This window comes from Parambassis ranga, unplaced genomic scaffold, assembly GCF_900634625.1.
Source record: "Parambassis ranga unplaced genomic scaffold, fParRan2.1 scaffold_21_arrow_ctg1, whole genome shotgun sequence".
In the NCBI taxonomy this organism is placed as follows: domain Eukaryota; kingdom Metazoa; phylum Chordata; class Actinopteri; family Ambassidae; genus Parambassis; species Parambassis ranga.
The window spans coordinates 3,513,182-3,801,539 of record NW_021144767.1 but is presented as its reverse complement, the minus strand read 5'-3'; the positions used below and the strand labels follow the sequence as shown (position 1 = coordinate 3,801,539).

Below are 288,358 nucleotides of genomic sequence, written 5' to 3'. Positions count from 1 at the left end.
CCCATGGGCGTTCCTGCCTGCCGGCCCACAGGGGCATCTACCGCCCCCCTGCAGACCCTGGTTCATACAGCAACTAGACCATTAGTGTTTACTGCCAAATAAGGTAAAACTTCAATTCCTCAAATCTCATAGGTTGTGAGTCCAATCTGGGGGTGACCATAAAACTGGGTACTCAGGAGAAAAACACATTCCTTTAGAATCTGGCTTTTATCAGGTCAAAGGTGCTGCTGTCCTTAGTCTGAATTTATGACCATCTCGTACCAACCGGAGCTCTCTCCAGAGAACAGAAAAACAACTGATCTCATCTGCCACAGCCTGAACTGCAGAAAACAACATTATATGACATACTAGGAAATTACTTATTAATACATTCAGTATCCTCAAATTACTTTGATTTTCTATAAAATTTCCTAACACATAAACACTTATGAAAATCACATTATTAAGCGATAAACACATATAAACATGAATACTTATATATCTGAACACACTGCATGTTAACACCATGCAGAATAAATTCTTTCACCCAACAATTCCCTCTTTTGAGCTCTTATAAGAGCTCACAACAAATCTTCCTCGTCGTCACCTGGCACGGGCACCTCTGCTGCCAGCAGAGGCATCTGATATGAAGGAGAATGAAAACCTGAATCCTTCTTTTCAATTGCTGACACAATTAACCTGTAACCTAAACAGTGCACACAGGGAATATAACAACAACAACCACATGTAGTCAAAATACCCAAGAATGCTGCAAAAGAAGTGATTAGTGACATACCATACTACCACCTTCCAGGGTCCCAGCACCCTAATCAGCCAGTCGTCCAGGGGGTTATCTATCCCTGAGTGCTCATGCAACATACTGGAAAGAGTTCTCAAACCTTCTAAAGCTTTAGTGACCTTACCGTCGGGAGCAGTGTTATTGGGAATGAAAGTACAACACATTTCATCAAACATAGCACATACACCTCCTTTCTCTGCCAATAACATATCCAAAGTCATCTGAAATCAAATCCCCATGCATCGTCTGGATATAATGGGGCAGGTTCAGTGCACAGGTGGGGCCTCGCTGATGCACAGGCAACACAACCTGACATGTTTTGCTCCCTCACCTGTTTTACCATCCATCTGAACCAAATATTATCATCCTCATAACCAGTAGATAACGCTAATACATCGAACGGGGTGAGCTTATGGACTACAATGTCGGGTTAGGAGTCCCAACATTGGCCAGGCACTCCGGAAGATTTAACATAAGGGTTGTGGTCCAGGCCAGTAATTGATAACATAATGGGATTCTGCGTGCAGCTCCAATCTCTTTGTATATGGAAATACCCACTGAACAAGATCCGCCCGCCTGAGGTGGTTTTAGCTTTTTTAGGTGCCCAATTTGTGTGCTGCCACCCCAATCCACAAACATAGACGCCATACTGTCTCCACGACACATTATGTCCCCCGCAGTTGATTACTGCGCACAAATCAAAGATAAAAGAGAACTCTGAACCCTTATAGTAGTCTAACTCTATACCTCCCCTGTTTCTCACACATACATCTCCTCCTGTCCCTGGTGCTCTCCTCACCCTGCTGGGCCCTGGATTTGACATACCATTGGATCCTGGAAAACTGACAAAATAAGTACACACGAAATTATGTTACACAGAAAAAGTCAAAGATACACTAACTACAGACATGAAAACACAAGCTCCCAACACCCTCCAGTTACCCCACAGTCCCATCTTGTCAGCTGGAGTCTTCTTGGTAACAGGACCTCAAACCTCTGCTCCTGAAACTTTAGACCTTCCTTTCGACAGCTGACCTTATTGATGACTGTGGTTCGTCTCCTGGTGGGGTGATGCGCTTAACTTCGCCTATCACCCTTAGTTGGAGTGATGCGCTTAACTTCGCCTATCACTCTTAGTCCCACGCTGATCCTGATGATTGCTCATGTATGTGTATTCACCGTCTCATCCTCTTCAACCAAGTAGGGTAGACTACCTACTGGTCACACTCTTGGTTTCAGGGGATTATTCTGCCCCTTTTATTTTATCCTCCTCCTGCTCCTTCTAATGTCGGCCAGCGTCCATCCTGGCTCCAGTGATACCAGGTGTCTCCTTTCCCTTTCAGCCGCACAGCATGGGATGTCCTCTCTACCACCTGATATGGTCCCGTCCACCGTGGCTCCGACCACTTTCTCTTTATCACCTTCAGGAGGACCCACTCAGCTGTGTGTGGCTCCTTCTGGACTCTCCATCTCTCCTTTCTCCTGTAATACAAATACTAACACCAAAGCTTTAAATTCATTATATTATGGTTTATATTAATACCATACTGCATACTTCTTCAGTCTCAGCCGGCCAGCTGGTCCAGGAAACTGTCGACCTGTAAGAAGCTCATAGGGTGTACATTATATGGCGTTATTACCAGAACATCAATACAATAGATAATACTTGAACCCATATAAATTTGGTCTGTGCACAGATTTTAGCCAATTTTTGTTTTAGGTTGTAGTTTCATCCTTTCCACTTTTCCCTGTAACTATGATTGATATACTGCACCATACCTATGTTTTAGGCCTAAAGTCTGCTCTACCTTTTCCAGGTCTAAACTCTTAAAATGAGATCCATTCTGGCAATCCATGCTGTGGAATGTAATAGTTAATCAAACAGTTTATTGTCCGGTTTAAAACTCAAATACATTAATCCTGTCTCACCCTCTTTTTTCTGAAACAGAACACCATTCACAGCTCCACCTGTTTCAGAAACATCAAGATAAAATGGGACTAAGTGATCTAGGAGAACCAGATCATTATGGAAGTTGAGACAATGAAAGAGACAAGAGTACAGGAGGCACAAAACCTACATCAGTAAATGATGAAGACCAGATGTTATGTGGTAGTGTGGCTAACATCTCCTGAGCCTTATTATGCCTCTACTGTATGAATGGCAACCTAATAAGCTTTAAAGGATGAAGAATTCTAAACACCTATCCTCTGTGCCTATTTATTAGAAATAGCTTTACATTTCCTAACCATGGAGCTTAATTCTTTAATATTATGTGTGATACAATTACTAAGCAAACAAGTGGCACACTATTATCTGCCATTTTGAGCCATTTAAAACTGTTCTGGTGTTAACTATACGTCAGCAGCTACTCCCTCCTCAGTCACAAACAATTTATCTGCTGTGATGGACCAATGTAGTCCCTCTCATTAGGAGGTAGAACCTCTCCTGATAGAAGAGATCCTCACACCTGTCATAGAAGAGAATAACCTACAGGGATCAGTGGACAGCCTATAGGGTCAGAAAGACATTATCCAGGGTTTCCACAGCTGGAATAGACTGAGGAGACCGCCCCCTTAAGGAGACTCAGGTAAAAACGAGTCCAGCAGATATCTTCACAAGACATCTGTATCATAGTGGTTCTCATCAGCCACTGTCCAGTAAGAAAAGTCACTATTAATCCATCTGGGGAGCACATAAGGGAGGTTCCAGTTTTGATCAACAAGTCTCTGCCCATCAAATTCACTGGTGATGAGCTGGAGCAAATGAAACAATGTCTGTGGTGCTGCTAACACAGTTTCACAAGTTCTGTGAATGGCAAAGGTTTCCCAAAAGAAGCCAACCGACGAAACGATGTGAGATGCCGGTGTGATCTTTGACAGCCATTTCCCTGGGGAGGATACCAGGGAGCCCCTTGTGGTCACTGACGGGGCTGCTTGTAGTGACAGTCTCTTTCCCAGTGGCCAGGTTTTCCACAATAGAAGCAGTCACCTCCACTCAAACCGCTGTATCCACCCTTTCCATGCCCCCCTCCCCTACGGCCACCCTCTTTTCCCCTCCAGTTACCTCCTCTATGATATTGACCCCACCCACCTTGATAGTGGGGGCGGGTGACCCAAGATGGGGTTAAATACATATCAAGATTTCCCACAACTGGGGACTGTGGCTGAGGTGGGGGAGCAGGCTGAGGCTGAACCACCCTCTGTGATGCAGGGGTGTATTTCTTCATTTTCCTCTGATATGCTGCTTTCTTTCTAGCTTGAGCTATTTGCAGCTTTAATAATTGTGTCTGCAGCCCTTTCATCTCCATGGTCTCTGTGTCTGTGTGTAAATTCATATGGTGTACAACATGTCTCTCCCAAGCAATAGAATCACTTCCTGGTAAATCAGGGTCATTTTTCTGGGCCTGCTGAAGCAACAGGGGAAGCCCCTCCTCTGTTGCCTGTCTGTACCAGTGCTGCTGGGCACCAAGTTGACTAGAGTTCACTCCTGTCTGTCTGTCTGTTACTCGCCCCCTCCCATCAGGGACAGTCATGATGGGGTACATCCCAGGAAGTGGGGTCTGAGGCGAAGCAGAAGCTACAGCAGAGGCGGGTGAATAGGGAAAACGGTATCTCCGCCCCCTGAGTTCCCTCGCTCTCTACTTCCTGTTTAATGTCAGTGGTACTACCAGACTCCTCACAATCATCATCTATGCAGCACAGATATGCCTGAATAGAATCTTACGTCTCTCCTCATCAGCCTGCACTGCCTCCTTCAACTCAACTGTCTCTAACACTAATAATCTAATAATCTCCTCCTTTCTCTCTCTCTCTAGTTTAACTCTATTCTCCACTGTTGCAATCACACTTTTTAGTGGCTTTTTATCATCTCCTTTCACTCCCTGTCCTGTCATTGCTGTACACACTGCTGCTTCCATCTTAGCTGCAGCCTTCTGTTGTCCCTCTGGTCCTGCCTGTCCGCAGCAACGGCTCAACATCTTACTCATCTGTTCATCAATTGTCTTCCACGTAGACATGATTACCACTCACCAAATCCTTCTTGCGTACCTGCTGTATGTTAAAAATGTACCTTCTATATGTGCCTTATTCTATCCCTCACTGTGACTCTGGCAACAGAGTCACACACCTTCACTTAAACACACTTTCACACACACAGACACTCATTCAACCTACAAACACACACACATAGGCCTACACACACACACTCACTTCTCCGACGGCACGGAGTAAACACCTTTCCTCGACGGCGCAAGGTCAAAACAATTAAACACAATTTTCAATACATAAAACACAACTTAAACAATAGGCTATATATTTTCTTCTCTTTTCATTTTTCTCGTGATCCTTTTTTTTGTCTTTATTATTTTGTGATCACTGTGACACTTTTCCTCTGTGTGACCCTTTTTTTTTTTATTTTTTAAGCTTTAGGCGGTCATCACTGTCGTTTCAGGGGTCATCAAATCCCACGGGCTTTCAACCGAGCTTTATCTATATTTGCGTCCAAATATAGCGGGGGATGCCACTCCCAATGACATAACGCTCATTCACGTTATTGTATTAACCCTTTTTTTATTCTTTTTATTTTTAATTGGTTAATATCTCTCTCAGTGTCACTTTTCCTTTTTCTCTTTTACTTCATCTCATTTTCTCTTTTACTTCATCTCATTTTCTTTTACTTCATCTCATTTTCTTTTACTTCATCTCATTTTACTTCACTTATTAAGACTTACAATCTGCCTCTTACAATTTGAACTCTAAAACACCGTACCCATCCCAGTGACTACTTAATTTAGATTGTCCAATGTGCAGAATTTTGATTAAACAGGTATCTGCTTACCTTGTTATTATTGGCCAGCCAGTAGTCACTCCGTCAGGCAAGATGTCATTTGACCCACACTCCTTCGAGTCCCTGTTCGGGCGCCAAATTGTCGGGGTGAAAATCCCCTTGTTTCCTTCTGATCACCCCCTGAATTAGTTTGTAAGGAAGGAGCGGATAAATTCTGGTCTCAAAATTATAATTTATTAAACAATGAGGCAAATTCTGAGTCGCAGAGCTCTGGGTTGTTGCACACACAGAACCAAACAAGAACAACACAAGAACAGGACAACCAACAAGAACAAACAACCACACAGCAACAACGAACAATGCAACAACAACTGGACATGGAATTCACACATTGATATACCCCATGGGCGTTCCTGCCTGCCGGCCCACAGGGGCATCTACCGCCCCCCTGCAGACCCTGGTTCATACAGCAACTAGACCATTAGTGTTTACTGCCAAATAAGGTAAAACTTCAATTCCTCAAATCTCATAGGTTGTGAGTCCAATCTGGGGGTGACCATAAAACTGGGTACTCAGGAGAAAAACACATTCCTTTAGAATCTGGCTTTTATCAGGTCAAAGGTGCTGCTGTCCTTAGTCTGAATTTATGACCATCTCGTACCAACCGGAGCTCTCTCCAGAGAACAGAAAAACAACTGATCTCATCTGCCACAGCCTGAACTGCAGAAAACAACATTATATGACATACTAGGAAATTACTTATTAATACATTCAGTATCCTCAAATTACTTTGATTTTCTATAAAATTTCCTAACACATAAACACTTATGAAAATCACATTATTAAGCGATAAACACATATAAACATGAATACTTATATATCTGAACACACTGCATGTTAACACCATGCAGAATAAATTCTTTCACCCAACATTAGTTAATGCTATCTTGTGTTACTATGTTGGTAAGCTAATAGCTAACAAGCTAATATGCGGGATACGTGAGCTTCGTGTGAGAGGATTCGTTTACGGTTCATGATTTGTGTTACATATTTGAGTGCTGAATACAGTTACTTGCAATTTAGTTTATTGAATTCTGTTTTTCCTTTGTTGTTATTACAGACCACAGTAAAACAAATCAGCCTTTAACAGGACATGTGCATCCTAGTTCTTTAACTGGAACTCACCTTGCCGCTCTAAACCACCACACTCCTGGAGACAACCACCACTCTCCTGTTTGGTATTCATAAATGTACATTTAACTACAGACTTTTCACATTTGTAGTGGAGTAGAGACAGGTAAGGACGGTCCTCTGACACCCGAGGCTCCGACACATGCGGAAGCTCATGAAGCAATTGTTTGGAACCACTGTCAAGTGACTAGTGACGTTTGAACCACTTCAGTGACGTTTGAAGCAGTCGAGTCATGTGATTGGATCGGGTTGTGAATCGCTTGGTGGGACCAGGTGTGTTCAGGGAGATGACTATATATCAATATATAGTAATAGATCAATCAGTTACATAGTGAAATATATTAGCTACATTGATACTTTTATCAGTTTGAGATTCTTTAAATATGAGTTCAATATATTACTTAGATGCAAACGATGCACATTTATTTTTTATTATTTATATCTAAGAATTTCATAGCATTAAACGCAGTTAATCACAATTTGTCATGTGTACATTTTATTTTTGCAAAATGTAGTGGAGTAAAAGTATTAAGTGTGCACTATTATTTTTACTTAAGCACAGTAACGAAGTACAAATACTTAGGTAGGTTCCACCACTGACACATACACACTAACAGCCCTCCTCACTGATGGTGCAGATCAATAACTCATAACTAACTGATAAGTGATACAAACTAACAGGGAATGCAACTGAGTAACAACACAACCACACCCTGAACACTGTCACGCTGACATCTTTCAAATATAGTATCACAATAAATAATTTACAGAAATACATTTGGAAACAAATATTTACATATTAATTCTCATACTAATGGCACAATTCAAGTCCTTGTTTTAAGAACTAATTAACATTTATTTCAGTGTAGAAATAAGAACTGTTTAGTTGTGTTAGTGTAATAAATGCCTGTTTAGTTGAACACAGCATGATCAATTAAAGATGAACTGGACCAGCGCTGCAGGGGGCACTAATCTGTCATGAAAGGAGGAGTGAGACTGAGGAACCTGATTCACACTGATGAGATGTTCTGTAGCTTTAACACTAACAGTGTGGCACTTTTGTGTCGGCCATGTTGAATCATCTGCATCAGAGACGTGTTTTGGACAATGATGGATCTGTATTGCTTTGTAGGAACAGACTGGGCTGCCTCTAAAAGTTAATGCTCAATGTCTGTATGTGTACACACACTAACCTACTCCCTGTCTTTGACAGATGGGATGGTTCCAGTACCAGAGCGACGCCACATCACAGATTACCAAAGAATTCTTCAATCAAACTTCAAGGGCAAGATTCTGTATACACGAGAAGGCTGGGCAAAAGATAAAAAGCGTCTGGTTGATATCTACACAGAGCTGTACATCACAGCCGGCCGTGACATACACATCAACACACAGCATGAGGTCCAACAGATCCAGAAAGTCTGGAGGCCCAGAGACACTGAGACATCTGTCAAACCCAGAGACATGTTCCAACATCCTTCTGGAGAATACATACCTGTAAAAACAGTGCTGACCAACGGAATCGCAGGAATTGGAAAGACCTTCCTGGTGCAAAAGTTTATGCTCGACTGGGCTGAAGGAACAGCCAATCAAGATGTGCATCTCATTTTCCCCTTCTACTTCCGCCAGCTGAATCCACTGATGGGAAAACAGTTCAGTTTGGCAAACCTCATTCATAAATGTATCCCAGAGGCTAAGGGCATCAAAGAGGAGGCTCTTAATTGCATCTTTACTGCTTTAGAATCATCAGGAAACAGCAACTACGATGAGAGTGAATTCAAGCTTCTGTTTGTGTTTGATGGACTGGATGAGAGCCGCCTTCATCTGGACCTTCATGTTGACGATAGTCACTCTGTTGATGTAACTAAGTCCACCACCACCGATATCTTGGTGAAAAACCTCATCAATGGAAAACTGCTGCGCTCTGCTCGCATATGGATAACCACACGGCCTGCAGCAGCCAATCAGATCCCCACTGACTGTGTGGATGTGGTGACAGAGGTCAGAGGGTTCACTGACCCACAGAAGGAGGAGTACTTCAGGAAGAGGTTCAGAGAGGAGGAGCAGGCCAGCAGGATCATCTCCCACATCAAGACATCACGAAGCCTCCACATCATGTGCCACATCCCAGTCTTCAGCTGGATCACTGCTACAGTTCTGGAGAACATGTTGGAAACCAGAGAGGGAGGACAGCTGCCCAAGACCCTGACTGAGATGTACATCCGCTTCCTAGTGGTTCAGACCAAAGTTAAGAAGATCAAGTATGATGGAGGAGCTGAAACAGATCCACAGTGGAGTCCAGAGAGCAGGGAGATGATCCAGTCTCTGGGAAAACTGGCTTTTGATCAGCTGCAGAAAGGAAACCTGATCTTCTATGAATCAGACCTGACAGAGTGTGGTATCGATATCACAGCAGCCTCAGTGTACTCAGGAGTGTTCACACAGATCTTTAAAGAGGAGAGAGGCCTGTACCAGGACAAGGTGTTCTGCTTCATCCATCTGAGCGTTCAGGAGTTTCTGGCTGCTTTCCACCTCATACGCTGTTTCATTGATGGGGACGATGAAGAGCTGGTGAACTTCCTGGGAAAGAAAAGTTGGTCATCTCTGGATGACATCCTGGACAGAGTCATGGAGAAATCTCTGAACAGTAAAACTGGCCACCTGGACCTGATGGTTCGCTTCCTTCATGGTCTCTCCCTGCAGTCAAACCAGAGACTTTTAAAAGACCTGCTGGGTCAGACAGAGATCAGTTCAGAGACCATCCAGAGAGCCATCAACAAACTGAAACGGAGACGCACTCATACAGTGTCCCCTGACAGAAGCATCAACATCTTCCACTGTCTGATGGAGATGAACGACCTCTCAGTGCATCAGGAGATCCAAGAGTTCCTGCAGTCAGAGACCAGATCAGAGAAGAAACTCTCTGAGATCCACTGCTCAGCTCTGGCCTACATGCTGCAGATGTCAGAGGAGGTTCTTGATGAGCTAGACCTGATGAAGTACAACACAACAACAGAAGGACGATTGAGACTGCTTCCAGCTGTGAGGAACTGCAGAAAGTTCAGGTGAGTCCAGATGTGACCAATCAGTGTAGATTACTGGTTTAGTTCTTAGACACATTCACACTGTGTGTTTCTCTCTAACAGAGCTCCTTGTGTTCATTGACACATCACATCAGCTGTGTTTTTGTCTCAGATGTTCTTCTACTGTGAAAACATTGTTTTGTATGTTTCTGTTTGAAGCTGTTAAATGAATGGACAATAAATGTGTCTTTATTTGTAGTTAAAACAGCTGCATGTGGCCAAAGAGCTGCACAAACTACATAGATACAAAGACTGCAAAAACTGCAGCGCAACATCATGGTATGCAAACATGCAGACACATACCATTACACAAACAGTTCAATCAGGATGTCACACAACAGAATAACTCTTAAAAGTCTCTGAATGAAAGAGAAGAATTTATCTTTCAGCAATATCAGCTGGAAGAACCTACAACAGAGGAATAAAGTGAAATACACTGTCAAAATGAGACGATGAGAATGATCAGAACTATTGTTACATGTCAAACAGTCAGATCAAATGAGATCACTGCTACTACTTAAAGTGTCCCTTTCATCATGTTCTGATATTTCTGTCATCACAGACTTTCTGACTGTTACCTCTCAGAGACTCACTGGGAAGTTGTGGCCTCAGCTCTGAAGTCCGACCCCTCCCATCTGACAGAGCTCGACATGAACCAGAACAACCTGGAGGATTCAGGACTGAAGCAGCTATGTGCTGGACTGGACAGTCCTCACTGCATACTGCAGGTTCTTAGGTCAGTTAATGTTATTATTAGGCTGAGGGTCCAGTGTTTAAATCATCTGTCAGGACTGACAGACAGAAAAGGACCACAGACATGTGTATCTTCAGTCACTGTTGCTCTGATGACAAATCAGATCTACTCATATGTTCAAATGTTGCTCAGTAATTCAGTGAATAATTATTATTTTCTTCCCTCCCAGTAACAGTCATCTGTATGTTTTAATGTTATCCCATATTATTAGATGATCAGTGGTATCAATGGCTCTATCAATGTCTTGTATTGTTTTATTAGGTTGTGTGGCTGTGGTTTGTCAGAGATCAGCTCTCTGGGATCAGCTCTGAAGGCTAACCCCTCCCAGCTGAGATATCTGGACCTCAGTGGGAACCACCTGCAGGATGTGGAGCAGCTACGTGGTTTTCTGGAGAGTTGTGGACTGCAGACTCTGAGGTCAGTCTCAATAGTTTTATGTGTTGTGATGTAAAGTTTGTGGTGGGGTGAGCTCTGAAGTCCCAAGACTGCAGATCCTCGGGTCAGGGTAAATCTGGGTGTTGATCCAGTCTTCACATTTCATTGGTTGATCGGTTGGATTTTGCTGCTTATGTTTTGAACTTATGATGCATTACTAACCCACCCAACCCCAGATGTTGAATGTCTGTAGGGGTTTAGTTCTTGCTTTTTGAGTTTATGATTTTGTAACTCTACTCTTGTCAAGTTGTCTGATCAATGAGGGAGGTTTGGGTTTACTGAAGCTCTTTGAGATGCAGCATGGTTTTGTTTTCAGTTGTATATCAGCATGAGTTGCAGATATAACTAGTACAAATGAGTTCCAAGAAAAAATTGTTGGAACTTTCTGGTGTAAAATATTTCCGACAAACATGTGTGAACATAGAAAACACTTCAACATGTAGCACTCCCCTCTGTAGGGGTAGGCTTTTAAAACTCAGTTTTAATTATTATCTTGGATGTCCCTTTAATACACACAAGTGCAGTGTTTGACCCATCAATCAAATGGCCATCTTTAAATTATATTTTTAATGAAGATCTTAACTACGTCTGCATATGTCTCTGCAATTGAATCCCTGCCCTTTCTCAGGTGAGTAATAAGTAACACAACACAAGGTTTTAGAAAAATAATTCTCAGTTATTTAAGAAAAGGTTAATGCTGGTGAACTAAGACATGAAAATCAAATTAGAATATTGTTTTGGAGCCTTAAACATCAAATGTCACTTTTTTAAAGAAAAACACTCCAGCTGTTTGGAGGCAAAAACACAATATAACCTTTTTTCTTAACCCTCTAATGAATTCAGAAACTCAGTTTACCAACCTCAAGGTCACTTAAACAAAAGTTGTGGCCCCCACACCTTAATACACTCTATAAAGCAGCAACTTAAATGATTACAGACTGACATATACCGCAGCAGGCCTGATGCGGTGCTTGTGTTCGTGGACGCCCAAAACTTAATGGCCGCTTCACTCTGTGAGCAAAATAAAACAAGCACCTGAGGTGTTCCAGTCCCGTCCTCCAACAGTCACAGGAGCAGGCTCAGCATCAGCATCTCACCACAGACTCCGTCTACTGTCTCTATCCTCTCTTCTTGCCGGAAGAAACTCCCAAGTCCTAGTGGCTCCAACCTCCGTCCGTGTCTCTTCTCTGTCCTCAGGTGGAAAACAGCAGATGAGCTCCTCAAACAGTCGACTGAGTGAGTCCAACTAGAGCTAGAAAAAGTCCCTTCACTTGTCATCAACTGACTTGAATCTATTCTTCCAGGTGGCTAACAGCTAGCTTTAGCATTAGCACCAAACATGAACCGTCTGAACTTCGTGCTGAAAGTCTTCCCGCCTCTCAGTATGCTGCTAGACTTCTTCTCACAGATTGTCCTGTCAACAACCTTAAGACACAAGTTACACAGCGTTTTGTGCACTGCTAACTTAGAAATGAAGACAGAAAATCTCTGTGTTACACATGTTTCTCCGACACACCTCTCCTAGTCTGTGTCACACTGTGCTCACGGTCCTGTCACTTGTTATTAACCCCATCTATGCTGGTGGGACATCTTTCAGCAACATTCTTTAACATAACACAACAAACATGTAACACTTTTTACCCTTTGAAATCACATTTTAAATGCTTACACATTTAAACTTGAACTGAAATGATCAACACTCATTAAAACATGTGGGGATTTTAAACTGGGTTACAAACAAAACACATTTAGGAATGAAACCTTCTAGATGTAGGCTTCACTCAAGAGATTAAATGATGATGGATTGTGCAAGTACATCTATAACATTAAACTGCAACTCATTAAACAAGACGAAAATATGAATTGACACACTATGAACACAAAGTTAACTAGAAAGCATTTCCTGCAGAAAATGTGAGTTTGGTTGCTGCAGCTGAAGCATTGCTCTGAATGATGTGAAGGATTGCTCTGAATTGCTGGAGAATCTGCAGTCTGAATTTAAGTTGCTCAAACACTTTGAATAGATGAAGCTGTTTTATTGTGAAAAGTAGAAAACCTTTGAACATTAGGAAGTTATGAAACAGAAACTGCTGAAGATGAACAATATGAAGTCACTGACCTTAAAGAATAGCCTGGAAATACACCATAAAGGTCTGAGGCTGGAATCATATCTAAAGCTAATAAGGACAGGCTGTATGGTTTTAATGTGGAAAAGTATCAGAGTTACCTCCCCCAGAACATTTTGGATGAAGTAGAAGCCATTTCCTGCATTCTGGTGGATTTCAACAGCTATTATACTGACAGAAGTAAAGGGTTAACTCAACAACTATCACTGAGAGATTCAATAACTCCTTATTTATTTTAAGCCATGATGACAAATATAAAACCAACTGAAAATGAAACAGTTCTGTCAGCCTCATGGTGGCACTACACTAACAGGTTATTAGAACAAAATGTTTACATCTGTTACTGTCTACCTCTGTGCCACCATGACTTTAACCACAAAAACCACATTTCTGTTTCACTGTATTCCCAATGAGGCCATCAGCTGCACTGTCAGGTTTTAGAGACTTCACAGAACAGATCAGATTAAACAGATTAGAAACAGATTACCCAAAGCCTCCAAAAAAAGCTGCACAACAGGTAACTTAGTTCACATGAATCTGTGCTGATGTGTCTGCTTGTGTTGATCAGCACACAATCAGTTCACATGAAGTGACTGAAACACAAAGGGAGGATCAATATAGAAGGAAACCCGCTCCCTGTCTCTCACTCCTGGCCTGCCCTATATGCCATAACGTCTGCTGCACGGTGTGCTTGCAGCTGAATCTCAGACCTCACCTGGCAACAATACATTTTTTTCTGATTGGCTGATTCCTGTTCTCTGCCATAGAAATGACAGATGATTAATAATAAAAAATGTACAAACATAATTCACAAATTATAACCACTGACATTACTAGGCTTAGACAATAGTGTCCTTTCATGTTGTAGAATTGTTTTTTTCATTGCACTGCTCTACTTTTTACAATTATTCAGTATTGTTAAATGTACACATTTCATTTCTTTCAGGCTGAGCAGCTGTAACCTCTCAGAGAGAAGCTGTGAAGCTCTGTCCTCAGTCCTCAGCTCCCAGTCCTCTAGTCTGAGAGAGCTGGACCTGGATAATAATGACCTGCAGGATTCAGGAGTGAAGCTTCTTTGTGCTGGACTGGAGAGTGCTGACTGTGGTCTGGAATCACTGAGGTCAGGATCTGGTTGTTGATCATTTAAATGCATACCTTAACATTATGTTTGAAGCTTTTCTACATGCAGTTCATGTGTTGACATGTGGAGGCTTTCAGACACTAATGTGCACTGAATTCTACACAAGTAAAAAGATCTTTATTGTCATTATTCACAACAAATTTCCATTCATTCATCAATAACAACTAATTTGCATTTCTTTCAGTCTGAGCAGCTGTAACCTCTCAGAGAGAAGCTGTGAAGCTCTGTCCTCAGTCCTCAGCTCCCAGTCCTCTAGTCTGAGAGAGCTGGATCTGGATAATAACGACCTGCAGGATTCAGGAGTGAAGCAGCTGTCTCACGGATTAGGGGGTCCAGACTGCAGACTGGAGACTCTCAGGTCAGGATCCAGCTTTTTGATCATCAGTTAAATTCTGCTTCATGTTCATGTTGAAGATCTGTTGGATTTTCCTTCTTTCTTCTTGAGTTCATGACATGTTTTGTACCTCCAGTCTGTCAGGTTGTCTGATCACACAGGAGGGCTGTGCTTCTCTGGCCTCGGCTCTGACCTCCAACCCCTCCTATCTGAGAGAGCTGGACCTGAGCTACAATCATCCAGGAGACTCAGGAGTGGAGCTGCTGTCTGCTTTACTCAACAGTCCAGATTGTAGTCTGAAGACTCTCAGGTACACAGAGACCACAGAGCATGAGTCCTCCTCAGTCTGTCAGTTTAGCTCATATATCCACAGCTGTTGATGGATGGACTGAAACTGCAGAGAAGAAATAATCACTGATCCCTGATGTTCATCTTCCTCCATCATTAAGTGTCCATCATGTTAACTTCACTTTTCTTTATACACGTTCTTCATGTCAAAATACAAACAGACTGATTTTCAGTCACACTTAGTGCAGATCAAATACACAATGATGCCCTACTTATTAATGTCCTCAGCTGTAAGAACCACTGAATTATTTCCACAAACAAATGTTCCTGAAACAATCCATATGTGAAGCTTCAGAGGAGACAACAACACAATGGTAGAAGGAGGAGTTCCTTCAGTCAGAGACAGAGAGCAGGGAGACACTACAATATTATCACTGTAAAAACTACACACAGACATGAGTGAATGTATTTATTTGAAGTGTGTCAGAAACTCTTCCATCCATGACACATGTGAACCAGGCTTGTGTTTGCATATAGAGTGAAAGGAACAAACAGTCAGAGACAGTGTGGCTTGTTTGCTGCTTTGGATAAATGCACAATGCTGAGATCAAACCTACACTGTTGCTGCATGAAGAGGATTTTACAGTAAAGCACTGACAGAGAGCAATATTTCACAGAATGGAGGACATGAATAAACACAGAGCAGATCAGGAGAGACTCTTCTGGAGTCGACACAGATGAGTTTCAGTCTGTTTGTGTGTCTCTGACAAACTGAGGAACTCTGCTTCATGTTGATCAGCAGTTTGGACTCATGTTGGTTAGAAAATCATTCTGACTGTGTTTCTTCCTGCAGGGTGGAGCATGGTGGAGAGCAGAGGTTAAAACCTGGGCTGAGGAAGTGTAAGTTTGACTCAGTCTTTCCTCATGTTATTGTGCATGAGTCAGTGTTCTATCAGTCCATCAGAGCTGTTGTAGCGCAGCCTCAGCGGTTGGATTTCTTTGGTGTTTACTGGAGTTTATTACTCCCCAGCAGGAGTTTTAGGTTCCAGCTTAAAAATAAGTTTCACACGGGGTCTCTGTTTAAAGTTTTTAATCAATTAGTAACAAAACACGTTATCCGCCATGTTTCCCTGCACCGTTTCTTCCCTTTTTTCCCAATCTGCTACAAACACCCTGATTTTCAGCACAATGCAGCATTTCCATTCAACCAATCACGGGGCAGCTTTCCAACCGTCATGGCGGAGGGTTTATAGGAAAACTAGAAGTTTCATATAAACCCTTTTTGGAAAGAAAACACTTTTTTCTGGATTTATCGCGTTTTGGAAGCAATCTCTTCATTTGTTAGGCGGGACAGCCGAAACCAGTTAAACAAGCTTTTACTGACAGCTCTGAACAGACCACATTAACTTATCATTCATTTTAGTGCAGCCGCCACAACTTCCATTTCACAAACCATTGTTTAATCTTCATTTATTATATTTCCTTTTATTTTGCTTTTTGCTTTGGTTTCATTCTGTAACACTGGACTTATTTTTATGAAGGTTTGACCTCTGACAGTGTTTGAACAGGAGAGAAAGGAGTATAAAGTGTGTAGTGAGGGCTTCACAGCCTTAAAGCATCTAGAATAGCTGTAAAAAATAAAGCCCATCACTTCACGGATTTCACCTTTTGCGGGTTATTTTTGGAACGTAACCCCGCGATTAACGAGGGACCTCTGATGAGAAGGAAGAGACTGGGCTCTCAGCTGCAGTAAAGGGGGCAGGTCTGGCTCCAACACAGGTTTCAATGTGCAAGATGTCTTGCCCTCACATTCTTCTTCCATTTCCACTTGTCCTGAAACTTCGGCCTTCGCTGTCAACCTTCCTTTTCTTACTCACACTTGCCATTTTAGAAATGGGCAATAAAAAAACACAGATCACTGGCAAAACAGGGTGGTGAGAGTTTGACCATGTTTGCTGCCATCTTGTGGTGAAATGTTAAATATATATAAATAATAATCATTTTTAAAGGTGTGATTTCATCCTGTGGACAACAGTACTGGTGGCATATTATGACATTATTGATTTTATGACAGAGGCTTCGGCCCAGTGAACATATGAACTGGACTTTTGGTCTGTTCTACAGGAAAAACCCTCAATGATAATGCACCAACAATCCCAACCAAAGAAAGGAACATAAGGACAGAAGAACCAAACAGGAAAGAAAATAGAAATAACTATTGTATATATAACCTAGAAAATTTCACAAGACATTTTGAGTGGGCCAATGCACGCTCACCCACACTCTGCTGCCGGTCCGCCCCATTATATACCACCAAACCTCATTCCTGATCACCGGCAGATGTGAAAGATGCCACTGATGACATTTCATGCTTTTACAGTGTTTCTGATTGGTTTTATATAAGGTTTAATAGGCCCCAAGCTTCTCCATTCATTCTGAATGGAGGAATCCTAAAGATGTGGATGTGACTTTGGCTGCTATTTTATGAAGTTTGGTAAAAGACATGAACATGAGGACTCAGTATGATAAAGTCCAACTCCTTATGAGCAGTTTGCAGTTGAAATGAATATTCCGTGTAGAGGCATGCCAGACTGATAGGCTTCCAAAGTTAGCTGGGTTTTGTCAGGGATCTCACCAGTTTCCCATTATTTCCTATGAGGGGGTTAGGTCAGCTTAAGTGGCTTGCCTGTCAAAACAAAAAGTGGCACAGACATGGGGACTCAATATGTCAGAGGTCTAATGTTTATCTACATTTTACATTTTGAATGAAGGTTCTGTGTGAAAGCATGCCCAAACGCCATGCCTTCAAAGTTTTGACAGTGATTTGATGCCTGTGGGGAGGGTCCATCGCAGTTTTTCTGGATTTTTTCAAACACCGTTTATCCGATCACTACCAAACCTCAGAGGGTAGTAGTCCTGACCGAGCCGGTCGATTTGATGTATAATTTGTAGGGGTGGCTAGCGCTAGTTAGCTGTGTAATGAATTAGAGGCTTTTATTTTGAAAATCAGTGTGTGTCTGTGTAAGTGTGTGTGTGTGTGTGGGGGGGGGGGTGGGTTGGGGACACTCCCTAATGCATGTTAAAACATGTTTAAGTGTTTTATTTTGAAAATCTACACGTCAGCCATATCCTGTTATTGTGCAGGGTCTTTTATTTTGAAAATCCATGTTTGTGTGTCTGTGTGTTGACAGGTGTGTATAGTGTGTGTCTGCATATTTCTGGGTGGCTTGTGTGTAGTTTACCAGGCCTAGTAAGGTGTGTAATGATTTGGAGGCTTTTATTTTGAAAATCTGTGTGTGTGTGTGTGTGTGTGTGTGCGAGTGTAGTTGTGTATGTTTCTGTATGGTTGTGTATGTGTGTGTGTGTGTGTCTGCCTCTGTATGGATCAATACAGTGAAGTTACATTGGTTTGAATGAACCCAATGCATTTTTAATGGGAGCGGCCATCTTTGCTGATGTCATCAGAGAAGTCAGTCAGAGCACCTGTGGAGGTTACCATGGAAACGGCTCCCTCAGTTTTCGGCTTCCTGGTTTTGTGACTTTTGCCTTTTTCTCTCTCTCTCCCCATTCACCGTCTATGTCGTTCGCCCACTGGTTTTTTGCGATTTACGTGAAAACCGTACGTCGGAACGGAAAGAAAAGTCATAGCACAGGTGTCCCGGTACAGCCGGACGTCCTGTAAAAGTTTCAGGTCGCTCACATTAAAGCTGTGGGACTAGTTCTGCTGAAAATGTGTCCAGAAGAAGGAGAATAATACAGAAGCGGAATAAGTATTTACAATAGTAACAGTGGAACAATATCAGGATAGATCAGGAGGTCTGAGTCTGGTCTTTCAGTCCAGATCCTCCTCCAGACTCTGATGAAGGAGCTTTTGGATGATGCTCTTTATCCAATGATACAGTTGATGCTGCTGTTCTTCTCATGTTCTAAATGTGTCGTCTGTCTTTACTCACATTGCTGCAAATATCCAGTTTGTGTTTGAACACAAAGCTGATAGTTGTGTGTTTGTTCATTCAAACATTAGTGACAAAAAGTCTGATGATAAACTTTGTATGAATGAACAACACATCAGTCAGTAAAGACAGAATGAAGCCATCAGATGTGTCAGATGATAAACTGCAGCTGTGTCTTTTTCTCTCCATCAGATTTCTGTCAACTTGAAGTCGACACAAACTCAGTGAACACAAACCTCAAACTGTCTGACAACAACAGGAAGGTGACATATGTGGAGGAGAAGCAGCCATATCCTGATCATCCAGACAGATTTGACCTGTGGCCTCAGCTGCTGTGTAGAAATGTTCTGACTGGTCACTGTTACTGGGAGGTCGAGTGGAGAGGAGGGGTTCATATATCAGTGAGTTACAGAAGAATCAGAAGGAAAGGACTCAGTGATGACTGCGTGTTTGGAAGAAACGATCAGTCCTGGAGTCTGATCTGCTGTGATCGTCGTTACTCTGTCTGGCACAATAACAGAGTAACATCCATCTCCTCCTCCTCTGTCTCTCACAGAGCAGCAGTGTATGTGGACTGTCCTGCTGGCACTCTGTCCTTCTACAGAGTCTCCTCTGACACACTGATCCACCTCCACACCTTCAGCACCACATTCACTCAGCCTCTACATGCTGGGTTCTGGTTGTTGGGTTCTGGTTCCTCAGTGAGTCTGTGCTGTGTGTAGAAGCAGAGTGTGTGGAAGTGACAGCAGCTTCAACTTTGTGCTTTAAATGTTGATGATGTTTCACTTTCATTTGAATCACTGACTGTGATTTCAGGTCAGAACATGTTTTTGTCTTAGAAGCAGTGAAATGAAGAATGTGAAGCTGAATTTATGATCATGAACTTTGACATGTCCTCACAAATGAAACCCTTACATTAAGAAATGCATGATTCCATGTTGTTATGGCTCTGATATTAAAATGTAGTATTATAATAGGAGTTAATGGACCTAAGTGGAAAACACCATTTAAAACTGCTGCAATACAAACACTAATAACTCCAACTCAATATTTTGGATAAACTTTGACATGACAGATATAAAACAATGCCTGAGCCTCCCAACTTGTACAATAACTTGTTTTGTGCATTTTTACATGAAATATTTGCATCATGCAATCTACCTGGCATTTTATTTATTTTATTTTTTTTTAAGATACTTTAATAATCTCTCCCTCTCTCTCTCTCCCTCCCTCTCTATCTCTCTCCGTCTCTCCCCCCCTCTCTCCCTCCCTTTCTCTCTCTCTCTCTCCCTCCCTCCCTCTCTCTCCCTCTCTCCCCCCCTCTCTCTCCCTCTCCCTCGCACGGTTGGTGCACGGTTTTTATATCAGGTCCAAGGGTCCAATCAGATGTCCCCTTCAGTGACCGTGCACCTGGCTGTCATAGGACGGACTGTCTGTCAGTCAGTCAAATGTCAGCTATGTTGGTCAGTTTGTAACTGGTATCTTTATTGGTTAAGAAAAGGCCGGTCATTATTCAAAATAATAAGTGTACTCAGTAACAAATTGTGATGTTAAAAATAGCGAAGTACATTATTTTGTTACATCTGGTCTCAGTCTAGTTCTGTAGGCTGCACAACCACAGGAAGACTGCTGACTTGACAGTTGCCCAAAAGACGACCATTGACACCTTGCACAAGGAGGGCAAGACACAAAGAGGCTGGCTGTTCACAGAGCTCTGTCCAAGCACATTAACAGAGAGGGAAGGGGAGTACAAGCAAGAGGGAGTACAAAGTGTTCTGCCCAAACAGGGACTTGAACCCTGGACCCTCAGATCAAAAGTCTGATGCTTCCAATACTTCACTAGTACACTTCATGTAGTGTAGTGAGTCCTGATTGACTTGCAATTGACCCTTTGTACAAGGGGGATTAGCTCAAATGGTAGAGCGCTCGCTGCGCAAAAGAAGGGGTCCGATTTTCTCGCTGTCGCACGCAAGGGAAAAAGTTGAGAAAAATGTGGAGCCCCGCTGTGCGCGGACAAACGTCTCGTGTAGCGGTATTGAGGCAATATTCCTGTTCATTATAAAGGAGTTTAAGTGAAATATGAAACAAATCATCTGCTATGGGCTGGACTCGAACCCGTAGTCTGTGCGACAATGTATAGAGTTGTTGGAATGTTTAAAACCCACAACGTGCGTAAAATAATTAATGATTGATTTAGCTTAGTTTAGATATGTTTAAATATATTACAATATCAACAGATGTTTTTTACTTTATTTAGTGTTTACTTTGGCTTTAACATGATATGCCCCATCCAATGACTTGTGATGTTTACCTGTTTATGGTTTAATAATATGAACAATGAGCATTCAAACGTGTTTTTGTGTGGGAGCTTCTTTGATAAAGATCAGAGTGAATCTTAAATGTTTATATGATTTATCAGAACAAATATAAAACAAATACAAGTGAATACACACACACACACACTGCATACAGGACTATAAAATACTATTCAGCCCATTCACCCATGTGAAAATATATACAACATATACAGGTCAAATATTAGGTCAAATATTACACAATGTACAATTATACAATAACATTCAACAGCACTGCATAAAGACAGACAGGCTTGTTGATTTAAACATAAGAAAATTGCTTATATACAATATATACAGGCCAAACATTGTACAGTGTTTACTGTGGATGTTTTTGCTGGCGCAGCCACTCATCCAGAGACATTCCACTGGATGAACGCGAGCAAAATGTGGCATTACCATATCTACTGTGGCCAAACTCTGCTGTTTTAGGATGCCCACATTTGCTGCATGTGTTGAAGGTAACCCTTCTCACATACTTCCTTTTTTGGACTCCACTCTCCTCCTCCAGAGCCCGCCGCTGCCTGTTCCTCTGAGTGAAACGGGACACAGTAGGAAGAGGAGCAGCAGACACAGGAAGAAGCGGAGCTGTGCCTGCACCGGATGCTGCAGTACCAGAAGCTGCCATCACCACTGGCACAGTCATGTTTGGGTTCAGAACTAACGTGCCTAACCCAGCTGCTGAAACAGGCTGTGCAGTTTCTGATGCTGTGGGACCAGGTACTGTGGGCGCAGGTGTGATGGGGCGCTCCCTGATGCGCCGGCGACCAGGCCGCAGAGGAGGAGCCTGTCCTTCCTGATTTGGTGGAAGTACAAATGTGTGTCTTGGGCCTGATATGACTGGTGCTTCATCCAGTGGTTCCCTCGGAGCAGTAAGCCGGGTTTGAGCCACAGGAATTGAGGCCCCTGATTAAGGACACTCAATTCCTGATTCTTCTGCCGCCGTTGAAACCTGAAAATACATCATTTGTATTTTATGTGTTTAGAAGTATTTACTTCATTTGAGGCAAATAGTGTACCCTGCCTACCACTGAATGAGTGTCCGCTGGTTTAGCTCAAAGAGCTGGATCGTGGTTTCCTCCATCAGCCTGGTGCTGTTAAGCACCAAATCTCGGATGTGGTGGTAATCGGTGAGGATTTTAGACCACCTGGGGTTGCTCACTCCAGCCTTTTTGGTTGTTGACCTGTGTAAAGCGCACAGCTTTACACATATGGCCTCAACTAAGCGGCTGGTACTAGGCCACTGAGCTGGCCCCCCAGGATGGCCAATCAAACACCGTTTTACACTCTCCACACCCGGGGTGACTCCAGATCGCTTTGGTGCCTTAAAGCGGCCGTGTGTCAGTCGAGGCTGGTAGTTAACCCGTTGTTTGTCACCATCAGGGAGCGCTGCCCACAGCCGGAAGGCCTCTGTCACCTGCAGCTCAGTGAGGTAAGAAGCCTCACGAAGACCCACAAGGTAACCAGCCAGTTCCTGGACCTTGTCCCACCCAGTGACACCATCAGGGCCAATAACTGCTCCCTAGTAAATGCAGATTAATGTTAATATATGTGCAATAAAAGCTGACCAAAAGTTAAAAGGCCATTAAAATGTCTTACCTGAGGCTCGTTGGATGGACTGCTTCCAGGATCCAGTGCAGCCTGAGAGATGTCAGACGGCTGTGACAGCACTAAGGAGGCAGAGGCAGGATGCTGTCCTTCTCCATCACTGGACGTGGATGGGTGGGGTGGAGCAGAGGCCTGAGGACTGGTTGTCAAAGATGGGGGGCTCTTTTGAAGATCATGGCAGGGGTCATCCTCACAGAGCACTGATACTGTGATGTCCTCCATGATCTCCTCCTGAAATCCCTCATCTTGCAGGTCCTCGTCATTTATTTGCTCCACCAACCTGTCCTCCTCTTCAGGGTTCTGGAGCACTGGAGTCAATGTTTTGCCTGTCTGGCTGTACAGATACTCCACCCCCAGCAATTCACCTACAAGAAAAAAACAAAAAAGAAAGTGTTCTTAATATTTTGTCCAGAACATAAAAGGTTATACAGATAATGTTTCAAAATACAAAAATGTGGATTGATGAATAAATTATTTATATTAGTGTTAAATGAGTATTTCTTGCCTGTGTATACTCCAGGAGGGCGGTAGCGCTCATCCCAGGGCTTCCCAAACACAACTCGGCTGAGCTGGTCCACAGCCTCTCGCAGGGCACTGCCATATGATCGGATGGAAGAGGCTCCTTTTACAGCCTCTTCCATCCGATCTTCATTCCATCAAGCCTTCAAGGAGATAGGCCTGAAAATGTGCATCACTGGCACTGGTTCCTAAAGGTTAAATAAAATAGGAAAAAGGGTCACACACGCGCAAGATATGTGCTACATTTGAGGTACTATGAGGTTACATGCAATAGAGTTATGTAAATACATGAAAAATCATCATTATAACCAGAATGAATGAGGAAAAGTAATTAAATTAGTTTCTTGTGAGATAAGATCTGTTCTGACATCAGAAAAGGACTGTAATATTACTGTAGAATGTGACATTACTTTAAAGTAATGGAAACAGTTACAGTGCTTATAATACTTAAAGAGACACTGTAATCCATATGGGATACCTGGGATGAAGCGGTTCAAGTGGAGGTGGAAAGACTCCAGGGAGGTAGAGCCACGGGCACACCTGTAGCAGCACAGCTCCACACCACCTTTCTTCAGTGTCCCCTTCTTAATGTAGAGTGGGAAGTTCTCTGGGTCTTGGATACACAGTACATGTTTCTGCTGTTCTTTCCATATTTGCTGGATCCGATCATGGTCCAGTAGAGGAACTCCCAGAGTGTCCTTCCCATCCACACTGTCAAAGTGATCAATCAGTGATCCAATCAGGCTGGTGGTCTCCTCCATCCCTCTGGTCCTCCTGCGGCAGTGCAGTGCCAACTCCCTCCGGGTAATGCGAGCACTGAGTGCCTTTTCTGAGAGGTGGCCGGTCTTCTTTGCTGCTAGCTCCCCCTCCTTTGCACGGCGAAGAGCAGCGACATCCTCTGGATCCCATTCAAAGATGCACGTGGACAGACGTGCCATGAAGACTCCATAGAGTGGATGAGCCTCTGTTGTGACACCTGCAGCAAATCGCCGCATAAAATGCCAGATGTCAAGGCGCACTTCGAGGTCATCCCACTCTGAAAACATGGCCTTAACACGAGACTGGCCATGCTGACTGCAGCAGTCTCTGTCCACATACATCACTTTTGGGGGCATCTGTCCTGCCTCCCGATAGCGCTTCATCAGGCCAGCTGCCATGGCATCCAATCCATGTCCCTCGGCAGCTGTGAGCACAGAGACAAGGACTTGGCCGTGTTCATTTCCCACATTTGTGCACCAAGCAGCTGTCCCTGAAGCAGCCCCAGCGAGTTTCTTTGTGACCTATTTGGAAAAGGTCAAACAGAGTGTTCATTATGCACGCAAACATATTTATATCTGGCCAACATTCTGTATAGGTAAAATGCTGTGATACCTTTTTAGTGGAGTCAATCTTGAGCACAGACCCAAAGACAGATGTAATTTTGGCCTTGACCTCATGCAGTCGCCCCAGAACATCCCTGGCGTATACAGCTAACATCCACTTAGGTTTAGGTATGGCAGGTAAGGGAGGAGGCTCAAGGAACACAGGAGGCTGCACAAGGGAGGACTTTGCAAATGGCTCACAGGCAGTGAGGTACTGCAGTACACGCTGCGTCCATGCCTCACCATGTTGCTCCATCAACTTCTTGTGAAGCTGAGTCACACTGTTGCCCAATGTCCTCTCCCTCATCATCCTCACCACCCGGTTGTCACATGAGTATCTAATGAAAGACCAGTGTAATAACACAAATGCAGTTTTTGGTTAAACAATAACACAAATCAAAGCACCTAATAATGTTTGATCTTAATTATGACTTACCTGTATGTCAATAAAGCGGGAAACTGACTACTGGCCCATATCCAGTTGTCCTAAGATGTCTTCGGACCAGGCTGGATACTTTTTTGTGCAGCGTTTGCACTCCAAGTACTCTGTTGCAAGGTCATACCACCCGTCGATGTCTAAGACCCTGCGCACAGTACGATACAGTCCTGCCGCTGTTAGTCTGTGTTTACCACAGTCTGGGCGAACACAGACAAGAGGGAACTGCCACATCTTCAGCGGCATCCATAAAAAAAGGGGCCGACAGAAGAAGAGGTCAGGTGAGGTGGGCAGCTGACTGTGAATGAGAGGGGGCTGAGGAGGATGCCACCAAAGCTTCAGCTGGGGCACTAGCTCTGGCTTGCCAGTGTGTAGGTTGGCCTTGAAGAGGGTCTTACGGATCCACTCCTGCTGGAAAGGTGGAAGCTGATCCTTCCAGTGACGAGGGAGCTCAGTAGGTGGCTGATGATGTGGAGGGTCTGGTATTTTTACCACTAGAGGCGGACCAACACAGGCCTCTGAATGAGCCATGGCTGGAGCTTTTGAAGGAGAAATGCAGAAAAAAATAATATAAGGATGACTGTTGTATTTGATCGCAGTCCACATTCTGCCTGCACAGCATACATTTGGACAAGCATTAATAGATTATGATTATAATTAATAGTTAGACATAAAAAAATAAGAGACCACTGTGGTTTCTTATTTTTTCCAGAGCTGTATTTGAAAAGGATTAGATGGAATAGAGCAAAGAAAATAAGTTGTGATGAATTTAGTATAAAGTAGTGATGCCCACAGACATGAAGCGTGCACACAGTTGCAGTGATGAAAAACAGACTGTGATCATTAAAAAAATTAATCTCCTCCGTCCTGTTCAGGGGATTAGACAGTGAGTGAGAAAAGCAAGTGATGTTAGTGAAAATGTTATCCAATGATTGTTTCTCAACGGGAAACACAAATGAAAACACCAACACCTTTGGATACCCTTGAGGTTTTGAAGAGGTGCACTCAAAGAATGCATCCCGCTTGAAGCTTGATGCGACATAATCCTGTACTGTAAACAAAAATATTTGAAAAAACAGTGATTTTTTATTCCTCAAAAATAATACTTCACAGTGTGTTTTCACTAAACATTTTCATAATATTTGCATTTGTGTCGTATGCCACACCTGTATTCTGCTGTGCTTCATATTGTGACACTGCAGATACCAGCTCCTCATCATCGTCTTCAGCAAAGTCACCCGCTCCAGAAGGGGCAACAGAAGTGCCTGCAGCACAAATATAAAATGTTATTAGCATTTATTAATAGGTTAATAAAATTATTACTGTTGACAAGACACAAGGACAAACAATGTACGATGTTACTTACCAGTAGGGAAGAGCTGCCTTTGTGCCAAATGTTTGGCTGGGGTTCTGTTGGCAGAGTGCACTGCGGTATCGGGGCTGGAAACAGCAAGTGGATAAGTCTGTGTAGTCTGTCATAATGATAACTGAATACATATACAGTACATGTTACGCAGTTACACTCACAGGGTTTAACTGGTGACATCAGTTTTTTAGCCAGCTGTGAAGGAGACAAATGTTTGCCACGCGCCAACAGTGCTTTCACAGTGCCAGTCTTCCACACACCAGTTTGGATGGCAGCAGGTGAAGGAGCAGACATGTGGGAGGCTGCAGGGGTAGGTGCAGAGGCACTGGAGGCTGCAGAGGCACTGGAGGCTGCAGGGGTAGGTGCAGAGGCACTGGAGGCTGCAGGTGTAGGTGCAGAGGCACTGGAGGCTGCAGGGGTAGGTGCAGAGGCACTGGAGGCTGCAGGTGTAGGTGCAGAGGCACTGGAGGCTGCAGGTGTAGGTGCAGAGGCACTGGAGGCTGCAGGTGTAGGTGCAGGCTGACATGCTCCAGCAGAAGCCCTTCTTTTCAAGACGTATGTCTTGAAAATAGCCATGTTGGTTTTGGGCCTGGCATCTGCCTTGATCAGGTACTTGATGAGAGCCTGGGCCTCCTTGCTCTGGTCTTCATAGACGTCCTTCATGGACCGGCCCTTGAAGTCTCCAAACTCTACCATCAAACATCCCTGGTCTCCAGTTTCCCGGGCTTCTGCTTGAGATTGCTGCTTTCTTTTAAACTTCTCCAGTTCCTCTGCCATCTCTCTAATAAGAGATGTGTACTGGATGAACAGCTGCTTATTTTGTGACAGGGGGTTTGCCTGCACCGTCTCTTTAGATATGCTGTCCATCAAATACAATGCATACCCCAGAGAGTTTTCCAGGAGCCATCTAAATCTCTGGCCCTGGTACTTCCCAAACTGGAGCTTGCAGTGAGCAAGCACCAAAAACTGGTCACTGGGGTCTCCACCGTTTACACTCACAAACGTTCTGGCCTCCGCCAGCACTTCCTCTTCAGGTTTGGCCCTTCCAGATTCCACATTTTGCGTTCGCAGCGCCTCCTCTGATGGCGCCATGAGGAGACGCTGTGATGTAGCCGACTGCCGCTTAAAAACCGGATAAGCATACATTTTCTGAAATGAAAATCAGAACAACACTATTACCGCTGAAAGATACCTGTACTTTTAGAGTGTGATCATTTAACAAGCTACTTCATTTCCCCACAGGGATTGATAAAGTAATTCACACTACTATGATAATGTGTACTACTGTGTCTCCTACAAAGCAAAACCATGTTATTTTCATTGAGCTATTGTATTGTACCTTTATTTAAATATTTGTAGAGGTAAGTTGTTAAAGGGGAGGGATTGTAATAAAACACCCACCTGAAAACAAACCATTTTAACATCATAACATAACTTAATTTGTAAGAGTAAAAAGTATTCTATTTTGATTTATTATATTAATGTTAAAACTGGAATTTCTGAACTGATCAATATCCTACGTTTATAGTTTATAGAGATAGTGAATGACCTCCTGGATTAGCCTACATGTAGGCTACTTTACATCTACAAAAAGCGGTTTACACCATTACAAGGTATTACATGCATATTAGTACGTTATGTGTACATTACATAAAACGAACAATAGAGCAATATCTACCAGTTTACAGAGAAACAATTGCACGTATAGCCTGTTAGCGGGTGGCCATGATAGCGATAGCGATCAATGGTAGTGACATTTTTTGGTCGGTATTTAGAAGTTGACGGGTACGTCGAAGAAAACGTGTGCTATATAATGTCCAATCGCTATATCGCTATGTCTGCCTGTTTTGTTTTCTTAAGATACAGACTGTATCTGAACAGACAATGGCCGATTTATAGTAAATTAAATAAGGTGAAGTAAACTTCATCTTACCGTTTTCACGAGGAAGGGTCAAAAGTAAGCCACAGTGAAGGAACGCGATTGGTTGGTCAAAAGTAAGCCCAGGGAAAGGAACGTGATTGGTCAAAAGTAAGCCCAGGGAAAGGAACGTGATTGGCTAATGTGGGCTTACTTTGGGCTTACTTTGGCTCGACTAGCGCGATGCAGTAAGCGCAAGCGAGAGGTAGCGGGATCGATGCCCGCATCCTCCAGCCTGCATTTTAAGAGGGATGGTGTAGCTGGATGGATGAGGATGGATGGATAATGTAGTGGACTCCCACCCAGCAGATCAAGTCCCAGAGGTTACAGCATCATTTATTAACTGAGTTTCCCCTCAGGGAAGCTGCTGTTTACAAGCTGTTTACAGAGAGAAGCAAGAAAACAACAGTCAGCATCATCTTCCATAAAAACACATGACAATAACATGTGAGACAGAGAGTTTATGATCAGTGCTCCCCCTGCTGGTTAGGACATATGATGACATTTTAAATGTACCAGTCAAAAGTCACTCAGTGGTTTGTCTTTGTTTTTATGACTTTCTACATTGTAGATTCATCCTGAAGACATCAGAGCTATGAAGGAACACATGTGGAATGATGCAGTGAACACAAAGTGTTAAACCAAGCAGAATATGTTTGATGTTTGACATTCTTCCAAGCAGCCAGCTTTTGCTTTGATGACAGCTTCACACACTCTTTGCATTCTCTCAATCTGAACTGAACCACAATGCTGTGCAATGCTGACATCTAGTGGTGGAATCCCAGGCTGCAGCTTCCTCATTCCAAAATCAATCCCTCCTCCACATAAAGTCAGAAGTTCTAAATGTGAGTCATTAAATGAGAGGTTCCAGCAGAAACGTCCAAACATCTGAAGAGAAGCTGAGAAGCCTGAGATACAGGGGCTGCAAGCTGTGCTTCAACTGTTCCTGTTTAGACAATAAGAACAGATCATCACTGTCTTTTAATGTGTACAGTGGGTGCAGGAAGTATTCAGACCCCCTTAAATGTTTCACTTTGTTATATTGCAGCCATTTGCTAAAATCATTGAAGTTCATTTTCATCATTAATGTCCACACAACTCCCCATACTGACAGAAACACACAGAGTTGTTGACATGTTTGCAGATGTATTAAAGACAAAGTGAAATATGACATGGTCCTAAGCATCAGAGCCTTTGCTGTGACTCTCATATATTGAACTCAGGTGCGTCCATTTCTTCTGATCGTCCTTCAGATGGTTCTACACCTTCATCTGAGTCCAGCTGTCTTTGATGATACTGATTGGACTTGATGAGGAAAGACACACACCTGTCTGTATAAGACCTTACAGCTCACAGTGCAGGTCACATACTGGGTGATGACGTCCTCCTGCAGGTGTTACTGTGGAACAACTGCTCTGGATTGGAATGAGTCTGAATAGAACTTTGTTAGCTTTGTAAAGCTGTGTGGTAGTTAGAGAGGAACTGAAAAGAGTCAACAACAAGGAGTTGGTCTCCAATGGAATACAGTTTGGGTTAGGGATTGGAACCCGGGACCTCTCGCACACGAAGCGAGAATCATACCCCTAGACCAACGAGCCATATGTGAGCCGACAGTGAAGAGAGGAGAGCTTTAAATGTACTGCTACAACCTGATTGGCTGCATGAGCAGCGAGGCAGCGCCTGATTGGTGGAGGAGCTGACTAGAGAGCGTGTCAGTGCATCTGTCATGTGACTTGTCAGCTCTGCTCTTTCTGCCTTTTCCTCTGAATCTTTTCATCTCATCAGTGTTCCGCCCTCATACGTCCTGCATCAACATGAAGCTGCTGTTTATTCATGCATTTCTAACACACAGCTGACAGGTCCGTCACTACCTGCAGTAAGGTATTGGATCTGGACTGGAAGCTGAGTGAGGAGAGAAGCATTCTGAAGGCTTCCAGTGACTGACGTGTGGATGTTGAATCTGTCTGAGTCCAGTGTTCAGCTCAGTCCAGCTGCTGCACACAGTGAGGAGCTGTGACTGCATCCAGCTCAGTCCTGCTATGAACTGTGAGTCTGAACTTTGGGGTCGACCCTGCAGGATCCTGCAAAGGCCCAACAGCCTGTTGCACTGACGCACAGGAAGCCTTTCCACAGTTGAAGCAGGCAGTGTGTGTGTCTGAAGCAGTGTATTGTGTGTATGTGTGTGTGTCTGTATATGTTTGTGTGCATGTGTCTGTGTGTTAGTGTGTGTCAGTGTCTATATTGTGGCCCTGTGTTGGCCTCTCAGGGAGTGTTGTGTTGTTGCTGCTGTCTCTCCCCTGTGTGTGCAGGAGGTTGCTGGGTGGAGCTGATCCTGAGCTTATGCAGCTCTCCTGTGCTGACGAGCTGGAGACGGTTTAAGAGTTCCCAGTCTGTTTGCTTCACTCTCTCTCTCCCCGTCTGGCCTACTAGGAGGGCTGCTCTCTCTCCAGCCTGCTGCAGGCATGGCGGTGTATTTTGTTTGCACATTTCCTTGTTTGTCAATTGTTGGTATACAACTACTGTTCTTTCTTCAATAAAATGGTCAAACGGTTAAGGTTGTGTTTGTCCTCCCCAATTTGTCACACTTTCTGAGCCGGTGTGACAATAAATGTGTGTGCATGTCTGTAAGAGTGTGTGTATGATTGTGTGTGTTGGTGTGTGTGTTGCGTCTATATGTGTGCACGTGTCTATATGTGTGTGTGTGTGTGTGTGTGGTCAGCCTTCATCCTTCCTGTCAGCAGAGCAAAGCTGTATCAGTGTCTCATCCAGGTCTCAGCTCCTCAGGCTTTCTTCAGAAGAGCTGTCACTGTTGCACAAGTGCTGCACATATCTGATCTAAGTTCTTTCTGAATCCTCACATCTAAAGTTACAGAGAACTTTTACAAACTCCCTTCTTGTTGGCTGCTACAAGCCGACAGCCTCCACACATCAGAGGCCTGCACACCATGAGCTTCCTGCACTTCCTGCTGTTGATGACAGCTCTCTCTCCGATTGGGAGATTAGACTGATGTGACTGTGACATCATGACGTCACTATTCAGAGCCTGCTGTTTAACATGGTGCTCACAGAGAGACAGAAACAGCAGCAGCACTCTGTGAGCCAGGTCCACTCTACTTGGAGGAAGTAAAACGCCTCATTTCATCAAGATGGAGACACTAAAGAACACAACCAGCAGCTGTGACACATCAGCTTTTCCTCCTAATCTACTCAGTTCATGGATGTTCTGACACACGTCCTGCCTCGTGCTTCAACAGGAAGACTCATCAAGTTGATAGCAGCTTCAAAATAAGTGTGTATAAGTATTAAAACACTAAACTGTGACTTCAGTGAGTCTCCTTTATTTGAACTGATTCATAAAATGATCATAAACACATGACAAATGAAATCTATTCAAACTCTGAAGTTCACCTCATCATATCCCAGTGGCAGACAGAGCAGGCCCCCTGAGTGACAGCAAAGCAGTGAGCCCCCTGCTGGTGATCAGCTGCATGTACCAGAAGCAGACAGAGATTTCTGATATGATGTTAAAGGTGTCACAGAGGAGGATCCGACTGTCTGACCTCTGATTCTTCTGTCAGCATCAGACACATCACAGTTTGATCAGTTTTCAGATCACACACAGCAGCATCAGTAACACTGAGCAGACATTACACACTCCATCAAACACACACACACTGCTCACTTATAACAGGGATAATAAGTAAAGTTCTTTACAATAAATTCACATTCACATTTTATTATCACTTCACACATGGCACAGTATATATGGCAGAGAGTTAAAGGTGGAATATGTAGTCAAGAGTTAATATTAGAGTTAATATTGACACTAGGTGGCAGCACTTCAGCCTCCATCCACTGCTGCACTACCAGCACCACTCTCAGTGCTTTTTGTTTCCATTGACTGTACAACATGATTCAATCCATGTTATTTATATGACAAACTATGTGTAGTGTTTCTATGTGTGTAGCTGACATGTTGCTCAGCTTCCATTGGACACATATACTAGATGGAAGCTGCAGCAGGATTGGCTGATGACTGATCACAGGTGTGAACAATCAGCCGGTGACGAGTGGAGCAGGAGCAGCTGCCCATGCTGCAGAGACACAAACAGCAGCAGCACTCTGTGACCCATGTCCACTCTGTGTGTCCTCCAGACAGTCTGGAAACGAGAGGAGACAGAACATTATCATACATGTTGCATAAGTAAAGTCACATGACATGCACCACTGTAAATAAAGGAAACCACATATTTTTAAGACACTTAGAGCACAGAGCCCAAGAAATAATATAATCTAAAGCTATAATCTAAAGAGAGTAGAAAAGTGTGATGGATTGATTTTACCTGATTCTTGGAATCTGTCAAATAGAATTTGTGGGTTTTGTGGGGAAAATTGTGCTTCATGTGAACTGATAAGAGAAGATTTGCCTGAACGGTTGATCTGTGGCCTGCGGCTCGCTTGGCCTGGTCCTGATCGATTGCTCATGCCTGCAGAGACAGGAAAGGGGAGCTCACAGGCGATTCTTCATTCTGCATAAAGCTGCCAGACAGGAAGAATCGCATGTCAGTGTTATTATTGACAGCTCTTCCCTTTTCAGGTAAAGAAACTCTTGTAACTGTGGCCTTATATGATTAAACACTTTTGTTAGTTCTGTTAGTATCTTAAGTGACTGCAGACAGTGTTGTTAGATTTGTTTATGTTTTACAAGTGTTCACAAAGCGAGAGAAACATGTATTAGCATGTTGCTAACAGACGCTAATTCCATGTTGTCTGTGTTACCTTAAAGCTAGACTCATAACCAGAGAGTAAGTACGCTTATATGAAGTTATGAGGTTAAGTTGGTTACATGTGTGACTGTGAAATGAAAATGCATTTGTTTATTTCTGAATGGAATGTTATTCTATTTATATTAGTGCAGCATTTTCAGCTAAACCTTTATTTTACTGATTTGAACACATTATTTTGAAGACTAACCTGTTTAAGACAGATGAAGATAAAACCGAACATGTGTATATGTACATTTCATGTACTTCCAGCACTTGTACCTCTGTACATAATTATTTTTGCTGAATTCTGCATAAAGCTGCCAGACAGGAAGAATCGCGTGTCAGTGTTATTATTGACAGCTCTTCCCTTTTCAGGCATAACATTTTGGAGGCACCGCTGGGATGGATGTGGCAAGGACTGGCTGTTTCAGATAGACGTCCCTGATCATTATCCAACCCCTCACATCTTCAGCCGGAGTGGACAGAGCCTGTGGTGATTGACCGACTGTGCAGAGAGAGACCCGCTTGCAACCTGAGGTCAACTTTGAGTGCCAGGAGAGCAGCATTGTCTATTCTTCCCAGGAAAAGGTTCTGCACCACACTAACACTGCCCACAACCTAGAAAAAAATGGATTCATCAGACCTGGAAGCTTTGAAGTTAGAAGTTGGTTCTTCCTTGTACACACTTACAAGAGACGCTTTAATTGAGCTTTGTGACTTTTTAAGTATTGCTGGACCAAAGCATGGGAAGGTGTCAAGCAAAAGCCGTCCCTCTTATTGACAGCTCTTCTCTTTTCAGGCATAACACAAGACCACTTGCCTTTTGTTTTGTTTAGTCTGCACCTGTAGACATCAAAGGGCCACACAAATTCATAGTGTTGTGTTTAGCTTTATAGAAAAGGTAAATAAAGGTAATAAGTATGTAAGTATGTATTCTTTATGTGTATAGGACCACAAAGTTGAAGCCCATGCGGAAGTGTCAAAACTTGTAATTCACGCCACAACTGCTGGGGGCTGGCTCCAAAAGCGAGTCATTTCCCATAGACTCCCATGTAAAAATGGCCGACTTCACAGCAGAAAAAAAACATGTTTACAGCCTGGTACAAAAAACCACTCTGGTCTCAGATGATAGGTTCTCTTCTAGTGTCAATTGTACAGGGGGGGGGGTGAATTTTTTTACAACTCACTCGTTTCAATGGTATTTTGACTTAAAATTACGCATAATTATGGGCGTTGCCACTTTGAGTGACAGACAGTTGACGTATCACAGCGTGAGTTTCCTGCTTCCACGATCGCCCGCCCCCCTAAACCCTGCTCGTGCTCCCCCTTTTTGTCCATATTTGGAGTTTTGGCGGACATGACGCTGCCAACATGGCGGCGGTCATCAACGTCCTGGAACCTCCCACCGAGCCTCAGAACGGCTCTTCAGAAACAAACGGGTGACGTCACGGAAGCTCTGTCCATAGTTTTTACTGTCAATGGTCTGCACACACAGGAAGTTCATCCTTAATGATTGCTCTCTGTTTCAGTTAACCTGTACGCACAGAATTGGTCCCTGAAATAACATGTAGAGCCTGGATAGCTCAGTCGGTAGAGCATCAGACTTTTAATCTGAGGGTCCAGGGTTCAAGTCCCTGTTCGGGCGGAAAGCTTGGTGTGTAGCAGCAAGTAGGAGGCTTGAGAAGGAGGTGGAAGTGCACACATTCATTCCAAATGGCTACCTTACATAGCTGCTGCCTCTCCATTTTACACTTACCCCACCATACACCTCACACCAAATGCAATACATATGTACATGGAATTCCTTCTTATTAAAAGCTAAAAGCTGGTTTAAAACTCATAACTATAATTGTCCTTCAATCAAACGATACCCTCCCCCCCTGCACCTATTTCCTGACTGGACTGGTCCGGAACTATAAATGCCTGCTTGTTACAAGAGGGACTCTTTTGGCTGTCACCCCTGGCCACAACAAAAGGTAAGAGCTCACACACCATCACACATTAGCCCTTAAACATTCAAGTCACATTAACCAACCCACAATCCGATCATTGTATAGTCAATTCAGCATCTGGTTCTTGTGTCCTACAGATAATACCTACAGCTAGTGATGGGTTTTCAAGGCTTTGTTGAAGCTTCGGCACCTGATTCAAGAAAAAGGTTCATTACTCGAGGCTTCATTGACACAGTGCTGGAGTCGGACATCTAGTGGTGAATAAAATGAATTGCGGTGTGTGTTATTGGTTCATGGATTGTTTGGGATTTGGATCTCCATGCACATGCACACTAGTGTAGTCTCGTTCGACCACACTACATGGTTGAATGGTTTCAGGCTGACACAATAAAATACATTTCACACTTTCAGTTTCACTGCACGAAGTTGTTATACAAAGTGACATTTGAAGTCAGGGTGTCCGCGGGGTCTTAAAAAGTATTAAAAGTTGATAAATCAACTGTGGGAAAATGAAGGCACTTAAAAAGTATTGAAAAGTCTTAATCCCCATTTCATGAGGTATTCAATTTTATTGTGATTCAAGCTTTGACTCCAGAAAGTTCCATGAATATTTATTTTCCTCTTTGCAATGTCACCCGATGGGGAAAAAATATCTGAGTTCGTGCCGGTGCGACCAGCTGTTAGAGGGAAATACATTCTCTGTGACTCTCCCTGTGTCCAACAACAGACACACGTCAGGCTCATATCATGGTCTGAACCAATCAGAGACGGTGAAGGGCTGTTGACCTGTTGTTTCTGTTGACAGCATGACAATGATGCTGAGGCAGAGCGCGCTCTGGGCTGAGGCCTTAGCTCGGCCATGGTGCCTTCAGGGAACATCGGACGTGCGGTCAGTTAAACTCAACATGCGCTATCTATCGTATTGACGTGACTGGCTGCAAAACACTGACACCAGGCAAAGTTGTAGACAGTTACGCATCAAAAGGGAGAATATTAATAATTTGTGGAAGCAATAAGACGCTAAACACATCATGCAGGCCTCCTGGCGGACCCTGTAAGGAACTATCGGCTGGCTGTCACTCTCTTCCTGCTCTGTGCGCCAGAGAAGTAATAAGCGTCAGTGCTGAGTTACAGCAAGAATAAATACATAACATCATCAAACATGGCAATTACTGCAGGTTAGATTTGCTAAAACCAACAAGGGCAGCGATGCTTGGTTGACAGCCCTTTGTTCTTACTGTGAGTATGTGCAAACTTCCTGGGAATGGATGGAATCACTGCATTGTGTGGTAGAAAGATGATGTCTGAGGCCACCACCTCTGTTAAGGGAAGGTTTTTCCAGCTTAACATAGATGCTTCCTTGACTCCTCTTTCACACCACCTTTCCTCTCTGTCTAAAATGTGAACATTGTTGTCCTCAAAGGAGTGTCCTTTCTCTTTGAGGTGGAGGTGAACAGCTGAGTCTTGTCCTGAGGAGGTGGCTCTCCTGTGCTGAGCCATTCTTCTGTGGAGTGGTTGTTTAGTTTCTCCAATGTACAGATCAGAGCATTTCTCACTGCATTGGACTGCATATATCACATCGCTGTGTTTCTCCATGGGAGTTTCATCCTTTGGCTGTACCAGTTTCTGTCTCAGGGTTGTCCTCCAGTGGAGACAACCCGGGTTCAATTCCCGGACGAGCCCTCTTCTTTCAGCTTCAGTAGATTGAAGGTCTGTCTTATGTTTACATTTATAGCAATTATCTTTAACCCAAACAAGTTCATATTCCAACTTAGACCCTGTAAACAGCAGTCTGCTCAAACTCCTAGAAGTAATCTACAACTGATATTGTTTATTCAAGAGAAGAAGTCCTTGCACTGAGGACTAACATCGGAATGCAGCACAAGGTCTAGGGAGAGCTGAGGAAGAAGTACAGGGGCTGTAAGGCAGGAGTGAAAGTAGAGGCTGCACGTAGACATTTTAAGCCAGCGATCCCCTCGGCAATAATAAGGAATGTCAACTCACTACTGAATAAGGAGATCAGGAGATCAGCCTCTGTCTGCCATCTGCCTCTGCTTGAAACTACTGTTGGTAAGTTTTCTGTCTTCTATTCAATAAGTTTATTATCTTTATGTGAAACAATGTGCATGCCTTAAGATAAATGGACCTTGAGCTTAAGAAGAAGTGTCAGTCATTGTTCACGTTGGGGTAGACAGGCTACAAGCAGCTAAGATTAGTTAGCATTCGTTGTAGCTAATGTCTATGGTCGCGTCATATAGCTGTCAGAGGTAAGTGGTGAACACGGTTAGTACTTGGAGGTTTCTACACAGGCACGTTGAATTCATCCTTAACACACTGAGAGCACAGCTTGCCGCCAGCTAACGCAATCCAAAGGTGCTTTGCTTTACTTTTGTAGTGTAGCTGACAGGCTAACGTTAGCCCAGAGCTAACGCTCTGTGTTAGCCTAAGCAGCACTTGTATGCAGGGGTACAGCCAGTGCTTAAGTGTAGTTAATGTGAAACAATACAGTCGTGATTTATTGAAGTGAAGCAGTCGGCATATTTTCGCGATATATTTTATTTTTTATATCGTTTTTGTCTGCTGGTGGGTGCCTGCTCCCCTGCGTGTGTGTCTGTGCTGCTGGGTGTGCATCGGGCTGGAACTGCGCCGTACATGACAGAGAGCAGGGGAGACCTGTAAACGTGCTGAAATGACTTTGTTTAGTAAAAGGAAAAGGTATAAACGTGTTCTATTGTAAGGGGACCACCTGCATGCAGATGTACTTTAATACATGGATTAGGCTACTACTAAATCCATAGGCGTCGCTACCATTATATCAGAGGGGGACGTGTCCCCCCCACATTTTAAAACGGCCCGTTTGGACCCCCCCACATTTAGTGAGTAGGAAACTCCACCTAACGCTGTCTCGATTGCTCGTGAAAAACTCTGTTCCACTAAGTTCGTAAGAGAATAACCTCACCACTGAAATCCATCCTCCATGTTTTCCTGGTTACCACAGCGCTGCAATACCGTTACTATAGTAACGGACCTAACAAAGCCAGTGGCTTTCTTCGAGCGAGCGTAAAACACCGTAAAGAGAACCGTCAGTGCTGGTCGACGCTGGAGGAGGTAACGTCAGTGTCATCCCACAAAGTCCAGCTCATGCTGAAGCCTGACTGTTTGTCACATGGCCCCAGGTGACGTTAGGTTGATGTTAAAGAAACTTAGAAAAGTTGGGAGGAAGCTGCTGTTTACTTTCAGTTACAGTAGACGGTATTATTTGTCTGATGACATGTTGTTGCCTTTTCTGCTCCCTCCGCACACACAATGGACATGAGGAGATTCTAACAAAGACACGGAGAGTTAGAGTTGTTTTCAGCTTTAACCCATATTGTAATGAGGCCAGGTTAGCTCCTGTTAGCCTGCTAGCTTCAGCCTCGCCGAGCCAGTGCACAGCCACCTGCTCCTATTCTTATCAGCAAGAATAAAACACATGTGATGGACCGTCAGGACACAGTGGAGCATTATATGAACAGGGAAACACTGATGCAGCAGATGAGGCAGGGCATCATTATAAACACATCCACAAGGTTTGTTGTGAATTCAGCAGTTTTATAAGCAAATAAAGATAAAGACATGCATCTTTTTGTAAGTTAGTATTTTTAGTGTTTCAGTATTATCTGCATTAAGCAGTTTGGTTCATTTTTCTATGGGATTTGCCAGTTTTTTGTCTCTGTAAATGAGAGAAGGCCTCAGATATGGAGGCTGTTAGTGTAGCAGCACCAGTATGTTTGACAAAACTGTTGTTTCACTTGTAATTAGTTTGTCACCGAGTTTTTGTTGAATCTGTCTCTGAAATAGTCATTAAGTGTTTACTTCTGTAGGTAAAATAGTTTAACAACCTGTTAAAATCCACAGGAAATCTCAACTACTTCATATTATTACTATATATACTGATTAGGGTTGGGCGATATTGGCAAAAAAATTAATCACGATTAATTGTGGCATTTAGCCGATAACGATTAATTTGACGATTAATTGATGACAGTTGCACTTACATGTTTTTGACTCTAAATTGGCACAGTGTTCTAGCATGATACCGACAAATCATCAGTCAAATTAACTACTTCATTCTAACAGGCTAAGCTGGTGATTAGGCACCAACCAGCCATGGAAATAAGTATTGATAATATTGAGGCACAAACTGCTTCAAAATAATAATGAAGCAAACATTTAAAGTAACTTTGTCCTTCAAATGTTTTTATCTTAAGGTCACAAAGCATGTCAACATTAAAATTAAACAGACAAATAGACAAACAAAGTTCAGAAAAGTCACATCAGTGATTATTAAAGTTAAAACATGTGTCTGCGCAAATGAACCTGTGACTGGAATATGTCCCACACTAGTGCATGTTTTCACTCAGACTGTAGAACAGCAGCAGAAAAAACAAACAAATAAACAAACCGGACAATTTCACATTTAAATGTGTGTCTGTGCAAATCAACCTACGTTACGTTCTTCCAGCGCTTCGTTTGGTCGTAAGCAGCACAATGACTAAACGTACCGCGGATTCTCGGCTGAGTGGAAGTCTTTCCAATATCTGCTGGAGGAGACTTCGCTGTTGTAATGTTTCCTATCTTGCTGTGGAGTCCGTAAATAAAGATCGGAGTTCATTCATTTGATACGAGCAAAAATTCAGTTACTATAGCAACAACCAACGCTCCACGCTTCACCTAATGCATGTCGCGGCACTATATATAGCTGTAGTGTAGTGTTGTGTCCTCGTTGCGCTTTCTTCGTGCTCGGGCTTATGGTGACAGACGTTGAACTTATGTTAGAAACGTGCTGCTCCGCATTATTTAACTGAACACCACTGCCTTCCACCATTATTGTTATTGTGGGCTCACATGTGCGCGGGTGATGGTGAGACTACGCCGCACACAAAAATGCGTCATCATGACGAGGCACTAATCGCCGTAATCGATAAGTGGCAAATATTAATCGATTACAGTTTTTCTGACGATTAATTGCACACGATACGATTTTGCACAAGCCTAATACTGATGTACTTTTTTTCACCACCCACCCACAGAAGGTCCCCCCCCCCCACATTTTTAATGCTTCCTACGCCACTGACTAAATCATATTTTTACTTGTCAACAGTAATTAATTAATTGGTAATTAATTAATGTAAAATGAAAACTCACATTTCTTTATAGCCATTCAATTCTGTGTGAGAGTAACTACAACTAACAATACTGTTTTGTACTACTACTGTTTTCAAGGTGAATGATGACTTCTTGCAGATCACCACAAAGTCGCTGCATTGAAGTTCATGGCCCAGCTGAGTTGACATTCCTTATTATTGCCGAGGGGATCACTGGCTTAAAATGTCTACATGCAGCCTCTACTTTCACTCCTGCCTTACAGCCCCTGTACTTCTTCCTCAGCTCTCCCTGGACATTGGTCCTCAGTGCAGTGCAGTTCTAGAATGATTGCTTCTAAGAGTTTGAGCAGACAGCTGTTTACAGGGACTAAGTTGGAATATGAACTTATGTGCTGTAAATGTAAACATGAAGCAGCCATCCTATCTACTGAAGTTCAAAGATGAGGGCTCGTCCGGGATTTGAACCCGGGACCTCTCGCACCCAAAGCAAGAATCATACCCCTAGACCAACGAGCCATGTGTGACAGCTCTTTTTTCATGTTTCAGTCAGTGGAAGAACAACACAAAGCACATGTTCTTCTTAGTTTGACATTGGTAAAGATATGAACAAAGATTTCTGGAATATAAAGCCGCTGCATTGAAGTTCATGGCCCAGCTGAACCACTTCTCAAAGAAGCTTCTGTAAGTTTCCCAGAACAAAGGAGGAACTTCAATATTAATGAAAGATTCACATGTTTATGTGATGCTCAGGATCAACATGAGTGTTGTGTGTTTGTGTTTTTTAACCCTATAGGAGGACAGCTTACACGTTCTGAAGACAGGAGCCCAGCGATGTGGGGGTTTCATCCAACTTAATTTGGTATATTGAAATGCAAAGGTTTATGTCCTGGAGGAATGTTATGCACCTTACTGTTTCTATTTCTGCTGCATTTATTGGATGGAAAATTCAATTTAATTGAGTTCAGCTGATACAAGACCTCATCAGGTGACTGCTGCTATGACCTAAGATAAGATAAGAGATAAGATAAGATAAAACTTTATTAATCCCGAAGGAAATTCTTGTGCCAGAGGTATCAAGTTACATTAAATGCAGTTAAGTACAGAGTATAAGAGTATAAGTGTCACTATAATCCAAAATAAGAGTACAGTACGCAGTATGAGCACAATATATGATACATGGATACAAATATGGAGATGTAAGGTGCTAAGTAAACATAAATATAGACCAGTGGAGGGAATGACAGTGATGCCTGACATGATTATCTAGCGCTTCTCCCTACAGAAAGGGGAGGAGTTATACAGTCTGATGGCCACTGGCAGGAAGGACCTCCTGTGGCGTTCTGTGCTGCTCCTCGGTAGTCTCAGTCTACCGCTGAATGTGCTCCTGTAGGACAGCAGTGTGTCGTGCAGGGGGTGAGACGTGTTGTTACGAATACTGAGGAGTTTCCTCAGTATCCTCCTCTCTGTCACCTCCACCACAGACTCCAGCTCCACTCCCAGCACCGAGCCAGCCTTCCTAATGAGCTTGTTGAGTCTGTTGGTGTCGGCCGTCTTCATCCTGCTGCCCCAGCACACTACAGCGTAGAAGATGACGCTGGAGACCACCGAGTGGTAAAACATCTGCAGCATGGTCTGGCAGACGTTAAAGGACCTGAGTCTCCTCAGTAGATACAGGCGACTCTGTCCCTTCCTGTATATTGCCTCTGCGTTTGTGGACCAGTCCAGTTTGTGGTCAATGTGGACACCCAGGTATTTGTAGCTGTCCACAATGTCCACGTTGGTACCCTTGATGCTGACCGGGTTTGGGAGTGTCTGGTGCTTCCTGAAGTCCACCACCAGCTCTCTTGTCTTTGTGACATTCAGTTGCAGGTGGTTCTGTCCGCACCACTCCACGAAGCTGTCCACCACACTCATATACTCCGCCTCCCGACCTCTGCTGGTACAGCCCACAATGGCAGAATCATCCGAGAACTTCTGCAGGTGGCAGGACTGTGAGCAGTGTCTGAAGTCCGATGTATAGAGTGTGAACAGGAATGGAGACAGTACCGTGCCCTGGGGTGCCCCCGTGCTGCTCACTATCGTGTCCGAGACGGTGTTCCTCAGCCTCACAAATTGTGGTCGACCTGTAAGATAGTTAGTGATCCAGGTGACCAGTGGGGTCTCTACCTGCATGTCCAGGAGCTTCCTCTTCAAAAGGGCAGGCTGCACGGTGTTAAACGCACTGGAAAAATCAAAGAACATGATTCTAACAGTGTTACCTGCCTCCTCCAAGTAGGTGTGTGCTCTGTGCAGCAGGTAGATGATGGCGTCCTCCACTCCAATACGGGGCTGGTAAGCAAACTGCAGGGGGTCCAGCGATGGTTCCACAACAGCACGCAGGTGTTTCAGGACCAGCCTCTCCAGAGACTTCATCACATGTGAAGTCAGAGCAACTGGTCTGTAGTCGCTGTGTGTGCTTGGATGTTTGGTCTTGGGCACAGGAACAAGGCATGTTGTCTTCCACAGGGCAGGGACAGTCATCAGGCCCAGACTCAGGGAGAAGATGTGCTGGAAGACCCCACACAGCTGTGTGGCGCAGTCCCTGAGTACTCTGGGGCTGAGTCCATCCGGTCCTGCAGCTTTTCCCGGTCGTAGGCGACTGAACTCCCTCCTCACATCTTCTGTGGTGATGGTAACTGTGGACACAGAAGAGCAGAGAGAGAGATCTGATGGGGGAGGGTGGGGGGTTGTTAATGGAAGGTGGGGTAAGGGGGGCAGGGTGATGTTATTGATGGGGAGGTGAAACTGGTTAGTATGGTTAGGGGGAGGGGGAGGAGGAGGAGGTACATTGTTGTTATAGACAGGTGTTAATGGTACATCACAGGGAGGGGGAGGGTGGTCAGGGAGTGGACTATCAAACCTGTTGAAAAACAGGTTCAGCTGGTTGGCCTCCTGCAGATCTCCATCCATCAGCTGGTCAGAGATCCTATTGTGGCCGGTGATGGTTCGCATGCCACTCCATACCTCCCTCAAGTTGTTCCGGGCAAGTTGGCTCTCCAGCTTCCTCCTGTAGCTCTCCTTGCCCTCTCCAATCTTCTCCCTCACCTCTGCCTGGGCCCTCCTCATCTCCTCTCTGTCTCCACTCAAGAAGGCTGTCTTCTTTCTGTTGAGTGATGCCTTGATGTCCTTTGTTGGTTGTCAGCATTCCTTCCATTCCATTACAGCAGCATGAAAACAAGGTCCTGAGCAGCATAACAATAGATAAAGTAGAAATAAAGACTATGTACAGAGCAACCATAAGATATGCAGATATACAGATGAGAAATGTACAGAGATGTAGTATGTCCTGTTATGATATCATGAAAAACTCTGAGTATTACACTGTAGGTGAGGATGTTATTGTCAACTATGCCTGTTGACATGACAAAAACTGAAAGAAAACTAGAAAGTGGTAAGTGCTCTTGTTTCAAATGTGATGTGCACTGTACCACTGAAGCTCGTCTGTGAAGTGTAGTGCCTCTGTGTGTATGTCACAGTGATGTTAACAGAAGTCAGATAGGTCTGTTAACACATAAAAACAACTTACTGAACAACAGCATAGATGTGAAGGTGAATATATGTCCCCTCACATGTTCCTCAGTTAAAAGAGTCATTGCATTGGCCGGTCTAGTGGTGCCATCGCAGGCTGCAGCCTCCTCATTCCAAAATCAATCCCTCCTCCACATAAAGTCAAAAGTTATAAATTCACCTCATTACATGAGCGGTTGTGTGTAATGACGCGGCTCACCAGCAGAGGGCGTGTGACGGAGCAACAAGCAGGAAACTACAGGGGAGAAGAGACACAAGCATCCACAGATCAGAACAGACACTCAGCTCTTCTCTCTGAGACCATGATGATACCGTCACATATCATCACTACACATGTTTTTGGCTGCACGTCTGGAAATGAGAGGAGACAGAACATTATCATACATGTTGCATAAGTAAAGTCACATGACATGCACCACTGTAAATAAAGGAAACCACATATTTTTAAGACACTTAGAGCATAGAGCCCAAGAAATAATATAATCTAAAGCTCACAAGACACAAGTCGAACAGAACAGAACAGAACAAATACTTTATTTATCCCAAACTGGGAAATGTTTTCTATTGCAGCAGCAATGTACAGGGTCAGTATCATCCTATCTGCTGGTAAAAGTCTTTCTCCCCGTCGGGGAATCGAACCCCGGTCTTCCGCGTGACAGGCAGAGATACTATCCACTATACTAACGAGGAACGTTGACAACCATCATCTGTCATAGCAGCCACCTGGTGCGGTCATGTGTCAGCTGGGGTGTGACGGAGTGGCTACGTCAGTAACTGTGGGCAGACTGCAGGTGTGTGTGGACCCAGACACACACAGGTCCCAGCTGAGAGCAGCCGGACCTTCCTGTCCTCCTGTCCATCGCTGTCCAAGGTGAACCGACACCACCAGACCACAGGGCCATTATTTATTTAGCAGGAAAGAAGAAGATGCTCTGCAGCATTCAGGTGTGTTAACACAGTGCAGAGAGAGGAAGACATGAACAATGGTGTCAGAGCAGCAGCTGTTGCTGCATCAACCTGGAAATCAAACTGTTTATATATATGCACAAACTGTACGTTCATAAGTCACATGACATGCACACTGTAAATAAAAAGGAAACCACATATTTTTAAGACTCTTAGAACACAGACAGAAGTATGAATTATATATGGTTACAATCAAAAATAATTGAATGCAAATAAATGATTTTGTGGAATTTAAATCAAAACCTAAAAACACCAGAATCAGCAAATCACATGTTTGCATTACAGTGGTCCCTCCTATAACCAGTTCACCTCTCACCTTGTTTTTCTCTTACAGCTCATTGAGCTGCATTGAGTATCAGAGAAACTCCGCAGGATCTTCAACAACCATGACATCCCGGTCCATTTCAAACCTATGACAACACTGAGACAGAGACTGGTTCACCCGAAGGATAAGATTCCCAGGGAGAAACACAGCAACGTGATATATGCAGTCCAGTGCAGTGAGGAATGCTCTGATCTGTACATTGGAGAAACTAAACAACCACTCCACAGAAGAATGGCTCAGCACAGGAGAGCCACCTCCTCAGGACAAGACTCAGCTGTTCACCTCCACCTCAAAGACAAAGGACACTCCTTTGAGGACAACAACGTTCACATTTTAGACAGGGAGGAAAGGTGGTATGAAAGAGGAGTCAAGGAAGCCATCTATGTTAAGCTGGAAAAACCTTCCCTTAACAGAGGTGGTGGCCTCAGACATCATCTTTCTACCACAAACAATGCAGTGATTCCATCCATTCCCAGGAAGTTTGCACATACTCACAGTAAGAACAAAGGGCTGTCAACCAGTCCCCCTCCGGCAGTTTCATAGTCGTTAGCCAGTCGTTAGACACACCTGGCCCAGTCAGCCAGAACATCACAGGTAAGTATGGAAACATTTAGTGCTATTGTTTGTAAGTTTTTTTTTAAGTTTTACCCAGACCCACCCACATAGGTCTGTAACCACATATAAACCATGTTTCCCCACCAAACAGTTAGAACTGATGAAGCTGCTTGGATGAGCAGCGAAACGTCTTCTAGAAAACTCTACAAGTCCAGACGCCTTGCTTCAATCTTCTCTACGTATGATGACCTGGATGACTGAGAATCTTCATCAACATGCCCCAGGAGAAGGTTTCCGCTCGAAAACCAGCTGACGTGGTGACCATTGTCAAACAAGGGAATAAAGTGCCACTGTCCTTGCTGCAAGTGCCCATAAAAGTGAGGGGAAGGCAGCATTGTGCCATCATTGACACCAAGTACCTATTCTTTAGTGCGTCAAAGTCAGTGGTTGGAAATGACCCGGGAGGGAGAATATATTAAGGCATGCCAGAACCAGAACTTCGCATTGGCTGATGGGAAAACACATGGTGCTGTAGGACAGGTCCAACTAATATATGACTGGCATGGAATAATGTATCCTATGGAGACATATGTTATGGCTGACGACCACCTAGCCTTTTCTTTCATTCTGGGTTTAGATTTCATGAGTAAGACATCCACTATTCTCAATCTCGGGGACCATACATATGGGGTAAAGGGACCAGGGGGTTATACATTCCATCCTTTCCTGTCTCAACCTGGGGAATGTAATTTAAAATCCAGTGAACAATATTTTCAGGCCGGACTCTATGTGGCTGTACCCTCCCCTAGATCTGAGACCCAAACTCTCTCCTGTGAGGCAATAATGCCCTCCTCAACGCTCCCACCGGAGGTGGTGGAGCTGCTCCGAGCATGGCCTAGTGTGTGTACTGGGAAACTGGGTCGGACCACAGTGGAGAAACATAAAATCTTCACCTCAGATGAGGTCCCGGTGAGGTGTAAGGCATATAGAGTGTCACCGCATAAAAGGAAAATTATTGCTGAACACGTGGAAAAAATGTTGGCGGAAGGGGTACTTGAACCCTCTCAGTCTGCCTGGGGAGCACCAGTAGTCCTGGTCCCCAAACCTGACGGATCTCTAAGGTTTTGTGTGGACTAGCGTCGGCTCAACGCTAAGACACCCCTTGATGCTTACCCCATGCCTCTCATCCATGACCTTTTGGAATCTATGCACGGGGCTACTGTCTTTAGCACCCTGGACTTGAAGTCTGGATACTGGCAGGTGGCCATGGAGGAAGATAGTAAGGTCAAAACAGCCGTCATCACTCCTGATGGCCTATTTCAGTTCACCGCCATGCCGTTTGGACTAAAGAACGCAGGAGCCACGTTTCAGAGGCTTATGGAAAAAGTTCTGGGAGAGCTGAGAGGGAAAATATGCTGCGTTTACATCGATGACGTCATCGTGTTCTCCCCGACTCCGGAGCAGCACCAAAAGGATTTAAATGATGTATTCAAAAAGATCCACCTGGCCAACCTGTCCCTCAACCTAAAGAAATGTCACTTTTTCCAAAAAGAACTGAAATTCGTCGGACATGTTGTGTCAGGAAAAGGAGTACAGGTTGATCCTGAAAAGACACTGGCAGTTACTGCCTATCCACCACCCACCAATGTCAAGTCCCTGCAATGCTTTCTGGGGATGGTTGGGTGGTACCACAAGTTTATTGACCATTTTGCAGACCTGGCAGCTCCACTGAACCGTCTGACTCGAAAAGGAGTAGAGTGGGTGTGGTCAAAAGAATGCCAAGAGAGTTTCGAGCATCTGAAGGAAGCCCTGATGAAGGCTCCTATCCTAACACAACCTGATTATACCGAGGTACACACTGATGCTAGTGTGCATTTTACGGTTACAACAATTCCACTTCAAAGTACAGTACCGGAAAGGACTACACAACATTGTGCCTGACGCTCTGTCCAGATCAGCTGCACCTCCCTCCTGTCTGGCCTGTGTGGCAGTGAAAACCAGCTGCAGCTCCACAGACCTACCTACCTCCCTCTCTGAAATAAGAGAGGCACAGGTTAGAGGAGATACATCCCTCAGTACACCGGATAGAGTGAGTTTCATTAATATACAAGGACTGGTACATCGGAGGTCCCCTACGAAGGATGGAGGAGATAAGTACCAGTTGGTGGTACCAAAGACGCTGATTAAGTCATTTCTGGGATATTTCCATGATCATCCACTCAGTGGGCACCTAGGGAGGCTGAAAACCATAGTAAGAGTGATCGAGGTCTCCTGGTGGCCCACAATGAGGAAGGACATCTGGGATTACGTCAGACATTGCTGTACCTGTCAGGCCTATAAAGCCGAAAATAAAAAACCTGCTGGGTTCATGCAGCCTACTCCGGTGGAAGAGCCATGGGAAAAGTTGGGTTTGGATCTCATGGGCCCATTTCCTCGAAGTAAAAAAGGAAACGTTTTTCTGTTGGTCATTGTAGACTATTTCACCAAGTGGGTGGAATTATTTCCTTTGAAGGATGGCAAGGCGCATCGTCTTAAAGGAGGAAATCTTCACTCGTTTTGGAGTTCCCCGGGAGCTGGTTTCGGACAGAGGGCCACAGTTCACTGGTCATGAAATGGCTAACCTCTGTAAGAGCTGGGGAGTGACCCATAAACTCACCACCAGCAAGCCAACCTCACTGAGAGGGCCAATAGAAATATCAAAACGATGATCGCCTCCTACGTGGGAAACCAACACAAAAACTGAGATCAGTGGATCAAAGAATTCCGGTTTGCCAGTAACGCAGCTTACCATGAAACAACTAGTAGGTCACCTGCTGAGTTGACTCTGGGGAGAAAATTAAGAGAAGGGACCCCTGGAGCGGCTCATCAACCCACCACCTTCACCTCAGCAGCCAACCTACTACATTTTGGAAAGACAACAGAAAATGAATGAAGAAGTAAAACAGAGAGTTGGACGGTGTCAGACCAGACAAGCTAAGTTTTATAATGCCCGCAGAAGAGGTGCACATTTCCTGACGGGAGACTTGGTCTGGGTGCGCACCCATCCTCTCTCCAGTGCATCAGAACATTTCTCATCTAAGCTAGCGCCCAAATGGTCAGGACCAGCAACTGTGATGAAGAAATTAGGGCCTGTGAATTATCAAGTACAATGGAATGACCAAGTTAAAAAGATTGACTCAGTGAATGTAGTTAATCTGAAGCCCTATTATGGGGTTCAGCCTCCTGTATCTCAGGCTGGGGGGGGGGGGGGGGGGGATCTGTGACACTGTAAATGTGTCAAGCATACCAGCAAATGCATAGTCGAGGTGACATTAGCGTTTGTAAGTTATGCTATGTAGATTGTCCATTGTATGTGTAAAAGATACCTGGGTCTGTTTAATTGAGTTTTTTTAAGGATAAGGTGCCGCCTAGACACGACCTCCATGGGTTTAAAAGACTCATGGGAAAGCGGGCGCGAGAGGCCAGAAAGAGAGGAGAGAGGAGAGGCGGAAGCGACAGGAGGAGAAAATGGCGATCGACGATGGAAGCAGTGATTATTGGAGGCGCCAGCAAGAGAACGGCTGTGGCCTACCTGAGGGGAAGCTCCACGTATCTACGGACTGGACCGATTATCCATCGGATTAATCCTGCCGTAACCTAGGAGTTTATCCATTCATTCGGTTAGGATATTGGTACGCTCTGCAGAAGTTTGGCGAGCGACTCTGGACCTCAAAACAGGTCGGCTGGATAGCTCAGTTGATAACTTCCTGGACTGCCACGTGGTGAGATTGAACTTGTTTTTCTTTTCTCATTTTTTACTCTCCCAGAGACGCTGGAGATCGCTATTGTTTGGAATTCTCGTTTGGAGTTGGTGGAATACCCATTTTTGATTTCTTTATATAAACAGAGCAGAAACGGACTGCATCTGTGCAAAAGACAATGAACACTGACTGAGTGTGGGGATTTGGTGGGGTTGCATTGGTGTGGTGTATGACCATATGTTAATACATATTTGAAAAGTGTTCTTGTGTTTGGTGGTTTTGTGTTTTTCCTTAAAACATTGCAATAGCACGACCCCTTGGTAGTAGCTAATGATAATAACCTTATCAAATTGTTACAGGATGAATGCTGAAATCGTTGCTGTACTAAACGGACATACCTTTCATGTGTGAGACATTCTGAGAGGGAGAGCTTCTGTTCTACAGCCTACTCCACAACTGAGGCTAGCTAGGTACGATACTGACGAGTGTTGACCTCATTTAGTTGGTCAGAAAAATAACAGAATGTAACTTACAGCGACAGATTCACAGTAGATGTCCTCAATAATCTTAATCCACTGTAATAGAATACAAGGACCTTATTCATCACACAGTACATAACTTTCTCACAGTATTTCATTGTTTACTGTAATTTTCCACAACAAATGTGGAACAGCTCCAGAATGAACACTTTATAAACAATCTTCACTGACACTGATGTGGACAGACTGAGAGTGTCTCTGTCAGTGCTAGAGCACTGACAAAATGCCAAAGTGATCAAACATCAGGCAGAAAGGATGAGAGCAGAGAACTGGTCTGTGGTCAGCACCTGCAGAACCTCTCCTTTATAGGGGCTGTCTTGATAACTGCCTCTCATTTCCACCTGTTGTCTGTTCCATTTGCACAACAGCAGCTGAAACTGATTCACTATCAGTGTTGATCCTAACTGGACAGGCTGATTTCACACAAGTGCTGCTTCGGACAGTTTGTCAGTGAGGGTGTCAGTGTCAGACACACTCTGTGTCTTCTAACAACCACACCTGCACATAAAAGCCTGGACTGAGCTATAACTGACTGAGACATGAAGAAGACTTTAACAGGAGCACTGAAATATTTCAGACGTGAAATCACTGACACCAAGGTCACCCTGCTATTGTTTTTTCTTTCTGTAGGGATATAGTAAGACTGATGAAGAAAGAAGTGCATTCAGACAGAAAGGACGCTGCAGGAGGAGAGCTGGCCCACCAGTGCAGGCAGCAGTGCAGCTGTGTTCATTGATCAGCTGCTGCTCATTGACTCATCACTCTGCTGTACAGGTGTCCTTCATCATCCCAGCATGGAGACAGCAGTGATCAGGATCTCTGTTCAGACAGGTGAGCTGTCACAGAGCTCAGAAGCTGCAGTCTAATCATTTGTTCCAGCCAGCACGCTGCTTATGCACATTGTACACAGCAACATCACCAGGATCCTCCTGCAGCTTCTCACAAAGAGTTATCCAGCTTCTTAGAAGAGGACTGCATAGACCCTGACAGGAACATAAAGGAGTGTTCTCTAGCAGAGGGTGGTTTCCATCCATCGACATTTCAATTTAAATGAAGCCAAAACACTAAAAGTGTCTCTGTCTCTTCCACAGCACCTGACTTGCGATTGGACGTGTTCAGAGTGATGTAGCCGTGAGCTGCCTAAATGTCAGCTATGATGTATTTCATGCATGTCATACTTTTTGTACTTATGTCCATCAAAGACCAAAATTGAAGATGTGAACCTTCTGACACTTTTCATCGATTGTGTGACTGTTGATCTTCTGCTCTGTGATCAGATAAAAAATACACAACACAAAGCTGGATCTGTGACACACACACAATTAACGAAAGAAATGATCTTCCAGTTCTTCTGTCAATCAGTGGTGGGGACATGTAATTGGCTGTTTTTTGCCACAGGCTTGTGTTCGGACAGTATTTGTTGAGTGTGTATTCTTTTTTAAATATAAGATTTACCAGTTGAAATTGTTGACTTGTACCCTCACAGTCCATAGTTATCTCCAGAGCCTCCTGTGTGCTGTAGTGTCTTTCCATGTCCAATGACCCCTGCAAAATGACTCCTGCTGCTCTACTGCTGCTTAGATGCAGTGCACCTGCATGAACAACCTGAGCAACAACCAAAACAAAGTCCAGTTTTTTTGATACCTGTTGAAAGAGGAAAGACCTTTGAAGCTGGACACACACGTGCACACACACACACACACACACACACAGAGGTGCTTACAACCAGCACACAAAAGCGCTTTCACATTCACACACGCACATCATTATCAAGTGAGTTTACAAATTCAGGAGCAAGACACCTGGCAGAAAATAATAAAAATTGTGAATTTTTGCCACATGGTTTGAATGGGAAAAAATAGCGCCAACTAGTGGACAAATATAAAAATTAAAATTTGGAAGCCTGTAGTTTAAAATGATATCTCGACATAAAGAACTGCATATTTTATGTTGTTTTATGTTGTAAGATAAATGGAGGGTCAAAAATGGCAGTTTCACTGGTTTTCAATGGGGCACGTTTTGTCCCGAGGGACAAATGTGTGAGTTTTTGCATAGCACAGCCATTATAGGCTAATTTAAGGAACCGAGGCTAAAATTCAAAAATTTGTTAAAAATTAATATCCTTTGGCAATTTTGAGCTATGTACCTTCAACACACCTAAAATGTCTTGAAAATGAAAAATGAAATGGCACAAAATGTCCCGAGGGTCTCCTGAGGATTAATGTTATACAATCGTGTAGACAGACTTTTTGTTTTATATCACTTGAATAGTTATAGGTCTGTTGAAAAGTATGTAACTTGAAAGGGTTTATATCACTTGAAGAAAAAAAGAAGAACAGATTGAAAAGGACGGTGTGGCCTAATACACAAGCTGGATCTGGATTTGTTTTGTTTCAGATAGCGTGGAAAAAAAGAAGAGAAAGTTTAGCAGAGAAGAACAGAATTAGCAGGACAAGAAAGAAGAGAGAGGGAGTTGGGATGGGAGAAACAAGACTGCCAGTCTTTTATTCATATAGTTGTGAGATAAACATTTTGACATGTGGCTGAAATCAGTGAATGTATGCTGAAGATACGCTGCGCCAAAAAACGTATGGAAGAATAAGAAAGAAGAAAGAGGGTGAAGAACAATAGTTTGATTGTTGCCTAGCAACGGCAATCAAACTAATCAGCTAAAAACACATGTGCAATGCATGATGGGTAGTTTTTAAATGTCAACATGTTTACATGTCTCCATGGTGATGTGAAATGCTTTGATGACAAGAGTTCCATTCACAGTGTGTCTTTGAACTTCTGTTACGTACTGAGAGGAGCCAGGCAACAAACACAGAGAAAATATAAAGTCTGCAAAGTCAACATGACTCAAAAAGACGGGGAATTAGTTTACAAGGATCTCCTTGACCAGGAGCTTTTCTGTGATGCTGTCATCAGAGTGGAGGAGGTTGACTTTAATATCCACAAAGTCATCTTGGCGAACTGCAGCCCTTACTTCAGGTGAAGTGATTATCTCAATTTTAAATGAATGTGTTTGTAACCTTTACATAGGGAGACAAAATGATGTGAGTGTTGGAGATTATTCAATCTTGTTTTTATAGCTCACAGTGTTTCAGTGTGTTTGCTGATATTGTTGTGATGACTAGTCAACTGCTGGGGAAAATGTTGTCAGCCTGACCTCATAAAGAAAGCAGCAGCAGTCCTTAATGTTTGAACATGACAAAAACAACCGGTGAACAAGTGTGTGTTAATCTGCTGGCCCCAGGTGGGACTTGGATGATAGGACATGTTTGACATGTTGACATTAAAGCATCTACTGTAATAGTGATTTCTCCCTCTATAGGCTCAAACTTATTTTATCTTAAACTTAAACTTGATGTATAGTTTAGAAGTCATAAGTGAATTAGATAATGTTACAGCAAGCAGATTTAGACCTTTAACTAGACTGTTGAATAAAGTTACCCGTAAATCCACCAGTTACTTGTGACTAATTTTAGTATCTATTTTAAAAACTGAAATGCATCAAAGTGGTGTATAATGTTGTGGAACTTTTTCTGTGTCTTTCAGAGCTCTCTTCACACGCTGGTCTGAACCTGACAAGAAAGTCTACATTATCCCTGACCTATCCTCAGACATGATGGAGCTCATCATTGAGTTTGCATACACCGGCTCTGTTAACATGACAGAGTCCAATGCACGGAGGCTTTTCATGGCAGCTGATTATCTCAATATAGTGAAGCTGGTGCAAATATGCTGCAACTTTTTTGAAAAGACGCTCTGCCCAGACAACTGCATCGGCATCTGGCAGTTCACAAAAACCTACCACGCCCCTGAACTGCACCTCAAGGCTTTCCACTATGTCCTCAGTCACTTTGAGGAAGTGGCTTTCGGTGAAGAGTTCCTGCAGCTCTCGGCCCAGGATGTCAGTGACATCATCAGCCGTGACAACCTCAATGTGAGACAGGAGGCAGCTGTGTTTGAGGCCATCATTCGGTGGATCACACATGAACCTCAGGAACGAGAAGGAAACACAGATCTTCTCTTGCCAAAGGTACTTTATAGGTTAATCTATTTCAAGACAGTGACTGAAGCCAACCTCAGCCCAATAGAGGGTTATCAGCCATCCTTTACCCTTTTATAGGCCAGAAGGTGCAATATCATCTATTCTGATGAGTGATAATAGAAAGCAACACAGATTACCTGAGTGACGCATTGTGCTCATGTGCATGCTGGTCTTCTGGGTGACTCTGAAAATGGAGGAGAATTTATGCAAATCATCATCTTTTCCAAAACCTTACCAAGCATTTGTGGTGTGACAACCTACCTATAAAAGAGCAAAACATAAAATATAAGACAACCAACCAAAAGTTACTAAACCTCCTGTTAAAGCTGGGCGCTGGCACAAGCATTTATAATCATTTATTATTATTAGTACAAGTACATAAACTAATAAGGAACATATACATGTAATGCTGGCTATTTGCATAAGCTTTGTGTGCAGGTTAATGCAACTCAGACAATCAATAAGCTGATAATGATACTATGACAGATGAAAGGAGGAGAGTAATGAGAGGAATGAAAAAATATATTAAAGATAAGACTTCAAAGAGGGCTCAGTCCATCCTGACTGACTGCCACGATGTAGAACAAAGAGAATGAAGACCTCCTTTGTTCCGGTTGCTAATAGCATTTCAAATAACTGACCATTATTTTATTGTTTTACTTGTTGTATTAATTGTGATGTTCTTTATTAGGAACCATGATTTTTTTATGTGTTTTTATTTATTCTGACACAGACTTTTAAGTTATATCCTCTTTCTTCTCTGTATTGTTGTAGGTCAGGCTGAGCATGATGCCTACAGAGTACATACAGAGTCATGTGCTGTCCAATAAGCTGGTGATGGACAACTTGAGGTGCCAGGCCATGGTCTCTGAGGTCATCGAATGCAAAGACAGAATCCTCGGTCAGCCTCGTCTGCCTTCTGCCATCCTATTGGCCATTGGAGGCTGGAGCAGCAGCAGCAGACGTATAACTAATGTAATCGAGGCATTTGACGTACGTGCAAATCACTGGATGAACATTACAAACCTTTCTGAGCCTCTTCGTGCCTGTCATGGTGCAGCCTACCTCGGTGGGTATGTCTACTGTGTTGGTGGCTTTGACCAGGTGTCCAAAGCCATGAATAGTGTGTGCAGGTTTGACCTGAGCACACGAACATGGCAAGAGGTGGCACCGATGCACTATCGCCGCAGTTATGTGAGTGTGACTGTGTTGAACGGGTGCATCTACGCCATGGGAGGCTATGGTGAGCACACACATCTCAGCAGTGCTGAGTTCTACCAGCCAGAAACCAACCAGTGGCTTCAAACTGCACCCATGCATGAGCAGAGGAGCGACGCCAGCTGCACAGCACTCAACAGCAAGGTGGGTGGAACACAGTGGAACATACCAGAGAACAGAAAGATCTGTTTACAAAACACTGCTGCCAGTTTGATCCAACAAAAATGACAATTTCTTATTGTCCACCCCCACCCCCCCTTTTTGTATTCAGATCTACATATGTGGTGGATTTGACGGGAATGAGTACCTGCAAACAGCAGAGTGCTACAACCCAGAGACCAACCAGTGGACCCTGATCTCTCCCATGACCAGCCGGTGTAGAGGACTAGGAGTCATTGCATACGACAACCATGTTTATGCAGTAAGTGCATGAAAGAAATGTGTGACCAGCTTTCATCAGCGCTTTAAAGCAGCTAGTTTTTTATGTGACTATTGAATTGATAAGTGATGCATCTTCTTCTCATCTTTGACTCCAAAGGTTGGTGGCTTCGATGGAACAGGCTGTCTGCAGACCGCTGAGGTCTACAACCCTCAAACCAACACCTGGCACAACGTGTCCTCCATGATGACCCCCCGCTGCAACTTTGGCATTGAAGTAGTTGAGGACCGGCTCTTTGTTGTCGGGGGCAGAACCTCTAATGTTGAGTACTATGACAGTGAGACGAATGAGTGGTCTCAGGCCTGTGACATGAACGTCGGCCGCAGCGAGCTGAGCTGCTGTGTGCTTTCTGGTCTTCCCAACATGGCCGACTACACCATCCCTCGTGATTCGTGATTTCTGTAATGATTTCTCCATGGATGGAGAGAAGGCATTCGATAGGGTCGAGTGGGACTACCTTTTTGAGACTAGATGCTTAAAGAGCCAATTCATTACACTGGTCCAATAAAAACTGAAATGAATGTGTTTTTATTTTTGTACACATGTTTACAATCCAACACGACAGATGTCAGTGACAGGGAATATGTTGTTATGCTTCAAGTAAACCTGGTTCAAAATCTGTGCATACAGCCATCAACTGTACGAGCAGACCCCGTTTATGTCCAGGCTGCAGGAGGACTTCTCTGGCCTACAGAGCTCAGGGCTCAGGGCTGATGAATGAAAACACAACTCTCACTGTCACTGGAGCCGTGCTGATCTAAGAAATACACATCATATTCTGAGTGGAGATATCTTAAGACAAGTTGCTGTTGGTGCATCAAACATGGGGGATGTAGCTCAGTGGCAGAGCGCATGCTTTGCATGTATGAGGTCCTGGGTTCAATCCCCAGCATCTCCATAGGAACATTATAGTTCTCTATCAGCTGGAAGATTTGTTTGTTTACGCTTCAGCACTTTTTTAAACCTCACTCTGAGTAGACTGCATCCTTTCTTCCCTCCCTCCCTCCCTATCCCTAGCCCAGTAAAACCAGCGCCTAACTGCTGCTGTGATGTCTGCATCCGTGGCAGCAGCGCAGGTGGGGTTTCTTCTCACAACATCTGAAAGTGACAACACACAGACAAAGACAAAACAAACTGAATGACTCAATTTGTTATATAAGTAGCTACAACACCATCCTGAATTAGCGGCACACTTTTTTAAAAAAGATGAAAAGTGGAAGTAAACATAAGGGTGTAAGTGTGTACTAAACGCCTGAAACACTGGTGATCTTGAGGTGCACTACTGATAAAGTGTCCTAGAAATGTTCACAGACCAACTAGGACAATGGACCTAGGGTTCAGTAATAATACAGTAATGAACCTACAGTGTTAAATATTCTCCCAGATACTAGCAAAATATCTTCTGAGTTTATCTTAGTCCCACAATTTAAATATAATTATATCATTCAAGGTAAGCAAATTAATTTGGGGAGAAAAATGCACTGTAAGGGAAAAAATATTTTAACAAAACATGCCACAACTATTGGGACCCCTAAAAATATTAGGAATAAAAGGTAATCAAATCTTTTTTAAATTCATATTCTTTATGCAACAGTGACTATAATCTTTGAAGATGTATTTTACAACTCCATGCTTCTTTGAGCTATAAATGTCACGACCTGGTGTTTATTTATGGTTTTGGTTTTCCTTGTTTTGGGTTTTTAGCTTGATCTGCGTTTAGTTATTGTTATTTTCCTGTAGTCCTGGTGTTTTGTTTCCCTGGGTTTGTGTCAGTGTCTAGTCTTGTCTTGTGTTTCCTGTTTTACTTTGGTAGTCCTGTCCTCCCTGTGTATTGTCTTGAGTTTTGCTTCCTGTGTTTTCCCTCCTCGTTGATTACCTGCCCTGCCCTCATGTGTGTCACCTGTGTCTCGTTGTCTTCCCTGGTCCCTGTGTATTTAGTCTTTGTCTTCCCTGCACTCTCTGCCAGTTTGTCTTGTCGTCACCCAAGGGGATTGTGTTTTAGCCTTGTCTTCGTCTCTGCCTTGCCATGCTACAGCCATGTGACCAGGTTATGCCATGCCATGCCATGCCTTTTGTTTGCCATGTTTTGATTTAGGTTTGTTTTTGCCCTGTAGTGGCTTTTCCACGTCAAGTGTGAGTTTTAGTTTGCCCTCCTGGCGTTAAATAAAAGACTGCTTTTAATTTTGAAACTGCTCTGCTCTCTGCAACTGTGTCCTCTCCTCACAAAACCCTGACAATAAACAGTATGTGACAGTAACAGTATGTCATTTTTCAGCGTTTGAAAGACGAGACAAGTGTATTCTGGAAAATGACTTGACCACAACAACTAGGACTAGGAATACCTAGAATCAGATTTCAGTCAGAAAGAGAATTTGGTATAGGGGGGCTTCAAAAAAGAAAGAGCATCAGGAAGAGCAGAGTGCCGGGCAGCAGTGAAACTATTACAGTGATGAAACTCACCAATGATAACAGCTTTCAGCTGAAGTTTTTCAAATGCAGTCTTGCCATTAACCCCCCTCCAGCTGACCATTTTGGCAAGGTCATTTTTCATGGCCCTCTTTAAAATTTGAAAAACTGTGTCTTTGAGGCTGGCACCCCCAACCAATCCAAGGGTATAGCCTAAGGAGAGCAATGGAAAATTACTAGAATTATTTTGAAATCACACATTATTGCATTACTTCACCTTAAAGAGCTCAAACGTAACTCACCAATTCGGTCTGTATTTGTGGACAGGTGTCCATTTCCCTCTCCAGGGCCATTAAGGCCTCCACATTCTGCAGAGGGAAATGGGCACTATGTTTTTCTGCTGCTCCATTATGATCTCCTGCTTCACTAGTATGTCATGCAGAACAGCTGAAACATATCAGACAGAAACAAACAAAACACATAAGCCACGAGTCATAGGTTTGTTCATGTATGTATGTGTATTTATTTATATATTTATTGACTGATCCATTGAGTGAAACCTCCTATGTATTTCAATAATTCTTACATCCACACATTCCACTACACACGGTGGAAGTTTTGAGGTGCTCCGCACATGAGATGGATGGTGCATCTACCTCTGTGACAGACTGGCCCTGCTGCTGTAGTGGCCCTGACAGCTCTCTCACATTTCCCTGGCCTATCTGCCTCAATCGCCCTGCCATCAGCTCCCTGTCAATGTGTGCTTCTGGGAAATGTGGCGTATTGAAGATCCCAGAGAACTGCCATGCTAAGAGTCAAATATACAAGTCATGATATAAATCCTTTTATCTGATTGGTTTTAAACTCTGACAACTGATATTCCTTTTCATATAAAATCATGTTTTGGCTGCTTACAAGTGACCATAAACACTAAGTTGCTTTATTATGTTATTATTACAACTAAAACTGGAATAATAAAAACATTTAGCGTAAGTATCAATTATTTGTTACAAAGTAATAAATATGGATAAAAGTTTAAGAATGACATGAGTCTAAGAATTGTGGAATTTAAACTTTACCTGGTATTCAGGGATGTCAGTGGAGGATCCACCATTTGGTAGGATCGTACACCCTCCACTCACCCGGTACCGCTGAAGGGGCTTCTGAATAGTGGGAGGTTTGGGAAGAGGTCTCCTTTTAGGAGTAACCATTTCCTCTTCACTATCTTCTTCAATTATTTGTCTGCTTGGTCTTTGGATACAAAAAATGAAACAAAGACAAAGTTTACATAATCATGTTTAATGAAAAGCAGCTGTGACATTGATTTAGCAGAGTAATTGATTGTATGTGTCCCTCAGGTTTGGAAGGCTTCAATTCATACATTTTGAGGAATCCAAAAAATGTAGATGTATTTAAAGAAATGAATAAGTTATTAATTTAACCAAAGGAAACTGTTGCTCATAAAATATGCACAACAAATTTAAACAAAACAATCTTTCTTTTCACTGGCCTGCCAGAGACGTCTTCTGCCTCTGACTGCAGATCAGATTCATGGTAATCATCTGTTTAAAATGGAGTTCAACTTCAGTATTATGTTGCTGATTTATAACCGTTGGTTTATTATTATGAGTTATACATACTTGCTGTGTAAAACACTCCGGCATTATATGTATCCCAGGTGTTATGGGGCTCCTCCATGTTTTTGACAGCTTTGTTGATACCGTCTGCCCTGTATGGAGGCCTGCCAACAGACCCCATCCTTAATCCACGAACTGGGCACCACCTCTACCTCTGCCGTGTTGTCAAAACGACAATGTGGTACATCTTCTGCAATGACAAAACAATGCCCCATTTACTTTGTTTAATCTTAATAGCAAAAAATGGTCTTTACACTGAAAGAAATGACTTGTAAGATTTACTAAAAAAAATCTGCAAGTACATTTTAATGCTGCAATAATAAGTACTGGTAAGTTTAGAACCTACTTTTGTGAAGATATTAAGTAAATGTTACGTAATTGCATTTAAGTTGATATGTTATTTTTATTCAAAAAATTGCGTATTATTTATTTGATTAATCTAATCAAAACCGTAAGTAAATTTTACCTTCTAGTTATGAAAGAACTAAGTAGAATTTATTTCTTTCTCTCTTATTTTATTAATTACAAATTCTACTCACTGTAATTAAAAAATGATGCAGGAATTTGATAAATGTAAATGACAAATCACAACACACAAACACGGCCAAACTTTTGTGTTGAACAATTAGATCTAAGCATCCATAATTGTAACAGTGGCCACAGTGGCATGACTTATATCAATTTATAAAACATTTACCCACTGATTTAGACCGGTCATAGAAAAAGGACAATGGTACTGAAGGCTGCTGATGTTTCAGTTTCCTTGTAATAACATAAAGTTACCAAAAATAAGAAATTGTCACTGGTTTTGACCTCAGCATAAAAGTATGAAATGGTGTGTATGACATGAGACATATCTGATTGAAAACAGTAACAATACATAAGTCTATTAGTACCTTGCTTAAAGACAGTTCTGCAAGACTTCAAATGTGTAGGGGAGTGGTTGAGCGTAGGCAACCTTAAGTGCTTAAATAAGTCCCAATGAGGAGCACACATGCACGCCACTACACCCCTACCTTCAAGAAGGATGGAGGCCTCCACTGGATCCTCTCCTTCCGCTTCATGGTACATGAAGATCTTCAGGATGTGTTCCATGTCTTCCACCCAGCAGCCCACCTGCATACAATGTACAACACAAATTAAAATGCATACATTTAAAAATAGAACTTCAGACAGGAACCATCCATGCATCATTGAATAACGATTAGATCACACTAAACAAAGTCAAAATTATTTTCCAATGAGCTGGCCCTATAAAAACAGAACATCTTGATACACAACACCATTGGAGGGTGTGTGGATCAAGGATGCAGATCTCTTGCACATTACAAAAGATACGTGTGGAAAAATGTTAATACAGCTATTACAAAGAGTTGGGGAAAAATTGCAAACAGCTGGACAGTGATGAGATTAGAAGATTTCTATGTAACTAAGATTGTACTTGCACCCAAAATAAAACAGCTTTTGAAAATCATGTCTGACAGTTTGGGAACATTAAACACTTTACTTACCAGGCAATCTTTAAAAAGTTCCTCTTCTTTTACACCAGGGTACAGTCTGAGGTCCCAGAGAGCAGAGTCATGTCTCATCTCGATCCTCTGGGGCTGTGAACAGACGTTTGTGTCAATACTAAACCATTATTTATATGCCATGAACTGTCAAATGTGAAGAGAAGAGCATACATTTGCAAAGATCAGTAAGACCACTGCAGACACCAGAAACCAGTCAGCCTGTCCTCCCAAGACCTCAGCTGTCCACTGCCTGGGCTTGTGTTAGAAAAGACATCATCCTGTAAATGAACAAACACCACATGTGTGTTTTAACAATATTACAAACACAAGCCGATTTCCACCTACCTGAATGACAATGTTTTACAAAAGGGTGCTATTCAGTTCTCTGTTGACACAAACACAGATTACAGATTAAATTAGTGCTGTCAATAGATTTGAAAAAAAATCAAATTAATTACAAGTTTAAAAATTAATTAATATTTTTTTTAATACTATTCATAAGACCAAATTCTTTTGGCTAGCAGCTAGCTTGTGCTAACATTCAAGTGATACTTAATCACGTCAACAGAGCTGGTGCGCATGGGGTGGGGTGGCACGTTATTGTCAGAGGCAATAACGTAACGTAGTAGTTTTTTAACACGTTGGCTCCTTCGTTTTAATCTGCAGTACTAATCTTTATGCTTCTCACTGACATGTTTTACTGTGCAGTCTCAGTGTGGACGGGGCTAGTCATACCTTGGGCGCCTTCCAGTGACCGCACATAACGTCCACAACACGGGCTGTACCACACTCGCTGTCGCAGCGGTGCGATGTGGCTCGGTTGCCACACTACGTAATGATACTTGATTATGTGCAAACTAGCTTTAACATATTGCTCGCTGCGCAATATTAAAAAGAAATATTAAGGACTCAGTGTGTTTCAAGCTCACCGTGTGCACCTAGCTAGTTGTCAACCTAGGCTGCATATGTTTTAAACTCATGAGAACTGTCGCTGCCAAAATGCCTCTGGTTGATCTGACCAGAAGATTATTTTCCACAATAAGCACAGTACATACTAACGTATTCTACAGTCACAACTGTAAAACAGAAATACTTACATTACACGTGAGTATATCCAGCCGCGCAGCTCCTCCACCACAACCAAACAAGTGTGCGTGTCCGTTACAATGTCGTTCAACTGAGCATGCTCGGATTCAAACTACACTTCTGGATTAAAGATTACTCAATATTTATGGTATATGTGCAGTCATTCTATACACAAATACACAATAAAACGTACTCTTTTCATACAGTTCGATTGTTACATGATAAAAATGAGTCAATATTTATGTTTTTACTTAGGAAATTCTAGTATTCTCTTGATTTTAATATTATTAAGTAGAAAATGTTACAGGTAATTTAGTAAATTTTAGAGTTCGTTTTTTCAGTGTATAAAGGGTCAATCGCAAGTCAATCAGGACTCACTGCACTACATGAAGTGTACTAGTGAAGTATTAGAAGCATCAGACTTTTAATCTGAGGGTCCAGGTTTAAGTCCCTGTTGTCCACTTTGTACGCCCTATTGCTTGTACACCCACTCCACCACCTCCATGCCTCATCAACGGGCATCCAGCCCAACACTGTTCGCCGACTTCTGGGTGGCAGGGGGCTCCAGGGCACGTGATCGTGCTCTGTGTTTAAAAACTGATTCAAGCCCCTCTTAGAGGTGAAACATTATTATTTTGTTTGTCTTATGAAAATGTTATTCATTCCAACAATACCCAAATATGTTTAGCAGATGTAACATAAATATACACTCAACAAAAATATAAACGCAACACTTTTGTTTTTGCTCCCATGTTTCATGAGATGGACTTGAAGATCTAAACTTCATTCCAGATACACAATATTACCATTCCTCTCAAACATTGTTCACAAATCTGTCTAAATGTGTGATAGTGAGCACTTCTGCTTTGCTGAGATAATCCATCCCACCTCACAGGTGTGCCACATCAAGATGCTGATCTGACATCATGATTAGTGCACAGGTGTACCTTAAACTGCCCACAATAAAAGGCCACCCTGAAATGTGCATTTTGTTTCTGCTTTATTGGCGGTCTGGGGACTCAGAACCAGTCAGTATCTGGTGTGACCACCATTTGCCTCATGCAGTGCAACACATCTTCTTCGCATAGAGTTTATCAGATTGTCTATTGTGGCCTGTGGAATGTTGGTCCACTCCTCTTCAATGGCTGTGCGAAGTTGCTGGATATTAGTGGGAACTGGTGCACGCTGTCGTATACGCCGGTCAAGCACATCCCAAACATGTTCAATGGGTGACATGTCCGGTGAGTATGCTGGCCATGCAAGAACTGGGACATTTTCAGCTTCCAAGAATTGTGTACAGATCCTTGCAACATGGGGCCGTGCATTATCTTGCTGAAACATGAGGTGATGTTCATGGATGTATGGCACAACAATGGGCCTCAGGATCTCATCACGGTATCTCTGTGCATTCAAAATGCCATCAATAAAATGCACCTGTGTTCTTCGTCCATAACAGATGCCTGCCCATACCATGACCCCACCACCACCATGGGCTACTCGATCCACAACATTGACATCAGCAAAGCGCTCACCCACACGACACCACACACGCTGTCTGCCATCTGCCCTGAACAATGTAAACCGAGATTCATCCGTGAAGAGAACACCTCTCCAACGTGCTAGACGCCATCGAATGTGAGCATTTGCCCACTCAAGTCTGTTACGGCGACGATCTGGAGTCAGGTTAAGACCCCGATGAGGACGACGAGCATGCAGTTGAGCTTCCCTGAGACGGTTTCTGACAGTTTGAGCAGAAATTGTTTGGTTATGCAAACCAATTGTTTCAGCAGCTGTCTGAGTGGCTGGTCTCAGACGATCTCGGAGGTGAACCTGCTGGATGTGGAGGTCCTGGGCTGGTGTGGTTACTCGTGGTCTGCGGTTGTGAGGGCCGGTTGGATGTACTGCCATATTCTCTGAAACGCCTTTGGAGACGGCTTATGGTGGAGAAATGAACATTCAATGCACGAGCAACAGATCTGGTTGACATTCCTGCTGTCAGCATGCCAATTGCACGCTCCCTCAATGCTTGTGGCATCTGTGGCATTTTGCTGTGAGACAAAACTGCACATTTCAGGGTGGCCTTTTATTGTGGGCAGTTTGAGGTACACCTGTGCACTAATCATGATGTCAGATCAGCATCTTGATGTGGCACACCTGTGAGGTGGGATGGATTATCTCAGCAAAGCAGAAGTGCTCACTATCACACATTTAGACAGATTTGTGAACAATGTTTGAGAGGAATGGTAATATTGTGTATCTGGAATGAAGTTTAGATCTTCAAGTCCATCTCATGAAACATGGGAGCAAAAACAAAAGTGTTGCGTTTATATTTTTGTTGAGTGTATATTTGCTTTGACTCCCGTGGCCCTCTCAAACCGAATGAGTTCAACTAGCAGAGCAAGAGCATGCGCAGGAGATCAGCCTCTGTCCTACCTGCCATCCGCCTCTGCTTGAAACTACTGTTGGTAAGTTTTCTGTCTTCTATTTAAAGTTTATTATCTTTATGTGAAACAATGTGCATGCCTTAAGATAAATGGACCTTGAGTTTAAGAAGAAGTGTCAGTCATTGTTCACATTGGGGTAGACAGGCTACAAGCACCACATGAATCATTCTATTGTGATGCCTTGAGATGAGGTCCAGTATTCTGGAATGGAAGTTACCATTCCAGAATGGAAGGCAACATTCCGGGACAAACATCGGCATAACAGAATGAAGAGCACATTTGCAGAATGAAAGACAGCATTCCGGAATGAAAGTCAAAATTCCGCAATGAAAGGCAGAAATCTAGAATAAGTGGCAGCATACCAGAATAGACATCAGTATTTCGGAAGGATAGGCAGAATTCCCGAATAACAGTCAGTATTCTGGAACAGAGGTCAGTATTCCGTAACAGAAGTCAGCAAGACAGCATTCTGGAATGAAAAGCATTCCAGAATAAAAGAAAGTATTCCCAAATGAAAGGCAGAAATCTAGAATGAGTGGCAGCATACCATAATAGACATCCACCCACTCCAGAATAATAGGCAGGATTCCGGAATGGTAGACAAAATTCCGGAATTAAACCCCTAACCCGACAGCGGCCTGTGACTTCATGGAAGTCAGCATTCCAACATGGAAGGCAACATTCCGGGACAAAAGTCAGCAAGACAGCATTCTGGAATGAAAAGCATTCCAGATTGAAAGGCAGAAATCTGGAACGAGCGGCAGCATACCAGAATAGACATCCATCCATGCCAGAATGGTAGACAGGATTCCAGAATGGTAGACAAAATTCCGGACTTAAATCCCTAACCTGACAGCAGCCTGTGACGTCATCCAATCAGAGCCAGAGACTGAACCTCCTTAAGGGCAACAGTGGCAAGAAAAAACAGGAAGAACCCCTGTAGGTTTGGTGTAATGTTTCATCATATCAGATGAAATCATCCAATTGGCTTCTGTGGTCTGGGTTAGAATCTAAGTCAGTCAATGTCTTAAATGATTACTTATTTCCCCTCCAGAGGATAAATTATTTAAATGATTATTTATTTTCCCTCCAGAGGAAATAAACAGAACTGTCAGGAGTGGGATTTGAACCCACACCTCCAGTGGAGACTGCGACCTGAAGGCAGCGCCTTGGACCGCTCGGCCATCCTGACATGAAAAGTGTGCTGTCCACAACAAGTTTGGAAAAGCTCAAGGATGAACACTTAATAAACAATCTGAAATCTTCACTGACACTGATGTGGACAGCCAGAGATGAGATTTTTCATCTGGTCACCACATGATGAATCATTCTGACTATTGTAGTACCTTGAGATCTGCCTTTCCCAGGTGTTTTGTCCTTAAGGTGAAGCAGTCTCTGCCTCAGGGTGAAACTGGGTTTGAAATGTGCTGGGACGTTTTATCCTTTGCCTCCTCATTGCACACCAGTTGCTCTCGGTCCAGCGTTTTTCAAATGATAGTTTTTGGAAGTGTCAGATGGACTGTGCCAGGGTTTGGTTTGGAATTTCTGATTCTGTAACCTGCGATTCCACCACTAGATGTCAGCATTGCACAGCATTGGTGGTTCAGCTCAGATTGAGAGAATGCAAAGAGTGTGTGAAGATGTCATCAAAGCAAAAGCTGGCTGCTTGGAAGAATGTCAAACATCAAACATATTCTGCTTGGTTTAACACTTTGTGTTCACTACATCATTCCACATGTGTTCCTTCATAGCTCTGATGTCTTCAGGATGAACCTACAATGTAGAAAGTCATAAAAACAAAGACAAACCACTGAGTGACTTTTGACTGGTACATTTAAAAATGTCATCATATGTCCTAACCAGCAGGGGGAGCACTGATCATAAACTCTCTGTCTCACATGTTATTGTCATGTGTTTTTATGGACAATGATGCTGACTGTTGTTTTCTTGCTTCTCTCTGTAAACAGCTTGTAAACAGCAGCTTCCCTGAGGGGAAACTCAGCTAATAAATGATGCTGTAACCTCTGGGACTTGATCTGCTGGGTGGGAGTCCACTACATTATCCATCCATCCTAATCCATCCAGCTGAGATACTGAATGTGGGTTTTCATTGGTTGTCCGTTATAACCATCAAAATTAAAAGAAATAAACACTTGAAATATTTCAGTCTGTGTGGAATGAATGTTTGCATTATACAGCTTTCACTTTTTGAATGGAATTACTGAAATAAATCAACCTTCTGATGATATTCTAATTATATGACCAGCACCTGTAGTGGTGTTTTGTTGCAGCCTGTGGGGTCACCATAGAAACAAAGCTATTTTATTTTGCTTAGAGAGCACTTGAGAGCACTCCCTAATACTTGTTCTTGTTTCCTGAATAATGAGTACTAGCAGGACATAGCAGTATGGGCAGCAGAGGATTCCATGTTATAACTGGATCATCCAGCACAAGCAGCAGGATTCAGCACCACAGCCTCCTTCATGGCCTTCAGTCCATTAATGACTACAGCTGGACCAATGAACCGACTGTGGACTTCTCCATAGACTTAACTGTGTAGAAAGGACACCAGGATAACTGTTCAAACAAAAGGTTCCACTGAGATTTGAACTCAGATCGCTGGATTCAGAGTCCAGAGTGCTAACCATTACACCATGGAACCTCCTCTGTGAGTAAACCTGACTGGAAGAGAACCAGAGACCTGTCTTGTCCAGATGGTCTGTCTTTCTAGAAATGGAGTCTGTCAGTTGTTAAAATGAGTGAGCTGATGTCCAGGTGTAGAACAAAGGAGCTCCTGCTAGCAGTGGTGCAGTTTGTACCTACCAGCTTCAAATGAAGACAGAAGTGTCCTCTGATGACTCACACAGCACTACAGTAGATCATTAATCAATCAGCGCTCATGCTAACGGCTAACAGCTCAATGTCCTTACTGCAGATCTGTTCTTTGACAGTGATGTGTCCAGGATTACACCATCTATCATTAACAAACAATACCAGCCCCCCTTGTTTCCCCTGACCGCACTCCACTGTCCTGTCTGTCCTCGCCAACTGAAATCCATTTAGAGCAACGTTAGAGTCCAGTGTTAGCACCGTTAGCCAAGTTTCAGTAAACAACAGCATGCACTACTACATTTTTTAAACAAAGATCTACAGCAGGGGTCTCAAACTCAACTTACCTGGGGGGGGGGCGATGGGGGTCGAGGCTGGGTGAGGCTGGGCCGCATCAAGTATTCCACAAAAAAGCATTCAAATATTCCAAAATACAACTGGTCCGATCTTCTCAATCTTCCAGGTCAGAATAGGGATGCAAATTATCGAGGAATTCATTAATCGTAAATTGATATGCAGCGATTTTCCCTCAGTTTCACTAAGATTAAAAGCTAAACATTGTTTACTAAATAAAAACTGCATGTCATATTCCTTAATGACTGATTTGCTGTACCATTGGGGTCCTAAAGGACCGGTGACACCTATGTCACCGTGGGTCCTTAAGGAAACAGGCTGGTTTGTTTGTAGGTGATTTTGTGTTTACAGACGCAGAGCTAGCAAATTTTAAAAAGGCTCTATCGACTTGCTAAAGGTAAGATTTGACCAGTCAAGGCTTGGAATGACTACATAACACATCCTTTATTACATAAACATGTTGTAAACACATGTATTGAACAAATGCACTTCAGATAAAAAATCAAATCAGATAAAAATCATTGTGATATATATGTCACACCGGCCCTTTAGCCAAAAAAAATCGGTGAAAAAATGATGTGACATTATGATGAAACTCTCGAGGGTTAAAAGTCTCTCCTTCGAGCCGGATTTGAACCAGCGACCTAAGGATTTCAGTTTTATTGTCTCACTACAGTCCTCCATTCTACCAACTGAGCTATCGAAGGGTGGGATGAGAAAGAAATGCCTGAGCACAGCCGAGTGTTCATAGTTGACTCAAACACAGGTCATCTGTGCTTGATTTGAAAGTCAGGATTGTGGATTGGATTTGTGTGTTCATAAAGACGTGAAAAAAATCAGACCAGATTTTCCTCATCCTGGAATGCAGCTCAAGACTTTGTGGTAGTATGACCACTTTACATCTTGACCATACTAGAATAGAATAGAATAGAATAGAATAGAATAGAATAGAATAGAATAGAATATATACTTTGAGGCAAGGCGTCTGGACTTGTAGAGTTTTCTTGAAGACGTTTCGCTGCTCATCCAAGCAGCTTCATCAGTTCTAACTGTTTGGTGGGAAACATGGTTAATATGTGGCTACAGACCTCAGTGGGTGGGTCTGGGTCAAACTTAAAAACAATTGCACTAAATGTTTCCATAACTACCTGTGATGATCTGGCAGGTGTGTCTAACGACTGGCTAACGACTATGAAACTGTCGGAGGGGGACTGGTTGACAGCCCTTTGTTCTTGCTGTGAGTATGTGCAAACTTCCTGGGAATGGATGGAATCACTGCATTGTATGCTTCCTGGGGAAGCCAATCCATGCCTGTATGGACTCCCCAAGACTCACAAGGAGTCCCCCTCAGACCCATCGTCAGCAGCACAAACTCAGTCACATACAACATGGCTAAGCACTTGGCTGAACTCCTGACACCACTGGTAGGACTTTGTGAACAAGGTAGAGAAGATCCGAATGGACCCAGACGACACTATGGCCTCATTTGATGTCACCTCCCTGTTCACCTGCATCCCTACATCAGAAGCCACAGAGACGGTAAGGACGTGCCTCACACAAGACAGCACACTCAAGGAAAGAACCAACCTCATGCCAGACCACATCTGTGACCTGCTGGACCTCTGCCTGACCACCACTTATTTCCAGTACAATGGGAACTTTTACAGACAGAAGCACGGCTGTGCGATGGGATCACCTGTGTCTCCTATTGTGGCCAACCTCTACATGGAAGAAGTGGAGAGAAGAGCCTTGAGTTCCTTTTCTGAAACCACCCCCACCCACTGGTTTAGATATGTGGATGACATCTGGGTGACCAATGAAGTGGAACGGTTCACAGAACACATCAACGCAGTGGACAACAACATCAAGTTCACTCGGGAGGACATCAGGGAGAACAATCTGGCCTTCTTGGACTGCACAGTACATATTGAGGAGGACAGGAGCCTCAATGTGGAAGTATACAAGAAACCCACACACGGACCAGTACCTGTTGTTTGATTCACACCACCCATTGGAACACAAACTGGGAGTCATCAGGACCCTGCAGCACAGAGCACAAACTGTACCAACCAGCTCAGAGGGGAAGAAGAAGGAGCAACACCACATCAGGAAGGCCCTGCAAACCTGTGGCTACCCCAAGTGGGCACTCATCAAAGCCACAAAAACAAGACCCCCCCAACAACAAGAAGACGGAGGACAACAACCGGCGGAAAAAGAACATCTCCATTCCATAGGTGTCAGGAGTATCAGAGAAACTCTGCAGGATCTTCAACAACCATGACATTTCGGTCCATTTCAGACCGATGACAACACTGAGACAGAGACTGGTTCACCCGATGGATAAGATTCCCAGGGAGAAACACAGCAATGTGATATATGCAGTCCAGTGCAGTGAGGAATGCTCTGATCTATACATTGGAGAAACTAAACAACCACTCCACAGAAGAATGGCTCAGCACAGGAGAGCCACCTCCTCAGGACAAGACTCAGCTGTTCACCTCCACCTCAAAGAGAAAGGACACTCCTTTGAGGACAACAATGTTCACATTTTAGACAGAGAGGAAAGGTGGTTTGAAAGAGGAGTCAAGGAAGCATCTATGTTAAGCTGGAAAAACCTTCCCTTAACAGAGGTGGTAGCCTCAGACATCATCTTTCTACCACATACAATGCAGGGATGCCATCCATTCCCAGGAAGTTTGCACATACTCACAGCAAGAACAAAGGGCTGTCAACCAGCCCCCCTCCGGCAGTCTCACAGTCATTAGCCAGTCGTTAGACACACCTGGCCCAGTCAGCCATGGAAACCTTTAGTGCTATTGTTTGTGAGTTTTACCCAGACCCACCCACTGAGGTCTGCAACCACATATAAACCATGTTTCCCCACCAAACAGTTAGAACTGATGAAGCTGCTTGGATGAGCAGCGAAACGTCTTCAAGAAAACTCTACAAGTCCAGACGCCTTGCTTCAATCTTCTCTACGTATTAACATATCATATTTTCACAGCAGTTTTAAGGTGTGTACATACTCCTAAAGGTTAAATTAAGAATTTTTGTTGGTGCAGTAGTCAGTGCGCATATGAGAGATATTCTCACTAACATACTGCAATGTAGATGTCTTTGTTAAAAAAAAGGACCATATTTCACTTGTTTGTGAGCAACCACAGCCGCAGTAGGCAGCGCGTCAGTCTCATAGTCTGAAAAGAGTAGTAGCCAGCACGTATACGAGACATATTGGCACTAACATGGGCACTGTATATGAAAAAAAGGCCTTAAACTTCCTGGTATTGTGTTCACAATGGTGGCATTGATCCCCAGCCTCTGTCACACAGTCTGTTCAGTGTGGGGCCCCTTAAGGTCTGTGTTCTACACATGCACAATGGGTAGGCAACCACCAGATTGTATAGTAAGCACTGACAGACACCTGCTTTTTTGGTCATTTCCTCTGTACATTAACTTGTCGATGCTACTATTTAATATTATGTACCTGTAAATGGTGAGTGTGTGTACTCTTTATTCAATGCTGTCTCTAAAAGTTGTGCCCCGTGTGAGGGTTGAACTCACGACCTTCAGATTATGAGACTGACGTGCTGCCTACTGCGCCAAGGAGGCCAAAAAACTGGGACATATGGTCTTCTTTTTTTTTTTTTTTAAACAAAGCTCTACAGCAGGGGTCTCAAGGCGATGGGGGTCGAGGCTGGGTGAGGCTGGGCCACATCAAGTATTCCACAAAAAAAAAGCATTCAAATATTCCAAAAAACAAAATACAACTGGTCCGATCTTCTCAATCTTCCAGGTCAGAATAGGGATGCAAATTATCGAGGAATTCATTCATTGTAAATTGATATGCAGCGATTTTCCCTCAGTTTCACTAAGATTAAAAGCTCCTTAAGGAAACAGGCTGGTTTGTTTGTAGGTGATTTTGTGTTTACAGACGCAGAGCTAGCAAATTTTAAAAAGGCTCTATCGACTTGCTAAAGGTAAGATTTGACCAGTCAAGGCTTGGAATGACTACATAACACATCCTTTATTACATAAACATGTTGTAAACACATGTATTGAACAAATGCACTTCAGATAAAAAATCAAATCAGATAAAAATCATTGTGACATATATGTCACACCGGCCCTTTAGCCAAAAAAATCGGTGAAAAAATGATGTGACATTATGATGAAACTCTCGAGGGTTAAAAGTCTCTCCTTCGAGCCGGATTTGAACCAGCGACCTAAGGATTTCAGTTTTATTGTCTCACTACAGTCCTCCGCTCTACCATCTGAGCTATCGAAGGGTAGGCTGAGAAAGAAATGCCCGAGCACAGCCGAGTGTTCATAGTTGACTCAAACACAGGTCATCTGTGCTTGATTTGAAAGTCAGGATTGTGGATTGGATTTGTGTGTTCATAAAGACGTGAAAAAAATCAGACCAGATTTTCCTCATCCTGGAATGCAGCTCAAGACTTTGTGGTAGTATGACCACTTTACATCTTGACCATACTAGAATAGAATAGAATAGAATAGAATAGAATAGAATACAATACAATACAATACAATAGAATAGAATATATACTTTGAGGCAAGGCGTCTGGACTTGTAGAGTTTTCTTGAAGACGTTTCGCTGCTCATCCAAGCAGCTTCATCAGTTCTAACTGTTTGGTGGGAAACATGGTTTATATGTGGCTACAGACCTCAGTGGGTGGGTCTGGGTCAAACTTAAAAACAATAGCACTAAATGTTTCCATAACTACCTGTGATGATCTGGCAGGTGTGTCTAACGACTGGCTAACGACTATGAAACTGTCGGAGGGGGACTGGTTGACAGCCCTTTGTTCTTGCTGTGAGTATGTGCAAACTTCCTGGGAATGGATGGAATCACTGCATTGTATGCTTCCTGGGGAAGCCAATCCATGCCTGTATGGACTCCCCAAGACTCACAAGGAGTCCCCCTCAGACCCATCGTCAGCAGCACAAACTCAGTCACATACAACATGGCTAAGCACTTGGCTGAACTCCTGACACCACTGGTAGGACTTTGTGAACAAGGTAGAGAAGATCCGAATGGACCCAGACGACACTATGGCCTCATTTGATGTCACCTCCCTGTTCACCTGCATCCCTACATCAGAAGCCACAGAGACGGTAAGGACGTGCCTCACACAAGACAGCACACTCAAGGAAAGAACCAACCTCATGCCAGACCACATCTGTGACCTGCTGGACCTCTGCCTGACCACCACTTATTTCCAGTACAATGGGAACTTTTACAGACAGAAGCACGGCTGTGCGATGGGATCACCTGTGTCTCCTATTGTGGCCAACCTCTACATGGAAGAAGTGGAGAGAAGAGCCTTGAGTTCCTTTTCTGAAACCACCCCCACCCACTGGTTTAGATATGTGGATGACATCTGGGTGACCAATGAAGTGGAACGGTTCACAGAACACATCAACGCAGTGGACAACAACATCAAGTTCACTCGGGAGGACATCAGGGAGAACAATCTGGCCTTCTTGGACTGCACAGTACATATTGAGGAGGACAGGAGCCTCAATGTGGAAGTATACAAGAAACCCACACACACGGACCAGTACCTGTTGTTTGATTCACACCACCCATTGCAACACAAACTGGGAGTCATCAGGACCCTGCAGCACAGAGCACAAACTGTACCAACCAGCTCAGAGGGGAAGAAGAAGGAGCAACACCACATCAGGAAGGCCTTGCAAACCTGTGGCTACCCCAAGTGGGCACTCATCAAAGCCACAAAAACAAGACCCCCCCAACAACAAGAAGACGGAGGACAACAACCGGCGGAGAAAGAACATCTCCATTCCATAGGTGTCAGGAGTATCAGAGAAACTCTGCAGGATCTTCAACAACCATGACATTCCGGTCCATTTCAGACCGATGACAACACTGAGATAGAGACTGGTTCACTCGAAGGATAAGATTCCCAGGAGAAACACAGCAATGTGATATATGCAGTCCAGTGCAGTGAGGATTGCTCTGATCTATACATTGGAGAAACTAAACAACCACTCCACAGAAGAATGGCTCAGCACAGGAGAGCCACCTCCTCAGGACAAGACTCAGCTGTTCACCTCCACCTCAAAGAGAAAGGACACTCCTTTGAGGACAACAATGTTCACATTTTAGACAGAGAGGAAAGGTGGTATGAAAGAGGAGTCAAGGAAACATCTATGTTAAGCTGGAAAAACCTTCCCTTAACAGAGGTGGTGGCCTCAGACATCATCTTACTACCACATACAATGCAGGGATGCCATCCATTCCCAGGAAGTTTGCACATACTCACAGCAAGAACAAAGGGCTGTCAACCAGTCCCCCTCCGGCAGTCTCACAGTCATTAGCCAGTCGTTAGACACACCTGGCCCAGGCAACCATGGAAACATTTAGTGCTATTGTTTGTTAGTTTTACCCAGACCCACCCACTGAGGTCTGCAACCACATATAAACCATGTTTCCCCACCAAACAGTTAGAACTGATGAAGCTGCTTGGATGAGCAGCGAAACGTCTTCAAGAAAACTCTACAAGTCCTGATGCCTTGCCTCAATCTTCTCTACGTATTAACATATCATATTTTCACAGCAGTTTTAAGGTGTGTACATACTCCTAAAGGTTAAATTAAGAATTTTTGTTGGTGCAGTAGTCAGAGCGCATATGAGAGATATTCTCACTAACATACTGCAATGTAGATGTCTTTGTTAAAAAAAGGACCATATTTCACTTGTTTGTGAGCAACCACAGCCGCAGTAGGCAGCGCGTCAGTCTCATAGTCTGAAAAGAGTAGTAGCCAGCACGTATACGAGACATATTGGCACTAACATGGGCACTGTATATGAAAAAAAGGCCTTAAACTTCCTGGTATCGTGTTCACAATGGTGGCATTGATCCCCAGCCTCTGTCACACAGTCTGTTCAGTGTGGGGCCCCTTAAGGTCTGTGTTCTACACATGCACAATGGGTAGGCAACCACCGGATTGTATAGTAAGCGCTGACAGACACCTGCTTTTATGGTCATTTCCTCTGTACATTAACTTGTCGATGCTACTATTTAATATTATGTACCTGTAAATGGTGAGTGTGTGTACTCTTTATTCAATGCTGTCTCTAAAATTTGTGCCCCGTGTGAGGGTTGAACTCACGACCTTCAGATTATGAGACTGACGCGCTGCCTACTGCGGACAAGCTGGGGAACAATAGTCTGTCATGGGGGGAAGAAAGGAAAGAAGGGGGGAAGAAGGGGGAAGAGGGAAAAGAAGGAAAAAAATGAGGAAAAAATGAGGAAAGAGAAGGAAGAAGAGGAGAAAAATGAGAAAAAACGTGAGAGAAGGGAAGAGATGATTTTTATTTGGACATAAATTATTTTAAACCTGTTTTTCATTTTTATGTTAATTTATGCTTCGACCCCAAGGTTCCCGGTTCGAGTCCCACAAACGCCAAATATTAATGCATTAGATTTGGACTGATTTAAAAAAATGTGTAACTGGACATCACTTTAACACCGATTTTGCCGATTATTAACCTTACGTTACTGATATATTGATATTTTTATGTCTGCATTTGTGGTGTGTGGTGAGATCCATCATCGCCCTCTACACGCCCTCATGTACACAGCACTTAACAGACTCTAATCTCAACACAAAACACACAGAAAACAATACATTACTCACTTTACCAAACTTTATTTATAGTTGTCACAAGCATTTTACAGAGTAATAAATTATAACAAAAACAATTATTTATAAAAATAGGTCTGGCACAGTGCTGAGGGTATTTGTCCGAGGGGTTATCTATGCCTCTCTCATATTACTTTTTTTGTTTTATGTTGTCCAGCCACTGCTCTTTTGGGACAGTCTCTACTTTCAGTAGACTGTCCCCTTGTACTGGCTGTGCCCCGTTTCTGCTGTTCTGTACTGTCCACACTTCTTACACGTGTTGTGCAGTACTTCACGCTGCAGTGTACGTGCAGGAGCAGCAGTAGTCACAGGGGCAGGAGAAGGACAGGCTGGGGCAGATGCTGGGGGCACATTTGCATGGGGCAGAGGGTCAGCTGCCACGACTGGGGAGGTCCAGCACCTGCATCAGTACCATACTGTCCTGCCTCTTCACCCTCTTGTTGTGCCACTGCACCAGAGTAGTGTGGTTAATGTCCACCAGCTGCATACTAGTCTGCTGCATGACAGCCCCATTACACAGAATAAGCTGCCTTATTTTACGGTAATCCTCCAAGATGTGGTCCCATCTGGAAAATGTGCTTGTCCCCCTTTTCTTGGGACTACGGTGGATAGCACAGAGCCTAATGAAGATCATTTCCACTAGACGACAGCAATCTGGCCACTGAGCCAGTGGTGCAGTAGTGGTGAGCGCTTGTCGCTCTCCACCCCGGGTGTAAAGTCCTGCCTCTTCTCTGGCGACCTAAACCTGCCTGTATTCAGCCTGCTCTGGTGCCTGGCAGCAAACACCACCCTTTGCTTGTCGTAGTCCAGAAGGTTCTGCCACAACGCAACAATGGTGCTGACCTGAGAGAGAGCAGAATGACAACACAGGCACATGAGAAAAGAAAATATAAGCGTGGACATGTATGACAGGCGCAGAAGCACACACAAACATCTGACCTGCTGACTGGTGAGGGCTAGAGAGGACTGCTTCCTCAGCTCCACCAGATACTCTGCCAAGCTGTCAACTCTGTCTATGCCTGCCACACCAGCATCAACCACAGCCTGGGGGAAAACAGAGATGAGAAATATAAGAACCCAGAAAGCACAAATCACACAATAATATTTCTTAATAGCAACTAATGTTACTACAAATAAATGTGCTTTAACATACCCAGATGCTGAGGATACACCAGGCTGTGGCATGGAGGTGGTGGTAGCCTCCTCCTCACAGAGGATGAGGACTGGTGGTCCTCCTAGCCACCAAGCTAGGCTTTAATGCAGCAGAGTGCACCCCACCAAAGGGAGATTTAGTGAACTGGAGAGAGAGGAGCAGGACACTGAGTGGCAGGCTGGTAAAGCAACATTACATGATGTAACAGACACAGCATTTGATGTTATCTGTGTGTATTGAAGCAACTGTCACTCATTAAACTGCATGATGCTATATAATAATGTCCATAGTAAGTAACAGGCTAACACTTTACCTTCTCATAGAGGTCATGCCACCTCTGCTGCCTAGGAGCTGGCCTGCAGCCTCCAGCAGGGCAAACACCTGAGCTGGCAGCCTGCTCATCCACTCATCTTCTCCCATAGCCGTGTGGCTCTTAGGCTTATTGCTCATCTAAAGATACTGACAACAATAAAAAACGCTGAGCATGCAATAATGAACAACGCGCTGTGACGCCGCTGCACTAAATAAACAGTTAATATGCGAATACATACGCGTCCACAGCGATCGTGTAATATAAAGAACCCGTTCTCCTGGTTTTCAAATAATGTACGGAAGCGCTGAACTGAATTATGTTTTCTTTATGTCACTATAACGTGATCTTATCACGTTATAACAAGCTAGCGGCTCATCGCGTCCTGTCATGCTATAACGGGATGAGCCGCTGTTTTACAACGTGACAGCGTCTTATCACGTTATAACGATACAAGACGCTATTGTAAACCGCATGTTTACAGTATTTACTTACTTTTTAGACGTGTTGAATCCTTCGTCGTAGATGACTGACTGACTGGAAACGGTTGCTATGGACTCGCTACGTCATCCAATGTAGAATGGAAATGCGCGCTGCCATTGGCGCTGTCGAGCGTCGTCGCGCGATTGGATGAAATCCAATCTTACATTGGACGGCGGCGTACGCGATAGGCCGAGGAGATTGGAATTGGACAGACTGTCGTGAGCCAGGTAGGCCACTGATGCCACAAATCGCGCCAAGAGCGCCGGTTCGAATCCCACTAGCGCCCATGTGTTGACGTTGATGCCACAAATCGTGCCGAGAGCCCCGGTTCGAATCCCACTAGGCGCGTTAATATTTTGCACTGAAATTACGCGAAACATATCGGTCGTTGTATGACATTTTACCGAGGTTATAATTAAAAACAAAGCGAAAGGAGTGATGCCGTTTGTATGTGACAAATTTCACGTGTCATTTGCTGTAATAGTCCAATTGCACATGCATGCATTGAGTGGAATAAATGCAATCTGCTCGCTATTTAGCTAATATGGATTGTATAAAATTTTATCCTTAATAACAATGTTAATGTTAATCTGCATTTTTCTTAACATCCTTTTTTGTATACCTACCTTGTCTGCAATAAAAGGCTCATCAATGGCTAGACTCTTGATTAACCCCCAAAACGCAAATTAGGTTTGTGTTGTTTTTATCATTTCATTTGAACCTTTCTACAAAAAGTATTTCATGGAATTAAATGGTAAATTAAATCTTGAATTCTGAATGAAAGCTTGCCTCATTCAATTGTGATACTCTTAAAGGCAGTCACACCTTTTCAAGAATCCACACATTCTAGAGGTCTAACAATACTGTCTGGGAGACCTATTGTTCAATCCATTGTCATGCTATGAGCCCTTACATGGCTACCTCCCAACATTATCGGCTCGTTATCATCTCCCATTCGACAGACATTTAGGCAAGCAAGCAAAACCCTGAAAACAGCAGCAGCAATTTAAGATTTTTCAAACTGTGCTACAGAAATCTAAAAAAAACCACATTATTTATCCTCAAAAAGATAGAAATTAATTACACAGAGGGAGAAATTTATACCAAAAATGTTTATTTACAAAATAACAATATACACATACATGAAAGTGCACTTTCTCTCTCTTTATTTCTCACTTTCTCTCTGCTCCTCATCCCTGACGCCTCCCTCGCTCTCCACTGAGGAACAAGGAGCAGACCCTGCTCTTTGTTTCTCTTTCCATAGCCTTTGGCTGCTAGGTGCTCCCTCCATTCAGCCAATGGCTCTCTTGCTGTCTCTGCACAGTACCAGTTTCCAAAGTATTGGTGGTGCCCTGGAAGCCGGCGGTCTTTCTGGCAACTTTTGCATACCACCACATCAACTTTTTTTGTATTTCCTGTGTTGTACACCTGCCTGTTCCCTCTCCTGCCTCCTTTTCCTGTTCCTCTGTGTTGTATATGGCACATCTTCCACCAGTGGTTGAGATGTGCCAGCTGGCAGGATCAGCTGTTGATGGGACCTGGGACCTGGCAGATGTGGGGGCTGAAACACCACAGGCATATACAGCAGAGATGTGTTGGTGGCAGGATGCTGCAGCGAAGTGGATGCCACACTGGCCTCTGGACGCTGCAGCGAAGTGGATGCCACACTGGCCTCTGGACGCTGCAGCGAAGTGGATGCCACACTGGCCTCTGGACGCTGCAGCGAAGTGGATGCCACACTGGCCTCTGGACGCTGCAGTGAAGTGGATGCCTGGTTGGCCACAGGATGCAGATAGGAGGATGGGGGGCCTGACTCACCAAAACACAGCCGCCTTTTAAGTTTGGCCATGCCTGCTGTATTGGCTGGCAAGGTAAAGATATGTGGGTTATCCCCCACAGCCATGGTTAGGAGAGCTTCTTTTTGAGGTGTGGATGGCTGCTGCACCGCTCCTGCAATTGGAGCTTTTGGAGACTGAATGCCTTGCTGAAGCACCTCGGTCTCCTGAGATCGGCTCCGCTTGTTGTACCTGGAACAACAAAACAACAACAAAAGGGCAGAGTTTTAAAGAAGGGTGTAGGCCAAACAAAACATAGTACACATATTTTCACATATTTACTCACCACTGTGCCAGTGTTGCTGTGTTCACCTCAGGCAGCTGGATGGTGGTCTCAGACATCACACAGGCGTTGTTGATAACACACTGGCGTATGTTGCTGTATGCATGAATAATCTGAGTCCATCGGCTCTGGCTGCCTGTGGGACTCTTTTTTCGGCCAGTGATAGTCATGAAGAGGTGGATAAAGATGGCTTCCACCAGCCGGTTGCAGTTTGGCCACTGGGCCGGAGCATGTGACCCGACAAAAGACCTGGAAATTTAAGGCAGTGTAAAACTTAGCAATAATGGGTCACACCTGCTTTAAACAAAACAAGTCAATAAAGAAACAAACACAAAAATTAATTGAACATACCATTTGGTGGACTCCACCCCTGGTGCCACCAAATTTTTTGTGGCCCTAAACCGACCCTTGGTAAGGCTATCCTGATGCCGAGGAGGGTATTTAGTTCTAGCCTTGTCAAAGTCTGACAGCACATGCCAGAGGTCTATGATGTGTCGTGCCTCCTCCTGTGTTAGGGCAAGGCTGTGGTCCTTCAGAGACACAAGGCAGCGTGCCAACTCCTGGACTGCTGCATAGCCGGGGATGTTGTCTGGCCCAACAGAGTCCTAAATGAATGAAATGCATTGACAAACTTCAACAAAATATCTGATTGATTCTTGTAACAGCTTTCCAATATTTCATGTATTTTTTCCACTGATTGTGAATGTATATTGTTAAAATTAATCATTTTTACATGTTATTTTGAAAAAGTAATGACCAAATGTTGCAGTACACAGACGTCTAATGTGCAATTATAAAGCCTGCAGTGGTGTGAGGTCTTACGTTAGTTGTAGGAGGTTCTGCTCTAGCCAAAATCATTTGCAAAAAGGTGAAAACTTACTGTAGATGCAGACACAGCAGCAGATGCGTCTGTGGCAAGTGGAGAGGCCCCAGTAAGCAAATCTCCTGAGCTAGCAGGAGCAGGAGGAGCAGGAACAGGAGCTGGAGACACGTCTGTGGTGAGTGGAGAAGCTGTGGCAGTGGGACCTGTGAGTAGAGGATCTTCCGGCAAGGGTACAGTGAAGTCCTCAAACTCCTCTGGCGCCTGCTCAACATAGCCCTCATCATCAGCCACAGTCACAGTGTCTGTCTCCATGGCAGCCAATGTGTGCTTGTAGTCCTCTAGTGCAGTGCCTGTCTGGTCATACAAATATTCCACCCCAATAAGCTCTCCTGAAAATCACACAAACATACACAAACACATCAAATTATATGTCATGTACAAACAGATGCAATAAACTTAATAATACAGATGAGCTTTATCAGACATTAAGAAACTGTACCAGTATATTTTCTTGGTGGTGTGTAGTTCACCAGCTTCAGTCCCATGACGTTCTCTGCAAGCTGGTTGACTGCATGCCGGAGAAGGCCACTGTAAGAATGGGGCTCCACTCTTCCTTCAGCTGCCCTGCCTCTGTCCTCATTCCACCTGGCAAGTCCATCCACCAGATAGGCCTGGAATAAGTTGGCACCGGCCAGAGTTCCTAAAGAGAAAATATATCTCTGTTATTAAATTGTGCTTAATTCTCTACATCAAACTACATTTTAGCTGTGCAAAAGTTGGGAAGAAGTTTCACTTGGGATGAATCTATTCATGTGGAGATGAAAGCTCTCCAGAGATGTTGATCCCCTGGCGCATCTGTATGTTGGCAGTGTGTGCCCCCCCTTCTGCAGGGTCCCCGTCTGCATGTACAGCTGCACGCCAGGGGGGTCCTGGAGGCAACGGAGGTGTTTTTTCTGCACCTTTCAGATCTCCACCATCCGCTCGCTGTAGAGGAGGGGCACACCAAGGGTGTTGCACCCCCTGTCCGCATCATAGGCCACCAAGAGCTGGGTGATGAGTGCCTCTATCTCAGTGCTACTCCTGGTGGTCCGTCTGCAGTGCAGCGCCATCTCTGCTCTGGAGATGTGCCGCATGACAGCAGCAGTGGTGGAGGGGTGTAGGTGTCTTGCTGCCAGCTCAGCGCACTTGGCCTCCCTCAGGGCACGCACATCATCCTCATCCCAGATGAAAATACACTGGCTCAGCTGGTTCATGAAGCCAGCATAAAGGGAGTGTGAGTCTGTGGTGCATCCCACGGCAATCCTCCGCATGAAGTGCCACACATCGAGTCGTATCTGCATGCAGCCCCATGGTCTAAACATGCTGTGAAGATGTGTGGACCCACAGCAGTCCCGGTCCACATACAGCACCTCAGGAGGTGGTACTCCTGCATCTTTCACCTGCCAGCTTCTTGACAATTTTCTTAGTGGAGTCCATCTTTAAGACTCTGCCAAAAAGCGAGGTGATGGATGCCTTGATCTCCTCTAACCTGCCAAGCACATCCTGACACTATACCTGCATTAGCCATCGATGTTTTGGCACAGGTATCATTGCTGGCATGTTCCCAATGGCCACTGGAGCAACAAGCCCTGCAGATACGGCTCTAGCAACTCCACTGCAGTCTGTCAGGAACTGGAGCTGCTTCTGCAGCCAGACCTCAACATGCTGCTCTTCCAGCTGTCTCTGGACCTGGCTGCTGCTGTTCCCCAGGCCTCTCTGCCGCATAACGTGCATATCACATCCCAGCTTGGCTGTGAGCAAACAGGGGAACTGCATGCGATGGCCGATGTCTAACTGGTGGATGATGTTGCTCGCCCAGCTTATGACTTTCCGCTTGCACCCCTTACATGAAAGATACTCCGCCACCATGAAATATGTGCCACTGACACCAACAACCTGGCGTACCCTTTGATGCAGTCCAGCTGATGTTAGTTCCTCCTTCCCACAGTCTTTATGAGGGCAGAGTATCTTCATGCGCCACAGCTTCCTTGGCATCCACAAGAACAGTGGGTGGCCAAAGTACTGCTCCATTGGTGGAATGCCAGTGGGAGCAAGTGATGGCTGTGGTGGGTACCACCACATTCTGTCCACCCTGGTGAAGTCCAGCTCGGGTTGTCCAGTTCTGGACCACTTAAACAAAGTTTTTGAAATCCACTGCTGGTCTAGCACTGGCAAGGCTGGTATCCAGCCAGCAGGGAGACAAAGTCTGCTCTCTGTTAAACAGAATACAAGATGTGCAGTGTAAGAATTTTGCTTTCTTTATTTATTTGCTGAATGCTTTCTATTTATTGTTGAATTGGAACTCACGTGTTGCTACTGACTCCTCCACTTGCTCTGCTGCCATGACCAGGTCCCTGTCGTCCATGTCACATGGTGGCTCCGTGGCACATGGCACTGCTGGTGCAGGGACTGGGAGGATGAGCTCTGATGAGCCTCGCGTTGGAATGGCTGGAGAAAACATTAATGAATAAGTAAAAAAAATATATATATACTATGTACTCAGATATTATTGAGATCACACAACTATAATTACATCATACTTACTAGGCTGAAACCTGGAGGTGGAAGAAGAGACTAGTCTTTTGACAGACATGTCAAGGCTCCTTTGGGTGAGGTTCTTTCCCGCCAGCAAAGCATGCAGTGATGTGACTGGCACACGCACTGTTGAAGGGGCTCGGCTGGTGGGTGGTGTAGCAGAGGCACTGCTGGTGGAGAGTGGGGACTGGCTTACAGTTGTTGCAGTAGAAGCAGGGGGCTGGCTGGTGGACGGCGTGGCAGAAGCACCACCAGGGGTTGGCACTGCAGAGGCTGAGGCAACACTGATGGTAGGTGTAGCCTTGGCAATGGTGGAGGAAGATGTGTGGGTGCTCGCCCGTTGGAGCTTAATGGAGATAGCCTCCCGGCCCTCAGGAAACAGCTCCATGTAGCGGCGGAAGGCTTCCTTATTGGCCCTGTTGTTAATGGAGTCCTTCACCTCACCCTTCTCACTCTCCCTGATCATTGAGGCCACCAGGTAACCACCATACCCCAGAGCATTTTCCAGCACCCACTTGAATGTCTGCCCCCTAAACATTCCGACCTGCAGCTTATGTAGACCCAGCACACACACCTTGTTGTCTGGGTCGAGGCCTTGTGCAACTGCAGCCTGTCTGGCTGACTCCAGCACCTCCTCTGGTGAAAGAGGATGAGACCATGGCTGGGCCCTGCTCTTCACCCGGCCAGCATCATGGGAGTCATTTAGGATTATGGTCCCATCGGGTCTCTTCCTGAAGACAGGGTCCATGTCTGCCAGTAAAAAGTCATAAAAGAACAACAATTAGAGAAGAACAAGAACACGGAGGCCAAGCATAATGTTTAACTAAGCACCTATCAGACCATTAGCCTAATGTAACATAATAGCTTATTGTTTGTTGTTTAAACAACTGTAAATTATAAGTGTTTATAACAAATATATTATCATAGGCTATTGAAAACAGCGTGATGCTATGACATAGTAATACTATGCCATAGTAATAAAAGCCCATTAAATGTAACGGTACTCGCCGGCAGAAATTAAAATTGCAGACAGTTAGCGGAGTAAATTATCCTGCGGATAGCCGTCCAACAGCGATGTAGCTCGGAAAATGGAATGACGTTGACCATAGCAACAGCGCAGTGACCGGGTCATTCTCCGCCTCCAGCAGCGGTCCGAGCTGAGATTGGCCAGCTCGTTGCCACGGATGTAGGCGGGAGCTGGCAAATTGTGGTAGAGGACAGCTCTGTCATTGGTCGATTCATGGTCAATTCGTGGTAGCACTCGGCCTCGTGATTGGCTGTCGGCGGAGGTGGGGCTAGCAAATCGTGGTAGAGGGCGACTCTGTCATTGGTCAATTCGTGGTAAATTCGTGGTAGCACTCGGCCTCGCGATTGGCTGTAGGAGGAGGCGGCTTGCTCGACACACGGGCGGCCGGAGGCGCCATACGGGCTCTACATGTTGTTTCAGAGACTAATTCAGACAGGTTAACTGAAACAGAGAGCATTGATTAAGGGTGAACTTCCTGTGTGTGCAGACAGTGGAGGGGGGTTCAGGTGTTATAAATTGGCATCCCCATGGTCCAGATGAAGAAGCGGTTCCAGTTCCTCATATGCTCACTTCTGCTAGTCCATAGGGGACAGTGGTCCTATACACATAAAGAATACATACTTAATGAATTTATGTGTTTTTATAGAGGACTTCTTCATATTGTCTGAACCTGAGGAGGAGGAGGAGGAAGTCCTGTTCATATCAGCTGACAGGACTGATTCTGGTGTCAGCACATGTTGCTTTAATCTACAAAGTGAAATTGTTATTTGTTGCCAGTCATACACTCTCAGACTCTGGATTCCATTACAGGACAATGTGGACCTCATGACAGTGTTGTATGGAAAGCCAGTTCAGTTCATTTCTAGTTGGAAAGCTGCCCTGTGATGACACAAACAGAGCGATGACGCCAACGCTAGCTAACGTGGGTGGGCGTCGACTTTTGTGGAGGTAGTAGTTGGTTGATGAAACTTGGTGAGTTTCAGTGATATTTAGCGAGTTCCTGTGAGTGCCTGTGAGTGTCAGTGAGTACCTTTGCGTGACAGTAAGTGGCACTGAGTGTCAGAGCAGAGTTTCCAGCTTGTTAGTTAGTTAGCTCTTCATAATGCTGAGGCCATTTTTGGTCTCTTCATCTTTCTGATGTCACAGAAGATGAAGAGAATGAAAGAGAGGAACACCCCAGTTTGACTGCTGATGATCCTCTCAGCTGCTCTCACTATGCGATGAAGCGTCTTCCTGCAGGTGGCGGTGCAGGCTCCGTACCACACAGTGATGCAGCTGGACAGGATGCTCTCAACAGGCCCTCTGTAGAAGGTGCACAGGATGGAGGGAGGGGCTCTGGCTCTTTTAAGCTTGCGGAGGAAGTAGAGGCGCTGCTGTGCCTTCTTGGTCAGTGATGCAGTGTTGTTAGTCCAGGAGAGGTCCTCAGTGATGTGCACACCCAGGAACTTGGTGCTGCTCACCTGCTCCACAGCAGCACCGTCGATGGTCAGAGGGGTGTGCTGACTGTGTGCTCTCCTGTAGTCCACAACCTTTGTCTTCTCCACATTCAGGGAGAGGTTGTGGTCTCTGCACCACTCGACCAGAAGGTGCATCTCATTCCTGTAGTTTGTTTCATCTCCACTGGAGATGAGACCCACCACAGTTGTGTCGTCCACAAACTTCACAAAGATGTTGGAGTTGTGTGTTGGCGTGCAGTCATGGGTCAGCAGAGTGAAGAGGAGGGGGCTCAGCACACATCCTTGGGGAGCCCCGGTGTTCATTGTGATGGTGCTGGATGTGTTTCTGCCGACCCGCACTGTCTGAGGTCTCCCGGTGAGGAAGTCCAGCAGCCAGTTGCACAGCAAGTAGTTAGCCCCAGCTGGTTCAGTTTGTTGATGAGCTGCTGTGGGATTGTATTCAGACTTAAAATTACGCATAATTATGAGAGTTGGCACTTGAGCGACAGACGGTTGCCATATCACAGCACAAGTTTCTCCCCTAAACTCAGCTAGTGCTACCCCTCTTTGTCCGTATTTTGAGTTTTGGCGGACTCTGTCCATAGTTTTTACTGTTGAACTTAAAACACAACACGACGAGGATGGGATTCGAACCCACGCGTGCAGAGCACAATGGATTAGCAGTCCATCGCCTTAACCACTCAGCCACCTCGTCTGTTAGATCACTATGTCTTCACAGCTTCGAGCGAAAACACGCTGCAAAACTTGAACAAGGTCATAGAAGCGCTGACTGTCATGAACTTTCCTCCTCAGTCTTTGAAGGAGAACTTGTTTCTGTCGCAACTTTTGCCTTAAACATAAGCATCTTGTTTGAAGACAAACTTTGACAAACATTGAATGTCTCTCAGAAAGGGCAGGCTGACATGCTCAAACTGGTTGAACACAGCCGAGCATTTGACAGAGATGGAAGGATCATAAGAAGGGAGAGTAATTAGGGCCCTAGTGTATGGAGCCAAATTGGGGTCATAAGTTTTGTTCACCTGAAAAAATAAATTTCATTCAAACACTAAAACTTGAAACTGAAAATTTATGTTTTGATGTTGATTTTTTTCTGTTCAAAAATTTTTTTTGAATCAACTTTGAAATTCTTTTGAATAAATAGTTTATTTTCAGGTTTCATTTCAATAATTATTTTCATATTTACCATTTTATTTTTTTCAGTTTCAGATTCAAATCTTAATTTTTTACAGTTTCACATCTTGTTTCTTCAGGTTCAGATCTTTTTTCAGCTTCAGATTTACTTTTCAGGTTCAAATCTTTTTTCCACTTTCGCCTCTCCTTTTTTCACCTTTGAGGTTTTGACCCCGATTTGCTTGGGGGGGGGACATGGGTGTGGCCTGCTGAGTGACAGCAGGACAATGAAGGCTAAGGGCTTTGCTCAGCCACGGTGCATTCAGGGAACATTGGACATTTCAAAGGGTTACCTCAACACGCGCTATCTTTCATATTGATGTGACCTGCTGCAAAACATTGACACCAGTCAAAGTATAAGATGCTTCAAAGCAGACCTGGTAACAATCACTATATTGAGTCAACACATTATGGAATAATCTACAGTTTACAGTTGACAGATCTGTCAGTGATCGCGTGCCCGCAGTACTCATGGCGCATCATGGCCTCCGCTCCACCAGGGCAACAGACATCAATGCAGGTAAGAATTGGTAACTATTTCTTTTCTATCTAATGAGTCTTTCTGAGTTCGACCTCAGCAATAAACAGACCTGTCATTTATGTAACATGAACAAAGGAAAGACGCTTTTATTCTGCACAGGATGATAATGACGCATGTTGCTAGCTTAAACTGTCTTGCGCTAACAGCTAATAACCTATTTTTTAAGCTTCCCCTTCGATAACTGGTTTGTCTGTGTGTTGCCCTCAAGCGGCAACCTTCGGGGCTCAAAGTGGAAGCCCATGCGGAAGTGTCAAAACTTGTAATTCACGCTGCAACAGCTGGGGGTTGGCTCCAAAAGCGAGTAATTTCCCATAGACTCCCATGTTAAAATGGCCGACTTCACAGCAGAAAAAAACATGTTTACAGCCTGGTACAAAAAACCACTCTGGTCTCAGATGATAGGTTCTCTTCTAGTGTCAATTGTAGGGAGGGTGAATTTTTTTACAACTCACTCGTTTCAATGGTATTCGGACTTACGCCTAATTATGGGCGTTGCCGCTTGAGTGACAGACAGTTGACGTATCACAGTGTGAGTTTCCTGCTTCCACGATCGCCCACCCCCCTAAACCCCGCTCGTGCTCCCCCTCTTTGTCCATAATCGGAGTTTTAGTTGACGTGACGCTGCCAACATGGCGGCGGTCATCAAGTCCCGGAACCTCCCACCGAGCCTCAAAACGGCTCTTCAGAAACAAACGGGTGACGTCACGGAGGCTCTGTCCATAGTTTTTACTGTCAATGGTTGCCCTGCAATGGACGGGTGACCTCTCCAGGTTGTACCCCGCCTCTCACCCGTATAACTGCAGGACGAAGCAGGTTATTAGATAATGGATGGAGGAATAAAAACAATTGTGTGTAATTCATGTTAGCCTTACCATAAAAGTGATGTGTTTCTTTAGGAGCAACTAAAAATTGAGTTTCTTCAGAGATTACTCACCAGAGTGACCCAGGCCATGCAAAGACTGCCCCTGGATACGTGGATAAGTACTGGAGTGATTCTTCCACCTGTTGAATGTCCACTCAGTGAGCAGGATATGGCAGGCCTTAGGGCAAGTATTGATGTTACAAGACCATCACACTCTAACAGCCGAGACGTTTATTTTGATGTCCTGAACTATGTGCTTAACCATGTGTCTTAGGCAAGTAAATGTGATGTTGTGATATAGATATATGATAGTGTATTTCAAGTGTTCACAATAAAAGAACACTTCCTGAATGCAATAAAACTGACACAATAGGTTAGCAGACATTGTAATGCTAAAAAGCTGCACTGCAGTCATAATTAAACTTCTCAGGAGCAACAGTAACATCTCATCTGTGGTCAGTGAGATGTGTCCCTGAATGCACCATGTCTCAATCAATCTTTTTGTTATCACAACCACTTTATTGTACTTGTTGTGACAATTACAATTACATTACTTGTAATGTTACAGTTGATACTAAAACTACACCATGATGTATCATTTATATGTAAGATACTCTGTTACTGAATAAAACTCAACAAACCAGTAATTTGTGTTAGTGTCCCTATTTGGACATATTGCAACGGGATTAGACATGCATGCCTATTTTAATCAGAACAAAGACTAAAACTGTTGCACAACATTGAAAATGAACATCTGAGGAAAAATTAACATAAGGTTGTAGTTTATCCTTTGAAAGACAAATTCAGTTTACATTATACATTGGCAAATTCCTGGCCCAATCTCAGATCTCCCTTGTGAGCCAGGTTGTGCTCAAGGTTTCTTCCTGTTAAAAGGGAGTTTTTCCTTACCACTGTCCTTACTTCCTGTAAACCATTTTGATTGTAAAAGATGCTATATAAACAAAATTGAACTATAAGAAATACCTTCAGCCTCATACAGGAAGTCTTGCAAAAAGTTAATAATCTCCAGCTCCATCTGATGCTTAGTAGAATCTTTCTCACTCAGTTGTGGCTGAATGGAAGCCAAGACAAACTCAGCACTGACCTAGGACGGGAGAAAATACAGGTATCAGCTTTTAAGTTTTATACATTTCTAGAAAGTTTTTCTTGTTCATAATTATAGTAACTCATGTTTGTCTTTACTTTTCTGTCTTCCATGGGAACAAACAGGGGCTGGCAGATATCTGGGTACTGTCTCATCAGTGAAAGAAGGTTGTACAGCTTCAAGCCTTCTTGTAGTTGTTCCATCATAGGCTGCAACCTCAGCACCGTGTGAAGTACGATGGCACTAAAACAGTAGAGAGTACACAATCTTACTCATGTACCTATTAACTACACCAGTGCCTTCATAAACAAACGCACATTAGAACATACCGAACAATGGAATCCTTATTTTGAATGGAGATCACACCAGTGTATCTACAGTTTAAGATTTCAGCAGTTAAGTCCCTGATTGAATCTTCAGTTGACATCGCAACCTAAAAGTGAAGAAAGGATCAATCCAATACTTCCATCACATAGATCCTATACCTGGTCAATTAAACTTTTCAATTGGACATCTGCAACAGCATCACTGGTGAGAAGAGTTGGGTTTATCCGCCCACTACACAGGTATTGGTAGGTCCACGGGCTGAAAAAGGCAGGGGCTGGTCCACCTTGTGCAAGGCTGACAGCAATAATCTCGCCTACAGTCCTATTAACACAAACCAAACATAAGTGAATGTCATGCTAAAAACATTGATTTGTTTCTCTTTATCCGCTAAGAACATAAGCACACCTGTAGAGGCCACTGTCATAGTCATTGAGAGAGTACCGGGGGCTCTGATGTGGCGGTCCATCAAAGAAACGGCTCTTGATCCCTGCCACCATTTCTATACACAATTACAAACACTTATGGTCATAGTCCTAGCAGTTTCAGTGTCTGTGTCAGCATAAACACATAAGCAGAAGAGAGTACACACCCACAACCCAATCAATGTCTATTTGTTGGTCTGTCAACAAATGTAAGAGCTATTGTTTTTTACCTGTGAGAAACTCTTTTCTGAGAGCACCTGTGTCCACTCCTGCCTCCCCAAAAAAGGTAACTGTCAAAGTTGTTTTTCCCTGGCCCTGTGACAGTGCGAATGTGAGAGCCAGTGTATCCATGAGAATCAGGTGGAATCATGATCAGTCGCCGCCTCCCCTGGCCACCTGTAAACACAAAAATTATTGTATTTGTGTGTCTTTGCACTTGAAAGGCATTATCACACACATTGCTATGTATTATAGTTGTTATATTATTGGTTTGCTCCACCTGAAGCCTTATAGAGCAGCCATCCTCCTCCATTAAGCCCATGCATCTTTGGGTACTCATGTTGGAGTAGTCTGTCAAACTAAGACAATTACAATTACATAAGGTATCATCTGTCAATTATAATTTAAAATTATTATTAATCAATTATATTTGATTACTGCAATACCTCCTCATGGCTTAAATCCTTTGACATGGTGAGATGCCTTTTTCCAAGTCCTGCCAGGGTAAGTTCAAACTCTTCTGATGGGTTTGGGGTAGTCTCTGCATTTAGGTTTAGCAGGTATGTGTAGAAAGTAAATGGCTTCCAAGCTTTGGTAGATGATGTACCACAGCTCTTTGGAATCTTTCCTTTTCCGAATGAAAAATCCAGGGAAAGATCTGAATAATTTTAAAATAAAAATAAAATATGAATATTGCATATACTTACACAGCATCACATGTACCATTCAAAATACTTTTAATTAACATAGAAAATGAGACTGCATTAAAATCTAAAACCTGGCCATCTCTTGTTCTACAGAAGGAGAAGCTTGATCCAGTTGTCTTCCATGCTCTTGCTGCCCCTGAGACACATTCTGTGTCAGTACATTGATAAGGGTCTGTGCAGCTGCAATCACCGATGACTGAAACACAGATGTTAACAAAGACATTTCAGAAAACTAAAATTAGCTGTATCACCAGTTATCGAAGGGGAAGCTTAAATACATGGATAAAACGGGCAAAAAAATAGGTTATTAGCTATTAGCGCAAGACAGTTTAAGCTAGCAACATGCGTCATTATCATCCTGTGCAGAATAAAAGCGTCTTTCCTTTGTTCATGTTTCATAAATGACAGGTCTGTTTATTGCTGAGGTCGAACTCAGAAAGACTCATTAGATAGAAAAGAAATAGTAACAATTCTTACCTGCATTGATGTCTGTGGCCCTGGTGGAGCGGAGGCCATGATGCGCCATGAGTACTGCGGGCACGCGATCACTGACAGATTTGTCAACTGTAAACTGTAGATTATTCCATAATGTGTTGACTCAAAATAGTGATTGTTACCAGGTCTGCTTTGAAGCATCTTATACTTTGACTGGTGTCAATGTTTTGCAGCAGGTCACATCAATATGAAAGATAGCGCGTGTTGAGGTAACCCTTTGAAATGTCCAATGTTCCCTGAAGGCACCGTGGCTAAGCAAAGCCCTTAGTCTTCATTGTCCTGCTGTCACTCAGCAGGCCACACCCATGCCCCCCCCCCCCCCCCCCCCCCCGCAAAATTGGGGTCAAAACCTCAAAGGTGAAAAAAGGAGAGGCGAAAGCGAAAAAAAGATTTGAACCTGAAAAGTAAATCTGAAGCTGAAAAAAGATCTGAACCTGAAGAAACAAGATGTGAAACTGTAAAAAATTAAGATTTGAATCTGAAAAAAATAAAATGGTAAATATGAAAATAATGATTGACATGAAACCTGAAAATAAACAATTTATTCAAAAGAATTTCAAAGTTGATTCCAAAAAAATTTTAAACAGAAAAAAATCAACATCAAAACATACATTTTCAGTTTCAAATTTTAGTGTTTGAATGAATTTTATTTTTTCAGGTTAACAAAACTTATGACCCTGATTTGGCTCCATAAGACCCCACATCCAGCCTGCCTTCTAGAAAGGCTCTAAAGAAGATGGTGGATGACAAATATGAGAAGGAGGCAGAGGCTCAACTGCAGAGGGTGGAGGGAGGGAGTCTGACTTCAGACATGTGGACCTCCATTAATATGGATGCATATCTTCAGTCACTTGCCGTCTTGTCCTCAACAATGCAAAGCTAACAGATAGCAACTGGCTAACGACTATGAGACTGCTGGAGGGGACTGGTTGACAGCCCTGTGTTCTTGCTGTGAGTATGTGCAAACCTCTGTCCTTAACAGAGGAGGTGGCCTCAGACATCATCTTTGTAGTCGTTAGCCAGTCATTAGAAACAGCAGACTCAGTCAGCCAGACCAACACAGGTAACTATGGAAACATTTAGTGCTATTGTTTGTGAGTTTCACACAGACCCACCCACTGAGGTCCTCCTCCACATATAAACCATGTTTCCCACCAACAGGTAGAACTGATGAAGCTGCTTGGAGGAGCAGAGAAACGTCTTCAAGAAAACTCTACAAGTCCAGATGCCTTGCTTCAGTGGTCTCTATGAATATGAGCTGTATGACATGTAAACATACAGTGTGCTCTTTGTAATCTGTATTCTGGCTCTAAGTGCCCCTGAGGGTTGAAGTCACAATCTTCAGATGATGAGACTGACTCGCTGCCTACTGCACTAATGAGGCTCAGAAAGAGGTGAAACATGGTCTTTTTTTAAATCAAATACAACTACAGAACAAACATTCCTAATTTAAATCAAATGAGTGTGTTCTATAAAAAGGCTCTAAAGGTAAAACATCACAGTAATTCTTCCTGTGACACCTTCACTACCAGTGATGGTAAGTGCTCTTGTTTCAAATGTGATGTGCACTGTACCACTGAAGCTCGTCTGTGAAGTGTAGAGCCTCTGTGTGTGTGTCACAGTGATGTTAACAGAAGTCAGATAGGTCTGTTAACACATATAAAAACAACATGCTGAACAACAGCATAGATGTGAAGGTGAATATATGTCCCCTCACATGTTCCTCAGTTAAAAGGGTCATTGCATTGGCCGGGAATCGAACCCGGGCCTCCCGCGTGGCAGGCGAGAATTCTACCACTGAACCACCAATGCTGTGAAAAGCTGACATCTAGTGGTGCCATCGCAGGTTGCAGCCTCCTCATTCCAAAATCAATCCCTCCTCCACATAAAGTCAAAAGTTATAAATTCACCTCATTAAATGAGCGGTTGTGTGTAATGACGCAGCTCACCAGCAGAGGGCGTGTGACGGAGCAACAAGCAGGAAACTACAGGGGAGAAGAGACACCAGCATGTGTGGAGGTGTCCTCTTTTCGAGTAAAAAAACAGAACATCTAGCTATTACCATTCCTGATATATGAGCGACTTTGTAAGACATATGCTCTCATGTCATATACGACATGGTCAACTCCGAAATAATCAAGATAATAATAATAAACAAAATATTGGCCTAAATTATAGGGGGGCTTTGGATTATTTTAGGGAGGCTGAAGCCCCCCTAAAATAGGGCTAGCGACGTCCACGGTATTAAATAATAATGTTTAATAATATTTAGTACCTTATACTTGCACAACATGTACCTAATACATACATACAGTATTGACTATAGTATAATGATAGGAGATGTTAATACGATATTAACCAGTAATGTTACAGCAAATAGAAATATAAGAAACGACACTAGTAGATATGAATTATTTCACATAATGGCAAAATATAATATAGCTGATATGTAGAGAGTCCTCAACCCCGGCGTGTGCGACTACTCCAGGAGACAGCTAGTTAAAGGAACACTGAAACAAACCAGAATTGACCTGGAAATATCAGAGAGTGATTTAGACATAAAATAAATAACTATATAGAAATGATTAGAAACGAAATAGATGAAGGAGATGATCCACTAGTATGGTGGGAGGACGTTAAAAATCAACTGAAATTGCTGAACTTGCTGATATCAGACATCATTCAAATCAGACTATAGAAGACAGAGGGGGACACTTCCAGCGATGCTGCAGGCAGAGTGAGAGTTTGGTGCACATCACATGAGCTCAGAGCAAATGTGTGGATGTGTTCAGTGGCCCTTTGGCATTTGGGCAAACCTTAAACTGAAGATTTCTTCAGCATGGTTACCGAGCAAGACCAACGAGCAAGTCTCCATTTCTAACTGTTCAACACAGTTTCTCAGCTTCACTGGGCTAGGGAGCAAAATACAGACATTTATCAGACACAGCAGCCTCAGAAATCCTCCAACCAAAAGCCTACCAGCATGACAGACTGCAGCACTTGTAAGCATTTCCCTTTCACAAAGTGTTTTGCTCACTTTTTGGCATGATCACTTTTTGGCACAACACTGGCTCAAAGGTTCACAAAACTACATCTGAACAAACCACAAGACTTGTGAAACAATGTCCTATACACAGATCAGACCAAGCTATGTCTGCTAAGAACCAATCAGATATACAAGCATGATTTTATTTTGATCTGCAGAAACACATGACTTTGAATTAGATAAGCATATACAGTTCAACAATCTCTCCTCAGTGGTTTTGGATATGGGGTTTTTTGGGGTCTGGCTGCTCAAATTTAATTAAAAAATAATTCTAGCTGTAAAGTATTTTATATGGAAGTCTATCAGGACAGAAACTATTTTGGACCAGCTACCAAGTGGCCATGTAAGGAACTGCAGATTTGCTCCTTGACACATCTCTCTGTATTATGTTGTTACCTGGTAAAGACTACAGTGTTTATTGATTTTTGTTTGTTTTTAGCTTTACATAGATACTTTCTACCACTGACAGTTTAACATGACCATGGGACTGAATTTTGGTCATTTGAGGGACGGCAGTTCTTGATTAGCCTGAGAACCATTTGCATGAATAATTATCTATAGACATGAATTTTTGTTTATTTCTGCTGTTGACATTTGAACAGAAACACCTGTGGGATTTAATTTTGGTGCCACCCCCAAGTGGCCACAGGATCAACTGCAGTTTTAGGCACTGTCACAGCGTGTGCAGTAAATGGATCCTAGTGTATGTGTTTCCTTATAAGATACTTATAACAGCGTGTTTTGTGATTTAATCAGTATACATGCTTTCCTATACATTATTGATGGCAGATACATATTGATATGCTACAGTTTTGCCTAGCAGACTTCACTCCCATTCAAATTTTAAAACTCTAACTATGGGCCGTCAACTAGTCCTGCACAGGGCCCAGACACACTTTCTGAGAGATCTTAGTCATGGTAGCTCCTGCAAGATCCACCCACAGAGGTCCTGAACACATAAAACTCAGATTAGAGAGTAGAGTTTGTTATTTGAGGTGCTTGCAGTCTTTCCTCAGTTCATTTTGTGCTCTCTGTAATTATTTTGTTCTTTTTAATACAGTGTGATAGTATCACTCAGCTGCCTCTGCACACAATAGGTTCAAATAATACAAGAGGGGGTACATTTAATGGATACCTGACACTAAGATAAACAGTCAATAATGGAGTATATATTTTTCAAGGAATAAATTAAATTCATACAAATTAAAAATCTATTTTGTAATCATATATTCATAGCTCATTTAGATTCAATTCAGAATTCTGACTTTAAATTCTGACAATTTAGACAATTTCTTTCCCCAAAATCCTTAATCTAAACTCAGATTTCTGATTTTTGAGATTTATCCTGCTCCTGCAAAGTCTGAGGGAGAAATCCAATAAATATGCTGTTTAAAGTTCAACAAATGAGGCACATAAATAGGACTCCTGCTCTACTGAATCACCTCCATCTCTACCACTTCTTCAGCCTGTCTCCTCTGACTGGATGCAGAAAAGAGGAGATAACTGATTTGTGGATTCCTGGCATTGAAGAAAGGATTGATACACGAGGGAATTATGATGATAAGAGGCAGCACCATGGAGGTGGTCACGCTGCAGAGGGCTTCTCTCTTCAGCGTCATGGTAAAGATGATATGAAATATGATTGATGACCGCTGGAGCAACAACAGTGAGAGGTAGAGTCCTATGGTGCATCTGGCTCGGTGGTTGCTGGACTTCAACATTGTGTTCACGCTGAGTGCAGCCCGATACACACACACATAGCAGTAGCAGATGGCCAGCATGCAAAGACACATTATTACAGACAGGGGTCCAAACAGCAGCAGGTCCTCCTTTGTGGCGAGTGGGAGGCGGCCTCACACACGAGACCACTGGTTGCTGCTGGGAGTCAAACTTCATCTGGCTGAGCACCAACCCGGCATAAGCGCTCATGGTCCCGCTCAGCAGCCAAGTCACACTGATGCTCATGTAGATGTTGTGAGTGTGGACCAATCTGAGGTAGTGAATGCCATGGCAGATAAAAACGTATGTAATCACAGTCATTTACTTTTTCTAGGACCCAAGCCTGCAGAACTGACCCTGGATACATGCTTGTACATAAAGTCTGCACTATATGCTTGAAAGGGAGTGGAAGGAAGTAGAACTGATCTGACTCCACCCGTCTCCATCATTCATAGAACATAACCTGTAGCTGCTTCCTGTCATACTGTAAGCACATACATAACAACAGCACAGGATGAATCTATGCATAGAAACATAGAATCACACAATATACTATAATCATCCATAATTTAATATAACTGATTATTAGTATTAACCCTTTGACTCCACATACAGACACACAGACTCTTCCTGGTGCTTCTCACCATCAGTACTTTAAAGTTGCCATAACCTCTGTTAGACTGTTAGACTTCTCTCTCAGAGTGAAGAGTTTCTGGATGGTACCAGGTAAGAAGTTATTATATGCTTTAAACAGGATCTGTGCTGTGCAGAATGTAGCAAGAAGGACCTAATACTGACCCCTGGTGGACAGCACAAGCAATGCTAAGACACCTAGAAGCAAACTGCCATCTGCACATATTGTACTCTATCAGTTAAACCACTTTGACCCAGTTCCAGGCAGATTTCTTTATTGTGCAGCTCATTTGAGATTTCTTCTGCTGCATCAGTTGTTGCCATTGAGGTTGATCTTTTCAGTCTAGATCCATGTTGGCTTTCATTTAATAACTGATGTTCTTCAATAAATGTTTCTAAGCGATCATTAAACAGTGTTTCAAGGACTTTAGAGAAGTGAGGCAGCAGTGAGGCTGGTCTGTAGTGTGTGAAGTTGTGTTTGTTTCCATTTTTGAACAGTGCTGTAACTTTAGCAATGTTCATGTTCTTTGGAACACAGCTGCTTTGAAGTGACAGCTTCCAGATGTGTGTTAAGGCTGTTGTCATGTTATTAATCAGCTTTTTACTGATATATACACATCAATAGCAGGACAGTCTGATATGATTGTAATATCTGTTCATGTTGTTCATGTTATCTGAATTCAAACGGCACTTGTCCATGCTAGAATTAGAAAGACGGCCAAGAATAACCCTAAAAACAAAAAAACATTTTTCTCACCGGTGTACACGAGAGTGAAAGACAGCAGGTTCAAATGAGGATCCCGTCAGCTCTCCCTCCTCCAGCGGCTCCCTGCTTCTAGCGGAGGCAAAGACCTGTCAGTGTGCACTATCAAGCAGCCGCCAGAGAAGTGCGTATTGGGATCCGGCTCGAAGGACCAATTTATGTTAGGAATAAAACCCAAAATATCAGCTGTTCATCACTCAAGTGCTTTTATTCCTGCAGGAAGGAGCAGTCACACACACAGACAGTCGCCTCTGTAGGAGTGCTCAAGGTCTTTTCAGAGCAGCTCCCTTCTTGTACCCTCTGTTATCTGACAGACACAGCTTCTCAGAACACACACATCTTAGAATAGGCACAAGCACAATCATATATGACAGTAACATATCATGTATGAGATCATAGGAGTAACACCACATATATTTCCATAGTAAGACATATGGACAGACTGTCTCCACAAAGTCCAGCAGGCCACAGGTTAGGTTGTTTCCAGAATTCTTCCAACAGATCCTTAGATACTGACCTTTAAATCTTCTGCCTGACTTTGAATCAACGTGACATCATCATCTTATTTTCTTTCAGGGCTTCTTGGTACTTTTTAAGTCTTCTTGGTGTATTGAAATATTCTCAATGTGCAGTTACATCACTGAAGTGAATTGTTGATCTTTGTTGTTAACAGGAACATGAGAATCTGAAGCAGTCTGTCCTGTTTTTATCTGATGTCTTGATGTGTGGCTCACCTGAACATCTGATGAGAGACTAAAACTATCAGGACGCTGCCAAACCACCACAGACAGTCAGTCCTGCAACAACAAGTGTTTGTCCTCACAAGTGTGTGAACTGCAGGAGAAGCACGCTCGTGATAAGCACTGCAAAACATGCCCCATGATCTGCATGAGCCTCTGACTTCTGTGACCGGGCCAGTGGTTTGCACTTTTGTCCACTAGGTGGAGCCACATGCTCAGACAGGCTCAGCTCTGCCTCATTTCCCGTCCAGATATCATGGCACTATTGAACTCTTCATAAGAATTCTTTTCTTTTCTATTAGCAGTGATCAGTCTCATCTGAAGCTGTGGTTACAAACCACAGCACTCAGCAGTCTTATCTGAGGGCAGCAGGGGCTGATGGGAGTTTTGAGCAGCTCGTCCTCGTTTGGCCTCAGCTGCATCAGAGCGTCACTTCTCTGTGAGTTCACCAGAGGAAACATGCTTCTCCTGCCGGCTGCTGCTCTCTGCTGGCTGTGTTCAGGTGAGTGTTTCCAGCCAATCAGGCGCCGACGAGCCGCACCTGTAACAAACACTGACCTCCACCTGTCTCTGCAGCGCTGGTTTCCATGGCAGCAGATCTGACCCAGGACGATGCCTCGCTGACCAGGAGAGTCGGTGGACATGTGTCCTTCAGCTGTGGAGGGCTTCAACAGTGTAGTGACAGCTTTGTATTCTGGTACCAGAAGAAAGACCAGGACACATTCAGACATTCAGACACAAGATGATTTCTCAGCTGTACAAACACAGAAGGGCTGGAGCTGGAGCTCAAGACAGTTAAAGAGGATCATTCAGCCACCTACTGCTCCTGTTGGTGGAGTGGAAGGTCCCACAGTGAGAGATTATGGGAGCAGCCTGAACAAAAACCAGCAGAGAACAGAAAACCACATCAGCTTCATGTTTCACCTCCATCTCAGACTCAAACACTCAAAGAGCTCTGAAGCATCGGAAGCTGCACAAATGCATGTTTGATCCCAACAAAGGAAGGAATGAGTCCATGTGACCTGTTTTACATATATATATAATATATATATATATATATATTATATATATTATTATTATATTATATATATATATAATATGAGGGAACTGTTTCAGTTGTTTTTAAAATTGAATGCTATTTGTCACATGAAGGATGCATAGATAAGAAGCCATGTTTGCCAAAGAGGAAAATGTTCTGAAACATCTGTGTGGAAAAGTTCTCAAGTTTTGCTTGAGTCAATGATGTTATATCCAAATGTTTCTGAAACGGGTGAAAGGACAAAGCGACTAAACTGGACAGAGTAGCAAAGTTCAGTCTGCACACAGCTGACAAGAGAAAAACACTCTACAAGCGATCTCAGGAACAGGTGCAGTTTTGTGAGGAGTGTGAAAAGCGATGTCTGCAACCTAAGATGAGGTGGGAGATTGCTATGCATAAACGGGGATCTGCTCGTGCAGTTGATGGCTGTATGCACAGTTTTTGAACAAAATGTACTAATGACGTATTATTTTCAGGGTGTCTTCTATGTAATAAATATAAAAAGTTACAATGCTATGCGTATCCATAACGTTTTAATTAGGGATGTCCCGATCAGGTTTTTTTGCCTCATTTTGAGTATCTGCCCATACCGAGTGTGTGTGTGTGTGTCCAGAGTGCCACGCTAGGAGATTGCACACACGCAGCAGCACATCAAGGTCTCGAACCACGATCTCTCGAGCCAAAAGCAGCTGTCATACCCCTACACTACAGGACACAGAGCCACCCTGCACAGAAGGAATTCACTTTGAGAGTCCTAATAAATATATTCGAGTCCTGATCGGGAGGTAATGTCCGATTCCGATCGAGTCTGAAATCACGTAATCGGTCTCACACTGTGCTGAGGCTTGCTTCGGTCACGTGACTAGTGACGTTTGAACCACTTCAGTGACGTTTGAAGCAGTTGTGTGCTTTAACCACAAAAACCACATTTCTGTTTCACTGTATTCCCAATGAGGCCATCAGCTGCACTGTCAGGTTTTAGAGACTTCACAGAACAGATCAGATTAAACAGATTAGAAACAGATTACCCAAAGCCTCCAAAAAAAGCTGCACAACAGGTAACTTAGTTCACATGAATCTGTGCTGATGTGTCTGCTTGTGTTGATCAGCACACACAATCAGTTCACATGAAGTGACTGAAACACAAAGGGAGGATCAATATAGAAGGAAACCCGCTCCCTGTCTCTCACTCCTGGCCTGCCCTATATGCCATAACGTCTGCTGCACGGTGTGCTTGCAGCTGAATCTCAGACCTCACCTGGCAACAATACATTTTTTTCTGATTGGCTGATTCCTGTTCTCTGCCATAGAAATGACAGATGATTAATAATAAAAAATGTACAAACATAATTCACAAATTATAACCACTGACATTACTAAGCTTAGACAATAGTGTCCTTTCATGTTGTAGAATTGTTTTGTCATTGCACTGCTCTACTTTTTACAATTATTCAGTATTGTTAAATGTACACATTTCATTTCTTTCAGGCTGAGCAGCTGTAACCTCTCAGAGAGAAGCTGTGAAGCTCTGTCCTCAGTCCTCAGCTCCCAGTCCTCTAGTCTGAGAGAGCTGGATCTGGATAATAATGACCTGCAGGATTCAGGAGTGAAGCAGCTGTCTCACGGATTAGGGGGTCCAGACTGCAGACTGGAGACTCTCAGGTCAGGATCCAGCTTGTTGATCATCAGTTAAATTCTGCTTCATGTTCATGTTGAAGATCTGTTGGATTTTCCTTCTTTCTTCTTGAGTTCATGACATGTTTTGTCCCTCCAGTCTGTCAGGGTGTCTGATCACACAGGAGGGCTGTGCTTCTCTGGCCTCGGCTCTGACCTCCAACCCCTCCTATCTGAGAGAGCTGGACCTGAGCTACAATCATCCAGGAGACTCAGGAGTGAAGCTGCTGTCTGCTTTACTCAACAGTCCAGATTGTAGTCTGAAGACTCTCAGGTACACAGAGACCACAGAGCATGAGTCCTCCTCAGTCTGTCAGTTTAGCTCATATATCCACAGCTGTTGATGGATGGACTGAAACTGCAGAGAAGAAATAATCACTGATCCCTGATGTTCATCTTCCTCCATCATTAAGTGTCCATCATGTTAACTTCACTTTTCTTTATACACGTTCTTCATGTCAAAATACATACAGACTGATTTTCAGTCACACTTAGTGCAGATCAAATACACAATGATGCCCTACTTATTAATGTCCTCAGCTGTAAGAAGCACTGAATTATTTCCACAAACAAATGTTCCTGAAACAATCCATATGTGAAGCTTCAGAGGAGACAACAACACAATGGTAGAAGGAGGAGTTCCTTCAGTCAGAGACAGAGAGCAGGGAGACACTACAATATTATCACTGTAAAAACTACACACAGACATGAGTGAATGTATTTATTTGAAGTGTGTCAGAAACTCTTCCATCCATGACACATGTGAACCAGGCTTGTGTTTGCATATAGAGTGAAAGGAACAAACAGTCAGAGACAGTGTGGCTTGTTTGCTGCTTTGGATAAATGCACAATGCTGAGATCAAACCTACACTGTTGCTGCATGAAGAGGATTTTACAGTAAAGCACTGACAGAGAGCAATATTTCACAGAATGGAGGACATGAATAAACACAGAGCAGATCAGGAGAGACTCTTCTGGAGTCGACACAGATGAGTTTCAGTCTGTTTGTGTGTCTCTGACAAACTGAGGAACTCTGCTTCATGTTGATCAGCAGTTTGGACTCATGTTGGTTAGAAAATCATTCTGACTGTGTTTCTTCCTGCAGGGTGGAGCATGGTGGAGAGCAGAGGTTAAAACCTGGGCTGAGGAAGTGTAAGTTTGACTCAGTCTTTCCTCATGTTATTGTGCATGAGTCAGTGTTCTATCAGTCCATCAGAGCTGTTGTAGCGCAGCCTCGGCGGTTGGATTTCTTTGGTGTTTACTGGAGTTTATTACTCCCCAGCAGGAGTTTTAGGTTCCAGCTTTGTCATTGGTTTTCCTTTTTTTGGACAGTATCCATGAGGCAGTCCTCTTTTCTTCCATGGGAAAAAAGCGGAAGCCTTCCATACAGAATCCCGAAACTCAGCTGGAGGGAAAATACCGGCCACTTCCTGTTCACATACTAAAGAGAAAAACTTTTGTCATGTGGATCAACGGACAGCCGGCGAAATAATATTATTAGAAATAAATACATAAAATGAGTTTTGTGATGAAATGGATTTATAGGTTTTTGGGTGTTTAATAAATGTTTAAAATCAAAATATAGATTAGATTTTTTGATGTTATTACAAACTCATGATGATATATTACAGTTTGAAACATAAACTAGAAGTTTCATATAAACCCTTTTTGGAAAGAAAACACTTTTTTCTGGATTTATAGCGTTTTGGAAGCAATCTCTTCATTTGTTAGGCGGGACAGCCGAAACCAGTTAAACAAGCTTTTACTGACAGCTCTGAACAGACCACATTAACTTATCATTCATTTTAGTGCAGCCGCCACAACTTCCATTTCACAAACCATTTTTTAATCTTCAGTTATTATATTTCCTTTTATTTTGCTTTGTGCTTTGGTTTCATTCTGTAACACTGGACTTATTTTTATGAAGGTTTGAACTCTGACAGTGTTTGAACAGGAGAGAAAGGAGTATAAAGTGTGTAGTGAGGGCTTCACAGCCTTAAAGCATCTAGAATAACTGTAAAAAATAAAGCCCATCACTTCACGGATTTCACCTTTTGCGGGTTATTTTTGGAACGTAACCCCGCGATTAACGAGGGACCTCTGATGAGAAGGAAGAGACTGGGCTCTCAGCTGCAGTAAAGGGGGCAGGTCTGGCTCCAACACAGGTTTCAATGTGCAAGATGTCTTGCCCTCACATTCTTCTTCCATTTCCACTTGTCCTGAAACTTCGGCCTTCGCTGTCAACCTTCCTTTTCTTACTCACACTTGCCATTTTAGAAATGGGCAATAAAAAAACACAGATCACTGGCAAACAGGGTGGTGAGAGTTTGACCATGTTTGCTGCCATCTTGTGGTGAAATGTTAAATATATATAAATAATAATCATTTTTAAACGTGTGATTTCATCCTGTGGACAACAGTACTGGTGGCATATTATGACATTATTGATTTTATGCCAGAGGCTTCGGCCCAGTGAACATATGAACTGGACTTTTGGTCTGTTCTACAGGAAAAACCCTCAATGATAATGCACCAACAATCCCAACCAAAGAAAGGAACATAAGGACAGAAGAACCAAACAGGAAAGAAAATAGAAATAACTATTGTATATATAACCTAGAAAATTTCACAAGACATTTTGAGTGGGCCAATGCGCGCTCACCCACACTCTGCTGCCGGTCCGCCCCATTATATACCACCAAACCTCATTCCTGATCACCGGCATATGTGAAAGATGCCACTGATGACATTTCATGCTTTTACAGTGTTTCTGATTGGTTTTATATAAGGTTTAATAGGCCCCAAGCTTCTCCATTCATTCTGAATGGAGGAATCCTAAAGATGTGGATGTGACTTTGGCTGCTATTTTATGAAGTTTGGTAAAAGACATGAACATGAGGACTCAGTATGATAAAGTCCAACTCCTTATGAGCAGTTTGCAGTTGAAATGAATATTCTGTGTAGAGGCATGCCAGACTGATAGGCTTCCAAAGTTAGCTGGGTTTTGTCAGGGATCTCACCAGTTTCCCATTATTTCCTATGAGGGGGGTTAGGTCAGCTTAAGTGGCTTGCCTGTCAAAACAAAAAGTGGCACAGACATGGGGACTCAATATGTCAGAGGTCTAATGTTTATCTACATTTTACACTTTGAATGAAGGTTCTGTGTGAAAGCATGCCCAAACGCCATGCTTTCAGAGTTTGACAGTGATTTGATGCCTGTGGGGAGGGTCGATCGCAGTTTTTCTGGATTTTTTCAAACACCGTTTATCCGATCGCTACCAAACCTCAGAGGGTAGTAGTCCTGACCGAGCCGGTCGATTTGATGTATAATTTGTAGGGGTGGCTAGCGCTAGTTAGCTGTGTAATGAATTACAGGCTTTTATTTTGAAAATCAGTGTGTGTCTGTGTAAGTGTGTGTGTGTGTGTGTGTGGGGGGGGGGGGGTTGGGGACACTCCCTAATGCATGTTAAAACATGTTTAAGTGTTTTATTTTGAAAATCTACACGTCAGCCATATCCTGTTATTGTGCAGGGTCTTTTATTTTGAAAATCCATGTTTGTGTGTCTGTGTGTTGGCAGGTGTGTATAGTGTGTGTCTGCATATTTCTGGGTGGCTTGTGTGTAGTTTACCAGGCCTAGTAAGGTGTGTAATGATTTGGAGGCTTTTATTTTGAAAATCAGCGTGTGTGTGTGTGTGTGTTTGTGTGTCTGTGTGTGTGTGTGTGTGTCTGTGAGTGTAGTTGTGTATGTTCCTGTATGGAGCTTTTGGATGATGCTCTTTATCCAATGATACAGTTGATGCTGTTGTTACGGTTACCATGGAAACGGCTCCCTCAGTTTTCAGCTTCCTGGTTTTGTGACTTTTGCCTTTTTCTCTCTCTCTCCCCATTCACCGTCTATGTCGTTCGCCCACTGGTTTTGTGCGATTTACATGAAAACCGTACGTCAGAACGGAAAGAAAAGTCATAGCACAGGTGTCCCGGTACAGCCGGACGTCCTGTAAAAGTTTCAGGTCGCTCACATTAAAGCTGTGGGACTAGTTCTGCTGAAAATGTGTCCAGAAGAAGGAGAATAATACAGAAGCGGAATAAGTATTTACAATAGTAACAGTGGAACAATATCAGGATAGATCAGGAGGTCTGAGTCTGGTCTTTCAGTCCAGATCCTCCTCCAGACTCTGATGAAGGAGCTTTTGGATGATGCTCTTTATCCAATGATACAGTTGATGCTGCTGTTCTTCTCATGTTCTAAATGTGTCGTCTGTCTTTACTCACATTGCTGCAAATATCCAGTTTGTGTTTGAACACAAAGCTGATAGTTGTGTGTTTGTTCATTCAAACATTAGTGACAAAAAGTCTGATGATAAACTTTGTATGAATGAACAACACATCAGTCAGTAAAGACAGAATGAAGCCATCAGATGTGTCAGATGATAAACTGCAGCTGTGTCTTTTTCTCTCCATCAGATTTCTGTCAACTTGAAGTCGACACAAACTCAGTGAACACAAAGCTCAAACTGTCTGACAACAACAGGAAGGTGACATGTGTGAGAGAGGAGCAGCCATATCCTGATCATCCAGACAGATTTGACTGGTTTCCTCAGCTGCTGTGTAGAAATGTTCTGACTGGTCGCTGTTACTGGGAGGTCGAGTGGAGAGGAGTGGTTGATATATCAGTGAGTTACAGAAGAATCAGCAGGAAAGGACTCAGTGATGACTGCAGGTTTGGAGAAAACAATCAGTCCTGGAGTCTGAGCTGCTCTGATCGTGGTTACTCTGTCCGTCACAATAACAGAGGAACATCCATCTCCTCCTCCTCTGGCTCTGACGGAGCAGCAGTGTATGTGGACTGTCCTGCTGGCACTCTGTCCTTCTACAGAGTCTCCTCTGACACACTGATCCACCTCCACACCTTCAGCACCACATTCACTCAGCCTCTACATGCTGGGTTTGGGTTCAGGTTGGGTCCTGGTTCCTCAGTGAGTCTGTGCTGTGTGTAGAAGCAGAGTGTGTGGAAGTGACAGCAGCTTCAACTTTGTGCTTTAAATGTTGATGATGTTTCACTTTCATTTGAATCACTGACTGTGATTTCAGGTCAGAACATGTTTTTGTCTTAGAAGCAGTGAAATGAAGAATGTGAAGCTGAATTTATGATCATGAACTTTGACATGTCCTCACAAATGAAACCCTTACATTAAGAAATGCATGATTCCATGTTGTTATGGCTCTGATATTAAAATGTAGTATTATAATAGGAGTTAATGGACCTAAGTGGAAAACACCATTTAAAACTGCTGCAATACAAACACTAATAACTCCAACTCAAGATTTTGGATAAACTTTGACATGACAGATATAAAATTGTTGAGCTATGTCATTGTGTTCTCTTAATTGACCCAGTGACCTAGTTTTTGGAAGTGGGCGTGGTCACACACCGGTGTGCAATTCTTAATAAATGGCCACTGCTGCAACGTGTGTGTGCGCAGGTCAAAGTGAACCTGGTGTTGTATGTTTCCTTCATCATGTTATTCCGGCACTTTAAGTTTATTTAAAGAATGGCTGCGCCAACAGGTTATGGGCCCAGGCAAGAACTTGGAAGCCGATGGAACCGTTTATGTTTCGATGGAGATGAAAAGAATTATGAACTGTGGGAAACAAAGTTTTTGGCGCATTTGCGTCTGCTCAATTTGAAAACCACCATACTGGGTGAAGCACCTGATGGGGAAGATGAGGATGCGGAGGAAGACGCCAACAAAAATGAAGAAGCATATGCAACTTTAATTCAACTGCTGGATGACAAAAGTCTGTCTCTGGTGATGAGAGATGCAGCCGATGATGGCAGGAAGGCGCTACGGATACTGAGAGACCATTATGCTGGTAAGGGGACGCCACGAGTGATAAGTTTGTACACGGAGCTGACGTCGCTTCAGAAAGGTGTGAATGAGAGCGTCACAGATTACATTATTCGTGCAGAGACTGCCATCACAGCACTGCGGAATGCGGGAGAGACTATGAGTGATGGCCTGTTGATTGCAATGATTTTAAAGGGCCTGCCTGATGCATTTAAACCATTCTCTGTTTATGTTACGCAAAGTGATGAGAAATTAACATTTGCTGACTTTAAAACTAAACTGAGGAGCTTTGAGAGCACAGAGGCGTTTGCTGCAGCTGGTTCTGGGGAGGACAGCATAATGAAAGTTAAAGAAAGAAACAAGTGGAGTGTGAAACTCACCTGTTACAACTGCGGACAGAAAGGCCACAAAGCCGCCGAATGCACGTCATCCGCTGGGGAACGAAGAGAGCGGAGACAGTGGTGCAGTTTTTGTAAAAGTTCCACACACAGTGACACACACTGCCGGCGAAGAAAGAGAGACAAGGTGAAGCAAGCGGTGGATGAAGAGGAGGACCACACGTTCGCATTCAAGGTGGAAGATGTCCCGGTTAGTGCAATGAAGGTGAAAGGTCTCATGATTGACTCGGGAGCCACTAAACACATTATTACGGACATCGGGAAATTCAAGGAGTTTGACCCATGTTTTAAACCTCAGAGCCACATTCTGGAGTTGGCTGATGGAAAGCGGGCCAGCGGTGTCGCGCTGAAGAAGGGCACAGCTAAAGTGCGCCTGAAAGACAGCAGAGGTCGCATTGTGGACATGATGCTGATGGACGCGCTTTACGTGCCATCCTTTTGCCAAGACATCTTTTCTGTCAAAGCAGCAATTGCGCACGGAGCGACAGTCGTCTTCAAAGATGGACAGAACCGGCTCATTCACAAAAGTGGTACAACATTTAATATTCATACCTGTGATAGACTGTTTTATTTGAGTACTATTCCAGATGAGGTTGATGAGTGTGACGCCTGTTTAGACATTCAGACGTGGCATGAGATATTAGGCCACTGTAATTATGATGATTTGGTAAAGTTGGAGAGTGTTACAGATGGAATGAAAATTCAAGGTAAAACTGATAAGTCCAATCTGAAATGTGAAGGGTGTATACAAGGTAAATTTGCTCAGAGCAGAAACAGAGATCCAGATGAGAAAGCTAAACATATACTTGAACTTGTTCATGCAGATCTTGCTGGACCTATAGAGCCAGCAGCGAAAGATGGTTTCAGATTTGCTTTAGCATTCACAGATGATTATTCAGGAGCTGTGTTCACATATTTCCTGAAAAACAAGAGTGATAGTGCCAAAGCCACAGAGAGGTTCATTGCTGATGTTGCACCCTATGGTAAGATCAAATGTATAAGATCAGATAATGGAACTGAGTTTACATCTTCTGTTTTCCAGTCACTGCTCAGTAGAAATGCCATCAGACATGAAACCTCAGCTCCTTATTCACCCCATCAAAATGGGACAGCTGAAAGAGCTTGGAGAACCCTGTTTGAAATGGCAAGATGCATGCTAATTGATAGCAAATTACCAAAAGAGTTGTGGACATATGCCGTACAAACAGCTTCCATAATCAGGAATAGATGTTACAACAGACCCCATATTACCTGATAACTGGGAAGAAGCCTGACCTATCCAAAATGAGACCATTTGGGTCAGAATGTTATGCATATAAATATAACAAGAAAAAGTTGGACGCACGTTGTGAAAAGGGGATATTTGTGGGTTATGATAAAAACAGTCCTGCATATCTTGTTTTCTATCCAGATACAGGCAAAGTACTCAAAAATAGGTTGGTGAAGTTTGTCACAAAGAATACCAGTGAGTGTGACACTCAGGTAGATGAGGACCTGTATGAACCCCTTAATCACAGGAAGAGAGTTGAGACCCAGTTATCAAAAACTGATGTACCTGAGGTAATCCCTCAAGAAATAAAAGTAGAATGTGATGGTAATACCAATTTAAAAGGTGAAGGTGAGAGTATTCAGAGTACTCGATATCCAACAAGAGAGAGGAGACCCCCTCAGTACTATACAGACTATGACTATAAAATAAAATGTGATGAGGATCAGGACTTAACAATTGACTACTGCTATCGTGTTGCATGTGATGTCCCCCAGACACTGAAGGAAGCTTTGAGCTCTTCAGAATCAGATCACTGGGTAAAAGCTATGAAGGAGGAGATGGACTCTCTAAAAGAGAACGATACCTTCACATTGACATCTCTGCCTGAAGGTAATCATGCAGTGGGGGGCAGATGGGTTTATGCTATAAAAGAGAATCCATCCGAAACAATATATAAGGCCAGATATGTCGCAAAAGGTTATAGTCAAGTAGCTGGTATTGATTATAAAGAAACATTTTCACCTACTGCAGATATGACTTCTGTACGTGTCTTAATGCAGCTTGCAGCACAGTATGACTTAGATTTACATCAGATGGATGTCAAAACTGCATATTTACATGCACCCATAGACTGTGAAATATATATGGAGCAGCCTGAAGGGTTTGAAGTAAAGTCAAAAACAGGAGAGAAGTTAGTGTGCAGACTTAATAAGTCATTGTATGGACTGAAACAATCGGGGAGAAACTGGAACAAAATGCTGCATGATTTTCTAATTGAAAATGGTTTTGTTCAAAACTCAGCTGACCATTGCGTGTACAGCAAACAAACTGACAAAGAAAGATGCATATTGATCATTTGGGTAGACGACATTATTATTGAAGCTAGTGAAGGCCAAGTGATTAAAACCGTGAAGGAAATGTTGGGAACATTTCCTGGGCATTGATTTTGCACAAAAAGAGGGTGAGATAAAAATGAACCAGAAAAGATGCATCACAAACATTCTGGAGAGATTTGATATGACTCACTGCAAACCAAGGTCAACACCATGTGAAGTGAAACTTAAATTTGACAATGATGGTGAACCTATCGATCCAAAAAGGTATCGTGAATTGGTTGGAAGTTTAATCTATGTAATGACAAGTACTCGCCCAGACTTGAGCTTTATTGTCAGTAAGCTGTCACAGTATCTATCTGAACCAAAAGACGAACATTGGGTTGCAGCTAAACATGTGTTGAGGTATTTGAAAGGCACTATAGACCTGGAATTGTGTTACAAGAAATACAATGTAAATCTCAAACTTGTATCTTATAGTGATGCAGACTGGGCAGCAGACCAGAATGATAGGCGTAGCATCACTGGTTACTGTTTCAGTCTATCTCAGAGTGGACCTGTTATTGCCTGGAAATCTAAGAAACAACAAACTGTTTCTCTATCAACATGTGAAGCTGAATACATGGCTTTGTCAGCTACTGCACAAGAAAGCCTGTATCTTGTCAATTTAATCAATGAAATGGACAATGTACTTAACTATGCACCAGTGACAGTTTTTGAGGACAATCAGGGTGCTATTGCGCTTTCAAAGAGCCCCGTATGTCGGCAAAGATGTAAACATATTGATATTAGATATCACTTTGTCTGATCTGTAGTCAATGATGGTAAAATCACTCTTCATTACTGTCCTACAGAGGATATGGTGGCTGATGTACTAACTAAACCTGTCACCAGAATCAGAATGGAGAAATTTGTGTGTTTTCTATTTGGTGTATAAATGAAATATTGTATTGAATGTATGATGCACTGTGTTACTGTACTCTGTTGTCAATGTAAGAGCAAGTGGGGGTGTTGAGCTATGTCATTGTGTTCTCTTAATTGACCCAGTGACCTAGTTTTTGGAAGTGGGCGTGGTCACACACCGGTGTGCAATTCTTAATAAATGGCCACTGCTGCAACGTGTGTGTGCGCAGGTCAAAGTGAACCTGGTGTTGTATGTTTCCTTCATCATGTTATTCCGGCACTTTAAGTTTATTTAAAGAATGGCTGCGCCAACACTCCCAATATTTCAGCAGCAGCAGCAGTTAGCCGCTCGCTGATAAAAGCTCTCAGAGACTCCGCAGCAGCTTCAGATGATGAAACACTCACAGTAGTTACACTTCTGTTCAGCTAGCGAACAACAAACTCCTTTTTCACATGTGCTGTCGCTGTGCTCGTCTTTTCTCTTCCCCCTCCTTCCTTCTTTTCTTCTTCTTCAGTTTATTGGCGGTGGGAGCCACCTTGTAAGGCGCATTACCGCCGCCTACCGGACTGGAGTGTTACAGCAGCAGAACGAATAAGACAATGCAGTGTGCTACTAGAGAAGCATAAAAACTGGAAACAGATAAGTAACAAATAACCTAGATTTAAAAATACAATTAAAAACAATGATAAGAATGATTTTATCTTTAATTAAAATAGAATTAAAAATAAAAGAATAAAAGTGGAAAATTAAGAATAACCATGTTGGGCAATTAGAAGGCATTTGTATGTATTTTGACTATATTTTGTTCTTTACTCAAATAAAGTGAGAACGAATATTATTTTTTCCTATTTGTTTAAGGTTCATGGAGAAACCCTGGATGTCCTCATGAAGGGAATGACTGTTGGACTTCTGAGTGGGTATGAAGGCATCCTGCATGATGCTTTCCCTGTTGAAATCTTCAATGTAGCTGTGGTGCTAGAGGAGACGACCGTGACATCAGAGATGTACCGTCTGGCTTTGCAATGCTGATGGGTCTCATCTACTGCCGCCATCTGGAGTACCGTTGTGCCATGAAGTACACGTTTGAATTCCTGCAGAGGGTCAGCCTGAAGGTCAAAGCTGACCAGTGTTCAGCTAGGATACATGGACTCAGGAACAACTTTCAGATACTGATACTGATACTGATGTATCCTGTATAGACTGCTCTGTACGTTCTCTAACCTGCTAGTTAACTGGTTGGGGTGGTGAAAATGTTATAACAGATGGTAACTGATACTGTTGTTTGAAACATGATCAGGGAATGTGCATAGAAGTTTTGTTGTACTAATCCCACTTTGCATCATTTGTTGTTAAAGAAAGGCTTTGTTTCGTCTAGTCGTTTGTTTTACCCGATGTTGCTGCTCTTCTCACTGCAGGAATGGGCATATATGTAAGAATATATATGCCTGGCAGTTTTTATATTGTACCTCCTTCCTTGTTGGAGTGAATGTTATTAAAAAACAGATTTTTTTGTTTGAATAAATCATTTGAACATTTGAGTTGTAAAATCATTGTTCTAAGTAGAAACTACTGAAAAATATGAGTCCACATAATTTATAGTGACATTTTTTATTATCTATAAGTGAAAATTATGAGTTGAAATAGTGTGGAGATCTTCATTAGTTTGACACATTAAAGTAAGTGCAATTACAGGAGAAATACACCAAGTAAGTTGTTGTAACTCACAGCATCAAGTTTTGAAAATGAACAAATATTAGTTTACCAGAATGTTCAATTTACACTTTTGAGTTGAAACCAAGCTTATCTGAAAGTTGTATTTACTCACATTTTTAACTTTTGAACTTTCATTTCTAAGTTGAACAGACTTGAAATTTATTACAGTGAAGAGCTTCTGTTATTCACACATACACTCTGACTGTGCTTGTGTTGCAGCTACGAACTGAACATGGCAGAAGAAGCTCCAGCTCCAGCCGCCGCTCCGGCCGAAGCGCAGAAGAAGAAGGTCTCCAAGCCGAACAAGTCCGGCCCCAGCATCAGCGAGCTCATCGTGAAAGCTGTGGCCGCTTCCAAGGAGCGGAGCGGCGTGTCTGCAGCCGCCCTCCAGACGGCTCTGGCTGCCGGAGGATATGATGTGGAGGCCATCGAGAGCCTGGTGGCTAAAGGGACCCTGGTCCAGACCATGTTCACTGTTGTTGGCAGAAAAGTCAGATAGCAACAAACTGCTGTCTTACATTCATCCTTCAGCTCTGTGTTCTAAGAGTCTGAAAATATGTGATTTCCTTTGTTTACAGTGGTGCATGTCATGTGACTTTACTTATGCAACATGTATGATAATGTTCTGTCTCCTCTCATTTCCAGACGTGCAGCCAAAAACATGTGCAGTGATGATATGTGACGGTATCATCATGGTCTCAGAGAGAAGAGCTGAGTGTGTCTGTTCTGATCTGTGGATGCTTGTGTCTCTTCTCCCCTGTAGTTTCCTGCTTGTTGCTCCGTCACACGCCCTCTGCTGGTGAGCCGCGTCATTACACTCAACCGCCCATGTAATGAGGTGAATTTATAACTTTTGACTTTATGTGGAGGAGGGATTGATTTTGGAATGAGGAGGCTGCAACCTGCGATGGCACCACTAGATGTCAGCTTTTCTCAGCATTGGTGGTTCAGTGGTAGAATTCTCGCCTGCCACGCGGGAGGCCCGGGTTCGATTCCCGGCCAATGCAAGGACACTTTTAACTGAGGAACATGTGAGGGGACATATATTCACCTTCACATCTATGCTGTTGTTCAGCATGTTGTTTTTATATGTGTTAACAGACCTATCTGACTTCTGTTAACATCACTGTGACATACACACAGAGGCACTACACTTCACAGACGAGCTTCAGTGGTACAGTGCACATCACATTTGAAACAAGAGCACTTACCACTTTCTAGTTTTCTTTCAGTTTTTGTCTGATGTCAACAGGCATAGTTGACAATAACATCCTCACCTACAGTGTAATACTCAGAGTTTTTCATGATATCATAACAGGACATAATACATCTCTGTACATTTCTCATCTGTATATCTGCATGTCTTATGGTTGCTCTGTACATAGTCTTTATTTCTACTTTATCTATTGTTGCTGCTCAGGACCTTGTTTTCATGCTGCTGTAATGGAATGGAAGGAACGCTGACAACCAACATAGGTCATAGCAGCAGTCACCTGGTGCGGTCATGTATCAGCTGGGGTGTGACGCAGTGGCTCCGTCAGTAACTATGGGCAGTGTGTACGCACCCAGACACACATCATTGGAAACCAGCTTTAATGAGAGGTGAGGGTTGCAAAAGTCCGAACAAGAGCCTGTTGACAGAAAACTCTAAAGGAGAAGGTTGCCATGTTAGAAAACGAACGAGACTTTCTGCAGAAAACCATGACCATGACATCCACTGGTAGGTCATCTGTTCTTTGAACTCAAACGTTTGAACTAGTGCCGTCACATGATTAAAATTTTAATTACATTAATCACTGCGTTGCTGTATATTTATTGTGATTAAATATCACTCATTTGTTTAACCTATACTCACTGGATGAACTCAATTAAATTGAATTTTCCATCCAATAAATGCAGCAGAAATAGAAACAGTAAGGTGCATAACATTCCTCCAGGACATAAACCTTTGCATTTCAATATACCAAATTAAGTTGGATGAAACCCCCACATTGCTGGGCTCCTGTCTTCAGAACGTGTAAGCTGCCCTCCTATAGGGTTAAAAAACACAAACACACAACACTCATGTTGATCCTGAGCATCACATAAACATGTGAATCTTTCATTAATATTGAAGTTCCTCCTTTGTTCTGGGAAACTTACAGAAGCTTCTTTGAGAAGTGGTTCAGCTGGGCCATGAACTTCAATGCAGCGGCTTTATATTCCTAACCAGAAATCTTTGTTCATAACTTTACCAATGTCAAACTAAGAAGAACATGTGCTTTGTGTTGTTCTTCCACTGACTGAAACATGAAAAAAGAGATGTCACACATGGTTCGTTGGTCTAGGGGTATGATTCTCGCTTCGGGTGCGAGAGGTCCCGGGTTCAAATCCCGGACGAGCCCTTATCTTTGAACTTCAGTAGATAGGATGGCTGCTTCATGTTTACATTTACAGCAATATAACTTATGTTATATGAACATAAGTTCATATTCCAACTTAGTCCCTGTAAACAGCTGTCTGCTCAAACTCTTAGAAGCAATCATTCTAGAACTGCACTGCACTGAGGACCAATGTCCAGGGAGAGCTGAGGAAGAAGTACAGGGGCTGTAAGGCAGGAGTGAAAGTAGAGGCTGCACGTAGACATTTTAAACCAGTGATCCCCTCGGCAATAATAAGGAATGTCAACTCAGCTGGGCCATGAACTTCAATGCAGCGGCTTTGTGGTGATCTGCAAGAAGTCATCATTCACCTTGAAAACAGTAGTAGTACAAAACAGTATTGTTAGTTGTAGTTACTCTCACACAGAATTGAATGGCTATAAAGAAATGTGAGTTTTCATTTTACATTAATTAATTAATTACCAATTAATTAATTACTGTTGACAAGTAAAAATGTGATTTAGTCAGTGGCGTAGGAAGCATTAAAAATGTGGCGGGGGGGACCTTCTGTGGGTGGGTACATCAGTATTAGGCTTGTGCAAAATCGTATCGTGTGCAATTAATCGTCAGAAAAACTGTAATCGATTAATATTTGCCACTTATCGATTACGGCGATTAGTGCCTCGTCATGATGACGCATTTTTGTGTGCGGCGTAGTCTCACCATCACCCGCGCACATGTGAGCCCACAATAACAATAATGGTGGAAGGCAGTGGTGTTCAGTTAAATAATGCGGAGCAGCAGGTTCCTAACATAAGTTCAACGTCTGTCACCATAAGCCCGAGCACGAAGAAAGCGCAACGAGGACACAACACTACACTACAGCTGTATATAGTGCCGCGACATGCATTAGGTGAAGCGTGGAGCGTTGGTTGTTGCTATAGTAACTGAATTTTTGCTCGTATCAAATGAATAAACTCCGATCTTTATTTACGGACTCCACAGCAAGATAGGAAACATTACAACAGCGAAGTCTCCTCCAGCAGATATTGGAAAGAATTCCACTCAGCCGAGAATCCGCGGTACGTTTAGTCATTGTGCTCCTTACGACCAAACGAAGCGCTGGAAGAACGTAACGTAGGTTGATTTGCACAGACACACATTTAAATGTGAAATTGTCCGGTTTGTTTATTTGTTTGTTTTTTCTGCTGCTGTTCTACAGTCTGAGTGAAAACATGCACTAGTGTGGGACATATTCCAGTCACAGGTTCATTTGCGCAGACACATTTTTAACTTTAATAATCACTGATGTGACTTTTCTGAACTTTGTTTGTCTATTTGTCTGTTTAATTTTAATGTTGACATGCTGCTTTGTGACCTTAAGATAAAAACATTTGAAGGACAAAGTTACTTTAAATGTTTGCTTCATTATTATTTTGAAGCAGTTTGTGCCTCAATATTATCAATACATATTTCCATGGCTGGTTGGTGCCTAATCACCAGCTTAGCCTGTTAGAATGAAGTAGTTAACTTGACTGATGATTTGTCGGTATCATGCTAGAACACTGTGCCAATTTAGAGTCAAAAACATGTAAGTGCAACTGTCATCAATTAATCGTCAAATTAATCGTTATCGGCTAAATGCCACAATTAATCGTGATTAATTTTTTTGCCAATATCGCCCAACCCTAATCAGTATATATAGTAATAATATGAAGTAGTTGAGATTTCCTGTGGATTTTAACAGGTTGTTAAACTATTTTACCTACAGAAGTAAACACTTAATGACTATTTCAGAGACAGATTCAACAAAAACTCGGTGACAAACTAATTACAAGTGAAACAACAGTTTTGTCAAACATACTGGTGCTACTACACTAACAGCCTCCATATCTGAGGCCTTCTCTCATTTAGAGACAAAAAACTGGCAAATCCCATAGAAAAATGAACCAAACTGCTTAATGCAGATAATACTGAAACACTAAAAATACTAACTTACAAAAGAATGCATGTCTTTATTTTTGTTTGCTTATAAAACTGCTGAATTCACAACAAACCTTGTGGATGTGTTTATAATGATGCCCTGCCTCATCTGCTGCATCAGTGTTTCCCTGTTCATATAATGCTCCACTGTGTCCTGACGGTCCATCACATGTGTTTTATTCTTGCTGATAAGAATAGGAGCAGGTGGCTATGTGCACTGGCTCGGCGAGGCTGAAGCTAGCAGGCTAACAGGAGCTAACATGGCCTCATTACAACATGGGTTAATGCTGAAAACAACTCTAACTCTCCGTGTCTTTGTTAGAATCTCCTCATGTCCATTGTGTGTGGGGAGGGAGCAGAAAAGGCAACAACATGTCATCAGACAAATAAAACCGTCTACTGTAACTGAAAGTAAACAGCAGCTTCCTCCCAACTTTTCTAAGTTGATTTAACATCAACCTAACGTCACCTGGGGCCATGTGACAAACAGTCAGGCTTCAGCATGAGCTGGACTTTGTGGGATGACACTGACGTCACCTCCTCCAGCGTCGACCAGCACTGACGGTTCTCTTTACGGTGTTTTACGCTCGCTCGAAGAAAGCCACTGGCTTTGTTAGGTCCGTTACTATAGTAACGGTATTGCAGCGCTGTGGTAACCAGGAAAACATGGAGTGGATTTCAGCGGTGAGGTTATTCTCTTACGAACTTAGTGGAACGGAGTTTTTCACGAGCAATCGAGACAGCATTAGGTGGAGTTTCCTACTCACTAAATGTGGGGGGGTCCAAACGGGCCGTTTTAAAATGTGGGGGGGCACGTCCCCCTCTGATATAATGGTAGCGACGCCTATGGATTTAGTAGTAGCCTAACCCACGTATTAAAGTACATCTGCATGCAGGTGGTCCCCTTACAATAGAACATGTTTATACCTTTTCCTTTTACTAAACAAAGTCATTTCAGCACGTTTACAGGTCTCCCCTGCTCTCTGTGTCGTACGGCACAGTTCCAGCCCGATGCACACCCAGCAGCACAGACACACACGCAGGGGAGCAGGCACCCACCAGCAGACAAAAAATATATAAAAAATAAAATATATTGCGAAAATATGCCGACTGCTTCACTTCAATAAATCACGACTGTATTGTTTCACATTAACTACACTTAAGCACTGGCTGTACCCCTGCATACAAGTGCTGCTTAGGCTAACACAGAGCGTTAGCTCTGGGCTAACGTTAGCCTGTCAGCTACACTACAAAAGTAAAGCCAAGCACTTTTGGAGTGCGTTAGCTGGCGGCGAGCTGCGCTCTCAGTGTATTAAGGATGAATTCAACGTGCCTGTGTAGAAAACTCCAAGTACTAACCGTGTTCACCACTTACCTCTGACAGCTATATGACGCGACCATAGACGTTAGCTACAACGAATGCTAACTAATCTTAGCTGTTTGTAGCCTGTCTACCCCAACATGAACAATGACTGACATTTCTTCCTAACTCAAGGTCCATTTATCTTAAGGCATGCACATTGTTTCACATAAAGATAATAAACTTATTAAATAGAAGACAGAAAACTTACCAACGGTAGTTTCAAGCAGAGGCAGATGGCGGGTAGGACAGAGGCTGATCTCCTGCGCATGCTCTTGCTCTGCTAGTTAAACTCATTCGGTTTGAGAGGGCCACGGGAGTCAAAGCAAATATATATTTATGTTACATCTGCTAAACATATTTGGGTATTGTTGGAATTAATAACATTTTCATAAGACAAACAAAATAATAATGTTTCACCTCTAAGAGGGGCTTGAATCAGTTTTTTGAGTGCAGTGAGTCTGCTCCCCTATGTCCTCAACATGTGTTTTTAGCATTACATCCCAGTCAGTGGTGTCAAAGCAGTCCCTCAGACCATCCTCTGCCTCAGGTGACCACTTCCTGATTGAACGTGTGGTTTTAGACATCCTTTTGACCAGGGGGTGTACTGTGGCTGCAGGTGAACCAGAACCATAAACGCCTCGGGGTGCTTTGTCTGCAGTCTTGCTGTTACTGTGTGTATCTTCTCATAGGCAGCTGATGCGTCCGCGCTCGGTGGGGCGTAAACACAGAGCACGATCACGTGACTTAGCTCCCTCTGCAAGTAATATGGCCGCAGGCTAACAGTCCAAGTCCTGACAACACAGTACCTTTTTCACTGAGACATGTCCTGGGCGTTCATTCGCACCAACGTTCATTCACATATATGATGAACCTCTGCTCTTCCCACAAGCATTCATGTCTCTGTCGGCTCTCACAGCAGTAAAGCCTGGTAGATCCACGTTAGCATCCAGTCTCATATCAGTGAGCCACGTCTCTGTGAAGATGTATAAGCTGCACTCACGGTAACTCTGTTGATTGTTCAGCGCAAACAGCTCATCCATCTTATTCAGTAGTGAGTTGACATTCCTTATTATTGCCGAGGGGATCATTGGCTTAAAATGTCTACGTGTAGCCTTTACTTCTGACGTTAGTCCTCAGTGCAAAGACTTCTTCTCTTGGAATATGAACCTATTTGGGTTGATGTAAATGTAAACATGAGACAGACTATCTAATCTACTGAATTTCAAAGATAAGGGCTCGTCCGGGATTTGAACCCGGGACCTCTCGCACCCAAAGCGAGAATCATACCCCTAGACCAACGAGCCACATGTGACTTCTTGCTTTTCATGTTTCAGTTGGTGGAAGAACACAACACAAAGCACATGTTTTTCTTAGTTTGACATTGGTTAAGATATGTACAAAGATTTCAGGTTAGGAATATATAGTGTTGCTCCTGAAGAGGGACTTGAACCCTGGGCCCTCAGATTAAAAGTCTTATTTCCTGCAAGATCCACCCACAGAGATCCTGAACACATAAAACTCAGATTCCCAACCAGAATAGTAGCAGAACTGAAGACACCACTTGGAGGAGTGTCTTCAAAAACCAATCCTTGAGTCCAATGTACCAACCAGCACACAGTAAGTGAAACAGGCATGTCCACGCTTCAACAATGAAAACACAGATTGGCCGTATGGGGATCGAGCTAATCGGTCGAGCCCTATTGATTAAATGATGTTATGATGTTATTCGGGAATTCTGCCTATCATTCCGGAATACTGATGTCTATACTGGAATGCTACTGTTTATTCTGGATTTCTGCATTTCATTCCAAAATTTTGTCTTTCATTATGGACTGCTTTTCATTCTGGAATGGTGTCTTTCATTCCGCAAATCTGCTTTTCATTCTGTTATGCTGACTTTTGTCCTGGAATGTTGCCTTCCATTTTGGAACGCACGCTTCCATGACATCACAGGCCGCTGTTGGGTTAGGGGTTTAATCCCAGAATTTTGTCTACCATTCCAGGATCCTGCCTATCATTCTGGAGTGGGTGGATGGATGTCTATTCCAGGATGCTCTCATTCTAGATTTCTGCCTTTCATTTGGGAATGCTTTCTTCCATTCTGGGATGCTTTTCATTCCAGAATGATGTCTTGCTGACTTCTGTTCCACTATACAGAGTGTTATTCGGGAATTCTGCCTATCATTCCGGAATACTGATGTCTATTCTGGAATGCTGCCACTTATTCTGGATTACTGCCTTTCATTCCGGAAATTTGAATTTCATTCTGGAATGCTTTTCATTCCGAAATGCTGCCTTTCATTCTGCAAGTCTGCTTTTCGTCCAAGGCGCTGTGTTAAGGTTGCAGTCTCCACTGGAGGACAATCCTGAGACAGAAACTGGTACACCCAAAGGATAAAACTCCCAGGGAGAAACACAGCAATATCATATATGCAGTCCAGTGCAGTGAGGAATGCTCTGATCTGTACATTGGAGAAACTAAACAACCACTCCACAGGAGAATGGCTCAGCACAGGAGAGCCACCTCCTCAGGACAAGACTCAGCTGTTCACCTCCACCTCAAAGACAAAGGACACTCCTTTGAGGACAACAATGTTCACATTTTAGACAGAGAGGAAGTCAAGGAAGCCATCTATGTTAAGCTGGTAAAACCTTCTCGAGGTGGTGGCCTCATCTTTTTACCACATACAAAGCAGTTATTTCATCCATTCCCAGGAAGTTTCACTCCAAGTCACATGCTAACAGCAAGAACAATGGGCTGTCTACCAGCAGTCTCATAGTCATTAGCCAGTCAGTAGACACACCTGGCACAGGCAGCCAGATCATCACAGGTAATTATGGAAACATTTAGTGCTATTGTTTGTGAGTTTTATCCAGACCACCCACTGAGGTCTGCAACCACATATAAACCATGTTTCCCCACCAACAGATCAACAACTGATGAAGCTGCTTGGATGAGCAGCGAAACCTCTTCAGGAAAACTCTACAAGTCCAGACGCCTTGCTTCAATCTTCTCTACAAACATGCCAAAGCAAACAGTTTTTACCAACAATGTTACACACTGAGTTTTGAAGGTCTTAACCACTAGTCTGGAATGTTTACGACATTTGTGAAAAATTGTGAATTGTAATTCACGTGTGTTATTACCCATAGACTCCCATGTTAAAATGTCCAACTTCACAGCAGAAATGAACATGTTTACAGCCTGGTACAAAAAAACATTCTGGTCTCAAATGATAGGTTCTCTTCTAGTGTCAATTGTATGGGGGGTGAATTTTTTTTACAACTCACTTGTTTTAATTCAAAGTCAGCTTTATTGTCAAATCTGCTATATGTGCTGGACATACAGAGAATCGAAATTGCGTTACTCTTCACTCCATATATAACATGTAACTAAAAACTTGTGTAAGTGTAAAAAAACGTACCTACAATGAGGCACACACAAAATACAAGGCACAAAAATGAAGGCACAATGCAGTAAGAGTGCAAAAGATGTATAGTGCAAGACAGTGCAGTTGGCATAATGTAAACAGTCCAGGAATGGTTTAAGTTATAGCAGCTTATATGAGACTGGATGACATGACTAGGGTGCAAGAGAATGCACAGGGTAAAGTGGCTGGTGCACAGAGTTCCTAACTTGGGGGGGTTCTTTTGTAGAGGGAAGGGGGAGAAAGTGGGGCACAGCCGGGAGAGAGTTCAGCTTCCTGACAGCCTGGTGGATGAAGCTGTCCCTCAGTCTGCTGGTCCTGGCCCGGAGGCTGCGCAGTCTCTTTCCTGATGGCAGCAGACTAAAGAAGCGGTGTAAAGGGTGGGTGGGGTCTCCTGTGATACGGAGGGCCTTTCGGATGAGACGGCTGGAGGGAGGGGAGAGGGACGCTGATGATCCTCTCAGCTATGAGCAGCACTATGCAATGAAGCGTCTTCCTGCAGGTGGTGGTGCAGGCTCCGTACCACAGTGATGCAGCTGGACAGGATGCTCTCAACAGCCCCTCTGTAGAAGGTGCACAGGATGGATGGAGGGGCTCTGGCTCTTTTGAGCTTGCGGAGGAAGTAGAGGCGCTGCTGTGCCTTCTTGGTCAGGGATGCAGTGTTGTTAGTCCAGGAGAGGTCCTCAGTGATGTGCACACCCAAGAACCCCGTCGATGGTCAGAGGGGTGTGCTGACTGTGTGCTCTCCTGTAGTCCACAACCATCTCCTTTGTCTTCTCCACATTCAGGGAGAGGTTGTGGTCTCTGCACCACTCGGCCAGAAGGTGCACCTCATTCCTGTAGACGCCTTGCTTCAATCTTCTCTACGTATGATGACCTGGATGACTGAGAATCTTCATCAACATCTTCCTGTAGTTTGTTTCATCTCCACCGGAGATGAGACCCACCACAGTTGTGTCGTCCACAAACTTCACAAAGATGTTGGAGTTGTGTATCTTTGAAGAAGAACTTGTTTCTGTCACAGCTTTTGCCTTAAACATAAGCATCTTGTTTGAAGACAAACTTTGACAAACATTGAAGGCCAGATTTTGGAGTAGTTGTTTGGTTTCTCCATTGTACAGAACAGAGCATGCCGCACTGCACTGGACTGCATATATCCAGGGGTGGCAGTAAAAAGCAGCTTCCCTGAGGGGAAACTCAGTGATGCTGTAACCTCTGTTATGCTGACTTTTTTAAAAAAAATACTTTAATAATCCCAGAAGGGAAATTGCTTAAGGCTGCTGCCAAGCAGTGTCATACAATGACCAGCACTGGAGGCAATGTGGGTCAAGGACACACAACCCTGCTCTACCACTGAGCCACTGCTGATGTTGCCTTCCCTTCTGGACTGCTGACTTGCCAGAATACTGACTGTTACTCCTGAATTCTACGTATAATTCCGGAATTCTGTTGACTATTCTGGAATGCTGCTGCTTATTCCAGATTTCTGCCTTTCATTCTAGGACAAACAAATGAACTGCTTTGTGGCTCTGTGGCGCAATGGATAGTGCATTGGACTTCTAGATTAACACAGGAGAAGTGATTCAAAGGTTGTGGGTTCGAGTCCCACCAGAGTCAAAGTGCCTTTTAACTTCCTGTGGCGCCGTCCTTCAGGGTGGATACAGCTCCTGTCCAGAGCTAGAAAAAAAGGACTGCACCCAGACATCCCGGAAAACAGCGTCTCTGCCCCCGGCTTTGTGACCGTACAGGTGGACAGAGATCTGACTGGTGTGAGCTTTTGCTTGGCACAGAGGCAGCTAATAAACTGAAAGTTGTACCTTTTTCAAATGACATGGTGAGGAGGAGAACAGAAGATCTCTCAGCTGACATTCAGGCACAGCTGCTGGATAGACTGTGATCATGTAAGAAATTTTCCTTTCAGTTGGATGAATTGACAGAGCAGAGCATCTCCAGTGCTGCTCAGTTGATAGTTTTGGTGTGCTATCCCTGGAAAGGAGATATTTTGGAAGACTTTCTGTTCTGCAAGTTACTGCGCAGATAAAGTCTGTCAATCCAGAGATTAAAGCTGCTCACTGTATGCTGCTGAACATGAACATGCTGGATCACTCTGAGGTGCGATGGCTGTCGCAATGGCTGCAGCACAGAGCTCAAACTGTACCGACCAGCTCAGAGGAGAAGAAGAAGGAGCAACATCACATCAGGAAGGCCCTGCAAACCTGTGGCTATCCCAGCTGGGCTGTCATCAAAGCCAGAAAAACAAGACCCACAGACAACAAGACAAAGACAACAACTGGCTGAGGAAGAACATTGTCACTGCAGAACTGAAGAAGCTACTCGGGGGAGTGTTGGTCCCACTTAAGATTAAAATTTAGGGTGTTTTCACACTTGATCCCTTTCGGCCCTCTAAACGAATGCAGATCGATGACTCAGGATTTTTTGCTCTATTTAACTCTAACTCTATTTTCCCTGAATGTGCAGTAATTTAACCAGAAAACACAGGAGAAAGCCGACATTCTGCTTCAAGTGAAAACTACCCAGACTTCAGTGCAGTGGAGGAGTCTGAGAGCTCTAGTGGACCTGGTGTGAACAGAAAGAGGACTAAATTACATAAAACCAGTGACCCTGACATGATTTGAACATGCAACCTTCTGATCTGGACTCAGACGTGCTACCATTGCTCCATGAGGTCTGTTCACAGCTTCTGCTCTTCCAAGGACTCGGTTTAGCATGACATGATTAGCTTGATGTTCATATATGTGTTACACATTATTACTAGATGAGCTGCAGTGAAACAAGCCACCACGTCCCAGCACATATCAGAGATGCAGAACAGATGGAACAGTCTTATGGAGTGATGGAGGCCATGAAGCCTCCTAAAGCTTTGAATGGAGCTGAAGTCATGATGCACTGACCTTTCTTTTTATATAATGTCTCATAAGTATTTGTTATAATATTGCCCCAAAAAGTCAGTCACACTTGTGTGAAACCAGCCTGTCCAGTTAGGATCAACACTGATTGTGGATCAGTTTCAGCTGCTGTTGTGCAAATGGAACAGACAACAGGTGGAAATGAGAGGCAGTTATCAAGACAGCCCTATAAAGGAGGTATGTGTTATAATACTAAATTATGTCTTCAGCTGCTTTTATACTCATTATTAATCCCAGATTAAGGTGTCATTTAGGAGAGAGATTTAAATTCTATCTTTATGTAACTTCTCCTTCTGATACACTCTGTTATTCAGTTACAACATGCTGACTGGAAATCTGCAAAATGAGCCCTGGATTTTTAGAGAAAGTAGAAAGGACACCAGTATTACTGTCCAAACTAAACTAAAGGTTCCACTGAGATTTGAACTCAGATTGCTGGAGTCAAAGTCCAGAGTGCTAACCATTACACCATGGAACCTGCTTCTCATGGATCTTCTTCTCCTCCTCTACCCGGCCGACTGTCAGCAGTTTGACATTGGTAAAGATACGTGCAAAGATTTCTTTGTGTCAACAAAGACTGAACACTTTGCATATCACTGTCCTCCACGAGGAGACTGTCCTCCATGTCTAGATAAGGCTTGCTGTCTAGCAGCTGGGAGAAATGTCTTTTTGTGGCTGTGGCATTAGCCCAACATTGAATCATAAAGTTTATTTGTTGCATAACAGGAAGTGGTCTTGTATTAGGGTGTGACCCTCCTGAGAAGCAGAACCTCTCCTCTGATAATTGTCTCTCATTGGACAGATATGAAAATTAGCCTGAACTATCCGGGCTCTACATGTTGTTACAGAGAATAATTCTGTGCAGACAGGTTAACTGAAACGGAGAGCATTGATTCAGGGTGAACTTCCTGTGTGTGCAGACAGTGGAGGTGGTTTCAGGTGTTATAAATTGGCGTCTCCATGGTTCAGATGAAGAAGTGGTTCCAGTTCCTCACAGGTCCTGTTTTCAAATCCCGGACGAGCCCACATCTTTGAACTTCAGTAGATTGGATGTTTGCATTTACAGGATTAATCTTTATTCCAACTTAGACCCTGTAAACAGCTGTCTGCTCAAACTCCCAGCAGCAATCATTCTAGAACTGAGACCAAATCATCAACCGCAAGCTCTACTTCCAACTGTATCCTGGGGAAGCCACTCCACGCCTGTATGGACTCCCCAAGATACACAAGGAAGGAGTCCCCCTCTGCCTCCTTCAGGTGATGCTTTATGGCCTCTGATGTCACCTGGAGATAGTGGAGAAAAAACAGACAAAAGAAGTGAAAGAGGAGCATGACAACTAGAACAAGAACAACAAAAAGTTTCAATTACAATTAGGAAAGCGATAGAGAAGGTTGAAGCAAGGCGTCTGGACTTGTAGAGTTTTCTAGAAGACGTTTCGCTGAAGACGTTTCGCTGCTCATCCAAGCAACTCTACAAAACTTTACAAGTCCAGACGCCTTGCTTCGGTTATACAGATCCTGGCCAAAAAGCAGGAAGGCTAAAATGCAGACTTTGCCTCCGGGTGGACAAAGAGAGGAGTGACACACCCTGGAAGTGTCAGGCTGTGATGTGCCCCTCTGTGTTGTGGTGGACAGGAACTGCTTTTTCAAGTGGCACAAATAATGTGTGTGCCACCTGAACTGTATATAATACTTGTAAATAGCTGTACAAAAAACGCCATAAGGCATTTCTGCATTCAAGGGTAAATAGTTGTAAATAATTTTGTTTTTTGCTACATCTGTACATATTTTTTGACATTTACAATTTGCATAAGCATTCTAAGTTATAAAAATGGTTTGTTAAACATGTTTGTGGTTTGCACAGTAAAAAATCTAACTTTTTCCCACTCGGATTTTATATTTTTTGTGTGATTTTAGGTCCAGTGTGTTAACACAGTATGTCAAAATGAAAAAATAACACCATAGTCACACTTGTGGGGTTGTACTGAAAAGAATGACACTAAACAAAGCAAGGTGATCCATTTTTAAGCTGAAATATAAAGAAAAAATTAAAAGTAGTCAAAAACGGACCATTATACACATGACTCCAGAGGGTTTTAAAGTCTTCTTCATGCCTCAGTCAGTTATATCTCAGTCCAGGCTTTTATGTGCAGGTGTGGTTGTTGGGAGACAGAGAGTGTGTCTGACACTGACACCCTCACTGACGGTCCGAAGCAGCACTTTGAAACCAGCCTGTCCAGTTAGGATCAACACTGATTGTGAATCAGTTTCAGCTGCTGTTGTGCAAATGGAACAGACAACAGGTGGAAATGAGAGGCAGTGATCAAGACAGCCCTATAAAGGAGAGGTTCTGCAGGTCAGGTTCTTCTGACCACAGACCAGTTCTCTGCTCTCATCCTTTCTGCCTGATGTTTGATCACTTTGGCATTTTGTCAGTGCTCTAGCACAGGTAGAGACACTCTCAGTCTGTCCACATCAGTGTCAGTGAAGATTTCAGATTGTTTATAAAGTGTTCATTCTGGAGCTGTTCCACATTTGTTGTGGAAAATTACAGTAAACAATGAAATACTGTGAGAAAGTTATGTACTGTGTGATGAATAAGGTCCTTGTATTCTATTACAGTGGATTAAGATTATTGAGGACATCTACTGTGAATCTGTCGCTGTAAGTTACATTCTGTTATTTTTCTGACCAGCTAAACGAGGTCAACACTCGTCAGTATCGTACCTAGCTAGCCTCAGTTGTGGAGTAGGCTGTAGAACAGGAGCTCTCCCTCTCAGAATGTCTCACACATGTAAGGTATGTCTGTTTAGTACAGCGACGATTTCAGCATTCATCCTGCATGTTAACATTGTACAGACTGCTAGTCTCATGTGGCTGTTTCCCTTTGCAGCTCTAGCTGCCATCAGGTCAAGAAAGGTCAGAGAGATGGACATGGTGATTAAATATGATGCAGTACAAGTTCTTATGAGTTCTTTACAGTTGTTATGAAGATTATGTATAAAGGCCTGTCAGACTGCCTGGGTCTAACTGCTGCCAATGTTACCACTGTTTCCTATAAGGAAAACATGGTGAAACAAGCCAACATGCAGACTCCATATAAAAACAGCACAAAGCCTGTATTTCATACATAGACCAACTTTACACCTGACTGCATCCAACCTCTGTGCTGCCTGAGCCATCCCTGTGTTCCTGTGCTGCTACCAAATAAACCACATCCTGTAATGAAATCTATACCTGATGTATGCCAGTGATCCAGCAGACATGTTACCTCAGGTCTCGCTGTCATGCTGCCTCTGTTGATTCTGCAGTGGTTCACTGGCTCCTTCAGTGTGGTCTTGCTGTCAGACCGTCTCCTTGTTTTGATGAACAGTGTAAAGGAAACATGCCAACTTCAGGTTTCGTTGTTCTTCAGGTTTTTCTAGAAAGACACACAAAAAAGACAAATCACTAACCACAGTATTATAACAGCACAAAATGTCTCACATTTATCACAACTGCCATGACAGTCTGCAAACTTACTGGCTGTTTATGAGCAACAGCTGCTGATGAGGTCTCCGAGGCCTGGATCAATCTTCAGGGACTCCTCATATCCTATAAATATGTATGTCAACATTAAAAGAAATGAATGTTACTGTGTGTATGGGACATTTTGAGCATGAAACAACCTCCTGTCACATTTACAACACGTACCTGAACCAAAGAGGAAGTCCAGCTGGTATTCCTGCTCCACAGTGTAGCTGCCTGGGTCCCTGGTATCCTTTGCTCAGCTTCCTGTTCGGCAAAGACAAAACAAACAATTGCATCAGTGCACAGTTCTGTGTAAGTGATCTGGTGAATAACTTTTAATATAAAATACTTATCTTTATGTTTTTTCCCCTTTAACAAACTGTGACGATCCATCTGAGAAACCTCCTCTGGGACTGAATAAAACATCAAAACTGGAATCAAGTTGCTGAACAAGTACAAGGAACAGCATTGTCTAATAATACATAAACATAAAATAACTTCACATTTACCTCACTTTCTTCTCTCTTTGTCTCACTCTCCCAGAACACCCAGAAACCTAAAACATCTTCAACATTCTGAAAACTGGGTTAGTGCAGCACATAAAATACATGAGAACACACCTGAACATATGGAACACAGCAATGAACAAAAACAAGCAGCCACCTAACATATAACAATGAACAAAAACAGTGTATGCATATATGAGTGTTATGGCTAGTGTTGTATGAGAGAAGGACAGAGGGAATGGGAGAGAGTGTGGGAGTGAGGAAGAGCACAACTGGTAAACAGAAATGAATGTGTTATGGCTAAAATATGACACTGTGGGCTGTTTTGAGGCCTGAAGGTCCTTTGACTCAAGTTAAACTGCAGGCAAACTGTTAGACAGAACACTTCCTGCTGTTGAAGTTGGGCTTTAATGGCCGTGGCGAAACTCTTTAAAAAAATGTCATGTCCCCTATCGGTTAAATGAACGCCATCTCGCAAAAACAGCCCAGGAGTCATACTTTACGTCAGTGTGATGCACAAAGTGTGCACCAACTGAACAGACATATGCAGCCATAACACTGTTCACGAACCTGCGGGCCTTGTCTATGTTACCAGGACTGGCAACACCCCTCCACCTGCACCTCTGAGTGAGCCCAGAGAAGATGATTTTCATAGCTGGATGCTGCAGGTGGAGGCGGTGCAGGTCCTCCTTCATCGCTGCAACAAGCCTGACAATTGAGACCCACCACAGTGGATGAGGAGGACGTCTGGAACTGCTCTTCCTCGTAGGGACCTGGAGAAGAAGGGGAGGAAATTACTCCACCTGAGACCACCCCAGCCAAACCAGTAGATGGTGGTCCTGTTGACCCCAAGGGCGTTTCCCACTGTGGCTGCAGCTCTCTTGCCACCACGTCGGATGTAGCTGTCCCCCATTATTGTTGGTTGAGATCGACATGTTGACATGAAATTATAATAGTCCTATAATATTTACAAGAGTTTAGAATTGAGGCAACTGGACTTAAGGATGGTGTTTTGAAGACCGCCAAGAATGATAGCATCCACACATACAGTATAACCTATAACACTTACTGGTGTGACTTGGTGTGGCAGCCTCTGAGGCACATGCCATCGTCCTCATAACCTCAGTTGATTTCTGAAAGAAGGGAAAAGATTCATTTAATATATATTTTAAACAGATGGAATAATAATACAGTGAACAAACTATGGGAGATTTAAGCTGAACAGTGTGATGGGGACGGCCAAAACGGTTTGGTGGGTGGAGGTGTTTCAAGCATCTGATAGCAAATAAGTCACATGTAACTTTAACTCCTGTCGTGCATATTGTGTACATGTAAATAACCAAAACCATGACGGAATGTCTGTCAAGATGGAAACAATGCAAGCTAAATAAACTATGCAAAGAAGTGAGGAGTACATTCAATGTACTAAGATCTGTTAAACTGAGGAGAATTTCATGACTAATCGAGTGGAAGATGCAAAATACATACATCTGCAGTTGGAGAACGGGAGCAGGAGGGTGCAGCATCCATTCTCCTCAGGGCCGTCTGAGAGCAGAGCATTTCAACTTTACGACTACTGAAAGACCACCTGAGTGAACATTGGCATATCATAACATATTACAACAGAAGAAGCATTAATCACTTCTTGACTTTAAATAGGGACACTGACATAAGAACATTTACCTGTGCAGCAGGAGAGTCTCTGGCTGCGACCTCTGGTGGTCCAGGATCTGCCAGGTCCAGCCGCCTCCAGCGCACCTTTTGGGCCTGGGACCTCTTCCCCTTCCGCGGCATTGTCCTGTGAAGAAGGTAGACAGAGTTGTGTGTATATGTACTGTGTGTGTATATGTATGTATAGCTATGTGTTATTTATATAGAATATGTGTGTGTGTGTAGGTGTTAATGTGTTTAATGTTATTTATATAGAATATGTGTGTAGGTGTTAATGTGTTTAATGTTATTTATATAGAATATGTGTGTAGGTGTATCCAGCGTCGATCTGAAGAGTTTTCCAAAGAGCTGAAAGGAAGAAAAAAAACATTTCTATTCTAACAATATAAAAAGCACTACTGCTTCTATTACAGCTGAAGGTTTCCAACCATGTACAGAATCATTGTATCACTGAATTACATACAAAATAACAGTTGTGGCTGTGTTAGTAACGTTGTAGATGACTGGCTCAGAAAATGCTGCAGTATAGTAGTACACACAGTATCTGTGAAGAGGACACAGAAAATCAACACATGCATTGTGTTTACTGTCACTTCTTGTATATGCTGCTCACACAACCCAATGACTCCATGGGTATTAATAAAGGTTATGTGAATGCACGACACTGTGATAAATTGTTCAGTTTTAAATGACAGTAGCTCTGGTGCTTTAACACATCTTCATTAATATTCTTCGTTTAAAAGTGAAACTGCCGAACTAATCGGACTGTAAAGAGAAGTTACACTAATTTAACCAAAAGTGCATCAGAATGAAATCTCCTACCGTACCTTTAAGGCTGTGAACCCCTCACTGCACACTTTAAACTCCGTTCTCTCTGTTTAAACACTGTCAGAGTTCAAACCTTCGTAGGAAATAAGTCCAGTATTACAGAATGAAACCAAAGATCAAACCTGTTTTCAGCAGCATTCTGCATTCTGGAGATGGACTGACACTGGTCTACGGACTATCCGGACCAGAACTCAATGAGCTGTAAGAGAAAAACAAGGTGAGAGGTGAACTGGTTATAGGAGGGACCACTGTAATGCAAACATGTGATTTGCTGATTCTGGTGTTTTTAGGTTTGATTTAAATTCCACAAAATCATTTATTTGCATTCAATTGTTTTTTTATTTTAATCATATATAATTCATACTTCTGTCTGTGTTCTAAGAGTGGTCTGTGTTCTAAGAGTCTCTGTGTTCTAAGAGTCTCTGTGTTCTAAGAGTGGTCTGTGTTGGGTCTTGGTCTGGGTGTTGAGTCTGTGTTGTGTTTAGTCGTGATGGGGGCGGATATGGGAGGGACAGAGACAGCGGACTTGGGTTCTTAGATTGCGACTGAGACCTTTCCATGTACTTTAACAGATGCTCCAAACACAGTCCTTTCAGAAGAATCAAACTTCTGTCAGAAACAGAACTCAGCCTCATTACAGTGAGCTCCCAAGGAGCCATGCACAATCACTACCTTCACATAAAATAAACCACATCATAAAGTGCTGCTTACCTTTCAGAGGAATCAAACTTCTGAAAGCAATATGGCGCCCTGCACAAACTTCTCTCCGCAACTATGGTGTCACTGAAGAAAAGTGCAGCATGGGAGCTGTCACTCCAACCAAATCAACCTTGCCTCTGCACCACCTGCTGGCCAACCGGAACAGACTTACATGTATATCTGCATATCTTATGGTTGTTCTGTATCATCTTTATTTTTACTTTATCTATTGTTATGCTGCTGCAATGACTTCATGTTCCTCTGGGGGTCAGTATCATCTTATCTAGTGGTAAAAGTCTTTCTCCCTGTCGGGGAATCGAACCCCGGTCTTCCACATGACAGGCGGAGATACTATCCACTATACTAACGAGGAACGCTGACAACCACCATCTGTCATAGCAGCAGCCACCTGGTGCGGTCATGTGTCAGCTGGGGTGTGACGGAGTGGCTACGTCAGTAACTGTGGGCAGACTGCGGGTGTGTGTGCAGGTTTAGTCCATGTTCAGGCAAACAAACAACAGACAATATTTGTCCCTGCTGTCTCTCCTGCACTGGGAAAAACCCATTAGCCCACCCAGGTGGTTCCGGTCCACAAGTGTCTACCTGCATACCTATATACCTTGGCGCCCCCTAGTGACGCTAAATCACAGTAATAAATTCAATAAAGTAAACTAATCAATAACAAATTCACCTTAAACCAACAATCTAAATAAAACCCCAAACCAACCCAAACATTTATTTTAAATTAATTAATTAATTAATTAATCAAATAAACAATAACCCAACATAAAATAAAAAATGGCAAAATAGCTCCTACATAAAGCATGAAACATTTGTCTCCACCACCAACAATTGAACTACTGTGAAATTCAATTCACAGATGCAAATCTAAACAAGTTACCTGTGTGCAAAAGCTGAAAAGAATGTTTTTACTTAGCTTTGACAGGCCTGCTTTAAACGCATGTAATACTGCTGTGTGTTTGTATTTTAAAGTGACACAGAGTGATCCTGAAGGAGCAGTAGCAGCAGCTGTACTGACAGTCCACAAAAACTGCATGTGGAAAGTGTGGAAGTACGATTTCTTACTAGGTGTTTTGGACTTGTGCTGGTAAATGAACTGAGCCCTGGGAGCAGATTACATGCAGGGAGGAGACACAAGCAGTTAGCTAAGGCACAAACACATTAAACCTTACTGGGAAGATCTCTGATGTGTCCACACTCCACCATACAAGCTGCATGTTACATTAACCAGGTCAGTTTAACTTACAGAGATACAGCAGCACTCATAAATCACCATGATGATTGTTTACTGTCTGAAAAAGGCTACATGCTAACACGTGGCTAAATGGGACTACAAACAATGTCATCAAACATCATCAAGCTGTTTGTACTGTAGAAGAGGTCCGGTAAACAGAGCGGGTGGTGGTGACGTTGCAGTCATGTGACTGCTGTAGTTAGCTTAGCATTAGCTCTCCACTTCTTCTGATTGTATTTAGGCTTCAAATCCTGCTGAACAAATCCTGTAAGGACCATAAACCGTCTCTCAAGAGGCACGCGCCAGGGCTGTCCTCTTTCACCTCCACTGTTTGTGCTGGGAATTGAGCCCTTGGCTATTGCCATTAGGACCAATAAGAATATTACTGGCATTAAAATACATGAAATTTACAACAAAATAGGCTTATTCGCAGATGGTATTGTAATTTTTTTTATCCCACTTGGAACAATCACTACATCATTTGCTCAATGCAATTAGCTCTTTCAATAAGCTTTCTGGTTACAGAATTAATGAATCAAAATCAGCTATTCTTTTCCTTAAGCATTCAAACACCATTCAAAATAGTTAGAAAAAGCTTCACCTATCTGGGTATCAGAATTACGTTGACGATCTAGTAGAGGCTAATTATAATGAATCAAATCTCCTACTCATTTTTCTCAAAGATGATTTTGTAATTTTATTTGGAATAACAATCGAGCAAGACTCCATGCTTTATCTCCCTCTATGATGGAGGAAGCTTGAAAGTCCCAAACCTCCAATGGTACTACTGGGCCGCCCCACTTCATAATGCCTCCCATAATGCAGACAAAGGAATAAGTAAAACTGTAGATTTATTCAATAATAACATTCTCACATCATTTGAAGATTTAAGACAAGGTAGGTCAGAGGTTAACATCAAATTTCTACGCAATACTCGTGAGGACTTAAATTCTGTAATTTTATCTGAGGACTGGCAGAAGATTTGCTTGAAATCTCAAATATTGTTACTTCAGTATGAGTGGATAATGAGAATATATGTAACACCAACTCAAGCTAAATAAATTTAACCCCAATATCCCAGACATGTGTTATTAATGTGGTAAAGGGCACATGATAACAGGCTTTGGATGGTAAAGTGAAAGATATGATTTGAAATATTACAGGTATAAATTAGTTATAGATGCCAAACTGTGTATCAGAATCAGAAATACTTTATTGATCCCAGGGGGAAATTGTTTGTATCCTTGCATGCTACAAGCTAAATACACCATAGCTAAATCTTGGAAATCCAGCACCAAACCAAGTATTAGTGTCTGGCTGGCAGGACTAACCGACTCTCTTGCAGTGGAGAAATGAACTTTAACGTTAAAAGGTAAATATCTCATTTTGTGGAGATCGTTTATGCTGTTCTTGGAGGGGAGGAAAGCATTGGAGGCATCAACTAATGATTATTCGTCTGTTTTTCTTAGTGATTTTCTGTCCAGGATAACTGAGTTAACTTTTGGACCATCAAAAACTCTTAAGGATGAGTTATGTTTAGGACTGTGTTAATGCTGCATGATACTGCCCTGCCATGTAATAGCTTTGTTTTGCACCTGTATTATTTGATGTAGTGTGATTATTTTTCTGAAAATCAATAAACACACTTTTTGAAAAGAAAAAAAGATAATGGCTGATTGTGGGGGGACCACATGAGATGCTAATTTTCTAGTTGGATGACATGCGTTAGTTTTAGCATTCAATACCGCATCATAATTTGGGCAATAAGTCAAAGTGAACCTTTGACTTGTTATGAAGGACAGTAACATAACGTAATGTGGTGGTGAACATTTCTGTTGTGATTAGATTGTAAGAATGTGTTAAAAAATTTTCTTTACCAACACAAACGTGTGAAACAGATTGCTGAGCAGGAAATAGATTTATTGTTTGAAGATGAAGGGAATCAAAATTGTTAATACGTCTTCCAGCAGTGATGTCATCGAGGCCTGACATCCTGGTGGAAGTGACATCAGCAGTGTGGATGTAAGGTCCTCATGCCAGATGCATCCGAACAGGTAGTGAAAGTTATGGATTTATGACACAAACAGAGGGTCTCTTGAGGATGCAACTTGCATCATTGACGTTGTCTGTAAACAATGACAGCAACACAACATGATGCTAACGCTGAGAAAGTGACAAAGTGCCAGCTAAAAAATATCCTTTACACAGACCACACAGATGGTGAAGGTGCAGCCATACTGTCTCTAGATGCTCATAAGACACAATAAAGTGGCCTTCTCTTTTTCCCAGATCTTCCATTCGCACAAATGGGAACAAATCTAGACCGTTCTTGTTGCAAAGAGGTGTGCGGCAGGGAACAAACTGTGCCCCCTGCTGGCACACCCAAACATCAAGGGGATCAAACTCCAAAATCCATCCCTGCTCTCCTGCTCTCTTCATGGCCTTACTATTTTTGCACATTTTTTTTGTGCTATTTAGCCTTTTTAGCACTTTTTTTTAACAGTGCATTGTGTTCTGCATCCTGATTGGCTGTAGACTAGTATAAGTCAATCTCCTCTGTGCAGTGTCTGCTGTACAGTACAGAATGCGTACTGGAAACAGGTTTTGATTTTTGGTTTCATTCTATAATACTGGGCTTACTTTTCTATGGCGTGAACTTTGAGAGCGTTTAAACAAGAGGGAAAAGTGTGAGAATGCCTGTCTGAGAACAGCTAAAATGTTTGCTACTGGCCTGGAAATCCACCAAATTTGATGACTGGCATAAGGAAATGGTGTCTGTAAAACAGATGTAGCGCTTTCATCTGGATAAACTGGACAAATAAATTAGGCTTGAGATTATGGGGAGCCTACTTGGCTAAGTGCCACATCACCATATGATTAGGATGAGTTGGACATGGTATTCATTGATCAATAATGATATATTGTTTTATAAAATAAAAATACACATCGAACTTAGAGAGCCACGATTCATTTGTACCTCCCCGGTTGATCTCCATGCAGTCTTCTCCTCCAAGATCATTAGGCTCTCCTTGGCCCCAGGCAGTGAAAACATGCTTTGAACCATCACTCCACAGCCACACACCCTCCTGGAAGAATACCATTATTTTTGTACCCTTTTTCTATTCGTACAGGCAGTACAGTAGTGATCATATAACACCTATAGTGATCAAATATTCAATACAGCAGAAAGCAATTCTGTTGATAAAACTCTCACCTTCACTGCATCATGGCCTCCAACCCAACTAGTAGTATGTTTGCCTGTGGCTTTCAGGACAAATTGCCGCAGGGTGATGTACTCGTCAGGGCTTCGGAATGAGGCCAGATTTCCACCTCTTGAAAGGCAGGACAGCTGAGGAGCAAGACAAGAAGAACTGAGGGGGATGATCAACATGAGTGGTTGCATCCATCAGGACTCTGCTCTGACTCGGGGTTTCTTATTTTGAAAATTCTATGATTTCCAGTTTTATTTATTTAGTATTAACTCTCCTCCTCCAGTTTTGTCCTTCCTCAATCAGTGTGTCAGAGGTGTCCAAATACCTCTGCATCCGTCCAGTCCCTTTCAGTTTTGTCAAACAAGTAACAGCGACCTAGAAGCAAGCTCCAACCAGAAGGGCAGAATTTGCATCCACCTTAAAGAAGAGATGACAATACAGAGCAACAAATTATTAAATTATTGTTTCTACAACATGACAATAGCACATCAACATCCTGCATGATTTATGTCAGGGCTGCTGTGTTACCCTACAACACCTTTAACTATAGACTCTTCATGCAGCAGTAAATGATCTGACACCTTTCAGAAACTGAGGGAGGCTTTGACTGTTTTTCTGATTTCTGTCTTTCTGACTGTGCTAGCTGCACAGACCTCTCTGCTTGTAGCCATGATTGTTTCCAGTGAGCCCACTCTGACTGAACATGTGACACAGAAGCTGCTGGAGGTAAAGTTAAGATCCACACAAGAAATCTGCCTTCTGTCTAAAGCACAAACAACACAATATATGGACAGAACCTGTCCAACATGTTATCCTTAAATCAGTCACATTTTAGAAAAGTTCACCAACCTGATGCCGAGCTGACCTGTGGGTGTAAAGAACATTAGAAATGAGTTCAGGATTCCCTTCCTCTAATGCTGTCCTACAGCTGGTCATGAAACATGAAAACACAAGTTTAAATGTGGAGTCGTCACTTACATTTGGCATGATCCACAGCACACCCATCGCACAGACGAGCACAACGAAATGAAGACCTGATGCCATCTAAAGGACAATGCAATGTCCAGATTACAAAATGCATCCTAACAAACACTGACATCAACAGAGATTCATTTAAAATGAGTTAAGCTCCACATTAAGTGGACTGAGGGGTAGCTGCAGCTTTCCTTCTACGTGTATGGAGACAAAACACTTGAGAGAGGCAGATCAAATCGTTTCTGTACATCAGAGATGCAGTGATGAAGCTTTACCTTGTTGTGATGTTCAGAAGAGGCTGAAGAGTCACAGCAGCTGGTAGCAGAATGTCTTGGAAGAGGGAACGCCGGGTTTATATGTGTTGTCTGGCGGCTTTGGTTCATTAGTGTACGCGTCATCCCCCGAACATGAGACCTGATGTGATAAATATCAGATGTTGCCACAGCCTTCAGTAAATGTTTCTAAGACAAACACAAAGGCGATACCTGTCAGCAGTTTAAACAGTTCCAGTGTAACTAATTCTGACATCAAGTCAAGTCAAATGTATTTATAAAGCACATTTAAAACGACTTTCATTGACCAAAGTGATGTACACAAAAGTCAATCACATATTAATAAAATCAAAGTAAAATTAAAGCTGCAAGCAGCATTGCGGGCCCTCGCGCACCTTGCGATCCGCGGGGCCATCGCTGTCTTCTCTCCTATGCTCTTGTCTCCTATACTCTCCTGTCCTATGCTCTCTTTTCGTCTCATTTGCAGAGCTGTACAACAAACACATGTTTACAACCAAACTTTCCTGCTACCAGTAGGTGGTGCTATGACCGTATCATCCTATTAGCATATATGTTTGTTCAGACTCAGGTCCATAGCAGTAGTGTAAGATTTTGTCCACATTGCATGAAGTATATGGGTAGTACTGCATAAAATAGAGCGAGTTCCGTTGCAATGGCGAATGGTCAACTTTGAGGCCACACCCCCGCCACACGGTAATACTTTTGAAAGAGTTTTGGCATGCGTCTATTCCCTATGGTGGACACAGTGAGTTTCAGCTCAATTGCATGAAGTATGCGAGGCGTGAAAAGTTTTATAGCAGGGTCAGAAATCGCCAAAAATTACAAAAAAAAAATCAAAATTGTGGACTTCCTGTTGGGTTTGGAGGGGGGGTCCAAGAGACTTTTTTGTGCGTCTTGGGGTGATACACATGTGTGCTAATTTTCATGATCCTGTGTCAAACTGGCCAGCGGGGCTACGCGTTAGGGCAAAAAATACAGGGAGTTCCTTTGTAATGGCGAATGGTCAACTTTGAGGCCACGCCCCCACCCCACCGTCAGACTTTTGTAAGAGTTTTGGAATGCGTCTATTCCCTATGGTGTCCTGAGTTGACACAGTGAGTTTTAGCTCAATTGGATGAAGTATGCGAGGCGTGAAAAGTTTTGTAGCAGGGTCACAAATCGCCAAAAATTAATAGAAATTTCAAAATCGCGGACTTCCTGTTGGGTTTGGAGGGGGGGTCCAAGAGACTTTTTTGTGCATCTTGGGGTGATAAACATGTGTGCCAATTTTCATGAGCCTACTCAAAACAGGCCAGGGGGGCAGGAAGAAAAACCTATGAAAACACAAGATTTGGTGTAGCCAGTAGGTGGCGCTCTGTCAAAGCTTCAATATTGTTGTATAGATGTGTTTAGGGTCAGACTCTGATCATACATGTGACATTTGGTACAGATCGGACAGAAAACGAAGAAGTTATAGCGACTTCCTGTTTCCTCTGAAACGGTCAAACTTTGAGGCCACGCCCCGGCCACACCGTCAGACTTTTGTAAGAGTTTTGGAATGCGTCTATTCCCTATTGTGTCCTGAGTGGACACGGTGACTTTCAGCTCAATCCGATGAAGTATGCGAGGCGTGAAAAGTTTTGCAGCAGGGTCACACATCGCCAAAAATGGCCACAAACTTTCAAATGGCGGACTTCCTGTTGGGTTTGGAGGGGGGGTCCAAGAGACTTTTTTGTGCGTCTTGGGGTGATACATATGTGTGCCAATTTTCATAATCCTGTGTCAAACTGGCCAAAGGGGCTACGCGTTGGGGGCGCTATAGAGTCATTTTCCTATGTGCGTTTCAAACTTTTTCGGGCGAATGAATTTTTCTACCAAGTTTGGTGAGATTTTGGGCATGTTAAGGCCCCCAAAAATGCGATCTAAGGGGGGGAAAGAAAAAAAAATAAATAATAATAATCCTAAGGGTTTCAATAGGGCTCTTGCACCATTCGGTGCTCAGGCCCTAAAAATAATAATCCTAAGGGTTTCAATAGGGCTCTTGCACCATTCGGTGCTCAGGCCCTAAAAATAATAATCCTAAGGGTTTCAATAGGGCTCTTGCACCATTCGGTGCTCAGGCCCTAATAATAATCCTAAGGGTTTCAATAGGGCTCTTGCACCATTCGGTGCTCGGGCCCTAATAACAAAATACATGATAAAACACATAAGAGATAGTGATAAAAGCCAAGGTGAGCTGCCTATTCAGTGTTAAAAGACAAGGAAAACAAATGAGTTTTGAGTCTGCTTTTAAACTCTTCTACAGATCGAGCAGATCTGCCTTGAAGAGGCAGACTGTTCCACAGCCATGGGCCTGCCACTGCTAAGGCTCTGTCACCTCGGGTGATGAGCCTGGTGCCGTTTCTGTGCTGAGCTTTAAAACCAGATTGAAATATTTTTGTGTGACAGGAATGGGAGTTTAGAGATTGGTCTAAACTCGAACTCGGTTCGGGAACACCTCTTTAAAGGTGAGGTAGAATGTGGTTTAGGACTGATACAAGATTGGATAAAAACTGTGATTTAGCAGCTTTAACAGCTTTCTGATATTCAGCGAGACTATTTCTTAGCATTTCGAGGGACACTTGCAGACAGCCTTTTTTTCCATCTCCTCTCTGCTCGTGTGGTTTCATTCAGCCATGAGTCGAATGCTGGTTTGGGACTTTTACTTCTGAATGGAGCTATTTTGTCCAGTAAATCATAGCATATCGACAGCGATCCACTGGTTTACATTTAACTCACCAAGGTGGCTTGTGTGAAGAAGTGAGTCATTAAAAGCATCTGCGAATCGAGAGGCAGTCAGGTTGTTTAGCTGGGGTGCACAGTTTATCAAAAGCTTCGGGCAGTGTGACAGAGAACAGCACCGCAAAGTGATCCAAGATGCCAGTATCAGAGATTTCCTGTATGCTTATATTTAATCTAAATGACAACACAAGATCAAGTGTGTGTCCCTTCTCGTGCGTTGCTCCAACCACCGATTGACCAGATTAATCTTTGGCCAATTAGTTGGAATCGCAGCATATGTGGACACTAAAATCATAAGCTATTAAAAAGCGGTCGTAGTTCAGCGTTAACAGTCTTATTAAATTCTGGAATGCGATAGACTAAAGCGCACAGTGCTGGTGCATCAGCATTTAATACAAATGTCTGTAGTTCAAAGCTGGAGGATGGGTTTGTTACTACTTGGTGGCATAGATTTAAAAACAGAGGCTGGTCGTCCACCCCTGCCGGTGGTTCGTGGTGAGTTTAGGTACACACAATCTGGGGGTAAGAGCTCGGAGAATGGGGTACACTCACGGACATGAAGCCAGGTTTCTGACAGAAACTGTTGTGAAGTAAAGAAATCATTGAGGATGAAGGTGTTGTTAGCTGGCGATCAAACATTGAGGAGGCCAAAGTGGAGAGTCTGCTCCTCGCGGCCCAGTGCAGTACTGCACTCCAGCTTCCGGAGACATCCATGATCCACACCGCGGCTGCTCCTGTGATTCCTGAGCAGCAGCGCTACCTCCGGCAGGTGGCGTGTCGCCGTGTGCGGTCTGCTGGGGTATAGGGGTACAATCCACTGTAGGTCTGGCCATATGTCACATCTGCGAGGAATTATCCTGTTGGCAGACCTCCACTGCACTGATTTTTACCATTTTTACCTCCATGCTTACCGCGTCTTCTCGGCCACATCCTCCGCCAGGTGGCCTGTGAGCGCCACAGGTATAGCGGTACTAACCCCAGGTGAGAGGGAAGGCTGGAGTTTTGATCTTCAAATTCATATTTGAACAGCGATGAGGTTTGCAGGTGAAGTATGGTAAGAGAAATGACCACTGGATGTGACTGTTAGAATGTTGATGTAAAAAATCTAACCTAATTCAGATAATGTCAGAGCCATTTATTTATGTTGCAATCTATATTTACATTGTATATATTGATAGAATGAAGTAGTAATTGGCAAAGTGACGTCACATCCGTTTAATTATGATCAGCTGTTCCTCACCAGGTGAGGGGGGTGGAACCGATGCCTTTTTGCTTGCTCAGGGAAAACGTTTGGAAGATGGGGCACCGATACAGTCTTTGACCTCACGTAAATGAGATTTGTCTTTGTGGGTGTCAATTGAAGTCAAAACAAACAATGGATTGAGCCAAGTCTTCAGTTTGTAATTTTTGGCATGTGTGAGTCATAGAAGCGGAGCCCCGTTTTGATGGCATGGTTTTTAAGCAACATGAAAGCCATAACAGATAATATGATGTCACTGAACGAAATAGGAAGAAAATATAATATAGATAAAAACTTTTTTTAAAACTTTTACAGCTTAGAAGCTTCATCAGAAAATGTCAGAATCATTGGTTGATTAGATCCTCGCTAACCAATTTGGAAAGAATCATGTCTAAAAACAGCTTGAGCAAAGGTGCTATATCGGAGATATATAACCTGCTCCTATAACCTCCAATTCAACTGAAAATTCTAGCCATAAAGGAATTGCATGGAGCCAAGACCTAGAAATGGATATTACACCAGAAGACTGTGAATTTGTGTGTGCCAAAGCTCATACCGAATCAATCAATATAAGTGTGTTGCCCTTAAGGCTTAATACTTAGCATACTTTTATTTTGAAAAGTATTGAATTTTGAAAGGACCATGTTCATTCGGGTAACTTCCGGTTTCCTATATGCTGTTATTAGCTGTGTTCCAATTCAGAGGGTCTGCATCCTTCGGAGGATGCAGCCTACGCGGTCTCAGGAGGATCCTCAACCGTTGGTAAATGGGACGGTCTAGCCTTCAAAGCACTTCCTGATTGTGGCGTGGCGCTGTGACTCAGAATCTGCCTCATTGTTAAATAAATTGTAATCGTGAGACCAGAATTTATCCGCTCCTTCCTCATAAACAGTGTGTAGGCGCATCGGGCCTCTGTGCGCAGACAACAGCAGTGAATTGTAAACGCACAACCATGCATAGACAGAAATGACATGCTGCCGTGAAAATAAGATAGGTATCATGAATGTTGGATGGCTATATATTCTATGCTGATTTATTTTATTTCTACAGTGTTAAACAAGTAGAAACAAAACTCAGCAATGAAAAATGAATGAAACCGAAAACCATGACCTCAGAACCCTGACACAAACTGAACTGTTCCACCCCTGATACATACACTTTTCTGGTTTCCTGGCCTCTTAGTGTTTCAATTAAAAGCGTGCATGCTGTGAAGGGGTTATCAAGCTGCTACTGTTCTCACTGTACAGTGTTCATCTGTACATAGACAAACATTCATGTTATCAAGCATCAGGCAGTGATCCATGCATCAGGTGTTTTTTTAACCTGGTGTCACAATGGGTGTGGGATCAGTAGTGTCAATGATAATATATTTGTTGTTATCTTAACAACGTGCAAGCTGACATTCAGAGTACAAAAACAATCCAAAGGGCCTAGTCCAAACATTTGCATTTGTCATGCAGTACGCCAGCACACATGGGATTCAGACTTTTCCCCATAGCCCAATGGTGTAGGTTTGCATATGGACCATGGGGACATGTCACAACATGGGAAGACAAAACAGTCTAATTCAACAGAGACAGAGCTGGTAACACAGCAAACAATCAGGTGATTTAAGGTGAAATACGAGTTTGAGATAAACTACAGTATACGCCCATAGTCAAAGTCAAGTAAATAAATTCTGTGTTTTTCTGTCAATATGGAGTGCTGTGTGTACATTAATGAACTTAAATGATTATAGCAAATGGCTGCAATATAAAGAAAGAGCAAAAGACTGCTATCAAACACAACACCAGTTGTGTCCAGACTAATCTTGAGACCTTGGAGGAACTAATAAAACAAACAGAATTCTAGACAGGGAAGACATAGGAACCACTGATGAGACACCCCTAGTTCAGGATGAAAATGATGAACACAACCATAACAAGAGGCACTAACTGCCACTTGGAGAGATGGTTTGGATCATAAAACATTCTGTTCTGAAAAAGCAGAGGCATGGAGGCCAGCGGCATTTGTCAGAGAGATTGGTATGGGTCTTTACAGGGAAGACACAGGGAGCACATCATGTGTTATAATACAGATGTAACAGTCTCAGGAGGGCTGGGCAAAGCCAGAAAGAGCAAACCCCTGTACTGGCAGGAAAACTAAGACCACTTTGATCAAAAGGACAAAAGAAATTAGGATACTGACAAGGACAAGAGCAAAGACCACACAAGGGAAGCATCAGTCGGTGTTTGTAAAAATTCCATCCATCCATCCATCTTCAACCACTTATCCGAGGCCGGGTCGAGGGGGCAGCAGTCTAAGCAGGGACACCCAGACTTCCCTCTCACCAGACACTTCCTCCAGCTCCTCTGGGGGAATCCCGAGGCGTTCCCAGGCCAGCCGAGAGACATAGTCTCTCCACTGCATCCTGGCGCTTCCCCGGGGCCTGCTCCCAGTGGGACATGCCCGGAACACCTCCCCAGGGAGGCGTCCAGGTTTGTAAAAATTCATAAACTTAATTTTAATTACAATTCACTTCGGTCGGTATTGACAGAAAGTACAATGCAACTTTCAGAGATATAACACAATCAAAAATGTATTTTCACTCACTAAAATAATTGTTTTTGCTATTTATTGTAGGTCGATGTCGTCCGGGCTGGCATACCAACTGAAGTTGTTGTGGCTGTTATAAGGTATACTGAGCAGAAGCAGAAACCCTTCTGTTGAGTCCTCAGTCTATTTTGACATTATTATTATTATTATAATATGAAGCATATTTTTTTCATGTGTTTTATATATATGTGTAATATATTTTACTCTGTGATATCTTAAACTGGTTGAGCCATGGTGATATTACGAGTAATATGTGCAAGCTCATATAAACAAACCCCCCAATGAAAGAAGGGAATATTCTCCTCCCAATGTTCACGCACGTTATAAATAAATATCACATGTCTTGTGTGTTCTTTTGAGATATAAGAATGGAGGTCACTCAAGCTCAGTGTCAGGATCCGTCTCTGAGCCAGGTCTTATTTTGAAAGTTTTTGTTATTTCCTGTTTTATTTTGTGAGCATTGACTTCCCTCTCGTTTCAGGTGTGTTGTCTTCCTCTCCCTTTGTGTGCCCCCTCCTCCCGACGATCACCCCCTCTGCCCTAATGTGTCTCATTGTCTTCCATTCCCTGGTGTACAGTGCATCCGAAAGTATCACAGCGCTTCACTTTTTCCACATTTTGTCATGTTACAGCCTCATTCCAAATGTATTAAATTAATCTGTTACACTAAAACACTGTTTTACTTCAACAACAGTGATCTGTTCGTACAGCAGCTGTCAGGCAGAGCAGCTGCAGTTCAAGCTGCTGTTTACAGAGAGAAGCAAGAAAACAACAGTCAGCATCATCTTCCATAAAAACACATGACAATAACATGTGAGACAGAGAGTTTATGATCAGTGCTCCCCCTGCTGGTTAGGACATATGATGACATTTTAAATGTACCAGTCAAAAGTCACTCAGTGGTTTGTCTTTGTTTTTATGACTTTCTACATTGTAGATTCATCCTGAAGACATCAGAGCTATGAAGGAACACATGTGGAATGACGTAGTGAACAAACAGTGTTAAACCAAGCAGAATATGTTTGATGTTTGACATTCTTCCAAGCAGCCAGCTTTTGCTTTGATGACAGCTTCACGCACTCTTTGCATTCTCTCAATCTGAACTGAACCACCAATGCTGTGCAATGCTGACATCTAGTGGTGGAATCGCAGGCTGCAGCCTCCTCATTCCAAAATCAATCCCTCCTCCACATAAAGTCAGAAGTTCTAAATGTGAGTCATTAAATGAGAGGTTCCAGCAGAAACGTCCAAACATCTGAAGAGAAGCTGAGAAGCCTGAGATACAGGGGCTGCAAGCTGAGCTTCAACTGTTCCTGTTTAGACAATAAGAACAGATCATCAATGTCTTTTAAAATGTTCTGATCAAATCACATTAGTTTGTATATTTATATTACACACAGAGCTGTTGTTTCAGTCACATTCATTTGTTATGTGTACAGTGGGTGCTGGAAGTATTCAGACCCCCTTAAATGTTTCACTTTGTTATATTGCAGCCATTTGCTAAAATCATTGAAGCAGGTGTTACTGTGGAACAACTTCTCTGGATTGGGATGAGTCTGAATAGAATTTTGTTAGCTTTGTAAAGCTGTGTGGTAGTTAGAGAGGAACTGAAAAGAGTCAACAACAAGGAGTTGGTCTACAATGGAACAAAGTTAAACATCAGGGCTCGTCCGGGATTTGAACCCGGGACCTCTCGCACCCTAAGCGAGAATCATACCCCTAGACCAACGAGCCATGTGTGACCTCCTTTATAGGGCTGTCTTGATAACTGCCTCTCATTTCCACCTGTTGTCTGCTCCATTTGCACAACAGCAGCTGAAACTGATCCACAGTCAGTGTTGATCCTAACTGGACAGGCTGGTTTCACACAAGTGTGGCCACATCAATTTTACCACTGGATGTAGTGAAGTTTGTAGTTATCCAGAGAAGGACTGTGTACTTTATGATTTGTATCTTAAGAGGAGATTTGCATATTAGGGATGAAATAAATACAGCATGAAATATAAATAAATAAATAAATAAATTGCAAATGTCCCTTTCGGGGCTCCATAAATGTTAATCCTAAAAAGGAACATCCAGTGTGGACTTGCATACACAGTGAACATAAACTGCTATAATAACAACTTTAAAAACAATCAGACTAATTCCACTGTGATCCTTAGTAGCATTATCCATAATAAGATTGTCAGTAAAGAAAACAAATATAAACTCACACACTCTTCTCCCAGCTCTTATAAAGACGTCCGTCATAGAAGCAGAGTCCTACCGGAGCTCCAGAGAGACACAAACAGCAGCAGCGCTCTGTGACCCATGTCCACTCTGTGTGTCCTCCAAACAGTCTTCCTCAGGTCTTTATCAGGACAGCAGTCAGGTCCAGCCCTCTGGGGGGTTCTGCTCTCAAAGGTGATCTGGAATGACAGCTGACAGCAGAGAGAGGAGAGCTTTAAATGAACTGCTACAAGCTGATTGGCTGCATGAGCAGCGAGGCAGCGCCTGATTGGTGGAGGAGCTGACTAGAGAGAGTGTCAGTGCATCAGTCATGTGACTTGTCAGCTCTGCCCTTTCTGCCTTTTCCTCTGAATCTTTTAATCTCATCAGTGTTCCGCCCTCATACGTCCTGCATCAACATGAAGCTGCTGTTTATTCATGCATTTCTAACACACAGCTGACAGGTCCGTCACTCACCTGCAGTAAGGTATTGGATCTGGACTGGAAGCTGAGTGAGGAGAGAAGCATTCTGAAGGCTTCCAGTGACTGACGTGTGGATGTTGAATCTGTCTGAGTCCAGTGTTCAGCTCAGTCCAGCTGCTGCACACAGTGAGGAGCTGTGACTGCATCCAGCTCAGTCCTGCTGTGAACTGTGAGTCTGAACTTTGGGGTCGACCCTGCAGGATCCTGCAAAGGCCCAACAGCCTGTTGTACTGATGCACAGGAAGCCTTTCCACAGTTGAAGCAGGCAGTGTGTGTGTCTGAAGCAGTGTATTGTGTGTATGTGTGTGTGTCTGTTAGTGTGTGTCAGTGTCTATATTGTGGCCCTGTGTTGGCCTCTCAGGGAGTGTTGTGTTGTTGCTGCTGTCTCTCCCCTGTGTGTGCAGGAGGTTGCTGGGTGGAGCTGATCCTGAGCTTATGCAGCTCTCCTGTGCTGACGAGCTGGAGACGGTTTAAGAGTTCCCAGTCTGTTTGCTTCACTCTCTCTCTCCCCGTCTGGCCTACTAGGAGGGCTGCTCTCTCTCCAGCCTGCTGCAGGCATGGCGGTGTATTTTGTTTGCACATTTCCTTGTTTGTCAATTGTTGGTGTACAACTACTGTTCTTTCTTCAATAAAATGGTCAAACGGTTAAGGTTGTGTTTGTCCTCCCCAATTTGTCACACTTTCTGAGCCGGTGTGACAATAAATGTGTGTGCATGTCTGTAAGAGTGTGTGTATGATTGTGTGTGTTGGTGTGTGTGTTGCGTCTATATGTGTGCACGTGTCTATATGTGTGTGTGTGTGTGTGTGTGGTCAGCCTTCATCCTTCCTGTCAGCAGAGCAAAGCTGTATCAGTGTCTCATCCAGGTCTCAGCTCCTCAGGCTTTCTTCAGAAGAGCTGTCACTGTTGGAGTATCTGTTGCACAAGTGCTGCACATATCTGATCTAAGTTCTTTCTGAATCCTCACATCTAAAGTTACAGAGAACTTTTACAAACTCCCTTCTTGTTGGCTGCTACAAGCCGACAGCCTCCACACATCAGAGGCCTGCACACCATGAGCTTCCTGCACTTCCTGCTGTTGATGACAGCTCTCTCTCAGATTGGGAGATTAGACTGATGTGACTGTGACATCATGACGTCACTATTCAGAGCCTGCTGTTTAACATGGTGCTCACAGAGAGACAGAGACAGCAGCAGCACTCTGTGAGCCAGGTCCACTCTACTTGGAGGAAGTAAAACGCCTCATTTCATCAAGATGGAGACACTGAAAGAACACAACCAGCAGCTGTGACACATCAGCTTTTCCTCTTAATCTACTCAGTTCATGGATGTTCTGACACACGTCCTGCCTCGTGCTTCAACAGGAAGACTCATCAAGTTGATAGCAGCTTCAAAATAAGTGTGTATAAGTATTAAAACACTAAACTGTGACTTCAGTGAGTCTCCTTTATTTGAACTGATTCATAAAATGATCATAAACACATGACAAATGAAATCCATTCAAACTCTGAAGTTCACCTCATCATATCCCAGTGGCAGACAGAACAGGCCCCCTGAGTGCCAGCAAAGCAGTGAGCCCCCTGCTGGTGATCAGCTGCATGTACCAGAAGCAGACAGAGATTTCTGATATGATGTTAAAGGTGTCACAGAGGAGGATCCGACTGTCTGACCTCTGATTCTTCTGTCAGCATCAGACACATCACAGTTTGATCAGTTTTCAGATCACACACAGCAGCATCAGTAACACTGAGCAGACATTACACACTCCATCAAACACACACACACACTGCTCACTTATAACAGGGATAATAAGTAAAGTTCTTTACAATAAATTCACATTCACATTTTATTATCACTTCACACATGGCACAGTATATATGGCAGAGAGTTAAAGGTGGAATATGTAGTCAAGAGTTAATACCAAATATTGACACTAGGTGGCAGCACTTCAGCCTCCATCCACTGCTGCACTACCAGCACCTCTCTCAGTGCTTTTTGTTTCCATTGACTGTACAACATGATTCAATCCATGTTATTTATATGACAAACTATGTGTAGTGTTTCTATGTGTGTAGCTGACATGTTGCTCAGCTTCCATTGGACATATATACTAGATGGAAGCTGCAGCAGGATTGGCTGATGACTGATCACAGGTGTGAACAATCAGCCGGTGACGAGTGGAGCAGGAGCAGCTGCCCATGCTGCAGAGACACAAACAGCAGCAGCACTCTGTGACCCATGTCCACTCTGTGTGTCCTCTGTTGGGTGAAAGAATTTATTCTGCATGGTGTTAACATGCAGTGTGTTCAGATATATAAGTATTCATGTTTATATGTGTTTATCGCTTAATAATGTGATTTTCATAAGTGTTTATGTGTTAGGAAGTTTTATAGAAAATCAAAGTAATTCGAGGATACTGAATGTATTAATAAGTAATTTCATAGTGTGTCATATAACTTTGTTTTCTGCAGTTCAGGCTGTGGCAGATGAGATCAGTTGTTTTTCTGCTCTCTGGAGAGAGCTCCGGTTGGTACGAGATGGTCATAAATTCAGACTAAGGACAGCAGCACCTTTGACCTGATAAAAGCCAGATTCTAAAGGAATGTGTTTTTCTCCTGAGTACCCAGTTTTATGGTCACCCCCAGATCGGACTCACAACCTATGAGATTTGAGGAATTGGAGTTTTACCTTATTTGGCAGTAAACACTAATGGTCTAGTTGCTGTATGAACCAGGGTCTGCAGGGGGGCGGTAGATGCCCCTGTGGGCCGGCAGGCAGGAACGCCCATGGGGTATATCAATGTGTGAATTCCATGTCCAGTTGTTGTTGCATTGTTCGTTGTTGCTGTGTGGTTGTTTGTTCTTGTTGGTTGTCCTGTTCTTGTGTTGTTCTTGTTTGGTTCTGTGTGTGCAACAACCCAGAGCTCTGCGACTCAGAATTTGCCTCATTGTTTAATAAATTATAATTTTGAGACCAGAATTTATCCGCTCCTTCCTTACAAACTAATTCAGGGGGTGATCAGAAGGAAACAAGGGGATTTTCACCCTGACAATTTGGCGCCCGAACAGGGACTCGAAGGAGTGTGGGTCAAATGACATCTTGCCTGACGGAGTGACTACTGGCTGGCCAATAATAACAAGGTAAGCAGATACCTGTTTAATCAAAATTCTGCACATTGGACAATCTAAATTAAGTAGTCACTGGGATGGGTATGGTGTTTTAGAGTTCAAATTGTAAGAGGCAGATTGTAAGTCTTAATAAGTGAAGTAAAATAAGATGAAGTAAAAGAAAATGAGATGAAGTAAAAGAGAAAATGAGATGAAGTAAAAGAGAAAGAGGAAAAGTGACACTGAGAGAGATATTAACCAATTAAAAATAAAAAGAATAAAAAAAGGGTTAATACAATAACGTGAATGAGCGTTATGTCATTGGGAGTGGCATCCCCCGCTATATTTGGACGCAAATATAGATAAAGCTCGGTTGAAAGCCCGTGGGATTTGATGACCCCTGAAACGACAGTGATGACCGCCTAAAGCTTAAAAAATAAAAAAAAAGGGTCACACAGAGGAAAAGTGTCACAGTGATCACAAAATAATAAAGACAAAAAAAAGGATCACGAGAAAAGAGAAAAGAGAAAAGAGAAGAAAATATATAGCCTATTGTTTAAGTTGTGTTTTATGTATTGAAAATTGTGTTTAATTGTTTTGACCTTGCGCCGTCGAGGAAAGGTGTTTACTCCGTGCCGTTGGAGAAGTGAGTGTGTGTGTGTAGGCCTAAGTGTGTGTGTTGCAGGTTGAATGAGTGTGTGTGTGTGTGTGTGTGTGAAAGTGTGTTTAAGTGAAGGTGTGTGACTCTGTTGCCAGAGTCACAGTGAGGGATAGAATAAGGCACATATAGAAGGTACATTTTTAACATACAGCAGGTACGCAAGAAGGATTTGGTGAGTGGTAATCATGTCTACGTGGAAGACAATTGATGAACAGATGAGTAAGATGTTGAGCCGTTGCTACGGACAGGCAGGACCAGAGGGACAACAGAAGGCTGCAGCTAAGATGGAAGCAGCGGTGTGTACAGCAATGACAGGACAGGGAGTGAAAGGAGATGATAAAAAGCCACTAAAAAGTGTGATTGCAACAGTGGAGAATAGAGTTAAACTAGAGAGAGAGAGAAAGGAGGAGATTATTAGATTATTAGTGTTAGAGACAGTTGAGTTGAAGGAGGCAGTGCAGGCTGATGAGGAGAGACGTAAGATTCTATTCAGGCATATCTGTGCTGCATAGATGATGATTGTGAGGAGTCTGGTAGTACCACTGACATTAAACAGGAAGTAGAGAGCGAGGGAACTCAGGGGGCGGAGATACCGTCCTCCCTATTCACCAGCCTCTGCTGTAGCTTCTGCTTCGCCTCAGACCCCACTTCCTGGGATGTACCCCATCATGATTGTCCCTGATGGGAGGGGGCGAGTAACAGACAGACAGACAGGAGTGAACTCTAGTCAACTTGGTGCCCAGCAGCACTGGTACAGACAGCAACAGAGGAGGGGGGCTTCCCCTGTTGCTTCAGCAGGCCCAGAAAAATGACCCTGATTTACCAGGAAGTGACTCTATTGCTTGGGAGAGACATGTTGTACACCATATGAATCTACACACAGACACAGAGACCATGGAGATGAAAGGGCTGCAGACACAATTATTAAAGCTGCAGTTAGCTCAAGCTAGAAAGGAAGCAGCATATCAGAGGAAAATGAAGAAATACACCCCTGCATCACAGAGGGTGGTTCAGCCTCAGCCTGCTCCCCCACCTCAGCCACAGTCCCCAGTTGTGGGAAATCTTGATATGTATTTAACCCCATCTTGGGTCACCCGCCCCCACTATCAAGGTGGGTGGGGTCAATATCATAGAGGAGGTAACTGGAGGGGAAAAGAGGGTGGCCGTAGGGGAGGGGGGCATGGAAAGGGTGGATACAGCGGTTTGAGTGGAGGTGACTGCTTCTATTGTGGAAAACCTGGCCACTGGGAAAGAGACTGTCACTACAAGCAGCCCCGTCAGTGACCACAAGGGGCTCCCTGGTATCCTCCCCAGGGAAATGGCTGTCAAAGATCACACCGGCATCTCAAATCATTTCGTCGGTTGGCTTCTTTTGGGAAACCTTTGCCATTCACAGAACTTGTGAAACTGTGTTAGCAGCACCACAGACATTGTTTCATTCGCTCCAGCTCATCACCAGTGAATTTGATGGGCAGAGACTTGTTGATCAAAACTGGAACCTCCATTATGTGCTCCCCAGATGGATTAATAGTGACTTTTCTTACTGGACAGTGGCTGATGAGAACCACTATGATACAGATGTCTTGTGAAGATATCTGCTGGACTCGTTTTTACCTGAGTCTCCTTAAGGGGGCGGTCTCCTCAGTCTATTCCAGCTGTGGAAACCCTGGATAATGTCTTTCTGACCCTATAGGCTGTCCACTGATCCCTGTAGGTTATTCTCTTCTATGACAGGTGTGAGGATCTCTTCTATCAGGAGAGGTTCTACCTCCTAATGAGAGGGACTACATTGGTCCATCACAGCAGATAAATTGTTTGTGACTGAGGAGGGAGTAGCTGCTGACGTATAGTTAACACCAGAACAGTTTTAAATGGCTCAAAATGGCAGATAATAGTGTGCCACTTGTTTGCTTAGTCATTGTACCACACATAATATTAAAGAATTAAGCTCCATGGTTAGGAAATGTAAAGCTATTTCTAATAAATAGGCACAGAGGATAGGTGTTTAGAATTCTTCATCCTTTAAAGCTTATTAGGTTGCCATTCATACAGTAGAGGCATAATAAGGCTCAGGAGATGTTAGCCACACTACCACATAACATCTGGTCTTCATCATTTACTGATGTAGGTTTTGTGCCTCCTGTACTCTTGTCTCTTTCATTGTCTCAACTTCCATAATGATCTGGTTCTCCTAGATCACTTAGTTCCTTTATATCTTGATGTTTCTGAAACAGGTGGAGTTGTGAATGGTGTTCTGTTTCAGAAAAAAGAGGGTGAGACAAGTATTAATGTATTTGAGTTTTAAACCGGACAATAAACTGTTTGATTAACTATTACATTCCACAGCATGGATTCCCAGAATGGATCTCATTTTAAGAGTAGACCTGGAAAAGGTGGAGCAGACTTTAGGCCTAAAACATAGGTATGGTGCAGTGTATCACCCACAGTCACAGGGAAAAGTGGAAAGGATGAAACTACAACCTAAAACAAAAATTGGCTAAAATCTGTGCACAGACCAAATTTATATGGGTTCAAGTATTGTCTATTGTATTGATGTTCTGTTAATCACGCCATATAATGTACACCCTATGAGCTTCTTACAGGTCGACAGTTTCCTGGACCAGCTGGCCGGCTGAGACTGAAGAAGTATGCAGTATGGTATTAATATAAACCATAATATAATGAATTTAAAGCTTTGGTGTTAGTATTTGTATTAAAGGAGAAAGGAGAGATGGAGAGTCCAGAAGGAGCCACACACAGCTGAGTGGGTCCTCCTGAAGGTGATAACGAGAAAGTGGTCGGAGCCAAGGTGGACAGGTCCTTACCAGGTGGTGGAGCGCACCTCCCACGCGGTGCGGCTGAAAGGCAAAGGAGACACCTGGTATCACTGGAGCCAGTGCACCCCAGCTACAGAACCAGGGAGAACGCTGAGCGACATCCAGCAGCAGCAGGAGGAGGAGAAAATGAAAGGGGCAGAATAATCCCCTGAAACCAGGAGTGTGACCAGTAGGTAGTCTACCCTACTTGGTTGAAGAGGATGAGACGGTAAATACACATACATGAGCAATCATCAGGATCAGCGTGGGACTAAGAGTGATAGGCGAAGTTAAGCGCATCACTCCAACTAAGGGTGATAGGCGAAGTTAAGCGCATCACCCCACCAGGAGACGAACCACAGTCATCAGTAAGGTCAGCTGTCGAGAGGAAGGTCTAAAGTTTCAGGAGCAGAGGTTCTAGCTCCTGTGTCAAGAAAACTCCGGCTGACAAGATGGGACTGTGGGGTAACTGGAGGGTGTTGGGAGCTTGTGTTTTCATGTCAGTAGTTATTGTATCTTTGACTTTATTTTTGTGTGAACATAATTATTTTGTCAGTTTTCCAGGATCCAATGGTAAGTCAAATCCAGGGCCCAGCACACGCAGGGTGAGGAGAGCACCAGGGACAGGAGGAGATGTATGTGTGAGAAACAGGGGAGGTATAGAGTTAGACTACTATAAGGGTTCAGAGTTCTCTTTTATCTTTGATTTGTGCGCAGTAATCAACTGCGGTGGACATAATGTGTCGTGGAGACAGTATGGCGTCTATGTTTGTGGATTGGGGTGGCAGCACACAAATTGGGCACCTAAAAAAGCTAAAACCACCTCAGGTGGGCGGATCTTGTTCAGTGGGTATTTCCATATACAAAGAGATTGGAGCTGCACGCAGAATCCCATTATGTTATCAATTACTTGCCTGGACCACAACCCTTATGTTAAATCTTCCGGAGTGCCTGGCCAATGTGGGACTCCCAACCCGACATTGTAGTCCATAAGCTCACCCCGTTCGATGTATTAGCGTTATCTACCGGTTATGAGGATGATAATATTTGGTTCAGATGGATGGTAAAACAGGTGAGGGAGCAAAACATGTCAGGTTGTGTTGCCTGTGCATCAGCGAGGCCCCACCTGTACACTGAACCTGCCCCATTATATCCAGACGATGCATGGGGATTTGATTTCAGTACAGGACCGGATGACTTTGGATATGTTATTGGCAGAGAAAGGAGGTGTATGTGCTATGTTTGATGAAATGTGTTGTACGTTCATTCCCAAAAACACTGCTCCCGACGGTAAGGTCACTAAAGCTTTAGAAGGTTTAAGAACTCTTTCCAGTATGTTGCATGAGCACTCAGGGATAGATAACCCCCTGGACGACTGGCTGATTAGGGTGCTGGGACCCTGGAAGGTGGTAGTATGGTATGTCACTAATCACTTCTTTTGCAGCATTCTTGGGTATTTTGACTATATGTGGTTGTTGTTGTTATATTCCCTGTGTGCACTGTTTAGGTTACAGGTTAATTGTGTCAGCAATTGAAAAGCAGGATTCAGGTTTTCATTCTCCTTCATATCAGATGCCTCTGCTGGCAGCAGAGGTGCCCGTGCCAGGTGACGACGAGGAAGATTTGTTGTGAGCTCTTATAAGAGCTCAAAAGAGGGAATTGTTGGGTGAAAGAATTTATTCTGCATGGTGTTAACATGCAGTGTGTTCAGATATATAAGTATTCATGTTTATATGTGTTTATCGCTTAATAATGTGATTTTCATAAGTGTTTATGTGTTAGGAAGTTTTATAGAAAATCAAAGTAATTCGAGGATACTGAATGTATTAATAAGTAATTTCATAGTGTGTCATATAACTTTGTTTTCTGCAGTTCAGGCTGTGGCAGATGAGATCAGTTGTTTTTCTGCTCTCTGGAGAGAGCTCCGGTTGGTACGAGATGGTCATAAATTCAGACTAAGGACAGCAGCACCTTTGACCTGATAAAAGCCAGATTCTAAAGGAATGTGTTTTTCTCCTGAGTACCCAGTTTTATGGTCACCCCCAGATCGGACTCACAACCTATGAGATTTGAGGAATTGGAGTTTTACCTTATTTGGCAGTAAACACTAATGGTCTAGTTGCTGTATGAACCAGGGTCTGCAGGGGGGCGGTAGATGCCCCTGTGGGCCGGCAGGCAGGAACGCCCATGGGGTATATCAATGTGTGAATTCCATGTCCAGTTGTTGTTGCATTGTTCGTTGTTGCTGTGTGGTTGTTTGTTCTTGTTGGTTGTCCTGTTCTTGTGTTGTTCTTGTTTGGTTCTGTGTGTGCAACAACCCAGAGCTCTGCGACTCAGAATTTGCCTCATTGTTTAATAAATTATAATTTTGAGACCAGAATTTATCCGCTCCTTCCTTACAAACTAATTCAGGGGGTGATCAGAAGGAAACAAGGGGATTTTCACCCCGACACCTCCAGACAGTCTGGAAACGAGAGGAGACAGAACATTATCATACATGTTGCATAAGAAAAGTCACATGACATGCACCACTGTAAATAAAGGAAATCACATATTTTTAAGACACTTAGAGCATAGAGCCCAAGAAATAATATAATCTAAAGCTATAATCTAAAGAGAGTAGAAAAGTGTGATGGACTGATTTTACCTGATTCTTGGAATCTGTCAAATTGAATTTGTGGGTTTTGTGGGGAAAATTGTGCTTCATGTGAACTGATAAGAGAAGATTTGCCTGAACGGTTGATCTGTGGCCTGCGGCTCGCTTGGCCTGGTCCTGATCGATTGCTCATGCCTGCAGAGGCAGGAAAGGGGAGCTCACAGGCGATTCTTCATTCTGCATAAAGCTGCCAGACAGGAAGAATCGCATGTCAGTGTTATTATTGACAGCTCTTCCCTTTTCAGGTAAAGAAACTCTTGTAACTGTGGCCTTATATGATTAAACACTTTTGTTAGTTCTGTTAGTATCTTAAGTGACTGCAGACAGTGTTGTTAGATTTGTTTATGTTTTACAAGTGTTCACAAAGCGAGAGAAACATGTATTAGCATGTTGCTAACAGACGCTAATTCCATGTTGTCTGTGTTACCTTAAAGCTAGACTCATAACCAGAGAGTAAGTACGCTTATATGAAGTTATGAGGTTAAGTTGGTTACATGTGTGACTGTGAAATGAAGATGCATTTGTTTATTTCTGAATGGAATGTTATTCTATTTATATTAGTGCAGCATTTTCAGCTAAACCTTTATTTTACTGATTTGAACACATTATTTTGAAGACTAACCTGTTTAAGACAGATGAAGATAAAACCGAACATGTGTATATGTACATTTCATGTACTTCCAGCACTTGTACCTCTGTACATAATTATTTTTGCTGAATTCTGCATAAAGCTGCCAGACAGGAAGAATCGCGTGTCAGTGTTATTATTGACAGCTCTTCCCTTTTCAGGCATAACATTTTGGAGGCACCGCTGGGATGGATGTGGCAAGGACTGGCTGTTTCAGATAGACGTCCCTGATCATTATCCAACCCCTCACATCTTCAGCCGGAGTGGACAGAGCCTGTGGTGATTGACCGACTGTGCAGAGAGAGACCCGCTTGCAACCTGAGGTCAACTTTGAGTGCCAGGAGAGCAGCATTGTCTATTCTTCCCAGGAAAAGGTTCTGCACCACACTAACACTGCCCACAACCTAGAAAAAAATGGATTCATCAGACCTGGAAGCTTTGAAGTTAGAAGTTGGTTCTTCCTTGTACACACTTCCAAGAGACGCTTTAATTGAGCTTTGTGACTTTTTAAGTATTGCTGGACCAAAGCATGGGAAGGTGTCAAGCAAAAGCCGTCCCTCTTATTGACAGCTCTTCTCTTTTCAGGCATAACACAAGACCACTTGCCTTTTGTTTTGTTTAGTCTGCACCTGTAGACATCAAAGGGCCACACAAATTCATAGTGTTGTGTTTAGCTTTATAGAAAAGGTAAATAAAGGTAATAAGTATGTAAGTATGTGTTCTTTATGTGTATAGGACCACAAAGTTGAAGCCCATGCGGAAGTGTCAAACTTGTAATTCACGCCGCAACTGCTGGGGGCTGGCTCCAAAAGCGAGTCATTTCCCATAGACTCCCATGTAAAAATGGCCGACTTCACAGCAGAAAAACATGTTTACAGCCTGGTACAAAAAACCACTCTGGTCTCAGATGATAGGTTCTCTTCTAGTGTCAATTGTACAGGGGGGGGGGTGAATTTTTTTACAACTCACTCGTTTCAATGGTATTTTGACTTAAAATTACGCCTAATTATGGGCGTTGCCACTTTGAGTGACAGACAGTTGACGTATCACAACGTGAGTTTCCTGCTTCCACGATCGCCCGCCCCCCTAAACCCCGCTCGTGCTCCCCCTTTTTGTCCATATTTGGAGTTTTGGCGGACATGACGCTGCCAACATGGCGGCGGTCATCAACGTCCTGGAACCTCCCACCGAGCTCTTCAGAAACAAACGGGTGATGTCAGCTCTGTCCATAGTTTTTACTGTCAATGGTCTGCACACACAGGAAGTTCATCCTTAATGATTGCTCTCTGTTTCAGTTAACCTGTCCGCACAGAATTAGTCTCTGAAACAACATGTAGAGCCCGGATTGGCGCCTCCGGCCGCCCGTGTGTCGAGCAAGCCGCCTCCTCCTACAGCCAATCGCGAGGCCGAGTGCTACCACGAATCTACCACGAATTGACCAATGACGGAGCCGCCCTCTACCACGATTCGCCAGCTCCCGCCTACCTCCGCCGACGGCCAACCACGAGGCCGAGTGCTACCACGAATTGACCACGAATTGACCAATGACAGAGCTGCCCTCTACCACGATTCGCCAGCCCCCGCCCCTGGCAACGAGCCGGCCAATCACAGCTCGGACCACTGCTTGAGGCGGATGTGGCCCGGTCACGACGCTGTTGCTATGGCTTCGTCATTGCCTTTTACCGAGCTACGTCGCCGTGGACGGCTATCAGGATAATTTACCCCAGTAACCGTCTGCAAGATTAATTTCTACCGGAGATTCCGACGTGTCGCGGAGATTCCGACGTGTCGGTGAGTGAGTGTCGTTGTGTACATGCTGGTATGTGATTGTAAAGCGCTACGTTTGTGTAGCAATGTATGTATGAACGTACCTAGCCGGTGCTCTACCGGCTAGGATAAATTCACAGTTACCGACGGCTCAGATGGAATAATTGATCATAGACTGGCCTCTGTGTTGTTTACACCTATAAAGCATTTGACTGGGAGAACGCTACATTTAGTGTGTTTTAGCAAACATTTCCATTTACAGCGTTAGCTTCGGCTAATCAGCTACAGACAAGCCTCTTGTTATTGTTAGCTTTAGTTAGCTCTCTCTTTGTCTTCAGTTAGCGTAACTTTCAATGGACTTTTATTACTGCAGTGTAGTATTACTGTGTCATAGCATCACTGTATTGGTTTTCAATATCCTATGATCATGTAGTTGTTATAATTAAATTATTGTTTTGTGTTAAAGTGAGGAACTCTCTCTTAGTGTTCTGATAAACATTATGCTTCTCCTCCTTGTTCTTCTATTGTTGTTCTTTTAGGACTATTTACTGACAGACATGGATCCTGAAGCTGGTGGACTACACACCACCAAGGAAATACACTGGTACAGTTTCCTAATGTCTGGAAAAACTTATTTGTATTTAGGTTTAGTGCATATATTAGTACATGACATATGATTTGATGTGTTTGTGTGTATGATTTTCAGGAGAGCTTATGGGGTGGAGTATCTATATGACCAGACAGGCTACGCTTTGCTGGAGCCAGAGGAGTTTGAGGACGGCACTGTCCCCTTGCTGGATGCTCCTCCACTCACTGGTACATCTGCCACAGCACCTCCACTCACTGCAGGCTTTATAATTGTGAATTATAAGACAGCTACTGTAATATCTGGTCATTATTTTTCAAACTAGCATGTACACTTATCTTTTACTGCTATATTTCACACTGCCTTAATTTTCCAGGTGTTTCATCGGGTCCCAAGGGCAGCCAGACCTGTTCGACTCCATTCAAGAAAACTCTACAAGTCCTTGCCTTGCTTCAATCATCTCTATGATTATGACCTGGATGACTGAGACTCTTCATCAGCATACACCAGTGTGTTGTCAACAAAGCCTGTGTGATGGCTGAGACCACCATCCAGCTGCCTGAGGTGAACACAGCAATGCTGGCATGACGGTGAGTAAATCATGAAGTATGTGAACCATGTCAGCTGTATTTGTGAAATATATTGCTTCTGTAAAACTACTGTTTTGTTGTTGTGGTTTTTTTCAGGTACAACAAGCAGAGTCGGGCTCGGGAGACCGAGGTGCTTCAGCAAGCCATTGAGTCTCCAAAGCCATCCACACCTCAGAGAGAAGCTCTCTTGACCATGGCTGCAGGGGACAACCTGCACAGCTTTACCGTGCCAGCCAATACAGCAGAATGGCCAGGTTTAAAAGGCAGCTGGTGTTTGGGGGAGACAGACCCCCATCTCTTCTCTGAATCTTGAGGCCAGCCCGGCATCTGCTTCACTGCAGCATCCTGCCACCAGCGCAGCATCTTTGCTGCAGTGTATATCAGTGTGTATATAGTGTAAACAAACACATTCTTTTGGTATCAGTTTCCCCCTCTGTGTAATTCAGTTAATAATAATGTTCAGGTAGTTGGGCATGTACAGCTTCATAGAATGATAGTAGATTGAACAACAGGTCTGCCAGACAGTATTGTTTGACCTCTGGAATGTGTGGATTCTTAAAACTGTGAATCTGCCTTTATCACAATTAAATGAGGCTATAAACATTACAAAAGCTTTTGTTCGGTTTTTACAGGATTTGTAAATACAGTCTGATTTCAGTGTTTGTAAATACCATTTAATTTCACAAAATACTTTGATAAAAAATGATGTTTATCCAAATATGAATTTAGACTAATATTAAGAGGCTTTATGAGCAGTAAAGACTGCAAATAAACTCCTACTGGTCCTTTACATGTGCTCAATGTGAGCAATATTCCCCCCAAAAAGTTGCTGAAATGGTAATAACAATAAGGTTTTTTTCCATTGTTCTTATATATTTGGGTTTGTGGGGGTTAATCAAGAGTCTGGAGCCATTGATGAGCCTTATATTGCAGACAAGGTCGGTATACAAAAAAGGATGTTAAGAAAAATGCAGATTAACACATTACAGCTTGTTACTAAGGATACAATTATTGTATGCAATCCTGTTCCTCTCAAGCTCTTTCCATATTAGCTAAACAGCGAGCAGATTGCATTTATCCCATTCAATGCATGCATGTGCAATTGGACTATTACAGCAAATGACACGTGAAATTTGTCACATACAAACGGTGTGCATCACTCTCCTTTCGCTTTGTTTTTAATTATAACGTCACCTCGGTAAAATGTCATACAACGACCGATATGTTTCGCGTAATTTCAGTGCAAAATATTAACGCACCTAGCGGGATTCGAACCGGCGCTCTCGGCGCGATTTGTGGCGCGATTTGTGGCATCAACGTCGACACATGGGCGCTAGCCTTGGCGCAGTCGGTAGAGCATCAGACTTTTAATCTGAGGGTCCAGGGTTCAAGTCCCTGTTCGGGCAGAAAGCTTGGTGTGTAGCAGCAAGTAGGAGTCTTGAGAAGGAGGTGGAAGTGCACACATTGAAAACATTCAAAATGGCTGCCTTAAATAGCTGCTGCCTCTCCTTCTCCCTCCATTTTACACTTACCCCACCATACACCTCACACCAAATGCAATACATATGTACATGGAATTCCTTCTTATTAAAAGCTAAAAGCTGGTTTAAAACTCATAACTATAATTGTCCTTCAATCAAACGATACCCTCCCCCGCTGCACCTATTTCCTGAGTGGACTGGTCCGGAACTATAAATGCCTGCTTGTTACAAGAGGGACTCTTTTGACTGTCACCCCTGGCAACAACAAAAGGTAAGAGCTCACACACACATTAGCCCTTAAACATTCAAGTCACATTAACCAACCCACAATCCGATCATTGTATAGTTAATTCAGCATCTGGTTCTTGTGTCTTACAGATAATACCTACAGCTAGTGATGGGTTTTCAAGGCTTTGTTGAAGCTTCGGCACCTGATTCAAGAAAAAGGTTCATTACTCGAGGCTTCATTGACACAGTGCTGGAGTCGGACATCTAGTGGTGAATAAAATGAATTGCGGTGTGTGTTATTGGTTCATGGATTGTTTGGGATTTGGATCTCCATGCACATGCACACTAGTGTAGTCTCATTCGACCACACTACATGGTTGAATGGTTTCAGGCTGACACAATAAAACACATTAAACTTTCAGTTTCACTGCACGAAGTTGTTATACAAAGTGACATTTGAAGTCAGGGTGTCCGCGGGGACTTAAAAAGTATTAAAAGTTGATAAATCAACTGTGGGAAAATGAAGGCCCTTAAAAAGTATTGAAAAGTCTTAATCCCCATTTCATGAAGTTTTATTGTGATTCAAGCTTTGACTCCAGAAAGTTCCATGAATATTTATTTTCCTCTTTGCAATGTCACCCGATGGGGAAAAAATATCTGAGTTCGTGCCGGTGCGACCAGCTGTTGGAGGGAAATACATTCTCTGTGACTCTCCCTGTGTCCAACAACAGACACACGTCAGGCTCATATCATGGTCTGAACCAATCAGAGACGGTGAAGGGCTGTTGACCTGTTGTTTCTGTTGACAGCATGACAATGATTGAGGCAGAGCGCGCTCTGGGCTGAGGCCTTAACTCGGCCATGGTGCCTTCAGGGAACATCGGACGTGTGGTCAGTTAAACTCAACATGCGCTATCTATCGTATTGACGTGACTGGCTGCAAAACACTGACACCAGGCAAAGTTGTAGACAGTGTTGCATCAAAAGGGAGAATAATAATTTGTGGAAGCGATAAGACGCTAAACACATCATGCAGGCCTCCTGGCGGACCCTGTAAGGAACTATCGGCTGGCTGTCACTCTCTTCCTGCTCTGTGCACCAGAGAAGTAATAAGCGTCAGTGCTGAGTTACAGCAAGAATAAATACATAACATCATCAAACATGGCAATTACTGCAGGTTAGATTTGCTAAAACCAACAAGGGCAGCGATGCTACACAGCCAGTTAGCACTGAATCTTTATTATGACTCTTCAGTGCATTTCCTCTGGTGTTTACAGAGCGGTCTGTGCTCCCTACAGATATTCAGCTACCTCACATCACCAGACACCTACCTGCTCTACTTTAGTTCTCATGAAGTATGAAAAGTCCTTGTTCTTATTTCTGCCACCTCAGGAACACGAACAGATTTCTCTGTCCTCGTGGAGTCTTTCAGGCTTCTGTCACGTCACTCCGCCTCCTTCATCTAGTCTGCGTTCACTCGAAGCCACGAGTGAAGCTGAGTATAACTTAACTACCCCCCCCCCCCAAATTATTTGTAATTATTTTTTTGGATATTAAATAATAACCCACGGCCCTGCTGTATTAATGTATTACATATTATACTAATGTGGATTTTTTTTTACAGTTCTGATGACTGTGGAACAGGGTAACCACTCTGCAGTAATTCTTCTCACAATCAATGCAGTTAACACGTCATGTGTAACCAGTTCTAACAGTATAAAAGTGAATTACAGTATAATAATGATGAAATCTGGACCAGAACCAGAAGAAACCAAATTGGACAGGAGCCACTGTGCTGAGCAGCAATAATGAGGCAGACACAAGAGGAACAGTTGAGTAGCCACTCTTATATTATTACAAATGACAAGATCATTTGTCTGGTTTGTACAAAAATATCAAATAACTCAAAGAGTTAGGAAAAGAAAAAGAAATAGTGTGCACACTATAAAAATGACAGATTTCCCGTTGGGGCCCTTAAACCAAAATCAAAATGGTCTCAGGTATATGGGTTGTAGAGTTACGGCAGTTCACCTTGTTCCAAGGATGCTTGTTCTGTGATGTAAGTGTGAATGGGTGTGTATACGTGGATATCTACTCGGTGCTGGAATCTCTTCAGGGGACTTGGCTCGCCATCGGTTTCAGCACAGATGTTGGTCCTGGACAACATCCGTCCTCAAAAAAACCCTGACCTACAGACCAGGTCAGAAAATGACATTCAACACCATTAATTCTCAGATGCATCATTCAGGACATCAAATGTCAGAAACATAAGTCTTTCCATGTAACTCTGACATTAATCTTAATCGCTATTCAAATCTCTAATCTAACTTTCAGTTGTACAACATTCAGTACATCTAAGTATATCATTTCTGAGAACTTGGCATTAAAGTGCTCAAACATTCACTACTGTTCATGTGAGCAGTGTTTCAATAATAACCATTAACATTCAAAATATTATTTATCATGACTATGAACTATGAAAACAATGTGCCAATAACAGAACATTACTCATCCTGAGTTCAGGTTTAGAGGTAGTATAAAAGTGTGCTTCACACTCTATACATCGGACTTCAGACACTGCTCACAGTCCTGCCACCTGCAGAAGTTCTCGGATGACTCTGCCATTGTGGGCTGTACCAGCAGAGGTCGGGAGGCGGAGTATATGAGTGTGGTGGACAGCTTTGTGGAGTGGTGCGGACAGAACCACCTGCAGCTGAATGTCACAAAGACAAAAGAGCTGGTGGTGGACTTCAGGAAGCACCAGACACTCCCAAACCCGGTCAGCATCAAGGGTACCAACGTGGACATTGTGGACAGCTACAAATACCTGGGTGTCCACATTGACCACAAACTGGACTGGTCCACAAACGCAGAGGCAATATACAGGAAGGGACAGAGTCGCCTGTATCTACTGAGGAGACTCGGGTCCTTTAACGTCTGCCAGACCATGCTCCAGATGTTTTACCACTCGGTGGTCTCCAGCGTCATCTTCTACGCTGTAGTGTGCTGGGGCAGCAGGATGAAGACGGCCGACACCAACAGACTCAACAAGCTCATTAGGAAGGCTGGCTCGGTGCTGGGAGTGGAGCTGGAGTCTGTGGTGGAGGTGACGGAGAGGAGGATACTGCGGAAACTCCTCAGTATTCGTAACAACACGTCTCACCCCCTGCAGGACACACTGCTGTCCTACAGGAGCACATTCAGTGGTAGACTGAGACTACTGAGGAGCAGCACAGAACGCCACAGGAGGTCCTTCCTGCCAGTGGCCATCAGACTGTATAACTCCTCCCCTTTCTGTAGGGAGAAGCTAGATAATCATGTCAGGCATCACTGTCATTCCCTCCACTGGTCTATATTTATGTTTACTTAGCACCTTACATCTCCATATTTGTATCCATGTATCATATATTGTGCTCATACTGCGTACTGTACTCTTATTTTGGATTATAGTGACACTTATACTCTGTACTTAACTGCATGTAATGCAACTTGATACCTCTGGCACAAGAATTTCCTTCGGGATTAATAAAGTTTTATCTTATCTTATCTTAATTTACTCTGACACTTTAGGCCTGTTCGTGAAAGAGAAATGCACTAAAAATGACCCTCTAGTTACTTTAGAAACTCAGCTGAGCAGCATAACTTGCATGGTGCAAAAACATCATACATTTATTAAAACACATAAAAATACTCTTTGCCCTTTAAGTTGGTATTAGAAAACCAAACACTCCTCTTTATCAATATACATACATACATCAGCATGAACTGATAACCACACTGTAAATATGTTCAAACCATTGCGCTACTACTCACTTCAGTTCACCTATCACACTAATATCAGCCCTGCTTTCTTTAACACAAAACAAAGGAATAAATAGCACCTAACATGCAGCAGCTAAAACGGCTCGTTTCTCACCGTTGTTCTATATCAAACGAAGCACGACGCTGTCGGACTTCTGTTAGGTGAAAGATTTTATTTTGTATAATGTTGTTATGTGGTGTGGGTCCACATATCTAGAAGTGTGTCCCTAATATGAAGTTTTCATTTCTGTATGCATATTACTGTAATGTGTTTTATAAGTACTTATGTGTGAAGTAAGTTTTACAGAAGATCAGTTAGCTGTTGTCTGCTCTTTGGAGACAGCTCTGGTTGATATCAAGCTAAGGTTGTAAATCTAGATCTTGACAGAAAGGATGTGTTCACCTCCATGACCCAATTTTACGACCCACCTTTCCTGTGAGTTTGTCTTCCTGGTCACCTCCAGATCCGACCCACAGCCTATGAGATGTTAGGACTTAAAGTGAACTTACATGGGGGAAGAGGTGTAAGCTTTTATGGGGCGTTGTAAAGTCGCTCGTATGGGACAGTGATCATTGTCGTGGTGAACTTATCTTCAACTTAGGTTTATGACTGACAAAAGGGGACCCCCTGCTATTTCCTTTCTGTTTTCTCCTGACTCTCAGGTTTAACCATTACCAAATAAGGTAAACTAAATATCAGTTGAGCTGACCCCATTGGTGCAGAGTTAGGGAAGGACATGATTTTATGGGATCTCAAGATAGGATAAAAGGTGTTTACAAAAGAATGGGATGTTGTTCTCTGGCTGTGAGGCCAGGCAACCACAGAGATCTCTGTTTGTGTGACCCAGAATTTGCTTCTTTACTGTTAGAATAAATTGTAATTTTGAGACCAGATATTGTCAACTTCTTCTTAATCAAAGAACCGGGGAAGATGAATGAAAGGATCCAGAAGATTTTTATGTCCCTAACAATTTGGTGTTTCCGCCCGGTTTGAAGAAGTGAGGGTCTAACAACATCCTGCCTGACTGAGTGACTACTGGCTAGCCAACAACAAACAAGGTAAGCAGAAACCTGTTTAATCAAATTCTGCATATTGGACACTCTAAATTAAGTAGTCACTGTGACTGGTATGGTGTTTTAAAGTTAAAATTGTATGAGGCAAATTGTGAGTCCACATAATTGAAGAATTATTCAAAAATTAAAATAAAATATTAAAATAAAAAGAGTAACACATAAAAAATTTAAGAAAGTCATTGGGTTTTGCAGCCCCGACTATGTTTGGACGCGAGCATAGATAAGCTCGGTTGAGAGCCCGAGGGAATTTGATGACCCCTGAAAAGAAAGAATGGATTGGCAGTAATAGAATCAAAGTGTGTTAAATGAATGAAAAAGTGAAAAACTTGATGTAAAGATTGGGCGTAACCAGAATAAAAGCGGATTGGCAAAAATAACGATTGATTGGCAATAAGTTTAAAATGTTTTAAAACATTGGCAGTAAGTTTCAAATATAGGCCTAGGTAAATTGAGAAAGCGCTGTATTGTTAAGGAAAAGATAAACCGGTGATTTGTTGTCTTGTCTTGTCGTGGTTGTTTTATGTACTCCGCGCTGTCGGAGAATTGTTGTGTTTGAAACTGATTCTGCGCTGGCAGAGAAGTGAGTTTGTACAGAGTGTTTGTTGTAAGTTGAATGTGTGACATGTATGTGTGAAAGTGTGACTGTGTTGTCAGAGTCACAGTGAGGGATAGAAGAAGGGACATATAGGAAGTTAAATTTTAATATAGCAGGTACATAGGAAGGAATTTTGTGGCAATTATGTCTAAGTGGAAGACAATTGATGAACAGATGAGTAAGATGTTAAGCCGTTGTCATGGACATGCAGGTCCGGACAACAAGCAGAAGGCAGCTGCTGAGCTGCAAGCAGTGGTGTGTGCAGCTGTGACTGAGCAGGAAGTTAAGGGATATGATAGGAAGCCGCTGAAGAGTGTAATCGTAACAGCGGAGAACAAATATAAGATGGAACGAGATGAGTTGGAAGCACAGAGTAAGACAGCAGGAGTATTCCAGAGAAATAAATTCAAGAAAGCAGCACAAGTAGCAGAAGGAAAGAGGCAAGCTTTGTATCAGGCATATTTGTGCTGTCTTGATGAGGACTGCAGGGAGTCCGATAGCAGAACAGACATCAAACAGGAAGTGGAGAGCGAGGGAACTCAGGAGGTGGATCCTGGGATGTACCCTATAATAAATATCACAGATGGGAGGGTACAAGTAACAGGTAAACAGACAGGCCAAACCCTTTTAGGCCCAGCCCAAAGGCCTTGTCGTAACTCCCAGGCCTCACAAATGCAGCATTCATCCACCCCCCTTCCTCAAGATGCATTTGCATGGAGAAGTCTTCAGGAGGCAGGACCCCCAACACCAATTACACCTCAACATTTTGGACACACCACAAGGGCTAGCTCCCCAGCTCTTTCTTGTGGATCATATACCCCTCTGCCCCAGACCTCATCCACTAAAAGGAAAATAGGAAAAGGAAGGCAGGTAGTGGTGACTGTTCAGGTAGCAGGAGAGATGGTAGATACAGATGATGGTGATAATGATGAGATAGAAAATGAAAAGGATTCTAGCTGTACCAACATAACTGATCTGCTGCAACAGATAGGTCAAAGCATAGTAGAATTGCAACGCCAGATGAGTGAGTCTGATCTGCCATGGCGACATACTATGACACTTAGGTCTCACGCACAGCAAGATAAACCAACTAAACCGACTGAATCAGCGTTCCAGTTTCCATTAGTGCAGGCAGGCTCATTTCTGTGCTATAAGTCATATTCAGTAGGAGATGTAAACTCCCTGGTGGAGAAAATGCCACCCCCTAGAGAGGGTGGAGGTTTGTGGATGGACAAGTTGGCTGAAATGACAGCTGGCCAGACATTAGCTTTAGGAGATTTCAGGGCTGTTGCCTCCAGGATGATGTCACGTAGTGAGCTCCATGAGATAGAGACACAGTCAGGTACAATGGGGCGTGGTGATGATGAAAGATTTACTACATATAGTACCTGTATAGGTTTTGCTATGCGTGATCTGTTTCCATTGCCAGTATCCACAGGTCCTCCTAAGTACACATGGGACCCAGCAGTGTCCCCTAGGGATCATTTGGTGAAGTGTAGAGAGGATTGGACAAGGAAAACAGGTATGAATCCCACTCAGCAGAGTGTCCAACAGCAGTGGTTTAGAAAGGCAGTAGAGGAGGGCCTCCCAGTCTCAGTCCAACAAGCTTTAAATAATAACCCAGATCTCCCTGGAAGTGTTTCCAATGTGTGGGAGCGACATGTTACACATCACATGGAACGACACAAAACAAAAACAGACCAAGAAAATGCTGATATAAAAGGGCTTCATGTTCAGTTACTAAAATTACAAGTGGGGCAGGCTCGTAAAGACGCCACTGACCAGAGAAAGAGTAAGAAAGATACCCCAGCAGTTCAGATGGTAGCGCAACCTCAGCCCGCTCCTCAGCCACAGCCCCCATTTGCGGGTAACTCTGACCTTTATCTGACCCCACTTTGGGTCCCCCAACCTCCTTATCGTGGAGGGTGGGGCCAGAATCATAGAGGAGGAAACTGGAGGGGACAGGGTGGCCGAAGGGGAGGGGGGCATGGAAGGGGCGGATACAGCGGTAAGAGTGGGGGTGACTGCTTTTATTGTGGAAAACCTGGTCACTGGGAGAAAGACTGTCCGTACAGAAGGAAACCCCTACACCATCCATATAGGGGCGCCCTGGTATCCACCACAGGGAAATGGAAGCCAAGGTCCTCAGCAGCATGGACCTCCACCACCAGGACACTACCCCTCTCAGCCATGGGGTGGTGAGGGACCTTACTCAGTATGAAGGTCAGCACAGAGAGGCCTAAGTGTGGGCGTGTTGGCAGAACCCACACTGCAGGTGCAGGTCAATAATTCTGATCTGCCTTTCCTGGTTGTTACTGGGGCAACATACTCCACTTGAAGACATCTTCTATCATCAACTACATTGTCACACACCATTCTGTTGGCTGGCTTCTCCAGGGAAATTCAACATCTGGCATTTACAGATCCTGTGAAGACTGAGTTAGCAGGCCAGCAACACAGACATTGTTTTATTTATTCTGTCTCATTACCAGTGAATCTGATGGGGAGGGATCTCCGGATCAAGACTGGTGCATCCATCTTGTGTTCTTCAGATGGACTGACAGTAACTTTTCCAAATGGAATAACAATTGCCTGTTCCAAAACTGTGGGAATGTATGGACAATGGCATATGATGCCACTTACTCATCAGATGACGTGTGCAGACATCTACTGGGCAGAACTATTGCCTAAACCTCTCACAAAGGAGAAACCTCTTGAGTCTGTTTCACCTGTGGAAGTTCTGGATCATGTCTCTCCGACCTTATGGCTTGCCCGCTGACCCTCTCCATGTTACCCTTTTCTATGATAGAGATGAGGATCTTTTTTATCAGGAGAGATTCACGTCTTACTTAGAAGGGCAAAGTTGGCCCATAAAAGTTGATAAGTTGTTTGTGGCTGAGGAATGAGTAGTAGCTGATGTATAGTTTACACCAGAATAGTTTAAGTGGCTCAAAATGTGTGCCACGTGTTTTCATTAGCCATTCATCCAAAACATCAAGCTATAGAATTAGGCTCCATGTTTAAGACATGTAAAGCTACTTCTGATAGGCGGCTATCACAGCGGATAGGTGTTCAGCATTCTTCATCCTTAAAGTGTATTAGATTACCATTCACACAGTAGATGATTCCATGTTTTGTTTTTTTTTTTTTTTTTTAACACAGACAGATAGACAGATGGTATAGCAGGCAAATGACTGCTAATAAGGCTCTGGAGTTTCATTTTTAGATGTAAGTTTTTGTGTCACTGTACTCGTCTCTTTTGGAGTCTCAACTTCCACACTGATCTGGCTCTTCTAGTATCCATATAATATATATGTAATTACAGGTAGCAGAGCAGTCATTTATTGACTTGAAGGAGTCTCTGGCATGTGCTGTTGGCTTAGCCCTCCTAGACTACTTAGTTTATTTTACTTGATGTTTCTGAAACAGATGAAGATGTGCATGGTGTTCTGTTTCAGAAAAAAGGGGGGGTAATAGACAGGTGTCAATCTGAGTTTTAACTTGGTTGGACTAGGATGCACCAGACATGCAGCAGGAATGATTAAAATGGTGCAGATAATAGCTCATAGTGATGGGTTATCTGTTGATACTGCTGATAACACACAGGTTAGTAGCATATGTCACCTCCCAAGCGTTCACTCTGACATCACTTAGATAAAGGAGGTTGAGAGAACTTTTGGAAACGTAATCTTACAAAAATCACATAAAGACAGGTCTTTAGCCTCTCCCAGGAGAAGATGGTCCGGGTGTAGAGGGGGCAGAGTCAAGAGATAGAATCAAGATGTATGTGATGTATTCCCCAGAAGGGAAGCCAGTGCTTCCACCACGGCTCAGGAAGAGCGTCTTAAATGAGGTGCATGGGCCTGGATTGTGGGAAATAAATGTTGAGGAATTTGACACATTGGTGGCATCCATGTATGGCAGGGATTGACCAAGAATTGAGTAAAAGAGTGTAAAATATGTATGAGTATAATTCCAAACACATAGTGAAGTCAGACATGGGAAGTTTTCCACTCCCAGTTGTACATGGACAGGAAATAGTTATTGATTATACAGACATGATAGAGAAACACCAGGAATGTCAGTACCTCCTGATGGCAGTAGATTTGTTTATATGGTGGCCAGAAGTGTGGCCTGAAGAGAAAAAAGGTGTGTGTTGAAGAGAAAAAGTGTTTTATCTGATAATGGGTTTCACTTCAAGAGTGCAGACCTAGAAAAGGTGGAGCAGGCTTTGGGCCTAAGACACAGGTATGGTGTAGTATATCACCCACAGTCACAGGGAAAAGTGGAAAGGATGAACCAAAATTAGAAACAAAAATTGGCTAAAATCTGTGCACAGACCAAATTTATATGGGTTCAAGTGTTTTTATTGTATTAACGTGTATATGATGTTCAGTGAATAACGCCACATAATTCACATAATATGAGTTTTTTACAGGCTGACAGCCTCTTGGAATGAATTTTAAGCTTTGGTGTGAGTATGTATATCACAGGTGAAAGGAGAAACTGAGAGACCAGATGAGGACATGCCACACACTGAGGGGGTCCTCATGAAGGTGATAAAGAAGAAGTGGTCGGAGCCTAGGTGGACAGGCCCTTACCAGGTGGTGGAGCGCACCTCCCATGCGGAGCGGCTGAAAGGGAAAGGAGGCCCCTGGTATCATTGGAGCTAGTGCACCCCGGCCTTGGAGCCAGGGCAGATGCTGGCCGATATTCAGATGGAGCAGGACAAGGAGAAAATACAAGGGGCAGAATAATCCCCTAAACGCAGGAGTGTGACCAGTAGGTAGTCTACCCTACTGGTTGAAGAGGACGAGACGTGAATTACAGCCGACACGAGTGAGCAGTTGTCAAGAGGAAGGTTTGAAACTTCAGGAGCAGAGGTTTTGGTTCCTGTTATCAAGAAGACCTCGACTGTCAAGATGGAACTGTGGGGAAAATGGAGAGTGTTGGGTGGTTTTATTTTGTTATTTGTAACTGTTGTAATTCTGAGTTTATATGTGTGTGAAAAGAGAAGTGATTTGTTTTTTTCCTCAGGGTCCAGCATACGTAGGGTGAGGAGAGCACCAGGGACAGGAGGAGATGCATGTGTGAGAAAAGAAAGGGGTATAGAGTTAGACTATTATAAGGGTGCAGAGTCCTCTTATATTTTTGATCTGTGTGCAGTAATCAACTGCGGAGGACATAATGCATCGTGGAGAGAGTATAATGTCTATGTTTGTGGGTTAGGATGGCCAGGGGCCTGGAGATGGTGTTCCTCATGGGAACATGTATGGCAGGCAACAAATTGGGCACCTAGAACAGCTAAAACAACCTCAGATGGGCGGATCTTGTTAAGTGGGTTTTTCCGTATACAAAGGGATTGGAGCCACACACAGAATCCCATTATGCTATCAATTATTGGCTTGGAGCAAAACCCTTATGTTAAACCTTCTGGAGTGCCTGGCCAATGTTGGGACTCCAAATCTGATGATTTTTATATTGTCGTAGGAGTAGACGTGTCCGGTAGGGATCCTGTAGGATTGATTAAGATTAATTTGCTTGATAAACCGGCACTGATTAATCCATTGCCAACTCCCCCTCCTCAGAAGGACATCGTAGTTCATGATTACACTATGTTTACCCCATTTGATGTATTAGCATTGTCTACTGGTTATGAGGATGATAATATTTGGCTCAGATGGATGGTGAAACAGGTGAGGGAGCAAAATATGTCAGATTGTGTTGCCTGTGCATCAGCGCGACCCCACTTGTACACTGAACCCGCCCCATTGTATCCAGATGATGCATGGGGATTTGGTTGTATTATGGCCATGACTCGTGAAGTCTCTCCATCAAATCGTACCACGTTGTCTTCTTTATTCCCACCAATTAGTGAGCAAACTAAAACTGGACCCTTCAGGCCGTGGAAGGGTACTGGTAATTACACATGTTTCAACATGACAGGCACAGGACCGGTTAATTATGGAAATATTGATGTATCATGGTGTGAGACGGTGTTGCAACGTAATACCTCGGTTTTAGGATCAAAGGCTAGAGCAGATTTATATTATTACTGTGGGGGGCCTCATTTGTTTGTTTCTTTACGAGTAGACGGAAGGGGTTTATGTTCTATGGTCAGATTGATGTCTCCATTGCAGATAGTAGGTGAGAAAGCTACCAGGGCACCATCCCAACAACAAGTAAATGCGGCGCTGACTCGCAGACGGCGGCGACATGTCATCACAAAGCGTTACGCAAGCCACTTTGATTTATCCTTAGGCAGTCCCACCTACATAGATGCAATAGGGGTTCCAAGAGGCGTTCCAGATGAATTTAAATTGGCTGATCAGGTTGCAGCAGGGTTTGAGAACATTCCTATTCTCTCTGCTCTTTTTCCAGTGACTCCTAATAAAAATGTTGACAGAATTAATTATGTGCATTATAATGTTCTTAGGTTAGCTAATTTAACCAGGGATGCTGTAGAAGGTCTTTCTGAACAGCTGGCCCCTACCTCTCTGATGTCAGTACAGAATAGGATGGCTTTGGATATGTTATTAGCAGAAAAAGGAGGGGTATGTGCTATGTTTGGTGAAATGTGCTGTACATTTATTCCTAACAACACTGCCCCGGATGGTAAGGTGACAAGAGCATTAGAAGGCCTCAGAACCCTGTCTCAGGAGATGCATGAGCATTCAGGAGTTGATAACCCTTTAGATGGCTGGCTGAATAAGTGGTTTGGTCCCTGGAAAGCTTTAATTATTTCTGTAATGACTTCTCTTACAGTTTTTATAGCTATTTTGATTACATGTGGATGTTGTTGCATACCTTGCATGCGTAGTTTGTGTAATAGATTAATTGTATCAGCTGTTGAGAAGAAGGATATAGGTGTATATCATCCATATCAAATGCCTTTGTTAGCAGCAGAGGTGCCTGAGGGAGATGAGGATGAGGAGGCTCCGTTGTGAGCTCTTAAATGAGCTCAAAAGGGGGAACTGTTAGGTGAAAGATTTTATTTTGTATAATGTTGTTATGTGGTGTGGGTCCACATATCTAGAAGTGTGTCCCTAATATGAAGTTTTCATTTCTGTATGCATATTACTGTAATGTGTTTTATAAGTACTTATGTGTGAAGTAAGTTTTACAGAAGATCAGTTAGCTGTTGTCTGCTCTTTGGAGACAGCTCTGGTTGATATCAAGCTAAGGTTGTAAATCTAGATCTTGACAGAAAGGATGTGTTCACCTCCATGACCCAATTTTACGACCCACCTTTCCTGTGAGTTTGTCTTCCTGGTCACCTCCAGATCCGACCCACAGCCTATGAGATGTTAGGACTTAAAGTGAACTTACATGGGGGAAGAGGTGTAAGCTTTTATGGGGCGTTGTAAAGTCGCTCGTATGGGACAGTGATCATTGTCGTGGTGAACTTATCTTCAACTTAGGTTTATGACTGACAAAAGGGGACCCCCTGCTATTTCCTTTCTGTTTTCTCCTGACTCTCAGGTTTAACCATTACCAAATAAGGTAAACTAAATATCAGTTGAGCTGACCCCATTGGTGCAGAGTTAGGGAAGGACATGATTTTATGGGATCTCAAGATAGGATAAAAGGTGTTTACAAAAGAATGGGATGTTGTTCTCTGGCTGTGAGGCCAGGCAACCACAGAGATCTCTGTTTGTGTGACCCAGAATTTGCTTCTTTACTGTTAGAATAAATTGTAATTTTGAGACCAGATATTGTCAACTTCTTCTTAATCAAAGAACCGGGGAAGATGAATGAAAGGATCCAGAAGATTTTTATGTCCCTAACACTTCATAGCAGCCTTCCAGATGAAAGGTAAGCGGTTCGCCTGTTAATATGGCCGACGACGGTAAGCACAGACACGTGTGTTTCTTTCCAGTGGAAAATTCACTTGTCTTACCGACGTAACTGCTCTCCTTCGTTCCGTAACACGACTCCGGACCTTCAGTGGAATGTGCTCCACTCTTTCTTTTCCTTTTTGCAGGTAACCTCCAGGGTTTTTGTCCCGGTTTTCTGTCTCTTTGCTAGCACACAGCCGCCCTCGTTTCTCTGGCTGAGATGGGAAAGAACGGAGGAACTAACGCCCGCCCTTCATCTCCGTGGCGACGCGTTGAACGTGACCTGCGTGCCCTCTGATTGACTGCTGAAGCTGCGTATCCTCACGTGAGACTACGTGAACTATGTGGTGCGTTCAATTGCAATGGGAAAACTAAAAATCAGCTGATTGAACAAATAAAATACAGAAAATTAACAGTCTGTCTTTTCTTTTAGTGAACTCAGTTAACTACTATTTTATTAATAACAGGTCTTTTTATACCTGGCTACACACTTCTCTCCAGACTCCATTGTGGTTCAGCTCTAGTCTGGTCTTTCCAAGTGTTTATCACAGCATCAACATCATCGTAGAAATGGCATCCAGACTGGATGATTCCACAGCTACCATTCACATCCTGTGTCAGTGTTCAGTGTTCTCTTTGTGTCAATATGGTGCTTTTAGAAAGCTCAGACTTGCACAGCTTCCAACGTACACATTATGGACTTTCCACCAGACAGTGACTATGAGTGACAGACCAACAAAGGAATCGGCAGCTCAAACTCTTCCTGTCTGTCTCTGTAGTGGCGATTTTACCAGCCTTCAGCCACTCGGTTGGGTGCAGGGGATGTTGTTTTCCTAGGCGCTGTTATTTCCAAAATGAATCGTTTGATGCATCATAATCTTTGGGTGAATGACTACAAAACAAAAAAAAACTTGTCAGTGGTAAAAACCGTACGACCTCCCAGCTCCCATACCTGTCTGATCTGCCCACCTGAATCACCTGTGTTAATTTAAGCCTTACCCACCAACCCTAACCTGCCATCTAGCGACAAACAAAGGCAATTACACCTTGACTTCATGGCTCCTACAGTCTCTGATTGGACAAACACTTTCACTTTGGGCTGTCTGCTCGGGCAGTTTAAAGCAGACCAACACGGCCGTTCCTTTGGAAACTTTCTTTTCTCTCTCGAAAACACTTCAGTGAAATGTGATGTCTGAGCTCACATATAACTCCTTCACTTCCTGAATCTGATATTATTTTGGTCAGTAGAGACATTTTTATTTAATTATATTATACTAATTATATAAAATTATAACCAGGATATTAGAAACTTAATTTACCTGAACAAGTGAGTTCCAAGACTGACGTGGTCATAAATTGTGACGCTGTCACACATCCCTTCATTGTAGATTTAGACTAAACACAGGAAGGTATGAGCTCCCACACAGGTCATTCTGAGGACTGATGTTCGTTTCCTGCTGAAACTGGGCAGCCACAGTCCAGCTGTTGACATATTACAACTGTCGTCTTCAGGGTCCAGTTAGAGTATCCACCCAGTTCTCTCCAGACTCCATTGTGTTTCAGCTCTAGTCTACCAGAACAACGGATGCTTATGTTTAAGGCAAAAGTTGTGACAGAAACAAGTTCTCCTTCAAAGACTGAGGAGTAAAGTTCATGACAGTCAGCACTTCTATGACCTTGTTCGAGTTTTGCAGCGTGTTTTCGCGTGTGCTCTGAACGCGTGGGTTCAAATCCCTTCCTCGTCGTGCTGTGTTTTAAGTTCAACAGTGAAAACTATGGACAGAGACAAAGAGGGGGAGCACTAGTGGAGTTTAGGGGGGCGGGCGATCGTGGAAAGAGGAAACTCGTGCTGTGATATGGCAACCATCTGTCACTCAAAACGAGTGAGTTGTAATAAAAATTCATCCCCCCTACAATTGACACTAGAAGAGAACCTATCATTTAAGACCAGAATGTTTTTTTGTACCAGGCTGTAAACATGTTCATTTCTGCTGTGAAGTTGGACATTTTAACATGGGAGTCTGTGGGTAATAACACACGTGAATTACAAGTTTTGACACGTGTGGTAAACATTCCAACTTAAGACTAGTGGTTAAGACCTTCAAAACTCAGTGTGTAACATTGTTGGAAAAAACAGTTTGCTTTGGCATGTTTGTAGAGAAGATTGAAGCAAGGCGTCTGGACTTGTAGAGTTTTCTCTAAGAGGTTTCTCTGCTCATCCAAGCAGCTTCATCAGTTCTAACTGTTGGTGGGAAACATGGTTTATATGTGGTTTACAGACCTATGTGGGTGGGTCTGGGTAAAACTCACAAACAATAGCACTAAATGTTTCCATAGTTACCTGTGATGTTCTGGCTAACGACTATGAAACTGCCGGAGGGGGACTGGTTGACAGCCCTTTGTTCTTACTGTGAGTATGTGCAAACTTCCTGGGAATGGATGGAATCACTGCATTGTATGTGGTAGAAAGATGGTGTCTGAGGCCACCACCTCTGTTAAGGGAAGGTTTTTCCAGCTTAACATAGATGCTTCCTTAACTCCTCTTTCATACCACCTTTCCTCCCTGTCTAAAATGTGAACATTGTTGTCCTCAAAGGAGTGTCCTTTGTCTTTGAGGTGGAGGTGAACAGCTGAGTCTTGTCCTGAGGAGGTGGCTCTCCTGTGCTGAGCCATTCTTCTGTGGAGTGGTTGTTTAGTTTCTCCAATGTACAGATCAGAGCATTCCTCATTGCACTGGACTGCATATATCACATTGCTGTGTTTCTCCCTGGGAGTTTTATCCTTTGGCTGTACCAGTTTCTTTCTCAGGATTGTCCTCCAGTGGAGACTGCAACCTTAACACAGTGCCTTGGACGAAAAGCACTTGCAGAATGAAAGGCAGCATTCCAGAATGAAATTCAAAATTCCGGAATGAAAGGCAGAAATCCAGAATAAGTGGCAGCATTCCAGGATATAGACATCAGTATTCCGGAATGATAGGCAGAATTCCCGAATAACACTCTGTATAGTGGAACAGAAGTCAGCAAGACATCATTCTGGAATGAAAAGCAATTCAATTCAATTCAATTCAGTTTTATTTATATAGCGCATATTACAATCAGACATTGTCTCAAAGCGCTTCACAGGAACCCCCCTAAGAGCACTGTGGCAAGGAAAAACTCCCTTTAAGAGGAAGAAACCTTGAGCAGGACCCGTCAACTTAAGGGGGAACCAGTCCTGCTGCTAGTCAGAGAGGATGAGGGAGAGAGAGAGAGAGAGAGAGAGAGAGAGGATGAAGGAGAAAGAGAGAGAGAGAGAGAGGAGCAAACATGATACAAACATGATACAGTACAGAGCAAACATGACAGCAAGATGAAACAGTGATATATTGTAATGATATCTATATATATCGTCGGTCCATAAGTAGGAATAGTAATTTGATAGTAAAGATGAGCAGCAGGGGCTAGTGAAGTCGATGAGCACAGGAGAGACTGCAGGTCAGTATGCAGGTCTTGAGACCTGCAAAGAGAGAGAGCGAGAGCGAGGCACAGAACTACAAGGAAGACAGTTAACACAGATTATGAGACGATATTACCCAGTATGATCCAGACTAAGGAGAGTGGAGGAGAGGTCAGAGGGTGTTCAGAGGATCGTGTTTGTGCCCCCCGACAACGTAGAGCAAGAGAGACTTCACGGGCCGGACTGCAGGTCATCATCCAGGTCTTGAGACCAGTGTGAGCCAGACTAAGGAGAGAAAAGGAGAGGTTAGAGGGTGAGAGGGAAACTGCTCAGTGGATCATGTTTGTGCCCCCCGACAACGTAGGCCTAGAGCAGCATAGCTGTGCTACACACTAGGTCTAAGGCTAACTGTACGCCTTACTAAACAGAAACGTTTTAAGTCTAGTCTTAAAGGTGGAGGCAGTGTCTGCCTCTCGGACCCAGATTGGTAACTGGTTCCATAATAGCGGTGCCTGATAGCTGAAAGCTCGTCCTCCCATTCTACTTCTATGAATCCTAGGAACTACTAGTAAACCTGCACTCAGAGATCTGAGTGTCCTATTAGGAACATATGGTACAATCAGGTCCTGCAGATACAATGGAGCAAGTCCATGAAGAGCCTTGTAGGTTAGAAGAAGGATCTTGAAGTGTATTCTTGAGTCCACTGGGAGCCAGTGAAGAGACGCTAGGACAGGAGAGATATGATCCCTTTGGCTGCTTCCTGTCAGAACTCTAGCTGCTGCGTTCTGGATCAGCTGCAGACTGTTGATGGAGTAATGTGGACATCCTGACAATAAAGAGTTGCAGTAGTCCAGTCTTGAAGTGACAAAAGCATGGATGAGCTTTTCAGCATCACTCTGAGAGAGGATGCTCCTGATCTTAGTAATATTACGCAGGTGAAAGAAAGCGGTCCTGGAGACCTGCTTAATATGAGAGACAAACGACATGTCTTGATCAAAGATAACTCCAAGGTTCCTCACAGTCGTACTGGAGGCCAGAGTAATTCCATCCAGGGAGAAAGTATTATCTGATAAACTAGTTCTGAGATGTTTCGGTCCAAAAACAATGACCTCAGTCTTGTCCGAGTTTAATAGTAAAAAGTTGGAGGACATCCAGTCCTTTATGTCCTTTAGACACGCCTGTAGTCTGACTAGCGGCTCCGTTTCTTCAGGCTTCATGGATAAATACAGCTGGGTATCATCAGCATAACAATGAAAGTTTATGCCGTGCTTCTGGATGATGTATCCTAGAGGGAGCATGTAGAGGGTGAACAGGATCGGTCCGAGCACAGAACCCTGTGGAACACCGTGGTTAACCCTTGTACCTGTGGAAGACACATCGTTAGTGTGAACAAAATGAAATCTGTCAGATAAATATGATTTAAACCAGCGCAGTGCTGTTCCTGTAATCCTGATCTCGTGTTCCAATCTGTGTAGCAGGATGCGATGGTCTACGGTGTCGAAGGCAGCACTGAGATCCAGTAGAACGAGTACAGAGACGAGACCCCGGTCCGATGCCATGAGGAGGTCATTGGTGACTTTAAGCAGTGCTGTTTCTGTGCTGTGATGGGCTCTGAAACCAGACTGGAAAGCATCAAACAGACTGTTACTACACAGGTGGTCGTTTAGCTGACTTACAACAGCTCTTTCAAGTAGTTTGGAGATAAAGGTGAGGTTGGAGATCGGTCTGTAGTTTCCTAGGACGTCCGGGTCCAGTGAAGGTTTTTTAAGTATCGGAATGATCACAGCAGTTTTAAAAGCCTGTGGTACATATCCTGTTTCCAGAGACAAGTTGATCTGTCCTAATATAGAGTCTCCGATCAGAGGAATAGCATCCTTGAGGAGCTGTGAAGGGATCGGATCCAGAAGACAGGTAGTAGGTTTAGACTTGCTGATGCTGGTGGTCAGCTCAGGGAGGCCGATGCATCCCAGAATGGAAGAAAGCATTCCCAAATGAAAGGCAGAAATCTAGAATGAGAGCATCCTGGAATAGACATCCATCCACCCACTCCATAATGATAGGAAGGATTCCGGAATGGTAGACAAAATTCTGGGATTAAACCCCTAACCCGACAGTGGCCTGTGATGTCATGGAAGCGTGTGTTCCAAAATGGAAGGCAACATTCCAGGACAAAAGTCAGCATAACAGAATGAAAAGCAGATTTGCGGAATGAAAGACACCATTCCAGAATGAAAAGCATTCCCTAATGAACGTCAAAATTTTGCAATGAAATGCAGAAGTCCAGAATAAGCGGTAGCATTCCAGTATAGACATCAGTATTCCGGAATGATAGGCAGAATTCCAGAATAACAGTCAAGTTAGTCAATAGGGCCGGTTAGCTCAATCCCCATACGGCCAATCTGTGTTTTCATTGTTGAAGCGTGGACATGCCTGTTTCACTTACTGTGTGCTGGTTGGTACATTGGACTCAAGGATTGGTTTTTGAAGACACTCCTCCAAGTGGTGTCTTCAGTTCTGCTACTATTCTGGTTGGGAATCTGAGTTATATGTGTTTAGGATCTCTGTGGGTGGATCTTGAAGGAACTCAGACTTTTAATCTGAGGGCCCAGGGTTCAAGTCCCTGTTCAACACTATATATTCCTAACCAGAAATCTTTGTACATATCTTTACCAATGTCAAACTAAGAAGAACATGTGCTTTGTGTTGTTCTTGCACTGACTGAAACATGAAAAAAAAGAGGTCACATGTGGCTCGTTGGTCTAGGGGTATGATTCTCGCTTTGGGTGTGAGAGGTCCTGGGTTCAATTCCCGGACGAGCCCTCATCTTTCAACTTCAGTAGATTGAAGGTCTGTCTTATGTTTACATGTATAGCAATTGTCTTTAACCCAAACAAGTTCATATTCCAACTTAGACCCTGTAAACAGCAGTCTGCTCAAACTCCTAGAAGCAATCTACAAATGATATTGTTTATTCAAGAGAAGAAGTCTTTGCACTGAGGACTAACGTCAGAATGCAGCACAAGGTCCAGGGAGAGCTGAGGAAGAAGTACAGGGGCTGTAAGGCAGGAGTGAAAGTAGAGGCTGCACGTAGACATTTTAAGCCAGCGATCCCCTCGGCAATAATAAGGAATGTCAACTCACTACCGAATAAGATGGATGAGCTGTTTGCGCTGAACAATCAACAGAGTTACTGTGAGTGCAGCTTATACATCTTCACAGAGACGTGGCTCACTGATATGAGACCGGATGCTAACATGGATCTACCAGGCTTTACTGCTGTGAGAGCCGACAGAGACACGAACGCTTGTGGGAAGAGCAGAGGTGGGGGGCTCATCACTTACGTGAATGAAGGTTGGTGTTGCCCAGGACATGTCTCAGTGAAAAAGGTACTGTGTTGTCAGGACTTGGAACTGTTAGCCTGCGGCCATATTACTTGCCGAGGGAACTAAGTCATGTGATCGTGCTCTGTGTTTACGCCCCACCGAGCGCGGACGCATCAGCTGCCTATGAGAAGATACACACAGTAACAGCAAGACTGCAGACAAAGCACCCCGAGGCGTTTATGGTTCTGGTTCACCTGCAGCCACAGTACACCCCCTGGTCAAAAGGATGTCTAAAACCACACGTTCAATCAGGAAGTGGTCAGCTGAGGCAGAGGATGGTCTGAGGGACTGCTTTGACACCACTGACTGGGATGTAATGCTAAAAACACATGTTGAGGACATAGGGGAGCAGACTCACTGCACTCAAAAAACTGATTCAAGCCCCTCTTAGAGGTGAAACATTATTTTGTTTGTCTTATGAAAATGTTATTAATTCCAACAATACCCAAATATGTTTAGCAGATGTAACATAAATATATATTTGCTTTGACTCCCGTGGCCCTCTCAAACCGAATGAGTTTAACTAGCAGAGCAAGAGCATGCGCACGAGATCAGCCTCTGTCCTACCTGCCATCTGCCTCTGCTTGAAACTACTGTTGGTAAGTTTTCTGTCTTCTATTCAATAAGTTTATTATCTTTATGTGAAACAATGTGCATGCCTTAAGATAAATGGACATTGAGCTTAAGAAGAAGTGTCAGTCATTGTTCACATGGGGGTAGACAGGCTACAAGCAGCTAAGATTAGTTAGCATTCGTTGTAGCTAACGTCTATGGTCGCGTCATATAGCTGTCAGAGGTAAGTGGTGAACACGGTTAGTACTTGGAGTTTTCTACACAGGCACGTTGAATTCATCCTTAATACACTGAGAGCGCAGCTCGCCGCCAGCTAACGCAATCCAAAGGTGCTTGGCTTTACTTTTGTAGTGTAGCTGACAGGCTAACGTTAGCCCAGAGCTAACGCTCTGTGTTAGCCTAAGCAGCACTTGTATGCAGGGGTACAGCCAGTGCTTAAGTGTAGTTAATGTGAAACAATACAGTCGTGATTTATTGAAGTGAAGCAGTCGGCATATTTTCGCGATATATTTTATTTTTATATATTTTTTGTCTGCTGGTGGGTGCCTGCTCCCCTGTGCATCAGGCTGGAACTGCGCCGTACGACACAGAGCAGGGGAGACCTGTAAACGTGCTGAAATGACTTTGTTTAGTAAAAGGAAAAGGTATAAATGTGTTCTATAGTAAGGGACCATTAAATGACTTCTGTTGTGATCTGGCGCTATAGATAAAAATAAAATAAAAAGAACTCATTGGATGAACTCAGTTAAATTGTGGGAGACTTTTCCATCCAATAAATATGGGTAGCCCCAACTCAATGTGATGTATTTGAGTTGGACCAACATGATTTTTTCCATGTTGGTCCAACTCAACCTAAAAAATACCTATTAAATAATATTTGATTAAAATGGGTTGAGATTCCAGATTAAAGTTTTGGGTGGACCTCAGAGGATTTTCAGATTTGAAATTTCATTGTGAAATTTGGGAGTGGCTGCTGCAGCATAACATCTTTAACATATTTATTACATGCATACCTCTAATATATAATCTCATCTTATGCTCTTAATGACTGTAGCTAATTATATACTTGGTAATCAATTACAGCATCTTGTTATTTGGTCAATGAGATCTGACTCTTTTCTGACTCTTTTATTTTACAGGATGCTGTATGTGGATGTGTGCAGAGTGCAGTTTGGAACCAGGTACTTTTATGCATCTGCAGCTTATCATACACATACACCGCCTACATGCAGATGTACTTTAATACATGGATTATGCTACTACTAAATCACATTTTTACTTGTCCATGGTAATTAATGAATGTAAAATGAAAACTCACATTTCTTTATAGCTATTCAAGTCTGTGTGAGAGTAACTACAACTAACAATACTGTTTGTACTACTACTGTTTTCAAGGTGAATGATGACTTGCAGATCACCAGAAAGCCGCTGCATTGAAGTTCATGGCCCAGCTGAACCACTTCTCAAAGAAGCTTCTGTAAGTTTCCCAGAACAAAGGAGGAACTTCAATATTAATGAAAGATTCACATGTTTATGTGATGCTCAGGATCAACATGAGTGTTATGTGTGTTTGTGTTTTTCAACCCTATGGGAGGGCAGCTTACACGTTCTGAAGACAGGAGCCCAGCGATGTGGGGGTTTCATCCAACTTAATTTGGTATATTGAAATGCAAAGGTTTATGTCCTGGAGGAATGTTATGCACCTTACTGTTTCTATTTCTGCTGCATTTAAATAAAAGGACCTCAACCAGGTGTCATGTTTTTCTTAAGGGGTGGTAGGTTAATATAAAGGTAATTTTATAATAATAATTTTATTATATCTTTAGGTTGGACAAACACAAATAACTTTAATTACTAATAAACTAATGTACTTTATTTTAGCTCTATTTGACACAAATAATTTAATTGATATGTTTAGGTTGAATTGGACCAACATGAAAAAAATCATGTTGGTCCAATTCAAATACATTATATTGCATTAACTTACTTGTTTTGAGTTGGAGCTACCAGTATTTATTGGATGGAAAAACTCAATTTAATTGAGTTCATCCAATGAGTATAGGTTAAACAAATGAGTGATATTTAATCACAATAAATATACAGCAACGCAGTGATTAATGTGATTAAATTTGTAATCATGTGACGGCACTAGTTCAAACGTTTGAGTTCAAAGAACAGATGACCTACCAGTGGATGTCATGGTCATGGTTTTCTGCAGAAAGTCTCGTTCGTTTTCTAACATGGCAACCTTCTCCTTTAGAGTTTTGATTTCTGTCAACAGGCTCTTGTTCTGACTTTTGCAACCCTCACCTCTCATTAAAGCTGGTTTCCAATGATGTGTGTCTGGGTGCGTACACACTGCCCATAGTTACTGACGGAGCCACTGCGTCACACCCCAGCTGATACATGACCGCACCAGGACTGCTGCTATGACCTATGTTGGTTGTCAGCATTCCTTCCATTCCATTACAGCAGCATGAAAACAAGGTCCTGAGCAGCATACCAATAGATAAAGTAGAAATAAAGACTATGTACAGAGCAACCATAAGATATGCAGATATACAGATGAGAAATGTACAGAGATGTATTATGTCCTGTTATGATATCATGAAAAACTCTGAGTATTACACTGTAGGTGAGGATGTTATTGCACTAAGAGAAAAAACACTGTACTGTTTCCCCATCAGTGTCACTGGGTGTACACATGGTGATAAAGTACAGAGGTTAGAGTACAGATGGACTGATGTTATACAGTCTGACCCCTGTCTGGACAAAAGTCTGTGGCTGAAGGAGACACCCAAGGTCCCCACTGTCTCATGTTTTTATATTTGACTCATTTTCACAGCATGTTGATGAAGATTCTCAGTCATCCAGGTCATCATACGTAGAGAAGATTGAAGCAAGGCGTCTGGACTTGTAGAGTTTTCTAGAAGACGTTTCGCTGCTCATCCAAGCAGCTTCATCAGTTCTAACTGTTTGGTGGGGAAACATGGTTTATATGTGGTTACAGACCTATGTGGGTGGGTCTTGGTAAAACTTAAAAAAAAACTTACAAACAATAGCACTAAATGTTTCCATACTTACCTGTGATGTTCTGGCTGACTGGGCCAGGTGTGTCTAACGACTGGCTAACGACTATGAAACTGCCGGAGGGGGACTGGTTGACAGCCCTTTGTTCTTACTGTGAGTATGTGCAAACTTCCTGGGAATGGATGGAATCACTGCATTGTATGTGGTAGAAAGATGATGTCTGAGGCCACCACCTCTGTTAAGGGAAGGTTTTTCTAGCTTAACATAGATGGCTTCCTTGACTCCTCTTTCATACCACCTTTCCTCCCTGTCTAAAATGTGAACATTGTTGTCCTCAAAGGAGTGTCCTTTGTCTTTGAGGTGGAGGTGAACCGCTGAGTCTTGTCCTGAGGAGGTGGCTCTCCTGTGCTGAGCCATTCTTCTGTGGAGTGGTTGTTTAGTTTCTCCAATGTACAGATCAGAGCATTCCTCACTGCACTGGAGTGCATATATCACATTGCTGTGTTTCTCCCTGGGAATCTTATCCTTCGGGTGAACCAGTCTCTGTCTCAGTGTTGTCATCGGTTTGAAATGGACCGGGATGTCATGGTTGTTGAAGATCCTGCGGAGTTTCTCTGATACTCCTGACACATATGGAATGGAGATGTTCTTTCTCTGCCTGGTGTTGACCTTCTTCTTGTTGTTGGGGGGTCTTGTTTTTGTGGCTTTGATGAGTGCCCACTTCGGGTAGCCACATGTTTGCAGGGCCTTCCTGATGTGGTGTTGCTCCTTCTTCTTCCCCTCTGAGCTGGTTGGTACAGTTTGTGCTCTGTGCTGCAGGGTCCTGATGACTCCCAGTTTGTGTTCCAGTGGGTGGTGTGAATCAAACAACAGGTACTGGTCCGTGTGTGTGGGTTTCCTGTACACTTCCATATTGAGGCTCCTCCTCAATATGTACTGTGCAGTCCAAGAAGGCCAGATTGTTGTCCTTGGTGTCCTCGCGAGTGAACTTGATGTTGTTATGCACTGCGTTGATGTGTTCTGTGAACCGTTCCACTTCGTTGGTCTTGATTTTGACCCAGGTGTCATCCACATATCTGAACCAGTGGGTGGGGGTGGTTCCAGGATAGGAACTCAGGGCTCTTCTCTCCACTTCTTCCATGTAGAGGTTGGCCACAATAGGAGACACAGGTGATCCCATCGCACAGCCGTGCTTCTGTCTGTAAAAGTTCCCATTGTACTGGAAATAAGTGGTGGTCAGGCAGAGGTCCAGCAGGTCACAGATGTGGTCTGGCGTTAGGTTGGTTCTCTCCTTGAGTGTGCTGTCTTGTGTGAGGCACGTCCTTACCATCTCTGTGGCTTCTGATGTAGGGATGCAGGTGAACAAGGAGGTGACATCAAATGAGACCATGGTGTCATCTGGGTCCATTTGGATCTTCTCCACCTTGTTCACAAAGTCCTGTGAGTTGTGGATGTGATGTGGTGTGTCACCTACCAGTGGTGTCAGGAGTTCAGCCAAGTGCTTAGCCACGTTGTATGTGACTGAGTTTGTGCTGCTGACGATGGGTCTGAGGGGGACTCCTTCTGTCAGGACTCAGCGTGAAAGAGGACACAGGTGCAGTATGCGGTGCAGTACTCTTAAGCAGAGTCTTTATTAAAAGCCAGGAGGGCAACGAGTCCAATGATCAAACACAAAAATCGCACTTACGTGGAATACACAAAAACGGCAAAACAAGATCTCAAGGCGAGGAGTCCAAAAAACACAGGAAGGCAAGGCAACTAGAGGATCACAAGGTCAAGGCTGGTAATGTGCACCCACATTACCCAAGGTGACGAGACAAACTGGCACCGAGTGTGGGGAGGACGCAGACTAAATACAAAGGGAGCAGGGTAGACAACTAGACACAGGTGTGACACATGAGGGAGGATCAGGTAATCACCAGGAGGAGGAGGGAGAACACAAGGAGGGGGAAGTCAAGACACCTGAAACGAGAGGAGAGTCAGTGATACAGAACTTAACAGGAAACACCAAAATAAAACAGGAAGTAACACAAGCACAAAAATAACAAACCAAATTCAACACAAAAGCCCTGGCTCAAACCTGAAACCCTGACACCTTCCTTGTGTATCTTGGGGAGTCCATACAGGCGTGGAGTGGCTTCCCCAGGATACAGTCGAAAGTAGAGCTTGCGGTTGATGATTTGGTCCTTCTCCAGTTTTTGTAGCACTTCATTAGTTTGTCATAATCAGCCACCATGTACAGGTGCATCTCCATAAATGAGAATATTGTGGAAAAGTTCAATATTATAAACTAATGATGTCACACTGTGATCAGATGATGAACTCAAAACACCTGCAAAGCAGACACAATCATGGGGAAGACTGCTGACTGGACAGATGTTGAATAAATAAAAAATAGTCAGCATGGATATCCTCAGGAGCGATAATGGGAATATGACTCCCATTCATCACCCTGCACACTGAGGGAACCCATCAAGACAGACAGTTATCAGGAGAGAAGGAAACTGGCGTAGTAGTGTAGTAGACACACTAAAGCAGTGGTCCCCAACCACCGGGCCGGGGACCGGTACCGGTCCGTGGGTCATTTGGTACCGGGCCGCACAGAAAGACTGAGCAAAACATATATTATTCATTATCTGAGTCTGACAGCTGTTTCATTTATAAATCAATCAGATTTATCCGCCTGTGCCTTTAAGCACCTGCCCAGACGCTTGTCTCGGTCACGGGATACGGCACCCCAAAATTAAGCCCACAAGCAGCAACAATGAATAAAAAACAAATGTCTTTGGAGAGCTTCTTCGGAAAGGGGAAAGGCCTAACGAGGAGACAGAAGAAGAGGAGCCTACCCCTTCAAAGAAAAAGAAACCTGCATTTAAAAGACTATATCAGGAGTCCTATTTAAAATATGGATTTATTGCAACAGGTGATTCTCACACACCAAGTCCACTCTGAGTGATTTGTGGCGACAGACTCACAAATGAGGCAACGAAGCCTTCAAAACTGCGAGACCGAGCACCCTGCATTAAAAGACAAGCCATGGAAGAAAACATGAACAAGAACGACTGAAGCAATTAATGACGGCCAGAACAAAATTACGGAGTGGACTGGACATAAGAAACACACTTCGGGTGTCATGTCTCCCATTATCCCTAGATGGGACCGCCTCATTGCTGAGAAAGCTCAAAGGCTCCCACTAATTAAGCATAAGAGTAAGTTGTCTCTTTATGCACTTTTTTTTCTGTGCCGGTCCGTGAAAGTATTGTTTTACATGATACCGGTCCGTGGTGCAAAAAAGGTTGGGGACCGCTGCACTAAAGGTTCTAGCAGTGGAAGTGAGTTGCGGATAAACCACAGATAGAAGTTGGCTCATTTCATACCTGTATAAAACCTCAACCACGAAGGGACTCGAACCCTCAATCTTCTGATCCGAAGTCCAGCTGGCAAAGGATCGTCCGTACAATGTTGGAAAATGTTGGACACAAGAGCCAATCACAAGCCTTCAATTGCTGGAGGTGCGCCCAATCAGCTAGCGGATTTCTTCCCCACTGTCCAACATTTCCAACATTTGACCAATCACGGTGGACAAATGTTGGAGCAGAGAATCAGTATGGCGCATACCGGTCGTCATTCATTCTGCACTAGCTAGCGAGAAAAACAGTCGGTACGGTAATTAAACACTTGCTACAGTGCCGTGTGACACTATTTTACGTTTGTGTGTCATGTAAACTCTTGTACTGTGTTGACGTTTTTATAGATTGATAGATTTGTTGAGTTACGGTCGTTACACAAAGTGGATTTTGTTTTTGCCACTCGGTGCTTACTAATGTTATTTAAGGTGCAGTGTTTAAACACCAAACCTGAGAATCAAAGTATTTCCACCCACGTTTAAGCACTACCACAGCACCGTTTAAGCACTACCACAGCACTACCACATAAGTTATTTAGATTTTTATGGTGTATGGCCATATAGAAATGTCTTCCTGTAAATAAACATTGTCCCTTAATGCTGCTTAAAGCTACGGCATTCTTTGTAATATTTTATTATATATTTTATATTATATGTTGTGGTACACGGCGTGTCAGAGGACAGCGGGGGGTTGGGTGATCTATTTTGCCAGCTGACATGCTGTGGGTGAAAGGAGAGAGACGTGAAGGACAGCGGTGGCAGACAGGAGAAGGAAAACGGGAAAACGGGGAGAGTAAGAGGGACCCGTGATTCGAAAAAAAAAATACGGACAATAACCATTTGTTTTTATGGACAAGGATCGCCCAGGGAGAGAGAGGATCCTGTGTGGGGTTCACCAGGAGGAGTTTTTTGTTTGTTTGCCTGTTACTTTTTGATCGGGACTGAAGGGACATTTATTTGTAAATATGGGTCGGATTACAGCGCTATTTGGGATGTAAGAAAATATGATTTTGAGTTAATAAACCCGAAACAGTCTCATTTCATGTGTCTGTGGTCTGTATTATGCAACAAGGGTAAATAGAGTACAACACAGGAGAGTCCCTGCTTAATAGCAACACTCCGTTTACTTTAGGCAGACTGTTGAAACGTTTATCCATATGTCCATTTGTAAAAATGATGCCAAAAATGTAGCAGATGCAGATCAACACTAGCATTCCTGTGGTCGCCGGTTCGAATCCAAGCTGTGGTCCAAAGTAAAATCCTAAGTATTTCAAAAGTTTGAAATACGTACATAAATTAGATATGTTTCCACAGCTTTCCTTTCTTTTTTCATTTTTCCCTTTTTCCCCTCTTTTTCCTCTTCTTTTCTTCTCCCCCCTTCTTCCCCATCTTAGACGGACGAATGTTCCCCAGCTTGAACGCAGCGCCTTGGACCGCTCGGCCATCCTGACATGAAAAGCGTGCTGTCCACAACAAGTTTGGAAAATCTCAAGGATGAATACTTAATAAACAATCTGAAATCTTCACTGACACTGATGTGGACAGACTCAGAGTGTGTCTGTCTATGCTATCTCAACAAGTCTTGAGCCAGAGATGAGATTTTTCATCTGGTCACCACATGATGAATCATTCTGACTATTGTAGTACCTTGAGATCTGCCTTCCCCAGGTGTTTTGTCCTTAAGGTGAAGCAGTCTCTGCCTCAGGGTGAAACTGGGTTTGAAATGTGCTGGGACGTTTTATCCTTTGCCTCCTCACTGCACACCAGTTGCTCTCGGTCCAGCGTTTTTAAAATGATAGTTTTTGGAAGTGTCAGATGGACTGTGCCAGGGTTTGGTCCTCAGACAGTCAATATAAATGGCAGCACTCTGACTGGTCAAGATGACCTTTTTCATAGAGCTCGTTGTTAACACATCAGACTTGTTAAGTGTAAACGATGGAGGGGCATAAAGTGATCTTGGAGATGATTGGCAGGATTCGAACCTGCGCGGGGAAACCCCAATGGATTTCTAGTCCATCGCCTTAACCACTCGGCCACAACAACCGGCAAAAGGTAACGATGAAGAGTCTGACGACCCAGGTTGGTTCTGTCCATGAGTGCATGGTCTTGTCCAGTTTGTCCTGTCCAGTTTGGTGTTGGTGCTCCTTTACTTGTTTTCCATTTCATTCGCAGGTTTGATTGTTCACACCTGTGATCAGTCATCAGCCAATCCTGCTGCAGCTTCCATCTAGTATATGTGTCCAATGGAAGCTGAGCAACATGTCAGCTACACACATAGAAACACTACACATAGTTTGTCATATAAATAACATGGATTGAATCATGTTGTACAGTCAATGGAAACAAAAAGCACTGAGAGTGGTGCTGGTAGTGCAGCAGTGGATGGAGGCTGAAGTGCTGCCACCTAGTGTCAATATTTGGTATTAACTCTGACTACATATTCCACCTTTAACTCTCTGCCATATATACTGTGCCATGTGTGAAGTGATAATAAAATGTGAATGTGAATTTATTGTAAAGAACTTTACTTATTATCCCTGTTATAAGTGAGCAGTGTGTGTGTGTGTTTGATGGAGTGTGTAATGTCTGCTCAGTGTTACTGATGCTGCTGTGTGTGATCTGAAAACTGATCAAACTGTGATGTGTCTGATGCTGACAGAAGAATCAGAGGTCAGACAGTCGGATCCTCCTCTGTGACACCTTTAACATCATATCAGAAATCTCTGTCTGCTTCTGGTACATGCAGCTGATCACCAGCAGGGGGCTCACTGCTTTGCTGTCACTCAGGGGGCCTGCTCTGTCTGCCACTGGGATATGATGAGGTGAACTTCAGAGTTTGAATGGATTTCATTTGTCATGTGTTTATGATCATTTTATGAATCAGTTCAAATAAAGGAGACTCATTGAAGTCACAGTTTAGTGTTTTAATACTTATACACACTTATTTTGAAGCTGCTATCAACTTGATGAGTCTTCCTGTTGAAGCACGAGGCAGGACGTGTGTCAGAACATCCATGAACTGAGTAGATTAAGAGGAAAAGCTGATGTCACAGCTGCTGGTTGTGTTCTTTAGTGTCTCCATCTTGATGAAATGAGGCGTTTTACTTCCTCCAAGTAGAGTGGACCTGGCTCACAGAGTGCTGCTGCTGTCTCTGTCTCTCTGTGAGCAGCATGTTAAACAGCAGGCTCTGAATAGTGACGTCATGATGTCACAGTCACATCAGTCTAATCTCCCAATCTGAGAGAGAGCTGTCATCAACAGCAGGAAGTGCAGGAAGCTCATGTGTGCAGGCCTCTGATGTGTGGAGGCTGTCGGCTTGTAGCAGCCAACAAGAAGGGAGTTTGTAAAAGTTCTCTGTAACTTTAAATGTGAGGATTCAGAAAGAACTTAGATCAGATATGTGCAGCACTTGTGCAACAGATACTCCAACAGTGACAGCTCTTCTGAAGAAAGCCTGAGGAGCTGAGACCTGGATGAGACACTGATACAGCTTTGCTCTGCTGACAGGAAGGATGAAGGCTGACCACACACACACACACTGACACACACAGACACACACACACACACACACACACACACACACACACACTGACACACACACCCACATATAGACACGTGCACATATATAGACGCAACACACACACCAACACACAATCACACACACACTCTTACAGACATGCACACACATATATTGTCACACCGGCTCAGAAAGTGTGACACATTGGGGAGGACAAACACAACCTTAACCGTTTGACCATTTTATTGAAGAAAGAACAGTAGTTGTACACCAACAATTGACAAACAAGGAAATGTGCAACAAAATACACCGCCATGCCTGCAGCAGGCTGGAGAGAGAGCAGCCCTCCTAGTAGGCCAGACGGGGAGAGAGAGAGTGAAGCAAACAGACTGGGAACTCTTAAACCGTCTCCAGCTCGTCAGCACAGGAGAGCTGCATAAGCTCAGGATCAGCTCCACCCAGCAACCTCCTGCACACACAGGGCAGAGACAGCAGCAACAACACAACACTCCCTGAGAGGCCAACACAGGGCCACAATATAGACACTGACACACACTAACACACAGACATACACACACAATACACTGCTTCAGACACACACACTGCCTGCTTCAACTGTGGAAAGGCTTCCTGTGCATCAGTGCAACAGGCTGTTGGGCCTTTGCAGGATCCTGCAGGGTCGACCCCAAAGTTCAGACTCACAGTTCATAGCAGGATGAGCTGGATGCAGTCACAGCTCCTCACTGTGTGCAGCAGCTGGACTGAGCTGAACACTGGACTCAGACAGATTCAACATCCACGCGTCAGTCACTGGAAGCCTTCAGAATGCTTCTCTCCTCACTCAGCTTCCAGTCCAGATCCAATACCTTACTGCAGGTAGTGACGGACCTGTCAGCTGTGTGTTAGAAATGCATGAATAAACAGCAGCTTCATGTTGATGCAGGACGTATGAGGTCGGAACACTGATGAGATGAAAAGATTCAGAGGAAAAGGCAGAAAGAGCAGAGCTGATAAGTCACATGACTGATGCACTGACACGCTCTCTAGTCAGCTCCAAAACACCACTCAGATCCATCCACCATTCCAGAGCAGCTCTCAAAGGTGATCTGGAATGACAGCTGACAGCAGAGAGAGGAAAGCTTTAAATGTACTGCTACAACCTGATTGGCTGCATGAGCAGCGAGGCAGCGCCTGATTGGTGGAAGAGCTGACTAGAGAGCGTGTCAGTGCATCAGTCATGTGACTTATCAGCTCTGCTCTTTCTGCCTTTTCCTCTGACTGCTGTCCTGATAAAGACCTGAGGAAGACTGTTTGGAGGACACACAGAGTGGACATGGGTCACAGAGCGCTGCTGCTGTTTGTGTCTCTCTGGAGCTCCGGTAGGACTCTGCTTCTATGACGGACGTCTTTATAAGAGCTGGGAGAAGAGTGTGTGTGTGTTTATATTTGTTTTCTTCACTGACAATCTTATTACGGATAATGCTACTAAGGATCACAGTGGAATTAGTCTGATTGTTTTTAAAGTTGTTATTATAGCAGTTTATGTTCACTGTGTATGTCCACACTGGATGTTCCTTTTTTAGGATTAACATTTATGGAGCCCCGAAAGGGACATTTGCAATTTATTTATTTATTTATTTATATTTCATGCTGTATTTATTTCATCCCTAATATGCAAATCTCCTCTTAAGATACAAATCATAAAGCACACAGTCCTTCTCTGGATAACTACAAACTTCACTACATCCAGTGGTAAAACAGACTGAGCCCTGTTGTTGCTGCTGTCAGCTACAAGGAGACATAAACACAGCGTGAACTGAATCAATATGAATTAAAATGGAGGAAACCTTTATTTGACCCAATGAATGACTAATATGTCACCATATGAACGATCTGGCACCGACTGGCTGCGGCTCCAAGCAGATGAAGGGAGGTTGGTGAGAGGTGATGAGGGTGATGAAGATGATGATCTGTTCTTATTGAGGGTGATGAAGATGATGATCTGTTCTTATTGTCTAAACAGGAACAGTTGAAGCACAGCTTGCAGCCCCTGTATCTCAGGCTTCTCAGCTTCTCTTCAGATGTTTGGACGTTTCTGCTGGAACCTCTCATTTAATGACTCACATTTAGAACTTTTGACTTTATGTGGAGGAGGGATTTATTTTTGGAATGAGGAGGCTTCAACACTTCAGGACTGCTTTGAAGTGACTGACTGGCAGGCACTCTGTGAACCCCACAGCCAGGACATTGATGGAATCACAGAGTGCATCACTGGATACATAAACTTCTGTGTGGACAGTGTTGTTCCAGTTAGGACAGTGAATTGTTACCCCAACAACAAGCCATGGGTGACTAAGGACATTAAAGCCATTTTAAACAGAAAAAAGAAGGCATTCAAAGCGGGCGACAGGGAGGAGGTGAGAGCTACACAGAAGGACCTGAGAACAAAAATCAGGGAGGCCAAGGAGAAGTACAGGAGGAAGCTGGAGTGGAAACTTCAGCAAAACAACACAAGAGAGGTGTGGAGTGGCATGAGGACCATCACTGGTTACAGGTGGAGCAGCAGGGGTGGAGTTAATGGCAGTGTGCAAAGGGCCAATGAGCTGTATCAGTTTTTTTAGTGACCCCAGTTCAGCCTGCTAACGACTCTTCAGCAGCTGAGCGACAACGACCAGCCACGTCACCCACCCTCTCTTCTCCCACAGCTCATCCAGATGGCCCTGCTCGCACCTCATCCTCAGACCCCTCGGCTGACATCACCTGGGAATTACTGGTTCCCCACCTCCACCGATCACCTTCACCACAGAGCAGGTGCTGCTTGGAAGAATGTCAAACATCAAACATATTCTGCTTGGTTTAACACTTTGTGTTCACTACATCATTCCACATGTGTTCCTTCATAGCTCTGATGTCTTCAGGATGAATCTACAATGTAGAAAGTCATAAAAACAAAGACAAACCACTGAGTGACTTTTGACTGGTACATTTAAAAATGTCATCATATGTCCTAACCAGCAGGGGGAGCACTGATCATAAACTCTCTGTCTCACATGTTATTGTCATGTGTTTTTATGGACGATGATGCTGACTGTTGTTTGCTTCTCTCTGTAAACAGCTTGTAAACAGCAGCTTCCCTGAGGGGAAACTCAGCTAATAAATGATGCTGTAACCTCTGGGACTTGATCTGCTGGGTGGGAGTCCACTACATTATCCATCCATCCTCATCCATCCAGCTGAGATACTGAATGTGGGTTTTCATTGGTTGTCCGTTATAACCATCAAAATTAAAAGAAATAAACACTTGAAATATTTCAGTCTGTGTGGAATGAATGTTTGCATTATACAGCTTTCACTTTTTGAATGGAATTACTGAAATAAATCAACCTTCTGATGATATTCTAATTATATGACCAGCACCTGTAGTGGTGTTTTGTTGCAGCCTGTGGGGTCACCATAGAAACAAAGCTATTTTATTTTGCTTAGAGAGCACTTGAGAGCACTCCCTAATACTTGTTCTTGTTTCCTGAATAATGAGTACTAGCAGGACATAGCAGCATGGGCAGCAGAGGATTCCATGTTATAACTGGATCATCCAGCACAAGCAGCAGGATTCAGCACCACAGCCTCCTTCATGGCCTTCAGTCCATTAATGACTACAGCTGGACCAATGAACCGACTGTGGACTTCTCCATAGGCTTAACTGTGTAGAAAGGACACCAGGATAACTGTTCAAACAAAAGGTTCCACTGAGATTTGAACTCAGATCGCTGGATTCAGAGTCCAGAGTGCTAACCATTACACCATGGAACCTCCTCTGTGAGTAAACCTGACTGGAAGAGAACCAGAGACATATCTTGTCCAGATGGTCTGTCTTTCCAGAAATGGAGTCTGTCAGTTGTTAAAATGAGTGAGCTGATGTCCAGGTGTAGAACAAAGGAGCTCCTGCTAGCAGTGGTGCAGTTTGTACCTACCAGCTTCAAATGAAGACAGAAGTGTCCTCTGATGACTCACACAGCACTACAGTAGATCATTAATCAATCAGACCTGCAGATCTGTTCTTTGACAGTGATGTGTCCAGGATTACACCATCTATCATTAACAAACAATACCAGCCCCCCTCCTTTCCTCTGACCGCACTCCACTGTCCTGTCTGTCCTTGCCAACTGAAATCCATTTAGCGCAACGTTAGAGTCCAGTGTTAGCACCGTTAGCCAAGTTTCAGTAAACAACAGCATGCTACACTGACGATATTCCCTCTGGTGCCGAGTCAGCACCGTCAGCTCGTCCATCTTATTAGTGAGAGATCAAACATTCCCAGTGATGACCGAGGGGAGTACAGGTTTATAACATCTGATGGAACAACACGCAGCTCCGGCACGGGTTCCCCGTCATCTTCTCCTCCTTATGTCTCGAAGAATGTCGGGTCTCTCGCTGTGCAGCACCGCTGTGTCCCTGAGGGCTAACAGCTGATCCCCCGTGTAAACAATAGGGCCTCCACTGTGTGTCCACGGTTACTTGTGAAGCAAGGAGTGTAAAAAACTGAAGAAATACCAGCGCAAACTCCATAATCTTTCCTTTGAGGACAACAATGTCCACATTTTAGACAGAGAGGAAAGGTGGTTTGAAAGAGGAGTCAAGGAAGCATCTATGTTAAGCTGGAAAAACCTTCCCTTAACAGAGGTGGTGGCCTCAGACATCATCTTTCTACCACATACAATGCAGTGATTCCATCCATTCCCAGGAAGTTTGCACATACAATAAGAACAAAGGGCTGTCAACCAGTCCCCCTCCGGCAGTCTCACAGTCGTTAGCCAGTCGTTAGACACACCTGGCCCAGGCAGCCATGGAAACATTTAGTGCTATTGTTTGTGAGTTTTACCCAGACCCACCCACTGAGGTCTGCAACCACATATAAACCATGTTTCCCCACCAAACAGTTAGAACTGATGAAGAGATATACACCTTAGTTTTTTGAAGAATTGGTCATGTCATGTTTTGACAAATAAAGAGAAGCTTAACACCACAATTAACCATCTGGTTTCTATAAACTGTTCTCCTCTAAATGTGAAATAAATATAGATTTTATTTATCGTGTTAATTATCGATATCGACTGATATGGAAATAAATTATCATGATACATTTTTTGCCATATCGCTCAGCCCTACTTCACACCGCAACCTCCTCCATACCCGGCGCCAAAACCGTGTGTCTATGTGTCCGACCTGCAAACTGCTCACTCGCGTTTCGAACCCAGGACCTCTTGAACCCAAAACACTGATCATCCCACTGCACCACAAGAGAATCATTCTCAATGATGTCACTAACGAGTCGTCGAATGCTAAATTAGTTATCAATGCATTTTGCATTGGAATATTACTCGAGTAATCGTTGCAGCCCTAAAAAAAGTACATCATAGATATTTTCTATCAACCACAATGGTATTTGAGATGTTAGTATTAGTATTAGTATTAAATAACAATGTTGGTGATATAGCAGTATACAAAAGGGGTACTGGGAAACTCACTCTAAGCTTGAACTTGAAAACTTGAGAGCTCTGCTTTGTGTCCATTTGTTCCTCCAGTTCTCCCTCAACAACATGACTGTAAGGAGAACGAGATCCTGTCTGACCAGCAGCTCTGTAACCAGAAAAAAAAAATCCAGTCTGGACCATTTTGCACCGTTTGTCATCCAATACAAAGAAGAGCTCAACCATCAGGACCCACTGCTGACACCTGAGATAAAGTTACACAGAACAGGTATGTGAAACTGCAAACAAGCAGTGAATCCAGTGACTCATGCAGGATCCTATTCAGTTCTGTGCAACGTTTATATTAAGCTTAATGATCAAAACTGTGAAACATGTTTTCTTGTTCTAACCCTTTAGATCTCACTCAACAACACAATTTTAAGAAGAAAGAGCTGATTCTAGCTGACCAGCAGCTCTGTAACCAGAACAGGAACAGCAGCCTGGATTGGGAGGAACCAGAACTCCCACAGGTTAGAAAGGAACCGCATGTTCTCTCCAGCAGTCATGAGGAAGAGCAGCATGAACCGAGAGAGGAGACTGAGCCCTCTATATTGACTGTTGCTAATGAAAGGAACTATATTGAACTAGAACCAAGCTGTGACAGGATTGTCTCTCACAACTCTCCTCCAGGAAAAAAATCTGTAAAATGTAAACCTGGTAGAAAAGGTGAGAAGCCATTTTCTTGCAGCACATGTGGCAAATGCTTTTGTCAAAATCATGACTTAGCTATTCACATGAGAACCCACACAGGTGAGAAACCACATTGTTGCAAAACATGTGGGAAATGTTTTACTCAAAATGGTAGTTTAACTGCCCACATGAGAACCCACACAGGTGAGAAACCACATTCTTGCAAAACATGTGGGAAATGTTTTACTCAAAATGGTAGTTTAACTGTCCACATGAGAACCCACACAGGTGAGAAACCACATTCTTGCAAAAACATGTGGGAAATGCTTTACTCAAAATGGTAGTTTAACTGCCCACATGAGAACCCACATAGGTGAGAAACCATTTTCTTGCAAAACATGTGACAAATGTTTCAGTCAAAAAAGTAACTTAACTTTCCATATGAGAACTCACAGATGAGAAGCCATTTTCTTGCAAATTATGGTGGAAATGTTTTAGACAAAATAGTGTTTTAACTGTCCACAAGAGAACCCACACAAATAAGTCAAGTGTTTGCCAAACAGGTGTGACCAACTGAACTATTTGTTTAATGTTCTTTGGTAGGTTTTATTTCTGTGTACTATTGAATGTGAACTGACAGCTGAGATCTGTCATGTTGATTTGTGTGTATGTCGAAAAAATATTTTTTTATGCAACCAGTTCAATGAATTGGTTTCCTGAATGAATTGTTAAATAATTTATATAAAACTATGTTTTTTTTTATTTTAGATACTTTAGTAATCCCAGAGGGAAATTCTTTAAGGCTGCTGCCAAGCAGTGTCATACAATGACTAGCAAGGTGCGCCACAGGCTAGGGTGAAGTGTCTTGCCCAAAGACACACAACATTGACTTTAGGGAGGAGTTGGGATTGAACCACCAACCTTCCGGTTATTGGACAACCCTGCTATACCACTGTGGCGCTGCTGCCCCGAAAACACAAAGGCACTGCTGGGACATGTTCAATCAATTGTACTGCATTTCTGCAGTATCATTTCCTTAACATAGCATGTAACACTTGATAGCCCTGATTGTCTGTAGACAGTTGTCAATTAATAAATTCAAATTAATTCTATAAAACCTGACTTATTTTTCTACGAAGGTTTGAATTTTGAGACTGTTTAAACAAGAGAGAAAAGTGTGACAATGTGCTGCTATGTGGTGGCAGGGCAGCAAGTAGGTGGGCCCTGGTAAGAAAAAGAGGGGCTGCCCAGCTGTAGCAGTGGTGTAAAACAGCTGACCCTGGCGAGACAGGGGGCTAACCCAGGCACAAGTAGGCACACACACGGCCAGGTGCCATGGATGGACAGTGGCAGAAGATTAAAAGATGAGTAGCAGTCAAGGAGGGGCTTGATGGCTTTAGAAGGAAGGGATTATGCCTTGTTTTTGCAACCGGTTGCTGACTCAGGTCTTCTCGTATCATTTTTGATCTGCAATAAAGACTCTGACTCTGAGTTTGCCTGTCTACAGTTGTCTTTGTGACTGTTGGTTTTGTAGATGTGAGCTTTATTGACCTCAGTTCTCATATTTCAAAAGAATGTACAGAACAACAACAATTTGTTATATCTTCCATCATTATTTCAGGTGAGGGAAATGAGGAAATAGTTCTTAGAAACGACACAATTTATTAGCCTCTGTCTAGCAACTTGGCAGAGCTCAACTCATCCTCATACAGGGGCATACTCAACATTACATGCTTACGTACAACGTAACTATGGTTACCCGTAGGGACCAAAATACATAACAATTTGGACTACTGGTAAATGATGGCTTTAGAGGACCTGCACAGCTCAGCTGAAATCATTCAGACCTCAGTGCTACATATGATGGTATCATTTGATGGACTGTATAGTCCTGTTTGGATGTCAGATTTTATAAGGTCCATAGCTTCTGTTTTACAATGTGTTATTTTTGGCCCACAAGCTAAACAGAACCAGAAGTGCAAAAATTGACTGATGAAAATGATATTGAGCATTTCCTTACCTCTTTTCACATCTGACAACATCATTTCACAGACACTTTGTGATGAAATGACGTCAGCACAGTGTGTGTAGTGTGTACTTGTAACATCAGCTAGACCCATGTAGAAGGCAGATGTGGACTTTTGTTCAATAAGTGTCTTTGACTGCGGAGATTTTCAAACAGGTCTCTGAATAATAGGAGGAGGATCCTGCTGTGAGCTCCACTGGAGACACTGCTGCTGCTTCTTACTTCTTGGACCACCCGTTATTAATACATTGTGTTGAACAGGTGTACATAATAAAGTGTCTGCTGGGTGTAATATTGTTATTACTCCCATCAGTGTTTTACAAAATCTTCTCATATGTCCTGTTTATTTCTGTTACCAAAAAAGAGTCCAAACAAAACAACAGTGTGTTTGGGATGTCTCACAGCTTGTTCTCCTCCTCTGAGCACAACTTTTTTTCTGGGGTCATATTTAAATACTGTTGTGTAATTGGTCAGAATTTTGAAAAGTGTGTAGTGATTGGAGAAAAGTGGAAAAGCCTCTCCACTAACTGAGAATCCACACAGGTCAAACAGTACTGTCTGCCAGACCTGTGGTTCAGTCTATTATCATGCTAGGCGCACGTACACGCCCACCTCTGAACATTATCAGCTCGTTACACATTAAGGAAACTGGTGTTTGGGCAAAAAAGCAAAACCATGGAATCATGAATAGTATCAACAAATCTTCCTCCTCCTCCTGAAATGACTGCAAACCTGATGCTCCGCTTCTTTGTCTCCAGGAGTCCTAATTCAAAGGGACTGTTTTCATTTGTTGATGTTTACATGTAGAATGTGTGATTTATGATGCTGCTGCTCAGATGTTTTCATGATGTTTTACCACGATTAAAGAACACGGTGATGTAGTGACTTGTTATATTTAATGTAAGTACTAAATGGTATTAAATACTAAAGTGTGGAATGAGAAGAGACTCATGTGTCTGCATGTCAGTAACACAAAAGAACAGCTTAGCAGAACGGTTGTCATGTGATTGAGGTTTGACTGAGAGCTCGTTCGTTCGAATCAATGAATTGCTAAGAATGTGAATCAAATAAATGAATTTTGGAAAACAGTATTTTCTTTAAATACACAGCAAAAATAAACAAATAGCATGCAGACATGAAAGAAATGACACACTGCTGTAACAATGGCAAAGCAGTGAGCCCCCTGCTGGTGATCAGCTGCATGTACCAGAAGCAGAGGAGGATCCGACTGTCTGACCTCTGATTCTTCTGTCAGCATCAGACACATCACAGTTTGATCAGTTTTCAGATCACACACAGCAGCATCAGTAACACTGAGCAGACATTACACACTCCATCAAACACACACACACACTGCTCACTTATAACAGGGATAATAAGTAAAGTTCTTTACAATAAATTCACATTCACATGTTATTATCACTTCACACATGGCACAGTATATATGGCAGAGAGTTAAAGGTGGAATATGTAGTCAGAGTTAATACCAAATATTGACACTAGGTGGCAGCACTTCAGCCTCCATCCACTGCTGCACTACCAGCACCACTCTCAGTGCTTTTTGTTTCCATTGACTGTACAACATGATTCAATCCATGTTATTTATATGACAAACTATGTGTAGTGTTTCTATGTGTGTAGCTGACATGTTGCTCAGCTTCCATTGGACACATATACTAGATGGAAGCTGCAGCAGGATTGGCTGATGACTGATCACAGGTGTGAACAATCAGCCGGTGACGAGTGGAGCAGGAGCAGCTGCCCATGCTGCAGAGACACAAACAGCAGCAGCACTCTGTGACCCATGTCCACTCTGTGTGTCCTCCAGACAGTCTTAAGATTAAGATTAAGAAACCTTTATTAGTCCCACAATGGGGAAATTGCATTTTTGCAACAGCAGGTACAGACAGCAAAGGATAAGTTAAGAAAAGATATATATGATAAAATAAACTACCAATAAAATATAGAATAGAATCATCAACAGTTTACATATGAACAGTTGTTGCACAGGTGAGTGGAGGGAGAAGTGGTCTGTAAGAAAACTGTACATAGTGCATCAGAAACTAAATAAATAATGTGTTGTACACTGTGGTGTGTGAATATTGCACCTATCAGAAGTGGTTATTATACAGTCTGACAGCAGCAGAGGTTGTGTGTAATGACGCGGCTCACCAGCAGAGGGCGTGTGACGGAGCAACAAGCAGAAACTACAGAGGAGAAGAGACACAACAAAGATCAGAACAGACACACTCAGCTCTTCTCTCTGAGACCATGATGATACCGTCACATATCATCACTGCACATGTTTTTGGCTGCACGTCTGGAAATGAGAGGAGACAGAACATTATCATACATGTTGCATAAGTAAAGTCACATGACATGCACCACTGTAAATAAAGGAAACCACATCCAAGACACTTAGACCACAGAGCCCAAGAAATAATATAATCTAAAGCTCACAAGACACAAGACGAACAGAACAGAACAGAACAAATACTTTATTTATGCCAAACTGGGAAATGTTTTCTATTGCAGCAGCAATGTACAGGGTCAGTATCATCCTATCTGCTGGTAAAAGTCTTTCTCCCCGTCGGGGAATCGAACCCCGGTCTTCCGCGTGACAGGCGGAGATACTATCCACTATACTAACGAGGAATGCTGACAACCACCATCTGTCATAGCAGCAGCCACCTGGTGCGGTCATGTGTCAGCTGGGGTGTGACGGAGTGGCTACGTCAGTAACTGTGGGCAGACTGCAGGTGTGTGTGCACCCAGACACACACAGGTCCCAGCTGAGAGCAGCCGGACCTTCCTGTCCTCCTGTCCATCGCTGTCCAAGGTGAACCGACACCACCAGACCACAGGGCCATTATTTATTTAGCAGGAAAGAAGAAGATGCTCTGCAGCATTCAGGTGTGTTAACACAGTGCAGAGAGAGGAAGACATGAACAATGGTGTCAGAGCAGCAGCTGTTGCTGCATCAACCTGGAAATCAAACTGTTTATATATATGCACAAACTGTACGTTCATAAGTCACATGACATGCACACTGTAAATAAAAAGGAAACCACATATTTTTAAGACTCTTAGAACACAGACAGAAGTATGAATTATATATGGTTACAATCAAAAAGAATTGAATGCAAATAAATGATTTTGTGGAATTTAAATCAAAACCTAAAAACACCAGAATCAGCAAATCACATGTTTGCATTACAGTGGTCCCTCCTATAACCAGTTCACCTCTCACCTTGTTTTTCTCTTACAGCTCATTGAGTTCTGGTCCGGATAGTCCGTAGACCAGTGTCAGTCCATCTCCAGAATGCAGAATGCTGCTGAAAACAGGTTTTGTTGGGTTTATTTTATTACTTATTACTTGTTTAAGTATTATACATTTATTCTTATAAAAGTGTTCCTTATTTTCTGTAGACGTGTCATATCATGCATTATCTTCTGTAGCCAGCTTGCATGTAAATAGCTGGTAGACAGGTCACGGCGGGGGCAGTGGAGCAACTTCACCAAGAAGCGAGAAGGAAGCACACCCACAACGGTGTCAAGAAGGGTGTCAGTGAAGATATGAAAAGAGTGATTTAAATACTGAACAAGATGTTTCCCTTTTCCCCTTAGTAACAACGTTATTAAGAATACTTTAGGTGTTGCCATCTGCAAGTATCTACAAATATTTTCATGTATGTATCTGCAAGCAACAGGTTTATATTTACTCACTTGATGTGCTATGCAAAATGTGCTTACCAAGGAGGAAGTGTATGTGTACATGCGCCTATGTGTATCTATGAGGAAACACAACTCAGCAACAGATGTTAACCAATGAATGCTTCGCCTACTTTATTGTGTGACTGAACGTGACCAATGAAAATACTGTTAATATGTTCACTCCTTTGTAACCAACTGAATAAAAAGAGACGCCTTCAGGAAGAAAGTCTGAAGTCAGCTGGAGATCTATACGGAGCCACGCTCTGTCAGACTCTGACTCACTTCCCTCGGCGCCAAGTAAAACTGCAGAAATTGGTTTGTGCATGCTTCCTTAAAAGAGTGATCTCGTGGCAACGGACCTGTTGGAAGAAGCTGCGTAAGCAGACCCAACATTTACTTTGGTGTTTCCGCCCGGTTTCCAAGACGACTGACCAGAGGGACGGTGGACGATTGACAACGGCAAGACTCCGGCCGGAGCCGATCCAATAGGGCATCGGATTGAAAGACCCTCTACGTGAATTCGTCTAGAGGGCCCGTGTCGACGCCCATCGCCCCTCGGGGAAGTCTGACGGAAGCCGAGAGATCATATTACTACCACGAGAATAAGGTAGGTGTTTACAGTAACATACTGTTGGGAATTTTACGTAAAATTCAATGGATAGACATTTACGAACAAATCTTTTGGCATGAAAAACTGTCCAATATATTCGTAATTTTGTCTAACACTTAATGAGGTTCATGACGACTCATTAAGGCTTGGGAGAGATAAGTAAGGCGAAGAAACACTTGATGAGGTTCATGACGACTCATTAAGGCTTGGGAGAGATAAGTAAGGTGAAGAAACACTTGATGAGGTTCATGACGACTCATTAAGGCTTGGGAGAGATAAGTAATGGTGAAGAAACACTTGATGAGGTTCATGACGACTCATTAAGGCTTGGAGAAATAAGTGTTTTTTGATATCCTTTAGGGATCACTATTTCTCATATTTATGTGTATAATTGTTGTTGTAATTGTTTGTTAAGTTGGACAAGAAATTGAGATTCTGGTGAAGGTAAACGGCTGTGTCCGCAGAACAATAGGTTCTGTAGAAGCTTGACACAGTGGACGATTTACCGACACATGGTGGATGATCGTCTTGTCCAACTCAGTGTTACATGAGTAGGTGGGAAACGCCATTTTGGCATTTGAGTAAACCAAGAAATTTTGTAGAGAATGTTTTTCGGTTAATCACCGAGGTAAATATACATTATCCTCAACAAGAAGGACGACCAATAAGTTCCTTTGATTATAGACATTTGGTAATAATTCAACAACTAACAGAACATAGACATCGACTAAACCCAAGAAAACTCTTCATATTTATTGAAGAAAATAGTCAATGTCCAGTCACGGTAACAAGTAGTTGGACTAACATACCGTGGAAAAATCATCTAGAGGACTGCATAATAGTAAATATTCATTGTAAAGTAACAAGTTATCCAATAAATCCACCGTTTCCTAAAGCAGGATAAAATGGGTCAAAAACTAACTAAAGAATTAAGTGGAGACGCAAAATTTATGGAAAAATATTCCCCAGGCTCCACTAGATATTTATTGGAATGGGAAAAACAGTACGGATTTAAAGGAGACTTGAAAGTCGAAAATTGTGACAAACTTGTAAAAGATCTGGAAACTAAATCAGAAACAAAGAAAGGAAAAGATTTGAACTGTGTAAAATTGCAACAAATCGAGGCGTGTAAGTGGCAGGAGCAGGCCCATAAAAGGAAGAACAATGCCAAGAAGAAGCAGAATAGGGAAACTCAGGAAAGTTTCATAGCCAGCCTGGCTAGTTTTAATGCAACAGATTCTAATGACGTAACAGTAAGTACTAGGATGTTATTGCAGGAAAGGGAAAGGAGGAATAGAGAAGAAGAGCAGAGAGTGAAACTTGAGGCATTAAAACAACTACAGATGGAACTTGCTAAACAAGAACCTCGAGTAACTAGAAAGAAAGACAAAAACAAGAAGGCCGAAAGAGGTGATGATGATGTAGGAGGTGCAGAGGAAGGAACAACAGAGAACGTTCATGTAGTACGATCATCGCGCGACAGACTCACAAATCCATATGCAGATGTCCAAGAGGCCTTACGTGTAAGCACAGGAAATACTTACCCAAGTTTCCGCCCTGACCCGGCCCCATGGCCCCCAAGTGAAGGCATATTTCCTGCATTAGAAATGCCCAACCCACATTATGGCATCGATAATGACAATGACCGTACTGTCAGAGTGTACAGACCTTGGACTGAACGCGAATGTGTAGATGCAGTGGCAGGATTGGGAGATCCACTGACCAATATTGACATATGGATTCAAAATTTTAAAAGTTTGTGTGACTCTTACTATTTAAATGGAAAAGAAGTTGAAGAAGTTTGCAAAAGGGCATTAACCCACAGGTGGGGACAGGTTAGGGGAGATTACACTGGTAGAGATGGACAAAATGTAGCTCTGTATGACACACCTGTATATAGAGGACAAGTACGCGACTTATTGGATCGCATACGAAATCAATTCACTCAACCTCCAAACTATGGAAAAATTAACCAGTGCATTCAAAAGGAAGGGGAAGACGTAGATGAGTACAGAATCAGACTTGAGATGATTTTTAAGGCCAATTCTGGCCTCACTGAGGACAATATAGACAATAGTCCATACCAACAACAGTTGAAACAAGTACTACTGGGAGGATTTAGGTCAGATATTACTGAATTTATCCGCCGCCATAACATTAACACCCCCACAGACGGCACAGTACAAATAATGAATTGGGCCAGACATGCTCAAGAAGTACTGAAAAAATCTAGTAAAAAAGACGCCGCGCAGGCAGTCTTTGCCCTCCTAGACGCTGCGGCTGGGCATCGGTCTCGAGCCTCTGCCCCACCACAGCAAAATGATTGGCAAAAAGGAGGAAAACAGGATAGGCAGGATAGGTGTTACAATTGTGGCAAAGATGGCCACTTTGCCCGCAATTGTCGCTCCCCCTGTAAGTACTGTAAAAAACCCGGACACTCCAATGTGAATTGCAGAAACAAGCCGACGAGGAAGAAGCCTGCAGAGTATCACAGCCCTCCCCCCGCTCACAACCCTCAGGCATGACTAGATACAGCCCCCGACGATGAACTCCCCACTCGAGACTGCATCATTGATGTAAATTTGCAAGAAATATTCAGTTGCGGTACAGATCATGGTCCCAAACCCACCAGGTTACTTCTGGTTGCAGACAATCCCATGACATTTTTATGCGACAGTGGAGCTGACAGAACAGTATTGACCACTCAACCTAACGGCATCCAGATGAGTGATGAAGTAATGTACATAAAAGCTGCAAATGGCCTCGTCGAAAAACACAGAGTAACCAAGCCATTTCCTCTTAAGGACCCACAAACAGGAAGAGAAACGACCACATCTGCAGCTATAGTTCCGTCATGCCCAGTCAATCTGTTAGGCAGAGGTGAAATGGGTAGGCTTAAAATATCCCTAGTGCCTACAGATTCAGGCCTCATGCCAGTGGGAGAACCACAGACTGCCGAAAATTTTGTAGTATTAGACCCTAAAGAACCTAACTACTGGTGGTCTCTTGATTTTCCCCATCCAGATCCAAGTGGGACTGGAGAACAATTACTCAGTCTGCTACCACCTATGCCGACACACACAAATTTTCAGACACCCCCAAGCATGCATGTAACTTTGTTCTACAAACACGCACCAGGACCAGATTATGACTATCAAGCAGCAATAAATAAATTGGGTCCTGTTAGAGTTACCTTAAGTACTATATACTATGATTTGGAAGGCTTTGCAGTCTGCTCAGCCCATTTACCTCCAGCTGCTAAAAGATTAATGCATGACTGGGGAGCTAATCCACATGTGTCACTTAGTAAGCCACAAAAGTCCCAGTGGAAGGATTTACTGCCCTGGCTTAACGCCCGGGAAGATTCTGAATATTGGCAACATGACACAGGAGAATGGGACTACAATATACAGTATAAATGCTGGAGAAGAGACCTCAACTGGGTCTTAACCCTCACCCCACGTACACACCTTGATACACGATACACCACATGAGTATTATCTTTGGACGTCTCTTTAGATCAACGTCTAAAGGACGTCCCAGCTGACCTGTGGTCAAAAGGAAAAACAGATGTAGGATTAATGACCACAGCAAAACCAGTTGTCATCAAACCCAAAACTGAATATAGACCTCGTGTTAAACAATATCCGTTAAAGCCTGATGCCGCCGAAGGCATCAGACCCGTTATAAATGAAATGATTGTAGCAGGAATTCTTATAGAAGCTCCCGAGGCAATGTGTAATACACCCATTTTTCCAGTCCAGAAAGCTGATAAGAAGACGTGGCGCATGATCCAAGATTTGAGAGAAGTTAACAAAGCAGTAGAGAGCAGAGCACCAAATGTGCCTGACCCACACACACTCATGAACCAAATTAGGCCAGAAATGAAGTGGTTCACTGTTGTGGATCTAAGCAACGCGTTTTTCTCTATTCCAGTACACCCGCAATCCCAGGGGTGGTTTGGGTTTACATACGAAGGAAAGAAATATACATACACCAGATTGCCCCAGGGCTATGTAGATAGTCCAACCATATTTGCTGCTGAATTAGAAAACTGTTTATGCACATGGTCTACGCCCACGCACAGTCAAATATTAACTTACGTAGATGACATTTTGATCACCTCTGACACAGAAGAGCATAACGTTGAAACCACAGTCTCGTTGTTCAAACACCTGTGTAAAACAGGAAATAAAGCCTCTCAGGCGAAACTTCAGTTCGCCAAACAGGAAGTAGTTTTCCTGGGTCATAAACTCACCCCAGAAGGCCGCACTTTAACTGAAACTAGGTTGCAGGCAATACAAGCCGCACCTAAACCAATCACAAAGCAACAAATGATGCAATTTCTAGGGCTAACAAATTTTTGCAGACTGTGGATTCCACATTATGCTGAAGTTACTCAGCCCCTTTTGAATCTCATTTATTCCACACCTATGGCTTTGAAGGACAAAATACAGTGGCAACCAGAGGGAGAAGTAGCTTTTACCAGCATAAAGCAAGCATTGATGAGCCCTATCACCCTCAGGTTACCTGATTATTCAAAGCCTTTTGTGCAAACTGTACAATGCAAAGGAAATTTTATGACCTCAGTACTAACACAGCCGTGGGGAGGAAAACAATGCCCTGTAGCCTACTACTCTAAAAGACTAGATATGGTAGCTAGTGCATTGCCTGTTTGTGTCCGCGCTGTTTGTGCCGCTGCAATGGCTGTAGAAGCGTCTGCTGATGTTGTGTTATTCCACTCACTCACGTTATCAGTTCCTCACTCGGTGGAACTACTGCTAACCTCAACAAAGATGTCTTTCCTGTCCCCTGCACGACATTTGGCTGTCATGACTATTCTAATGTCACAACCACATTTAACTATAAAAAGATGTTCTACTTTAAATCCTGCAAATTTTGTCCCCACCGAAGATGATGGGGAACCACATGACTGTATTCAGGTTACAGAACAAACATGTAAACCTCGTGCAGATCTGTCAGATGAACCACTGGCAGAAGGAGAAACATGGTTTGTTGATGGCTCTTGCTCAAAAGATCACACTGGCACAAATATGTCTGGTTATGCTGTTGTTTCCATGACCAGAGTAATAGAGGCACAGAAATTACCAAACCACTATTCTGCACAGCAGGCCGAGATCATAGCCCTCACTAGAGCATGCGAGCTAGCTAAAGATAAACATGTCACCATCTACACTGATAGCCAGTATGCATTTTCCACTCTGCATTGCTTTGCAGCACAATGGGCTCGCAGAGGGATGAAAACAGCATCCGGCCAACCAGTGAGACATGCGGAGCTATTAAAAGCACTCCTGATAGCAGTACAAGAACCAGCCGCCGTGGCTATATGTAAATGCGCAGCACATACGAAAGGTACTGACCCTATTTCACAAGGAAATGAAAGGGCAGATCAGGCTGCTAAGGCTGCTGCACGCTCCGACACTGTGGTGTTAACCACTCAGGAAGTGACACCCCTGCTTGCAACAGATGTGCTTCATGATATGCAAAAACATTCACCACCCGGTGAACAAAAGCAATGGCTCACAGCTGGGGCCATACAAACACAAGAATTATACATGGTCGGCTCGAAAATCTGTCTCCCCCGGTCGTTATACAAATCAGTAGCAGTATTGACACATGGGCCTTGCCATGTGTCAACAGGAGGGATGGTTCATATAGTGCAGGAGCATTTCTATGCTCCAGGGTTTACAAATTACTCTAAAAAATTTTGCAAATCTTGCCTAATCTGTAATAAACACAACCCTCAGGGGAACCTCAGACCCAGGCGCGGCAGATTCCCAGAGCCGACACGACCTTTTCAAATACTTCATATGGATTTTATTGAACTAACACAATGCCAAATGCATAAATACTGTCTGGTTTTAATCGATGCTTTCTCAAAATGGGTTGAAATAGTACCATGTAAACATGCTGATGCCATCACAGTAGCAAGAGTTATCTGCAAAGACATTATTCCAGATCATGGAATACCACAGACTATCTATAGTGATAATGGGCCTCATTTTGTTAATGACATAATCAAACAAATGTCCCAAACACTAGGCATAGAGTTGAAAAACCACTGCTCATACCACCCACAGAGTGCGGGATTGGTTGAAAGAACAAATGGTACAATCAAAATGAGATTAAGGAAAACAATGGAACACACAGGCCGCTCCTGGCCTGAATGTATTCCATTAGTAAAAATGTACATGAGAATTACACCCACTAACAAAGGCCTCACACCATTTGAGATCCTTTATGGAAGACCATTCCATATGCCTATCACACAGAATCAGATTGAAAAAGAAAAAAAAGAAGAATTAACTTTAGCTGATTATATGAGGGAAATGCTCCAAAGAAAAGAAGTGTCTGAACCACATAATCTGCCAGATTTTCCTCTGTCTCCACAGGACTCCAAGATCCAGATCGGTGACCAAGTGTTGATCAAGGTCATCAGACGGAAAAACTGGGCTGCACCTAAGTGGGAGGGGCCATATACAGTGACCCTGTCAACGCCAACAGCTGTGAAAATAGCTGAGCGGCCCACGTGGATACATCAAAGCCATTGTAAAAAACTGATCTCCTCACCACCCTAAGTGTCTGGGTAGCGGTGGAAGTCGGGCGGTATCAAAACCCTTGCCCGCGGAAGAAAAGAAGAAAGTGATCCGCGCCCCCAGCTATGGCCTTAGGGTGGGACAAAGGACTTGTTCTGACCTGCCTGATAGCATCAGTATCAGGACATGGTTTTTTCAATGGAATAGGACAGCAGACAAAGGCAAAGATCGGTGCACCACCCTGTGGACTGACTCTTGAGCAGACTGAGCCCAGATACAACCTCAAATACGGGTTTGTAAAACAAGGTGGTATCGAAGGGACTGCCTGGTTCTGTGCTGATAATCATACTGTAGATGCAACCATCATTTTAAGTACAGCTAACACAGTAAATGAAGATGAGGATGAAATGTAAATAGAGGTGTTACGTAGACCTGAGGGTGGTCGCTTGAAAGTCAAGGGCCGGTTGAGAATTTTGCCCTATTGGAGGGTTTTTGCTCAACCCTACGTCACCTCACTGTGCATCACAATGTCCTGTTTGTTGACTGTACTCACAATGAAGTTTTCTTAGAAAATCCGACAGGAAGTTAAGTAAAACTGATTATATGTACAAGAATTGCAGATGACAAACAGGAGGGAGATGTTGGGTTTATTTTATTACTTATTACTTGTTTAAGTATTATACATTTATTCTTATAAAAGTGTTCCTTATTTTCTGTAGACGTGTCATATCATGCATTATCTTCTGTAGCCAGCTTGCATGTAAATAGCTGGTAGACAGGTCACGGCGGGGGCAGTGGAGCAACTTCACCAAGAAGCGAGAAGGAAGCACACCCACAACGGTGTCAAGAAGGGTGTCAGTGAAGATATGAAAAGAGTGATTTAAATACTGAACAAGATGTTTCCCTTTTCCCCTTAGTAACAACGTTATTAAGAATACTTTAGGTGTTGCCATCTGCAAGTATCTACAAATATTTTCATGTATGTATCTGCAAGCAACAGGTTTATATTTACTCACTTGATGTGCTATGCAAAATGTGCTTACCAAGGAGGAAGTGTATGTGTACATGCGCCTATGTGTATCTATGAGGAAACACAACTCAGCAACAGATGTTAACCAATGAATGCTTCGCCTACTTTATTGTGTGACTGAACGTGACCAATGAAAATACTGTTAATATGTTCACTCCTTTGTAACCAACTGAATAAAAAGAGACGCCTTCAGGAAGAAAGTCTGAAGTCAGCTGGAGATCTATACGGAGCCACGCTCTGTCAGACTCTGACTCACTTCCCTCGGCGCCAAGTAAAACTGCAGAAATTGGTTTGTGCATGCTTCCTTAAAAGAGTGATCTCGTGGCAACGGACCTGTTGGAAGAAGCTGCGTAAGCAGACCCAACAGGTTTGATCTTTGGTTTCATTCTGTAATACTGGACTTATTTCCTACGAAGGTTTGAACTCTGACAGTGTTTAAACAGAGAGAACGGAGTTTAAAGTGTGCAGTGAGGGGTTCACAGCCTTAAAGCATCTAGAATAATCAAACATGGAGCTGACTACTTCCAGAGCTCCGCTGTCATGGCTCTGCAGGAGGCCAGCACCTGGTCGGCCTGTTCGAGGACACCAACCTGTGCGCCATCCACGCCAAGAGGCTCACCATCACGCCCAAAGACATCCAGCTGGCCCGCTGCATCCACGGAGAGAGAGCTTGAAGTGTCCGCGGCTCCTCAAACCACAGCGGCTCTTTAAGAGCCACCTCAGTGTCCTCTAAAGAGCGGCTCCTCATCCTCTGCCTCTGCTGCTCATCACTCTGTCTGATGCACAGAATAATCAGTCTCTTCTGAAATAAATATCATCTTTTATCTTTTGTAAGATGCAGTGTAATAATACACATGTTGAACTCTTCAAGATGAATAATGGTCCGTCTCAGGGACATTTATTTATTGGTTGGTTCAAGGATGTAATATCAAACTGACACCGAGGAATATTTAACAGGAAACTATAATAAATGTTTTACAATAAATACATAATATCATTTATAAATAGCTTTAATAAGTATAGGTTTATTATGTGTAAAAGCATGATGACCTATGGAATGATAACACTAAAAAACTCTGCTGCTCCAGGAACGGTACAGGCGGTGACTCCTGCAGTCCGCCATCAGACTCATCATGTAATTTAACCACAGGGATTAATAAAGTCATTCTTGAAAATATTCATGTATTGTTTCTATAGTTTTATATGTTTAGTAAATATAGGTTTATCACTGCTTTAGTATATAAGTAAACACATGAACTAACACTAACAAAACAAACCCCAGTGAACCAGGTGGAGCTGTGCAGTGTGCAGCAGCATGATCACAGAGCTCCTGTTTGAACGGGCAGTGAGGATGAGCTCTCTGAGTGGGGGCTCTGGGCTCTTGACGCGGGTTCTTCTCCACATCGTATCCTCCGGCAGCCAGAATATGGCATCAACAACATGCGTGTCTTTACTATGTCTCATGGAGACACATCACAGCTGACGACATCTGTCGTCCTCCATGTGTATTTTTCTTCTGAAGTCACGTTTGATCTCCACACACACACATAAACACAGACACACACACAGTGTAGAATGTGTGTGTGTTCAGTGGATAAACATGAAAACTCTAAAACAGCTTTTACATGACAGACACAAGCAGAAAACGCTGAAGCTTCACAGACACATCATACGAGCTCTCTGAACTTCCAGAGGTCTGATGATTCATGCAGTGATGGTAATGGTCCAATAACATTTTAGGAAGCCTCTGTTAATCAACACAAGTAAACATGTTCACATTCAGAAGTCACGTTTTAGCTGCTCAGACCTGCACTACACCAATAAATGAAACCTTTCAATGTAACGTCCTAACATCATCAACTCAGCTTCCTGTCCACATCTGTGTCCTCTGCTGTGCCATCATCAGCTCTGAGACAGAGACATGAATGTAATAAAACAGGACCTGAGACTGAACCCTGTGGAACACCGAACGTGACGTGAGATGTGACAAAAACCAACCGGGTTCAGTGTGTGATGAGCACACAGGTCTGAAGAATCAACTCGAAGCTAAGATAAAAAGAATTAAAGGCGAGCTCTGTGGTTACAGAAGGTCTGTGCTGAGACTGAATCAGGTGGATCATCCAGAACAATCTGTGCTTCCACTGTTCAGCTTAGAGTCCTCCTCCACTGACTGCACATGGTTAAAACATTAAGAGCTGAAAGATATTTTTCTCCGCTGTGAGTAAATCTATTGCTACATGCGTGATAACTGTCATCCTTCAGTGTGTGTAAACAGAATCATTAGCGGGCTGCTGCAGACCTCTGCCTTCTGTGCTGAAGGTGGCTGATTACTGGGTTTGGTGTTAACAAAGAAATCAGCCGGGGAAGAGTATTGGCATCAGCACCGGGTAGAAGCAGACTGCATCAATTCTGTTAATGAGTTCTCCACCTCTCTGTCCTCCTCTTCTTTCTTTATTCCCCTGTGCCGTCTGCTGAGCTGGTGCTTCTGCAGGAAAAGATGGCTGGAGGATGGAGAGCAGCCAAACTGGCTCATCCATGAACTTTCAAAGGTCACACGATATCCTGGCAAACAGCCACAGGACACGGAGTGCTACAGTAGCACGGTGCTGTTCAGTCAGTGGTGTCTTGTTGATCTGCTGGAGGATGAGAGCATTATAAGGCTGCAGGTCCTCGTCTGAAGCAGTGTTTGTCTTGAGTAATGCAGCCCCTCACGTTCATGATAGAAAATATGAGCCTTAAATTCCCTTTTTCCTATGAAAATATTATCAGAGGAGCATCGTTCTTCATGCACTGACTGCTCATTTTCTTTGAGAAATGAAAACCTGTGGTCGGCCTCTCTCTCACACACTCAGTGTAATCACTGCACTGCATACCTCCACGCTGTCTGGACTTTGATAAAATCCCGGCTGCACTTTAACTACACAGTTTGACTCTGTTTTTTTCCATTAACTCCACTTTTTTTCTACCTGACTTGCCATATCTTGCAGGTGTACATGACACAGGCGGTGTCCTCGCAGCGTGATGTGTGCGGCGCCGCCGGCTGCTGTAAGCAGATTCTGCTGGTGATACATGAACAGCCTGCCTGGAGCTTCTGTGCTGTTTGTCCACAGGGGGAAACTGATGAGGTTGACTCAGGGGTCATCAGCTCCTCCTGGGCAGGACACAGCTGATCATCCTCCTCCTGCGCCGCTCCACTGCTCAACAATCAGCACAGTACCAAAAAACCATGAGGCAAAGAAACACAGATGCCCTTTACCACCCACAGTCCAGCCTGCAGGACGGCGCTGCAGCGTGGGCCCCAGCGCCGGAAAGTTACATGAATATAAACATGTAATACATTCACTGGGAGCAGGGACTCCCATCTTTTCTGCCACTGTGGTCATTTTCCAAAACACAAGCCTAATGTAAAAATAATCCATGTATGCAGAGTGGAAATGGATGTGCAGTGTTTAGCAGAGTTTGTTTTTATTTTCATTTGGTCAACAGTGATTTCATGCTCCAGTGGGAGAGTAAAGCTCAAATCCCCGCTGACAGAGCTCTGCTAGCTCTGTAACTCCACCTTGGAGCCAGAGAGAACATCACTCTCCTAATGTTTTCAGCATTGAGCTCAACACAAACAGGATGCAGTTTACTTAATGTTTCCCAATAGCATCATGCTAAGTTACAGTTAGCTGCTGAATGCTAGCTGGCCGTTTGTAAGCTGCTTGAATGTGTAATTAAAGCTAATGATTGGTCTGCTAATCATGTAAGCCTGCTGGGTAGGGTTGTTCAAATTAATTAAAATTTAGCATCCAGGTCTGCCTCGAGCCCCTGGCTTGTGGTGCTCTGTTTTCAAGATTCAAGATTCAAAGGGCTTATTGTCATGTGCACAGTATAGAAACTGGTTTCCCTGTACAATGAAATTCTTACTTTGCTGCTCACACTGAATGCCATAAAGGTTTAAGAAGTCAAAATAGAATAATTTGCAAAAGAGCAATTTGAAGAGCAAAAAGATGCAAATAAGTACACAAAAATATAAACTATGGACGTAAATGAAGCTACATACATATACATGTAAATGTGCATGTGTGCTACATCAGCTGTTGTGCAAATTGAGCAGAGAATGAATCATAGTGCAACTGTCAGGAGGTAAACCGCTGTACATGTGCAGTTATTGGATTGGATATTAAGGTGCATAAAGAAAGAAATAGATAAACAGTATTGCAGTTACTGTTACTGCATGCAAACATGTCAGCATGTAAACAGTCAGTGTGTATGTGCAGGGTACAGTCCATTTTTTACTGTTGTGTGTGTGTGTAAAATTAGAAGGCTAGCAATCTAAGCTAGCATAGCCAGCCAGAAGTAACTTAGCTAAACTGCATATCTGCTAGCATCCTAACTAAAAAATGTACACTTGAAAACTCCTGCTGATCAGAACCTGTCACAAACATAAACTTATTTATTTGTCTTTCCCACAACAACTGCACTGACCTCCAGGAGTACTCAGAGACTGTCACTGCTTACATCACCAAATGCATTGATGATGTAACTGAAACCAGGACTGTCAGCATTCGAGCCAGTCAGAAACCATGGCTGACAGGGGAGGTCTACAGGCTGCTGAGGGCCAGGAACGCTGCCTTCAGAAGAGGCGACGACACCAGCCTAAAGTTAGCCAGAGCCGACCTGTCCCGTGGCATCAGGAAGGCGAAGAGACAGTACTCCAGGAGGGTTGCCCACCACTTCAGCGACAGCAGGGACACCCGGAGCCTGTGGCGGGGATACAGACCATCACAGACTACAAGCCCCCACCACAGACCTGTGACAGCGACACCTCTCTGCTGAACCAGCTGAATGACTTCTTCGGACGCTTTGAAGCACTCAACAGCACTCCTGCACAAAAGATCACATCCTCTCCCACTGACCAGGTATTTTCCCTGTCCCGAGCCAGCGTGAAGACATCTCTCAGCCAGATCAACGCACGCAAAGCTCCCGGTCCTGACAACATACCTGGCCGTGTGCTCAGAGACTGTGCTGAGGAGCTCGCTGAGGTGTTTACAGACATCTTCAACATCTCACTGAGCCAGGCTGTTGTCCCCACCTGCTTCAAAGCCACCACGATCATCCCTGTGCCGAAGAAGTCCACCCCCGCCTGCTTCAATGACTACCGTCCAGTAGCACCCATCATCATGAAGTGCTTTGAACGGTTAGTCATGAAACACATCAAGACGGCCCTCCCCCCCTCTCTGGACCCCTTCCAGTTTGCATATCGGCCCAACCGGTCAACCAGTGATGCTGTTTCCACAGCACTCCACATAGCTCTCACCCACCTGGAAAATAAAGACTCATACGTTCGAATGCTGTTCATAGACTTCAGCTCAGCATTCAACACCATCATCCCACAGCAGCTCATCAACAAACTGGACCAGCTGGGGCTGAACTCCTTGCTGTGCAACTGGCTGCTGGACTTCCTCACCGGGAGACCTCAGACAGTGCGGGTCGGCAGAAACACATCCAGCACCATCATAATGAACACCGGGGCTCCCCAAGGATGTGTGCTGAGCCCCCTCCTCTTCACTCTGCTGACCCATGACTGCACGCCAACACACAACACCAACATCTTTGTGAAGTTTGCGGACGACACAACTGTGGTGGGTCTCATCTCCGGTGGAGATGAAACATACTACAGGAATGAGGTGCACCTTCTGGCCGGGTGGTGCAGAGACCACAACCTCTCCCTGAATGTGGAGAAGACAAGGGAGATGGTTGTGGACTACAGGAGAGCACACAGTCAGCACACCCCTCTGACCATCGACGGTGCTGCTGTGGAGCAGGTGAGCAGCACCAAGTTCCTGGGTGTGCACATCACTGAGGACCTCTCCTGGACTAACAACACTGCATCCCTGACCAAGAAGGCACAGCAGCGCCTCTACTTCCTCCGCAAGCTCAAAAGAGCCAGAGCCCCTCCCTCCATCCTGTGCACCTTCTACAGAGGGGCTGTTGAGAGCATCCTGTCCAGCTGCATCACTGTGTGGTACGGAGCCTGCACCGCCACCTGCAGGAAGACGCTTCATCGCATAGTGAGAGCAGCTGAGAGGATCACCGGCGTCCCTCTCCCCTCCCTCCAAGACCTCTACGACAGCCGTCTCACCCGGAAGGCCCTCCGCATCACAGGAGACCCCACCCACCCTTCACACCGCTTCTTCAGTCTGCTGCCATCAGGAAAGAGACTGCGCAGCCTCCGGGCCAGGACCAGCAGACTGAGGGACAGCTTCATCCACCAGGCTGTCAGGAAGCTGAACTCTCTCCCTGCTGCGCCCCACTTTCTCCCCCTTCCCTGACACCACCCCCCACCCCCTACCCCTACCACCATCCCCTCACCCCTACCACCACCCAAGATGGGAACTCTTTGTACCAGCCACTTTACCAAAGGAACTCTGTGCACCAGTCACTTTTTACCCTGTCATGTCACACCAGTCTCATATAAGCTGCTATAACTTAATCTATTCCTGGACTGTACATTATGCCAACTGCACTGACTTGCACCATTGCATCTTTTGCACTCTCATACCAGTCTCAATAAGCTGTTATAAGTTAAACCATTCCTGTTTATATTATGCCAACTGCACTGACTTGCACTATACATCTTTTGCACTCTGACTGCATTGTGCCTTCATTATGTGCCTTGTATTTTGTGTGTGCCTCATTGTAGGTACATTTTTTACACTTTATATTTATCTTTAGTTTTTAGTTACATGTTATATGTTGCGGAGTGAAGAGTAACGCAATTTCGATTCTCTGTATGTTCAGCACATATAGCAGAGTTGACAATAAAGCTGACTTGACTTGACTTGACTTGACTTGACCTATACTCATTGGATGAACTCAATTAAATTGAATTTTCCATCCAATAAATGCAGCAGAAATAGAAACAGTAAGGTGCATAACATTCCTCCAGGACATAAACCTTTGCATTTCAATATACCAAATTAAGTTGGATGAAACCCCCACATCGCTGGGCTCCTGTCTTCAGAACGTGTAAGCTGCCCTCCTATAGGGTTGAAAAACACAAACACACAACATGAGCCATGAACTTCAATGCAGCGGCTTTATATTCCTAACCAGAAATCTTTGTTCATATCTTTACCAATGTCAAACTAAGAAGAACATGTGCTTTGTGTTGTTCTTCCACTGACTGAAACATGAAAAAAGAGATGTCACACATGGCTCGTTGGTCTAGGGGTATGATTCTCGCTTCGGGTGCGAGAGGTCCTGGGTTCAAATCCCGGACGAGCCCTCATCTTTGAACTTCAGTAGATAGGATGGCTGCTTCATGTTTACATTTACAGCACATAAGTTCATATTCCAACTTAGTCCCTGTAAACAGCTGTCTGCTCAAACTCTTAGAAGCAATCATTCTAGAACTGCACTGCACTGAGGACCAATGTCCAGGGAGAGCTGAGGAAGAAGTACAGGGGCTGTAAGGCAGGAGTGAAAGTAGAGGCTGCACGACATTTTAGACATTTTAAGCCAGTGATCTTTGCCTTTGGAGACGGCTTATGGTGGAGAAATGAACATTCAATGCACGAGCAACAGATCTGGTTGACATTCCTGCTGTCAGCATGCCAATTGCACGCTCCCTCAATGCTTGTGGCATCTGTGGCATTTTGCTGTGAGACAAAACTGCACATTTCAGGGTGGCCTTTTATTGTGGGCAGTTTGAGGTACACCTGTGCACTAATCATGATGTCAGATCAGCATCTTGATGTGGCACACCTGTGAGGTGGGATGGATTATCTCAGCAAAGCAGGAGTGCTCACTATCACACATTTAGACAGATTTGTGAACAATGTTTGAGAGGAATGGTAATATTGTGTATCTGGAATGAAGTTTAGATCTTCAAGTCCATCTCATGAAACATGGGAGCAAAAACAAAAGTGTTGCGTTTATATTTTTGTTGAGTGTATATATATATATATATATATATATATATATATTATATATATATATATATATATATTATATTATCTTTTTGTTATTATTATCTGGAACACAGAGCACACAGCAGCATTTAAAATGACCAGAAACCTTTGTTTGTTTGCTTTTCAGTCTCAGTATGTTCCTGCCCCAGTGCATCATGGACTGTCTGAAGCCAAATGAAAAGGCTGATGAGCACATACATGAGAGTGCAGACTGGGTTTAAGTCAATGCTACTGCACTCCAGCAGCATCCTTAATGCAATACATGTACTTCAAACTAATCCTAGCCACATATGCACTTAGTACCAAACTGCACGCTGCAAGCTGTTAAAGTCATGTATGTATTTAAACTGATTGTAAATGTCTAACACAGCAACATTTAAACTTTGCCTTGTTGGTCCTATCATGAGCTACATATTTACAATAAATGTGTTTAGTGTTGGTGGAAGCAACAATACTCCAGATGACCAGAACATGTTTTAAAATGACATTAACTGTGAGAAATGTAGGTAGAAAATAATCATTTGAACACATCAAATATTTTGTAGAAAAATCCCTGAATGTGCTTTTACTCAGTCTGCAAATGCAGCTGTCACCTTAAGAAGAGTTTAACAGCAACTCACTGTACACACCTGAACACAGATCTTGCAGTGTGAGCAGGTTTTGGATGCACTTAACCCTCAGGTCACTGTGGACTTCTTTGTCCAGTGGGTATTTTTGCCTCTTTACCCGGCACCATTGTATCTGTGTTGGTGCATATGGCACAGTTTGTGTAACAGAGACTCTCTCTAGACACATTGTCCAGTGTTATATGGTTTTGCAGTGTTTCCACTTGAAAGGATGACTCTTTGTGACTGAAGGTCAGCTGGACTCCACTCAGTCATCGCTTTATTTCTGCTTTGCTTTATTGAATCTTGTAGTGTCAGAATCAGGTTCAGATCAGATCAGATCAGGTGAAAAACCTCAAAAAAACATACAAACAAATGTTCAGAATTGAAAGATGAAAGTGACAGTGCATATTTTAGCAGCTAGCTTAGCACACTATGCAGGTAAGTGCACTTTAAATGAAGGACTGTATTTGAACAGACAGTTTGTGTAACCAGTTCTAACAGTATAAAAGTGAATTACAGTATAATAATGATGAAATCTGGACCAGAATCAGAAGAAACCAAATTGGACAGGAGCCACTGTGCTGAGCAGCAATAATGAGGCAGACACAAGAGGAACAGTTGAGCAGCCACTCTTATATTATTACAAATGACAAGATCATTTGTCTGGTTTGTACAAAAATATCAAATAACTCAAAGAGTTAGGAAAAGAAAAAGAAATAGTGTGCACACTATAAAAATGACTGATTTCCCGTTGGGGCCCTTAAACCAAAATCAAAATGGTCTCAGGTATATGGGTTGTAGAGTTACGGCAGTTCACCTTGTTCCAAGGATGCTTGTTCTGTGATGTAAGTGTGAATGGGTGTGTATACGTGGATATCTACTCGGTGCTGGAATCTCTTCAGGGGACTTGGCTCGCCATCGGTTTCAGCACAGATGTTGGTCCTGGACAACATCCGTCCTCAAAAAAACCCTGACCTACAGACCAGGTCAGAAAATGACATTCAACACCATGAATTCTCAGATGCATCATTCAGGACATCAAATGTCAGAAACATAAGTCTTTCCATGTAACTCTGACATTAATCTTAATCTCTATTCAAATCTCTAATCTAACTTTCAGTTGTACAACATTCAGTACATCTAAGTATATCATTTCTGAGAACTTGGCATTAAAGTGCTCAAACATTCACTACTGTTCATGTGAGCAGTGTTTCAATAACACTTATGGTCTTATGGTCTTTTTATACCTGGCTACATCTGCCACTAATGTCCCTGAACATGTTTGGATTCCACAGCTTTAGTTTGAAGCAGTGTTTTACTAATAATTTATGCTTTTACCACATGTTTAAAATCGATCTTATCAAAATAACTAAACACAAAATAAACGTGTAAAAGCGCACATTTACGGAGCGTCATTGAACGCACCGCGACAGCGCCACAAAGATTTAGCGCAGTTAAACGCAGCGATCGTAGCGCGCTCTGACCGGCTGTGCTTCAGGGTTGGTTCAGAAAGGTCCACAGCTGCGTGGTAGCGCTGCAGTGTCTCTCTGAGTCTTTCTCTGTGTCTTTGCTTCTTTTTAACGTCCCGGGCAGGAGCAGGTGAGTGATCGCAGTTCCACCGACGTCACAGGTTGAGGAGAAAAAGGGCAATCGGGCAGTTCAACACAAATTTTAGAATTCAAATGTAAATGTTTCTGATCCATCACCAGAACACTGGGAAACACATTTACTACCCTTTGTGTCATCAGGGACAAAAATGTCCGCTTCTAAAAACTGCTCTAAAAACTGAACAGATTCATATTTTTCTGCATCAATATGTGGAACAACTTCAGGACTGCTCAGAACTACCAAACATGACATCATTGGAGGAGTTTAACGCTTTAAATGCCAGGTAGATTGCATGATGCAAATATTTCATGTAAAAATGCACAAAACAAGTTATTTTACAAGTTGGGAGGCTCAGGCATTATTTTATATCTGTCATGTCAAAGTTTATCCAAAATATTGAGTTGGAGTTATTAGTGTTTGTATTGCAGCAGTTTTAAATGGTGTTTTCCACTTAGGTCCATTAACTCCTATTATAATACTACATTTTAATATCAGAGCCATAACAACATGGAATCATGCATTTCTTAATGTAAGGGTTTCATTTGTGAGGACATGTCAAAGTTCATGATCATAAATTCAGCTTCACATTCTTCATTTCACTGCTTCTAAGACAAAAACATGTTCTGACCTGAAATCACAGTCAGTGATTCAAATGAAAGTGAAACATCATCAACATTTAAAGCACAAAGTTGAAGCTGCTGTCACTTCCACACACTCTGCTTCTACACACAGCACAGACTCACTGAGGAACCAGGAAACAACAACCAGAACCCAGCATGTAGAGGCTGAGTGAATGTGGTGCTGAAGGTGTGGAGGTGGATCAGTGTGTCAGAGGAGACTCTGTAGAAGGACAGAGTGCCAGCAGGACAGTCCACATACACTGCTGCTCTGTGAGAGCCAGAGGAGGAGGAGATGAATGTTTCTCTGTTATTGTGCCAGACAGAGTAACCACCATCAGAGCAGAACAGACTCCAGGACTGATTGTTTCCTCCAAACACGCAGTCATCACTGTGTCCTTTCCTTCTGATTCTTCTGTAACTCACTGATATATAAACCCCTCCTCTCCTCTCGACCTCCCAGTAACAGCGACCAGTCAGAACATTTCTACACAGCAGCTGTTTCCACCTGTCAAATCTGTCTGGATGATCAGGATATGGCTCCTCCTCCTCCACACGTGTCACCTTCCTGTTGTTGTCAGACAGTTTGAGCTTTGTGTGCACTGAGTTTGTGTCGACTTCAAGTTGACAGAAATCTGATGGAGAGAAAAAGACACAGCTGCAGTTTATCATCTGACACATCTGATGGCTTCATTCTGTCTTTACTGACTGATGTGTTGTTCATTCATACAAAGTTTATCATCAGACTTTTTGTCACTAATGTTTGAATGAACAAACACACAACTATCAGCTTTGTGTTCAAACACAAACTGGATATTTGCAGCAATGTGAGTAAAGACAGACGACACATTTAGAACATGAGAAGAACAGCAGCATCAACTGTATCGTTGGATAAAGAGCATCATCCAAAAGCCCCATACAGGAACACACACAAACACACACACACACACACACACACACACACACACACACACACACACACACAGATTTTCAAAATAAAAGCCTCCAAATCATTACACACCTTACTAGGCCTGGTAAACTACACACAAGCCACCCAGAAATATGCAGACACACACTATACACACCTGCCAACACACAGACACACAAACATGGATTTTCAAAATAAAAGACCCTGCACAATAACAGGATATGGCTGACGTGTAGATTTTCAAAATAAAACACTTAAACATGTTTTAACATGCATTAGGGAGTGTCCCCAACCCCCCCCCCCCCCCACACACACACACACACTTACACAGACACACACACACATACACACTTACACAGACACACACTGATTTTCAAAATAAAAGCCTCTAATTCATTACACAGCTAACTAGCGCTAGCCACCCCTACAAATTATACATCAAATCGACCAGCTCGGTCAGGACTACTACCCTCTGAGGTTTGGTAGCGATCGGATAATCGGTGTTTGAAAAAATCCAGAAAAACTGCGATCGACCCTCCCCACAGGCATCAAATTACTGTCAAACTTTGAAGGCATGGTGTTTGGGCATGCTTTCACACAGAACCTTCATTCAAAATGTAAAATGTAGATAAACATTAGACCTCTGACATATTGAGTCCCCATGTCTGTGCCACTTTTTGTTTTGACAGGCAAGCCACTTAAGCTGACCTAACCCCCCTCATAGGAAATAATGGGAAACTGGTGAGATCCCTGACAAAACCCAGCTAACTTTGGAAGCCTATCAGTCTGGCATGCCTCTACACGGAATATTCATTTCAACTGCAAACTGCTCATAAGGAGTTGGACTTTATCATACTGAGTCCTCATGTTCATGTCTTTTACCAAACTTCATAAAATAGCAGCCAAAGTCACATCCACATCTTTAGGATTCCTCCATTCAGAATGAATGGAGAAGCTTGGGGCCTATTAAACCTTATATAAAACCAATCAGAAACACTGTAAAAGCATGAAATGTCATCAGTGGCATCTTTCACATCTGCCGGTGATCAGGAATGAGGTTTGGTGGTATATAATGGGGCGGACCGGCAGCAGAGTGTGGGTGAGCGCGCATTGGCCCACTCAAAATGTCTTGTGAAATTTTCTAGGTTATATATACAATAGTTATTTCTATTTTCTTTCCTGTTTGGTTCTTCTGTCCTTATGTTCCTTTCTTTGGTTGGGATTGTTGGTGCATTATCATTGAGGGTTCTTCCTGTAGAACAGACCAAAAGTCCAGTTCATATGTTCACTGGGCCGAAGCCTCTGTCATAAAATCAATAATGTCATAATATGCCACCAGTACTGTTGTCCACAGGATGAAATCACACCTTTAAAAATGATTATTATTTATATATATTTAACATTTCACCACAAGATGGCAGCAAACATGGTCAAACTCTCACCACCCTGTTTGCCAGTGATCTGTGTTTTTTTATTGCCCATTTCTAAAATGGCAAGTGTGAGTAAGAAAAGGAAGGTTGACAGCGAAGGCCGAAGTTTCAGGACAAGTGGAAATGGAAGAAGAATGTGAGGGCAAGACATCTTGCACATTGAAACCTGTGTTGGAGCCAGACCTGCCCCCTTTACTGCAGCTGAGAGCCCAGTCTCTTCCTTCTCATCAGAGGTCCCTCGTTAATCGCGGGGTTACGTTCAAAAAATAACCCGCAAAAGGTGAAATCCGTGAAGTGATGGGCTTTATTTTTTACAGTTATTCTAGATGCTTTAAGGCTGTGAACCCCTCACTACACACTTTATACTCCTTTCTCTCCTGTTCAAACACTGTCAGAGTTCAAACCTTCATAAAAATAAGTCCAGTGTTACAGAATGAAACCAAAGCACAAAGCAAAATAAAAGGAAATATAATAAATGAAGATTAAACAATGGTTTGTGAAATGGAAGTTGTGGCGGCTGCACTAAAATGAATGATAAGTTAATGTGGTCTGTTCAGAGCTGTCAGTAAAAGCTTGTTTAACTGGTTTCGGCTGTCCCGCCTAACAAATGAAGAGATTGCTTCCAAAATGCTATAAATCCAGAAAAAAGTGTTTTCTTTCCAAAAAGGGTTTATATGAAACTTCTAGTTTTCATATAAACCCTCCGCCATGACAGTTGGAAAGCTGCCCGTGATTGGTTGAATGGAAATGCTGCATTGTGCTGAAAATCAGGGCGTTTGTAGCAGATTGGGAAAAAGGGAAGAAGCGGTGCAGGGAAACATGGCGGATAACGTGTTTTGTTACTAATTGATTAAAAGCTTTAAACAGAGACCCCGTGTGAAACTTATTTTGGTGGTAACTCGTTTTCTTAAACAGTGGCGTTTCTCGCCCTAACCCTAACCCTAATAATGCTGCTCACAGCTCAGTGTCTCAGTGTCTTCACTCTTCAGTCCATCAGTCCAGTCTGACCCTTTGGATGAGATTCTTTGTGTCTGAGTCCTGCCTGCTTTTGGACTGTGGAGCTGTTTCTTCCTGTGTTTGGACCTTTTCAACCCTTTGTGGTCTCTTATTGGATTTTGTCTTTTGTCTGCTTTGGTTGTCTCTGTTATGTCCCAGGCTGAGGGGAAACCCACACACAGCATGTCTGCACCTCCCCACTCGTCCCCACTCTCAGATCGGCAGCTACACAGGCTGGTTTCAGTGTTAGGCTGCAGTTCATGAACTCAGAGCTGAGCAGTGCCCAAACAAACACAGAGACACTACAACACACTAAAGCTCCCTAACAAGAGAAAAAAGGAAAACCAATGACAAAGCTGGAACCTAAAACTCCTGCTGGGGAGTAATAAACTCCAGTAAACACCAAAGAAATCCAACCGCCGAGGCTGCGCTACAACAGCTCTGATGGACTGATAGAACACTGACTCATGCACAATAACATGAGGAAAGACTGAGTCAAACTTACACTTCCTCAGCCCAGGTTTTAACCTCTGCTCTCCACCATGCTCCACCCTGCAGGAAGAAACACAGTCAGAATGATTTTCTAACCAACATGAGTCCAAACTGCTGATCAACATGAAGCAGAGTTCCTCAGTTTGTCAGAGACACACAAACAGACTGAAACTCATCTGTGTCGACTCCAGAAGAGTCTCTCCTGGTCTGCTCTGTGTTTATTCATGTCCTCCATTCTGTGAAATATTGCTCTCTGTCAGTGCTTTACTGTAAAATCCTCTTCATGCAGCAACAGTGTAGGTTTGATCTCAGCATTGTGCATTTATCCAAAGCAGCAAACAAGCCACACTGTCTCTGACTGTTTGTTCCTTTCACTCTATATGCAAACACAAGCCTGGTTCACATGTGTCATGGATGGAAGAGTTTCTGACACACTTCAAATAAATACATTCACTCATGTCTGTGTGTAGTTTTTACAGTGATAATATTGTAGTGTCTCCCTGCTCTCTGTCTCTGACTGAAGGAACTCCTCCTTATACCATTGTGTTGTTTCCTCTGAAGCTTCACATATGGATTGTTTCAGGAACATTTGTTTGTGGAAATAATTCAGTGGTTCTTACAGCTGAGGACATTAATAAGTAGGGCATCATTTAGTATTTGATCTGCACTAAGTGTGACTGAAAATCAGTCTGTTTGTATTTTGACATGAAGAACGTGTATAAAGAAAAGTGAAGTTAACATGATGGACACTTAATGATGGAGGAAGATGAACATCAGGGATCAGTGATTATTTCTTCTCTGCAGTTTCAGTCCATCCATCAACAGCTGTGGATATATGAGCTAAACTGACAGACTGAGGAGGACTCATGCTCTGTGGTCTCTGTGTACCTGAGAGTCTTCAGACTACAATCTGGACTGTTGAGTAAAGCAGACAGCAGCTCCACTCCTGAGTCTCCTGGATGATTGTAGCTCAGGTCCAGCTCTCTCAGATAGGAGGGGTTGGAGGTCAGAGCCGAGGCCAGAGAAGCACAGCCCTCCTGTGTGATCAGACACCCTGACAGACTGGAGGTACAAAACATGTCATGAACTCAAGAAGAAAGAAGGAAAATCCAACAGATCTTCAACATGAACATGAAGCAGAATTTAACTGATGATCAACAAGCTGGATCCTGACCTGAGAGTCTCCAGTCTGCAGTCTGGACCCCCTAATCCGTGAGACAGCTGCTTCACTCCTGAATCCTGCAGGTCGTTATTATCCAGATCCAGCTCTCTCAGACTAGAGGACTGGGAGCTGAGGACTGAGGACAGAGCTTCACAGCTTCTCTCTGAGAGGTTACAGCTGCTCAGACTGAAAGAAATGAAATGTGTACATTTAACAATACTGAATAATTGTAAGAAGTAGAGCAGTGCAATGAAAAAAACAATTCTACAACATGAAAGGACACTATTGTCTAAGCTTAGTAATGTCAGTGGTTATAACTTGTGAATTATGTTTGTACATTTTTTATTATTAATCATCTGTCATTTCTATGGCAGAGAACAGGAATCAGCCAATCAGAAAAAAATGTATTGTTGCCAGGTGAGGTCTGAGATTCAGCTGCAAGCACACGGTGCAGCAGACGTTATGGCATATAGGGCAGGCCAGGAGTGAGAGACAGGGAGCGGGTTTCCTTCTATATTGATCCTCCCTTTGTGTTTCAGTCACTTCATGTGAACTGATTGTGTGCTGATCAACACAAGCAGACACATCAGCACAGATTCATGTGAACTAAGTTACCTGTTGTGCAGCTTTTTTTGGAGGCTTTGGGTAATCTGTTTCTAATCTGTTTAATCTGATCTGTTCTGTGAAGTCTCTAAAACCTGACAGTGCAGCTGATGGCCTCATTGGGAATACAGTGAAACAGAAATGTGGTTTTTGTGGTTAAAGTCATGGTGGCACAGAGGTAGACAGTAACAGATGTAAACATTTTGTTCTAATAACCTGTTAGTGTAGTGCCACCATGAGGCTGACAGAACTGTTTCATTTTCAGTTGGTTTTATATTTGTCATCATGGCTTAAAATAAATAAGGAGTTATTGAATCTCTCAGTAATAGTTGTTGAGTTAACCCTTTACTTCTGTCAGTATAATAGCTGTTGAAATCCACCAGAATGCAGGAAATGGCTTCTACTTCATCCAAAATGTTCTGGGGGAGGTAACTCTGATACTTTTCCACATTAAAACCATACAGCCTGTCCTTATTAGCTTTAGATATGATTCCAGCCTCAGACCTTTATGGTGTATTTCCAGGCTATTCTTTAAGGTCAGTGACTTCATATTGTTCATCTCCAGCAGTTTCTGTTTCATAACTTCCTAATGTTCAAAGGTTTTCTACTTTTCACAATAAAACAGCTTCATCTATTCAAAGTGTTTCAGCAACTTAAATTCAGACTGCAGATTCTCCAGCAATTCAGAGCAATCCTTCACATCATTCAGAGCAATGCTTCAGCTGCAGCAACCAAACTCACATTTTCTGCAGGAAATGCTTTCTAGTTAACTTTGTGTTCATAGTGTGTCAATTCATATTTTCGTCTTGTTTAATGAGTTGCAGTTTAATGTTATAGATGTACTTGCACAATCCATCATCATTTAATCTCTTGAGTGAAGCCTACATCTAGAAGGTTTCATTCCTAAATGTGTTTTGTTTGTAACCCAGTTTAAAATCCCCACATGTTTTAATGAGTGTTGATCATTTCAGTTCAAGTTTAAATGTGTAAGCATTTAAAATGTGATTTAAAAGGGTAAAAAAGTGTTACATGTTTGTTGTGTTATGTTAAAGAATGTTGCTGAAAGATGTCCCCACCAGCATAGATGGGGTTAATAACAAGTGACAGGACCGTGAGCACAGTGTGACACAGACTAGGAGAGGTGTGTCGGAGAAACATGTGTAACACAGAGATTTTCTGTCTTCATTTCTAAGTTAGCAGTGCACAAAACGGTGTGTAACTTGTGTCTTAAGGTTGTTGACAGGACAATCTGTGAGAAGAAGTCTAGCAGCATACTGAGAGGCGGGAAGACTTTCAGCACGAAGTTCAGACGGTTCATGTTTGGTGCTAATGCTAAAGCTAGCTGTTAGCCACCTGGAAGAATAGATTCAAGTCAGTTGATGACAAGTGAAGGGACTTTTTCTAGCTCTAGTTGGACTCACTCAGTCGACTGTTTGAGGAGCTCATCTGCTGTTTTCCACCTGAGGACAGAGAAGAGACACGGACGGAGGTTGGAGCCACTAGGACTTGGGAGTTTCTTCCGGCAAGAAGAGAGGATAGAGACAGTAGACGGAGTCTGTGGTGAGATGCTGATGCTGAGCCTGCTCCTGTGACTGTTGGAGGACGGGACTGGAACACCTCAGGTGCTTGTTTTATTTTGCTCACAGAGTGAAGCGGCCATTAAGTTTTGGGCGTCCACGAACACAAGCACCGCATCAGGCCTGCTGCGGTATATGTCAGTCTGTAATCATTTAAGTTGCTGCTTTATAGAGTGTATTAAGGTGTGGGGGCCACAACTTTTGTTTAAGTGACCTTGAGGTTGGTAAACTGAGTTTCTGAATTCATTAGAGGGTTAAGAAAAAAGGTTATATTGTGTTTTTGCCTCCAAACAGCTGGAGTGTTTTTCTTTAAAAAAGTGACATTTGATGTTTAAGGCTCCAAAACAATATTCTAATTTTATTTTCATGTCTTAGTTCACCAGCATTAACCTTTTCTTAAATAACTGAGAATTATTTTTCTAAAACCTTGTGTTGTGTTACTTATTACTCACCTGAGAAAGGGCAGGGATTCAATTGCAGAGACATATGCAGACGTAGTTAAGATCTTCATTAAAAATATAATTTAAAGATGGCCATTTGATTGATGGGTTAAACACTGCACTTGTGTGTATTAAAGGGACATCCAAGATAATAATTAAAACTGAGTTAATCAGGGTTAAGAAACATTGGATAAATACTTTAAAAGAACCTAAAAGCCTGCCCTCATCTGTAATGTGATGAGAGTTGCTCCTCTGGCACTTCCTGTGTTTTTCATTTCTTGCTCGTTTCCTTGTTTTTGTTCTTTCCAGGCGCGATGGTCCAGCTGGGTGGAGTCGTGGCTTCTTCTCACCTGGGTTCCGTTTCCCGTCATTCCGCCGGCTACTTAAGCGCCTCCCTTCTCCTCGGCGCCAATTCTTCACTACTATTTTCGTACTAAGCAACCAGCCACCTTTCTGTCCGTTCTAAGTGACCAGTGACTTACCTTGTTTTTTGCCTAGGCCTCCAGCCACGCCACCCGGTTGTTTCTCGCCCTGGACCTGAGTTGTGCTTCGCCCTCGTGGTTGTTTTTCGTTCCTCCTTCAAGTTACCTCGTAGTTCGCCCTTGTGGTTGTTTTTGGTTATATTTTGGACTCAGCTCAGTTTTCGCCTCAGTGGTAGTTTTTTTGTTTTCTCTATTAAAGTGAGTAAATGTACCTGCTTCTGGATCTCCGTCTGTGATCGCACATAACATCATCAATATGACTACAGAGGGGAGCGCTACATGTTGTTGAAGTGTTTTCTATATTCACACATGTTTGTCGGAAATATTTTACACCAGAAAGTTCCAACAATTTTATCTTGGAACTCATTTGTACTAGTTATATCTGCAACTCATGCTGATATACAACTGAAAACAAAACCATGCTGCATCTCAAAGAGCTTCAGTAAACCCAAACCTCCCTCATTGATCAGACAACTTGACAAGAGTAGAGTTACAAAATCATAAACTCAAAAAGCAAGAACTAAACCCCTACAGACATTCAACATCTGGGGTTGGGTGGGGTTAGTAATGCATCATAAGTTCAAAACATAAGCAGCAAAATCCAACCGATCAACCAATGAAATGTGAAGACTGGATCAACACCCAGATTTACCCTGACCCGAGGATCTGCAGTCTTGGGACTTCAGAGCTCACCCCACCACAAACTTTACATCACAACACATAAAACTATTAAGACTGACCTCAGAGTCTGCAGTCCACAACTCTCCAGAAAACCACGTAGCTGCTCCACATCCTGCAGGTGGTTCCCACTGAGGTCCAGATATCTCAGCTGGGAGGGGTTAGCCTTCAGAGCTGATCCCAGAGAGCTGATCTCTGACAAACCACAGCCACACAACCTAATAAAACAATACAAGACATTGATAGAGCCATTGATACCACTGATCATCTAATAATATGGGATAACATTAAAACATACAGATGACTGTTACTGGGAGGGAAGAAAATAATAATTATTCACTGAATTACTGAGCAACATTTGAACATATGAGTAGATCTGATTTGTCATCAGAGCAACAGTGACTGAAGATACACATGTCTGTGGTCCTTTTCTGTCTGTCAGTCCTGACAGATGATTTAAACACTGGACCTCAGCCTAATAATAACATTAACTGACCTGAGAACCTGCAGTATGCAGTGAGGACTGTCCAGTCCAGCACATAGCTGCTTCAGTCCTGAATCCTCCAGGTTGTTCCGGTTCATGTCGAGCTCTGTCAGATGGGAGGGGTCGGACTTCAGAGCTGAGGCCACAACTTCACAGTGAGTCTCTGAGAGGTCACAGTCAGAAAGTCTGTGATGACAGAAATATCAGAACATTATGAAAGGGACACTTTAAGTAGTAGCAGTGATCTCATTTGATCTGACTGTTTGACATGTAACAATAGTTCTGATCATTCTCATCGTCTCATTTTGACAGTGTATTTCACTTTATTCCTCTGTTGTAGGTTCTTCCAGCTGATATTGCTGAAAGATAAATTCTTCTCTTTCATGCAGAGACTTTAAAGAGTTATTCTGTTGTGTGACATCCTGATTGAACTGTTTGTGTAATGGTATGTGTCTGCATGTTTGCATACCATGATGTTGCGCTGCAGTTTTTGCAGTCTTTGTATCTATGTAGTTTGTGCAGCTCTTTGGCCACATGCAGCTGTTTTAACTACAAATAAAGACACATTTATTGTCCATTCATTTAACAGCTTCAAACAGAAACATACAAAACAATGTTTTCACAGTAGAAGAACATCTGAGACAAAAACACAGCTGATGTGATGTGTCAATGAACACAAGGAGCTCTGTTAGAGAGAAACACACAGTGTGAATGTGTCTAAGAACTAAACCAGTAATCTACACTGATTGGTCACATCTGGACTCACCTGAACTTTCTGCAGTTCCTCACAGCTGGAAGCAGTCTCAATCGTCCTTCTGTTGTTGTGTTGTACTTCATCAGGTCTAGCTCATCAAGAACCTCCTCTGACATCTGCAGCATGTAGGCCAGAGCTGAGCAGTGGATCTCAGAGAGTTTCTTCTCTGATCTGGTCTCTGACTGCAGGAACTCTTGGATCTCCTGATGCACTGAGAGGTCGTTCATCTCCATCAGACAGTGGAAGATGTTGATGCTTCTGTCAGGAGACACTGTATCAGTGCGTCTCTGTTTCAGGTTGTTGATGGCTCTCTGGATGGCCTCTGAACTGATCTCTGTCTGACCCAGCAGGTCTTTTAAAAGTCTCTGGTTTGACTGCAGGGAGAGACCATGAAGGAAGCGAACCATCAGGTCCAGGTGGCCAGTTTTACTGTTCAGAGATTTCTCCATGACTCTGTCCAGGATGTCATCCAGAGATGACCAACTTTTCTTTCCCAGGAAGTTCACCAGCTCTTCATCGTCCCCATCAATGAAACAGCGTATGAGGTGGAAAGCAGCCAGAAACTCCTGAACGCTCAGATGGATGAAGCAGAACACCTTGTCCTGGTACAGGCCTCTCTCCTCTTTAAAGATCTGTGTGAACACTCCTGAGTACACTGAGGCTGCTCTGATATCGATGCCACACTCTGTCAGGTCTGATTCATAGAAGATCAGGTTTCCTTTCTGCAGCTGATCAAAAGCCAGTTTTCCCAGAGACTGGATCATCTCCCTGCTCTCTGGACTCCACTGTGGATCTGTTTCAGCTCCTCCATCATACTTGATCTTCTTAACTTTGGTCTGAACCACTAGGAAGTGGATGTACATCTCAGTCAGGGTCTTGGGCAGCTCTGCTCCCTCTCTGGTTTCCAACATGTCCTCCAGAACTGTAGCAGTGATCCAGCTGAAGACTGGGATGTGGCACATGATGTGGAGGCTTCGTGATGTCTTGATGTGGGAGATGATCCTGCTGGCCTGCTCCTCCTCTCTGAACCTCTTCCTGAAGTACTCCTCCTTCTGTGGGTCAGTGAACCCTCTGACCTCTGTCACCACATCCACACAGTCAGTAGGGATCTGATTGGCTGCTGCAGGTCTTGTGGTTATCCATATGCGAGCAGAGCGCAGCAGTTTTCCATTGATGAGGTTTTTCACCAAGATATCGGTGGTGGTGGACTCAGTTACATCAACAGAGTGACTATCGTCAACATGAAGGTCCAGATGAAGGCGGCTCTCATCCAGTCCATCAAACACAAACAGAAGCTTGAATTCACTCTCATCGTAGTTGCTGTTTCCTGATGATTCTAAAGCAGTAAAGATGCAATTAAGAGCCTCCTCTTTGATGCCCTTAGCCTCTGGGATACATTTATGAATGAGGTTTGCCAAACTGAACTGTTTTCCCATCAGTGGATTCAGCTGGCGGAAGTAGAAGGGGAAAATGAGATGCACATCTTGATTGGCTGTTCCTTCAGCCCAGTCCAGCATAAACTTTTGCACCAGGAAGGTCTTTCCAATTCCTGCGATTCCGTTGGTCAGCACTGTTTTTACAGGTATGTATTCTCCAGAAGGATGTTGGAACATGTCTCTGGGTTTGACAGATGTCTCAGTGTCTCTGGGCCTCCAGACTTTCTGGATCTGTTGGACCTCATGCTGTGTGTTGATGTGTATGTCACGGCCGGCTGTGATGTACAGCTCTGTGTAGATATCAACCAGACACTCTTTATCTTTTGCCCAGCCTTCTCGTGTATACAGAATCTTGCCCTTGAAGTTTGATTGAAGAATTCTTTGGTAATCTGTGATGTGGCGTGGCTCTGGTACTGGAACCATCCCATCTGTCAAAGACAGGGAGTAGGTTAGTGTGTGTACACATACAGACATTGAGCATTAACTTTTAGAGGCAGCCCAGTCTGTTCCTACAAAGCAATACAGATCCATCATTGTCCAAAACACGTCTCTGATGCAGATGATTCAACATGGCCGACACAAAAGTGCCACACTGTTCTCATGCGAAAGTGTTAAAGCTACAGAACATCTCATCAGTGTGAATCAGGTTCCTCAGTCTCACTCCTCCTTTCATGACAGATTAGTGCCCCCTGCAGCGCTGGTCCAGTTCATCTTTAATTGATCATGCTGTGTTCAACTAAACAGGCATTTATTACACTAACACAACTAAACAGTTCTTATTTCTACACTGAAATAAATGTTAATTAGTTCTTAAAACAAGGACTTGAATTGTGCCATTAGTATGAGAATTAATATGTAAATATTTGTTTCCAAATGTATTTCTGTAAATTATTTATTGTGATACTATATTTGAAAGATGTCAGCGTGACAGTGTTCAGGGTGTGGTTGTGTTGTTACTCAGTTGCATTCCCTGTTAGTTTGTATCACTTATCAGTTAGTTATGAGTTATTGATCTGCACCATCAGTGAGGAGGGCTGTTAGTGTGTATGTGTCAGTGGTGGAACCTACCTAAGTATTTGTACTTCGTTACTGTGCTTAAGTAAAAATAATAGTGCACACTTTATACTTTTACTCCACTACATTTTGCAAAAATAAAATGTACACATGACAAATTGTGATTAACTGCGTTTAATGCTATGAAATTCTTAGATATAAATAATAAAAAATAAATGTGCATCGTTTGCATCTAAGTAATATATTGAACTCATATTTAAAGAATCTCAAACTGATAAAAGTATCAATGTAGCTAATATATTTCACTATGTAACTGATTGATCTATTACTATATATTGATATATAGTCATCTCCCTGAACACACCTGGTCCCACCAAGCGATTCACAACCCGATCCAATCACATGACTCGACTGCTTCAAACGTCACTGAAGTGGTTCAAACGTCACTAGTCACGTGACAGTGGTTCCAAACAATTGCTTCATGAGCTTCCGCATGTGTCGGAGCCTCGGGTGTCAGAGGACCGTCCTTACCTGTCTCTACTCCACTACAAATGTGAAAAGTCTGTAGTTAAATGTACATTTATGAATACCAAACAGGAGAGTATTGGTTGTCTCCAGGAGTGTGGTGGTTTAGAGCGGCAAGGTGAGTTCCAGTTAAAGAACTAGGATGCACATGTCCTGTTAAAGGCTGATTTGTTTTACTGTGGTCTGTAATAACAACAAAGGAAAAACAGAATTCAATAAACTAAATTGCAAGTAACTGTATTCAGCACTCAAATATGTAACACAAATCATGAACCGTAAACGAATCCTCTCACACGAAGCTCACGTATCCCGCATATTAGCTTGTTAGCTATTAGCTTACCAACATAGTAACACAAGATAGCATTAACTAATGCATAACTAAAACTACACAATAATAGCACAAGACGGCCGTTTATAACGCCATTTATCTCACCTTCTGGCATCTACGCACAGCAATAAACCAGGGAGACACACGGTGATTAGGAACTTCTAATCATCCCCTGGAGACACACTCAGAACACGGACCTGTTCTCCGACATGGGTGTGATGCGTTCAATGACGTCAGAGCTGCTATGGTGCGTTCATGAACGTCAGACATGTAAAACTTAAACTTACAAGGAAACAAACTAATACTGAAAGAAACTCAGTAAATAAGGTAATAACAGTCACACTTTCTAACAAACAACAACTCACAGTTGTGTTTCTTACAGTCCGATAGCAACCGATTAGTTCGCAGTTTCTCTTTAAAACGCAGAATATGAACCATCTGAAGCTATAAAACATAAAAACATCAGCCAATCCTCCGGGTGGACCCTGTAGGAGTATTGGCTGGTCGTCCCTCTCTACGTGCATGATGGCCGAAGCCACAGACCGCCGCTCGTCTTCAGGTGATTTGCATCCATGTGATTGGAGGCAAATCAGGGTGAGGTCCGAGAGAAAGGGGCGTGTGTTTAAATCTGGCTGACTCTCACTGAGTTTTCAAAACCTCCTACCCTACCTTTAAAATGATTTCTTTGATTATTTTATCCTGTTCAGATCCTTTGCAATGGAAATCAATAATATATATTTGGTGCGTGAGTACTTTTAATACTTTAAGTACATTTAAAAGTAAGTACTTAAGTAGGATTGTTCTGCACTTCTACTTTTATTTAAGTATATATTTTGCTGGGTATTTGTACTTTTACTTAAGTACCAAGCTTCAGTACTTCCTCCACCACTGGTATATATGTGTATTTGCCAAAGTCAAGGTTGGTGAAGGCCTGGGTGGTTGAGTTAATCCACACTCTCCACCTGGATTGCTATACTGCTAAAGTGGAAATTAAGTCTTGCAGTCAAGTCTCTTATGTTGTCATGAGGTCACAACACATATGAGTATAGTTTTGAGGCTTTGTTGAAGCTTCGACCCCTGATTCAATAAAAAGGTTCATTACTCCAGGCTTCAACGACACAGTGCTCGGGTAGGACATCTAGTGGTGAATAAGATGCATTGCGGTGTGTGTCATTGGTTCATGGACTGTTTGGGATTTGAATCGCCGTGCTCAGTCTCGTTCGACTACACTACATGGTTGAATGTTTCAGGCTGACACAATAATATACATATATTACATTTTCAGTTTGACTGCAGAAAATTACAGTACGATTTGAAGTAAATAAATCATCATTAGGGCTAATCAAAAATCAAGATTAATCCAATTCAAGTTTTTGACACAATTAAAGCATTTGCGGGGGCATACGAGGCTGGATGGTGGTGTAGGGGAGTCATTGTGGGTTTAGGAGCGAGAGGCACACACACACAGAGAGTTTGTCTATCCAAGAGAAACGTGATAACATTTCTTCTACTAAAATGTACACAATGACAAATGCGATTAACTGCGTTTAACGCTATGGAATTCTTAGATATTAATAATAAAATAAATGTTGAAAGTTTGTATCTAATTAATATATTTAACTCATATCTAATCAATGTATCAGTGTATCTAATATATTTCACTAATTAATTAATATATTACTATATATTGATATATCTACATTAAATAAGGGATGTCCTATCCCTGAACACACTCGATCACCAAGTGATTCACAACCCGAACCAATCACATGACTCGTATGCACTCAACTGCTTTGAACGTCACTGGGTGTCAGAGAACCATCTTTATTGACAGTTCTCAGCTGCTGCTCAACATGCTTCACATGTCTTAATTAAACTTACCAACATCTCTGTGTTAGTACCTGCAACACTGCAAGACTTAAAGGTCCACTTCCATGGCTTAGCCACAGAAGGAACCAGGTGGCAAGAACATTTAACTCTAACTCTGGAAATTTCTAGAGGGCCTTTTAATAAAGAGAGTTAATTACAAACCAAAAACTGGGGCCTTCCAGTCTACAGGACCCCATACCTACATCAGATGTGTTTAAATTCAACATAACATGTTTCACTCATAATGTATTAAACACTAACATAGCATTGGCTCTGTAGTCATGGAAATAAAGGGTGTGACAGAGCTAGATGTTGGTCTGCAGAGCTCCATGCTTTTCATCGGTTTGCTCCATTGTGTTAGTGTTAACACTGACCTTTGACATTAAGCGTCACTCTTTTCTTCATCAGGATGCGTCCCCCACTGCTGTAGGCGGTGCAGGTGTAGATGTTGTTGTCTTCACCTGTGGGGTGTCTCAGGGTCAGACTGAAGTCTCCAGGTTTCATTGGGTCTTTATTCATCTTTGCTCTTTGTGTGTACAATGCATCCTGTTGTTCAGGTCGATCAGAGCCGTTCTCATGCACGTGAACCGTCTGGTTTTTACTGTCCATCCACTCCACTTTACCTTTTTTAGGCAGGCAGACTATGGTTTTGCAGGGCAGCAGGACAGAGTCGACATGTGAATCCACTTCCATGTAGTAATCTGAGGGACAACAAATAGCAACATGGGCAGTAAAGACATAGTAACTGCTCTGTAGTGCTTCCTATGTACCTAATGCACTTTTCTTTGCATTCATCCTTTCACATGCAGAATTCCCCCCATCTATTGTTGAAGGATTTCACTCAACATTGTATTCCAAGTTTACAATAACAGAGTGTGGGTCTGAAATGATAAGCCGACCCAGAGCGGTGTGAAGATACAGCTTTTATACAGGTGGGGTAGTGGGTGTTTTCAAAGGCAGGGCTCAGGAAGACAACTTACAAAGAATGAAGGGAGCAAAAGAGTAGGTGAGGAAGAAACAATAACAGGAGAAGGAAGACCTTAGGGATATCCAGGGGCCGTATTCACAAAGATTCTTAGAATTCCCTTATCTTAGCCTAAAAAAAATGAGTAAGGACTAGCTTGAAAATGATTCAACATTCCCAGAGCGACTCTGAGGAAGGAGCAGACTAAAGGTTTTAAAGAGGTGTGGTTGGCCCAGTTGTTTTAGCAGATGTGATTGGTTGACAGAAAAACATGAGAATATGTTGCTAATATATAAGCAGCATTAATTGGACAGTGACAGTGGCCGTATGCCCCTTAAATCACCTTTAAGTTAACAGTCCTTACTAAGATTTGTAGTCTTCATATTCAACCACAAACATGATTCCCGCTGTAGTTCTAATCTGTAACTTTTTATGAGTTCAGCGTCATTCACAGTTTGGAGAACGTTTCTCCTCTCTGTCGCTCTGCCATGTTCTCCCTGTTCAAGGAACGATTAAACCCTCTATTAAGTCCTCCTCTCCTCTCTTGACAGTTTTTTACCTTAAGACAACTTTTATCTTTACTGGGATTTAGTCTTAATTATAAGGGAAGAATTTCAACACTAAGGGAAACTGTTAGCACTAAAAAGCCTTCTTTTTGAGTCACCTTCCGTGTTCCCTGTGTTCTTGTATGTTTTGGATTATTCTTTACTTGGGTTTTTCTTAGTTTGATTTAGTATTTAGAGTAGTGTTTTGTTTTTGAAATAAAACTTCACCTGGCATGCTGAATCCTGCCTGCACCTGAGTCCTCGTTCAACAACTCTCCCTGACACCCTCTGTTTTCCACAACAACACACTGAAAAAAGTGAACTCAGTGAGTTGTTGGATCAAATGTCCAATTTAATTATGTGTGTGCTCCTTGTTAATGCAACACAAACCAACTAAGTAAATTCAACACAACACTGTTGATTAAATCGCACAATCACCAATGTGATACCTATACCAGTTGTTGGCTGTGTGACATGCACAGTTCCCCTGATGACGTACACTCAAAAAGTGAACTCAGTGGGTTGTTGGATTAAATAAATGTAATTATGTCCAATTTCATTTTTGTGTTTTGTGTCTGGGTAGGTCTTTCCTGCCACCTAGTTCCCTCTATGACTATGCTCATGCAAGTGGACCTCTTGCAGTCTGACAGGTATTAACAAACAGATGTTGGTAAATTTCATTAAGACATATGATGCACATTCTGAAATACTGTAAAGTCATGGTCTTCAAGTCTTATTCATCAGGGTGTTTTTATAGTCATGAGATTGATTTAATGCAACTGGGCTCAAAGTTTTTCTGTAGACATTTCTTCTTCTTTATTTCCGGCAGACTAGATGCCATATGGCATGTTGCTGCCTCCCACAGGTCAGGTTTGGTAATGGCTTGATGTATGTACATTAATTTTTGAGGGAGAGAACTCCTGTTGCTGTGATAAAATTCAAAACTGCTTTCACAATGTGTGGCTGGTTTTCAGATGGGTTTAACATGCCTCGCAGTGATGATCTGTTAATTCCAGTGTCCAGTAGAGCATAAATAATTGCTCTCTCTGATCTTTATATAACCAACAGTCCATCAACACATGCTCAACTGTTTGGAATGTATTGCAGACTCTGCAAAGACCGTCTTCATGCTTCCCAAACTTTTGAAGATCCCATGCCAAACCACAATGACCTAATCTGAGTCTGGTCATAATTACAGCCTGTCTTCTTCCTTGACCAAGATAACATGGTTTTGTATTTACTTTGTTTTGAATAGAAATGTGGAATGTGGAATATTCTTTTATGACAGACCCCACTCACTCACACCCATACACACTGATAAATTAGGCTTCATTCTTAAGGCCATTTTGGTGCCCAGAGAAACCCCACTGACACTCAGCCTTCTCAGTTCTATACAGCATTATTAGTAATTCAATAATAAGATCTGGCCGGGCTCCCAGACTACCCTTCTCCAACACTTCTAGCACAATCAGAACATATAACCTCCTCCACCCATTTTAAAGCCCAGCAGCAGTCAGCTCTGTTGTATAGACTGAAACCCCCTCAGACATTCGGATGAGCTTTACAATATCATACTGTGGTATGTAAAAAGCAAAGCCAGCTGCACCACTCTTTGGGTCCTTAGCTCCATCAGTGTAAATCTGAAGGAACCCATTCCAACCAGTTTCAAGTCTGTGTCTCACCATGCTATTATAACCAGAGTTTTGATCAGTTTTAATGTTAAAATCAACTTCTGGAGCGGGCAGAAGCCATGCTGGTAAAACTGGCCAGAGGATCCGAGGAGCCACCCCCTCTCCATTTCTTGACCTTTTTATTCGTCCCACTCCCCACTCCCAGGTATCATGCATCTCTGATTTGTTGGATGTTTTCCTTCATAACCTTTCAGTTTAACTATATATTGCATTGCAAGTCTGTCCCTTCTCAAGAATAAAGGTGTTTCAGCCATCTCAACAAGTAAGGCTGGGATTGGAGTAGCACGGAGGGCCCCACAGCACACTCTGAGGGCTTTTGCCTGGACGACATCAAGTTTTTTCAGTGCTGACTCAGCTATCTGTGGACACTGCACATACACATATTTACACACTCTAACAGCCCTCCTCACTGATGGTGCAAATCAATAAATCTCATAACTGTTAGTGTTGGTAAGTTGGTAACTCTTTTTACTCTCGAACACTAAATTGAATGAATCTCTTTGTGAGTCATTTCGTTCCTTTTTACAGCAGGTGGTGCTGTTTCCTTCTTGTTGGCATTGTAGAAAAATGCAGCGGTTCTCAGACACTAAATACTGAAGACAACATGGTTTGTTTCAGCTGACAAAAGTATAATGCACAACTACCACCAGCAATTCAAAGCATGTGAAAATACACACCACAATAAAGTGACTTCTGTCCTGCATCCTCCCTGCCATTGTTATTTTTAACAGTGCAACAGTGACAGGTAGCTGTCACATGACAAATGAACGAGAGACTGTACTGCTCCCCACACAGCCTGAGCTGTGAACAAGAATGATGACAAATCTGTGCAGCCTGTCACATGACAAATGAACGATGAACGAGAACAAAGAACAAATCTGTGAATCACTCACTGATATGACTCGCTGCTCCAGAGTCATGTAAAAGATTGGTGACGATATTGAACTAAACGTTTGTGGATGGATGGATGGATGGATGGACATTTATTTGGAATTTACTTAGTTGGTTTGTGTTGCTTTAACAAGTATACATTTTAAGTTACACTTATTAAATTGGTTTAGGTTTTAAAACCAAACACAAAATCCTAATTAAAGTGCACAAAATAACATTTATTTGATCCAACAACTCACTGAGTGCAGTTTTCACATGGTGCACATATCATCGTTTTCAAAAAACGTTCCGCTTACATTAACCTGCATAAATACGCTCCCAAGAGCCATCATAACTATGCCAAGCCTGTGGGTGGCAGTCTGGCTCTTTGTGTCAGAAGTTGTTCTAAAGTTGCTGAACCTTGAGACCTAACATGTCTCTGCTCCTCTACACAGTAAGAGGAGCTGTATTTGTAAATGCAAACATAAATGTGCTTACACCAACAGAAATGCAAACGCTACCATGCTTCCATTACTAGACTACAAAAAAGGTCTGCTGCAAACTCACTTTTTCTCTGTTTTTGTCTCCGTTTTTCCTAAATCTCCATTTTTGCCTGAGTTTTAAAAAAGATTCGTTTTCAGAGGCGAAAAACTCTGGTTATGTGTAAATGAAAGGCACAAATGAAGGGAACAGTCTGTTTTTACAGCTACCCGTGTATGACAACAACCTGGAGCTGAATGCCCAGAAGACAGTGGAAACTTTCAGAAAGTACCAGCTCCATCACCCCCCTCACCCTGACAGACACCCCCATCTCCACAGTGGACTCCTTCCGCTTCCTGGGTACCACCATCACCCAGGACCTCAAGTGGGAGCTCACCATCAGCTCCCTCATCAAAAAGGCCCAGCAGAGGATGTACTTCCTGCGGCAGCTGAGGAAACTCAAGGTGCCAGCCAGGATGATGGTTCAGTTCTACACGGCCATCATTGAGTCCATCCTCACCTCCTCCATCACAGTGTGGTACGCTGGGGCCACTGCCAGGGACAGGCACAGACTGCAGCGTGTTGTGCGCTCTGCTGAGAAGGTGATCGGCTGCAGCCTGCCATCTATCCAAGACCTGTACGTCTCCAGGACTCTGAGGCGTGCAGGTCGGATCACAGCTGACCCTTCTCACCCTGGACACGGACTCTTTGAGCCACTCCCTTCAGGCAGGAGGTTACGGTCCATTCGGACCAGAACCTCACGCCACAAGAACAGCTTCTTCCCCTCTGCTGTTGGACTGTTCAACTGTAAATAATTACACTGTTCCACTTGTTCATATAAGGGTCCATGTTTGCCAGTACAACCACCGCTCATGTTCTGTTCTGTTCATTGTATGTCTGTTATGTCATGTCAATTTATAGCCTTACTTTTAGTTTACATTGTTTACCCATTTACTTGACCTTATCTTATCTTATTTACCTTATTTTTTATCTTATTTCATGTTAATTATTATACGTTTTATGTATGCACCAATCACTAAGGCAAATTCCTAGTAATGTGAATCCTCTTCACTTACATGCCAATGAAACACCATTCTAATTCTGATTCTGGAAACGGGGTCTCCCTCAACTTAAAGAAATCCTCAATCTGACATTCCACATTCCAGGAGCCACCACATGTTAACCAGCTATAGTGTTAAAGAGACTCACCTGACTTGAAATAATGTCGAAAATAAAACAAGAGGCCACCAGAAACACCAAGAACCACGACCAGGAGAATGATGAGGACTTTGGCCCAGGTTGGCAAACTTTCTGTGGAGGAACATGAAGAACAGGTCTGTACATGTGTAACAAGTAGGAGAAAGACCAAAGCAAACTCAACAGGTTGGATGGCCACCATGACTTTGACAATTTACACCATTGGTATGCGGACGAACTCCTCCTAGGGATTTGGCCCAATTGACTTGATATTTAGGGGATGTCACCTGAAGGACCTGCTGATCAAACATTATCTAGGGCTGTAATCAACCAAAGAAAGTCTTTTTTTTTAGATACTTTATTAATCCCAGAGGGAAATTCTTTACGGCTGCTTTAGTGACGCTGAACACAGGAGCACAGCTTGACGTTTGGATGATGGGGAGACTTAACATGCAGCCTGGTCTGGGTATATCTAAAGCATGCTGCCGCTGTTGCGAGCGGGTACGCCTAAAGTTATAAAACAATTTATGAGACTAAGGCATTGAAATACGTCAAATGTTCATATGCTTAAAACACAACACTTAAAACACAAACCCTAACCCTAACCCGATAGCAACCGATTAGTTCGGCAGTTTCGCTTTAAAACGAAGAATATGAATCCTCTGAAGCTATAAAACACTAAAAACATCAGCCAATCCTCCGGGTGGACCCTGCACAGAGTATTGGCTGGTTGTCACTCTCTTCCTGCTCTGCGTGCACCAGAGAGGTACGTGCATGATGGCCGAAGGCACAGACTCGTTTGGAGGCGTGGCTTTGGGGTGAACTTGAGAGAAAGGGGCGTGTGTTTACTTTCAAAATCTGGCTGACTCTCTGAGCTTTCAAAATCTCCTACCCTACCTTTTAACTCCTTAAATTGATTGAAAGAGAAAACAGACGATGTGATTTGTATCTACATCACTGACCACTGACTTCAGACCAATCTCTTACCTCTGACGTGAGTCAGCTGTATTTTCTCTCTCAGGATGTCTCCGGCCATGTGGACAATGCAGGTGTAGGTTCCACTGTCTCTGTTTGTGGGGTATTTCAGGGTGAGACTGAGGTCTCCGGTCTTCAGCAGGTCTTTGTTCATGGTTGTGCGTCCACGGTAAAGACCATCCGGTTTTTTAGTGTGCTCACTATTGTTTGTAAAAAAAAGCACCGTCATGAAGTTCAGATCAGAGCGAGTCCACTCAACTGTGGTGTCTTCAGGCAGACCAGCTTTTGTTTTGTAGGGCAGGACAACAGATTCCACCCCCTCCATCGACTTCACCTGAACCTGGTGGACTGAAAGGACAATGAACATGATATCAACCAGGAGTAGCAGCTTAACTTACGACCTTCAAATTATTCATTTCTTCTCCATCACTTGGAGCTGCAGGCCAATGTCAGCCATCAAGCGCTGTGAGATTTTTAGGTTCTTAGTTTCAAAATGTACCACAAGAAATTGATTATTGGTGCATGTGTGCACATAGAAAAGATGTGATCTTTGCAGAAGATTGCAAACGATGTGAAATCAATCATTTCTATTTTGGTGTGTGTGCTGACCTCTGATCTACAGTGTCCTCAGAGTCAAAACAAATTTCCAACCTTTACATTTGACCTGACATGACACCAGTGCTAGCTGACCTCTGACCTGTATCTAGTGCAAGGTGTGCTGCTGACCTTTGACCTGCAGGTATACATCTGTCACTTTCCATTCTATTCTTCCATCACTGATGCTGCAGGTGTAGACACCACTGTCTGATTGTTGGGGTTCTTTCAAAGTGAGACTTAGGTTTTCAGAGTCTAAAGCGTCCGGCTTCATGGATGTGCGTCCATGGTAACGGGGGTTTTGTCCTGTTATATCACCATTTTCATCTCGCCTGTGCACAAATTTGGGATCAAGATCATTCCGAGTCCACATCACCATTGGGTTGAAATCAGGGGCAACTTCTTGGCAGGGCAGCAGAACAGACTCTGCCCCCTCATACTCCTCCACCACAGCAGCCAGGGCATGCTGGGAAACTGTGAGGACAGACAAACAAACACAAATCAGATGCCTGATGTGGTTTTGGCCCAGGAGTCACATACTGTAGGTGACTACACATTACCTGCAGGGATCACAGAGATAAGTTTACTGACAGTCAGCCCAAACAACACATTTAAAGAAACAATAAATCACCTTAAAATATCTGTTTTATTACAGAGGAATAGGACTGTTTTCTATTCTGATGGCCACAGATCATTACAGACAGTTCTATCATTCTTCTTCATGTTGGCACATTGGGGACTTGTCCACACACAGCAACAGCTTGAACTGAAAACTGAGTGTGACAGAACACTGCCATGTCTTAATTAGTTTGAGTGCTGCACGGCAACCAAACTCTTGTTCTTCACTCTGTATTTTCTTCTTTCTTTTCATTCTTCCGTACGTTTTTTGGTGCAGCATATCTTCAGCATGCATTGCCTGATTTCAGCCATTCGACTGTCCAAGTCTTCCTCTCACAGAGGACATTCTGGGTCAACTTCAGTTTGTTTTTTCAAATATTAAGTAAATTATGCATCATTTCTAACACGGGAGTCTATGGGAGAGGACTGTAAGTCCCACTTGTTTTCATCCTTTGGCTGGGTGTGCCACTTATACTCAGGTGCGACTTATATATTAAAATATAGAATTAGTCAGCCTGTGTCCTGACGTCTCATCACAGATGTAATGGCAGCTGTTCTGTCCCTCTCCTGACGGTTCTCTTCTACCTCCAGCACACTTTGCATTCCGAGCATAGGTGACGCGCACGTTCATGGAACGTGTGCTTGCAGCTGAGCCTCAGACCTCACCTGGCAACAAGGAATTCTATTTTCTGATTGGTCGTTAGGTCGCTAATTCCAGCAGCTATATGAGCGCACAGTAGAACTTGTTGAAATGCATGTGTCTCACTCTCAATGCCCTGCAGCCGTACCATTTAAGTTAAGAGGAATTCAAGAGGCAAGTTACGCTACAAACCTAGTGATTTAGGCTGGCCCGCTGGTGTGACTAATAGTCCGGTGCGACTTATATATGTTCTTTTCTTCTTCATTACACATTTTTTGGATGGTGTGACCTATAGTTACTTAAGTCACTCAAGGGATTAATAAAGTAAATCTAATCTAATCTAATCTAATCTAACCTAATCTAATCTAATCTAATCTAATCTAATCTAATCTAATCTAATCTAATGTGGTAACTAGTTCCACATGCTTTCAGCTACAGAAACTGTATTGGGATTTGTTCAAATATGTTTGGTTTTTAAAATCATAATAAAAATTCATCATTGAAGGGTTAATGAAGTTTTAACAGGCAGCTTATCATGTAGCATGTGTTTACAGAATTACATGTTTATGTTTTAGGAGCATTAAGAAATGTAAGTAAGTCACCAATGGGTCAAATAGTCAGAGTAAGCTTTTAAGGTGCATCATAACATCACTCTTATGGGAAAGTAATCACTCTCACAGGGGAAGTGTGGTGAACCCAGGTTTATGAACACATGGGATCTGCCCTGAGAGGAGCAACAGGAGTGTGACACACACCTGTGTCTCCAGTGTCATCAGACAGACAGGCAGGTGGACAGCCAGGGCTGTTACCATGGTGACAGGCTGACACACAGAGGCATACAAAGCAGCCATGTTTGTAGTCTTTGTCAGACTTTAAGCATTGTATCTGTCATATTGATCATCCTTCAGCTGGATACTACTTTTCCACATTCAAATCACAGCCTGAGCTTCTTATAGTCTTATGGTTTTATTCATATGGTTTATTCACAGGCTGTTCTTTAAGCTCAGTGACTTCACTCTGTTCTTGTATTCAGCAGTTTGTCTCTCATATCTTTCTAATATTCAAATATTTTTAGTTTTATTACTGTGAGGCAATCAAACTCTTGTTCTTCCCCCTCTTTTCTTTTAAATAGCACCTTCATCTTTTGAATTCTTAACCGTGTTTCAGTGAATTAAATTCAGATTGCAGATTCTCCAGCAATTCAGAGCAAAGCTTCAGCTGCAGGAATCAAACTTTTTCTTCAGGAAATGCTTTTCTAGTTCCTCTTGTTTTCATGAATGATGGAATCCAGGTACAATGAGCAGCTAAAAAACAATATTCTCACCTGGAACAACCTGTTTACATCATAATAGACGGAGTGCTAGGGGTTATTAAAGCCCAGGAGATGCAGTCATCAGTTTAAATGGATACAAACAAAAGAAATGTCAGACTAACACGATAATCAGAGCAGGTAGGAGATGGCTTACCTTGTACAAGGATCAGAAACACCATAAACATCTTTATGTGTTGATCTGCTTCAGTCCGGGACATCAGCAGCAGGTCCTGACTTGATCCTTCCGCCCACCTCTGCACTAACAGGAGTGAAACTATGAGGAAACTGAACGCCTCTCCTTTCCTCAGAAGTGATCTGGCAGGCTGGACTTCATTCCACAGATGTGTCACGCTGTGGGAGGACCAATCAGAGCTCTGCACAAAGTCAAGCTCAGGTTTATGGTCAACAGAACGGGACCCCCTACAGCAACAGTTGGAGAGTTCAAATTTCAGAGTTCATTTAATCAATTTCAACACGTTCAGAGTTAAATTGTGTCCAGTTGTGGAGTTGTTTGACAGAGTTGATGAAAATCACTGCCGAGGTGCAATTAAGCCCCGCCTCTGCCTCCGCCCCAGAATGGCTGACGTGCATGTGGGTGTCAAGTTTCATGCATGGGTGGTGTTAAGGGTAAAACACTAGGAAATATAATAAAAACATACTATATACTATATTATGCTAAAAATACTCACATACTTTTATGTTCTTTTTTTGGTCAGCATTTATTTCACTGCTCCCCCAACCACCCTCACTCATGGTGCAAATCCTCGATTCAGGGACTGAGGCATCTGTTTCCTCATATTTTCCTATTGTGAAGACCATCAGTGAAGAGCGTTGTATGCATGTGTATGTGTAAACATCTGGACAGCACAAGGTGTGGGTGGTTGTGGTGCCCTGTCCTACCTGGTTAGTACTGTGGTTATGCTGGTTGAAGCGGCCTTCTATGCCTCACAGTCTCACCTCATATTTTCCATGTTACTTTTTGAGCGATAACATTATATCTCACAAAGACCTCTAAAGAGCGATGAGTGTTAGTGTGGTAAATGTCATTCATCTGGGTTACATAATGGACGAGAGAGTAAATCAATTGAACTAGGCTTTTTTTGTCTGTACACAGCAAATTCAGAAGAGTTACATTTCTGGTGTCAAATTTAGGAGTTAGGAGTTAATTTAACTCTTAACAGAGTCAAATGTTGTATGTTTTACTCTCTGAGCACTGATAGTTGGTGTTGAAATGTCAGAACGTGTGAGTGTCAGAATGACATGTATCAGATTAAAGAAAAGTATATTTACAACATACAGTGTAAATTAGATTCAACACTGAGAAAGTTAATGTCTAACACTATACACTAGAGTTGAGAAAAACTAACTGGTCAGTGCTGGAGAGTGTTGGAGTTTAACTCTGAGAATAGTGACTAATACCTAGCAGTATTAGTATAGTAATACTAATAGTGACTAACCCAGTCTGTAAAGCCATTGGGGTTATAAAATATTTAAAATGCTGTAAAGGAAGTTAGATAATTAGACTGAAGACATGAATGGGTTAACAGTGGATAGAACAGGTCTGAGTGCAGAGTCACCCAGCTGTCAGACCGGTTCTGACACTTCCTTCATATTTCACTGATCATGAGACCTGAGGGCTGATTCTAAAGAAAAACACCAGAAGTTACACAACTTGTTGTGAAGCATCAGTTACAGTGTGACTCTGACCTGTGTTGTTGTGTTGAGCAGATGGAAATGCACTGTGCTGCTTCAGACATGACTTTCATCTGTCAGCTTTGCATCACATGCTACATGACTGCAAAACACTTTGTGCACTTCTTATGTCTGTGTCTGTGTTTTTACAGCAGCAGTGACATCATGAGCAGAGCAGCTCCACCTCTGCAATGTGGCCGGAGTGATGTCAGAACCAGACTGACTGAAAGATTGACCATATTTTCTGGATTGTAGGGCGCACCGAGTACAAGTCCACCGGACTATGACTAATAGTGCACCAACCTCTTGAATTCCTCTTAACTTAAATGGTGCGGCTGCAGGGCACTGAGAGTGAGACATTTCAACAAGTCCTCACTGAGAAATGATGAGCTTCACCGCACAGAAACTCCAATGAATATACTGCAAATGAGTAAAAGGCGACTACTGTGCGCTCATATAGCTGTCTGGACTTAGCGACCTATCGACCAATCAGAAAATAGAATTCCTTGTTGCCAGGTGAGGTCTGAGGCTCAGCTGCAAGCACACGTTCCATGAATGCTCGGAGCTCAAAGTGTGGACAAGCTAGAGAACGTCAGGAGAGGGACAGAACAGCTGCCATTACATCTGTGATGAGACCTACTCAGTGGCCGCCGTCATCTATTTTGTGTCGAGTTGCAGCTTGAAATCTTAACAACATTAAAGAAAAATCATTATAGAAAACAAGTATTTACAAAAAACAGGACACTCCTTTGAGGACAACAATGTCCACATCCTAGACAGAGAGGAAAGGTGGTTTGAAAGAGGAGTCAAGGAAGCATCTATGTGAAGCTGGAAGAACCTTCCCTTAACAGAGGTGGAGGCCTCAGACATCATCTTTCTACCACATACAATGCAGTGATTCCATCCATTCCAGGAAGTCTGCACAGACTCACAGCAAGAACAAAGGGCTGTCCACCAGTCCCCCTCCAGTCTCATAGTCGTTAGCCCAGGGGTGGGCAATTCTTTTTTTGCGAGGGCCACATAGACTTCCATTAGAAAAGCAAAGGGCCACATTTCTTTCATCAATAATAATATGAATTGAATTGGAGATCACTGGCACAGTGTCTACCTTTATAAATATGCTCTTGTTACATTTTCATCACTGTAAGCAGTGTGTGGGGGCATCTCGGTGTCACATCGGTCGGAGAGTTGGTCATTGGGGTTCATAAAGGTTAAATATACACCTGCATGCTTATCTATGACAGTTTTAAAGCTACAAGAAGCATTTTGAATGGATTCAGTTAAATCTTAATTCCCTCAGTTAGTCCTGGGTGATAAGATGAATAAATACATGCTGACTTGAACCCTGCCTGGACCTTCCCCCACCTCAGCTCCATACATTACAGGCCAGTAGAATGAGTTTGCTCAGACAGACCTGTCCTTTCTCCTGTTTCCTGGATGACTCACCAAACTGAAATGAAAGTTCTTACTTTAATTTGAGCCTAGTTTAGTTCTAATCTAAGGAATGGATTCCACAAACATCTGAAGCTGAAGGTTTTTATTTCACTATATGAACTCAACACTGACCTCATGTGTCCGCCTGTTCTTGTTCTGGTGAAATAAAGGTTCAAATAAATAATGTGATTTAACCACATAATAGCATATAAAACTATAATCAGATATATGGAACTACTAAAGTTACACCAAGGTAACTAACTGATTAATAAATGGGTGCGTGATGTTCCATTATCAAGAACGTTGGCTCTTCTCTGTGAACATATCCGCCGGTCCGGGTTTTCCTTCAACAGTCATGGTGCATTGAAAGGAGGAGCGGGCGGATCAGCTGCTCTCGGTGTGTGCGCGTGCATGTGCGCTTATGTGTGTGAATGCGGACGGGAGGAGAGAGAGAGTTGCGCAGAGTTGAATGAATGGAAAGATAGATATATTATAAAATCGCATTGGCGGAAAAACACCACAGAATCAGTGTGTGGCGGAGGGAGTTGATGATGTGAACCGGTCTGTGTGTTTACTGCTCTCTCCTCTGTCCTCTGTGTGTGTCCAGGTCCACTCTGAGTGTTGCTGGTTGTATGTTGAAACACACTCCGCATAGAGCAGCAGATGATGTGAAGATATTTTTACAGAAGAAAACCATTAGAGTTCAAACCTAGAGTTCCCAAAGCTCTGAAAGTTGGACAAGGTCTGAGCTTTTTAAGAGCAGATGTCGGCTGCAGCTCCGCGGAAACATCTGAATGCGCCGTGGCGTTTCTTCACGCTTTACCGTACATTTCAGCATAGTCGCGCAGCATTTTTAAAGTGTACACAGCGCGTCTCTCCAAAGAGTAGATGGGATGACGCAGTGCTGCAGCTTAGAAGAAACGAGGGTGGGAAAAACGTTAGCGGTGATGCCGTGCTGACAGCTGACTCTTGCTGCCTTCTTCTTTTCTTTCTTCTTCTGTTTCTTCTTCTATTGTGCGCACGGTCCGCGGGCCGTACTTTGCCCAGGTCTGCGTTAGCCAGTGTTAGACACACCTGGCCCAGGCAGCCAGAACATCACAGGTAAGTATGGACACATTTAGTGCTATTGTTTGTTTGACCCAGACCCACTGAGGTCCTCCTCCACATATAAACCATGTTTCCCACCAACAGGTAGAACTGATGAAGCTGCTTGGAGGAGCAGAGAAACGTCTTCAAGAAAACTCTACAAGTCCAGACGCCTTGCTTCAGTGGTCTCTATGAACATGACCTGGATGACATGTAAACATACAGTGTGCTCTTTGTAATCTGTATTCTGGCTCTAAAACAAGTGCCCCTTGTGAGGGTTGAAGTCACAATCTTCAGATTATGAGGCTGACTCGCTGCCTACTGCACTAATGAGGCTCAGAAACAGGTGAAATATGGTCTTTTCTCTTTTTCTTTTTTAAATAAAGACATCTACAGGGCTCATGCTGGCTACTGCACCAACAAACATTCTTAATTCAAATCAAATGAGTGTGTTCTATAAAAAGGCTCTAAAGGTAAAACATCACAGTAATTCTTCCTGGGACACCTTCACTACCAGTGATGGTAAGTGCTCTTGTTTCAAATGTGATGTGCACTGTACCACTGAAGCTCGTCTGTGAAGTGTAGTGCCTCTGTGTGTATGTCACAGTGATGTTAACAGAAGTCAGATAGGTCTGTTAACACATATAAAAACAACATGCTGAACAACAGCATAGATGTGAAGGTGAATATATGTCCCCTCACATGTTCCTCAGTTAAAAGGGTCATTATTGCATTGGCCGGGAATCGAACCCGGACCTCCCGCGTGGCAGGCGAGAATTCTACCACTGAACCACCAATGCTGTGAAACGCTGACATCTAGTGGTGCCATCGCAGGTTGCAGCCTCCTCATTCCAAAATCAATCCCTCCTCCACATAAAGTCAAAAGTTATAAATTCGCCTCATTACATGAGAGGTTGTGTGTAATGACGCGGCTCACCAGCAGAGGGCGTGTGACGGAGCAACAAGCAGGAAACTACAGGGGAGAAGAGACACAAGCATCCACAGATCAGAACAGACACTCAGCTCTTCTCTCTGAGACCATGATGATACCGTCACATATCATCACTGCACATGTTTTTGGCTGCACGTCTGGAAATGAGAGGAGACAGAACATTATCATACATGTTGCATAAGTAAAGTCACATGACATGCACCACTGTAAACAAAGGAAACCACATATTTTCAGACTCTTAGAACACAGAGCTGAAGGATGAATGTAAGACAGCAGTTTGTTGCTCTCCGACTTTTCTGCCAACAACAGTGAACATGGTCTGGACCAGGGTCCCTTTAGCCACCAGGCTCTTGATGGCCTCCACATCGTATCCTCCGGCAGCCAGAGCCTTGGATGGAATTTTGGGGGATGAGGACTTGAAAATGCTATATGATGGTGTTAATTCAGACTGCAGCAGGTGAACGTGAAATATCTGGAGCATTAGTGTCGATATGTGGAGACACCTTAGCACAACATGAGCTTTGTGGATTTAAAGAGGCTGTTGGTTTCGCCTAGAGTAAGTGCCGGCAGTGTGAATGTTCATTTAAGGACACGCAAATGTATTTTGACCAAGACAACTTTGAACTAAGGACACTAGAAAGACATGTTCGGCAGTGCAGTGACATTGAGAAGCAAATACAGAGGATCTTAGGAACAGTTTAAAGACTACATTTGGCATCAACAGGAAGAGCAAGCTGGTAGAATTTCCAGCCTTTAACTTGAGTGAACAAACACCTCAGGATATGATGCATGTAATTCTTGAAGGCATTGCTCCATTAGAAATAAAGTGTGTGTTAAACATTCAGTTCTTTTAGGTCAACTAGACTTGGATGCCTTCAATACTGCATTAACTGGATTTCCCTACTCTCTGCTTGATGTCAGAGACAAACCAAGCCCTATAGCTTACAGCACATTAGCTTCAAGTGACAGTAAACTGAAGCAATCCTCAGGCCAAATGACTGTTCATTTATTATTGATACAGCTACAGATACTGAGTACTACAAATTCATCCTTGAACTCATAGAAAGTGTTCAGATGTTGTTTGCTCCTGTCATTGGTCTACAGACAATTAGCAGGTTAAAGAGACTGAACAGCATTTAAAACATCTGAAATGTCTTTTCCCTGATAACAATATTTATATCTGATTCATGCTCCATCGCAGATAGAACTCCTGGGACCGATGGTCCGTCACATGTGCATGAGGTTTGAATCAATACATTGTTTTTTCAAACAGTGGGCTGCAAAGGTCTTTAGTAAGGCATAATCAAATGTATGAGTGTTGTCAAAATGTAAGTCATCCTGAACACCCAATGTTTTTCAATGAGTGTGCATCAGGACCAACTTCAGAAATACGCAGCATGTCATATTTGAAAGAAAAACAAGGGCTTTCCTCGGAAATGATGACACAAACAATGCAGTGTCTGTTGAATGGATTCATCTAAATGGTAATAAATATATAGGAGAAGACATTACTTGTAACTGCTGTTAATTCCAGTGATTTACCTGAGTTTGGACTCGTGAGCAACATCTATGTAATTAACTGGTCGTTATATTGTTTTGAGCTGCAGCAGCATAATACTGTCTGCTATGATAGAAATTACATGGCATATTCAATAGAGAGGCCAAACATGGCACAAGCAACTGAACTCATAACATCTGAGGATCTGTTAGATTCCACTCCCTGTTATAGTTCTACTCACAAGGATGGGACATGTCCCCACAAAATATTACCTGGCAGCTGTGCTTGGGCTACACAGAGCCTCATCTGAGAGGCTGTAACAGGTGCAGGTTTTAATCGGTTTGCCTCGGTTGTTTTCGTTGTTTCGTGATTGTTCTTTCTGTATGAAAATAACAGTAACACTAATCTGAAACAGCAGATCAACAGTCAGTCAAATGCTGATGCTGCAGTATACTGAACAAGCATGTTCTTTGCTACATTGTGATTCAGGGTGCAGGTGAAGCAAGGGTCATTTCATTTTTTGCCATTTTGGGTCATTTTGTCCTGTTTGTGGACAATGCACATTTACAGCATGTTATTTGTATTATTTGTATGTTCTATAGACCAGTCTGCTGTCATTTTAACAAGATGCTGGATATGAACCAATTCTGTCAGGTACAGATGGCCTGCAATGAAATAATAATAATAAAAAGTGTTCATTGTTCTTGTTTAGTTTTTCTTAAATTGAGGAGTTGTGTGAATGGTCTTACTCTTATAATAAGTCTTGTTGCTGCACTGGGATTTATTATAAAACATGTTTTCATCTGTTTCTGGTTCTTTTTACCTCAAAATTAGCTGAAATATCAAGAAAAACTTACCATACCTTCCTAAAATGAGATATAACTGTATAGCTGTATATAGAACACAATATGGCTGCATGAATATAAGATTGGGACGACATGTTGCCACACAAGTGGCTGGCATAGATGTAAGTATTTACCATAACTCAATAACACGCTTCATACCGATGAAGTGTGATGGGATCATTCCACACGGCACACCTGATGAAGGGTTCAGAGCTCCAGTGAACAGCTACCAAATGTAAATGTAGCACTCAGAACCACCTCCAGGACTTTGATCTGCTGGATTAGTCATGGAGGAACCAGGAACAGGACTCACCTGGACATGCAGCTGCTTGTCAGCCCTTTGTTCCATTATATATGAGCCAGCAGAAATGTGTGTGTATGAAAATGTCTACAGCTCCCGAATGGTTAATGCCACACTTTTGTCCAAACACTTGAATTAAAGCAGAAAGTCTGGACTTCACTCACATCTTGACTGTTTCATTTCAGCTTCAATCAGGAGGACTTCTCTGGCCTCCAGAGCTCAGCTCTGGTCCTCTGGTTCCAGCCTTGGTCCTCCACTCACTGTGATCCTTTGTTGTACCAGGTGTAGTTTTGGTGGCTACACATGTGTTCACAAACTGTTCTGTTGTAGCAGCTGAGCTTTACTCCAATCCACTGTCACCACAAACACTTTCCCCTCTCTGTTCTTCTTCTTCCTCTGCCTCTTCTTCTTCTTCTTCTGTGGTGTTTTCTGGCAGCTGACATCCACACAGTGACATTTCTGCCTCCTCCTGTCTTCAGTCAGACTGTTTCTCTCACAGTCTGTAGAGAGAAGCTGACATTGTTGCACTGATTAACCTCAACCACACACACCTGTGTGAGCCGCACCATCATTCTAACAGTTCCATTGTTACACTGAGTGACAGCAAAGCAGTGAGCCCCCTGCTGGTGATCAGCTGCATGTACCAGAAGCAGACAGAGATTTCTGATATGATGTTAAAGGTGTCACAGAGGAGGATCCGACTGTCTGACCTCTGATTCTTCTGTCAGCATCAGACACATCACAGTTTGATCAGTTTTCAGATCACACACAGCAGCATCAGTAACACTGAGCAGACATTACACACTCCATCAAACACACACACACACTGCTCACTTATAACAGGGATAATAAGTAAAGTTCTTTACAATAAATTCACATTCACATGTTATTATCACTTCACACATGGCACAGTATATATGGCAGAGAGTTAAAGGTGGAATATGTAGTCAGAGTTAATACCAAATATTGACACTAGGTGGGAGCACTTCAGCCTCCATCCACTGCTGCACTACCAGCACCACTCTCAGTGCTTTTTGTTTCCATTGACTGTACAACATGATTCAATCCATGTTATTTATATGACAAACTATGTGTAGTGTTTCTATGTGTGTAGCTGACATGTTGCTCAGCTTCCATTGGACACATATACTAGATGGAAGCTGCAGCAGGATTGGCTGATGACTGATCACAGGTGTGAACAATCAGCCGGTGACGAGTGGAGCAGGAGCAGCTGCCCATGCTGCAGAGACACAAACAGCAGCAGCACTCTGTGACCCATGTCCACTCTGTGTGTCCTCCAGACAGTCTTAAGATTAAGATTAAGAAACCTTTATTAGTCCCACAATGGGGAAATTGCATTTTTGCAACAGCAGGTACAGACAGCAAAGGATAAGTTAACCTTTTAAGTACACGCGGCCCGAGGACGGGACGGTTCATGTTTTCACTGCAATATCTCCGTCTGGGCGCAGCCATTTTGTGCTCTTTGTTGACAACCTACACCTCGTTGGAAAGCCACTTCCCTACTCTATTGATTGACAGCTCGTTTGACCATACAAAAGGATCGAGGGCCTGTCCCTAGCCAAAAGAATCCAATGAGCGACTATATCGAGCGAAGCACCTCCCCCCACTCTTACGCTTGTATTTTCAGCCCATTATATTTGACGCTGAATCTGATGCAATGGACGTATAGCCAATAAGATTTCCGTCACGGGGATGTCCCACATGAAGGGGTTGTGGAAGGAGGGTGGGCTACAGGCCTAAGCGTAAACATGAACAATGGATGCCGGCTGTCCATGCGTAAATGCGTAATAGTGAGAGTGAGCGTATATCTCCATTCCAGTGGTATTTCCAGTGACCAGAGAGATGGCGAAACGCATGGAAAAGAAGAATTACACTGTTGAAGAAGTTATTGAAGAGTGTACGAGACGGGAAAGCGACTTTTGTGACGAGGATGTGTCGGATGCGCAAAGTTATGTGTCGTCTGTTGACTCGGTGGAGGAGGACATGTTCATTGAAGGAGAAGATATTGTCCATGACAAGTAAGTGTAACTTTTATACATGTTGCAGTTTTATAAATAGAATGTAGACGTTTCAAAGAATTAGTGAATACAGTGTTGTGTCCTTTGTTTTGTTTACCTGTGTGGGGGAGGTGTGCGCTTTTACTATTCCTCCAAAAGTAGTTGTGGAGGACTGATTTGTGAGGTGAACAATGAATACAGCTACAGTTGTTCTGTGAATGAATATCTGATATATACATACAACCATACATACATCTATAGTTATTTTGTTTTATATATATTTTGTGCATTTTTAGGCAAACACTGTGTTCTATTTCATTTACCTGTGTGGGTCCTTTGTTCTGTTTACCTGTGTGGGGGAGGTGTGTGCTTTTACTATTCCTCCAAAAGTAGTTGTGGAGGACTGATTTGTGAGGTGAACAATGAATACAGCTACAGTTGTTCTGTGAATGAATATCTGATGTATACATACAACCATACATACATCTATAGTTATTTTGTTTTATATATATTTTTTGCATTTTAGGCAAACACTGTTCTATTTTGTTTACCTGTGTGGTGTGCACTTTTACTATTGATTTGTGAGGTGAACAATGAATGCAGATACAGTTGTTCTGTGAATGAAAACCTTATTTTTTGCATTTTAGGCAAACTGATTCAGATACAGAGTGGGAGCCAAGCACCAGAGCCAGAGCAGCCTCCTACTCCCAGTGTACAACATCACAAGCCAGTCTACATCTCTGGTGACAGTAAGACACCCATCAAGCTTTCTAGCTGTGCTTTGTAGCAGCCCGTGACTGTAACAGTGGCATACTGAGAACAACATGTGGCTGTGAAACCTGTGGAATTGTAAACATGTAAACAGTTTGCTGTAAGTAGTTTGGGTATTTGTTTAGATAAAGGTGTTGTTTTTGACCATATCTCTTGTTCTGAGTCTTTTCTTGTGATGCACAATTTCAGTTTCAGTAGAATAATGAGCATTCAATGTGTTTTTGCTTCACTAACATTATTTCAATCATACTAATAGTGAATCTGAATATGGAATGAGGTTCCTCTAAGTGGCACCTTTCATTAGAGCTCTCATTGATGTCTGTATGTTGAAGCATTCCAGAGTTATGCACTTTGGTGCCAAAGTGTCCATTTGGAGACTCCAAATGGCACTTTTTGGAGAGCGCCTGGGAATACCTACAGAAAAACCTGTCCCAAATGGTCATTTCTTGTCCAATTACTATCTACTTTTAACTGGGAATAGGTAAGACTTCAGCCTGTGTCACTATATTGTCATCTAATCAACATCACCATGCTCCAGTTGTCAAGCAGCCTTTTTTTACAAAAAAAATTTAGGCGAGCTACAAAATCTTTTTATTTCTCTGTGTTTAGACTTCTCTCACTGTTAACCATTTGCAATTGCAGTAAATCACACAGCTAAAATAAAAATTTCAGAGTGTTACCTTCACAATGAGACCAAGCTTTTGCACATACTCCTAAGGGGTCACAAACAGCTTGTAGTTTAATTTGGGTATGCCTTTGACAGGCGTTTCATCAACTATTGAGGGTGGTGTTAAAGGGTTAAGAAAAGATATATATGATAAAATAAACTACCAATAAAATATAGAATAGAATCATCAACAGTTTACATATGAACAGTTATTGCACAGGTGAGTGGAGGGAGAAGTGGTCTGTAAGAAAACTGTACATAGTGCATCAGAAACTAAATAAATAATGTGTTGTACACTGTGGTGTGTGAATATTGCTCCTATCAGAAGTGGTTATTATACAGTCTGACAGCAGCAGAGGTTGTGTGTAATGACGCGGCTCACCAGCAGAGGGCGTGTGACGGAGCAACAAGCAGAAACTACAGAGGAGAAGAGACACAACAAAGATCAGAACAGACACACTCAGCTCTTCTCTCTGAGACCATGATGATACCGTCACATATCATCACTGCACATGTTTTTGGCTGCACGTCTGGAAATGAGAGGAGACAGAACATTATCATACATGTTGCATAAGTAAAGTCACATGACATGCACCACTGTAAATAAAGGAAACCACATATTTTTAAGACACTTAGAGCACAGAGCCCAAGAAATAATATAATCTAAAGCTCACAAGACACAAGACGAACAGAACAGAACAGAACAAATACTTTATTTATCCCAAACTGGGAAATGTTTTCTATTGCAGCAGCAATGTACAGGGTCAGTATCATCCTATCTGCTGGTAAAAGTCTTTCTCCCCGTCGGGGAATCGAACCCCGGTCTTCCGCGTGACAGGCGGAGATACTATCCACTATACTAACGAGGAATGCTGACAACCACCATCTGTCATAGCAGCAGCCACCTGGTGCGGTCATGTGTCAGCTGGGGTGTGACGGAGTGGCTACGTCAGTAACTGTGGGCAGACTGCAGGTGTGTGTGCACCCAGACACACACAGGTCCCAGCTGAGAGCAGCCGGACCTTCCTGTCCTCCTGTCCATCGCTGTCCAAGGTGAACCGACACCACCAGACCACAGGGCCATTATTTATTTAGCAGGAAAGAAGAAGATGCTCTGCAGCATTCAGGTGTGTTAACACAGTGCAGAGAGAGGAAGACATGAACAATGGTGTCAGAGCAGCAGCTGTTGCTGCATCAACCTGGAAATCAAACTGTTTATATATATGCACAAACTGTACGTTCATAAGTCACATGACATGCACACTGTAAATAAAAAGGAAACCACATATTTTTAAGACTCTTAGAACACAGACAGAAGTATGAATTATATATGGTTACAATCAAAAATAACTGAATGCAAATAAATGATTTTGTGAAATTTAAATCAAAACCTAAAAACACCAGAATCAGCAAATCACATGTTTGCATTACAGTGGTCCCTCCTATAACCAGTTCACCTCTCACCTTTTTTTCTCTTACAGCTCATTGAGTTCTGGTCCGGATAGTCCGTAGACCAGTGTCAGTCCATCTCCAGAATGCAGAATGCTGCTGAAAACAGGTTTGATCTTTGGTTTCATTCTGTAATACTGGACTTATTTCCTACGAAGGTTTGAACTCTGACAGTGTTTAAACAGAGAGAACGGAGTTTAAAGTGTGCAGTGAGGGGTTCACAGCCTTAAAGCATCTAGAATAATCAAACATGGAGCTGACTACTTCCAGAGCTCCGCTGTCATGGCTGTCATGTCATATAATAAATGTTTTACAATAAATACATAATATCATTTATAAATAGCTTTAATAAGTATAGGTTTATTATGTGTAAAAGCATGATGACCTATGGAATGATAACACTAAAAAACTCTGCTGCTCCAGGAACGGTACAGGCGGTGACTCCTGCAGTCCGCCATCAGACTCATCATGTAATTTAACCACAGGGATTAATAAAGTCATTCTTGAAAATATTCATGTATTGTTTCTATAGTTTTATATGTTTAGTAAATATAGGTTTATCACTGCTTTAGTCTATAAGTAAACACATGAACTAACACTAACAAAACAAACCCCAGTGAACCAGGTGGAGCTGTGCAGTGTGCAGCAGCATGATCACAGAGGTCCTGTTTGAACGGGCAGTGAGGATGAGCTCTCTGAGTGGGGGCTCTGGGCTCTTGACGCGGGTTCTTCTCCACATCGTATCCTCCGGCAGCCAGAGCCTTCTGGAGGGCGGCTGCAGACACGCCGCTCCTTGGAAGCTGCTGTTAATCATTTGTCTTGTTGATGAAGCTTCTCAGTCATCCAGGTCACTTTCATTCAAAGGGTTGAGGCGAGGCCTCTGGACCTGCAGTCTTCTTATGTGTGGATGCTGCTTAGAGCAGCTTCATCAGTTCAGTTTGGTGGGAAACATGGTTAATAAATGGTCATATGAGGGCCAATCAGATGTTTTCTTCTTTCTAGACCAAGTGTGAACAGCACTGGCCTGCAGACAGCAATCCATGCTGCTATGGAGAGCTGTTAGTCACTGTCCCAACAGAGCAAAAGGAGCCCAGCTGGACCCTGAGGGAATTTCAAGTGAAACGTGTAAAAACCATTCAAACTTGTTACTGTGTAACTACAAACCTATCTTATAGCTGAAGAGTCACACTGACCTGTGTCAGAGCCATTTTTCCATATTTCCTCTTTTTGAATCCACCAACACTGAATTGTGGTTCAGACAATACCTGAATGGCTGTCTATGAATGTTCTTCACAGGGAAACTCGGTTTATTTCTGCTTTGCTTTATTGAATCGTGTAGTGTCAGAATCAATCTTATCAAAATAACACAAAATAAACGTGTAAAAGCGCACATTTACGGAGCGTCTGTGAACACACCACGACTTATTGTAAATGTGTAACACAGCAACATTTAAACTTTGCCTTGTTGGTCCTATCATGAGCTACATATTTACAATAAATGTGTTTAGTGTTGGTGGAAGCAACAATACTCCAGATGACCAGAACATGTTTTAAAATGACATTAACAGTGAGAACTGTAGCAGCTTGCTTAGCACACCATGCAGGTAAGTGCACTTTAAATTAAGGACTGTATGTTAACAGACAGTTTGCCACTAATGTCCCTGAACATGTTTGGATTCCACAGCTTTAGTTTGAAGCAGTGTTTTACTAATAATTTATGCTTTTACCACATGTTTAACCCTCATGCATTGTTCGCAAACACTACCCTAATGTGTTGTTCGGGGACAAAAACGTCCCCTAACTTTAACGGTTTTAAAAATATATTAGATAAATATTTTTTTGAAATTTTTTTGCATAGACCTTTTAATTAACTTCAGTTCTAATCAACAGTAGTGAAAAAATCATTTTCCCCCAGGATTTTAACCCTTTAATCACCAATTTTATGAGGGGTGGTGCTGAAAATTGAAAAAAAAAAACACAAAATGGCTCATTTTTAATAGAAAAGGTGAATGTGGACTGGATTCTTTTGAACCTTTATTACAGTCTTGGTCATGTCAAACATCAGTAAAAAAATTGACTTGATTGCATTATTAGTTTTTGCACAGCACTGGATTTTCTTTTTTTCTCCCTAATGTGTTGTTCGGGGACAAAAACGTCCCCTAACTTTAACGGTTTTAAAAATATATTAGATAAATATATTTTTGAATTTTTTTTGCATAGACCTTTTCATTAACTTCAGTTCTAATCAACAGTAGTGAAAAAATCATTTTCCCCCAGGATTTTAACCCTTTAATCACCAATTTTATAAGGGGTGGTGCTGAAAATTGAAAAAAAAACACACAAAATGGCTCATTTTTAATAGAAAAGGTGAATGTGGACTGGATTCTTTTGAACCTTTATTACAGTCTTGGTCATGTCAAACATCAGTAAAAAAATGGACTTTATTGCATTATTAGTTTTTGCACAGCACTGGATTTTCTTTTTTTCTCCCATTTTGTCCCATAGACTTACATTATAAACACACTTTTTTTGACTGCACAGCCATGGCACTAAATAATCATGCATTCTTGATTGTTGGTGGTTTACCCTGTTGGTAGGAGGTAACATTTGTGATTTTTACAGTTAACAACTTAATTACCATATTAACCCTTTACCTGCAGGCCTGTGCTCATGTAGTGTAGTTTCTGGCTTGTATATGGAGTTATAGGGAGTATTTTAGCACATAATTGTGTGTCTACACACTGTGTGTGTATGTTAGAGAGGAAGAGAGCCATTTGCACACTGATCTTGTTGTCTGTGAGTACACACAACCACAGAGTCTTCATAGTAAACAAAAACAAAGAAAGTGTCGCTATGCACGTGCCCCTTTGATGTCTACAGGTGCAGACTAAACAAAACAAAAAGGCAAGTGGTCTTACATGTGACCTTGTGGTCATTTGATGGTGAGAAGAGCAGAAAGCAACATGAAGAGAGGATTCACTTGTGCACAATCTCTGGAAATGATTGTGCAGCCTGGCTCTATGAAGGGCCAGGCTGTGAAGCTGTGAAGGCTGCACAAGTAGATCCGTCACTTGTTCACAAGCGAATCCTTCATTCGTTCACAAGTGAATCCTTCACTCATGCACAGGTGAATCCTCTCTTCATGCTGCTTGCTGCTCTTGTCACCATTAAATGACCAGGAGGATGCATGCAAGTCCACTAGTGTTTTTGTTTTGTTTAGTCTGAACCTCTCAGCATCAAAGGGCCCGGCACTTACTTTTAGGGCTGCAACAAATTTACTTTACTTTACTTTACTAAACTACTTTTAATACTAATTTTAGTAGGGGACTAAACTGTAGATTAGATTTGGTTAGTCAATGATTATTTATTATGTTATCAAGTTATCTATCTATGGTGTCTATTTAGTAACATGCACATGTACGTATGGTCGTGTGGAGCGCAACACACCATGGAAAAGGGGCACTTAGACTTCACTTAGAATAATTCAGTGATCTCAACTGAGACACTAACCTAAAAGTAAAGTCACTCTACTGGAGGACGTGTTTTCCGAAAGCTAAAAAAAAAAAAAAAACAGCTATTTTACCCATCCACAACTTCAGACGCCAGAACTCCTGGATGTTTTCATTTTACATGCTTATGCATTGCCGTTGTACGTCTGAATTAGGTACACTTCACTTACTTAGTAACTTTATTTTCCTGACTTTCCTTCCCTGACAGTGTGCAAATGGCTCTCTTCCTCTCTAACATACACACACAGTGTGTAGACACACAATTATGTGCTAAAATACTCCCTATAACTCCATATACTTAAGCCAGAAACTACAGTACATGAGCACAGGCCTGCAGGTAAAGGGTTAATATGGTAATTAAGTTGTTAACTGTAAAAATCCCAAATGTTACCTCCTACCAACAGGGTAAACCACCAACAATCAAGAATGCATGATTATGTAGTGCCATGGCTGTGCAGTCAAAAAAAGTGTGTTTATAATGTAAGTCTATGGGACAAAATGGGAGAAAAAAAGAAAATCCAGTGCTGTGCAAAAACTAATAATGCAATAAAGTCAATTTTTTTACTGATGTTTGACATGACCAAGACTGTAATAAAGGTTCAAAAGAATCCAGTCCACATTCACCTTTTCTATTAAAAATGAGCCATTTTGTGTGTTTTTTTTTCAATTTTCAGCACCACCCCTTATAAAATTGGTGATTAAAGGGTTAAAATCCTGGGGGAAAATGATTTTTTCACTACTGTTGATTAGAACTGAAGTTAATTAAAAGGTCTATGCAAAAAAATTTCAAAAAAATATTTATCTAATATATTTTTAAAACCGTTAAAGTTAGGGGACGTTTTTGTCCCCGAACAACACATTAGGGGGTAAAATTTGCCCACAGTGTACCGTTGACCTATGAAAAATTTTAAAATCATATTAACCCTCATGCGTTGTTCGGGACATTTTTGTCCTCTGAGAGAAATTTTTCTGTTTATTTTGGCCATAACTTTGTCAATATGTGGACAAATTGAATCATTTTTCCTCAATAAGCTTAATTTTACATAAATTTTGTTAATATGATTTTAAAATTTTTCATAGGTCAACGGTACACTGTGGGCAAATTTTACCCCCTAATGTGTTGTTCGGGGACAAAAACGTCCCCTAACTTTAACGGTTTTAAAAATATATTAGATAAATATTTTTTTGAAATTTTTTTGCATAGACCTTTTAATTAACTTCAGTTCTAATCAACAGTAGTGAAAAAATCATTTTCCCCCAGGATTTTAACCCTTTAATCACCAATTTTATAAGGGGTGGTGCTGAAAATTGAAAAAAAAAAACAGAAAATGGCTCATTTTTAATAGAAAAGGTGAATGTGGACTGGATTCTTTTGAACCTTTATTACAGTCTTGGTCATGTCAAACATCAGTAAAAAAATTGACTTGATTGCATTATTAGTTTTTGCACAGCACTGGATTTTCTTTTTTTCTCCCATTTTGTCCCATAGACTTACATTATAAACACACTTTTTTTGACTGCACAGCCATGGCACTAAATAATCATGCATTCTTGATTGTTGGTGGTTTACCCTGTTGGTAGGAGGTAACATTTGTGATTTTTACAGTTAACAACTTAATTACCATATTAACCCTTTACCTGCAGGCCTGTGCTCATGTACTGTAGTTTCTGGCTTAAGTATATGGAGTTATAGGGAGTATTTTAGCACATAATTGTGTGTCTACACACTGTGTGTGTATGTTAGAGAGGAAGAGAGCCATTTGCACATTGTCAGGGAAGGAAAGTCAGGAAAATAAAGTTACTAAGTAAGTGAAGTGTACCTAATTCAGACGTACAACGGCAATGCATAAGCATGTAAAATGAAAACATCCAGGAGTTCTGGCGTCTGAAGTTGTGGATGGGTAAAATAGCTGTTTTTTTTTTTTTTTTTTTAGCTTTCGGAAAACACGTCCTCCAGTAGAGTGACTTTACTTTTAGGTTAGTGTCTCAGTTGAGATCACTGAATTAGTCTAAGTGAGGTCTAAGTGCCCCTTTTCCATGGTGTGTTGCGCTCCACACGACCATACGTACATGTGCATGTTACTAAATAGACACCATAGATAGATAACTTGATAACATAATAAATAATCATTGACTAACCAAATCTAATCTACAGTTTAGTCCCCTACTAAAATTAGTATTAAAAGTAGTTTAGTAAAATAAAGTAAAGTAAATTTGTTGCAGCCCTAAAAGTAAGTGCCGGGCCCTTTGATGCTGAGAGGTTCAGACTAAACAAAACAAAAACACTAGTGGACTTGCATGCATCCTCCTGGTCATTTAATGGTGACAAGAGCAGCAAGCAGCATGAAGAGAGGATTCACCTGTGCATGAGTGAAGGATTCACTTGTGAACGAATGAAGGATTCGCTTGTGAACAAGTGACAGATCTACTTGTGCAGCCTTCACAGCTTCACAGCCTGGCCCTTCATAGAGCCAGGCTGCACAATCATTTCCAGAGATTGTGCACAAGTGAATCCTCTCTTCATGTTGCTTTCTGCTCTTCTCACCATCAAATGACCACAAGGTCACATGTAAGACCACTTGCCTTTTTGTTTTGTTTAGTCTGCACCTGTAGACATCAAAGGGCCACACGTGCATAGCAACACTTTCTTTGTTTTTGTTTACTATGAAGACTCTGTGGTTGTGTGTACTCACAGACAACAAGATCAGTGTGCAAATGGCTCTCTTCCTCTCTAACATACACACACAGTGTGTAGACACACAATTATGTGCTAAAATACTCCCTATAACTCCATATACAAGCCAGAAACTACACTACATGAGCACAGGCCTGCAGGTAAAGGGTTAATATGGTAATTAAGTTGTTAACTGTAAAAATCACAAATTTTACCTCCTACCAACAGGGTAAACCACCAACAATCAAGAATGCATGATTATGTAGTGCCATGGCTGTGCAGTCAAAAAAAGTGTGTTTATAATGTAAGTCTATGGGACAAAATGGGAGAAAAAAAGAAAATCCAGTGCTGTGCAAAAACTAATAATGCAATCAAGTCAATTTTTTTACTGATGTTTGACATGACCAAGACTGTAATAAAGGTTCAAAAGAATCCAGTCCACATTCACCTTTTCTATTAAAAATGAGCCATTTTGTGTGTTTTTTTTTCAATTTTCAGCACCACCCCTTATAAAATTGGTGATTAAAGGGTTAAAATCCTGGGGGAAAATGATTTTTTCACTACTGTTGATTAGAACTGAAGTTAATTGAAAGGTCTATGCAAAAAAATTTCAAAAAAATATTTATCTAATATATTTTTAAAACCGTTAAAGTTAGGGGACGTTTTTGTCCCCGAACAACACATTAGGGAGAAAAAAAGAAAATCCAGTGCTGTGCAAAAACTAATAATGCAATCAAGTCAATTTTTTTACTGATGTTTGACATGACCAAGACTGTAATAAAGGTTCAAAAGAATCCAGTCCACATTCACCTTTTCTATTAAAAATGAGCCATTTTGTGTGTTTTTTTTTTCAATTTTCAGCACCACCCCTTATAAAATTGGTGATTAAAGGGTTAAAATCCTGGGGGAAAATGATTTTTTCACTACTGTTGATTAGAACTGAAGTTAATGAAAAGGTCTATGCAAAAAAAATTCAAAAATATATTTATCTAATATATTTTTAAAACCGTTAAAGTTAGGGGACGTTTTTGTCCCCGAACAACACATTAGGGAGAAAAAAAGAAAATCCAGTGCTGTGCAAAAACTAATAATGCAATCAAGTCAATTTTTTTACTGATGTTTGACATGACCAAGACTGTAATAAAGGTTCAAAAGAATCCAGTCCACATTCACCTTTTCTATTAAAAATGAGCCATTTTGTGTTTTTTTTTTTTCAATTTTCAGCACCACCCCTTATAAAATTGGTGATTAAAGGGTTAAAATCCTGGGGGAAAATGATTTTTTCACTACTGTTGATTAGAACTGAAGTTAATTAAAAGGTCTATGCAAAAAAATTTCAAAAAAATATTTATCTAATATATTTTTAAAACCGTTAAAGTTAGGGGACGTTTTTGTCCCCGAACAACACATTAGGGTAGTGTTTGCGAACAATGCATGAGGGTTAACAAAATTTATGTAAAATTAAGCTTATTGAGGAAAAATGATTCAATTTGTCCACATATTGACAAAGTTATGGCCAAAATAAACAGAAAAATTTCTCTCAGAGGACAAAAATGTCCCGAACAACGCATGAGGGTTAAGCACACTGTAGAAAACACTTCCCCTTCCCCTGGAACTTTGGAAATGATCAAAGTTTATCTCAAAGTAACTAAACTAAATATAAAATGTATGAAAAACAGGAATATATTATGAACAATCTTACCGAAAGGACATGGAAAAGAGCCTGGCTGCTTGAGCCCAGTTTCTTTGGTGGCATAGAGCTGGACGGACAGAGCAGTGGCAGGGCTCTGGAGACAGCTGTGATATGCTCCACTGGTTGAATGGAAAAGGCACAATACAACGTGGTACTATAAGTAACTGTAACATAAATAACTGAGACATTATTATGTAAAAAGAACTAAATGTATCATGACTTCACCTCCATTCAAAGTTTTTGGAGGCTTCATGGCCTTCTTCATCACACCATAAAACTGGACCTTTGAGTAGAAGCTTTTCCATCTGTTCTGCATCTCTGATATGTGCTGGAAGTTGCTTGGTTGGATAATTGGCAGCAGCTCGTCAAGCACCTGAAAAACAGATTCAGTGAAGAATTAAAAAAAGTCTAACATTCTATCTAAAATGATTCACCATCAGGCCAAACAAATCTATAATGTGTGAGACATATGAACATTATGCTATTTATGTCAGGCTACAAACTGAGTCATGTGAACTAAGTGGGACCAACATTACTTACGTGATCCAGTTCCCTGAAACAAGGGTAAGCCTCTAGAATCCTTTAAGACGTCAGAGGTGATGAAGCGTCTTCGAGACTCGGATTCAAGGTTCAGCAATTGAGTTACTGCAGCTTTGTTTGGCTTTTTGGACTTGTAGATTTCTTGGAGGGTCTTGTAGTGTCCTGCTTGGATTTTCTGGCTGTCCAGACATCAACTGAACAAGCTGAAGACATTACAGGGACATTATGATGGAAAGAGGACATGAGATATCCAAACAAGCAAGTTGTCAGTATAATAAACTGAGTAAGTGGTAGCATTAATTCATTAATGTTTGTGTTACTTGATATAAAAGTAAAATATTGGACCAGAGTACAGACACTCTTGGACACATAGTGAAACATTCCAAAGCTGCTGAATGTCCAGAATGTGCCATATGAATGAACTCAGCCAAAATTATATTTAATACAATTCATACATTCTTAATCACTGCTGTCCCGTTTTGCACTGGGGTGCTGGCTCTAGGTGACACTGGGATGCCCATGGAACTAACAGGTGAATGTTCCAGAATAATGGTGGATGCACTGGAATCTCCAGAACTGACTTCTTGCCGTGGTTTCTTGGAAGGTGGAACTTTGGTTGCACCTCATGTTTGGCAGGGTATCTGGAGTCCTCTGTGGCTCTTGCGATGGAGATCATATCATTCATAGTGTTTCTTATGAGTCGGCAAAAGAGCTCCTTGGATAAGGTCACATTGTGCTCAGTTCCCAGTCGTTTCTGCTTGAAGTAGGAGCGTCGCACCTGTTCAAGCTCACTGTCCGTGAACACCATGTATTCTGGGTTGGACATAGTCACAAATTTAGAAGTATTTGCCTCCTCTTTTGAAAGGTCACTGCCTCCAGTGGGGGGAGATTGATGAATTTCCGGAGCAGTATCCACCTAAAACACATTTACACAAACATTTATTGAGCATTTTTGTCATAGTCACATTATCATTTTGGGGAATGAAAAAAAAACACTTATAACTTTTGAAAAATGTATTTGAAACAGATAGTGATATTGAACCATGTGCTGTTTATCAGTCCTGTTATACTGTGACAGACAGATCTGACCTTTTCATTTTGATTCACTACAAGCCATATAGCCCGGCGCCTCCAGAAATGTTCAGGACCAGGAAAGAGGTCTTTAACGTCATCTCGGGAAAGCCATGGGATCAAGTCTTCTCCAATATTAGCAGCTGTAAAACAGAAAAGTTAGTCAGGGCCAAGAAACAGAGGTTATCATTAATTTCCTTCAGATTTTTACATAGTAGGTGAGGATATTTTGTCAGCACCTGTTTCCACATTTTTTATTTCTTGCTACTTCTACTTCAAGAGTAGTATGTGAACTTAACATCATGTATTCATGTCTTACAAATGACCAGTTGTTGCTGTATTTTCAGTGTTTACAGTCCTTGACATTGAGAGAATGGCCCCACAGCTCAATGAGACATAAGCTATTACTAGATTAGCCCGTTTTATGTGTTTTAGCTGCTAAACTTTAGCCGCGAATCCACAACTTGTTAAGCTAGGCTAACTACATTAACTCACCATTAACACCAGCACAACATCAAAGTAACCCTTGTAGCATACCTCTGACTGTGGCAGGTGTAACCTCGTCCAGTTTGTCCATTTTATGAGTCTGACATCCACAGTTTGTTGAGAATTATGATTTCACAGCAGCAGCAGGTAACCTCTAGCTTAAAGTTTAGCTTCACGGACTCCAAGTGGAAAACGCGACAGGTGGAATGTACCATATTCCAAGAGGGAGCGGGGAGGGGCTCTAAGCCTAAATACGTTTAATTTGCATTTTTACAAACTATATTCACGTAAATAAGGTCATATTGCTTCATAATATATCGGCATATCTGGATAATTGATAAATAGTACGTGGTTTCTGTTGTTATAAGACATGGAATTGTGGTACGTACCTTCATCATGACGTGTCAGCAGGTCGGCTTCATGCAGAGCAGGCAGCTAGCTGCTAGCTAAGGCTAAAAACAGGGAATGATTTGGCGCTGTGTTATCTGCTTTGTGTTTGTAGCTCTCACTCTCAAGTCTTTACTGAGTCATATAAATACTGCTCATAGTCGTAGTCCGGACTTTGTTTGTGGAATTGATGGATGCACCAAAGAATATGGAGTCTACAACTCACTATGGTCACATTGGAAGAAACCACCGCGAACACCTTGAACATGGCAGCAACCATTCACAGGGAGAGAAGACAACAGCAGCTTCATCAGGTGAACAGAACCGTGTGGGCATACAGTCCAGCTGAGCGACGGGGGAAACCAGTGAGCGAACGGATGAAGCAGTGCTGGAAACAGGGGGTCATGTCTTCCTGTAGACTCTCTGCATCAAGTCAGTCAGAGGTGAGTCCTGTCCAGTTTAATAACAGCATCATGTTTTGTGTGGAGGAACAGTGATTTTCTTTTTAAGGAGGACATCAGGTGTAACCGTCTGACCAGACAAGCTACTGCTGTTATGTTGACTGCAAGAGAAAGCACCATCTTTCACAGGTCTGTCTACATACAACATTATTACATCTGTTTTGATTTGTGGCTCTGTTGATTATCTGCATGTCAAGGACAAGCCTGACTCTCACTGAATGGTGCACATCTGGGCTGATGCCTGCAATTGAAAACATTGTGTTTCAAATATTGTGTATATATATTGAAAATAAAAAATACATTTACAGTGACCCTATTAGTCAATGAGCTACACATGTGTTCAGAAACTGTTCTGTTGTAGCAGCTGAGCTTTACTCCAATCCACTGTCACCACAAACACTTTCCCCTCTCTGTTCTTCTTCTTCCTCTGCCTCTTCTTCTTCTTCTGTGGTGTTTTCTGGCAGCTGACATCCACACAGTGACATTTCTGCCTCCTCCTGTCTTCAGTCAGACTGTTTCTCTCACAGTCTGTAGAGAGAAGCTGACATTGTTGCACTGATTAACCTCAACCACACACACCTGTGTGAGCCGCACCATCATTCTAACAGTTCCATTGTTACACTGAGTGACAGCAAAGCAGTGAGCCCCCTGCTGGTGATCAGCTGCATGTACCAGAAGCAGACAGAGATTTCTGATATGATGTTAAAGGTGTCACAGAGGAGGATCCGACTGTCTGACCTCTGATTCTTCTGTCAGCATCAGACACATCACAGTTTGATCAGTTTTCAGATCACACACAGCAGCATCAGTAACACTGAGCAGACATTACACACTCCATCAAACACACACACACACACTGCTCACTTATAACAGGGATAATAAGTAAAGTTCTTTACAATAAATTCACATTCACATGTTATTATCACTTCACACATGGCACAGTATATATGGCAGAGAGTTAAAGGTGGAATATGTAGTCAGAGTAATACCAAATATTGACACTAGGTGGCAGCACTTCAGCCTCCATCCACTGCTGCACTACCAGCACCACTCTCAGTGCTTTTTGTTTCCATTGACTGTACAACATGATTCAATCCATGTTATTTATATGACAAACTATGTGTAGTGTTTCTATAGCTGTGTCCCAATTCAGGGTCTGCATCCTTCGGAGTGCGCATTTTAAGGCCGCTTACGTCACAAAGCTGCGCGAAGGCTGTCCCAATTCGCCAAAAGTCAAAGGGTCCTTCAAATGCGTCCTCCAAATGCGTCCTCCTTTTGCCTGAATTTGGAGGACGCATCGCTACCATCCTTCGTGGCCTTAAATATCCCACAATGCTTTGCGGGCCTACTTTTTGTCCAATAGTACAATGACGGACCAAGCGAGCGGCAGCGGCAGGAGTGCCGAATTCACATTTAAATGTAAGTACAGAGCAGTAGTTCGAGAGTTTTAAAATGCTAGTAGTGACAGCGGCATTAAAAAAATGAGTTTTATATTTACAAACATGACGTCCTGTTGATACGAGGCGCTGTAAACTAAACGCTTTGATTGGATGTTGTTTCTTGTTGTTTACTGTAGTATAGTATAAAGTATAGTTCACGTGAGGAACAATATTATCGTTATTATATCAAACGGTCATTCTGCCTGTTGGCATTTTGTTGTAGGAGGAGCAGAGAGAAACAGAAGAAACCTGACAATTGATAACGGAGGAGATGAGGCTGGAGAGGGAGGGAGAGAGAGAGAGGGAGAGGATCCTCCTGAGACCGCGTAGGCTGCGTCCTCCGAAGGATGCAGACCCTGAATTGGGACACAGCGGCTGTGTCTCATTTCAGGGTCTGCATCCTTCGGAGGACGCAGCCTACGCGGTCTCAGGAGGCCGTGTCCTCCTGAGGATCCTCCGGAGGATCCTCCACCGTTGGTAAATGGGACGGTCTGGCCTTCAAAGCACTTCCTGATTGTGGCGCGACGTCATAAATTCTGCCCCCCAAGCCCGGGAAAAACAAACGCGGACAGACAGCAGACGGACACGGAGTGAAAAGAGCAAAGAGACGCAAGACACGAAAAGGCAGAAAAACGATGGAAATTGAGATCGAGATTTATATTTTGTTTTGTTTAATATTTATGTTGTTGGAGGAAGAGGAGAGGTGGCTTCAGCGGCAGAGAAATCAGTGGTGGCTTCAGCGGCAGCGAAGTCGGCGCCGGCTCGTTTATTTCAGGCTGGGAGAGCGCAGGGGAGAGGTAACGTTAACCCGCTGCTGTAATAACCCATACTATTGATAATAATTAATATACCAGTTACTGAACAAATGCCTGCCATATAAACAGTAGTTGACAAATATGATTAAATGTAATATGTATTTATTCGTTTGTAAGACTTGAATACTTTAAACTAAATGTGTAAGAACTGTTAACATCCAATAGAATTGTATCAGCTGTAAATCAATAGCTGTAGTTTAATCCTCATGTTCTTACCCTCATGTCTCCAGACTGGGCGGATTTACTGCCGCATAAATGTACAGGTCCATGTTCTACAAACCTTTTTTAACAATCAGGACACTACCCAAGACTTCCGGCTGAGCAGAGAGTCCCTGGCGGTGCTGCTGGAGCTTCTACACCAGGAAAGAAGACACGGATGGGGTGCCACAATAGAGACCTTGGTGTTCCTCTTCTGGCTGGCGAGTGGGACATCCTACAGAGTGGTGGCAAGGGTGTTCGGGATGCCTCGCTCCACTGTACACCGCATCGTCCATCGGGTTACTGGGGAGGTGGTGGCTATTCGCCACAAGGTCATCTACCTCCCCAACACCGCAGAAGACCTGGCGGCAGTAACCCAGGGGTTTGCAGGGCTGGCAAGACACAGAGCTTTCTGCAAAGCTGCTGGAGCAATCGACGGCTGCCATGTGAGGATCAAGCCTCTAAGCGGCCCTGATGGTCACTGCTACCGCAATAGGAAACTGTTTTCCTCCATTTTATTGCAGGCAGTGTGTGACCATCAGGGCCGCTTCATTGACACGTACGTGGGCTGGCCGGGGTCGGTGCACGACTCCAGAGTACTCCGGCACAGCCCACTGTACAGGCGTGGCATCTACCCTCCTCCAGGGCACTTCATCTTGGCAGACGGCGGGTACCCATGTCTCCAGCATCCACTCCCCCTCATCACACCCTACAAGCAGCCGGTACAAGGTGTGGCAGCCCAGCGCTTTAACAGCCATCATTCCAGGACACGCTCCATCATAGAGCGTGCCTTTGGAATGATGAAGACAAGGTGGCGAGCCATCTTCCTTCAAGCGCTGGAGGTGCACCACACCTTTGTGCCTCAGGTATGTCACTACATGAGAGAAATATTGCTTATTGTCAAATGGTGAATACCTTGTAAGTAATTCTTCTTTTCTACAGGTCATAACAGCATGTGCCTGCCTGCACAACATCTGCCTGGGTGCCGGTGACATCATGGCCCCAGAGGATGGAGTGCAGGAGGACATGCCGGAGGATGAGGGGGAGAATGGGCTGGAGGCAGCCAGTGGGGCTCCCTGGTGGGATCAGCTGTCTGCTGAGGTGTCTGCCCTGGAGGAGGGTATGCTTGACCATGATTACTTTCAGAGGGTAAGTGTAGTAATTTTATAGCTATTTCAATTCCAAGCTGTTGTGGAAATAGCTCTGTTAGAGTAATTATTACCTGGCTCTTTATAAACATTTAGTAAGTAACAATGTAAATAATAACTTAAACAACATAGAAATATGAATGTACAAAACAAAAACAAAAACATCACCTCCTGTCCACCATCCTCTCCAATAAACTAAACAGTCTGTCCATCCTCTCTCTGCTCTCCCTTTCTCTCCTTTCCTCAGCCTCCCTCTGCAGCCTCATGTCCTCCCTCTGCAGCCTCATGTCCTCCCTCATTAGCTCCAAAAGCTCGTCGTTTTCTCTCTTCCTCTTCCTCGTTCTCCTTTGCAGTCCTGGCTGCCTCTCCTCATTATCGTCATCATCATCATCCTCTTCCTCCTCTTGCTGCTCACCTTCTGCAGCACCTGGCCCTGGTGTGTCCTCAGGGATGGAGGCAATTAGGATAGGTGGGGAAATAGAGGGCCTCTGTCCTAAAACCTCATCCATGAGGACAAACCAGGGCCAGGTGGCAGCAGTGGATGTTCCAGCGACTCCAAGCCCTGTCCCTGGATCTTTGCATTCCTAAAGCAGAGGAAATCAATCATGTCAGCAGATGCAATTTTTTGCAGTGTTTATTTAAAGTCTAAATGAGTGCTTGATGGTCTCAAATATAAATATGTTTGAGGTGCTGTTTGGAATGGGATTCAGGTAGTCCTGCAGAAACAATCAATCTGTGTGCTTTCCTGACAAAGGCTTGATGCCAAACGGTATTTTAACTACTTGGGAACAGTTGGAGATTTTTCTAGGTTACGTAATCAAGTGTTAATTAATCTGGGTACAACATATGTAGTTTCCCTTTCATTATCCAAACCTGCACATACTTTATATTTCTTTTTCAAGTTGTCCCATTTTTTTTTTGCCTGTTGGGGCTCCACTGTGCCCTCCAGGCCCATTCTGTGCAGGATTGTCCTACACAGAAAGCATGACAACAGGTAAACACACAAGATCACACTATCACAGATATGTAAAGATTCACGAAAGAGTGGCATCAGGTTTATCACTCAACAGTTACCTCCAGCCGAGGATGGCTGTGTTTTTTGCTCCTGTGAACAGGTGGTCATTTTGACCACGGAGTTTTATAAACTCCTCAGTCTGCTCTTTACTCCCTACAAGAAAATGACAACAGGCAAAATGACCGTTTCATGTAATATTGTTCCTCACGTGAACTATACTTTATACTATACTACAGTAAACAACAAGAAACAACATTCAATCAAAACGTTTAGTTTACAGCGCCTCGTATCAACAGGACGTCATGTTTGTAAATATAAAACTCATTTTTTTAATGCCGCTGTCACTACTAGCATTTTAAAACTCTCGAACTACTGCTCTTTACTTACATTTAAATGTGAATTCGGCACTCCTGCCGCTGCCGCTCGCTTGGTCCGTCATTGTACTATTGGACAAAAAGTAGGCCCGCAAAGCATTGTGGGATATTTAAGGCCACGAAGGATGGTAGCGATGCGTCCTCCAAATTCAGGCAAAAGGAGGACGCATTTGAAGGACCCTTCGACTTTTGGCGAATTGGGACAGCCTTCGCGCAGCTTTGTGACGTAAGCGGCCTTAAAATGCGCACTCCGAAGGATGCAGACCCTGAATTGAGACACAGCTTATGTGTGTAGCTGACATGTTGCTCAGCTTCCATTGGACACATATACTAGATGGAAGCTGCAGCAGGATTGGCTGATGACTGATCACAGGTGTGAACAATCAGCCGGTGACGAGTGGAGCAGGAGCAGCTGCCCATGCTGCAGAGACACAAACAGCAGCAGCACTCTGTGACCCATGTCCACTCTGTGTGTCCTCCAGACAGTCTTAAGATTAAGAATTAAGAAACCTTTATTAGTCCCACAATGGGGAAATTGCATTTTTGCAACAGCAGGTACAGACAGCAAAGGATAAGTTAAGAAAAGATATATATGATAAAATAAACTACCAATAAAATATAGAATAGAATCATCAGCAGTTCACATATGAACAGTTATTGCACAGGTGAGTGGAGGGAGAAGTGGTCTGTAAGAAAACTGTACATAGTGCATCAGAAACTAAATAAATAATGTGTTGTACACTGTGGTGTGTGAATATTGCTCCTATCAGAAGTGGTTATTATACAGTCTGACAGCAGCAGAGGTTGTGTGTAATGACGCGGCTCACCAGCAGAGGGCGTGTGACGGAGCAACAAGCAGAAACTACAGAGGAGAAGAGACAAAACAAAGATCAGAACAGACACACTCAGCTCTTCTCTCTGAGACCATGATGATACCGTCACATATCATCACTGCACATGTTTTTGGCTGCACGTCTGGAAATGAGAGGAGACAGAACATTATCATACATGTTGCATAAGTAAAGTCACATGACATGCACCACTGTAAATAAAGGAAATCATATATTTTTAAGACTCTTAGAACACAGACAGAAGTATGAATTATATATGGTTACAATCAAAAATAATTGAATGCAAATGAATTATTTTGTGAAATTTAAATTAAAACCTAAAAACACCAGAATCAGCAAATCACATGTTTGCATTACAGTGGTCCCTCCTATAACCAGTTCACCTCTCACCTTGTTTTTCTCTTACAGCTCATTGAGTTCTGGTCCGGATAGTCCGTAGACCAGTGTCAGTCCATCTCCAGAATGCAGAATGCTGCTGAAAACAGGTTTGATCTTTGGTTTCATTCTGTAATACTGGACTTATTTCCTACGAAGGTTTGAACTCTGACAGTGTTTAAACAGAGAGAACGGAGTTTAAAGTGTGCAGTGAGGGGTTCACAGCCTTAAAGCATCTAGAATAATCAAACATGGAGCTGACTACTTCCAGAGCTCCGCTGTCATGGCTCTGCAGGAGGCCAGCACCTGGTCGGCCTGTTCGAGGACACCAACCTGTGCGCCATCCACGCCAAGAGGCTCACCATCACGCCCAGACATCCAGCTGGCCCGCTGCATCCACGGAGAGAGAGCTTGAAGTGTCCGCGGCTCCTCAAACCACAGCGGCTCTTTAAGAGCCACCTCAGTGTCCTCTAAAGAGCGGCTCCTCATCCTCTGCCTCTGCTGCTCATCACTCTGTCTGATGCACAGAATAATCAGTCTCTTCTGAAATAAATATATAAATAAATATATGAATGTATTGTTTATAAATATGTTTCTATAGTTTTATATGTTTAGTAAATATAGGTTTATCACTGCTTTAGTCTATAAGTAAACACATGAACTAACACTAACAAAACAAACCCCAGTGAACCAGGTGGAGCTGTGCAGTGTGCAGCAGCATGATCACAGAGCTCCTGTTTGAACGGGCAGTGAGGATGAGCTCTCTGAGTGGGGGCTCTGGGCTCTTGACGCGGGTTCTTCTCCACATCGTATCCTCCGGCAGCCAGAGCCTTCTGGAGGGCGGCTGCAGACACGCCGCTCCGCTCCTTGGAAGCGGCCACAGCTTTCACGATGAGCTCGCTGACGCTGGGGCCGGACTTGTTCGAGAGATTTGCGACCTTTCTCTATAAAATAAATGTAAAAAACACAAATAACTATAACAAAATACATATTTACACATTATGTTACTTCATTTCTTATTGTCATTATATATATTATTTTTCAGATGGTTCCAGATGCTCCAGGTAATTTCCCACAGATTTGTCCCACAATGGGCAAATTGCGTTTTTGCAACAGCACAGTTACAGCAAGCAAAAGATAAGAAAAGCTATATACATAGTAAAATAAACAACCGATAATATGCAATACACTCAAAAAACAGTTTACAGATTAACAATTACTGCACAGATGAGTGGAGGTAGAAGTGGTTTGTAGAAAACTGTACATAGTGCATCAAAAGAACAAATAAGTAATTTATTGTATAGTGTGCTGTGTGAATATTGCACCAATCAACCACCAATCCAGCTGTTCATCTGTGGAAAAGTCTTCTGCCAGTGACTCTGAAACAGCATCTCAGTCTATAATCTTTTCTTATTCTTTCAGAAATAGTCGCGCTGTAAATGTCTCTTTTGTCCCTGTAATAGTTGTGTGGCAATAGTTGAAAAATGAAGCTGCGCTACATGAAAGAAGCGCTGTTTACTGTGAGCGTCTGAGAGCGAGCCCCCCTGTTCATCCGGAACGTCCTGACGTAACTTCCGGGTTAGCGTAACAAAACATAGCACCGCTAATAAGTCAAATAAAAGTTTCCAGTAAGAAATAACAGTGAATAACAGTGTATAACAGGGGTGTGCAGAACAATGCACCTTCCGGCTGAGATAACAGTCCGCTACGCGTCTATTGTTTATTGTCTATTGTTTGTCTATTGAACAAAACTTATGACCCCGATTTGGCGCCATAGGAGGCGGTCCTTGAACACACCATGAGAACCGCGGAGACTCAATCCAAGGCAGCTCCTCTGCAGGCTGAATGTTCCGCTCGTGTTTTCTGTGTGGATGAAAGAGTCCAGATGAGTGTGGGAGCAGCGCTGCAGGCCGACAGTGAAGGAGCTGCTAGCGGACTGTGTCTCTTCATGTTCAGCTCATGTGGAGCTCTGATGATCTCTGCACTTTGCTGCTGGAGAGAGTCCGCGCGCTGCGCAGCGGCTTCTCCCTCTTCTTCCTCTCAGAGATGAAGTCAGACTATCAGAGCTCCATCAGAAGCTGTTTTCCAGCTGAGCCGCATGTTGCTTCAGAGACTCAGAGGACAACCCGACATCTGCTGACGTCACTTTGTCCCAGAGTCCGGCTGTTGCAGCAGCATCAGACCCTGATGATGGTGCAGACAGACTTCTATCAGAGCTGCTCGCTGCTTCTCTCGCTGAGCAGGTTGAATAAAGTCCATCACTGTTCTGTTTGTGTCACAGCTGTTATCATGTAAACAGACACAGACAGAGCAACAACAGGGAGGCTGCTGTAAAAATCAGCTTCATGTTTCCAGTGTGAGGGCGCCCCCTGCTGGAGACGTGTCCTGGTTTAAAGGCGTGGCTTCTGTGGACTTACTTTGGTTTTTGAGCTCCTGTCAGACAGACTGCAGCAGAACCAGCAGCTCCACACACGAAGGTGGAAACTTCTGGAAGTCAGGACTGATTCAGCAGGTGAGTCTGTCGATATCTGATCAATCATCAGTGTGATCAGCTCATTGATCTTTGCTGCCTGTAACTGATGGATCTTTATTGTAGTAAGTCCCTGAAACGCGGAACCAACAACAAGCGTCTCTGTTGATCGTTCTCTCTCTGTAAAGTTCAGCAGCTTCATTTGCTCTGAAACTCAGATCGACTCGTTCAATACAGCATCTTTGATCAAAGCTAAAGTTTTTGGTTCATGTCAGCAAACTGGACAGAAAGCTGCATGCTGCAGGAGACAGAAAGGACAGAGCAGCCGGACTGATGGGGGCCAGAGTCCGAGGATGAAGCCAACTGCTGCCTCACGTCGCTCTGCTTCCCTCTGGTGGTCATATGTTGAAATTGCAATAATTCATCACTGATACAGGGTCTGCTATAGCAACACAAACATGTTTAAATGTGACTAAATATCCTGTAGGTGTGAATTTGAGTGTGAATGGTTGTTTGTCATGTTATTAGTGCTCTGTGCTCCCCCACACATCATAAGCTGTGATTTATTTGCATGCTTTAAAGAAGAATTTAGTAGTTTCAGAGTTTGTGGAGCCTGAGAGTTTGATGTTATATTTGATCTTATCTGTCTTGTTAGTGTTTATTTCCCATTGAAGCTGCGTGAAACCCACTGTTTGCTATCAGACATCATTCAAATCAGACTGTAGAAGACAGAGGGGGACACTTCCAGCGATGCTGCAGGCAGTGTGAGAGTTTGGTGCACATCACATGAGCTCAGAGCAAATGTGTGGATGTGTTCAGTGGCCCTTTGGCATTTGGGCAAACCTTAAACTGAAGATTTCTTCAGCATGGTTACCGAGCAAGACCAACGAGCAAGTCTCCATTTCTAACTGTTCAACACAGTTTCTCAGCTTCACTGGGCTAGGGAGCAAAATACAGACATTTATCAGACACAGCAGCCTCAGAAATCCTACAACCAAAAGCCTACCAGCATGACAGACTGCAGCACTTGTAAGCATTTCCCTTTCACAAAGTATTTTGTAGACATGAAGTTACAAGTATCTGTACTACAGACATCTGGCGAAACAGCTTTAAGGCTCACTTTTTGGCATGATCACTTTTTGGCACAACACTGGCTCAAAGGTTCACAAAACTACATCTGAACAAGCCACAAGACTTGAAACAATGTCCTATACACAGATCAGACCAAACTATGTCTGCTAAGAACCAATCAGATATACAAGCATGATTTTATTTTGATCTGCAGAAACACATGACTTTGAATTAGATAAGCATATACAGTTCAACAATCTCTCCTCAGTGGTTTTGGATATGGGGTTTTTGGGGTCTGGCTGCTCAAATTTAATTAAAAAATAATTCTAGCTGTAAAGTATTTTATATGGAAGTCTATCAGGACAGAAACTATTTTGGACCAGCTACCAAGTGGCCATGTAAGGAACTGCAGATTTGCTGTATTATGTTGTTACCTGGTAAAGACTACAGTGTTTATTGATTTTTGTTTGTTTGTTTTTAGCTTTACATAGATACTTTCTACCACTGACAGTTTAACATGACCATGGGACTGAATTTTGGTCATTTGAGGGACGGCAGTTCTTGATTAGCCTGAGAACCATTTGCATGAATAATTATCTATAGACATGAATTTTTTTATTTCTGTTGACATTTGAACAGAAACACCTGTGGGATTTAATTTTGGTGCCACCCCCAAGTGGCCACAGGATCAACTGCAGTTTTAGGCACTGTCACAGCGTGTGCAGGGAAATGGATCCTAGTGTATGTGTTTCCTTATAAGACACTTATAACAGCGTGTTTTGTGATTTAATCAGTATACATGCTTTCCTGTACATTATTGATGGCAGATACATATTGATATGCTACAGTTTTGCCTAGCAGACTTCACTCCCATTCAAATTTTAAAACTCTAACGATGGGCCGTCAACTAGTCCTGCACAGGGCCCAGACACACTTTCTGGGAGATCTTAGTCATGGTAGCTCCTGCGAGATCCACCCACAGAGGTCCTGAACACATAAAACTCAGATTCCAACCAGAGCAGTAGCAGAACTGAAGAAGCCACTCAGGGGAGTGGGAAACATCTTCAAAAACAGTCCTGGAGTCCAGCTGCCTCCATTGAAACTCTTGGAAATGACTCTGACCTGATGAATGAGAGCATCCACAGATATACTTCTGTGATTGATAGATATGCACTCAGAAACCTGACAGTGCCAGAAAAGCTATTTTGTGATAACTGCACGGACACTTATATTAATGATATCTAGAATAAACACCAAGCGTTCAAATGGAGCGACGTATCACACATGCCACAAAGATTCAATGTAGAGTTTGTTATTTGAGGTGCTTGCAGTCTTTCCTCAGTTCATTTTGTGCTCTCTGTAATTATTTTGTTCTTTTTAATAGTGTGATAGTATCACTCAGCTGCCTCTGCACACAATAGGTTCAAATAATACAAGAGGGGGTACATTTTAATGGGGCCCTGACACAGTAAGATAAACAGTCAATAATGGAGTATAGATTTTTCAAGGAATAAATTAAATTCATACAAATTAAAAATCTATTTTGTAATCATATATTCACAGCTCATTTAGATTCAATTCAGAATTCTGACTTTAAATTCTGACAATTTAGACAATTTCTTTCCCCAAAATCCTTAATCTAAACTCAGATTTCTGATTTTTGAGATTTATCCTGCTCCTGCAAAGTCTGAGGGAGAAATCCAATAAATATGCTGTTTAAAGTTCAACAAATGAGGCACATAAATAGGACTCCTGCTCTACTGAATCACCTCCATCTCTACCACTTCTTCAGCCTGTCTCCTCTGACTGGATGCAGAACAGAGGAGATAACTGATTTGTGGATTCCTGGCGTTGAAGAAAGGATTGATACACGAGGGAATTCTGATTATCAGAGGCAGCACCATGGAGTTGGTCACGCTGCAGAGGGCTTCTCTCTTCAGCGTCATAGTAAAGATGATATGAAATATGATTGATGACAGCTGGAGCAACAACAGTGAGAGGTAGAGTCCTATGGTGCATCTGGCTCGGTGGTTGCTGGACTTCAACATTGTGTTCACTCTGAGTGCAGCCCGATACACACACACATAGCAGTAGCAGATGGCCAGCATGCAAAGACACATTATTACAGACAGGGGTCCAAACAGCAGCAGGTCCTCCTTTGTGGCGAGTGGGAGGCGGCCTCACACACGAGACCACTGGTTGGCTGCTGGGAGTCAAACTTCATCTGGCTGAGCACCAAGCCAGACCATAAGCGCTCATGGTCCCGCTCAGCAGCCAAGTCTCACTGATGCTCATGTAGATGTTGTGAGTGTTGACCAATCTGAGGTAGTGAATGTGTAACGGGTACCGTAGCAACGGCACCGGGCTGCCAGATAAACTCCTGAAATTCAGGAAAGAAATGATGAGGCAGGGCGACAGCGTGTCAGTTCACAGTGCGTTCTCTGCAGTCATTTATTTGGACATTTCCTTCAGAAAATACTTATAACAATAACTCTTATTGTTCAGACTCATTATGTCCAATGTATGTGCAATATTGAATGTCCGTTCAACATGAATCAATCATAAATCAACATCAATAAATTACAGTCCATCCCAAAATAACATACATTTCCAAAAATGTCTTTTCTTACTCTTTATACTCAAAATGTATGGACTATTGTAATATTAAGCTATTCAAAATGTTTTTACAACTTCTATTAACAGTCTTTAATATAAACTGTCCTTCGATGAGCATAACTCATTCACTGTAATCACCATACTGCAAAGACCCATCAAACCAAGGTTAACAACTCTTTACTTAACTCTGTCTTACTCATATTCAATCCTAAACATTTTATTCACAACTCATTTGGCGAAACAACTCATAACCAAGTGGGAGCAAACTTATACGGAGCTCACTTGCACACACTGCGCGGAGGGATATGTGTGTGCCAAGCTAACAAAGTATCTCAGGCTCAGCCTGCTCGTCACGGAGCACAGCAACTAATTAAACCCATGTTTCTACAGAGCTATTTGGCCAACATAACTCACTCAACTCTTAAACACATTTTCACATCGTGTTATCCTTATTCTGTGTCATTTTACACATCACTAACCTGAAATTCAGGAAAGAAATGATGAGGCAGGACGACAGCGCGTCAGTTCACAGTGCGCTCTCTGCAGTAATGAGGAAAATCCACCTGTAGCGCAGAGAAACCCAGCCCTCGACGCTGCCCCCTGCTGTTCTGGAGTGGTTATTACAGACCCATTTTTTTAAAGGAAAAGCCTTACAAAACACACACTTTACGTTTCTCAAGTATATACCTATTCCAAAAACAAACAATACATTACAAACGTTATTCCCAAAACACAAATGTGACACTTTTGTGGCCGTCACAAATGCCATGGCAGATAAAATCACAGTCATTTACTTTTTGTAGGACCGTGTAAGGGCCAGTGTAACAAGCCTGCAGAACTGACCCTGGATACATGCTTGTACATAAAGTCTGCACTATATGCTTGAAAGGGAGTGGAAGGAAGTAGAACTGATCTGACTCCACCCGTCTCCATCATTCATAGAACATAACCTGTAGCTGCTTCCTGTCATACTGTAAGCACATACATAACAACAGCACAGGATGAATCTATGCATAGAAACAGAGAATCACACAATATACTATAATCATCCATAATTTAATATAACTGATTATTAGTATTAACCCTTTGACTCCACATACAGACACACAGACTCTTCCTGGTGCTTCTCACCATCAGGACTTTAAAGTTGCCATAACCTCTCAGACTGTTAGACTTCTCTCTCAGAGTGAAGAGTTTCTGGATGGTACCAGGTAAGAAGTTATTATATGCTTTAAACAGGATCTGTGCTGTGCAGAATGTAGCAAGAAGGACCTAATACTGACCCCTGGTGGACAGCACAAGCAATGCTAAGACACCTAGAAGCAAACTGCCATCTGCACATATTGCACTCTATCAGTTAAACCACTTTGACCCAGTTCCAGGCAGATTTCTTTATTGTGCAGCACATTTGAGATTTCTTCTGCTGCATCAGTTGTTGCCATTGAGGTTGATCTTTTCAGTCTAGATCCATGTTGGCTTTCATTTAATAACTGATGTTCTTCAATAAATGTTTCTAAGCGATCATTAAACAGTGTTTCAAGGACTTTAGAGAAGTGAGGCAGCAGTGAGGCTGGTCTGTAGTGTGTGAAGTTGTTAGGAATAAAACCCAAAATATCAGCTGTTCATCACTCAAGTGCTTTTATTCCTGCAGGAAGGAGCAGGTCCTGTTTTTATCTGATGTCTTGATGTGTGGCTCACCTGAACATCTGATAAGAGACTAAAACTATCAGGAGGACGCTGCCAAACCACCACAGACAGTCAGTCCTGCAACAACAAGTGTTTGTCCTCACAAGTGTGTGAACTGCAGGAGAAGCACGCTCGTGATAAGCACTGCAAAACATGCCCCATGATCTGCATGAGCCTCTGACTTCTTTGACCGGGCCAGTGGTTTGCACTTTTGTCCACTAGGTGGAGCCACATGCTCAGACAGGCTCAGGTCTGCCTCCTTTCCCATCCACACAGCATGCTTTAAAAACATATGTATGTGTATAAATATGTATGAGTAGTAGTTTATAACACAACATGTGTGGGTGTGTGATGACACAGTTTTCAGTCTGGTTAGTAAAAAGTCATTAATAAGTCCAATTAGTCCAAACCCTCATCTCTCCTGTTCTCCAGCCTTCCTCACCACACACACACACAACAAACTGTGGTGACAGGATAATACCAGATATCATGGCACTATTCTTCATAAGAATTCTTTTCTTTTCTATTAGCAGTGATCAGTCTCATCTGAAGCTCCTCCTTCATGGTGTGGTTACAAACCACAGCACTCAGCAGTCTTATCTGAGGGCAGCAGGGGCTGATGGGAGTTTTGAGCAGCTCGTCCTCGTTTGGCCTCAGCTGCATCAGAGCGTCACTTCTCTGTGAGTTCACCAGAGGAAACATGCTTCTCCTGCCGGCTGCTGCTCTCTGCTGGCTGTGTTCAGGTGAGTGTTTCCAGCCAATCAGGCGCCGACGAGCCGCACCTGTAACAAACACTGACCTCCACCTGTCTCTGCAGCGCTGGTTTCCATGGCAGCAGATCTGACCCAGGACGATGCCTCGCTGACCAGGAGAGTCGGTGGACATGTGTCCTTCAGCTGTGGAGGGCTTCAACAGTGTAGTGACAGCTTTGTATTCTGGTACCAGAAGAAAGACCAGGACACATTCAGACTGATTCTCTATATTGATAATGATAATGGTGACATCTATGGAGGTTACAGTCATCCTCAGAAAGATGATTTCTCAGCTGTACAAGCACAGAAGGGCTGGAGCTGGAGCTCAAGGCAGTTAAAGAGGATCATTCAGCCACCTACTGCTCCTGTTGGTGGAGTGGAAGGTCCCACAGTGAGAGATTATGGGAGCAGCCTGAACAAAAACCAGCAGAGAACAGAAAACCACATCAGCTTCATGTTTCACCTCCATCTCAGACTCAAACACTCAAAGAGCTCTGAAGCATCGAAAGCTGCACAAATGCATGTTTGATCCCAACAAAGGAAGGAATGAGTCCATGTGACCAGAGGGGGCGCTGACTGGGAGTCTTCCAGTCGGAGCTTCACATGTTAACAGAGGACGTTTAGAACCAGCAGGAAAAAGCTATGATGAGGACGCTGTGGTGCTTTTTACAAACATGGAGATTTTCAGTGTCTCTGTTTTACACAGACGTTCCTGCAACATGGAATTCTGACAGAATCCTGCCTCCTGATTTGGATGCTTCACTCAGCAGGTTTTTGTATGAGCCTGTTTCACTGTGTGAGGATCTTTGGTCCTGGAACTAAACTGATAGTAACAGGTAAGAACTAACATTTGTTTTTACTGTTGGAATGTTGAAGCTGTTTAAAGTCACTTTCTTCATGGACTGTTTCTACTGAATCAAAATTATACAATATATAAAATACATATTTTGGTTTTAAAGTAAATGATGGTAAATAGACATCAATATGTAATAATTATAATCTATAATAACTCTTCATAATGTGTTAAATGTGATCTGGTAAATATTTTATCTAGCATGTCCATCAATAATATTTCATGAACAGAAATGTATAATATTTGACATATCCACACATACTGCCCGTGTCTGTTAAATCAATATTTTTGTTATCATAACTATTATAGTAAAATATAATAATAAATATATTCGAGTCCTGATCGGGAGGTAATGTCCGATTCCGATCGAGTCTGAAATCACGTAATCGGTCTCACACTGTGCCGAGGCTTGCTTCGGTCACGTGACTAGTGACGTTTGAACCACTTCAGTGACGTTTGAAGCAGTTGAGTGCTTCGAACGGCATACGAGTCATGTGATTGGTTCGGGTTGTGAATCGCTTGGTGGGATCGGGTGTGTTCAGGGATATGACTATATATCAATATATAGTAATAGATCAATCAGTTAGATAGTGAAATATATTAGCTACTTTGATACATACATCGCAATTTGTCATTGTGTACATGTTAGTAGAAGAAAAGTTATTGATCACGTTTCTCTGGCATGTGTGTGTGTGGAGGACCTCTTGCTGATTCTCGTATCATAAGTTTTGAACCCGGAACCTCTCGCACCCAAACCGACGATGATTCCCCTACACCAGCATCCAGCTTTGTTCTCCGCCGCAAATGCTTTGTGTTAAACATTTTAATCGGATTAATCATGATGATCACTTCAAATGTAACTTTGTATACAAATTTTGTGCAGTGAAAGTTAAAGTTTAATGTATTTTATTGTGTCAGCCTGAAACCATTCAACCATGTAGTGTAGTCAAACGAGACTGTGCGGCGATTCAAATCCCAAACAATCCATGAACCAATAACACGCACCACAGTTCATTTTATCCACCACTAGATGTCCTACTGGAGCACTGTGTCAATGAAGCCTCGAGTAATGAACCTTTTTCTTGAATCGTGTGTCGAAGCTTCAACACAGAACACTGTGCAGTGACACAGCTCCCCATCAGCTTCAAGTAATGTTCTCACTCTGAGCAGCAGCCAGGTTCAAAGTCTTTAATGCAGCCATAAAATGGTGGAAACCTGTGCAGTAACATGTTATCATCCATCACTGATTAACAAGCAGAGATCCAATGCAGCTGTAGAGATTGAGTTATGATGCACAGATGGTGTTCAGGAATCATAAGAACACTTCTAACAGCATTCTGAGGCCGTCTCTCAAAATGAAGTGTTTCCAGAAACCTGCCTTCATATTATATAAACTGAGAATACCTCATCTGCTCACTTCTTTCATCCACCCACAATCAATCTGCTCAGATTATTCATTTTCAGGATCTGTA

General features: G+C 42.9%; 4 protein-coding genes and 19 non-coding genes across 23 annotated transcripts in view; 9 read left to right on the top strand and 14 right to left on the bottom strand.

Moving 5' to 3' along the window:
* The window catches only part of LOC114429877 (uncharacterized), a 62,806-nt gene extending 15,060 nt beyond the window's left edge, over positions 1 to 47,746 (top strand). Inside the window, exons 7-10 of the mRNA XM_028398488.1 lie at positions 7,969 to 8,050; positions 46,519 to 46,678; positions 46,847 to 47,560; positions 47,663 to 47,746. Coding sequence (XP_028254289.1) covers positions 7,969 to 8,050; positions 46,519 to 46,678; positions 46,847 to 47,560; positions 47,663 to 47,746 — 1,040 coding nt within the window. The remainder of the gene's footprint in view (positions 1 to 7,968; positions 8,051 to 46,518; positions 46,679 to 46,846; positions 47,561 to 47,662) is intronic.
* Positions 34,770 to 34,842, top strand: trnak-uuu (transfer RNA lysine (anticodon UUU)). Its single transcript has one exon. It is a non-coding gene; the product is annotated as a tRNA-Lys (tRNA).
* trnap-ugg (transfer RNA proline (anticodon UGG)) lies at positions 40,741 to 40,812 on the bottom strand. Its single transcript has one exon. It is a non-coding gene; the product is annotated as a tRNA-Pro (tRNA).
* Positions 47,747 to 56,525: 8,779 nt separating the features above from the next.
* Positions 56,526 to 56,597, top strand: trnaa-ugc (transfer RNA alanine (anticodon UGC)). The gene has a single exon. It is a non-coding gene; the product is annotated as a tRNA-Ala (tRNA).
* A 9,295-nt stretch (positions 56,598 to 65,892) lies between these two features.
* On the bottom strand, positions 65,893 to 65,975 carry trnal-cag (transfer RNA leucine (anticodon CAG)). Its single transcript has one exon. It is a non-coding gene; the product is annotated as a tRNA-Leu (tRNA).
* Positions 65,976 to 67,373: 1,398 nt separating this feature from the next.
* On the bottom strand, positions 67,374 to 67,445 carry trnaq-cug (transfer RNA glutamine (anticodon CUG)). Its single transcript has one exon. It is a non-coding gene; the product is annotated as a tRNA-Gln (tRNA).
* Positions 67,446 to 72,161: 4,716 nt separating this feature from the next.
* trnay-gua (transfer RNA tyrosine (anticodon GUA)) lies at positions 72,162 to 72,252 on the bottom strand. Its single transcript is given in 2 exon segments — positions 72,162 to 72,197; positions 72,216 to 72,252. It is a non-coding gene; the product is annotated as a tRNA-Tyr (tRNA).
* Positions 72,253 to 86,212: 13,960 nt separating this feature from the next.
* On the bottom strand, positions 86,213 to 86,294 carry trnas-gcu (transfer RNA serine (anticodon GCU)). The gene has a single exon. It is a non-coding gene; the product is annotated as a tRNA-Ser (tRNA).
* Positions 86,295 to 93,189: 6,895 nt separating this feature from the next.
* trnag-gcc (transfer RNA glycine (anticodon GCC)) lies at positions 93,190 to 93,260 on the bottom strand. The gene has a single exon. It is a non-coding gene; the product is annotated as a tRNA-Gly (tRNA).
* A 19,925-nt stretch (positions 93,261 to 113,185) lies between these two features.
* Positions 113,186 to 113,256, top strand: trnag-gcc (transfer RNA glycine (anticodon GCC)). Its single transcript has one exon. It is a non-coding gene; the product is annotated as a tRNA-Gly (tRNA).
* Positions 113,257 to 114,561: 1,305 nt separating this feature from the next.
* Positions 114,562 to 114,633, top strand: trnap-cgg (transfer RNA proline (anticodon CGG)). The gene has a single exon. It is a non-coding gene; the product is annotated as a tRNA-Pro (tRNA).
* Positions 114,634 to 119,187: 4,554 nt separating this feature from the next.
* trnap-ugg (transfer RNA proline (anticodon UGG)) lies at positions 119,188 to 119,259 on the bottom strand. Its single transcript has one exon. It is a non-coding gene; the product is annotated as a tRNA-Pro (tRNA).
* A 3,649-nt stretch (positions 119,260 to 122,908) lies between these two features.
* On the top strand, positions 122,909 to 123,000 carry trnar-ucu (transfer RNA arginine (anticodon UCU)). Its single transcript is given in 2 exon segments — positions 122,909 to 122,945; positions 122,965 to 123,000. It is a non-coding gene; the product is annotated as a tRNA-Arg (tRNA).
* Positions 123,001 to 124,716: 1,716 nt separating this feature from the next.
* On the bottom strand, positions 124,717 to 124,788 carry trnaq-uug (transfer RNA glutamine (anticodon UUG)). The gene has a single exon. It is a non-coding gene; the product is annotated as a tRNA-Gln (tRNA).
* Positions 124,789 to 136,059: 11,271 nt separating this feature from the next.
* Positions 136,060 to 137,280, bottom strand: LOC114429876 (type-2 ice-structuring protein-like; the record flags this gene model as incomplete). Its single annotated transcript, XM_028398487.1, has 5 exons — positions 137,242 to 137,280; positions 136,970 to 137,035; positions 136,841 to 136,856; positions 136,317 to 136,408; positions 136,060 to 136,128 (listed from the first exon to the last, which is right to left on the bottom strand). Coding segments are annotated over exons 2-5 (243 nt in total), but the record flags the coding sequence as incomplete, so codon positions are not given.
* A 3,370-nt stretch (positions 137,281 to 140,650) lies between these two features.
* LOC114429875 (uncharacterized) lies at positions 140,651 to 248,660 on the bottom strand. Its single transcript, XM_028398486.1, has 10 exons — positions 248,647 to 248,660; positions 247,844 to 248,109; positions 245,252 to 245,593; positions 244,538 to 244,873; positions 243,563 to 243,664; positions 238,427 to 238,504; positions 238,178 to 238,264; positions 234,379 to 234,495; positions 140,931 to 140,964; positions 140,651 to 140,810 (listed from the first exon to the last, which is right to left on the bottom strand). The coding sequence occupies exons 1-10, from the start codon at positions 248,658 to 248,660 to the stop codon at positions 140,651 to 140,653; spliced, it is 1,536 nt and encodes a 511-aa protein (XP_028254287.1).
* Positions 145,517 to 145,588, bottom strand: trnap-agg (transfer RNA proline (anticodon AGG)). Its single transcript has one exon. It is a non-coding gene; the product is annotated as a tRNA-Pro (tRNA).
* trnap-ugg (transfer RNA proline (anticodon UGG)) lies at positions 180,558 to 180,629 on the top strand. The gene has a single exon. It is a non-coding gene; the product is annotated as a tRNA-Pro (tRNA).
* On the bottom strand, positions 195,458 to 195,529 carry trnaq-cug (transfer RNA glutamine (anticodon CUG)). The gene has a single exon. It is a non-coding gene; the product is annotated as a tRNA-Gln (tRNA).
* Positions 202,487 to 202,558, bottom strand: trnad-guc (transfer RNA aspartic acid (anticodon GUC)). The gene has a single exon. It is a non-coding gene; the product is annotated as a tRNA-Asp (tRNA).
* Positions 219,016 to 219,087, top strand: trnap-cgg (transfer RNA proline (anticodon CGG)). Its single transcript has one exon. It is a non-coding gene; the product is annotated as a tRNA-Pro (tRNA).
* An 11,090-nt stretch (positions 248,661 to 259,750) lies between the features above and the next one.
* On the bottom strand, positions 259,751 to 259,822 carry trnad-guc (transfer RNA aspartic acid (anticodon GUC)). The gene has a single exon. It is a non-coding gene; the product is annotated as a tRNA-Asp (tRNA).
* A 2,178-nt stretch (positions 259,823 to 262,000) lies between these two features.
* Positions 262,001 to 275,411, top strand: LOC114429873 (putative nuclease HARBI1). The gene is made up of 4 exons (XM_028398485.1): positions 262,001 to 262,006; positions 273,708 to 274,541; positions 274,618 to 274,795; positions 275,272 to 275,411. The coding sequence occupies exons 1-4, from the start codon at positions 262,001 to 262,003 to the stop codon at positions 275,409 to 275,411; spliced, it is 1,158 nt and encodes a 385-aa protein (XP_028254286.1).
* Positions 275,412 to 288,358: the final 12,947 nt, after the last annotated feature.

Bases quoted from the DNA above. Each gene is read 5' to 3' on its own strand.
- LOC114429875 (XM_028398486.1), bottom strand. The intron at 140,965-234,378 runs GTCTGGTTGATA...TGGCGCTCACAG, and splicing joins CTGGGCAAAAGATAAAGAGT to GCCACCTGGCGGAGGATGTG. The intron at 140,811-140,930 runs GTAAGCATGGAG...ATACCCCAGCAG, and splicing joins GATGTGGCCGAGAAGACGCG to ACCGCACACGGCGACACGCC.
- LOC114429873 (XM_028398485.1), top strand. The intron at 274,542-274,617 runs GTATGTCACTAC...TCTTTTCTACAG, and splicing joins ACCACACCTTTGTGCCTCAG to GTCATAACAGCATGTGCCTG. The intron at 274,796-275,271 runs GTATGCTTGACC...GTGTGTCCTCAG, and splicing joins GGTGTCTGCCCTGGAGGAGG to GGATGGAGGCAATTAGGATA.